Source organism: Ylistrum balloti, unplaced genomic scaffold (assembly GCF_031769215.1).
Source record: "Ylistrum balloti isolate Yb309-2 unplaced genomic scaffold, AGI_CSIRO_Ybal_v1 Utg370512, whole genome shotgun sequence".
Classification (NCBI taxonomy): Eukaryota; Metazoa; Mollusca; class Bivalvia; order Pectinida; family Pectinidae; genus Ylistrum; species Ylistrum balloti.
In genome coordinates, this window is record NW_026782330.1 from 960,356 (window position 1) to 1,248,713 (window position 288,358).

General features: G+C 36.9%; 8 protein-coding genes across 8 annotated transcripts; 2 read left to right on the forward strand and 6 right to left on the reverse strand.

Annotated features, from left to right (window-relative positions):
* Positions 1 to 105,344: 105,344 nt before the first annotated feature.
* Positions 105,345 to 173,479, forward strand: LOC132555770 (glutamate receptor ionotropic, NMDA 2B-like). Its single transcript, XM_060220134.1, has 16 exons — positions 105,345 to 105,809; positions 134,499 to 134,701; positions 142,037 to 142,168; positions 142,482 to 142,627; positions 144,284 to 144,464; positions 144,955 to 145,084; positions 145,874 to 146,112; positions 150,997 to 151,144; positions 151,580 to 151,766; positions 157,249 to 157,374; positions 161,909 to 162,129; positions 162,320 to 162,480; positions 164,200 to 164,381; positions 166,596 to 166,834; positions 172,063 to 172,226; positions 173,062 to 173,479. Exons 1-16 carry the CDS (start codon positions 105,345 to 105,347, stop codon positions 173,477 to 173,479), a joined length of 3,342 nt encoding a protein of 1,113 aa, XP_060076117.1.
* Positions 173,480 to 186,562: 13,083 nt separating this feature from the next.
* On the reverse strand, positions 186,563 to 188,367 carry LOC132555738 (cytochrome P450 2U1-like). Its single transcript, XM_060220101.1, has one exon. The coding sequence runs from the start codon at positions 188,211 to 188,213 to the stop codon at positions 186,732 to 186,734; it is 1,482 nt and encodes a 493-aa protein (XP_060076084.1). The 5' UTR covers positions 188,214 to 188,367; the 3' UTR covers positions 186,563 to 186,731.
* A 2,559-nt stretch (positions 188,368 to 190,926) lies between these two features.
* Positions 190,927 to 200,421, reverse strand: LOC132555755 (TNF receptor-associated factor 6-A-like). The gene is made up of 7 exons (XM_060220118.1): positions 200,398 to 200,421; positions 198,544 to 198,722; positions 197,193 to 197,265; positions 196,915 to 197,022; positions 196,286 to 196,441; positions 194,597 to 194,761; positions 190,927 to 191,211 (listed from the first exon to the last, which is right to left on the reverse strand). Exons 1-7 carry the CDS (start codon positions 200,419 to 200,421, stop codon positions 190,927 to 190,929), a joined length of 990 nt encoding a protein of 329 aa, XP_060076101.1.
* Positions 200,422 to 203,564: 3,143 nt separating this feature from the next.
* LOC132555726 (voltage-dependent anion-selective channel protein 2-like) lies at positions 203,565 to 212,511 on the reverse strand. The gene is made up of 9 exons (XM_060220089.1): positions 212,424 to 212,511; positions 211,594 to 211,664; positions 209,244 to 209,378; positions 208,776 to 208,896; positions 207,599 to 207,709; positions 207,165 to 207,281; positions 205,902 to 206,052; positions 204,655 to 204,712; positions 203,565 to 204,161 (listed from the first exon to the last, which is right to left on the reverse strand). The coding sequence occupies exons 2-9, from the start codon at positions 211,655 to 211,657 to the stop codon at positions 204,070 to 204,072; spliced, it is 849 nt and encodes a 282-aa protein (XP_060076072.1). The 5' UTR covers positions 211,658 to 211,664; positions 212,424 to 212,511; the 3' UTR covers positions 203,565 to 204,069.
* A 212-nt stretch (positions 212,512 to 212,723) lies between these two features.
* LOC132555736 (sphingomyelin synthase-related protein 1-like) lies at positions 212,724 to 227,678 on the forward strand. Its single transcript, XM_060220099.1, has 5 exons — positions 212,724 to 212,774; positions 216,846 to 217,517; positions 218,123 to 218,240; positions 219,370 to 219,520; positions 223,521 to 227,678. Exons 2-5 carry the CDS (start codon positions 216,859 to 216,861, stop codon positions 223,862 to 223,864), a joined length of 1,272 nt encoding a protein of 423 aa, XP_060076082.1. The 5' UTR covers positions 212,724 to 212,774; positions 216,846 to 216,858; the 3' UTR covers positions 223,865 to 227,678.
* Positions 227,679 to 233,667: 5,989 nt separating this feature from the next.
* On the reverse strand, positions 233,668 to 234,345 carry LOC132555756 (ATP-dependent RNA helicase A-like). Its single transcript, XM_060220119.1, has one exon. The coding sequence runs from the start codon at positions 234,343 to 234,345 to the stop codon at positions 233,668 to 233,670; it is 678 nt and encodes a 225-aa protein (XP_060076102.1).
* Positions 234,346 to 238,878: 4,533 nt separating this feature from the next.
* On the reverse strand, positions 238,879 to 250,803 carry LOC132555718 (transmembrane protein 26-like). The gene is made up of 3 exons (XM_060220080.1): positions 250,601 to 250,803; positions 247,441 to 247,648; positions 238,879 to 239,748 (listed from the first exon to the last, which is right to left on the reverse strand). The coding sequence occupies exons 1-3, from the start codon at positions 250,801 to 250,803 to the stop codon at positions 238,879 to 238,881; spliced, it is 1,281 nt and encodes a 426-aa protein (XP_060076063.1).
* Positions 250,804 to 260,054: 9,251 nt separating this feature from the next.
* Positions 260,055 to 281,057, reverse strand: LOC132555757 (uncharacterized). Its single transcript, XM_060220120.1, is given in 10 exon segments — positions 260,055 to 260,438; positions 260,943 to 261,228; positions 261,746 to 262,451; positions 262,655 to 263,103; positions 264,715 to 264,881; positions 269,606 to 269,692; positions 273,070 to 273,210; positions 274,889 to 275,190; positions 277,289 to 277,496; positions 280,848 to 281,057. Coding segments are annotated over 10 exon segments (2,940 nt in total).
* Between the last annotated feature and the right edge of the window lie 7,301 nt (positions 281,058 to 288,358).

Genomic DNA, 288,358 nt, shown 5'->3' on the forward strand with positions numbered 1-288,358 from the left:
ATTGCTGTGACGACAATGGGACTGAAATTGCCATAGAAGTAAAGAGTTTGAAAAGCCGCGTGGAATAAGAACATTTCCTATCGATTATTTCAATATCATATAGCTAAATGTTGGGGACTCACCTCTAAATGACATCGCTGTAGTTGGATACTACCGCTTCACACATATCTGCAAACGGTCGTCATGGCGATCGCCATTTGCATTTATACCTTCTTTTTAATGATTCAACTACAAAAAGCAACTAACAAAGAAACAAAGCAGAAAACAAAAATCCCTAAAGTAGCATGTTCATTATATAATTAATCCTCAATGTGTTTGTTGGTGTATCTTAAGAAAAAGTTATAAATGTACAATGTTCTACATAGTCCTGTCAATATAATATTTGTTATCTTTATAAAATGTACATAATATATATACTATATATTATCTTTATTAAATGTACATCTTTATATGTCAATACATAGTCAATATAATACATATTATCTTTATTAAATGTACAATATATATATATTATCTTTATAAATGTACAATATTCTACATAGTCCTATCAATATAATATATATTATCTTTATAAATGTACAATATTCTATATAGTCCATTATCCAGCCCCACATATCAACTTACAAGGTACATTAAGCAAATCTCACGATAGCAAAACCTCGTACCTCTTAATTAAACGCATATCCTATACTTTTATGCATTTATTCTAGGCTAGTTTTGATATTAATCATGATCATTATTTTATAAATGGAATAAAAAGACATTATAATGTTTTTATCAATATTAACGGTTCAATATAACTTTACATGGTAACATCAATTGATTACTTTGGTTAATCTGTAATATTCACAATCATCTTTTATTTGTGTATAAAAAGGTTCTAAATAAAATTATGGGTAATAATCAGACCGGATGTCTAGAGGATATATTGGAAAGAATACACAATTACTAAATGAAATTATGAAATGTATAGAAGAAACAATATGACTGGTATGATTTTGATTAATAGATTCTGAAAAAAACCATTTTACTCCGTATCTTAGAATTATATTAAAATGATTTGAAATTCTTGACTTTGCTTTCCCAATCAAATTTTGATAAAAATGATTGCAAAAACTTCTAGGACTCGTCAGTGATGCTACGGGCCTTTGAAGCCTAATAATGCGTATTTCACAATACCCTTGATGGTAAGAACAGTCATCCTCATTCCAGTCATACAGCTGTTTACATGGAATCTTTCCTGTTTAGTATCTGGAATTCTTCGTCCGATTGTGATCCATCGATAACAAATATGAAAAATCCTTTAGATACACTGGGAAACAAAGTTCCTTATAAACACAGTAGTGGTAGAATGGGCCTGATTCATCAGATTGAGAATGTAGTCCAGTAGTGGTAGAATGGGCCTGATTCATCAGATTGAGGATGTAGTCCAGTAGTGGTAGAATGGGTCTGATTCATCAGATTGAGGATGTAGTCCAGTAGTGGTAGAATGGGCCTGATTCATCAGATTGAGAATGTAGTCCAGTAGTGGTAGAATGGGCCTGATTCATCAGATTTAGGATGTAGTCCAGTAGTGGGATTCATAGAATGGGTCTGATTCATCAGATTGAGGATGTAGTCCAGTAGTGGTAGAATGGGCCTGATTCATCAGATTGAGGATGTAGTCCAGTAGTGGTAGAATGGGCCTGATTCATCAGATTGAGGATGTAGTCCAGTAGTGGTAGAATGGGTCTGATTCATCAGATTGAGGATGTAGTCCAGTAGTGGTAGAATGGGCCTGATTCATCAGATTGAGGATGTAGTCCAGTAGTGGTAGAATGGGCCTGATTCATCAGATTGAGGATGTAGTCCAGTAGTGGTAGAATGGGCCTGATTCATCAGATTGAGGATGTAGTCCAGTAGTGGTAGAATGGGCCTGATTCATCAGATTGAGGATGTAGTCCAGTAGTGGTAGATGTAGTCCAGTAGTGGTAGAATGGGCCTGATTCATCAGATTGAGGATGTAGTCCAGTAGTGGTAGAATGGGCCTGATTCATCAGATTGAGGATGTAGTCCAGTAGTGGTAGAATGGGTCTGATTCATCAGATTGAGGATGTAGTCCAGTAGTGGTAGAATGGGTCTGATTCATCAGATTGAGGATGTAGTCCAGTAGTGGTAGAATGGGCCTGATTCATCAGATTGAGGATGTAGTCCAGTAGTGGTAGAATGGGCCTGATTCATCAGATTGAGGATGTAGTCCAGTAGTGGTAGAATGGGCCTGATTCATCAGATTGAGGATGTAGTCCAGTAGTGGTAGAATGGGCCTGATTCATCAGATTGAGGATGTAGTCCAGTAGTGGTAGAATGGGTCTGATTCATCAGATTGAGGATGTAGTCCAGTAGTGGTAGAATGGGCCTGATTCATCAGATTGAGGATGTAGTCCAGTAGTGGTAGAATGGGCCTGATTCATCAGATTGAGGATGTAGTCCAGTAGTGGTAGAATGGGCCTGATTCATCAGATTGAGGATGTAGTCCAGTAGTGGTAGAATGGGCCTGATTCATCAGATTTAGGATGTAGTCCAGTAGTGGTAGATGTAGTCCAGTAGTGGTAGAATGGGTCTGATTCATCAGATTGAGGATGTAGTCCAGTAGTGGTAGAATGGGTCTGATTCATCAGATTGAGGATGTAGTCCAGTAGTGGTAGAATGGGCCTGATTCATCAGATTGAGGATGTAGTCCAGTAGTGGTAGAATGGGTCTGATTCATCAGATTGAGGATGTAGTCCAGTAGTGGTAGAATGGGCCTGATTCATCAGATTGAGGATGTAGTCCAGTAGTGGTAGAATGGGTCTGATGATTATGAGTCCAGTAGTGGTAGAATGGGTCTGATTCATCAGATTGAGGATGTAGTCCAGTAGTGGTAGAATGGGTCTGATTCCCGATTGAGGATGTAGTCCAGTAGTGGTAGAATGGGTCTGATTCATCAGATTTAGGATGTAGTCCAGTAGTGGTAGAATGGGCCTGATTCATCAGATTGAGGATGTAGTCCAGTAGTGGTAGAATGGGTCTGATTCATCAGATTGAGGATGTAGTCCAGTAGTGGTAGAATGGGTCTGATTCATCAGATTGAGGATGTAGTCCAGTAGTGGTAGAATGGGCCTGATTCATCAGATTGAGGATGTAGTGTAGTAGTGGTAGAATGGGTCTGATTCATCAGATTGAGAATGTAGTCCAGTAGTGGTAGAATGGGCCTGATTCATCAGATTTAGGATGTAGTCCAGTAGTGGTAGAATGGGTCTGATTCATCAGATTGAGGATGTAGTCCAGTAGTGGTAGAATGGGTCTGATTCATCAGATTTAGGATGTAGTCCAGTAGTGGTAGAATGGGTCTGATTCATCAGATTGAGAATGTAGTCCAGTAGTGGTAGAATGGGTCTGATTCATCAGATTGAGGATGTAGTCCAGTAGTGGTAGAATGGGCCTGATTCATCAGATTGAGGATGTAGTCCAGTAGTGGTAGAATGGGTCTGATTCATCAGATTTAGGATGTAGTCCAGTAGTGGTAGATGTAGTCCAGTAGTGGTAGAATGGGCCTGATTCATCAGATTGAGGATGTAGTCCAGTAGTGGTAGAATGGGTCTGATTCATCAGATTGAGGATGTAGTCCAGTAGTGGTAGAATGGGTCTGATTCATCAGATTGAGGATGTAGTCCAGTAGTGGTAGATGTAGTCCAGTAGTGGTAGAATCGGCCTGATTCATCAGATTGAGGATGTAGTCCAGTAGTGGTAGAATGGGCCTGATTCATCAGATTGAGGATGTAGTCCAGTAGTGGTAGATGTAGTCCAGTAGTGGTAGAATGGGTCTGATTCATCAGATTGAGGATGTAGTCCAGTAGTGGTAGAATGGGTCTGATTCATCAGATTGAGGATGTAGTCCAGTAGTGGTAGAATGGGTCTGATTCATCAGATTGAGGATGTAGTCCAGTAGTGGTAGAATGGGTCTGATTCATCAGATTGAGGATGTAGTCCAGTAGTGGTAGAATGGGTCTGATTCATCAGATTTAGGATGTAGTCCAGTAGTGGTAGAATGGGTCTGATTCATCAGATTGAGAATGTAGTCCAGTAGTGGTAGAATGGGTCTGATTCATCAGATTGAGGACGTAGTCCAGTAGTGGTAGAATGGGTCTGATTCATCAGATTGAGGATGTAGTCCAGTAGTGGTAGAATCGGCCTGATTCATCAGATTGAGGATGTAGTCCAGTAGTGGTAGAATGGGTCTGATTCATCAGATTGAGGATGTAGTCCAGTAGTGGTAGAATGGGTCTGATTCATCAGATTGAGGATGTAGTCCAGTAGTGGTAGAATGGGCCTGATTCATCAGATTGAGGATGTAGTCCAGTAGTGGTAGAATGGGCCTGATTCATCAGATTTAGGATGTAGTCCAGTAGTGGTAGAATGGGTCTGATTCATCAGATTGAGGATGTAGTCCAGTAGTGGTAGAATGGGTCTGATTCATCAGATTGAGGATGTAGTCCAGTAGTGGTAGAATGGGTCTGATTCATCAGATTCCAGTAGTGGTATGTAGAATGTCCAGTAGTGGTAGAATGGGCCTGATTCATCAGATTGAGGATGTAGTCCAGTAGTGGTAGAATGGGTCTGATTCATCAGATTGAGGATGTAGTCCAGTAGTGGTAGAATGGGCCTGATTCATCAGATTGAGGATGTAGTCCAGTAGTGGTAGAATGGGTCTGATTCATCAGATTGAGGATGTAGTCCAGTAGTGGTAGAATGGGTCTGATTCATCAGATTGAGGATGTAGTCCAGTAGTGGTAGAATGGGTCTGATTCATCAGATTGAGGATGTAGTCCAGTAGTGGTAGAATGGGTCTGATTCATCAGATTGAGGATGTAGTCCAGTAGTGGTAGAATGGGTCTGATTCATCAGATTGAGGATGTAGTCCAGTAGTGGTAGAATGGGCCTGATTCATCAGATTGAGGATGTAGTCCAGTAGTGGTAGAATGGGTCCAGTAGTGGTAGAATGGGTCTGATTCATCAGATTGAGGATGTAGTCCAGTAGTGGTAGAATGGGTCTGATTCATCAGATTGAGGATGTAGTCCAGTAGTGGTAGAATGGGCCAGATCACAGATTGAGGATGTAGTCCAGTAGTGGTAGAATGTAGTCCAGTAGTGGTAGAATGGGCCAGATCACAGATTGAGGATGTAGTCCAGTAGTGATAGAATGGGTCTGATTCATCAGATTGAGAATGTAGTCCAGTAGTGGTAGAATGGGTCTGATTCATCAGATTGAGGACGTAGTCCAGTAGTGGTAGAATGGGTCTGATTCATCAGATTGAGGATGTAGTCCAGTAGTGGTAGCATGGGTCTGATTCATCAGATTGAGGACGTAGTCCAGTAGTGATAGAATGGGTCTGATTCATCAGATTGAGGATGTAGTCCAGTAGTGGTAGAATGGGCCAGATCACAGATTGAGGATGTAGTCCAGTAGTGGTAGAATGGGCCTGATTCATCAGATTGGGGATGTAGTGTAGTAGTGGTAGAATGGGCCTGATTCATCAGATTGGGGATGTAGTGTAGTAGTGGTAGAATGGGCCTGATTCATCAGATTGAGGACGTAGTCCAGTAGTGGTAGAATGGGTCTGATTCATCAGATTGAGGTCAGTAGTGGTAGAATGGGCCTGATTCATCAGATTGAGGATGTAGTCCAGTAGTGGTAGAATGGGTCTGATTCATCAGATTTAGGATGTAGTCCAGTAGTGGTAGAATGGGTCTGATTCATCAGATTTAGGATGTAGTGCAGTCAGTACGATCTATTTCGTTAATAATCACCCTGTGTCATTGTAATTAAGGAGATGATGCTAACAAACACATTACTAGTATTTGTCGGATTTTCTCTAAACATCGTGGTCGTTGTTTTAGTATTCTTTACAATCTTACCTCAACAGAAATACTTCGATAACAACGAGCTTACAAATATTCCATCATTTGCCCAATCCTTCGTTGACAGCTCCAAGAGATTTGATTGGTCTATTACCTCTCTGCCCCATACAGACCTGATTCAGTATGTTGTATTCGTCTTGCCATCATGACATAGACAACATCCCTCTCCCTCATTTTTTCACCTTCTCATCTCATTTTCTGCGACATTTTTTCACATTTACATGAATCAACACCTTCCTGTTTCATTTTCCAGTTTGATGTCTTACCTATTCAATCAATGTGTGTTTAACAAAAAAACGGAGACGGATATAGATAAGTTAATGACTTGTTTCCGGATCCGGTTCATATGTGATTATTTCTATAGTAATGTCTAGGTATATTTACATGTGAATGAAGTTAAGTTTATATTATAAATCATCACTGATGTCTTAGTGTAATCATTTCTTTATATCCCTCCCAAACCCAAAAGGTGATTAAAGAAACCCTAATCTTTATGGAGTAGTTAAACAGATAAAATCAAAATAAACACTGTTGTTGAACACTATATTGCTGGCCGATTGGAGATGGTTGATTTGAATATTTTTATTGTCGCTGTAAAACTAGGATGGGTTGGGAGACTATAAAGTAACGAAGGGAAATGGTAATCAGCCTTAGAAAGACAACATTAATATGAATGTGTTGATGAATATTGGTGATGAATATATTTAGAGATGTAGTAAAATATGTAAAAACTACTTTTGGAAAGATGTGTTTACTGCTTGATACAAACTGAATAATTCAAAATAAATTACGGATCTCGAGGAAAGATAAGTCATAGCAAAAACTTGGCATAACAAAATTATAACTATTTCAGGTAGATCCGTCTTCTATAAATGAGAAACGGGAATACAGACTATTTCAGATCTTTTCAGGAATACAGACTATTTCAGATCTTTTCAGGAATACAGACTATTTCAGATCTTTTCAGGAATACAGACTATTTCAGATCTTTTCAGGAATACAGACTATTTCAGATCTTTTCAGGAATACAGACTATTTCAGATCTTTTCAGGAATACAGACTATTTCAGATCTTTTCACGAGTATTTCTTCCTTCTACAGTTTGGAAGAAATATCGGGAAACTATAAACTTCATACAAATTTCCTGCAAGTTCATTAGTTAACATCTTCAATTCGCAAATGTCTGCCGGGCCCTTAACCAATAAATTTGAAACCAGTTATTCGCCGTGTCGTACCTCAAAATACAAAGATCTTGTAAAACATTAGTAAATCCAACATTCTGCAATGTTCTTAATCAAGATGAAATATTCTCGTTTGATGTAAGAGATTGGAAAAAAATGTATACAACTCCGCATAAAGCAACAAAGAAAAAAAGAAAGAAAAAGCGACTGAAGTTCAATGGCTTCCATACCAAATGTCATACCATGTTCTTACCACAAGGTTTAAGTTATTGTTGACAGCAGGTACAGTACAAAGTCCACAATACTCATTTAGACAGGGAAACTATAAATCATTTCAAGTAGGAATGTCAGGGGTACAAAGTCTACTTTCATTCCACACACCGCCACAAATAACCCTCCCCAACACCTAACATCCCACACACCGCCACACACAACCCTCCCCAACACCTAACATCCCACACACCGCCACATACAACCCTCCCCAACACCTACCATCCCACACACCGCCACACAAAACCCTCCCCAACACCTAACATCCCACACACCGCCACACACAACACTCCCCAACACCTACCCCACACACCGCCACACACAACCCTCCCCAACACCTAACATCCCACACACCGCCACACACAACCCTCCCCAACACCTAACATCCCACACACCGCCACACACAACCCTCCCCAACACCTAACATCTCACACACCGCCACACACAACCCTCCCCAACACCTAACATCCCACACACCGCCACACAAAACCCTCCCCAACACCTAACATCCCACACACCGCCACACACAACCCTCCCCAACACCTAACATCCCACACACCACCACACACAACCCTCCCCAACACCTAAAATCACACACACCGCCACACACAACCCTCCCTAACACCTGCCATCTCACCCACCGCCACACACAACCCTCCCCAACACCTACTATCCCACACACCGCCACACACAACCCTCCCCAACACCTACCATCCAACACACCGCCACACACAACACTCCCCAACACCTACCCCACACACCGCCACATACAACCCTCCCCAACACCTACCATCCCACACACCGCCACACAAAACCCTCCCCAACACCTAACATCCCACACACCGCCACACACAACACTCCCCAACACCTACCCCACACACCGCCACACACAACCCTCCCCAACACCTAACATCCCACACACCGCCACACACAACCCTCCCCAACACCTAACATCCCACACACCGCCACACACAACCCTCCCCAACACCTAACATCTGACACACCGCCACACACAACCCTCCCCAACACCTAAAATCCCACACACCGCCACACACAACCCTCCCTAACACCTACCATCTCACACACCGCCACACACAACCCTCCCCAACACCTACTATCCCACACACCGCCACACACAACCCTCCCCAACACCTACCATCCAACACACCGCCACACACAACACTCCCCAACACCTACCCCACACACCGCCACATACAACCCTCCCCAACACCTACCATCCCACACACCGCCACACAAAACCCTCCCCAACACCTAACATCCCACACACCGCCACACACAACCCTCCCCAACACCTACCCCACACACCGCCACACACAACCCTCCCCAACACCTACCCCACACACCGCCACACACAACCCTCCCCAACACCTAACATCCCACACACCGCCACACACAACCCTCCCTAACACCTACCATCTCACACACCGCCACACACAACCCTCCCCAACACCTACCCCACACACCGCCATACACTACCCTCCCCAACACCTACCATCCAACACACCGCCACACACAACACTCCCCAACACCTACCCCACACACCGCCACATACAACCCTCCCCAACACCTACCATCCCACACACCGCCACACACAACCCTCCCCAACACCTACCCCACACACCGCCACACACAACCCTCCCCAACACCTACCCCACACACCGCCACACACAACCCTCCCCAACACCTACCCCACACACCGCCACACACAACCCTCCCCAACACCTAACATCCCACACACCGCCATACACAACTCTCCCCAACACCTACCATCTCACTCACCGCCACAGACAACACTCCCCAACACCTAACATCTCACACACCGCCACACACAGCCCTCCCCAACACCTACCATCTCACTCACCGCCACACACAACCCTTCCTAACACCTACCATCCCACACACCGCCACACACAACCCATCCAACACCTACCCCACACACCGCCACACACAACCCCCCGCCAACACCTACCCCAAACACCGCCACACACAACCCTCCCCAACACCTAACATCCCACATACCGCCATACACAACTCTCCCCAACACCTACCATCTCACACACCGCCACACACAACCCTCCCCAACACCTACCATCCCACACACCCCCACACACAACCCTCCCCAACACCTAACATCCCACATACCGCCATACACAACTCTCCCCAACACCTACCATCTCACACACCGCCACACACAACCCTCCCCAACACCTACCATCCCACACACCCCCACACACAACCCTCCCCAACACCTAACATCCCACACACCGCCACACACAACCCTCCCTAACACCTAACATCTCACACACCGCCACACACAACCCTCCCTAACACCTAACATCTCACACACCACCACACACAACCCTCCCCAACACCTAACACCCCACACACTGCCTCACACAAACCTCCCTAACACCTATCATCTCACACACCGCCACACACAACCCTCCCCAACACCAAACACCCTACACACCGCCACAAAGACCCAGACCAATCCTCCCCGTCACTCCTGTACCTCATCCATACACAATTGTTTACCACATCTTAAACCCATTATAAAGTCGTATCAACCTTTTGATGCCCTTTAAGTCTTGTACACTTTCCTTTTACTAATCACTTCCCTCTACCTCAACCTTTTTGGATTACTGTCCTTGGTTATGAATGTGTTCAAACCGCTGCATTAGAGTCATGTTCCCGTTTGAATGTATCTTTCGAGAAGCTCAGCTCGAGGACAGATTCCGTAGACTAGTACATAATACTGTTATATACATATTATGATTATTTTCAATCTTAGGAAGTCAAGGTCTACTGCTTTTATTGCTATTTAAATTTTTGATGAAATTTTCACAGCTGTCAAGTCAAAGACAAGGCTAGAGGCTGTTCCGAGCACTGTTTCGGAGTTAGTGTTCCGATACCGTTCCATTGATTGTAAATCCGGTATTGGTATCGGTGCCTGTTATTAGTCTTGAACAGAAGAAGATCATGTAGCCAGACGTTCCTTCTAATGTTACCCGTTAATTGCTTGTCTGCATCTTCAAATTACTGACAGAATGGAAATGAAAATGGAGATATTTCGAAAGTGATTCTTCTGCCAAAGGGGATATTAAATGCTAAAATGTATCTCCATAATTTTAGTTTGTGTGATCAATTATGATCCAAACCAAGGGGATGTACAGGGAGTGGATTTAACCATTCATTTATGTTAATACCATCTGAAGGCTTGCTTTATATGACAAAGATTAAATGTTATCATAAACATCATCAGATATTACAAAGTGATACCAACGATAGAAAATTGACATAATTTCTAGGAGGTATTTAGACAACTTACAACCAGAACCTTCCACACCTCGCAGACACATAGCTAGGAAAAGGGCATATTTCCTAGGCTTAAGGGCACTTCCGTTCACACGTTCATATCATCCACCTTCATATACATATATCTTAAAACATGTCTGTATTTCAATGCAATGTTCAAATCAATTCTCCTTTATATATATCTGATTATTATCATTGGCAAAATAAACATAAACAGCTGTGTACTAGAAAACGATTTTGGTAGAAGTACTCTTGTTAGTCACTACAGTTTGAATATAGAAATAACAGTATTATATACTGTTCTAATCACTTTTTTATTGTAAAAGCTCTTCCGTTAGATCTGTTTCATTATAACATAACCTATGTGTTGTATTTACGTACATATCGCTCTGTATGTCGTATTTACATACAGATCTCTGTGTGTTGTATTTACATACAGATCACTCTGTGTTATATTTACGTACAGATCTTTGTGTATCGTATTTACGTACATATCACTCTGTATGTTGTATTTACGTACATATCTCAGTGTGTTGTATTTCCGTACAGATCTCTGTATGTTGTATTTACGTACAGATGGCTCTGTATGTTGTATTTACGTACATATCGCTCTGTATGATGTATTTACGTACAGATCTGTGTATGTTGTATTTACGTACAGATCTCTGTATGTTATATTTACGTACATATCGCTCTGTATGATGTATTTAGGTACAGATCTGTGTATGTTGTATTTACGTACAGATCTCTGTATGTTGTATTTACGTACAGATCGCTCTGTGTGTTGTATTTACGTACAGATCGCTCTGTATGTTGTATTTACGTGTATGTTGTATTTACACACATATCGCTCTGTATGTTTTATTTACATACAGATCTCTCTGTATGTCGTATTTACGTACAGATCTGTGTATGTTGTATTTACGTACAGATCGCTCTGTATGTTGTATTTACGTACAGATCGCTCTGTATGTTTTATTTACGTAGAGATCTCTGTATGTCGTATTTACGTACAGATCTATGTATGTTGTATTTACGTACAGATCTCTGTATGTTGTATTTACGTACAGATCTCTGTATGTCGTATTTACATACAGATCGCTGTATGTTGTATTTACGTACTGATCTCTCTGTATGTCGTATTTACGTACAGATCGCTCTGTATGTTGTATTTACATACAGATCGCTCTGTGTGTTGTATTTACGTGTATGTTGTATTTACACACATATCGCTCTGTATGTTTTATTTACATACAGATCTCTGTATGTCGTATTTACGTACAGATCTGTGTATGTTGTATTTACGTACAGATCTCTTTGTATGTTGTATTTACGTACAGATCGCTCTGTATGTTGTATTTACGTACAGATCACTCTGTGTGTTGTATTTACGTACAGATCGCTCTGTATGTTGTATTTACGTACAGATCGCTCTGTGTGTTGTATTTACGTACAGATCGCTCTGAATGTTGTATTTACGTACAGATCGCTCTGTATGTTGTATTTACGTGTGTATGTTGTATTTTCACACAGATCGCTCTGTATGTTTTATTTACGTAGAGATCTTTGTATGTCGTATTTACGTACAGATCTGTGTATGTTGTATTTACGTACAGATCGCTCTGTATGTTTTATTTACGTAGAGATCTCTGTATGTCGTATTTACGTACATATCTATGTATGTTGTATTTACGTACAGATCTCTGTATGTTGTATTTACGTACAGATCTCTGTATGTCGTATTTACATACAGATCGCTGTATGTTGTATTTACGTACTGATCTCTCTGTATGTCGTATTTACGTACAGATCGCTCTGTATGTTGTATTTACGTACAGATCGCTCTGTGTGTTGTATTTACGTACAGATCGCTATGTATGATATATTTACGTACAGATCGCTCTGTGTGTTGTATTTACGTACATATCTCTGTGTATGTTGTATTTACGTACATATCTCTGTGTGTTGTATTTACGTACACATCTCTGTGTGTTATATTTACGTACATATCTCTGTATGTTGTATTTACGTACAGATTTCTGTATGTTGTATTTACGTACAGATCGCTCTGTATGTTGTATTTACGTGTATATTGCATTTACGTACAGATCGCTCTGTATGATGTATTTACGTACAGATCGCTCTGTGTGTTGTATTTACGTACAGATCTCTGTATGTTGTATTTACGTACAGATCTGTGTATGTTGTATTTACGTACACATCTCTGTGTGTTATATTTACGTACAGATCGCTGGATGTTGTATTTACCTACAGATCACTCCGTGTATCGTATTTACGTACAAATCTATGTTGTGATTACGTACAGATCTCTGTGTGTTGTATTTACGTACAGATCTCTGTATATTGTATTTACATACAGATCACTGTACGTACAGATCTCTGTATACTGTATTTACGTACAGATCTCTGTATGTTGTTTTTACGTACAGATCGTTCTGTATCCTGTTAAATGGCAAAATTATTTTAAAATGTATTTGAGACAAATTTGAAAACAATATTTTTTATAGTTTATTTTATCTTAAGATTCGAATTTGCAACTGGTCACGTGTTTTCAGAAGAAAAAATACTTTTCAAATGGTGTAAAAACGATTCTTTAAAGAAGTGTCCGATCACACGATCGGTTCTATAGATACACATCCTGTTAGAGGTTAGTACGGTGGCTGGATCCGACAGATTTTAGATGAACTGTTATTTTGAATGTTTCGTCCCTGGAGTGATCACTCTTGTAGTGAGTTACAACCACCCATTCTCTATCAATTTGGTGCTTTATATCAAGCGATTCTTTGTAATATTCCCAAACGTTTACATGGCTATGTTGAAAACGAGAAAAAGAGACAACTGCATCCGAGAAGAGGGATCTTGGGATTTCTCAGCTTTATACAAACAGCTAGAAGTACACATGTCGAGGAGGCTGTTAGTCCGGCTGTTCCATCAGACTGGTTCAATACCAGTAAACGACAGCAGTTCGTTCAAAGGTCTTAGTTTTTGTGGCTACATCTCCATTACAAGTCGTGCCCTAAGACATCGTCTGGAATTGGGTGATCTGTTTGATAAGGGTTATTAATTGATGTATTTTATGCATATTTCTGATTCCCCCTTTTACATGTCTTGTGATCACTGAAGCCCGCATTACTACCTATTCTATGTTTAGGAAAACAAATCCTGATTATATTCTCTGTTCACGTGTTATAATATCCGCTTTAACTAAGACAGCTTATCGTCACATGGTCATTTTCTGTGTTTTAAAACATCACACATCACTCTTTACAGTTATAGTAACAATTATTGGTGTTCGGAAGTGATTTGTAGAGTATTCATCAATGTGAAATATATTTACGTTTGATTGATATCCCTACATAGAAAACGACAAATCGTTAATCTCTTTATCTCTCCCTGAATATCAATTGTAACTCATTTCTGACTTCTAAAATATTATCGAAATGTAATATTGGATGGTATCTCGTAACAAAGCTGTTCACTTTAGCGCTAATATTAGTAATCAATCACGTGAGTCTTTATAATGAAAAATACATTTATAGATTTAGCCTGCAGCGTTTTTATGACTTACTCACGAAACAAATTCACCATATCACAATAAGTGTTTTCTAGACTGTAGACTATCCGCTGATAAAACTGTAAACACCACATGATTTGTCCCTCCCATTAATTACATGTTTAACCGCGAGGTGGCGCGCGTGCTCCCACCAATAGGCGTCAGCGTGATCTAAGTGTGTGTTGTTGGGTTATATCTGATGGAAATAGCGATATTTTATAGGCTGGCCGTAGTACTTATTGATCACGAGAAATGGTGAATGGTTGTAGTGGCATCTTACTACTACATACATGTCAGGCTTCAATCAACAAGCAAACACCAATAGGTACCACTGGCCATAACAGCTGGCATAAAAACACAGATACAAAGAGACACTAATGGACTTAAAATGCGGTTCCCTTCGCTCATAAAAGCTTAGCATAAACTAATTGTCAAATAGGGTATGACAAATTCCGTTAGCGTTGACAATAGTCGTTGTGTGAAAGTCAGTTCTGTTTATATTATCATGCAGTGCATAGCTTTAGGAGATTGGGTTGGGACGAGGAAGTGCGCCGCGTACAGTGTCGCCAACTTTTAGTAATATAAGTTATCTAGTGTCTGGTCATAGCCTTCCAAAGTCAAAGATGACCGGGGGTTTTGCAGGGTCAACAAGGAGGAAGACACTGTAACCAATGTGTTTGTATTTTTATCACAATTTATGTATTTAGAAAATGTTCTGTGTTTTGTTTGTATTGTTATCACAATTTATGTATTTAGAAAATGTTCTGTGTTTTGTTTGTATTGTTATCACAATTTTTATGTAGTAAGAAGATATTCTATGTTATGTTTGAACATTATTTTGACATTGTTAGATAAAAAGAAATATTTGGAAATTTGAAATTACTGATCGAAGGTAAAGAATTATTATGTGATCAGTAGCACTTTTCGCGACTTGGAGAGTGAGCTGGGTGTGGTGGTTGAGCTTGGCTAGGAGAGTGCACTAAACTAGGTGAGCAGGGCAAGGAGAACGAGTTTGACTTGGGGAGTGAACTAAACTAGGTGAGCTAGGCACGGAGAACGAGTTTGACTTGGAGAGAAGTGTAGGATTAAGAGAGTGTGTTTTGGTAATATAGTCTGCTTGACTAGAAGGGTGAGTTTGGACAGTGTACAGGTTTAGGATAGTGTGTTAAGTTAGAATGGTGAGATATATTGTCTTGAGCTAAGAGATTAAATCAACTTAGGAGAGTTGACTTAAATGACGTAAAAATAACTGGCGACAGAACCGCGCTTGAATAGACCACGTTTAACCGTTGAACAACCGCGAGACCTGTGTAATTCCAGCAGAAAGTTTACATGGTAAATAACTAACAGAAATGTGTTACAATCAATTTCGTTAACCTCTATCAACTCCCACTGAGGCCGAGAGTGTGACACAGGTTTACACGACGTCTTGCAGATAATTGGGTGACCTTGAAGGGTGACCTTAAAGAGTCACATTTGAACTTTCTTGGCTATCGTACTCTCATGTCTCCATTGATATAATTAAGTGTACATTTCAATCCTCCAGGAAATTCATTGACGCCGAAAGCATCTGAACACACAGGGCTTGTTATAGTGTTCTATCGGGCGGCGAATTTGGTGTCAAGTTAACAACATGCATTCTGCTTCAAATGAACTTGTTACCACAGTTTCTGAGAGAACATGTCTGTGTCTATTACCGTCCCAGTTATTGTCCATCGTCGTGTTACATATAGACTTGTACAATGTCTTAAAATACAAAGAATATATATATATATATGCCACGAGGGACTCCACTTGTAGGAAATTTTCTGGTGCATTTTACAGCTTGTCAAGTTCTAGGCGGAAAATTATATTCGTGTTTTAAATCTGTTCACATAAGCCATGACATAAATTACAATATATCCTAAATTATGGATCATGTATATATACATTTGACAAATTTAAATTATCCACATACTCGGAGTTTTTTTAATTAAAATGGCGAACGCTCCTGATCCCTTTCCTGTCATTTGAATCTAGTGGTAAAGATTCCCACAATGATAATGAGGACACAAGAAAACTTTACAGAACATGTAAATAAAGAAACATTTCCCTCCTTGTATCATCATCAATTCTATCAATACTGATACTTATCAGTCAGTTTTTGTGTAAATATGATTCGTACAATCTATCCAGCGCGAAACTCGTCTTGAAAGACCAAAATATATTATCTTATCTCCAGTAGAGGAATAAAAACAAGCAGACTATCGCCTAAATCACCAATGAGTTTAGAATCTTGGGAGATCTCTAACCCGTGATTCCAAAACCAGTAAAAGACACGAATTAACAAATTTATCTCATTGACTACAATCGGTTGAATGAAAACAAAACTCGACACAGATATAATAGATAACTTAAAAGCATTTATTTACTACAGACACAAGTTTCGACAGAAAATAGGACTTATTGTCAGATCAGAATAAAGACAGTAGTGGAGTAAAGGCGACATTGTCGTCTCGTTATGTATGGAAGTGTTAGAAGTACCACAGGACCGTAGGGTCACACTCATCAACGGCGAAATCCTCCAAAAATCTGATAAACCTTATCAAACAGATATTGTTCTGGTGGAAGGATATACATGTATACTGTCTGTTGCTTAGTTAGAAATGAAGGTGAAAATCGAACTACAATATGTTGGGTCCTTTGGTTTCTGATAAATGTTCTTTGCTATAGAACTAAACATAAAAAAAGATACAAACGTCAAGAATAACTAGTAAAATTGAGACTTGAAACTTTAACAATGGCTTAATATTTCCAATCTGGAACTATATCTGTGATCCCCCACCAACATGCTTAGCTTTGAATCGAGACACAGGGTGTACAGAGAAATCTACAATTATAATATACTGTTGTGTTGTACATAAAACATCGTACATGTTCTAAAACACAATGTTTTTCACGTGTGCATGGATGTTTTTGTGGTTTTAAAGTCTGCTGGTCCTGTGCCCGTTATTGTCAATGTTGTAGAGTACGACCATGTAACAGCAGCACTGATCACTAAAGTTTGGGCGGATTTTCTATCGATTTTACCAGTAACATGAAACATCAGAAGAAGCCACTGAATTTAGCCGGAGAGCTTTCACTAACAAAGGATTCATTTAAAAATATAACATAAGATATAGTGTTTATGGCTTACCCCCAAAAGCTCGGCCTCTTTGATCCTTTACTGGTAGAGGTAGGGGATATAGACAGAACATGTGAGATATGATATAGATATAATCCACAGATGCCTGTGATTTGTCCCGGTTTAATATCACACGAAAATACTATATATTGTTATACGGAGTCTGTCGTAACCTTTTGAACATGGAGCGACTGTGAACGAACATCACCATATTCCGTGCATGAAGTCATTTATCATAACTTTAAACTGATGTATAATTTGTGTCGACTAGAAGAAATACATAATGTTGATATGTGTATCTCTACAATCGAACCAGCCCGCGCGTCGGAAACAAATAACACATATAATAATAACATAAACGATTGGCTGGATTCCAGGCCAATCAGGAACCGTCGTGCGCATGTCTGAGGTGATGCATGTAATACATCGCCCGGATGACAACTTTATCCGAACATCACCGTGACGTAACAACATATATCATCGCTTAGAAATCCATCTAACGTCATCATTATCAACAAAAACCAAAACGAATATGACCCATTTGCAGGCCCCCTAAAATGATAAATTGAGTCGGTCAATTTCACAAATAATAAGTCGATGATAATTAAAACTGTAGGCGATATTTCACACTGTTACTGATGAGTCATACTGTTACTGATGAGTCACACTGTTACTGATGAGTTACACTGTTACTGATGAGTCACACTGTTACTGATGAGTCACACTGTTACTGATGAGTCACATTGTTACTGATGAGTCACATTTTTAGTGATGTGTCACATTGTTACTGATGAGTCACACTGTTACTGATGAGTCACATTGTTACTGGTGAGTCACACTGTTACTGATGAGTCACACTTTTACTGATGAGTCACATTGTTACTGATGAGCCACATTGTTACTGATGTGTCACATTGTTACTGATGAGTCACACTGTTACTGATGAGTCACATTGTTACTGATGAGTCATACTGTTACTGATGAGTATCACTGTTAGTGATGTATCACACTGTTACTGATGTGTCACACTGTTACTGATGAGTCACACTGTTACTGATGAGTCACATTGTTACTGATGAGTCAAACTCTTAGTGATGAGTCACATTGTTAGTGATGTGTCACACTGTTACTGATGTATCACACTATTAGTGATGAGTCACATTGTTACTGATGAGTCATACTGTTACTGATGTGTCACACTGTTACTGATGAGTCAAATTGTTACTGATGAGTCACACTGTTAGTGATGAGTCACATTGTTACTGATGTGCCACACTGTAATTGATGTGTCACGCTATTACTGATGAGTCATACTGTTAGTGATGTGTCACACTGTTACTAATGTGTCACACTATTAGTGATGAGTCACATTGTTACTGATGATTCATACTATTAGTGGTGTGTCACACTATTAGTGATGAGGCACACTGTTACTGATGAGTCAAACTCTTAGTGATGAGTCACACTGTAAGTGATGAGTCAAACTCTTAGTGATGAGTCACACTGTAAGTGATGAGTCAAACTCTTAGTGATGAGTCACATTGTTACTGATGTGTCACACTGTAATTGATGTGTCACACTATTAGTGATGAGTCACACTGTTACTGATGAGTCACATTGTTAGTGATGAGGCACATTGTTACTGATGAGTCACATTGTTACTGATGAGTCACACTGTTAGTGATGAGGCACATTGTTACTGATGAGTCACATTGTTAGTGATGAGTCACATTGTGAGTCACACTGTTAGTGATGAGTCACATTGTTACTGATGTGTCACAGTGTAATTGATGTGTCACACTATTAGTGATGAGGCACACTATTAGTGATGAGGCACACTGTTCGTGATGAGGCACACTATTATTGATGAGTCACACTATTAGTGACGAGTCACACTATTACTGATGAGTCACTGTTAGTAATGTGTCACACTGTTAGTGATGTGTCACACTGTTAGTGATGAGTCACACTGTTAGTAATGTGTCACACTGTTAGTGATGTGTCACACTATAATTGATGTGCCACACTGTAATTGATGTGTCACACTATTAGTGATGAGGCACACTATTAGTGATGAGGCACACTGTTCGTGATGAGGCACACTATTATTGATGAGTCACACTATTAGTGACGAGTCACACTATTACTGATGAGTCACTGTTAGTAATGTGTCACACTGTTAGTGATGAGTCACACTGTTAGTGATGAGTCACACTGTTAGTAATGTGTCACACTGTTAGTGATGTGTCACACTGTAATTGATGTGTCACACTGTAATTGATGTGTCACACTATTAGTGATGAGTCACACTGTTACTGATGAGTCACACTGTTAGTGATGAGTCACATTGTTAGTGATGAGTCACACTGTTAGTGATGAGTCAAACTGTTAGTGATGTGTCACATTGTTACTGATGAGTCACTCTGTTAGTGATGAGTCACACTGTTAGTGATGAGTCACACTGTAATTGATGTGTCACACTATTAGTGATGAGTCACACTGTTAGTAATGTGTCACACTGTTAGTGATGAGTCACAGGGTTAGTAATGTGTCACACTGTTAGTGATGTGTCACACTATTAGTGATGAGGCACACTGTTAGTGATGAGTCAAACTGTTAGTGATGTGTCACAATATAAGTGATGAGTCACACTGTTAGTGATGAGTCACATTGTGAGTGATGAGTCACACTATTAATGATGGGCCACACAGCTCACACTGTCTATCATTGATAATTTGCACTTGTCACTGAGAGTTCCCACTTTGTCACTGAGAGTTCTCACTTTGTGTCACTGAGAATTTTCACTTTGTGTCACTGAGAGTTCTCACTTTGTGTCACTGAGAGTTCTCACTTTGTGTCACTGAGAGCTCTCACTTTGTGTCACTGAGAGCTCTCACTTTGTGTCCCTGAGAGCTCTCACTTTTTGTCACTAAGAGTTCTCACTTTGTGCAACTGAGAGCTCTCACTTTGTGTCACTGAGAGTTCTCACTTTGTGTCACTGAGAGTTCTCACTTTGTGTCACGGAGAGCTTTCTTCACTGAGAGAGATTCTCACTTTGTTCACTGAGATATCTCACTTTGTGTCATTTTCACTTTGTGTCACTGAGAGTTCTCACTTTGTGTCACTGAGAGTTCTCACTTTGTGTCACTGAGAGTTTTCACTTTGTGTCACTGAGAGTTCTCACTTTGTGTCACTGAGAGTTCTCACTTTGTGTCACTGAGAGTTCTCACTTTGTGTCACTGAGAGTTGTCACTTTGTGTCACTGAGAGTTCTCACTTTGTGTCACTGAGAGTTCTCACTTTGTGTCACTGAGAGTTCTCACTTTGTGTCACTGAGAGTTCTCACTTTGTGTCACTGAGAGTTCTCACTTTGTGTCACTGAGAGTTCTCACTTTGTGTCACTGAGAGTTCCCACTTTGTGTCACTGAGAGTTCTCACTTTGTGTCACTGAGAGTTCTCACTTTGTGTCACTGAGAGTTCTCACTTTGTGTCACTGAGAGTTCTCACTTTGTGTCACTGAGAGCTCTCACTTTGTGTCCCTGAGAGTTCTCACTTTGTGTCACTGAGAGTTCTCACTTTGTGTCACTGAGAATTTTCACTTTGTGTCACTGAGAGTTCTCACTTTGTGTCACTGAGAATTTTCACTTTGTGCCACTGAGAGTTCTCACTTTGTGTCACTGAGAGTTCTCACTTTGTGTCACTGAGAGTTCTCACTTTGTGTCACTGAGAGTTCTCACTTTGTGTCACTGAGAGTTCTCACTTTGTGTCACTGAGAATTTTCACTTTGTGTCACTGAGAGTTCTCACTTTGTGTCACTGAGAATTTTCACTTTTTGTCACTGAGAATTTTCTCTTTGTGCCACTGAGAGATCTCACTTTAGGTCACTGAGAATTTTCACTTTGTGCCACTGAGAGATCTCACTTTAGGTCACTGAGAGTTTTCACTTTGTGCCACTGAGAGTTCTCACTTTGTGTCACTGAGAGTTCTCACTTTGTGTCACTGAGAGTTCTCACTTTGTGTCACTGAGAGCTCTCACTTTGTGTCACTGAGAGTTCTCACTTTGTGTCACTGAGAGTTCTCACTTTGTGTCACTGAGAGTTCTCACTTTGTGTCACTGAGAGTTCTCACTTTGTGTCACTGAGAGTTCTCACTTTGTGTCACTGAGAGTTTCTTTGTGTCACTGAGAGTTCTTGTGTCACTGAGAGTTCTCACTTTGTGTCACTGAGAGTTCTCACTTTGTGTCACTGAGAGTTCTCACTTTGTGTCACTGAGAGTTCTCACTTTGTGTCACTGAGAGTTCTCACTTTGTGTCACTGAGAGTTCTCACTTTGTGTCACTGAGAGATCTCACTTTGTGTCACTGAGAGTTCTCACTTTGTGTCACTGAGAGTTCTCACTTTGTGTCACTGAGAGTTCTCACTTTGTGTCACTGAGAGTTCTCACTTTGTGTCACTGAGAGTTCTCACTTTGTGTCACTGAGAGTTCTCACTTTGTGTCACTGAGAGTTCTCACTTTGTGTCACTGAGAGTTCTCACTTTGTGTCACTGAGAGAATTTCTCACTTTGTGTCACTGAGAGTTCTCACTTTGTGTCACTGAGAGTTCTCTTTCACTTTCTTGTCACTGAGAGTTCTCACTGAGACTTTTCACTTTGTGTCACTGAGAGTTCTCACTTTGTGTCACTGAGAGTTCTCACTTTGTGTCACTGAGAGTTCTCACTTTGTGTCACTGAGAGTTCTCACTTTGTGTCACTGAGAGTTCTCACTTTGTGTCACTGAGAGTTCCCACTTTGTGTCACTGAGAGTTCTCACTTTGTGTCACTGAGAGCTCTCACTTTGTGTCACTGAGAGTTCTCACTTTGTGTCACTGAGAGTTCTCACTTTGTGTCACTGAGAGTTCTCACTTTGTGTCACTGAGAGTTCCCACTTTGTGTCACTGAGAGTTTTCACTTTGTGCCACTGAGAGTTATCACTTTGTGTCACTGAGAGTTATCACTTTGTGTCACTGAGAGTTCTCACTTTGTGTCACTGAGAGTTCTCACTTTGTGTCACTGAGAGTTCCCACTTTGTGTCACTGAGAGTTCTCACTTTGTGTCACTGAGAGTTCTCACATTGTGTCACTGAGAGCTCTAACTTTGTGTCACTCAGAGTTCTCACTTTGTGTCACTGAGAGTTCTCACTTTGTGTCACTGAGAGCTCTCACTTTGTGTCACTGAGAGTTCTCACTTTGTGTCCCTGAGAGTTCTCACTTTGTGTCACGGAGAGCTTTCACTTTGTGTCACTGAGAGTTCTCACTTTTTGTCACTGAGAATTTTCACTTATTGTCACTGAGAGTTCTCACTTTTTGTCACTGAGAATTTTCACTTATTGTCACTGAGAGTTCTCACTTTGTGTCACTGAGAATTTTCACTTTGTGCCACTGAGAGTTCTCACTTTGTGTCACTGAGAGTTCTCACTTTGTGTCACTGAGAGTTCTCACTTTGTGTCACTGAGAGTTCTCACTTTGTCACTCACTTTGTGTCACTGAGAGTTCTCACTTTGTGTCACTGAGAGTTCTCACTTTGTGTCACTGAGAGATATCACTATGTGTCACTGAGAGTTATCACGTTGTGTCACTGAGAGTTCTCACTTTGTGTGAGACTGAGTTCTCACTTTGTGTCACTGAGAGTTCTCACTTTGTGTCACTGAGAGTTCTCACTTTGTGTCACTGAGAGTTCTCACTTTGTGTCACTGAGAGCTCTCACTTTGTGTCACTGAGAGTTCTCACTTTGTGTCACTGAGAGCTCTCACTTTGTGTCACTGAGAGTTCTCACTTTGTGTCACTGAGAGTTCTCACTTTGTGTCACTGAGAGCTCTCACTTTGTGTCACTGAGAGTTCTCACTTTGTGTCACTGAGAGTTCTCACTTTGTGTCACTGAGAGTTCTCACTTTGTGTCACTGAGAGAGTTCTCACTTTGTGTCACTGAGAGTTCTCACTTTGTGTCACTGAGAGCTCTCACTTTGTGTCACTGAGAGTTCTCACTTTGTGTCACTGAGAGTTCTCACTTTGTGTCACTGAGTGTTTTCACTTTGTGTCACTGAGAGCTCTCACTTTGTGTCACTGAATAATATTGAATTTTCAAAAACCATAATGAGTCTTAAATAACACATCAATTAGGAAATGTCTTTTTTATTTCGGAAGATTTTGACTGATCAGATAATTTCATTATTCTCGAATAAAAAAACTCTGATGAGTAAACAGGGTAATGTTTTGTATGCGATCGCCATAGACAAAGTCTCTGAAACTCATCTGATCAAGTGTAACAGAACGAAACACCTGTCACGGTAGTCTGTAAGTTTATAACATTTTCTGTCCTAATTGACTCGAGACACATTGAGTTCAGGTCGACTGTGATGTCTAACACAGTATCAGTAGGAATTAAATACAAGTCTGGCTGTTTTTATCATGATAACATTGTTTAACAGTAGGAATTAAATACAAATAGGCTGTTATCAGGATAACACAGTATAACAGTAGGAATTAAATACAAATTGGCTGTTATCAGGATAACACGGTATAACAGTAGGAATTAAATACAAATAGGCTGTTATCAGGATAACACTGTATAACAGTAGGAATTAAATACAAATAGGCTGTTATCAGGATAACACTGTATAACAGTAGGAATTAAATACAAATTGGCTGTTATCAGGATAACACGGTATAACAGTAGGAATTAAATACAAGGCTGTTATCAGGGTATGTTATCAGGATAACACGGTATAACAGTAGGAATTAAATACAAATAGGCTGTTATCAGGATAACACTGTATAACAGTGGGAATTAAATACAAGTCGGCTGTTATCAGGATAACACGGTATAACAGTAGGAATTAAATACAAGTCGGCTGTTATCAGGATAACACGGTATAACAGTAGGAATTAAATACAAATAGGCTGTTATCAGGATAACACTGTATAACAGTGGGAATTAAATACAAGTCGGCTGTTATCAGGATAACACGGTATAACAGTAGGAATTAAATACAAATAGGCTGTTATCAGGATAACACTGTATAACAGTAGGAATTAAATACAAATAGGCTGTTATCAGGATAACACAGTATAACATTAGGAATTAAATACAAATCGGCTGTTATCAGGATAACACAGTATAACAGTAGGAGTTAAATACAAATAGGCTGTTATCAGGATAACACTGTATAACAGTAGGAATTAAATACAAATAGGCTGTTATCAGGATAACACTGTATAACAGTAGGAATTAAATACAAATTGGCTGTTATCAGGATAACACAGTATAACAGTAGGAATTAAATACAAATCGGCTGTTATCAGGATAACACTGTATAACAGTAGGAATTAAATACAAATCGGCTGTTATCAGGATAACACTGTATAACAGTAGGAATTAAATACAAATTGGCTGTTATCAGGATAACACTGTATAACAGTAGGAATTAAATACAAGTCGGCTGTTATCAGGATAACACTGTATAACAGTAGGAATTAAATACAAATCGGCTGTTATCAATGGTATATTGCAGCTCAAGCTGGGAGAAATTGATATTTTTGCTGTAAATACTGTGTTCTGATTAGTCACATATTAATTAAACTAAACGGAAATCTCACATTTTCACAGTAAAATTTTTTATTTCACATGGTGAAATTTAATGAATAGATAATAGATATACATGTATAGAGAGGTGAACGATACATTGTATGAGAAAATAAACAATTCGTATCCAACCTCCTTACTGTATGGTGAAATATGTTTACGCCTTGTAAGAGTATCCTAATTCGACAGGAATGATTTCAATCTTGCCTTATCTTCCAGACAAAAATATAGAGTTTTACCCCTTGTTCGAATTGCTAGATACACGAGAATTCATTAGAGCTATCTTCTAATGACATCTAGTTAATCAAATTTTACAAAAGAATCTACCATGAGAAACAATCCAAGACGCCATCTAAGTATTTTTTATCGTGACTTTTATACTCTTCACTTAAAGTTCCACTTTACTTTGCTTTCTCTCTGTGTTGACACTTCTAACTACATATATGTATCTAAAACTGTTGTCACTGAGCCCGCTGGGATTTCCTCGTGCTAGCAGTGTATCTAATCCGGTCTCCGTTTGACGTCACTTTGAATCCGTACACACCCTTATGATAGGGAATATGTCGGTGCTAACCTGCCGGTATCTTGTTATAAGCCGTTAAATACTACCTTTAAAGTTCTGAATCTCTTTGACTGCAATGAAATTTCATGACAACGCAAATCGCGAAGGAATTTTCCAACGAGAGCCAGTTCTAATTGGACTCTGTAATGGAAATTTATTGTGTGTTTGCCCGCATGTTCTGTAGAAAATCCCTCATGTTTTCTCCAAACAGAGGCAAACAAAAGCTTAAAATGTTAAAATAAATCTTATTTATCCAATATCAAGTTTGCAAAACGTGAGATTTGACGAGATAAATGACGGAAACTATAGTTCTGGCTTGGAAGTGGAAGATGTACACAGAAATATCATTAGTCCCCACCAAATGTATAACACTATTCGACATGATGAATTGACCTCAACAAATACCCAAAGACTGTTCTGAAGTGTGTAGCTGGTCCACGCGCTGCAATTAAACTTCGTAAGTTGTTGGATGATGCATGTCCTATCGGTCTTGTATACCAACATAACACGTTTTAAAATCCATGACCGAAAACTATGATTGAAGAAGTTACAAAAAAATCGATCTACTACTACGTGGTGTCATCTGCACTAATTTACAATGTACAAACAAAACACCTTAATCAGTGTTGTCATACATGTAGTAGCATCGATATCAAGTTTACCACACACACTAATTATTCTCTTCTTATCCAGTAAAGGACTGTCAAGTCGTATGGATTATTTCGGTCTCTAATGTTCTCATTTTATCTCAAGGAGATTTTCACAGGTTTTTCTATTACATATTATTTTTGACGGTGATTGTAGAAAAGCCCAAACCTACCACTTCATAATTAAGTGGCGTCTAACTTGTTGTCATCCTCGATACTCCAGGGGTTACGATCACTTTCGCTCACTGTATCCTCGATATTCCAGTGTTTGCAATCACTCTCTTTCTGTATCCTCGATACTCCAGCGGTTACAATCACTTCGCTCCCTTTACCCCTGGAACCATCCTCGAGAGCGAAAGTGATCGTAACCCCTGGAGTATCGAGGATGGTTCCAGGGGTACAGGGAGCGAAGTGATTGTAACCGCTGGAGTATCGAGGATGGTTCCATGGTTACAGAGAGCGAAAGTGATTGTAACCGCTGGAGTATCGAGGATGGTTCCAGGGGTACAGAGAGAGAAAGTGATTGTAACCGCTGGAGTATCGAGGATGGTTCCATGGTTACAGAGAGCGAAAGTGATTGTAACCGCTGGTATATCGAGGATGGTTCCATGGTTACAGTGAGCGAAAGTGATTGTAACCGCTGGAGTATCGAGGATGGTTCCATGGTTACAGAGAGCGAAAGTGATTGTAACCGCTGGTATATCGAGGGTGACGCTGTTTGTTGCAGTTTGAATTACTTTATTTCTACAATATGACTGGTGATCTTCCATTTTCCAACTCCCATGATTTTAAGTTGAGTTTTTCCCTTTCGCTTTGAAAGTCCGAGCATGTGCAACTCAATTTGACACATCTCAGATTTTTGTGATCACTCCCATACCCAGACCGGAGTGAGTCGACATTTGCATATGAAATAGAGAGCGGACACTAACTAGCCCTTACTAAACAATACACGCCATCCATAATGATGGTAATTTTAATTCCGTGTACTAACGTATGATGTGGCCTCCAACTAATGTGTCGTAATGAGGTTATTTAACCATTTGTGTCCATTTCTGATGTCCGATTGACCCCTTGAATGAGTCCTGCCCTCTCCTTGGGGAGAAGGTATGTTAAGAATTTCTTGTGAAACTTCCCACGGCGTCTCTCCTATTGCATAACCCGGATGTGGAAGACGTCCCAGCGGATCGGCCTGTGGATGTTTTAGGCCTGTCACTCCCGCTATGGGAAATCTTAAATTGGTGGTCTTACCGTGTCCCACATACCATAGTGTCCATTAGGTAGGGTCTGAGGCCAGATAGGGACTTAATTTATGTGCAGCAGGAATAAGCACGTGCGGATTACAGGTTTAGTGTGTTTGATCCATGTAACGTTATTATACAGATGTACAATGATCCTTTCTCAAGATGGCCGTACTACTGTAATTGTAAGTAGATATGTATGTACTTAGCCTACAGAACTCACGACTACGTATTGTAAAATCAATGGGTGCCTAAAGTGTCTTCCGAGAGGCTGTCTCACACACACGTCATACTCGGAATATGATACAATGACTTTTATTGCTAATTCTCCTAGCTATTTGGATTTGTCATTGTAGTACTAGTCCCGACGGCGATCACTCGACCCATTCACCTGATACAGTATACTTATCTTTATTTCTGATGAATAATATGTCTAGTGTACAAAGTCAGCGAGAGCAACTCTGTAGTTTTCCTTTTATGCTGTCCGATACCTAGAAAAAAAACAAACAACAACCCCTGAAAAAAAAAACCAAACAAAAGACAAAAACAAAAAAAAAAAAAAACCAAGAAAACAAACCATCAAACAAAAACGAAAAAAAAAACAAACAAAAAGTACAAACAATGTACATAGGTATTCGGATTTTCCATCTAGCTATGTGACATCTGACTGCGTCAGAATTAGCCTTCTTTCATGGTAAACGTGCTACATCAGAATAAGTCTTCTTTTGTGGTAAACGTGCTACATCAGAATAAGTCTTCTTTTGTGGTAAACGTGCTACATCAGAATAAGTCTTCTTTTGTGGTAAACGTGCTACATCAGAATAAGTCTTCTTTTGTGGTAAACGTACTACATCAGAATAAGTCTTCTTTTGTGGTAAACGTGCTACATCAGAATAAGTCTTCTTTTGTGGTAAACGTACTACGTCAGAATAAGTCTTCTTTTGTGGTAAACGTGCTACATCAGAATAAGTCTTCTTTTGTGGTAAACGTACTACATCAGAATAAGTCTTCTTTTGTGGTAAATGTGCTACATCAGAATAAGTCTTCTTTTGTGGTAAACGTGCTACGTCAGAATAAGTCTTCTTTCATGGTAAACGTGCTACGTCAGAATAAGTCTTCTTTTATGGTAAACGTGCTATATCAGAATAAGTCTTCTTTTATGGTAAACGTGCTACGTCAGAATAAGCCTTCTTTCATGGTAAACGTGCTACGTCAGAATAAGTCTTCTTTTGTGGTAAACGTGCTACGTCAGAATAAGTCTTCTTTCATGTTAAACGTGCTACATCAGAATAAGTCTTCTTTTGTGGTAAACGTGCTACATCAGAATAAGTCTTCTTTTGTGGTAAACGTGCTACATCAGAATAAGTCTTCTTTTGTGGTAAACGTGCTACATCAGAATAAGTCTTCTTTTGTGGTAAACGTACTACATCAGAATAAGTCTTCTTTTGTGGTAAACGTGCTACATCAGAATAAGTCTTCTTTTGTGGTAAACGTACTACGTCAGAATAAGTCTTCTTTTGTAAACGTGCTACATCAGAATAAGTCTTCTTTTGTGGTAAACGTACTACATCAGAATAAGTCTTCTTTTGTGGTAAATGTGCTACATCAGAATAAGTCTTCTTTTGTGGTAAACGTGCTACGTCAGAATAAGTCTTCTTTCATGTTAAACGTGCTACGTCAGAATAAGTCTTCTTTTATGGTAAACGTGCTACATCAGAATAAGTCTTCTTTTATGGTAAACGTGCTACGTCAGAATAAGCCTTCTTTCATGGTAAACGTGCTACGTCAGAATAAGTCTTCTTTTGTGGTAAACGTGCTACGTCAGAATAAGTCTTCTTTCATGTTAAACGTGCTACGTCAGAATAAGCCTTCTTTCATGGTAAACGTGCTACGTCAGAATAAGTCTTCTTTTGTGGTAAACGTGCTACGTCAGAATAAGTCTTCTTTCATGTTAAACGTGCTACGTCAGAATAAGTCATCTTTCATGCTAAACGTGCTACGTCAGAATAAGTCTTCTTTTATGGTAAACGTGCTACATCAGAATAAGTCTTCTTTTATGGTAAACGTGCTACGTCAGAATAAGCCTTCTTTCATGGTAAACGTGCTACGTCAGAATAAGTCTTCTTTTGTGGTAAACGTGCTACGTCAGAATAAGTCTTCTTTCATGTTAAACGTGCTACGTCAGAATAAGTCATCTTTCATGCTAAACGTGCTACGTCAGAATAAGTCTTCTTTCATGTTAAACGTGCTACGTCAGAATAAGTCTTCTTTCATGTTAAACGTGCTACATCAGAATTAGCCTTCTTTCATGTTAAACGTGCTACGTCAGAATAAGTCTTCTTTCATGTTAAACGTGCTACGTCAGAATAAGTCTTCTTTCATGTTAAACGTGCTACGTCAGAATAAGTCTTCTTTCATGTTAAACGTGCTACGTCAGAATTAGCCTTCTTTCATGTTAAACGTGCTACGTCAGAATAAGTCTTCTTTTGTGGTAAACGTGCTACATCAGAATAAGTCTTCTTTCATGTTAAACGTGCTACGTCAGAATAAGTCTTCTTTCATGTTAAACGTGCTACGTCAGAATAAGTCTTCTTTCATGTTAAACGTGCTACGTCAGAATAAGTCTTCTTTCATGTTAAACGTGCTACGTCAGAATAAGTCTTCTTTCATGTTAAACGTGCTACGTCAGAATTAGCCTTCTTTCATGTTAAACGTGCTACGTCAGAATAAGTCTTCTTTTGTGGTAAACGTGCTACATCAGAATAAGTCTTCTTTCATGTTAAACGTGCTACGTCAGAATTAGCCTTCTTTCATGTTAAACGTGCTACGTCAGAATAAGTCTTCTTTCATGTTAAACGTGCTACGTCAGAATAAGTCTTCTTTCATGTTAAACGTGCTACGTCAGAATTAGCCTTCTTTCATGTTAAACGTGCTACGTCAGAATAAGTCTTCTTTCATGTTAAACGTGCTACGTCAGAATAAGTCTTCTTTCATGTTAAACGTGCTACGTCAGAATAAGTCTTCTTTCATGTTAAACGTGCTACGTCAGAATAAGTCTTCTTTCATGTTAAACGTGCTACGTCAGAATAAGTCTTCTTTTGTGGTAAACGTGCTACGTCAGAATTAGCCTTCTTTCATGTTAAACGTGCTACGTCAGAATTAGCCTTCTTTCATGTTAAACGTGCTACGTCAGAATAAGTCTTCTTTCATGTTAAACGTGCTACGTCAGAATAAGTCTTCTTTCATGTTAAACGTGCTACGTCAGAATAAGTCTTCTTTCATGTTAAACGTGCTACGTCAGAATAAGTCTTCTTTCATGTTAAACGTGCTACGTCAGAATTAGCCTTCTTTCATGTTAAACGTGCTACGTCAGAATAAGTCTTCTTTCATGTTAAACGTGCTACGTCAGAATAAGTCTTCTTTCATGTTAAACGTGCTACGTCTTCTTTCATGTTAAAGAATAAGTCTTCTTTCATGTTAAACGTGCTACGTCAGAATAAGTCTTCTTTCATGTTAAACGTGCTACGTCAGAATTAGCCTTCTTTCATGTTAAACGCATTGATTTCGGATTCTTTTCAAATGGAATTTAAATGTTACCATATATATTGATAATGTGAATGGTGTTTCATTCAAGAAAAAAAAGGAATGCTTTTTACGGATTTCCCCTAAAGTGATGATGTGATTTATTCCTAAAACGATAATCTCAAAAAGGAACACGAGGGGGGAAATCCCCGACCTGGGATTACTGGGATATGATAATGGTGCCTCTGAAGCACCTATTCCATGTTTGCTGAGAAACTCGATTAGTGGTAATTATACAATATGCGCGTCCGATTTGCTGACGAAGGCGAGAAACTGCTGATCAATATATGTTTGTTTGTTTGCCCTAATTCTTTTGTCTTTCTTTTTAATTCTTTTCCACTTTTGTCCGATGCACGGATGATTAAGATACCATCAACATATTGATTGACTATGTGTCTTTATTAACTGTCTTGTTACAAACAGGGGGCAGTGTTACTATATATGTACAATAAAACCTACAACCTTGTGACTTAATGTATTCCTAGTTTACCGAATTTAGAGGCAACATGCAAAGTCCATTGTCTAAAGAAACTTACCATGCATATAAAAGCATGAGATTGTCCATGAATAGGATTATTTTCCAGTTTCCTAGCAATGGTGTCTCCCGACTTCTGACTTCTCTATCTGATAAACACGGAGAACAAGAGGACCACGAATTACGGTGTCACACAGAACCACCTTTACATGTTTAAATATCTACATCTCTTCTTTTGTCAAATCCTAAGTTGGAAACCCTGCAGAATATTTGAGCTACTTTTGCAATACTGTATTAAAATCCTGATCCTTCGTACGTAGTGTTTGATATGTAAAACATGAATGTACCTTTCACCACGTTAACAAGAAAAGCGTGTTTTATTGAGAAGCCTTCCGTAAAACTGTTTACATAACCTGTATCCTTTCAATGCTATATACACGATAGATTAGAGTCTACATGGAATATGTCTTCCGTTTGACAAAGATGAAAGTTAAAATAGATAGCTTTTATTCACCAGATTTTAAATCAGGAATATTGAAGTTTCCCCACCCGTCAAGGTCGAAAGCAGAGAGCGTGCAAGAGTGACAGGCCCATAATATCCCGCCAACAACTGGTGCGCAGCTGTCATTCCCGAATAATACATCTCGTTAAGGACTGGTCAGTACATATCAGTAATATGTTTAGATGTTCACTTATTCATCGAAAATGGAAAACAGATACATAAAGTGTCAATAAACACACCCCTTTCCTAGATATGATGGCTGTTTGTACCATATTTCCATAACACAGATACTTTCCAATGCATATTGGGAACACGAAAACAATGTCGTTATGATCACCAGCCCATTCTCCCTTGGTGATAGTTCTTAATAACCAAGGTTACTTCTATGTAGAGTGACGAGGGGTTAATAGGGACTTAAAGCTTGTATCACGTTAGGATATTTATAGTCCCAATTATACCTAATATTTACATACTGGATGAATTCATCAACCTGTTACACACAATTACATCCTAATATTTACATACAGGATGCATTCATCAACCTGCTACACACAATTACGTCCTAATATTTACATACATGATGCATTCATCAACCAGCTACATACAATTACATCCTAATATTTACATACAGGATGCATTCATCAACCTGCTACACACAATTACGTCCTAATATTTACATACAGGATGAAAACATCAACCTGCTACACACAATTACGTCCTAATATTTACATACAGGATGCATTCATCAACCTGCTACACACAATTACGTCCTAATATTTACATACAGGATGCATTCATCAACCTGTTACACACAATTACGTCCTAATATTTACATACAGGATGAAAACATCAACCTGTTACACACAATTACATCCTAATATTTACATACAGGATGCATTCATCAACCTGTTACACACAATTACGTCCTAATATTTACATACAGGATGAATTCATCAACCTGTTACACACAATTACGTCCTAATATTTACATACAGGATGAAAACATCAACCTGTTACACACAATTACATCCTAATATTTACATACAGGATGCATTCATCAACCTGTTACACACAATTACGTCCTAATATTTACATACAGGATGCATTCATCAACCTGTTACACACAATTACGTCCTAATATTTACATACAGGATGAAAACATCAACCTGTTACACACAATTACATCCTAATATTTACATACAGGATGCATTCATCAACCTGTTACACACAATTACGTCCTAATATCTACATACAGGATGAAAACATCAACCTGTTACACACAATTACATCTTAATATTTACATACAGGATGCATTCATCAACCTGCTACACACAATTACGTCCTAATATTTACATACAGGATGAAAACATCAACCTGCTACACACAATTACGTCCTAATATTTACATACAGGATGAAAACATCAACCTGTTACACACAATTACGTCCTAATATTTACATACAGGATGCATTCATCAACCTGCTACATACAATTACGTCCTAATATTTACATACAGGATGAAAACATCAACCTGTTACACACAATTACGTCCTAATATTTACATACAGGATGAAAACATCAACCTGTTACACACAATTACATCCTAATATTTACATACAGGATGCATTCATCAACCTGTTACACACAATTACGTCCAAATATTTACATACAGGATGAAAACATCAACCTGTTACACACAATTACATCCTAATATTTACATACAGGATGCATTCATCAACCTGCTACACATAATTACATCCTAATATTTACATACAGGATGCATTCATCAACCTGTTACACACAATTACGTCCTAATATTTACATACAGGATGAAAACATCAACCTGCTACACACAATTACGTCCTAATATTTACACACAGGATGCATTCATCAACCTGTTACACACAATTACATCCTAATATTTACACACAATATGAAAACATCAACCTGTTACACACAATTACATCCTAATATTTACATACAGGATGCATTCATCAACCTGCTACATACAATTACATCCTAATATTTACATACAGGATGCATTCATCAACCTGCTACATACAATTACATCCTAATATTTACACACAATATGAAAACATCAACCTGTTACACACAATTACGTCCTAATATTTACATACAGGATGAAAACATCAACCTGCTACTCACAATTACGTCCTAATATTTACATACAGGATGAAAACATCAACCTGTTACACACAATTACATCCTAATATTTACATACAGGATGAAAACATCAACCTGTTACACACAATTACATCCTAATATTTACATACAGGATGCATTCATCAACCTGCTACATACAATTATGTCCTAATATTTACATACAGGATGAAAACATCAACCTGCTACTCACAATTACGTCCTAATATTTACATACAGGATGAAAACATCTGCTCACGTCTTCACACAATACGACATATCTCTGTGAAGGACAGCCAACAGATGCTACAAACAATCTGAGTCTATTGTCAGCTTTATATTTTATCCTAATTGTATCTATACTAGTTAGAGACTTTGTAGGTCTAGTTTATGTACACATCACTACCGACAATGATAAAACAAATCAACACATTTGATCACACCGGGGTAGTTCTTGTCTTAGATGTGCCGTTAAACAAGTAGAGCTAGACCGCTGTTTGTTAAATGGTCTGGTAAACAAAAGATCAAGGACTGAAACAAAAGGAAGGTTTTTCTAAGCAGTCTGACCTTAATGGAAAGGCGACCATTGAGATGATTGGTGTGGTCAGCACGGCCAAAACGCTTTGTGGTTCAAATATGGGACAAGTCGTAGTGATGTTGAGCATCAACTGCTCACGTCATCATTATGGCTGTTCTAAGTAGACAAAACATCCACTAGAGAAGTCATGGCGATTTTTATGGTGAAACGTTTTTGTTGTAAAGGACATCCGTATAATGGTCTAAGAAAATTTGTTAAAAGGACATCCGAGGTAGATAGAATATTGTAGTGGTAAGTATTTAATGGTTTAAGAAAATTTGTTAAAAGAGTGTGGTCGTGGTAAGTGACGATTTAAAATGATGATACAAGGTAGATAGAATATTGTAGTGGTAAGTGACGATTTAAAATGATGATACGTAGTAGGTAGAGTGTGGAAGAGGTCGAGAATTCATGAAAATTGAAGGTAATGTTTTTTTATGATTTTGACCGTTACCACCAAGTGACGAAGAACTTTGTCAATGAATTCAAGTCCTCTAACAAATCCATATGTGACAGAACACGCTGGTTTTGTAAATATTTTGTAAGACATCCAGACAGGTACATGTATATATACTTGATTCTTGAGATCATGATTAAACAGTACACAATGTCAGCATGTCCTCATAAATCCTTGTCGTTGGACATTATTTAGACGTGCAGTAGAACTGTTGTATGATTATCACTCCGCCGGACATAACATGGTAAGTGGAGAACAATAAGATATATCATATCTATAATACACACAAGTATAATTCATTTAAAATATAGACGTATGACTGACATATACTCTTTAAGAGCAAAACCGCACTGTTAAAGATCTGCTATCTGCTTAATACAATAAAACATGTCTATGCTGAGCTGGAGAGCCGAGGAAAATCAGGTGAAACTCACTGAAAACAACATAGATTATGTGTTCTATAACGATATCGTCTAAAACACTATTCTAAAAAAACGCGTGCTCTTTCCATCACCATGCAGATAAATTGACAAGGTGTCACCTATGAGCGACGGATGGGGGCTTTAAGATTGTTTAAGATTCAAATTAATTTACTTTTAACTAAATGAACCATTGATGCTTTTGAAATTTCAAAAATCAAATAGATATATCTTACACGAAGTCTCGGGCATTCAGTTTCCAAAATATCAACAGTGACACTGTTATATATACGTATATGTATATTTGTTCTGTTAATTCACCTCGTGCTACAATTATTTGGTGTCTAAAATCATTCTGTTCTTTTAACTAGTGGTAAAATTATCATATTGTTTTACCTAGTGGTAAAATCATCCTGTTGTTTTACCTAGTGGTAAAATTGTTCTGTTGTTTTACCTAGTGGTAAAATTATTATGTTGTTTTACCTCGTGGTAAAATCATTCTGTTGTTTTACCTCGTGGTAAAATTATTCTGTTGTTTTACCTAGTGGTAAAAATATTCTGTTGTTTTACCTATTGGTAAAATTATTCTGTTGTTTTACCTAGTGGTAAAATTGTTCTGTTGTTTTACCTCGTGGTAAAATTATTCTGTTCTTTTAACTAGTGGTAAAATTATTCTGTAAAATTGTTCTGTTGTTTTACCTCGTGGAAAAATTGTTCTGTTGTTTCACCTCGTGGTAAAATTATTCTGTTCTTTTACCTAGTGGTAAAATTATTCTGTTGTTTAACCTAGTGGTAAAATCATTCTGTTGTTTTACCTAGTGGTAAAATTGATCTGTTGTTTTACCTAGTGGTAAAATTGTTCTGTTGTTTCACCTCGTGGTAAAATCATTCTGTTGTTTTACCTAGTGGTAAAATTATTCTGTTGTTTTACCTAGTGGTAAAATCATTCTGTTGTTTTACCTAGTGGTAAAATCATTCTTTTGTTTTACCTAGTGGTAAAATTATTCTGTTGTTTTACCTAGTGGTAAAATTATTCTGTTGTTTTACCTAGTGGTAAAATTATTCTGTTGTTTAACCTAGTGGTAAAATTATTCTGTTGTTTTACCTAGTGGTAAAATTATTCTGTTGTTTTACCTAGTGGTAAAATTATTCTGTTGTTTCACCTCGTGGTAAAATCATTCTGTTGTTTTACCTAGTGGTAAAATTATTCTGTTGTTTTACCTAGTGGTAAAATCATTCTGTTGTTTTACCTAGTGGTAAAATCATTCTGTTGTTTTACCTAGTGGTAAAATCATTCTTTTGTTTTACCTAGTGGTAAAATTATTCTGTTGTTTTACCTAGTGGTAAAATTATTCTGTTGTTTTACCTGGTATTAAAATTATTCTGTTTGTTTATCGGTTACTAAAATTGTCCTTTGTTTCATTACCTCGACACCAATATAATAATTTAGTCCATTTTTCTTTTTGGCAACGAAACCTAAAATCAAAAAGTAGAATTAAAGAATCAAACATTTTTCAAATATAAGGACAGGAATTTTTAACGTTTTGTTTGTTGTAGTTAACAACTTAGATTTCAATATACATCAGTGTACGGCACCATAACATCTGATTAAAACATGTGTATTTTACTTTCAAAAAGCACAATCAAACAGATAGCTGATTTCTTAATTATCACGAAGGTGTAGTTTTTCTCGTTTTGATACCAGATTTTTCCTCGTTTTGAAACCAGATTTACCTTTTTGATACCAATCTTTTACCTTTTTGATCCCAGATTTACCTTTTTGATACCAATCTTTTACCTTTTTGATACCAGATTTACCTTTTTGATACCAGATTTACCTTTTTGATACCAATCTTTTACCTTTTTGATACCAGATTTACCTTTTTGATCCCAGATTTACCTTTTTGATACCAGATTTACCTTTTTGATACCAATCTATAACCTTTTTGATACCAGATTTACCTTTCTGATCCCAGATTTACCTTTTTGATACCAATCTTTTACCTTTTTGATACCAGATTTACCTTTTTGATACCAGATTTTCCCTTTTTGATCCCAGATTTACCTTTTTGATACCAGATTTACCTTTTTGATCCCAGATTTACCTTTTTGATCCCAGATTTACCTTTTTGATACCAGATTTACCAGATTTACCTTTTTGATACCAGATTTATTTTTTTGATACCAGATTTACCTTTTTGATACCAGATTTACCTTTTTGATACCAGATTTTTTTTGATCCCAGATTTACCTTTTTTTGACCTTTTTGATACCAATCTTTTACCTTTTTGATACCAGATTTACCTTTTTGATCCCAGATTTACCTTTTTGATACCAGATTTACCTTTTTGATCCCAGATTTACCTTTTTGATACCAGATTTATTTTTTTGATACCAGATTTACCTTTTTGATCCCAGATTTACCTTTTTGATACCAGATTTATTTTTTTGATACCAGATTTATTTTTTTGATACCAGATTTACCTTTTTGATACCAGATTTACCTTTTTGATACCAGATTTACCTTTTTGATACCAGATTTACCTTTTTGATACCAGATTTATTTTTTTGATACCAGATTTACCTTTTTGATACCAGATTTATTTTTTTGATACCAGATTTACCTTTTTGATACCAGATTTACCTTTTTGATACCAGATTTACCTTTTTGATACCAGATTTACCTTTTTGATACCAGATTTATTTTTTTGATCCCAGATTTATTTTGTTGATACCAGATTTACCTTTTTGATACCAGATTTACCTTTTTGATACCAGATTTACCACAGATTTACCTTTTTGATACCAGATTTACCTTTTTGATACCAGATTTAACTTTTTGATACCAGATTTACCTTTTTGATACCAGATTTACCTTTTTGATACCAGATTTATTTTTTTGATACCAGATTTACCTTTTTGATACCAGATTTATTTTTTTGATACCAGATTTACCTTTTTGATACCAGATTTACCTTTTTGATACCAGATTTACCTTTTTGATACCAGATTTACCTTTTTGATACCAGATTTACCTTTTTGATACCAGATTTATTTTTTTGATACCAGATTTACCTTTTTGATACCAGATTTACCTTTTTGATACCAGATTTAACTTTTTGATACCAGATTTACCTTTTTGATACCAGATTTAACTTTTTGATACCAGATTTACCCCAGATTTACCTTTTTGATACCAGATTTACCTTTTTGATACCAGATTTACCTTTTTGATACCAGATTTAACTTTTTGATACCAGATTTACCCCAGATTTACCTTTTTGATACCAGATTTAACTTTTTGATACCAGATTTACCTTTTTGATACCAGATTTACCTTTTTGATACCAGATTTATTTTTTTGATACCAGATTTACCTTTTTTGATTTATTTTTTTGATACCAGATTTACCTTTTTGATACCAGATTTACCTTTTTTACCTTTTTGATCCCAGATTTACCTTTTTGATCCCAGATTTACCTTTTTGATACCAGATTTACCTTTTTGATACCAGATTTATTTTTTTGATACCAGATTTATTTTGTTGATACCAGATTTACCTTTTTGATACCAGATTTACCTTTTTGATACCAGATTTTCCCTTTTTGATACCAGATTTACCTTTTTGATACCAGATTTTTCCCTTTTTGATACCAGATATTTCTCTACTGTTTACAAATACTGGTAATCTGCTGTTCGTATTTCTAGAAAACAGAAAAAAAAAATTCAAATATATAGGTGTATGCATGGTATAGTATGGGTACAACAACTTCTATGTAAGTATTATTCCTGTATATAATTACATCTACAATGTCGTTGTTTCTATGTGATACAGATTATGTCCAGCTTCACATGTTTATAAACTATTCTGGTATGTCTTGTCGGATTTTTAGAAACTTTAAAAAAACTGGAAGTATCTATTTTATTTTCTATAAATATGGGATAGATTTTCCTATTATCTGTGGAGGTTACATTTTATCTATCCTAATTAGATCCTTCCCTGCCATAAAGCTACAGAAAATCTACACAGCTTATCTCGATTCTGCAAACGTCTCCAGCTTTAATGTTCCGTGTAATAGTGTCTGAATGTAAACACAATCATACTTACAAGTATTTATCGATATCATCCAATCGCGTCCTTTCGCTAGTTAAAACGTCTTCAGTCGGAACTTTGATAAAAAGTCCGGCCAATTCAAACCCTCGCGAGAATCGGATCAAGTCTGGTGATCTGCGACATAAATAAGAATCCATTCAGAGAAAAAATGGAAGCCACCTTCCCTCAGGACGAAATGATTCAAATCTATTTTGTCCTGTCTTGGGCTATGTAATTGAATTGTCTAAAAAGACAAATGGATTTCTTCAAAATATAGCGACGGCAGTCGATGCTTTGGTAACATAATATTAATAGAGGTATTCCGCATAGAAAATATAACAGGAACCATCATCACTCGGAAACTGCTAGACTTTGAGAATTGGTTGGACGACAACTATAAACCATTGCCTCCCAAAAGGACGAACAGACGATACAACAGAGTGAGCTCTATAACCCTTGGTCCTTGTACAAATATATAATGTAAATTCTATTAGAGATGTCACAAACATCCTGATCCTACACCGCAGGTCAAATATACAAACCTTGGATAAATATATGGTGTCACTGTGATAATTCATAAACTATATAGAGGCCAATTTTGAAAAAAAAACTCATGATATTACATATATTTTTATGTAGAATACACAACTCAGAGTAAACACACATGTTCCTAATAATCTTTCTCAAACATACAATATTGTACTTGACGTTTGAGATCATGACACTGTTCCACCTAATATCAGTAACACTAGTTTCCAAAAGTTTTCTCGTCAAACACATAGTATCACAGATAAATGTAGAAAGATGGACCTCTTGTACAAATACATCACGTATTGTATATATTACTTTATTTGTATTAAAGGTTAAAGATTTACTTAAGTGTGTTTTGTTCAATTTTTTGAATAATTTATTGACCTAAGTGACCTACTTCTTGCCCTACAAAAGCCTTTCATGGCCTCGCTACCGAGAGTTGATGTCTTAGAGATATGCTAATATAGCTTTGGGATCAGAGATGGAGACATCCTGGTATTTACATGATTTTCAAAAGAACGTCTGCTATAATCCTTATGAAGTTAATTAAGCAGTCGACGAAGAATCTTGGATTGCCGTCATCCAATTCCGTTCCATACAGTCTCCTTGTCATAATGTATGAATCTGTTTTACACCCTCCATTCTTTATAGTATACAATTTACTGATATTTGTCAGTCAGACGAATGATCTGTGTTTGTGTTGTTTCCAACCCCTTTTGATAGCCAATGAGTTCCTGTTTTTATACCGTTTGTGATTTTCGAGTTACTTTGTGTTGGATGTCGCCTCTCCTGATAAACTAATATTATGTAGTGTGTATATTTAAGACATAGACTAGCCGAACACAGTTTATACTGTATAACGTCTACACAACACAACATAGCAGATAAACTGCGGTTTAAAAAGTCGTAGATTTATTTATTTTTTTAGAGGGCATGTCAAATATATTTAGCATACATATTGATCTATTAGCCAGAGGCCTATAAGACCTGATGGAATTGGTGGAGAGGTACGGAGACCTTGTGTTCCGTCTGCTGTGACGAGATCAATATTTTTTAGTCCCCTATTTCTATCATAATCTTACAGAGATCAATATGGAAATGTATATTTGGGCTCCTAATATCACCTCGCACAAAGATTGTACACAAGATACACAAGTGAATAACACCTATTAATACAAACAGAAAAGTTAGATATAGCAGAAACAAAGATTGTACACAAGACACACAAGTGAATAGCACCTTTTGATACAAAGATTGTACACAAGATACACAAGTGAATAACACCTATTAATACAAACAGAAAAGTTAGATATAGCAGAAACAAAGATTGTACAAAAGACACACATGTGAATAGCACATTTTGATACAAAGATTGTACAAAAGACACACAAGTGAATAGCACATTTTGATACAAAATTAGAGTTAGATACAGCAGAACCAAACAAATGACTGAAAGTGCATCAAACAGCTGATTCGTCCTTATATTAATCGTCAGTGATGCCAAGGTCCTAAATTGAAGCCTAGGAGGCGACGAAGGAAAATCCAGTGATTGAAAGAAATGCGTCAAAATATAGACTTGGTTGGATCTAACCCCGTAATTATTTAATTTCGTAATCTTCATATATCAGATAATTTAGAACAACATGCGTATATTCTGGTCCATGTAACTATTTGAATGACATTCAGGTTACTGCAAATTATCAGGGACTTAAAGTCCACCAGTAGTAGTTAATGTCCTGTTGGCGTGTGTCTTCCCGCTACTTCCATCGATATATTGAAGGTCTGTGACGTTATAACGTTTTAAACAATATTACAAAGCTTCTATATTATCATACAAGAAAAACCTGCTAATCATAATTATATGTCGATTGTTTACTGCTAACATATCTTTTATCTTCATTTTCATGTACACACACATATTTCTCTCCTTTTCTCTGTTAGTATTTCTATGCGTATAAAACTGATAGATACGTACGAAAGTCCTTTCCTAGCACACAGGTATATATATATATATATATGTATATTTATGAAATGTTTCACTCAGCCCATCAGTTTACAGTCATATGTACAAAATATAAATACTTATTACCGGTAAGTTTCTACATCAGTCGTTTTTCTCGATCTTTTTCTACAACGAAGCCAGAATTGACAGCTTCCCAACAAGTGGTATGATCAGCGTGATGACTCCATTAACCTATTGTGAATTTTCCATTTCTGGATATCAATACCCTCTTCTATTTTCACAATTGTTGTGTAAGAAGTCGTCAACGGACCGACAAACTCGTAACACGGGATTTCAAACGGTACAGGTGATAAGAATTATAGAGAAGTTTTACAATCGTGTGATCTTATTGAGAAATATTCGATTTTTTTGTGTGATATGAAGCTGGACGTGTGTGATCCTCGTTAGTGTACCTGTTGGTTCCGTTGTTGTATACCTTGTTCTCATATGAGAACGTGGCATTGCTTACCTGAATTGATCAAGTTTTACATGCGGATAACGTCGATGAAGCAGAAGACGCTGACTCGTCTGGAATATCTTATCTTATTGTCCTCGCAATTTTTCAGGAGTCTCCCTGTGAATCTTTGTTCATATGTTTGGCCTTCTTTTATTAAATTTGAGTTTTGGATTATGATTATGTTGAAATGTTGGTATTTTCTTGTTTTTTGAAGTCATGATGATAAACTGGAATGAAATTATGCAATATTGCCTCAAACAAAATTGATATCGATAATAAAAAGTTATCTTTTTTTCATGTAAACACGTCGCCAAATCTTTTTGTTTTGTCTTTGGGGACGTACATAGCTTATAAGGTATCGCGTGAGGATGTTCTGAAATATTGATGACAAGAACGCAGAAATCAAAGCATTCACAAATTACGTAAAATCCAGACAGTAAGATACTTTCTGTTAAAGAAAAGAGTATTTAATTATTATTTCTGCTTATACCGCCAGGTTTGGTATGGTTTCACGAGAGTGAAACTCTGTTTAACGTGACAACAGAGAGACATTCAGAATCAAATAGAAAATCCTTGAGATTTAGCATATCGTCAGGTCTCTGACGAGCATAACTTGGTATTGCTATGTAATTGGAAATTTTTATTGTATTTCATCAAAACCACTTTGTAATTTGTATGTAGATATGTCCTGAAGACAGGTCGTATAGAACTACCTCGTCGGACTTAAAGTAATACAATTTTTGTTAAGGAATTAATATGAATTCGTGTGTTATAGACATATCATGTAACTGAGACAATGGATGTGAGCGTCTATTTTTTAACTACCACAACAGTGATGTAAGGACATACTATCTCTACCACAACAGTGATGTAAGGACATACTATCTCTACCACAACAGTGATGTAAGGACTCACTATCTCTACCACAACAGTGATCAAGGACATACTATCTCTACCACAACAGTGATGTAAGGACATACTATCTCTACCACAACAGTGATGTAAGGACTTACTATCTCTACCACAACAGTGATCAAGGACATACTATCTCTACCACAACAGTGATGTAAGGACACACTATCTCTACCACAACAGTGATGAGAGGACACACTATCTCTACCACAACAGTGATGTAAGGACATACTATCTCTACCACAACAGTGATGTAAGGACTTACTATCTCTACCACAACAGTGATCAAGGACATACTTACCACAACTGAGAGGACACACTATCTCTACCACAACAGTGATGAGAGGACACACTATCTCTGCCACAACAGTGATGTAAGGACATACTATCTCTACCACAACAGTGATGTAAGGACTTACTATCTCTACCACAACAGTGATCAAGGACATACTATTTCTACCACAACAGTGATGTAAGGACACACTATCTCTACCACAACAGTGATGAGAGGACACACTATCTCTACCACAACAGTGATGTAAGGACATACTATTTCTACCACAACATTGATGAAAGGACATACTATCTCTACCACAACAGTGATCAAGGACATACTATCTCTAACACAACATTGATGAAAGGACTTACTATCTCTACCACAACAGTGATGAGAGGACACACTATCTCTACTACAACAGTGATGTAAGGACATACTATCTCTACCACAACAGTGATGTAAGGACATACTATCTCTACCACAACAGTGATGTAAGGACATACTATCTCTACCACAACAGTAATGAAAGGACATACTATCTCTACCACAACAGTGATGTAAGGACATACTATCTCTACCACAACAGTGATGTAAGGACATACTATCTCTACCACAACAGTGATGTAAGGACATACTATCTCTACCACAACAGTATCTCTACCACAACAGTGATCAAGGACATACTATCTCTACCACAACAGTGATGTAAGGACACACTATCTCTACCACAACAGTGATGTAAGGACATACTATTTCTACCACAACATTGATGAAAGGACATACTATCTCTACCACAACAGTGATGTAAGGACATGCTATCTCTACCACAACAATAATGTAAGGACATACTATCTCTACCACAACAGTGATGTAAGGACACACTATCTCTACCACAACAGTGATGAGAGGACACACTATCTCTACCACAACAGTGATGTAAGGACATACTATTTCTACCACAACATTGATGAAAGGACATACTATCTCTACCACAACAGTGATGTAAGGACTTACTATCTCTACCACAACAGTGATGAGAGGACACACTATCTCTACCACAACAGTAATGTAAGGACACACTATCTCTACCACAACAGTGATGTAAGGACATACTATCTCTACCACAACAGTGATCAAGGACATACTATCTCTACCACAACAGTGATGTAAGGACACACTATCTCTACCACAACAGTGATGTAAGGACACACTATCTCTACCACAACATGAGAGGACACACTATCTCTACCACAACAGTGATGTAAGGACATACTATCTCTACCACAACAGTGATGTAAGGACTTACTATCTCTACCACAACAGTGATCAAGGACATACTATCTCTACCACAACAGTGATGTAAGGACATACTATTTCTTCCACAACATTGATGAAAGGACATACTATCTCTACCACAACAGTGATGTAAGGACTTACTATCTCTACCACAACAGTGATCAAAGGACATACTATCTCTACCACAACAGTGATGTAAGGACATACTATCTCTACCACAACATTGATGAAAGGACATAATATCTCTACCACAACAGTGATGTAAGGACACACTATGTCTACCACAACAGTGATGAGAGGACACACTATCTCTACCACAACAGTGATGAAAGGACATACTATCTCTACCACAACAGTAATGTAAGGACACACTATCTCTACCACAACATTGATGAAAGGACATACTATCTCTACCACAACAGTGATGTAAGGACATACTATCTCTACCACAACAGTTATGTAAGGACTTACTATCTCTACCACAACAGTGATCAAGGACATGCTATCTCTAACACAACAGTGATGTAAGTACACACTATCTCTACCACAACAGTGATGAGAGGGCACACTATCTCTACCACAACAGTGATGTATGGACATACTATTTCTACCAAAACATTGATGAAAGGACATACTATCTCTACCACAACAGTGATGTAAGGACTTACTATCTCTACCACAACAGTGATCAAAGGACATACTATCTCTACCACAACAGTGATGTAAGGACATACTATCTCTACCACAACAGTGATGTAAGGACATACTATCTCTACCACAACAGTGATGTAAGGACATACTATCTCTACCACAACAGTGATGAAAGGACATACTATCTCTACCACAACAGTGATGTAAGGACATACTATCTCTACCACAACAGTGATGTAAGGACATACTATCTCTACCACAACAGTGATGTAAGGACATACTATCTCTACCACAACAGTGATGAAAGGACATACTATCTCTACCACAACAGTGATGTAAGGACATACTATCTCTACCACAACAGTGATGAAAGGACATACTATCTCTACCACAACAGTGATGTAAGGACATACTATCTCTACCACAACAGTGATGAAAGGACATACTATCTCTACCACAACAGTGATGTAAGGACATACTATCTCTACCACAACATTGATGTAAGGACATACTATCTCTACCACAACAGTGATGAAAGGACACACTATCTCTACCACAACAGCGATGAAAGGAAATATTATTATCTGTGAAATTAAAAATACGAAACGTTATTTCCATTTAAACATTTCGGTAAACCAGTTTAATGAAAAATGTACGCCAAAATATCATTCGGATTCCATTTACATCCGGGGAACATGAAACACTATGAAATACCGTAACAGTACTTGTGATTAGTACCGGGAAAAGACGCAAAATCAAACACGCATGTTTTATATTAGTTTGGTATCAGTAGGTAGGTCACGTTACTACATGACGATCACCACGTGATTTACTGATATTTACAAACATTAAACCAAAGACAATTAAGATGATCCGTATAGAGAGGCCAGGAGTTCTTTCATGGACAGAGAAGAGATTGATAACAACACAAAATGAAAAGCTATATGACGTGCCTGGAATGACCAGAGATAGAAAAAGAAATATCTAAAATGACCACACATTCCTTACTAAAGCCATCCGAATGGTTTGTACCGCTGGGCTCGACCGGAGTGAAGCTGTCGAGGTTTTCCACCCTCTATTGAATGACAACTTGTGTAGAGGACATATTCCGACAGAGCGTGCTTCTGTAGACTACTCTATGGCATCAACAATATTTATATGGCTGCGCGTCTCCGTGTTTGTGTATGAGAGAGGTTTGCATGTAGATGCATGATTGCTGGGAGGTAATTGTATCCCGACACTATCTGACAAAAGCTTATATTTCCGACAAATTATATCTCAGTCAAGTTCACAGCTTTATAAAACAATTCTATGTTTATGCTTACTGTTTTTGTTGACAAATTGTCGTTTTGTATGTGTCATGCCTTTTTATTGGCGATTTTTACACTTATTGATATTCAACGAGAATTTACCTCAACATCACACAATGAAAGCCATAAAAACCTGTTTATCATACGTTATTACAAACCGCAGTCTTACTTACATGTAATTTAGAAGAAAGTGTAATACATAAGATACCATGTGTACAACTAGGACGAATTGTTTCCCTGCCATTTTATCAGACCTACATAACATACCATGATTACCAAATAACTGTCTTTCGCCATCTCTACCTTATAGGCTGCATCTCATTCTTAATTTAAAGGTGATATTTACTGAAGTTTAATGGTACAATCTTAGATTGTTAACTAGCCGTGACACATCCTCCTCCCTTCGTATGGAAAATAGACCTTTTATATCACCACGAAATCTAGCACGAGGTGGAAAAAGTCGCAGGCACTGTCTCCTCATCACCACACCATTACAATTTGAACTCCGCGTTAGTGTTGTCACTTTGGATTTGTCCGCCTGTAATTATCTGTCAATAGTGATTGCTCGTCAAGAACAATGCACGAGGTCGCCAGAACCACGCACGTTCATAGACACGATATCACAGATCATCCAGGTACTGAAACAACTTCAACATATTACAGCATTAAACGTTATAGAGACACCAACAATTACAACATATTATGACATTAAACGTTATAGAAACAACTACAACATATTATCACATTAAACGTTATAGAAACACCAACAACTACAACAGATTATAACATTAAACGTTATAGAGACACCAACAACTACAACATATTATAACATTAAACGTTATAGAAACACCAACAACTACAACATATTATAACATTAAACTGAAACACCAACAACTACAACATATCACATTATAACATTAAAAGATTATAACATTAAACGTTATAGAAACACCAACAACTACAACATATTATAACATTAAACGTTATAGAAACACCAACAATGGCAAATTCTATTGACACAGCGGGTTTTCCTGCCGTTTCTATATCAGTATTATCCAGTGAGCATTCTCTCTACCAATAATAGGTTTAGACACACCCAGTACTTATCTCACCACTCGTGTCTACATACATGTTTCTTATTAAATGAATATCAGTAGATCAAATGTCTTAAAGACTTTTTTCATTATGATTTTGCAGAAATAAATATAAAAAAACTACTTAATCATTTAATTCATTTCGAGTTTTGCAACAAAGAAGATAATATTTCTATATAATGAGCTTGTATTCTATGATACACAAGTTACGCTGAGACTGTAAAAGTGGATTAGAACTACATATTTTAATGGTCATATCTATTGTAGGTTTACAATGTAATCATACTGTACACATTTTTGATTTTTAAATACGTCGTATGCATATGTTTAAATCACCAGTATAAATTTTATAACCGATATGTTGACGGAGGTAAAGGATGCTGACAGTTGCGGCATCATCTCCTCCTATCTTATAGAGACTAATACACCATGTGAGAATCATATTCATTCAAAAACCACAATTTTTATTATTGTTATTTATTTTGTAACAAACCTGTATCTATGCTAAATTTGTTATCAGAGTTTGATAACAGTAACGATAAGACCTCAATCCAATATCATACTTGTTTGTATTGAAGCCCACATCACTCTCTCAATTTTCGTTCACTACATGGTATATTATCCTCCACCAACATCTAGATAAGCTGTGATTAAAACACCAATTCCAAAACAAGGGTTATGTAACGCATTTTTTCATTGGATAATTTTCATGATCAAATCCCCGATATACGATAGGCCAAATATGGCGGCCATCATTCCAGTTGAGACAGATGATTGACATCGGCATAGGAGAAATATATTATAACGACATGCTAAAATGTGTCATCAAAATGTGAAGGCGAGAGTACGATAATAGTATATAGTGTGATATAGTCCGATTTACTTTTTCCTGTTTCCAGTGAGTTTGAAGGTAGGTCTAATGTCAGAATATCGATAATGACGATAACTGTTACTGTAGACGATATTCTCAATGCAGGGATCCATTTAAGTTATTAATAACAAAACGAAATGAAATCATATCACGTGTTATTGTCTCCTACCTTCATGTGATAATTCTACAGAGAATGATACATAAATCCCTATCTCCATTTAAAACACACTGTCATATTCCGATGTTTTCTGTCAAGATTTCTTGTCGATGCCTCTCCCCAGTGTGGTGTTATCGATCTACTTTAGTGAACATTCAGAGGTAGACATGACGAATTTAAGGGACGTACGCCAAAATCAATGTAAACAATAATTTAGAAAGATAATCAATGAAGACAAACATTTTAAGTCCTTTCCTACTCCTCAACTAACATCCTGAACCGAAACTATCGACAACTTCACCGGAAAGTGGGCGGAGCCTTACATCATGAATGGGTGAAAGGAGCGATTTGATTGGCTTAGACGAGGTGAGGGACCGTTTCGAACAAAAGTGTACAGGTATTGGTTTCGTTGAATTTTGTTGATATTGCAATTATTACAACATTTTAAGACTCAAATTATTTTAGAATGTTGATAGTATGCTTATTTCGTGTATATTCTGGGCATTCGGTCATGGATTTGTCGCTTCAACACTCGTCTCTTGTTATAAACCAATATTATCTAATCTCCGGTATACACTTAAAACAGTCATGCTATCCTCTAATTAAACAAGGTCTAGAGTCGATAGTAATGAGATTTATTCTAGTTTAATTGAAATGGTTACTAGTATAGATTAGAAAAAGAAAGAAAAGCATGTGGTGAGAATTCATTGGAAAAATGAAAACATAGTTCCCTGGAATTTTTACAAAAAATGCCAGCATAGATTAGATATTTACTACTGTATCCAGGGAAAATGTGTTGATTTTTATGTTGAATGTGTATGACACAATTCCTTCTTTAAATCATGGAAACAAAAGATTTCTTTTGGATTATTTGTGTTCGTATCCATCTAATATAAACATGACGGCACATGACTGTATTAGACCTATATCTGTGACCACGTCCGCCTTTGTGGCAGTGACGACACATGCCTGTATATCTGTGACCACGTCCGCCTTTGTGGCAGTGACGACACATGCCTGTATATCTGTGACCACGTCCGCCTTTGTGGCAGTGACGACACATGCCTGTATATCTGTGACCACGTCCGCCGTTGTGACAGTGACGACACATGCCTGTATATCTGTGACCACGTCCGCCTTTGTGGCAGTGACGACACATGCCTGTATATCTGTGACCACGTCCGCCTTTGTGGCAGTGACGACACATGCCTGTATATCTGTGACCACGTCCGCCGTTGTGACAGTGACGACACATGCCTGTATATCTGTGACAGTGACGACATATGCCTGTATATATGTGACCACGTCCACCTTTGTGACAGTGACGACACATGCCTGTATATCTGTGACCACGTCCGCCTTTGTGACAGTGACGATATATGCCTGTATATAATGTGACCACGTTCGCCTTTGTGACGGTGACGACACATGCCTGTATATCTGTGACCACGCCCGCCATCGTGACAGTGACGACATATGCCTGTATATCTATTACCACGCCCGCCTTTGTGACGGTGACGACACATGCCTGTATATCTGTGACCACGCCCGCCTTTCTGACATTGACGACACGTGCCTGTATATCTGTGACCACGCCCGCCTTTGTGACAGTGACGACACATGCCTGTATATCTGTGACCACGTCCACCTTTGTGACAGTGAAGACACATTTCTTTATTAGACTTATTTTTCAAGCAGAGATGTCAACTTCTCCCCTGGAAATCGTAAGTACACATGCCTTCCATCTCTATATGATTTGTCTGTTGGGAGGGATTGCTGTCTACATCTATTGTAAATCTTGTCATTGCACGCTTAGACAGATTAGTGTCAATATTTCCCTGTTTGAAATGTAATATCACATTCCATCTTGTACTTAATGGCAACCATTATTCCCTGAGAAAGTGTTGACGTTTCTTTTGACATATAACTGGGTTTCACTATATGTAGGGTAAATGTTAGTGTCCTTACATACGTCCTTGATGCTGGACATCAAAGTCAAATCTCAACTTTAGTACAACAAGTTCAAAATCAGATCCCTCGTGTACTACAACTTCCGTTCAATGAGAAAAAAATCTCTCCTTTAGTACAAATAGTTCACACCATTAGGTACATAGACACCAAACCTCTCCTGTACTACGAATAGTCCAAACCATAAGGTAAACAGATATTTGTGTACCTAATGGTGTGAACTATTTGTACTACAGGAGGGGTTTGGTGATATCTGTGTACCTAATGGTGTGAACTATTTGTACTACAGGAGGTGATAGGTTATCTATGTACCTAATGGTGTGAACTATTTGTACTACAGGAGAGGTGTGGTGATAGGTTATCTATGTACCTAATGGTGTGAACTATTTGTACTACAGGAGGTAATAGGTTATCTATGTACCTGATGGTGTGAACTATTTGTACTACAGGAGGGGTGTGGTGATAGGTTATCTATGTACCTAATGATATGAACTATTTGTACTACAGGAGGGGTGTGGTGATAGGTTATCTATGTACCTAATGGTGTGAACTATTTGTACTACAGGAAAGGTGTGGTGATAGGTTATCTATGTACGTAATGGTACAAATAGTTCACACCATTAGGTACATAGATATCACCACACCCCTCCTGTAGTACAAATAGTTCACACCATTAGGTACATAGATATCACCACACCCCTCCTGTAGTACAAATAGTTCACACCATTAGGTACACAGATATCACCAAACCCCTCCTGTAGTACAAATAGTTCACACCATTAGGTACACATATATCACCAAACCCCTCCTGTAGTACAAATAGTTCACACCATTAGGTACACAAATATCATCACACCTCTCCTGTAGTACAAATAGTTCACACCATTAGGTACACAGATAACCTGTCACCTCTTGTAGTACAAATAGTTCACACCATTAGGTACATAGATATTACCACACCCCTCCTGTAGTACAAATAGTTCACACCATTAGGTACATAGATATCACCAAACCCCTCCTGTAGTACAAATAGTTCACACCATTAGGTACATAGATAGCCTATCACCACACCTCTCCTGTAGTACAAATAGTTCACACCATTAGGTACACAGATATCACCAAACCCCTCCTGTAGTACAAATAGTTCACACCATTAGGTACATAGATAACCTATCATCACCCCTCCCTTAGTACAAATAGTTCACACCATTAGGTACATAGATAACCTATCATCACCCCCTCTCTTAGTACAATTAGTTCACACCATTAGGTACATAGATAACCTATCATCACCCCCTCCCTTAGTACAAATAGTTCACACCATTAGGTACATAGATAACCTATCACCACACCTCTCCTGTAGTACAAATAGTTCACACCATTAGGTACATAGATAACCTATCACCACACCCCTCCTGTAGTACAAATAGTTCACACCATTAGGTACACAGATATCACCAAACCCCTCCTGTAGTACAAATAGTTCACACCATTAGGTACACAAATATCATCACACTTCTCCTGTAGTACAAATAGTTCACACCATTAGGTACATAGATAACCTATCACCACACCCCTCCTGTAGTACAAATAGTTCACACCATTAGGTACATAGATAACCTATCACTACATAGATAACGGTGATTCTACTAGTGTTGCTAACGTTTGGAGATATGAGGGAATTTGTTCAAGAAGATGACGTAATTTGTTTAAAAAGGAAGCTTCGAGATTTTTGTGAAAAATTTTAAACCTTGGGTTCGATCCCCAAACATGGCCGACTTCCTTAACTCGTCATATACTAGAATATTTAGCTTTCTAATATCTTTCACATATATCACTGGCATTTTCTATTGTGTTCTATACCCAGACATGCTTCACATATTTATAGAGCGCATAGCCCAGAAACTAAAATTTCTCATGTTTAAGAATTTTATCTGCAAATTCAAATCCAGTTGGTCACGTGATGTAGGCTAGGCGGCCCATGATTCCAGTCCGGCGAGTGACATTTATAGAGTAGTCCAAGCGAATTCAAATAATTTTGTTAGCCGCAAGGTACAATTCAGTTTTGACAGTAACATATTAAAGTATATCCTTATTCCAGTCATATATGATGGAATACAGAGGTCTTTGGTTTGATACGACAACAAGCAATTGTTTACAATCTCGTACAGTTAACTGTGTGAGTTAGAACTGTAGTATCTATCACATTTACACAAAATAGATCTGTTTCACCATGCATACACTCTCTGTTATTTTGTAACTAATGCACGGAACGTACTGAGAGACTTTTGAAAGATTCACATTCATCCCGATTACAATGCTTGACATTCATACAACGATGAATGCATTCCAACAACCTGACAATATCATGAATTCATTCAAGCAGAACTTGCGTTATTATGTTCCTCCACGGTGTCCTTGCTTCAGTTATAATATACACTTACTACCAGCCTGTGCTTGTGTGACTGTGACGGATGCTTAACTGTAGCATTCACTCTACGAGAACTAATGCTGAGATCGCTGCTACAAACCCCTATCGATAGCATTAGAAGGTACTGGGCAAGCCTGCAGCGCTCACCCAGCACACAATCTGTGGAAGAGCGGGCGGTACAAAGAGCTGGCTGGCGAGCGGTGTTCGGCACCAGTCGTTCTAACTTACGGATATAGATGTTTCTTGGAAAACAGTTTGCAGATTATTGTCATTCTTGTCACATATGCTGGAGACAAAGGATGTTTGTAGGCACGTCTGGCTGGTGGTAGTGATGTGGTGCTTACATAGGACAACCGGAAGGATACTTTTAACCATTCGACAGAAGTAATTACATTCCAAACCTGGTAAGTTTAAATTGATTAATAGTTTCAAGTAAATGTTATCGTTTAAATTCACGTTGATTAGTTCTGATCAAAAATGTTTTTGCACGTAAAATAGACGATAAAATATTCTTTAGGAAACAAAATTTGTTTTCAGAAAGTTATTTGCTGTTTCAGGAAAATTTCTGTAATAGTGTAAAATAAATGTATATGAGGATTTGTCGCCAAGAAAAATTACCAGACATGTCTATGTCAATTAATAGCAAAAAAGAAATTATTCCACAGTCAGATTTATGTCCACTAAATATGGGTGATATTAAGTGTTTAATAGTGTTCATCCTTTATATCAATATTACATAGTTGAGTGAGGGTTTCATTGCCATCAGGCTGCGACAAGTTATCACAAATAGGTATGGTGGCCCGCCTCCCCCAGCCACACCAACCGGCGTACATCATCAGCTACAGATACTCTTCCGATCATAACATTTACTAACGGGTTCGTAAATCATACTAAATATTTTCGATTTTTAACAAAACCGATGCTGTTTTCGAAATTCGCTTTACACCTATAAACCAAACAGAAGAATGATTAGCTTTAATTGTACACTTGCGTTGTATTACAATATGGAATCGTTTTTGTAATTCGGAAATAGAACTTTCCCACTGTACCATCAATTGAGAGGTACTGATTCCTGGGAATTATTAAGTGTTTAAAGCTAAGACGTTCACGATGCGGATGTGCATTTTCATATTGAACGGTGAAAGAGAAAATAGCAATTTGCTACCACCGTGGAATACTTGGCCGATCTGGAGCGTGGGTTGGGTGGATATGATGATAGTGTTAAATATAGGGTTAACGTTTCTGTCGGAAACATGCACGTAATCATGAAATAAATCTATACACAATAGTCAATTAACATGCAACAATTACCGACGTTTGCTGTTAAGTTTAATCATCATTTCTACAGTCACAAATAGATGATCTGATTATGGAGGTCGTTCTAATTGTCTTGCCTCCGCTCACCATTAATACACAATCAGTTTTTAAATTTCCTTACACTGTCTTACATACTCCTTGTTCAAAGTTAACATAATGTATATTTATTATTCAGCTAGTCCTAGCTGATATTTTTATCGTTTTCAAGCACGTGTTATTGTAAAGGGTCCAGAATTACCTAGTAACATAATTCCTTAAATCTTTGTGGAAATAATGTAAATTGAATTACTAAATTGCTTTCAGAATTACATGTGAATGATTTAAAAGTAGATGTGATGACTACTACTAGTTGATGTGTCCATACTGTATATGAAATTTCCTTCAAAAGTTTACCACAATCATTCTTCACCGTCATGTATATTTATACATTTATGGTTAAAATCCCAAGACAACTCATTGATAAAAAATGAAGATATGTTTTTATCTTTTTTTCTTGTAATTGTTTGAACCAGGAAAAACGGAAATACTTGGAAAATTTAAGAAATAAATCAGTGCATAACAGACTTGATCACAGGATACAGAATGCAGTGAAATATTCACAGATCAATATTTATAAAAAAAAATAGGAAATATAAATTCTATTCCGATATTGAATAATTCCTCTACATTTAAGTGGAGAATCTTGGCAATGTTTGCATGATTTCAAATTTTAAGTCTGCATATTTAAATTTTGTTAAAATAAAAGTTTGAATTTAAATTTCCACGAACACTTCACTCTGTGCTAAAAGTGTAATACAGTTTACATGGGTGTGCGAAGCCGGCGGAATCGTGGCACTACAAAGCTGATTTTTTTCTCAAGCCTTGATGCAACATCAACTATCACATATTTCGATCTGAGAAATTCTGTGATTATGAGCGCGTTGGTCAATATGGTCCATTTGATGTGCAGTACATGCATTAGTTTGGTATTTTTTCTTATTTTCTTTAAACTTACCTCCTGTTATATAAATAATTTTGCATATAATCATGACATCAAAAGTACGGTCATCATCCCGTCAAGTTAGATTTTCCTAAGAGCTAGACACTTAAAATTCTTGTAAAAGTTTTGTGTTAACTATAGTTGGTATGACAATTCGATATGCAGCCATGACATAGGGATATCGATTTGTAGAAAACAGGCGTGATCGTAAGATATCAGATAATGGTTTTACAATTGTTTGATTTATATTTCAATAAAGAAACGGTGTTTGTTTTGTGGCATGATCATTCTGAACTGCCGTCTTACAGTAATGTTACAACTTCCAGACTGAGTCACATCACGTGATGGTTCACCATCAAATCGCATATCTACGATAAATAGGTTCCAGTCTAGTGTTTTGTCTACAAACAATTACTGTCATATTTAAATCATAATATTCCGAGAATTTCCCGTTGACAACAGCAGTCACGTTCTCGTTCTTACTAAAACAATATACATCCGGTGATTAATCATGTACATAAATTCAATGAAGTGCGGTAAATCGGTTCTGATCGAAGTTGACCGCTGCCAGTATACACTGTTGACGAGAGGGAACTACATTCAACCCAATTTCGCGGAAGAGTAAACGGCCACTAGCCTGTTCACAACTTGGTCTTCTTGATAAAAGGGAAGCAGTATGTCGTTAACACTCTGTCCTGGAGTCTACACTAAACGTTTTCAGTCAACATAGTAGACTTAAGGCTGACGTTTTATTTAATCAAAGGACAACGCAACACCTCGAATGTATTATGTAAAAAGGCAATCATTCTCTCAAGTCCGAAACTTATTTCTAAGTTCGGATGCTAAGTAGATTAGTTGCTATAAGGATTGTCGCTCACTAAACGGTGGCCTGAACACACTGTGGGCTGTTTATGTATAATGAAATGAGCTGACATTTAAGTCCGTTCGTTTATTTCTATTTAACCGTGTTTCTCTAAACAAGTGAGTAACAACGTTAACGATATCCTGAACGGATCCTGGTGTATTCTGCTTGTTACTGACTGTATATGGTGTTTGTTGACTCCGTTTAATTGTAATTTACAGTAATGGTATTTTTGTTTAAATCCTTAAAACAGAAGACAAAGAAATCAAGAATAAATAAAACGACCGTTGTGCAATATTTCATTTTCGCAGAGACTTTCTATAAAATTTCTGGTGTGAATGTCATGTGATCTTTGAAATCCCAGGTGTGTGTTACTGTGTACTTTATCGGCGGAAGTGTGTTTTATGTAGTAGTACTCTGGTGACACAACACGATATTAAAATGCTAGGTGACGTAGTGTACCTATAATCCAATGGACAGTTTCTATCTGGTGTGGTTTGTTTGTACTCGCCTATTAATAATCACTTCTGTTTACTCATAGCTACGTCACTCCAAATTATTATCAACTTTATACATATTTCTTGCTTATGAAAGAATGACTTATTCTGTCAAGAGTGAGAAAACCAGTTCGGGAAATACCAGCGTCTTCTTTCACGTTGATTCCTTTTACGTCACGCCTGACAAGACGACATCGATATTAATTGGCCGCAGTACGTAATAATTGTTTACCCTTGGCCGCTCTACGTAGTAGTTGTTTACCATTGGCCGCTCTATGCAGTAATTGTTTACCATTGACCGCTCTATGGAGTAGTTGTTTACCATTGGCCGCTCTACGTAATAGTTGTTTACCAATGACCGCTCTATGGAGTAATTGTTTACCATTGGTCGCTCTACGTAGTAGTTGTTTACCATTGGCCTCTCTATGGAGTAGTTGTTTACCATTGGTCGCTCTACGTAGTAGTTGTTTACCATTGGCCGCTCTACGTAGTAGTTGTTTATCATTGGCCGCTCTACGTAGTAGTTGTTTACCAATGGCCGCTCTATGGAGTAATTGTTTACCATTGGTCGCTCTACGTAGTAGTTGTTTACCATTGGCCGCTCTACGTAGTAGTTGTTTATCATTGGCCGCTCTACGTAGTAGTTGTTTACTGTTGGCCGCTCTACGTAGTAGTTGTTTACCATTGACCGCTCTACGTATTAGTTCTTTACCATTGGCCGCTCTACGTAGTAGTTGTTTGCCATTGGCCTCTCTATGGAGTAGTTGTTTACCATTGGCCGCTCTACGTAGTAGTTGTTTATCATTGGCCGCTCTACGAAGTAGTTGTTTACCATTGGCCGCTCTACGTAGTAGTTGTTTGCCATTGGCCGCTCTATATAGTAGTTGTTTACTATTGGCCGCTCTACGTATTAGTTGTTTACCATTGGCCGCTCTACTTAGTAGTTGTTTACAATAGGCCGCTCTACTTATTAGTTGTTTACAAATTGGCCGCTCTACGTAGTAGTTGTTTACTATTGGCCGCTCTACTTAGTAGTTGTTTACTATTGGCCGCTCTACGTATTAGTTCTTTACCATTGGCCGCTCTACGTAGTAGTTGTTTACCATTGGCCGCTCTACGTAGTAGTTGTTTACCATTGGCCGCTCTACTTAGTAGTTGTTTGCCATTGGCCGCTCTACGTATTAGTTGTTTACCATTGGCCGCTCTACGTAGTAGTTGTTTACCATTGGCCGCTCTACGTAGTAGTTGTTTACCATTGGCCGCTCTACTTAGTAGTTGTTTACAATTGGCCGCTCTACTTATTAGTTGTTTACCATTGGCCGCTCTACGTAGTAGTTGTTTACTATTGGCCGCTCTACTTAGTAGTTGTTTACCATTGGCCGCTCTACGTATTAGTTCTTTACCATTGGCCGCTCTACGTAGTAGTTGTTTACCATTGGCCGCTCTACGTAGTAGTTGTTTACCATTGGCCGCTCTACGTAGTAGTTGTTTACCATTGGCCGCTCTACGTAGTAGTTGTTTACCATTGGCCGCTCTACGTAGTAGTTGTTTACCATTGGCCGCTCTACTTAGTAGTTGTTTACCATTGGCCGCTCTACGTAGTAGTTGTTTATCATTGGCCGCTCTACGTAGTAGTTGTTTACCATTGGCCGCTCTACGTAGTAGTTGTTTACCATTGACCGCTCTACGTAGTAGTTGTTTATCATTGGCCGCTCTACGTAGTAGTTGTTTACCATTGGCCGCTCTACGTAGTAGTTGTTTACCATTGGCCGCTCTACGTAGTAGTTGTTTACCATTGGCCGCTCTACGTAGTAGTTGTTTACCATTGGCCGCTCTACGTAGTAGTTGTTTACCATTGGCCGCTCTACGTAATAGTTGTTTACCATTAGCCGCTCTACGTAGTAGTTGTTTACCATTGGCCGCTCTACGTAATAGTTGTTTACCATTGGCCGCTCTACGTAATAGTTGTTTAGTCTTATCTGTTATTGATCGTTTACAAAATTGTTTTTTCATGCAAATTAGGAAACTAAAAATGTTCCTCGAAAAGATATTGTAAAAAGCTTACTTTTTCAACCCTTTGCGTCAGAACAGCAAAACCGACGAATATCAAGGATGTGACGAGGAAACACCGTTCTGACTGGTAAAAACCTAAAAAATTATATCATCACAGTCTAACGAATACCATTCCTGTAGTGAGGATGTAAGTTTTCATTGAATTGATAAATCCCTATCTATCTATATATATGTGTGTATGCATCTAACGTCTTGGTGCATGTGGTAATTGGTCAAAAATGTCAAAATCTATGAGACAATCATATTACATGAAGAATTTAGTGTAATGACAAAAACCCCAAGCGTATCAACACGGGGTCTCCTACACCGAGTCACGAATTACCAGCAATTACACTGAAGGTATACTGTCATCTTTGTGCTGTGTCTAATAGACTGAATGTCATTTTGGATTTTTCACTCATGCTGTTTTGTTATTCGGCTGTGTCTTCGATAGGAAATTCGTATGCACTATCAGCGCTAGAAAAGCCGATCGACATCCTCGCCCTCAGTGTGTTGTCTGACGGGCTTGATTGATGTTAATATGAGAGGTTATGAAGCGACAGACTCGTAATGAAAGTATCATTTAACCTTGGTAGAGTTCCAATAAGATGTTTCTATTCACCAACACATAAAGACACTTTGTTAAAGGCAATGTGTTAGGGAAGAGTGTCTTTTTAGACCAAATAGACAGCGTAGAATGTCTGATGCGGTTTAATTCATTACTTGACTTTACTATATCTGTTTTAAAAATCATTATTGAGAGACGCTATTCACTTGTCTGTTGTACAATGTTGTGTGATGTGTGTATCATTATTGAGAGACGCTATTCACTTGTCTGTTGTACAATGTTGTGTGATGTGTGTATCATTATTGAGAGACGCTATTCACTTGTCTGTTGTACAATGTTGTGTGATGGTGTATCATTATTGAGAGACGCTATTCACTTGAGTGTCTGTTGTACAATGTTGTGTGATGGTGTATCATTATTGAGAGACGCTATTCACTTGAGAGTCTGTTGTACAATGTTGTGTGATGGTGTATCATTATTAAGAGACGCTATTCACTTGAGTGTCTGTTGTACAATGTTGTGTGATGTGTGTATCATTATTGAGAGACGCTATTCACAATGTTGTGTGATGTGTGTATCATTATTGAGAGACGCTATTCATTGTCTGTTGTACAATGTTGTGTGATGTGTGTATCATTATTAAGAGACGCTATTCACTTGAGTGTCTGTTGTACAATGTTGTGTGATGTGTGTATCATTATTGAGAGACGCTATTCACTTGAGTGTCTGTTGTACAATGTTGTGTGATGGGTGTATCATTATTGAGAGACGCTATTCACTTGTCTGTTGTACAATGTTGTGTGATGTGTGTATCATTATTGAGAGACGCTATTCACTTGTCTGTTGTACAATGTTGTGTGATGTGTGTATCATTATTAAGAGACGCTATTCACTTGAGTGTCTGTTGTACAATGTTGTGTGATGTGTGTATCATTATTGAGAGACGCTATTCACTTGTCTGTTGTACAATGTTGTGTGATGTGTGTATCATTATTGAGAGACGCTATTCACTTGTCTGTTGTACAATGTTGTGTAATGTGTGTATCATTATTGAGAGACGCTATTCACTTGAGTGTCTGTTGTACAATGTTGTGTGATGTGTGTATCATTATTGAGAGACACTATTCACTTGTCTGTTGTACAATGTTGTGTGATGTGTGTATCATTATTGAGAGACGCTATTCACTTGTCTGTTGTACAATGTTGTGTGATGTGTGTATCATTATTGAGAGACGCTATTCACTTGTCTGTTGTACAATGTTGTGTAAAGTGTGTATCATTATTGAGAGACGCTATTCACTTGTCTGTTGTACAATGTTGTGTGATGTGTGTATCATTATTGAGAGACACTATTCACTTGAGTGTCTGTTGTACAATGTTGTGTGATGGGTGTATCATTATTGAGAGACACTATTCACTTGTCTGTTGTACAATGTTGTGTAATGTGTGTATCATTATTGAGAGGCACTATTCACTTGTCTGTTGTACAATGTTGTGTTTTTGGTTATTCATTCTTGATCAGCCAGGGACATTTTGAAGTGCGACCTCCTTGTAGTATCTGGTGACTATCTCACTCAACAACATACGAAGCCTTCGCATGTCTTGCAGAGCAATTTGAATAAAGCTTTCTTGTCAAAAACGTTTTTCAGTTTCAGAGGAACTTCGAAATCCAAAGATAGATATCATAGAATCACGCACCTCCGATCTTCATCTGATGTTGTCCAACGCTCTAACCGATTGAAAAAGTGTCACCCCTCCTCCTCCTTCTTCGATACCTTAAACAAATAATGTAAGTTAAATAAACACCGCCGAAGAATTTTTATAATTAAGTGCGTTATTTAAGACTGTGAGGTTATAACAGTGTTTTGTTTGGTTGTCAAGCGCTCGCTAAACATCTACCATGAATATATACTGTGACTTGTGTTATCTTCGTTTCCACACAACCGGCTGGTAATCTCGGAATCCCTCCCATTTCGCTCTGTATTATCAATGTTGTGTAACAATATAATACTTTTTTTATGTTGAAGATGGCATCGATATTTCCAAACCTCTTTTATAGGCACAGATGCTCTCATAGATCTCAGCGTATGGCATGTTGATGCATGCGAAATCAAATTAAATACAAAAAATATGAAATATGAAGTTATAATTCGTCTTTATCATATTTCGGTCGGTTTTTGTTAATACCTCTCACAGCACCAACAACCCAAAACAGCATGGCTAATCCATATGACTTGGAATCTCTTTAGTACCGAATCTTGTCAAAGTATTTGTTCGCTTATGACTTTGTTAGAAACACAGGGGGCCTGGCTCTACAAACCTGTCTAATGACATCACCAACAGTCTTCGTCAATCTAATATGTTAACAGTAATGGGTCACATGATCTATTGACCAAATACTTCAGTATTAAAGACAAAAGACTGGGAGAACATAGAACGTGACAAACCGACCGTACATTCCCGCTAGCTAATGCATTTTATGTTCACTGTCCTCAAACAACACAGCATTATAGTTGACAACACAAATATGAGTTTCATCAGCAGCAGTGACATGTTCACTGGGTTTTCTATTACCTCGTTGTGTTATATAACATGCTGTTTTCAAAGGGCGTTGACTTGGTCCCATCATTAACGCTACTTGAATTAGTATTTCAAAGTCGATGACTTGGCCTGATTTTTGGCGCAATTTGATTTTTGACGTGTTTGAGCTTGTGCCGAAAAAATATCAAAATGCGTAATTTTTCAATGTAGGTTCCAATTTTTAAATTTTAACCTGATCTGAACTTTTTCGAATTGCTTGACTTGCCCGTATATGTATCGGATTTGAAAGATAGAAAACTTAAGTGCTTATAACAGATGGTAATATGTACCACATCTACCTACTTAAATCTTTTCTCAGCACGTTGAATTGGTTCAAATATCAACGCAAATTTTAAAGCAATTTTAAATAATTTTCCCAAGTGAGTGGACTTTTTAAAACTTTTAAAAAATGTCTTGAGTGTATGTGTAGATAATTTGGTTTGTCGCTGTTTCTATAGCATTAAGAAGGGACCTGTAACCCGCTAACAAGCTGATAATGTAGGTCCAAGAAAGCATTTTAATGTTGGGCTAGTAACCAAATTAAGCAACTAAATCAACATTTATTAAACTCAGAGCGAATATAATGGTTTTTATCTAGGTTATATGAAATTTGATATTTCTTCTGGATAAAAACAACATTTTGTACCTTACGTCTGACTGGGGTTTGGATTGTAGAATTTTAGTACATATGTTGGTAACACTATTCAAGTTGCAATTGCAGGAGATGACCTTTCAAAGCATCGTTCTTCTTTGGGGTATGCTCAGATCATAAATTTGCCCTTTTTTTCTAAATTCATGCGATTGTCTTGGTAGACAAACATTTCGTAAGCTAGAAACATTTATCGTGTAAACAATGTGGTGATATATCATTTGGTTGGTGTGCTATCGACTTTGTAAATCTGACGAACGATGTCTTTTTCAACCATTTTAGTTGTCAGTTGGCACTCGTCATAGCGTGTGCTGCAGGGAACAAATGATCCATCGGTCCAAAGCGCCATAGCGTGTGCTGTCTATTGAGAAAAGTTGCTCAATTTGGGAACTTTCACGTTGGTTATATTTGCTAAAATAAAATAATAGTTAGGGACTTTGTTTTGAAAAGATATGCTAAGTTCTGTTCTCATTGCTGTGGTGTCCTGACTCTCACATTTGGCAGCCTCACTCAGGATCACTGTATCATTGTTTCTGTTTTCCATGGTCATTTTTTCATTAAAAAAAAAAACAGGAACAGAACACATTGTTGATACTGCTTTCGTTTTAGATCATATTGGCCACTTTACAGACAGGTATGACGTTCAGGACACGTGACAGACAGGTATGACGTTCAGGCCACGTGACAGACAGGTATGACGTTCAGGCCACGTGACAGACAGGTATGACGTTCAGGCCACGTGACAGACAGGTACGACGTTCAGGCCACGTAACAGACAGGTATGACTTTCAGGGCTTTGCACGGGTTTTGCACATCCGATGTAAGATTTTCGTCACTATCTGTAGAACAATATACCGTATGCCGTCCAGTGGTCTGTTAAAACTTCCTTAAAACCTTAACCCTATCAAAGATTTTTCTTTCCATCGCTGTAGAGTGTTAGTACAGCTTATATCTGCACTGATACAGACCTTCAAAGACGGTTACAAATCTGAAAGCTATCATCCAGAAGATTATCAACACCATCCTATTCCTGTTTATTGGCTTGGCTTTTGACTGGTAATGAGATACACTTGTCTTGTTACTTTTTTACCGACATTTAGTTTTTATAAGACTGACGGTGGGCACGGAAACCTGTCTCTTGAGAAAGTCCAATAAATGCATGACAAAGTTTGTCGTCATGCTGGGAGTTGTCTATTATTTAAAGGTTCGTTCATCTTTGATAAGCAGAGCGTAACAGCTATGTTATTTAGTCAATTTAGATGTATACTGATAACTGTATTATTTGTTTTAATCAATGGCTTTCAATCCGACAAAAACGTCTCCTCTCTGAATCAGTAAAACCTCTACAGTGTCAATTACGGTATTTGTAAATACGCACACGCACGCGCTACATAAAACTTGTATCAAGGCGACTGACTCTCTTGTTAGTCAGGTAAACCATTTACTTTACAGTCATAAAACCGACACTCGATTACCGACCTCGGTGCTTTGTAATTAAAACAATGATATATTAAAATGTTAGGCAAATGCTGCTAGATTTCTTTCAATTACAATTTATACACATGTTCGAAGATGAGGCGCATACTATTTAAGCGGGCAATATCATTGTAGAACAAATCACGTCCCGTAAAAATACCGATATTTCATCTCAGTCATAATCCACTGTACCTACTGTAATAGTGGTGGAGTGATCCCGCATGGCATTCAGAACAGCCGCAAAACCGGAAGTTCAATTGTCTCTATAATTGTGATTTTTTATGAAAATTATGACAACTGAGTTCCAGCAGACAAGAGGAACATTTGAATTGACAATAACTCTATTTACTCAAACAGATACGATAAAGATTAATATTGGCAATAAATCTATTTTCAAACAAATAAGCCTAATTTGTCTTTTACGAAATAGCACATAAAAATACTAACGCCAAAAAAAATGGGGAAATTATGACAGAATATTTAAGCCAAAAGACATGTCGACAACCGTTAGACAAAACTATTTCTCAGGGTGTTCATCCGATATTAGGAAACTCTCCTTACCTGACCAGAAATTAGAGGATAAATGACGTCTCCTTTACAGATCAGAAATAAGAAGATGAAGAACGTCTCCATTACTGACCAGAAATAAGAGGATGGAGAATGTCTCCATTACTGACCAGAAATAACAGGATGAAGAATGTCTCCATTACTGACCAGAAATAACAGAATGAAGAATGTCTCCATTACTGACCAGTAATAACAGAATGAAGAATGTCTCCATTACTGACCAGAAATAACAGGATGAAGAATGTCTCCATTACTGACCAGTAATAACAGAATGAAGAACGTCTCCATTACTGACCAGAAATAACAGGATGAAGAATATCTCCATTACTGACCAGAAATAAGAGGATGGAGAATGTCTCCATTACTGACCAGAAATAACAGGATGGAGAATGTCTCCATTACTGACCAGAAATAACAGGATGAAGAACGTCTTCATTACTGACCAGAAATAACAGGATGAAGAACGTCTTCATTACTGACCAGAAATAAGAAGATTAAGAATGTCTCCATTACTGACCAGAAATAACAGGATGAAGAACGTCTCCATTACTGACCAGAAATAACAGGATGAAGAACGTCTCCATTACTGACCAGAAATAAGAAGATTAAGAATGTCTCCATTACTGACCAGAAATTAGAGGGTGAAGAACGTCTCCATTACTGACCAGAAATAACAGGATTAAGAATGTTTACTTTACTGACCAGAAATTAGAGGATGAAGAACGTTTCGGTTACTGACCAGAAATTAGAGGATGAAGAACGTCTCCATTACTGACCAGAAATAACAGGATTAAGAATGTTTACTTTACTGACCAGAAATTAGAGGATGAAGAACGTTTCGGTTACTGATTGTGTCACGTTATTTTGTCAGATTTAAGTATTGGTTATAAGGTGAAATTAATTAATTTAACATTATTTTCATATTTCAGTAGTGATATTTACATTTATTAAGATTTTTTTCATTGAAGTTATAGACGCATTTATATTTTCCGCTTACCCTATCACTGACGTCATCAACTTCAAATACCGGAACAGCCGAAATATACCAGAAGGAATGATATAGTCCCGCATGTCATCATACATAACATACACATAAAATAATGTTTGCACAAATTTATGTTACACAAAACGTGTGTAAACTCGTCAAAGTATACAAATACTTTAAACTATAATACTACACTTGTTTAATTCATACGAAATTCACGCATTGTCATAAATTAATTAGACGTGACGCGGCTCCAAATGGATGGTTAGAAATGGCAGTCAGTGTGGAGAAAATGACGATATTTTTAACTTCGTTATCTTTTCTGAAAAAAAGTTATCTTACACACGTGAAATGTACCATTGGCAAAGAATCCCTGGGCTGAAGTAATTGATGTACTACTAGAGAATGTGATCTGTGAGCCATGGGTCACGTGGTTGATCATGAGTGACGATTTGACCGGCAGTGGTGAGGTCTGTATTTCCTTTCTCGGTAGTTTCCTCACTGGGGAGTAAAATGGTGGACAAAGCTGTACTCAAAGTTTTTTTTCTGATAAAAAGAAACATTTCTCGTGTAATGAAGACTAATTTTTGTGAGAGGACATCAACATTATTGTGCCTTGTGATCCTGATCATTGAGAAGTTATATGGCTGTTGCACGGATGTGGTGAGGTGTGCACTTTTTGTCTACACCGGCTGATTTACATATGTCGAAAAGGAAATTTGAAAATGTTTGTTTCGAAAGAATTTTTCTCGTATACCATGAGATTGAGGAGATAAATTGTTGTTACTGACAGCCATGTTTATTTAGATTGGAGACACAGCTGACGTCATCACTATAAACTGTAGTAAACAGTCTCACAAACTACAATTTGGTGTACTAACGACATAAAGACAGATACAACACAGGATGTAAATCTATCTGTCGTGACGTCACTGTGCTGTCTCATCACCAATACAATCTTTGTAAAGCATTATGTATATAAACTAAACTGTTTTGTGTAAAATTTGTCGTCATGATGGCTACACTATACAGTCTTGTGTAACATGTCATCGACGTGACTTCACTACTATACCCTCTGTAAACTTGCATCAAGGTAACATCATGATTTTATCCTCTATAACCTATGTTATGAACGTGACATCACTTTGTATGATTGCCTTCTTTTCTGGCAAACAAAAATGCCGATTAGTCATTGATGTTGGTCTGCGTTTAAAAGCAAACGCTGTAAGTGCTTTGTCGAGGACGGAGGAGTTAGAATATTTATCTAAAAGCATTAATGAATCGATTGTGCATCGGTCTTGTAGTGAAAACATATTCAAAATCACACTGATAATTCAATTGATATCGAGGTAAGAAACAGCGATGCTGTGGTTAGTTATACTGACGCTGTGGTTAGTTATACTGACACTGTGGTTAGTTATACTGACGCTGTGGTTGGTTATACTGACGCTGTGGTTAGTTATACTGATATTGTGGTTAGTTATACTGTCGCTGTGGTTAGTTATACTGACGCTGTGGTTAGTTATACTGACACTGTGGTTAGTTATACTGACGCTGTGGTTAGTTATACTGATAATGTGGTAAGTTATACTGACGCTGTGGTTAGTTATACTGACACAGTTATACTGATATTGTGGTTAGTTATACTGACGCTGTGGTTAGTTATACTGACGCTGTGGTTGGTTATACTGATATTGTGGTTAGTTATACTGATATTGTGGTTAGTTATACTGACGCTGTGGTTAGTTATAATGACGCTGTGGTTAGTTATACAAATATTGTGGTTAGTTATACTGATATTGTGGTTAGTTATACTGATATTGTGGTTAGTTATACTGTCGCTGTGGTTAGTTATACTGACGGTGTGGTTAGTTATACTGACGCTGTGGTTAGTTATACTGATATTGTGGTTAGTTATACTGATATTGTGGTTAGTTATACTGACGCTGTGGTTAGTTATACTGACGCTGTGGTTAGTTATAATGACGCTGTGGTTAGTTATACTGACGCTGTAGTTAGTTATACAGATATTGTGGTTAGTTATACTGACACTGTGGTTAGTTATACTGACGCTGTGGTTAGTTAAACAGATATTGTGGTTAGTTATACTGTCGCTGTGGTTAGTTATACTGACGCTGTGGTCAGTTATACTGACATTGTGGTTAGTTATACTGACGCTGTGGTTAGTTATACTGATAATGTGGAAAGTTATAATGACGCTGTGGTTAGTTATACTGACACAGTTATACTGATATTGTGGTTAGTTATACTGACGCTGTGGTTAGTTATACTGACGCTGTGGTTGGTTATACTGATATTGTGGTTAGTTATACTGATATTGTGGTTAGTTATACTGACGCTGTGGTTAGTTATAATGACGCTGTGGTTAGTTATACAAATATTGTGGTTAGTTATACTGATATTGTGGTTAGTTATACTGATATTGTGGTTAGTTATACTGACGCTGTGGTTAGTTATAATGACGCTGTGGTTAGTTATACTGACGCTGTGGTTAGTTATACAGATATTGTGGTTAGTTATACTGACACTGCGGTTAGTTATACTGATATTGTGGTTAGTTATACAGATATTGTGGTTAGTTTACTGATATTGTGGTTAGTTATACTGACGCTGTGGTTAGTTATACAGATATTGTAGTTAGTTATACTGACACTGCGGTTAGTTATACTGATATTGTGGTTAGTTATACAGATATTGTAGTTAGTTATACTGATATTGTGGTTAGTTATACTGATATTGTGGTTAGTTATACTGATATTGTGGTTAGTTATACTGACGCTGTGGTTAGTTATAATGACGCTGTGGTTAGTCATACTGACGCTGTGGTTAGTTATACAGATATTGTGGTTAGTTATACTGACACTGCGGTTAGTTATACTGATATTGTGGTTAGTTATACAGATATTGTGGTTAGTTATACTGATATTGTGGTTAGCTATACTGATATTGTGGTTAGTTATACTGACACTGTGGTTAGTTATACTGATATTGTGGTTAGTTATACTGACGCTGTGGTTAGTTATACAGATATTGTGGTTAGTTATACTGACACTGTGGTTAGTTATACTGACGCTGTGGTTGGTTATACTGACGGTGTGGTTAGTTATACTGACGCTGTGGTTAGTTATACTGACGCTGTGGTTAGTTATACTGATATTGTAGTTAGTTATACTGATATTGTGGTTAGTTATACTGACGCTGTGGTTAGTTATACTGACGCTGTGGTTTGGTTATACTGACGCTGTGGTTAGTTATACTGACGTTGTGGTTAGTTATACTGACGCTGTTGTTGGTTATACCGACGGTGTGGTTAGTTATACTGACGCTGTGGTTAGTTATACTGTCGCTGTGGTTAGTTATACTGACGGTGTGGTTAGTTATACTGACGCTGTGGTTAGTTATACTGATATTGTGGTTAGTTATACTGATATTGTGGTTAGTTATACTGACGCTGTGGTTAGTTATACTGACGCTGTGGTTAGTTATAATGACGCTGTGGTTAGTTATACTGACGCTGTAGTTAGTTATACAGATATTGTGGTTAGTTATACTGACACTGCGGTTAGTTATACTGACGCTGTGGTTAGTTAAACAGATATTGTGGTTAGTTATACTGTCGCTGTGGTTAGTTATACTGACGCTGTGGTCAGTTATACTGACATTGTGGTTAGTTATACTGACGCTGTGGTTAGTTATACTGTCGCTGTGGTTAGTTATACTGTCGCTGTGGTTAGTTATACTGACGGTGTGGTTAGTTATACTGACGCTGTGGTTAGTTATACTGATATTGTGGTTAGTTATACTGATATTGTGGTTAGTTATACTGACGCTGTGGTTAGTTATACTGACGCTGTGGTTAGTTATAATGACGCTGTGGTTAGTTATACTGACGCTGTAGTTAGTTATACAGATATTGTGGTTAGTTATACTGACACTGCGGTTAGTTATACTGACGCTGTGGTTAGTTAAACAGATATTGTGGTTAGTTATACTGTCGCTGTGGTTAGTTATACTGACGCTGTGGTCAGTTATACTGACATTGTGGTTAGTTATACTGACGCTGTGGTTAGTTATACTGTCGCTGTGGTTAGTTATACTGACGGTGTGGTTAGTTATACTGACGCTGTGGTTAGTTATACTGATATTGTGGTTAGTTATACTGATATTGTGGTTAGTTATACTGACGCTGTGGTTAGTTATACTGACGCTGTGGTTAGTTATAATGACGCTGTGGTTAGTTATACTGACGCTGTAGTTAGTTATACAGATATTGTGGTTAGTTATACTGACACTGCGGTTAGTTATACTGACGCTGTGGTTAGTTAAACAGATATTGTGGTTAGTTATACTGTCGCTGTGGTTAGTTATACTGACGCTGTGGTTAGTTATACTGATATTGTGGTTAGTTATACTGACGCTGTGGTTAGGGATACTGACGCTGTGATTAGTTATACTGACGCTGTGGTTAGTTATACTGATATTGTGGTTAGTTATACTGATATTGTGGTTAGTTATACTGACGTTGTGGTTAGTTATACTGACGCTGTGGTTGGTTATACTGATATTGTGGTTAGTTATACTGACGCTGTGGTTAGTTATAATGACGCTGTGGTTAGTTATACAAATATTGTGGTTAGTTATACTGATATTGTGGTTAGTTATACTGATATTGTGGTTAGTTATACTGACGCTGTGGTTAGTTATACTGAAGATGTGGTTAGTTATAATGACGCTGTGGTTAGTTATACTGACGCTGTGGTTAGTTATACAGATATTGTGGTTAGTTATACTGACACTGCGGTTAGTTATACTGATATTGTGGTTAGTTATACAGATATTGTAGTTAGTTATACTGATATTGTGGTTAGTTATACTGACGCTGTGGTTAGTTATAATGACGCTGTGGTTAGTTATACTGACGCTGTGGTTAGTTATACAGATATTGTGGTTAGTTATACTGACACTGCGGTTAGTTATACTGATATTGTGGTTAGTTATACAGATATTGTGGTTAGTTATACTGATATTGTGGTTAGTTATACTGATATTGTGGTTAGTTATACTGACACCGTGGTTAGTTATACTGATATTGTGGTTAGTTATACTGACGCTGTGGTTAGTTATACAGATATTGTGGTTAGTTATACTGACACTGTGGTTAGTTATACTGACGCTGTGGTTGGTTATACTGACGGTGTGGTTAGTTATACTGACGCTGTGGTTAGTTATACTGACGCTGTGGTTAGTTATACTGACGCTGTGGTTAGTTATACTGATATTGTAGTTAGTTATACTGATATTGTGGTTAGTTATACTGACGCTGTGGTTAGTTATACTGACGCTGTGGTTAGTTATACTGACGCTGTGGTTTGGTTATACTGACGCTGTTGTTGGTTATACCGACGGTGTGGTTAGTTATACTGACGCTGTGGTTAGTTATACTGTCGCTGTGGTTAGTTATACTGACGCTATGGTTAGTTATACAGATATTGTGGTTAGTTATACTGACACTGCGGTTAGTTATACTGACGCTGTGGTTAGTTTTACAGATATTGTGGTTATTTATACTGATATTGTGGTTAGTTATACTGATATTGTGGTTAGTTATACTGACACTGTGGTTAGTTATACTGATATTGTGGTCAGTTATACTGACGCTGTGGTTAGTTATACTGACGCTGTGGTTAGTTATACAGATATTGTGGTTAGTTATACTGACACTGTGGTTAGTTATACTGACGCTGTGGTTGGTTATACTGACGGTGTGGTTAGTTATACTGACGCTGTGGTTAGTTATACTCACGCTGTGGTTAGTAATACTGACGCTGTGGTTAGTTATACTGATATTGTGGTTAGTTATACTGACGCTGTGGTTAGTTATACTGACGCTGTGGTTAGTTATACTGACGCTGTGGTTAGTTATACTGACGCTGTGGTTAGTTATACTGACGCTGTGGTTAGTTATACCGACGGTGTGGTTAGTTATACTGACGCTGTGGTTAGTTATACTGACGCTGTGGTTAGTTATACTGACGCTGTGGTTAGTTATACTGACGCTGTTGTTGATTATACTGACGCTGTGGTTAGTTATATTAACGTTGTGGTTAGTTATACCGACGGTGTGGTTAGTTATACTGATATTGTGGTTAGTTATACCGACGCTGTGGTTAGTTATACCGATATTGTGGTTAGTTATACTGACGTTGTGGTTAGTCATACCGATATTGTGGTTAGTTATACCGACGCTGTGGTTAGTTATACTGACGCTGTGGTTAGTTATACTGACGCTGTGGTTAGTTATCCTGACGCTGTGGTTGGTTATACTGACGGTGTGGTTAGTTATACTGACGTTGTGGTTAGTTATACCGACGGTGTGGTTAGTTATACTGACGCTGTGGTTAGTTATACCGACGTCTGTGGTTAGTTATACTGACGGTGTGGTTAGTTATACCGACGGTGTGGTTAGTTATACCGACGGTGTGGTTAGTTATACCGACGGTGTGGTTAGTTATACTGACGCTGTGGTTAGTTATACTGATATTGTGGTTAGTTATACTGACGCTGTGGTTAGTTATACTGATATTGTGGTTAGTTATACTGACACTGTGGTTAGTTATACTGATATTGTGGTTAGATATACTGACACTGTGGTTAATATAATTGACATTGTGATAGTTGAATTGATGTTGTCACTGGAAACATTGATTTTGTGTTTTAATAGCACATCCAGTTGGTTCCCCTGCAGAGATAGACATTTTTGCCGAATTTCGCGAAAGTTTGCAAGTCGTCTGCATAAAGTACAACATTCTCCACACTTGTCCGTTCTAATTCGCTTTTCATTTCTCAGCACATATAATTTGAGGTCGGGCGTGATAACCCGTCTATGACGGCGGCCCAATCTGCCACGGTTTGTCCAATCTCAGCTAGAATATATCGAGCTCGGCAAACATACTGGACCATATTAATATACCAATCAATTGCTATCATCCACACACATACCCATTAGAGGTTCCATAGATAGTGTAGAACCGTACGTTGAAACGATATACTTTATCCGATATCAATTACACTATTCAGTTTACAAGATATATTTAACACAATATACTTACACGATACACTTTACCCGATATCAATTACACGATTCAGTTTACAAGATATATTTAACACAATATACTTCAACGATATACTTTACACGATATCCTTACACGATATACTTTACATGATATCAATTACACGATTAAGTTTACAAGATATATTTAACACGATATACTTTACACGATATCAATTACACGATTAAGTTTGCAAGATATATTTAACACGATACACTTTACACGATATCAATTACACGATTAAGTTTACAAGATATGTTTAACACGATATACTTTACACGATATCAATTACACGATTAAGTTTACAAGATATGTTTAACACGATATACTTTACACGATATCAATTACACGATTAAGTTTACAAGATATGTTTAACACGATATACTTTACACGATATCAATTACACGATTAAGTTTACAAGATATATTTAACACGATATACTTTACACGATATCAATTACACGATTAAGTTTACAAGATATATTTAACACGATACACTTTACACGATATCAATTACACGATTAAGTTTACAAGATATGTTTAACACGATATACTTTACACGATATCAATTACACGATTAAGTTTACAAGATATGTTTAACACGATATACTTTACACGATATCAATTACACGATTAAGTTTACAAAATATGTTTAACACGATATACTTTACACGATATCAATTACACGATTAAGTTTACAAGATATATTTAACACGATATACTTTTACACAATATACTTACACGATATACTTTTCAAAATTCAGTTTGCACGATATTCTTAAGTCGATATACTTTACACGATATATTTACACGATATATTTACATGATATATTTACTCGATATATTTACACGATAATTTTACACTATATACTTTACACAATATCCTTTACACGATATCATTAATACGTTATCCTTTACACGATATACTTTCCACGATATACTTTACACAATATAATTTACACAATATACTTTACACAATATACTAAACACTATATCCTTTTCACAATATATGTTTACGATTAATTCACACTATATACTTTACAATATATACCGAACACGATATCCTTTACATACTTTACTCTTTATATTTTAAACGATATATTTTACACAATATACTTTACACGATATACTTTACACGATATACTTAACACAATATAACATGCTATCCTTTACACGATATCCTTTACATACTTTACGCGATATATTTTAAACGATATATTTACACAAAATACTTAACACGATATACTTTGAATGACTGATATATGTTTACACCTGTGTTATCATTTACACGTGTTATTGACATGAAACTGCTACTTACAATATAGCACTCACTTAGAGCTTTTGTCATGCTGAACTGTTTAAACGGCAAGTGCTTTTCATGGACGGGTCGTTCGAATTTTCTCTATTGAAATCAACCACGTGAATCTAAAAATCAGCTTTGGTTTGTGAATGATGTCAGATAGCTGACGGTATGTCTGTTACATGTACAAAGAGGGATCCAGACCTTTGGAATATGGTAAATATCTGCAGCAGCAACATTTATTGTATTTTATTGTAGTCAATACTGGAACATTGAGCCACTCAGCGTTTTAGCCAGCGGCTGAGACTTCGTCATAACAGTGTGGTCATTTCTCTGTTAGCAAAGAAAACTAGCATTCTTTTTTTCTGGCCCAAACGCGAACTACAGGTGAAGGCATGATGGTAGCGTTTCCGTCACTGTTGTTTTAGTAATCATTTGAATTCGGTTCGGTGTTTTTTCACGAAACAGAAATAACTTGATTAACCAAATCATATTTTGTAGTGTATGTTTATCGTAAAGCTATGTGTACATACATCTTTTTTATTTGTTGTAAACATCAGCACCACAACATTCAATTACTTATTGTTTGAAAAACAAATGTTTAATCGTTCTGTTAACTACAATTCTGTCATTGTATGAGGTATCATTTTGACTTACTCGTGCGAAGTAGCATTATAATTGACATATGATTTGACTTACCTATATGAAGTAGTATTTGAAGTGACATATACTTTGATTTACCTATATGAAGTAGTATTATACGACTTGATCTACCTATGTGAAGTAGTGACACGATTTGATTTACTCGTGTGAAGTTGTATTAAAACTGACGTACGATTTGACTTACCTATGTGAAGTAGTATTTGAACTGAAGTATGATTTCCTTTGATTTTTTGTTCTTTCGTGTCACAAGTTGGTTTAAAAATAATTATTTTTTTTAAAGCGGACGTTTAACAGCTTTACTATTAAAAGTTTTCTTCAAAATGTAAAATTGACAAAATATCAAATGAAGAGACATTTTACAATTAAAGTAAGATAATTACATTAACAAGATTGCCTTACCATGCTGGTACATCACAATATAGCAGATTTATTAACGCTATTCTATGTGTTCACGTCAGTCAATTTTCATAACAAAATGAGGTCTCCCTGTTGACTTTCCTACATGTAATAATGAGATAAATACCCAATATGTATTCAACAACAGCCAGCCCTCACAGTAACAAATTAAGCTCATTAAGGGATCTCTCAAAATCCCAATTTTTACAAGTAATTTCTGTGAAAACCTTGGTAAGGTTGTGTGCTGCCCGGTCATTAAACTGATAGGGTTTATTTTATTGGTTTTAATATTGTATTCGGTCTGATGTTTGTTGCAACCAAATCTCGCAATTAAACGCCATTTTGACAAGTCACGTCAATCAGAGGAACTGACATCGTACAGATAACATTTTTTTCCACATGAAAATTTTTAATGCACAAAAACATGGCTCAGTTTTAAAGTGGATTTTGCATTAAAATCAGTTTGTGGTATTAAAATCTAAATACTTTCACGGAGATTTATTGTTGCTAAGGTTTACTGAGGAATCCAATGTTATTAGGAATTCAGTGAGACTTGCCCATCTAGAAAGGCCGATATCACGCACCATGGGGCACGCTTTCAGGAGTGAGCAAAGATCGACCCATTACCCTGGTCATCTCGATATTCCTAACACATATGCATGCAGAAAGTACTTATCTCAGATACATTGGAGAACCCAGGTGACATTTGAAACATTGTGTAGTTTTCGGCACTAAGCAAGGTAGACAGGTTTTGTATGAGAAGGAAGAAGAACGCTCTTCTGGAAATGGGATTTTTCCATTTTATGCTTAGCGTCAGAGGACTTAGCATGTTAGAATCTATTTTTTCATGTCGTTCCTGCGGGGAAACGTTGGCAATTTCAGAGACAAGTCACGCAATCACTAGCGATATTTCTGATATCATATCGGAGATAATCTCACCGATAGAGTTCTCGTTTGTTAGGAGGACGAAAATTTAATAAAGGCGCTACACCGAGGCGCCTTTTTGGGGTAGGCGAGGTTTCGGTCACACCGATGTCACGTGATGGATAAGGCTTTACTCCGGAATTTTAAAACTTCTGCCGTGTTCCGTGTGACAGCAGCAGACGCGAACATTTCCGCTACACTTCCAGCAGTTTGGATATGATTTACGTCTTCTTTAAACATGTATCAGAATGTAAATGACGAATAATTATCGGAAGCATGCAAGTTACTCCGGATATGACGGTTATAGAAAGTTGTCATTGAGATATCTATATCATGACAAGCGCAGTAAAGAACTAGCGTCCCATATCTCTAGGAAACACAACACTCTGTCTGTAAGACACTTGCTGGAGGGCAGCATCACACTCATAATCATATCAGAATGCTTAGAGTACATTGTCAGTGTTCCAAGTTCATTGGATGTGAAGTGTTAGCGTGAAACATGCTGGTTAAGTTCTGTAACGTTACACCGTAATATGAAATTTGGGGACTTGTCATGAATGTTGCAAATAAAGAGAAACAGCTACACTGATTTTTTTTATTTATACAAATTTCAAATTTAAGTATCAAGTAGCAAAACAATTATGGTCAAGTTTCTGTGTTGTGGAATAAACCACGTACGTGCTCATAAACTTCTCTGTACAAAATACAATAACAATTCCTAACTTCCACTTGCCCCGACTTGCCCGTTTTACGTAACCATAGACATATTCGCTACTTCTTTCTATAAACAATGAATGAATAGACCAATAAAAAATCGAAAACATTAAAAAGAACTCAACTTTTAACAACGAATAATACCAATAAAAGTCTTCAAAGGAAACCGTGGAAATGCTGCGGCATCCCAATACGACACGGCGGCAAGAAATAAAACACACATTTGTGTATCCACATGGAAAAGTGACGTCACAACATTTGAAACACTTGAGAACCGGCGCGGACTGAGATGGTTTACGTAGTTCCAGCGTTCCTACCAAACGGCGGGAATATTGACATTAACATTACGTGTATGTCTCGTATACCCCTTGAAAAATATAAAGAAACATATTAAAGAGGCAATTTAACTGCTTTGTTGAATAATGAAGTATATATATAAATAGATAAACGAATTATCTGATTGATAATTGCTTTTACCTATATGTTATAATGATCGTAACCCTAATTTTAAACCTACCCGTCTACAGCGACAATACCACATCAAAAAGACATTTCGTGAAAGGTGGGAAATGAAAGATTGTTACTGCCCTGGGAAATGCATTTCAATTCCAAAAAGTATGGATTATGGGTGGCATACTCCGACAGGAACTACTCTCAGGAAACAACAATCAATATAATCAATGGCTGTTATCGTCAAAGTAGCAACTGTTCGCCACCGAAGCCAATCGTGGTAACAAATCCCTTCAGGTTCATTCAAACTTTTAAGGCTATTTGAAAATCTATGTGATGATTGCAGAATTTGTAAATATATCGGGCTTCAAATGATGATATTGTAATTGCCGATAGCGTTATTTTCTGTTTTCACTATGAGATCTTGCCTGCATCTGTCTAAGACGTGTGTACACTGACTCGTGTTTACTATTGACCGACGGCTAATTATCTAAAACTGCAATAAAAGTGTTTGAATTCCTTGGTCTGTAATGTGCGTTACTCCTTTTGGTAATATTAATGATTTAGTATCATTGTGTTTATCCATCTACGAACAGGCGAGGTGTATTGTCAGAAACGAAAGCAAAATACTCTAGGCCTAATATGACTTTTCTGTATCTCTATACAGTGTGGCATTGCTATGTCCCGGATGGTATGACTTTTCTGTATCTCTATACCGTGTGGCATTGCTAAGTCCCAGGATGGTATGACTTTTCTGTATCTCTATACCGTGTGGCAATGCTATGTCTCCGGATGGTATGACTTTTCTGTATCTCTATACAATGTGGCATTGCTATGTCCCCGGATGGTATAACTTTTCTGTATCTCTGTACCGTGTGGCATTGCTATGTCCCAGGATGGTATGACTTTTCTGTATCTCTGTATCGTATGTGAATTACATGTCCCAAGATGGTATGACATTTCTGTATCTCTGTACCGTGTGGCATTGCTATGTCCCCGGATGGTATGACTTTTCTGTATCTCTGTACCGTGTGGCATTGCTATGTCCCCGGATGGTATGACTTTTCTGTATCTCTGTACCGTGTGTGAATTATATGTCCCCGGATGGTATGACTTTTCTGTATCTCTGTACCGTGTGTGAATTATATGTTACCGGATGGTATGACTTTTCTGTATCTCTGTACCGTGTGTGAATTATATGTCCCCGGATGGTATGACTTTTCTGTATCTCTATACCGTGTGGCATTGCTAAGTCCCAGGATGGTAGGAATTTTCTGTATCTCTGTACCGTGTGTGAATTATATGTCCCCGGATTGTATGACTTTTCTGTATCTCTACACCGTGTGTGAATTATATGTCCCCGGATGGTAGGACTTTTCTGTATCTCTGTACCGTGTGTGAATTATATGTCCCCGGATGGTATGACTTTTCTGTATCTCTACACCATGTGTGAATTATATGTCCCCGGATGGTAGGATTTTTCTGTATCTCTGTACCGTGTGTGAATTATATGTCCCCGGATGGTATGACTTTCCGCTGATGATAAAGTTTTGCTATGTCAGTAGACTATGTGAAATTTGCTTGACGTCTTGGTGGTATGACGGCGATACATGTACGCTGGGATATTGTTATCGAGGCCTTCCAGTGCAGTCAATTGTCCTTCTCCTGCACTCTCCATACCTTCTCCAAAACGATATCTGTTCTAAATTACTTGGTCGACTTTTTTCCGTTGATGATCACATTTTTTGAATTCATTTATTTATTTATTTTATCTTGGAGAGATTTTCAAAAGAAATTACATGGAAATGTAAAATATACGTCTTACACTTCAAATCATTCAACATATAGCCTTTATTTAAATTAGGAATTATTATGTTTACTTGCCAGATATAAGGGGTCTCTGTTTTCTATATAGATTCTACACCAGGTGTCTCTCGAGGACGGACTCGGCAGAAATCGAACGCCTAATTTCCCCTGTTAGATATTACATTGCAAAAATTGACGTCTTTAGTAGTAAAATAATTAAATCTAGCCGTATAATTGTGAATGCAAGGAAAACATATGTTCACCACAGGGAAATGCGTTGTTGTTTCCTTATTTCATCTCATTTGTAAGTTTGAATATACAAGTACATTATGGAGCTAAAGAATAGCGGAATAAACGTTAATCTGTTCAAAGCGCAAATAATTCAAGGAACATGGCTCATCAGGTGTAATACTGTAGTGATTGAATATGTATCACCAAACAATAAGCTAGTGTCGATCACACTATAACTATTCAAATTAACTAGCAGCTTTAGTAGTAAAGTACTAATGACTCCTGTGGTGTTATAACATAGGAATACCTATTGAGGTTTATTGACTTCAGAAGCAGCGTGGGTTTCACTTTTCATTTTTAACGTATTATACAATAGGAACACCTATTGAGGTTTATTGACTTCAGAAGCAGCGTGAAATATTTTTGATGTAGATATGATGTCTAAAGATTTGTCTCTACACATTACACGTGTGTTTAACCTAACGACATCTCTACACATTACACGTGTGTTTAACCTGACGACATCTCTTTACATTACACGTGTGTTTAACTTAACGACGTCTCTACACATTACACGTGTGTTTAAGCTGACGACATCTCTACACATTACACGTGTGTTTAACCTAACAACGTCTCTACATATTACACGCGTGTTTAACCTGACGACGTCTCTACACATTACACGTGTGTTTAACCTGACGTCATCTCTACACATTACACGTGTGTTTAACCTAACGACGTCTCTACACATTACACGTGTGTTTAACCTGACAACATCTCTACACATTACACGTGTGTTTAACCTGACGTCATCTCTACACATTACACGTGTGTTTAACCTTACAACGTCTCCACATGTGTTGCGTTATTACGTTATGTGACAAAGATGTCATAAGCAAGTAAAGACAGCTGGTAAGTGTATGCCTTCCTGTGTACTGGTCATCCCTCTGCCTTCCTCTTGGAATTTTCATGTTTTAAGCCTCAAGTCATTTCTCCGTCAATCAATCGGCAACATGAACCTGTGATAACACAATAAAATACTTGATATCATCACCTGCTGAAACTGCGAGGATGTACTGTTACAAAGCTCAGTTGTTAAACAGTCTCAAAATGGAGGAGATTTTATGATTTATCACCAAGTAGTGCATGTTCATGTGTTAAAACACGACTGTTAAACGCAGCAGGTGATTTGAATTCCTAAGAATACAAGAACCCATGACCTCTGGCGAATCACCTGAGTCAGTTACCATGGTATTGTACAAAAGACACACAAATGAATAACATCTTACATACAAATTTAGATAAGATGCAGTAGAGCCAGACAAAGAATTAAACTGCATCATACAGATGTTCATCCTTCAAAGACTAGTCAGTGATGTTAAGGACCTAAATTATAACTCTAGGAAAATGATGAAAATCCAAAGAGATCGAAACAGATATCAAAACGTAGATGTGCATTAGCCCTATAATGACATGAATTTCGTAATTTTCAAATATCGGATAATTTTAGAGGGAAGCGTGCCACTTTTCATAGGCATTAAAACGTGGCAACCATACAACGGTAAGTAAAACAGTAACAAAAACTTCTGTTATTAACATTAATTTGTTCTGGCCAAACTTCTACATAAAAAGAGAGTTTCCCTTGTCAAAATAAAATCAACTTTAATTGTCGTTTTAAAATGAATGACTTCTAATGATGAAGCTGCCAAGCAATACATGACAGTATCACTATTTAGGGTTGTCAATGTCACGTTCTTTTGGTCAGTTAGCGGCTAAATTTGCAAGTCGGAATTAAGCTGTAAGAATAATTAAACTTTAGGTACATCACATTACAGAATCAGTTTACGAGAACATGCCCTCATTGGGTATCACTCATAGTTGCAATTTTCTCACAATACCGTCATGAGTATTTAAGTAATCGATATTTACATAATCATCGGATCCCTGGAGGTCTCCTATCAAGGTCGATAAGTCAGGTCATCGATCTATTCACTAAGTTGTCACACCATACCTATCTTTTTTGTTTCTAACCAGCTCGTCCCTGTGACAGTCGTGTATCTGTCGCTGTGTCGAAGTCACTACACACCAGTGTTTCATCTTTGTTAACATACAGGATGTCGTTCATCGTTAGGTAATTCCAAGAAGTTTACGGACGTCAACCACCGACAGTCTCTCCCAATTATGTACAATTAAGTTTAAAATGCACAAGTCGTTTAACATGACACGTTCTCAATAATCCCAATGAGATTTATTTCAATTAGTTCTTTTATTGCACATGCGCGGATCTGATCAGTTTTTATATCATTTTCTATAAATCTATTTTGCTTTTTTCACAATGATATCATTTCATTTGAACAAACTATAAACTACAGGTCTACTTAACAATTTATAACTGACGCTAAGGCAGTATATTTAAAAGTCTTGACTAGAACTGATGACCCCGAATAGCCAAGATAGAACTGTTTCATTACCTCTTTCTCAGAGAGATCGATTCATACATTTGCTTGGGATATCAGTATCACATACCAGTGATTTCTCCAGGGTCTGTTTTATTTAACTCAATGTATTTTGACATATTCAAAACAATAATTAGTTTTATACTTTTCTATTTTGTAAAAATAACCTCGAGGACAGTGGATATCTCCGGAGAATTATACTGCTAAACTATTTCCGAGGAATGTCTGCTACTCTGGACGTGGCTCTAGGAACTTCTAGTGTTTTATCTCCTCATCAATTACATTGTCCCTTAGGATACCCACCCTCATCGCAAAACTTACGTGCTACTATATATTTTCACTACAGTTGGAACCCTTAGTGTTCCATTGAAGCCGTCCAATGGCGACTTTTAATCCAATAATTACATCCTATTACAATGTGGAGTTTCCTCTCCACTTCGCACTCCATGGGTTTGTGCCTGCTAAATAAATCCAATATATCGGTGATTTCCTGTTGAGGAAATTGACTCGTACGTATGTTAGCATTGGGGCGGGAGGTGACCTTTGTTGTGGCTGTAATGGTGTTACAATACTTCTGTGCTGGAACAAAGGAATGACAAGGCCCACTGTATGGCTGTCTAAAGTCATAAGTACGGTTGAAATTCAATCATGATAAATCTTGTCCCGTTAGACAAACATTTAACAGCCAAGGGAACGAAAGGCTTCAAATAACCTAGAAAATAACAAATGTCAATAAATACGTAAAAGAATGCATTTTTTTAAAACAAGGGGTATTGATTATCTGGACATTGAACATAGCAGATGTGGAGTAGATGACGTCTACACTTTCGGACCACTCGTCTCATATTTTTGCATGATTTCATGATGCACTTCCTTTTGTTTTGGCATGTATCAGATTTCTAATTTTATCGTGTGTTGAAATTGTTGCGTGCCATTTTCATTTTACTTGGAGACCGTAGGGTTCAGGAACCGAACAGCCGCAAGCTACAAGATGGATTTCTGTCCCCAGGCCACATCCAGAGGTATTAGCTTTTCAATTAGTAGACCTATATACGCGACACACGAATCCTAGTCCCATTTTCTACTGACGAGCTGGAAGTTGGCATCATATTTTGACACGGAGATCAGCCATTAGCTTTCACAGATGTGGACAGTCGCTGTAATTTGACACGAAAATTTGTGCATATAGTGAATCTTTTGAAAAAACAACACAATGGCCCATTTCAGTCTCCAGGCCAATATTTATCAATTTTGACTAAATATTACAACATTGCCTGTCGAATCAGTGATTTTTTTCTACTTGTAGACTTTGTCAGAACCTAAATGATTTATTTCGTACATTTTAGATAAACCATGTCAGAGAGGAATAACGACATAAGTAACGAATACAAGTTGTTGAGTAAAACTTCTCCCAGTCGTTATCACGATCTCTTTGGGGAAATATTTCCTTGTGTGATGTGAATTAGCACGTGTTTGATGCTCGTTGGCTTGCTAACTTGTTTAGCTTGTTTGTTTTTCGTTGGGAACATGTCTTACTCGGACTGATTTACCTGGGGTTTTAACCACACCTTTCTTTTTTACTTTTCCACGTGTCTCCGTGTCAATCAGTTGTTCCTTATCTGATGTTGATACATTCTATCATAGCTTTTGTTGACATGTCGGTATTTTCTTTGTTGTTTCTGTAACTAACGAACAGGTGTGAAAAACATGACGATCAGAGGAACATTGCTCATAAAGAGGTGAAAAAAGATGAGGCACTTCCGCAATAGGATAAAATTCGAAACCATTAACGTGTTTGTTTCGTCATCAAACAAACGTTCTATCTCGGTGTAGAATGTAGATAAGGATCAGGTGTACAGAACGACTTTGTCATGCATCGTCAACACAAAGAGTTTTGACGCTCCTGTAGTCTTGTTATCCGTCTAATAACCATGTGATATGATGTAAACAACTGGAAACTACAAACACATTTTGTAAATGTTCAAACAATTGTTAAAATCTTTAGTGTCCAAACATTTTCAACGAATTTAGCGAAATGTCCATCATAAATGAGAACATATACAATGATTTGTGGTGTTAAGGTGAAATTTGATGTTTCCAACAGTGGCTTTTGTTCTCACAGAGACTTACAACATGTTGGTGTATATATAATGTACAGATGGCGTGCCTAATATATCTATTGTAGCTGTAGTTTATACACAAGTGGTATGTTTGCAGTTATCAGTGATGCTCCTTCAGTGAGTTCTGTAAGACAATTTGACTTTCCAATTTTCCACCCTGTACACCTCCGTACCCTGTTTTATATTGAAAAAATGCATTCGTTCTCTTGTTATGACAGCTTTCGTCGAGAAAGGTGACGGAGGTACAAATATATTGTTGTGAACTAAGCGTGGCTCGTGAAAAATACATTCAAACAAAGAAGTATGTGGAAAATGAAATCATAAAAATGATCCAGTTTGCTGGTAAGATCTTCCAAAGACTATTGCATACCTATGGAAACCAACTGTGCTCCTCTGTTGGCTGACTTGTTTTTGTTTTCATACGTGGCTGAATTTGTCGAAGAGCTTGTCACGCAGACCTTGCAAACTCATTTCATATCACATTCAGATATATTAAATAATAAGAGATTTATTGACCAAGTCAATCGTATATACCTACCAGACCTCGAAAGCAATGACACGACAGACTCATCAGCCGCTTGTCTCGATTTTTCCCAAAAACCGAAACCAACATGGACAGCTTTCCACTGACCTGTATATAATAAGCCTGACTCTTTCAATTTCCCGATTGTGAATTTTCCGTTTCTGGATAGCAACATTCTGTATCCCCAATGTATGGTATTTACATATCGCAGTTGGTTTGATTTTAAGGGCCTGTTCTCATCATCATGATTTCCGTTAAAGAAATCGTCAACAGTACTACAAACTCCCAACACATGGTTTCTTCAAAAGATGCAAGTTTGTGTCATATGAAGCTGGACGTGTTTGATGCTCGTTCGTTTGGCTGTTGGTCCCATTGTTATAATTTGAGAATGTGACATTACTTACTAGGATTGATCAATGTTTACATGGCGGGTGTCGTCGATGAATAAGAAAACGCTTGCTCTACTGGAACACTTAAACTTAATGCTCTTGCACTAGTTTCCATATAATTTATTTTTCTTTGACTTTGAGTTGGATTATGACTATATGTTATAAAGTGTCTTGTTTTTGTATTAAGATATCGTGAATTAAGTACAGTATGGTGTTGTTTATGTATTCTAAAGTTTGATATTAAGTTTATGATTGTCAATATGATCACCTGTATTTAGGTTACATATCGATGATGTATTTGAGAGTATGGTGTTCAGTTTGTGTATGCCTTATGATGATGCGTCAGTAATTTTCAGAAGAGGTGGCCTTCGTTGATTTTATGTTTGTGCGTCTGTAGTCAATAAAATAGTGATGTTTCATTAATATCGTAAATCTTTTTAGCGCATGGTATTTAATGTTGGCTCTCTACAACATTCGTGTTTGATAAAATGACATTTGTTGTATCTATATTTAGTGGATATGGTTTTATAGGTAAAGTTTTCATTCGTACTGGCGTTAGGTAATAGATATCAATGTAGCATCTACCTGTCATCTAAATCAATGTTGAATTAATGAAATTTTCTATATCCATGAAAAAGTCCGCGTTACGTTCAGGAGTAAAAGAGCTACATTGATACAGCTCCCCGAGCCTTAGGGATGCGGTTAAATTCCTTTCTCAGGCCATGTTACGTTCAGGAGTAAAAGAGTAACATTGATACAGCTCCTCTTGCCGTAGGAATGCGGTTAAATTCCTTTCTCAGGCCATGTTACGTTCAGTTTCAGTGTACATATGCAAACTGTAAACGTTGATTTTAAAACAAAAATACTGTTTTGTCATTTCCAGCTGTCATACAGATGCATTATTAATGTCACCAGATCGATAATAAAACAAATATATTGCGTTATTTTTTAGTTTAATATCAATAGGATATACTAACAAATATATCTAGCCAAATATGGTTATAATTTCCATCTCACTGACAGAATGTTTGGGAACACGTCATTCCATTCACAAAAAAATCCAACACAATTAAACGAGGACAAAATATGATAGAAAAATACTCTAGGGTGTTCTAGAAGGGAAAGGCATTTTTCTCCATCTATGACTATGCCCTGAAAAGCAGGGTGCAATCCATGCAATGTCGCGTTATGACAGTGAAAGCCGAGATCTTCAAAATGAAATTACCAGATACATGAATAACATTAAACACAAGCTGCATATCGCTCATCAAAGTCGTAACAAACTAAGACACCGAAACAACTCAATAAAACAATAAATAAATCGCGATTATTGGAACTTAAAAACAAACATACCCGGAAGACACCAAAACAAAGAGATCCGAGAACAAGCCAGGAAGATAAAAGAAAAGATTTTATAAAAAAAAAAAAATTAAGATGTGAAAACAAATTTGGAAAACAACAAGCATCTTATACTCTGTTAATCCATTTCAGGAATGCGTTATACGTCTCTTTAATACGACATTAAACCCGATCCTAAGAAAGGAGGCGAAATGCTTGGTTACCTTGGTTACCTACCGAGCGAATAAATGTAATTCCTTGTTTATAGATATATTCCTAAAGTTTCAGGATAAAAAGGAGCTCTGTATTAGCATATTCGTAAATAGAAAATGAAGACCAGTATGAAAGTGAAAAATTAAATGTTTATCGATGATGACGATACATTTATCAATATCAACAAAGTGTAAACACCGTCCATTTCAGAAATTGATAATATGCAGAGCACACGTGATGTTTCATAAATATCTGAAGAAACTTTGACGGTCAGTGTTACCGTCTTTGTGTTGAAAGCCTTCGTCAACACTCATGTCTCCGTTGGCACATTCCCAGGTCGCCGTTTAGTCTAGTAGATAATTCAATATTTTCTTTTTACGTTCGGACCTGTTCTCTCGAGGTATACTGCAGCCAATCACATCAGAGATGTAGTTTGTTAACATTGCGTGATGACAATCAAATGAACACGTGCATTTGACTGCACTTCAAGCATACGTAAACAATGTCCAAAATGATGATTACAAATTTAACACCTGGTCACTGTTATACCAGTGATAATGCGTACAATCACCTCGCTTCAAATAGGAAATACCCGCTGATTTCATTGTTCATGTTTTTTTAATGTGAGCGTGCATTAACTTTTTATTTACGAGACAACCTCAAAACTGATTCGAAATGTGGTAACATCTATAAACATAAGCATGATTTTTCCAGAATTGTTTTCAATCCTCACCAGAAATCCTTCTCCGAACCTAAATGGTTAGGCACGTAAGAGCCTCACCAGAAATCCCTCTTAAATCCTTAATGGTTAGGCGCGTTCGGCCTCACCAGAAATCCCTCTCAAAACCTTAATGGTTAGGCGCGTTCGGCCTCACCAGAAATCCCTCTCAAAACCTTAATGGTTAGGCGCGTTCGGCCTCACCAGAAATCCCTCTCTAAACCTTAATGGTTAGGCGCGTTCGGCCTCACCAGAAATCCCTCTCAAAACCTTAATGGTTAGGCGCGTTCGGCCTCACCAGAAATCCCTCTCAAAACCTTATTGGTTAGGCGCGTTCGGCCTCACCAGAAATCCCTCTCCAAACCTTAATGGTTAGGCGCGTTCGGCCTCACCAGAAATCCCTCTCAAAACCTTAATGATTAGGCGCGTTCGGCCTCACCAGAAATCCCTCTCAAAACCTTAATGATTAGGCGCGTTCGAGTGTCAACGGTGTTACGACAATGCTATATATAGTTACCATACATGCAGTCACAACATGTGGTTATGTGATTATTTAGAAGAATTATCTATTTATATGATATGCTTTAGTTGGTATGCTTAATGTTAATGTCAATTATAATGGGAAAAATAATAGAAAAACAATTACAAAAACATTTTCGAAGACCGGATAAGAGGATATTGCTTCAGAGGGATGTCGCCAAATTTCAATGGATGATAATAATGGGTACGGTTTTAAGACCTAAATAGAGTTGAATTTTCCACTTGTACGCGAAATCAATCACCTTTTTGTGGAAACCTACACGATATAGAGCATGTAATTCTGAAAACCCACGGGAAGTTTCCTGACAATCATTTACGAAATGAAGTCTCTGTAGAGCGATGGCGTCGTGAATATCTACATTTTCCCTGAGACGACATTCCGACATTTTTCATCATCAATAAACTACTCCTATACTGTTTACACCGCAAACGGGTGATGATTGCAGCACCAGAACCCGTCTTCACCACAACAGTAAAACATTGAACGAAACTCATGTATATTTCTATGTAAATATTTCCAATAAAGCGAGAATGTCATTACCCTCTATATAGCCACCTGTTACACGTTCTCGTCCTTTCCAACTCATAAATGATATTTTCTGGTAAAATCGTACATATATGTGTCTAACACAATGTGCTTTACACCGAGTTGTTCACATCATTTACAACAGTTATGTATGGGTTAACCACGAGGACAACTCCAGTCCGGTAAGTTATCAATATAGATATTTATTAGGTCAGATACCTGTTCCTATCATCAGTTATTAGTTGTGTGATGTTTCTTCCAGTACACCAGATACTCTTCATAAGACTTTATTTTATTTTTTTTAACTGAAGACAGTTTTTGGAGGTGATAACGATATTTCAAACATTGCCAGGTGCACATATAAATGTGAATTTTAATTGAACTGTTTGGTAGGACCTTCTGTAACAAATTCATTTTCTGATTTTTCTGGTGTGGTTTAATGCAAATTGTGGCACAGCTCTATGGTATACGGATACCTAGCGTTCTATTAATGACCTTTGTTAAATTGAGTCAGTCAGAGTATAACTCAACAATTCCATCACGATGTAGGATAGATTGAATTTTGCCAGCCTTTTGACATCTACTGTCTTACAAATCATGAGGTAGTTGATCGGCATTTCCAGTCTGACCTTTGGAACTCCAGCGTTATTGTCTCTCTGATAATATGCCTTCATCAACGCTTGCGTCTCCATTCTTCTCATTCCCGGGTCGCCATTTCGTCTAGTAGATAATTCAATACTTTCCGTGATCGTTTGGGCCAGTTCTCTAGAGGTATGTTTCAATCTTTAACATATTTCAACCGTCTCGCGATATTAACTGATATGACTGCGGTCTGAAGGCCTGGTGTGCCGTCAACACCTTTGTTTTTGAGATATTGTCGCTAGGTGATATACCTTCCCTGAGGACCTTCTCATCCGTCCCTGGAAATAGTTGTCATATCTAAACGAATGCACTGGATATTAACACAAGGAAATAAAATGATAAAAATAGAAATAGATTTTCTGAAGGTAATCATAAATATAATTTCGTGTATTTCAATTTTTTAAAATGCTTTTGAATTTTCAACATTATCTGAGATCTCAGCAAAAATTTAATACACCACTAACTGAAATAAAATTTATAAATCATATCGAATTATTGACATCTTGGTATACATCACATTCAACACTAAGCGAGATCTAATAATTCCGGTGGTTTAGTTACAAATACTTCCGGTAGTTTGATTACAAATGCTTCCGTTAGTTTGGTTACAAATACTTCCGGTGGTTTGGTTACAAATACTTCCGGTGGTTTGGTTACAAATAGTTCCGGTAGTTTGGTTACAAATACTTCCGGTAGTTTGGTTACAAATGCTTCCGTTAGTTTGGTTACAAATACTTCCGGTGGTTTGGTTACAAATACTTCCGGTAGTTTGGTTACAAATACTTCCGGTGGTTTGGTTACAAATACTTCCGGTGGTTTGGTTACATATACTTCCGGTGGTTTGGTTACATATACTTCCGGTGGTTTGGTTACAAATACTTCCGGTGGTTTGGTTACAGATACTTCCGGTGGTTTGGTTACATATACTTCCGGTAGTTTGGTTACAAATACTTCCGGTAGTTTGGTTACTTATGCTTATTTACTACTCTTTACAGTACATGTGTACAGTGTGCATGTAATTAAGCGGAAACTTGTTACTAAACAGACTTTAATTAATTAATTTCTCCTACGTGTCTGTATAATGTGTCGGAGTGCTAGTGCAGATTTATGTCGTCACCACGTTAACAGTGTCAGGAAATTCCGGCTGAAGTGCGACAATGGGAAAAAGGAAGCCTGGTTCACCTACACGATATGGTGTACAGAAAAGATGGTACAAAATGGGCCTTCATCAGTTAGAATTAAAGCATGTGGGAGTGATGTTAGAAGACAATAGGAAAAGTCAATTTAGAATTTTGCTGTTCTGACACCTGGCAAACTGGGAGACTATCGATCTATTTAACATGCCTTTTGTACTCTTCTCTCCAATGTAGCCTGTACTATTTTAGATATTTCCGAGAAATTTAATTTTGCTTTAACAGCAATACCCGTTTTAGTTTATTTGATTTATCAAATTTAATGTGATTTAAAAACAGCAATTAGTAGATTATAGAAAAGAATATGAAGTGTTTTTTTTTAAAAAAGCGCCTTGACACAAACATTGACAATCCTGACCTTAATGGGCTATGTTTTTGTTATAAGAAGTATTAAATGGTTCAGGTGAAAATAACATCCCAATTAAAACCTTGTCTGTTAGAACAAAATTTATAATCATTTAATCTTCGATGTTTTCCTGATGATAAAATCATTTCGAAAACATGAAATTTCGAATGAGGTGATTCCAACAGGTGAGTAGATCATGTGATAATTTGGATACCACATGACTGCCATACAATTACAACATCTTCCTCACCAGAATACAAATGTCAATACCAAAGAGAACAGTGATAAAACAAGGCAACCAAAGGTGTGAAGACAAGAAGGAACATGCACTGGCTATACAGCAGTATAAATCAGTCTTTTAACTGCTGGCAGTAAAATCCCAAGGCATGAAAGAAGGGTATGGTAGCCTTTGTAGAACACGTTTACCTTTAAAATCCCAAGGCATGAAAGAAGGGTATGGTAGCCTTTGTAGAACACGTTTACCTTTAAAATCCCAAGGCATGAAAGAAGGGTATGGTAGCCTTTGTAGAACACGTTTACCTTTAAAATCCCAAGGCATGAAAGAAGGGTATGGTAGCCTTTGTAGAACACGTTTACCTTTAAAATCCCAAGGCATGAAAGAAGGGTATGGTAGCCTTTGTAGAACACGTTTACCTTTAAAATCCCAAGGCAAGAAAGAAGGGTATGGTAGCCTTTGTAGAACACGTTTACCTTTAAAATCCCAAGGCATGAAAGAAGGGTATGGTAGCCTTTGTAGAACACGTTTACCTTTAAAATCCCAAGGCAAGAAAGAAGGGTATGGTAGCCTTTGTAGAACACGTTTACCTTTAAAATCCAAAGGCAAGAAAGAAGGGTATGGTAGCCTCTGTGGAACACATGTATCTTTACATTGTTCATACTCGCTTCATGGCTGTGAAATCGAGTATAAACTGAATAGGCAAGTAAGTCTCTGTAAAGGTGATTTTAAAACTGTCATTCATTTGATTTTATTATCTTTGTTTTGAAGTGTTTATAACAATGAACTTACAGTTTAATGATCAAATCTGGATTCACGTCAGTGTTAGTAAGCTCCACACTGGTCATTTGTCTGATGAAGGTGACCGTGTAGATCTGGTACACTACGTACGTCAGTGTAAGTACTCTCCACACTGGTCATTTGTCTGATGAAGGTGACCATGTAAATCTCGTACACTACGTACGTCAGTGTAAGTACGCTCCACACTGGTCATTTGTCTGATGAAGGAGACCTTTTAGTCCTAGAAGCGTCGCACTCTTATCTTCTACTGTTATAATAACTAGTTTATGGACTCACCATTCAAGCAAAGTCCAAGATAATTTTTAAAATAGATGGTCAACCGTAAAATTAAGCAATTAATCTGGGTACATGTGCCCTGACAATAGGTGTCAGCAGTACATCAGAATCAATGCTGTTTATACGGTCTCCAGCACCTCTGTTAATCTCACGTATACTACCCAGTTGTTTACGATGTATAGCTGAGAGGTATTGGTCAGTGGGATCGTCTTAGAATGTAATAGCACTTGAAATTTAGGCACAAATACATATATACATATCAATATTTATAAGGACACACTTTATCCATTAGATAACAGAGATTGTTTGTTTATATTATATTGAATTAATCTACAAGCATGGGAGTATACATGACGACTGCCGCTCCACTTAACTATTTATAGAAGATAGTAGCGGGAAGAGAAAATTAACTGAAACAGTCCAAATTAAACTAAGCAGTTGGTTGGATCGGATCGTTCCGAGGATTATCGAACGACCTACTAATGATACCTGTAATAAACTATAGGATCGTTCCGAGGATTATCGAACGACTTGATGACGATACCTGTCGTAAACTGTAGGTTTGTTGCGAGGATTATCGAACAGACCTTGTGTTTCATTTCAACAACCTGACAGAACTTGTGTTTCATGTTCACAACCGGACAGACACTGTGTTTCATGTCAACAACCTGACAGAACTTGTGTTTCATGTTCACAACCTGAGAGAACTTGTGTTTCATGTACACAACCTGACAGACCTTGTGTTACATGTGCACAACCGGACAGACCTTGTGTTACATGTTCACAACCGGACAGACACTGTGTTTCATGTTCACAACCTGACAGAACTTGTGTTTCATGTCAACAACCAGAAAGACATTGTGTTTCATGTTCATAACCGGACAGACCTTGTGTTTCATGTCAACAACCAGAAAGACCTTGTGTCTCATGTCCACAACCTGACAGAACTTGTGTTTCATGTTTTCAGTCGGGCATTCGTACCAACATGCAAGCTCTACAATTACTTCAGCAATATCTGCACACAAATAAAATCATTTAAAAATGTTTTAACGTTTCCAAGATGCCAGCATTATATGAACAAGGTTAAACGATATTGAATGGAACTCATGATGTTGGTAATTAACATTGGGCCTTGGATGGTAATAGATAACAAGTCCCATTGGAGTATCGTAGCACTAGTTCCTCTAGCTCTATATACTCCGTTACACGTACGCCGTCATAAGAATGAGTTCCCTTAAGATACACAAACGATTGTGTATGAGCGCCATTAAGAACAACAAATGAGCAATTCATTGAAAACCCGATTATATTTAACTGTCACAGATCACTCGTGGAGGCTTCAGGCTGTGAAATCACGAAAATAAAGAGAAGTCGTACCGTAGCTAGTCTAACAATAACACTAAAAAAGCCCAATAAAAGTCCATCAAACGCTGGTCCATTAGCATTACAGATACGTGTATAGATATAAGTGCAATCATTTTTGTTGATTGCTTCTCTTTGAAAATGTACAGAACATCAGGTCGAGTACATTCGACGCGTTAGAATTGTTAGAATTTTATCGCCGGCATCTTAACATAAATCAATTCTTAGTTATTCGAGAGGTTTAATTTAAACATTTGTGGTAATATCTCATTATTTACTAAAGTAATCAACATACTAATATCCAAAACGATACGGTCCACGCTGATCCGGTCACCAAAACATTATCTTCTATATATAGATATGCGGTTACTAAAGACAATCCTTAGTTACCAATAAATTATTAATCAAAATACCCTGGATCCACCATCAGGTGCGCGTGATGGTTTCTGTTATAATGACTTAAGTTGAAATTGTGTTCTTTAAGTGTTAACTGGAGATGACTTTCTGTTTTATTCGTGACAGAATCATAAAGTCATGATTTTTGAGTTGTCAATCTGTTCTTATATGTGGGTTCGTGATTTAACAGGTTGTTTGTAATCCAGACGATGTTCTACCATTTTGTAGATTAAAAGCCTAAAAGCTACCTAACGATTTGTCATGTGATCCTATCCCGCATGTAACGGGTGACCTGCTGAGCTGGATAAAAGGAGTCAGTTATGGCCGACTGTGTTGTTGTTAAGAAATCTTTGCTCCTGTCGATACTTTCATTCTAGCTAGTTACGACACTAGTGTCTGGGTAGGCTATATATGTCTGTACTGATGAATTATCCTAGACAAACATTATCTGCTTTCGTTCCAATGTTCCACCTAATGTTATCAAAGTCAATCATTTTTCCAATATGGAATATTTTTTTTCTGTATCAGTCCTATTTTTCGTTGTTGATTTTTCCCGGGTTCGTTATTCCCAGTATCTTATGATAAGTATACAATTTCGTCATCAAAGACCTGTATCGCTCAAAAACACTAAGTACACAGATAAAAAAAATCACTGTTGATCCGAAGTGGATTTAGACAATTTAGAAGTTAAGGTATAAAATTATGTTTGTAATTGTCTCATTCTGCAAACTATTCACTTAAAACTAGTGCACGAAGTGCTGCATTTTTTATATTTTAATTACTTTTCCAACTCACATCGATCTGTCACAGGTGACTGCCTTTACAGAAAGTTCTCCAACATTCCTTGTTCCTTGAGGGATGAACAAAAACAATTTATTTAATTTAAATGATGCAAAAACGTGTTGTTGTTAAGTAAATAGGATCACATCGGCAATTAAACTTGGAAGGCCGAATAGAACTGGTATAAACATGTTTAAGTATTATGATATGCTGAGTAAACAGATCAGCGTTTGTATATATCTGTTGTGTGTGATAAATCGTGGCCAACCAGAATCTCCTTCTGTTGAACGTAGAAAACTATAGATTTTATGTATGAGAAGCCAAAACATTGTATGGAGCTCTGCAGACAATATAATTTACATACCACATTGTGTATGTGGCATCAATACATTGTGTATGTGGCATTAATACAATGTGTATGTGGCATCAATACATTGTGTATGTGGCATTAATACAATGTGTATTACACATGTAATACGTATTGTATCATACATGTAATACGTATTGTATCATACATGTAATACACCTTGTATCAGACATGTAATACGTATTGTATCATACATGTAATACGTATTGTATCAGACATGTAATGAACCTTGTATCATACATGTTATACGCCTTGTATCATACATGTAATACTATTGTATCATACATGTAATACGTATTGTATCATACATGTAATACACCTTGTATCATACATGTAATACGTATTGTATCATACATGTAATACGTATTGTATCATACATGTATTAAACCTTGTATCAGACATGTAATACGTATTGTATCATACATGTAATACACCTTGTATCATACATGTAATAAACCTTGTATCAGACATGTAACACGTATTGTATCATACATGTAATACGTATTGTATCATACATGTAATAAACCATGTATCATACATGTAATAAACCTTGTATCAGACATGTAATACGTATTGTATCATACATGTAATACACCTTGTATCATACATGTAATAAACCTTGTATCATACATGTAATAAACCTTGTATCAGACATGTAATACGTATTGTATCATACATGTAATACGTATTGTATCAGACATGTAATGAACCTTGTATCATACATGTTATACGTATTGTATCATACATGTGCTACGTATTGTATCATACATGTAATACGTATTGTATCATACATGTAATACGTATTGTATCATACATGTAATACGTATTGTATCATATATGTAATACGTATTGTATCATACATGTAATACGTATTGTATCATACATGTAATAAACCTTGTATCAGACATGTAATAAACCATGTAATACGTATTGTATCATATATGTAATACGTATTGTATCATACATGTAATACGTATTGTATCATACATGTAATAAACCTTGTATCAGACATGTAATACGTATTGTATCATACATGTAATACGTAATGTATCATATATGTAATACGTATTGTATCATATATGTAATACCTATTGTATCATACATGTAATACACCTTGTATCATACATGTAATACGTATTGTATCATACATGTAATACACCTTGTATCATACATGTAATACGTATTGTATCATACATGTAATACGTATTGTATCATACATGTAATACGTATTGTATTATACATGTAATAAACCTTGTATCATACATGTAATACGTATTGTATTATACATGTAATAAACCTTGTATCATACATGTAATACGTTTTGTATCACACATGTAATACGTATTGTATCATATATGTAATACGTATTGCATCAGACATGTAATACGTATTGTATCATACATGTAATACGTATTGTATCATACATGTAGTACGTATTGTATCAGACATGTAATACGTATTGTATCATACATGTAGTACGTATTGTATCATACATGTAATACGTATTGTATCATACATGTAATACGTATTGCATCAGACATGTGATACGTATTGTATCATACATGTAATACGTATTGTATCATACATGTAATACGTATTGTATCATACATGTAATACGTATTGTATCATATATGTAATACGTATTGCATCAGACATGTGATACGTATTGTATCATACATGTAATACGTATTGTATCATATATGTAATACGTATTGCATCAGACATGTAATACGTATTGTATCATACATGTAATACGTATTGTATCATACATGTAATACGTAATGTATCATATATGTAATACGTATTGTATCATATATGTAATACGTATTGTATTATACATGTAATACGTATTGTATTATACATGTAATACGTATTGTATCATACATGTAATACGTATTGTATTATACATGTAATACGTATTGTATTATACATGTAATACGTATTGTATTATACATGTAATACGTATTGTATCATATATGTAATACGTATTGTATTATACATGTAATACGTATTGTATTATACATGTAATACGTATTGTATCATACGTATTGTATCATACATGTAATACGTATTGTATCATACATGTAATACGTATTGTATTATACATGTAATACGTATTGTATTATACATGTAATACACCTTGTATCATACATGTAATACGTATTGTATCATACATGTAATACACCTTGTATCATACATGTAATACGTATTGTATCATACATGTAATACGTATTGTATCATACATGTAATACGTATTGTATCATACATGTAATACGTATTGTATTATACATGTAATACGTATTGTATTATACATGTAACATGCCCTGTATCATACTTTAAATACGCCTTGTATTTAACATTTATGTGGCATTTCAAGTACAAAACTTGTGTTTTTATTAACATTGATGGAATGTAATGGCTGTGAACAACATCTCCATATCCTACAGGTCATTAGTATAAAAAGCACGTCTTAGATCACATACAAGTGCTTCTCAAGCTATTGAAGTTATTCGTATCATTTCCCGATTGAAAACATCAGATAATTGCTAAACATAGGAATAATTTGTATTGAATTAAAATCATACCACACCAATTAACGTTGAAAGGTTTCTAAGTGAAATGCAAACTAGCGGGTGAATAACCAGCCTTGTCTAAACAAATGTTACCATTTCACACTAAACTGAGCGCCGATCAATATCTCCCCGACATCATTTCATCAGTCTTTTTAGTTTATGGCCTCTTCGCTCTTCTAAACACCCTGTCCAACAGGCCACAGGTCTACATACCATACAGCCAAACACTCGTCTGTTTTTGAAACAACAATTCCATTTCGCCAAGTTCGATTAGAAAGTAGGTTTTCTCGGGGGGTTTCCTGTATCTGTATTCTGGCGTGTAGGCTACCAAGTCTTTCTCTTGCCCCTGCCACAGCTAACATGGATGCACATCAATTCCTATGTCTTTACTGAATTCCCGTACATCACGAGGTAATCACTGACTGATCTGTGATAAAGCCACTGCGCCAAGCTTCATTAATTTTCCAGTGTTTCTAACAAGCGCGATTAATGACATGCTTTCTTAATAGCACTGTTTCTTGTACCAATCTATCACGTGCTTGCTTTGTTATTTTGTGAATATATACATGTCATAATTCTTTTTATTTCACATGTGTAATATAGTTTAATGTGTGACGTCATTTTAGATAATCAGATGACGTCACATATACACTGATGACTTTGTGGCTAACAATGACCAGATATAGAACGGACATGATGTAGAAATGCCTGGTTTGAAAATCGATCACGTGATAAAAAGCAGTAAGGCATTAATAGAGACATATAATGAAAGAAAACACGTCAGATATACAGACGGCTTTCCATTTCATTTGTGCTTTATGGTTTCGTAATGAAATTAAAAAATCTTAGGCTCGCTTCATAAATTTACATACCAAATGGAAACCCGTCTGTATACCAGACGTATTTTCTTTCACCCTCAATCTCCATTGATGATCTTACAATTCTAGATATCATATCGATATTGTATATATTTCTGCAAGTAGTTAAAGTAATACGACATATAATGGTGTTCATATTTAGTGATTAAGGCTAGTATTTGTGTCAATCTGTCTCAAGTATTGTGTGTGTTTATAGTCAAAATATATGTCTGTATCAAATTGTGTATATCTATAGTAATTGTGTATGTCTACAGTAATTGTGTACAGTAATTGTGTATGTCTACAATAATTTTGTATGTCTACAGTAATTGTGTATGTCTACAGTAATTATGTATGTCTACAGTAATTGTGTATGTCTATAGTAATTGTGTATGTCTACAGTAATTGTGTATGTCTACAGTAATTGTGTATCTCTGTAGTAATTAAGTATGTCTACAGTAATTATGTACAGTAATTGTGTATGTCTACAGTAATTGTGTATCTCTATAGTAATTATGTACAGTAATTGTGTATGTCTACAGTAATAGTGTAATGATCTACATTAATTGTGTATGTGTACAGTAATTGTGTATGTCTACATTAATTGTGTACAGTAATTGTGTATGTCTACAGTAATAGTTAATCTATAATAATTGTGTATGTCTACAGTAATTGTGTATCTCTATAGTAATTGTGTATGTCTACAGTAATTATGTACAGTAATTGTGTATGTGTACAGTAATTGTGTATGTCTACAGTAATTGTGTATGTCTATAGTAATTGTGTATGTCTACAGTAATTGTGTATGTCTACATTAATTGTGTACAGTAATTGTGTATGTCTACAGTAATTGTGTATGTCTACAGTAATTGTGTATGTCTACATTAATTGTGTACAGTAATTGTGTATGTCTACAGTAATTGTGTATGTCTACAGTAATTGTGTATATCTACAGTAATTGTGTACAGTAATTGTGTATCTCTATAGTAATTGTGTATGTCTACAGTAATTGTGTATGTCTACATTAATTGTGTACAGTAATTGTGTATGTCTACAGTAATTGTGTATCTCTATAGTAATTAAGTATGTCTACAATAATTGTATATCTCTATAGTAATTAAGTATGTCTACAATAATTGTGTACAGTAATTGTGTATGTCTACAGTAATTGTGTATGTCTATAATAATTGTGTATGTCTACAGTAATTGTGTATCTCTATAGTAATTGTGTATGTCTACAGTAATTGTGTATCTCTATAGTAATTGTGTACAGTAATTGTGTATGTCTACAGTAATTGTGTATGTCTATAATAATTGTGTATGTCTACAGTAATTGTGTATCTCTATAGTAATTGTGTATGTCTACAGTAATTGTGTATGTCTACATGTCTACAGTAATTGTGTATGTCTACAGTAATTGTGTATGTATACAGTAATTGTGTATGTCTATAGTAATTGTGTATGTCTACAGTAATTGTGTATGTCTTCAGTAATAGTGTAATGATCTACATTAATTCTGTATGTCTACAGTAATTGTGAATGTCTACAGTAATTGTGTATATCTACAGTAATTGTGTATGTCTATAGCAATTGTGTATGTCTATAGTAATTGTGTATATCTACAGTAATTGTGTACAGTAATTGTGTATGTCTACATTAATTGTGTACAGTAATTGTGTATGTCTACATTAATTGTGTACAGTAATTGTGTATGTGTACAGTAATTGTGTATCTCTACATTAATTGTGTACAGTAATTGTGTATGTCTACAGTAATTGTGTATGTCTATAGTAATTGTGTATGTCTACAGTAATTGTGTATGTCTTCAGTAATAGTGTAATGATCTACATTAATTGTGTATGTCTACAGTAATTGTGAATGTCTACAGTAATTGTGTATATCTACAGTAATTGTGTACAGTAATTGTGTATGTCTACAGTAACTATGTGTGTCTATAGTAATTGTGTATGTCTACATTAATTGTGTACAGTAATTGTGTATGTCTACAGTAATTGTGTATGTCTACAGTAATTGTGTATGTCTACATTAATTGTGTACAGTAATTGTGTATGTCTACAGTAATTGTGTATGTCTACAGTAATTGTGTATGTCTACAGTAATTGTGTATGTCTACATTAATTGTGTATGTCTACAGTAATTGTGTATATCTACAGTAATTGTGTACAGTAATTGTGTATGTCTTCAGTAATAGTGTAATGATCTACATTAATTGTGTATGTGTACAGTAATTGTGTGTGTCTATAGTAATTGTGTATGTCTAATGTAATTGTGTATGTCTATAGCAATTGTGTATGTCTACATTAATTGTGTACAGTAATTGTGTATGTCTTCAGTAATAGTGTAACGATCTACATTAATTGTGTATGTGTACAGTAATTGTGTGTGTCTATAGTAATTGTGTATGTCTACAGTAATTGTGTATGTCTATAGCAAGTGTGTATGTCTATAGTAATTGTGTATATCTACAGTAATTGTGTACAGTAATTGTGTATGTCTACATTAATTGTGTACAGTAATTGTGTATGTCTACATTAATTGTGTACAGTAATTGTGTATGTGTACAGTAATTGTGTATCTCTACATTAATTGTGTTATTGTGTATGTCTACAGTAATTATGTGCAGTAATTGTGTATGTCTACAATAATTTTGTATGTCTACAGTAATTGTGTATGTCTACAGTAATTGTGTATCTCTATAGTAATTGTGTATGTCTACAGTAATTGTGTATGTCTACAGTAATTGAGTATGTCTACAGTAATTGTGTATCTCTATAGTAATTGTGTATGTCTACAGTAATTGTGTATGTCTACAGTAATTGAGTATGTCTACAGTAATTGTGTATCTCTATAGTAATTGTGTATGTCTACAGTAATTGTGTATGTCTACAGTAATTGTGTATGTCTACAGTAATTGAGTATGTCTACAGTAATTGTGTATCTCTATAGTAATTGTGTATGTCTACAGTAATGGTGTATGTCTACAGTAATTGTGTATGTCTATAGTAATTGTGTATGTCTATAGTAATTGTGTATGTATACAATAATTGTGTACAGTAATTGTGTATGTCTACAGTAATTGTGTATAGTAATTGTGTATGTCTATAGTAATAGTGCAATGGTCTACATTAATTGTGTATGGTTTTATATGATCGAGATATGTATATGCCTGGTATTTAAATATGTCCCTCAGGTCTCCTGCAGTAAATCTCTATATATTTTTATGAATTAGATATGACATTGGCTTTGTACATGTATATCTCAGTTAATCACTGGTATATCTATTGACCCAGGAGGTCCCACGAGGTGTTTCAATTTTAAAGGCAGCTTACCGTTAATACGACAGGGTATGGAGGGTAGGTAGGGTGTGTACGGTATAATACGACAGGGTATGGATGGGTAGGTAGGGTGTGTACGGTATAATACGACAGGGTATGGAGGGGTAGGTAGGGTGTGTACGGTATAATACGACAGGGTGTGGATGGGTAGGTAGGGTGTGTACGGTATAATACGACAGGGTATGGAGGGGTAGGTAGGGTGTGTACGGAATAATACGACAGGGTATGGAGGGTATGTTGGTAGAGTGTGTACGGTATAATACGACAGGGTATGGAGGAGTAGGTAGGGTGTGTACGGTATAATACGACAGGGTATGGAGGGGTAGGTAGAGTGTGTACAGTATAATACGACAGGGTATGCAGAGTATGTTGGCAGAGTGTGTACGGTATAATACGACAGGGTATGGAGGGTATGTTGGTAGAGTGTGTACGGTATAATACGACAGGGTATGGAGGGTAAGTTGGTAGAGTGTGTACGGTATAATACGACAGGGTGTGGAGAGTATGTTGGTAGAGTGTGTATGGTATAATACGACAGGGTATGGAGAGTATGTTGGTAGAGTGTGTACGGTATAATACGACAGGGTATGGAGGGCAAGTTGGTAGAGTGTTTACGGTATAATACGACAGGGTATGGAGGGTTAGTTGGTAGAGTGTGTACGGTATAATACGATAGGGTATGGAGGGGTAGGTAGGTAGAGTGTGTACGGTATAATACGACAGGGTATGGAGGGTAAGTTGGTAGAGTGTGTACGGTATAATACGACAGGGTATGGAGGGGTATGTTGGTAGAGTGTGTACAGTATAATCCGACAGGGTATAGAGGGTATGTTGGTAGAGTGTGTACGGTATAATACGACAGGGTATGGAGGGGTAGGTAGGGTGTGTACGGTATAATACGACAGGCTATGGAGGGGTATGTTGGTAGAGTGTGCACGGTATAATACGACAGGGTATGGAGAGCGAATTTAGTGATGTATCACTGAGACTTTAATTGTGTGTGAAGGAAACCGAGAACCTGTTCCGGAGAGAATACACATGGTATACTATAATGATACGTTGATCTCCGTCTGTGTGGTGACAGCCACGTTTATATGAAGCAGAGCTTTCGGTTTACACAAGGAAAACCTCGGCGGTCCGTGGCTATTAGATATAAATCAAGAGATAGATTTCACATCCGATATGATTCACCATTACGGAAGTTATATTACAGATTACCAACAATGTAAACAGTCCCATTATGACAAAATTTCTGTTTTTGAAAACTTTAAATCATCAGAAGTATATACTCCGACGCCATCTTAGGGAATAAACTGTACTTTTTACATTTAAGGAATGGTGATTAGTGGTACTTACTTCCCCTTCAGTTGTCATGTATATCATCGGAACTAATAATGATGTGATTTTGTAACGCAATCAGCTTCCTTTTCCCGTAAAGCACGACTTTGTTCAATAAGCTTTGTCTGGAGAACGTCTCACAGTAATAACAAGCTCATTTCTAACTAATGCTCGTACTAGTCTCCTCTGACGGAAAGGAACTCTCCATTTAAATTGTTAATATTACATGGAATTAGCAGTTTTCTAGCACCTTAAAATTGTCATGATTAGAATTCGTAGTTAGAAATATCGGTTGGTATTCTAAGGATAAATAGCGTACCAACTGGTGAGTGATGTGTTTCATATTTGTCGGTAAAAATATTCCATACATTGATCTGTATTATACAGATATTTTGCTAGAGGAATGATGAAGTTATGCTGACATTTACCTGTCACGAATAAAATTCAATGTCAGTAAACATACGACTTATACCCTAATGCTTATAACCTATAGCCTATAACCTATAACCTTTAGTCTGTAACCTATAACCTAAAGCCTTTAACATATAGTCTATAACCTGTAGCCTATAACCTATAACCTAAAGCCTCTAACCTATAGCTTATAACATATAGCCTATAACCTATAGCCTATACCCTATGACATCAAGCCTATAACCTATAGCCTATAACCTATAGCCTATAACCTATAGTCTATAACCTATGACATCAAGCCTATAACCTATAGCCTATAACCTATGACATCAAGCCTATAACCTATAGCCTATAACCTATAACCTATAGCCTATAACCTTATAACTTATAGTGTATAACCTAAAGCCTATAACATATAACCTTTACGTCATAGCCTGTAGAAATTCGTACAAGCTGGAAGCGGGAATTGTACCCGGACAAAATACGTGCTTTATGTACTATATATATAGTGAAAGTGATATTTCTTGTCTTTTAACTCGCGAAAAATTGTTAATAAAGAAAATGTCCAGAGACATGTTCTATGCTGAACTTTCCTAAATTGGTTTCTCTTCTGCCCTTTGGAAAACGGATTACATATTATTGATATATCACAGTTACCATGACTACTTAACACTAAATGATCATCTGATATATCACAGTTACCATGACTACTTAACACTTAATGATCATCTGATATATCACAGTTACCATGACTACTTAACACTTAATGATCATCTGATATATCACAGTTACCATGACTACTTAACACTTAATGATCATCTGATATATCACAGTTACCATGACTACTTAACACTTAATGATCATCTGATATATCACAGTTACCATGACTACTTAACACTTAATGATCATCTGATATATCACAGTTACCATGACTACTTAACACTTAATGATCATCTGATATATCACAGTTACCATGACTACTTAACACTTAATGATCATCTGATATATCACAGTTACCATGACTACTTAACACTTAATGATCATCTGATATATCACAGTTACCATGACTACTTAACACTAAATGATCATCTCAGATATAGGACCAATTCAATTGGTTCCAGATCATTGTTTGAAGTATCCGCTCAAATTATCCGGAAAGTTCAGATAATCAATTCTCATTTTAACGTTTATAGCACGTCTCTGGGGAAAACAAACCCTTACACTATTATAACTTTAAATCAAATATGTCTGCTTGGCAACGCGAAGCGATTTATGTGACGACTCGCGGCTGGATGCTCAAAATATTGTTTGGGCTTCAGATGGTCATTACAAATGCTGTTTCGATTTGTATCTGATTCTGTGTGAAATTCAATATTAGATCAAAATCTTGTTGGACAACCAGAGCACGAGAATGTCTATGTTCTCTCTTACCAAGGCAATGTCCATCCTCAGATCTATTGTTTAACTGAATGTTTTTGCATGTTACAGGTCAGAGCAATCCTAAGCACCACACGACATCTACGAAATACTTCTCTGGCAAAGAATAGGCAGCGATTGGGTTAGCCGACGGTTTCTGCTAGGACTGATACAGAGAGCTTGAGCACCGAATGGAAATTTCTAAGAAACGTTGATATCCCCAGTTACAGCCAACAGGCTCTTGTGTATTCTTCGATCCTCAATTTGATCATTGTTTTTGGATTTATGCGTTTTCGTGATCACTGTAATTTCGGTATGTTGGATAGAATAGGAGGAAAGTCCGTCCGGAGTACGTACCTAGTTTTATTCACAGTGCTTCCGGTATGCTACTCCTTCAACTCCGTTACCTTTTACGCCATTATGCCTCATATGAGGACACTGGAGAAAACAATCAGAACTAAAATGTTGACCACGAAGTACTTCCTGGAAAGGAGAAGTGTAGACCACTCAGTCCTCACGCGCAAATTTCACATCGATTTCCATTTTAAAATGCTACCAAATTATTCTCCAGGTGAAATATTGGATACGTTCTGTGAAAGTGTTTTCCCAAAGCACACCAATGCTTTATTGTATCTTAAATCAAATCGGGGAAATATTGTGAAGTCTTCACGTGATGTGATTGTGGACATCGCCAAAAGTATAGGATACCCTGTGATATCGTGGGACCCAGAATTCCCGGGAGCATTACAGGTAAGTAATTATATCTATAGTATTTACAGGTAAGTAATTATATCTATAGTATTTACAGGTAAGTAATTATATCTATGATATTTACTGGTAAGTAATTATATCTATGGTGTTTACAAGTACGTACTTATATATATGGTAATTACAGGTATGTAATTATATCTAATTTTATTTACAGGTAAGTAATTATATTTATGGTATTTACAGGTACGTACTTATATCTATGGTATTTACAGGTAAGTAATTATATCTAATTTTATTTACAGGTAAGTAATTATATTTATGGTATTTACAGGTAAGTAATTATATTTATGGTATTTACAGGTACGTACTTATATATATGGTATTTACAGGTAAGTAATTATATCTAATTTTATTTACAGGTAAGTAATTTTATTTATGGTATCTACAGGTAAGTAATTATATTTATGGTATTTACAGGTACGTACTTATATATATGGTATTTACAGGTAAGGTACGTAATTATATATAACAATGACGTAATTATACTTTAGTTACAGAGAAACACGAACGAATCGAAACAGATGCATCTGACTTTCAAAACAGACGCATTGCCAAAATTCAGAAAGGGCATTTATTGATGAAAAGTTGCTGACGCAGAGTAATGACAATAACAGATTTTTTTCTTGAGTGACATAGACAAACAATGGCTTCACGAGACCTATGACGTAACATGCCGCCATTATTGTGTCCAATGCCTGTAACAAAGTAGTGATGGTAATGAGATGGAAATTGATGTATTTTGTAGATTATCCTAATCATTGAGTCCGTACCCTGTAGTACTGTACAGAGTCCGTACCCTGTAGTACTGTAAAGAGTCCGCACCCTGTGGCACTGTACAGTGTCCGCACCCTGTGGCACTGTACAGAGTCCGTACCCTGTGGTACTGTACAGAGTCCGCACCCTGTAGTACTGTACAGAGTCCGCACCCTGTGGTACTGTACAGAGTCCGCACCCTGTGGTACTGTAAAGAGTCCGTACCCTGTAGTACTGTACAGAGTCCGTACCCTGTAGTACTGTAAAGAGTCCGTACCCTGTAGTACTGTACAGAGTCCGTACCCTGTAGTACTGTAAAGAGTCTGCACCCTGTGGTACTGTACAGAGCCCGCACCCTGTGGTACTGTACAGAGTCCGCACCCTGTGGTACTGTACAGAGCCCGCACCTTGTGGTACTGTACAGAGTCCACACCCTGTAGTACTGTACAGAGTCCGCACCCTGTTATACTGTACAGAGTCCGCACCCTGTAGTACTGTAACTTGGATACAAAACCTTGTCTGATTGTAATGGCAGTGTCTGTTGACAGTTATATTGATGTGGGTATCTTTATCTATGGTTCTGACTAACATTCCGCATCTTGTGGTCAAACATGCCCTTATATAAACTATCAATACTTTCCAGATGTCGCCATATTTAAACAAGTCCCGTGATTTCTTAGCTCTGACTTATAAATAAAATATGTAGAACTAGCTAGAGGTTTGAAGGCGGGAGGTGAAGCATAATTAGATATACAGATACATCACTTACTCAATACACATTGATAACTATCCCACACTAGTAATACTTAGTATCAACGCGTTCACCCCAAAAAAGGAAACTGTCTTTTACAGGCTGTTGAAAACAAGTGATATGTCTGTATATTTTTACAGATACACAATTCATATTCCCTAAGAATGAAGTTAAGTGCAGGATTAGTGTATAATGTCGATATTCTACATATGATGAATTTAGTGTATAATGTCGATATTCTACATATGATGAATTTAGTGTATAATGTCGATATTCTACATATGATGAATTTAGTGTATAATGTCGATATTCTACATATGATAAATTTAGTGTATAATATCGATATTCTACATATGAATTTAGTGTATAATGTCGATATTCTTCATATGATAAATTTAGTGTATAATGTCGATATTCTACATATGAATTTAGTGTATAATGTCGATATTCTACATATGAATTTAGTGTATAATGTCGATATTCTTCATATGATAAATTTAGTGTATAATGTCGATATTCTACATATGATAAATTTAGTGTATAATGTCGATATTCTACATATGATAAATTTAGTGTATAATGTCGATATTCTTCATATGATAAATTTAGTGTATAATGTCGATATTCTACATATGAATTTAGTGTATAATGTCGATATTCTACATATGAATTTAGTGTATAATGTCGATATTCTTCATATGATAAATTTAGTGTATAATGTCGATATTCTACATATGATAAATTTAGTGTATAATGTCGATATTCTTCATATGATAAATTTATTCTACATATGTATAATGTCGATATTCTACATATGAATTTAGTGTATAATGTCGATATTCTACATATGAATTTAGTGTATAATGTCGATATTCTTCATATGATAAATTTAGTGTATAATGTCGATATTCTACATATGATAAATTTAGTGTATAATGTCGATATTCTACATATGATAAATTTAGTGTATAATGTCGATATTCTACATATGAATTTAGTGTATAATGTCGATATTCTACATATGAATTTAGTGTATAATGTCGATATTCTACATATGATACATTTAGTGTATAATGTCGATATTCTACATATGATAAATTTAGTGTATAATGTCGATATTCTACATATGATAAATTTAGTGTATAATGTCGATATTCTTCATATGATAAATTTAGTGTATAATGTCGATATTCTACATATGAATTTAGTGTATAATGTCGATATTCTACATATGAATTTAGTGTATAATGTCGATATTCTTCATATGATAAATTTAGTGTATAATGTCGATATTCTACATATGATAAATTTAGTGTATAATGTCGATATTCTACATATGATAAATTTAGTGTATAATATCGATATTCTACATATGAATTTAGTGTATAATGTCGATATTCTTCATATGATAAATTTAGTGTATAATGTCGATATTCTTCATATGATAAATTTAGTGTATAATGTCGATATTCTACATATGAATTTAGTGTATAATGTCGATATTCTACATATGAATTTAGTGTATAATGTCGATATTCTACATATAATAAATTTAGTGTATAATGTCGATATTCTACATATGATAAATTTAGTGTATAATGTCGATATTCTACATATGATAAATTTAGTGTATAATGTCGATATTCTACATATGAATTTAGTGTATAATGTCGATATTCTACATATGAATTTAGTGTATAATGTCGATATTCTTCATATGAATTTAGTGTATAATGTCGATATTCTACATATGATAAATTTAGTGTATAATGTCGATATTCTACATATGATAAATTTAGTGTATAATGTCGATATTCTTCATATGATAAATTTAGTGTATAATGTCGATATTCTTCATATGATAAATTTAGTGTATAATGTCGATATTCTACATATGATAAATTTAGTGTATAATGTCGATATTCTTCATATGATAAATTTAGTGTATAATGTCGATATTCTACATATGATAAATTTAGTGTATAATGTCGATATTCTTACATATGATAAATTTAGTGTATAATGTCGATATTCTACATATGAATTTAGTGTATAATGTCGATATTCTACATATGAATTTAGTGTATAATGTCGATATTCTACATATGATAAATTTAGTGTATAATGTCGATATTCTACATATGAATTTAGTGTATAATGTCGATATTCTACATATGATAAATTTAGTGTATAATGTCGATATTCTACATATAATAAATTTAGTGTATAATGTCGATATTCTACATATGATAAATTTAGTGTATAATGTCGATATTCTTCATATAAATTTAGTGTATAATGTCGATATTCTTCATATGATAAATTTAGTGTATATTGTTGATATTCTACATATGAATTTAGTGTATAATGTCGATATTCTACATATGAATTTAGTGTATAATGTCGATATTCTACATATAATAAATTTAGTGTATAATGTCGATATTCTACATATGATAAATTTAGTGTATAATGTCGATATTCTACATATGATAAATTTAGTGTATAATGTCGATATTCTACACAGGAAGAATTAACCCCAAAAGCAATGAAAGAGCGCAAAATGTGATTGTCACAAGAAAAGTGCTAAGATCAGACACTGACAAACATTTCTTAGATTAGAGACCGTCACACATGCTAATGGGTATCAAACACGTCCAACATCATGTCACACAACGAAACCACCAGATTAACGGGGTCAAACACATCCAACATCATGTCACACAACGAAACCACCAGATTAACGGGGTCAAACACGTCCAACATCATGTCACACAACGGAACCACCAGATTAACGGGGTCAAACACGTCCAACTTTATATCACACAAAGAAACCCTCAGACAAACTAACGAGCATCAAACACATCCAACTTGATATCACATAACGGAACCACCAGGTTAATGGGGTCAAAAACGTTAAACTTCATATCACATAACAAAACAACAAGGCAAAGTAATGAGGTCAAACACGTCATATCATACAACGGAATCATCAGACAAACTAACGGGGGTCAAACACTCCCAACTTTATATCATAAAAGTAAATTGAACAATTCCTTATGAGATCAAAGTGGTGTCCAGAAATCGTTTTTTTTTTAATTAAAAGACAGTGTAGAATAGTTTGTAGAGACTCGAAACACAAATAACCTGTTCCTCCTGACTTCAAACACACAAACTAGCATTGTATGTCCAGACACAAAATAACAGACGAAATGTAAAACTGTTATCGTCCATGCTCCTAACAGCCCTCTTGTAATGAAGTCACCGTATTGATATTTAACGCCAGCAGACAATTTATACGTTGTACGTTTTCTGTAAGAACGCAGACACTTACTCTCAAACAGACAAATGTTAGTAATCTCTCACAGGAAAACATGTACAACGACATATCCCAAATCTCAAGTCAAAGGCAGACTTAATGAGTCGACAAGAAAATTAGCCGTTACCTTTGTTTGAAGGGTATTTTGGGCACTGAGAGTAGTTCCATATCATATAATTTTTATAGTCTTCTTCCAAAAATCACTGATTTGCTTGTATGAAATACTTGAGAGTCTGAGTTATATCTTATTTACACACCCAGGCTACATATCGATCATAAGTTTCTTTATTCATCTAACTGTCCCATGAGCATGTGAAACATTCTGATAACCAGAAAATCAATACTTGTATATTACATATAATTCAAACCGATACCAATCTCATTTACATCTTCCATTTAATTATGTGGGTTATGCCCCTTGCCAAACCTCTTCTGAACGTCAGAATATGTTATGCTATACATAGTTTTTTTATTTTGTAAAGCTCTGTTATTTATACCGACGATAAATGCCTTAACGAGCTACACGTAGTCCTGGTTACTTTCCCTACACATCCTGCTGTTCTATGTAAATCATATTTTGATTTAAGCCAAGTCATTCTTTACCGACTGTTAAATATGTCGACTGGAATATTCATATCGATGCTCGCATCGCCATTTCTATGTCGACGACGATGACGTCATAATGGCGCGTGTGGGACGTAATTTATGGGGCGTTATACAGTTTTTCTGTTTATGTAGCGACATTGTCGTGTAAATGTTGATACTTCAAACAATTTTTTATTATTGTTAAGAATCAGACATTGGTCCGAGTATTGTAGTCATAATGTGTCGTTCCTTCATCACGCGCTGATATGGAACTAGGGTGAAGTTTATCAGTTGACAAACGCCACCTTGTTAAGAGGAAACTCAATATTGAAGTATATATATAACGGAGAGTGATTCTTGGTTGTCGTAATAAAATTACTTCTCTTATCAATCTGGAAAGGACGAAAACGTTTGGGGACTGAAAACGTGTGAGCTAGCTCTGTATCAGGAACAGGATAAAATGGTATTGTTACAGGAACAATGTGTAGTGTACAGTATACACGTCATTCGTGGGGTGTTAAGCTAATCAGAATGAAATAATCAAACAGGAAATAGTATGACCGAAGAAAAACCTGGTCTATTCCCAGACAGAGCCTTTACGGTTTCTATACTGGTCGTTAGAGTAGCTGTGTCATAAAACAGTGTTAATGTGAGTGTTCTTGTATCGTTGTGTAACACTCATAACTTAACATGATTAGTCTCAGATTGTAAAGACACATTTTAGATTCCATTGCGTTGATAATCTAATGCTGGTAACCATTGTCACGGAAATTGATTGATGGTGTCGGCGGTAGTGTTGATATCGTGCTTTCGGTGGGATAATTCATGCAAGTCTGAAAACACTGGCTCCTCCAGCCTCTGAGATCAAGATATAGTCAGTTGTTTATTTCGCATTTATTGACGTACATCTCAATGTTTCCTTTTCCAGACTCTGATAATGTAAAGAATCTGTATCTTTTGTCATTTCGTACCATTGTCTTTAGTGTTGAATATCCGCAACACATATTTTGTCTAAATACTTTCAAAACTTTCTAAAATAACCTCACAATGCTCTTATGTTTTGCTATTGTGAATAGCGAATTCATGTTCAACTTTTAACGGAGGGGCTATTTTTCAACAGAAAATATCAAAATTTGTATACCTACCAAATTATTAAAACAGTAGATGTGTTAGGACTGGGAGAGGTGTATGGTACAACAGTGTCGTAGTCACCCTTCAATTTACGACATTATGAAGTTGAAAAGGAAGCACATCATCAGATTACACCATACTTAGTACCTGTGTCAGGTTAGGGTCAAGGTCAAGTCTGGGTTACAGGTCGGGGGGTTATCTATCAGAAGTTTATGTCTGTTATAATGGAGGTATGTATCATTGTCCATGGGTACGAATTCGAAATATATGGACTGAAGTTTAGCGTGTTTACATTGAACTAGCGTTTACAAGGACGACTTATAGGCTACGAAACCCAGAAAAGGAGCCCGGTCGACCTGTATGTAAGTTGCTCTGCAGAGCGGATACAGTGAAACACATATAAACACCGCGCCGATATGTAGATACATATATTCAGGAAAATGTTTAAATGCACCAGGCATTCAAAATGTATATACATAAGCGAGGTAAGTAATTACATCAAAGTACACGCAACAACAGAGAGCGTATTTCTGTGACGGATAATTAGCTTGTCCGATTCAGCGGTACAATTGGCTCAGTCCCATGAAATATCCAACTGCTTTCTATCTATCCTAACCTGGAATTAGACAGAATATAGATTCTTTGTATCGTGTATGTTTGAGAGCAAGTCATTCTGCTACCATTTGGAATTCATGTTAAATCATCTTGAACGATAATTTGTCTACGCGGATTGTTTCTTTTACATAGCCTGTTAATATCAATAACACAATAATTTGTGTTATCATGGCTGTAGCCGAATGTCGAACACATATTATTGTGTACTCGTTTCTGGTTAGTATCTCCGGGTCCAAACAAAACCAGCAGACAAATACCAAGATGTTTTCATTTACAAATAAAAACAGTAGACAAATACCAAGATGTTTTCATTTACAAATAAAAAACAGTAGACAAATATACCGATATTTTCATTTACAAATAAAATAAAATATTTTATATTCACATGTGCAAAAACAACATAACTACGTCTCCAGCACAGTATAGGGTTACATACACATGGGATTATATGTAACCTTGATAACCGTTAATATCGAACATTTGATTTGTATTATGTCACCTCCCCTGGGCTATCTTTTTTATCACTTAGGAAATAAGTCTTCACGCACGAGTTGTTACCTATGGCGTGGGAAATGTCAATAGATGTGTTAATGTGTGGAAACTCTGAAGCTTTAAACACAAATATCCTGTTCTGTTTATTTTGACATCCAGTTTATGCCTGTTCCCCGTTAAATTTTGCCAGTTATTCGAGAAGGCTTTGTTAACACCACTCTCATTAAGGCTGATGGTATTAAGCTATACTTTTAATGATTCACCGGCAAATTAAAAAAACAAACTTTTCTTTTTTTAAACAACAGCGATACATTTAAATCCACATGTTTTCAGTTTTGATCTGTTCAATTCTTCAAACAATCAAAATTCTAACAATCGTTGAGTCACCGAAAGTAACACTAGCTGGTGATATGGTGATTGAAAATGTAGATATTTTCTGGAAATATCAAAATTACACCGATATGAAACATGATGACAACTGGTTTATTTTCGTTCATAGTATTCACGTAAACGAATATTAATTTAGAATCTACAGATGCTTAAAGTACTGTTTCTGAGTCACTGGGCTCTTAATAGTATTGTGTTTGGAATCATTTCTGCTCATTGTGTTTACATTTACTAATTGCAAGGCATGTCATATTTGAACATCAGTAATGCATTAGCTGTAATGTAATGAATGGAAAATGGGCGGGGGCTAATGCACACCCCCACATGTTGTGCACAAACATTTTATTTGCAAAGCAGACAATAATGGCTTAAGACTTTAAACTTGACCACCAGGTCAGGTGTAGACCTTTGTGATTTGATGCTAAGGTTTTTGACCTTTAACCTTGACCACCAGGTCAGGTGTAGACCTTTGTGATTTGATGCTAAGGTTTTTGACCTTTAACCTTGACCACCAGGTCAGGTGTAGACCTTTGTGATTTGATGCTAAGGTTTTTTACCTTTAACCTTGACCACCAGACCAGGTGTAGACCTTTGTGATTTGATGCTAAGGTTTTTGACCTTTAACCTTGACCACCAGGTCAGCTGTAGACCTTTGTGATTTGATGCTAAGGTTTTTGACCTTTAACCTTGACCACCAGGTCAGCTGTAGACCTTTGTGATTTGATGCTAAGGTTTTTGACCTTTAACCTTGACCACCAGGTCAGCTGTAGACCTTTGTGATTTGATGCTAAGGTGTAATTTCGAGCTGATTCTTCCCAATGTTCACGAAATATCTTGTGCAAAAGCTTTTTATTTCCAAAGTGGTCAGCGTTGACCTTCAACCATGACCAATGACCACCAAAATGAAACCAGATGAAGACCATGATGGTAAGATGGTATAATGTTTATCTAATCAAGTGTGTTTCAATATCGTCAAGTTGCTAATTTGGTATGGTAGAATTCTTCGTGTAGAAACTTAATGTTGCACTGGGCAAATACGAAAACAAATGCACAGAATATCGACGGATATTTTTGTGTACAGTGAAGGTATTTCGCTTGTACAGAAAGATCGTATTAATTCATAACCGATTTGTTAACGCTGGTAAATGATAGGCCGAAGTCATCTGACGGCAATGCCGGTTAATATTCAAACGTCGATGTTTGGTTATGTTTCCTCGTAGATGTATATTTTGTATATTTTGACAAGGTCTGTAGATATACGTGATCACATTCAGAACGGCTCTAAGACAGTATTGCTGGCTTTGCTGCTGTCCTTATCATATTATCCCCTCTATTGCCTCCAAAAGATGTTTTCAGACCTGACAAAAAGCTGCTGCAATGACATGCATTACTGTGTTTTAGTGTTTTATCAAATGGCATGTCCGTCGAATTCTTCTGACAGCACGTTGTTACTTCAGTATTTCAAAAGGTCGTTTTCCAATATAGTCATTTGATGGATACGTCGGCCGTGTACTTACATCATCAGCTGTCAGAATATTCTTCACTACAATACAATACAGCCCCGTTTACACGTGTATTTGGAACGAGCTGACACGCACATTTGTTTCTTAATATAAGTGACATGGAGGACAGTCTACAACATAAAATAGACTGAATCGATAGAATAGCTTGTTACTTGAAGACGGTTAGATGAATTAATGGTAAGTGATAAGTAATTAGTTTAGGTAACACTAGAAATGCTATCCCAGGGCCAAAATGATTCTGTTTTTTCTGTTTTTCTCTTGCATTATTAAATATCATCATGAAATTTTCAACTGCTAAACACGACATCACAAAATCTTAATGACACCATGCTTTATGTGACGTCACAATAACTGAATTACGCCATGCTTTATGTGACGTCACAATAACTGAATTACGCCATGCTTAATGTGACATTACAAAATCTTAATGACGCCATGCTTAATGTGACATCACAAAATCTTAATGACGCCATGCTTAATGTGAGATCACAATATCTTAATTACGCCATGCTTAATGTGACATCACAAAATCTTAACTATGCCATGCTTAATGTGACATCACAATATCCTAATTACGCCATGCTTAATGTGACGTCACAATATCTTAATAATGTGGCTTAGAGCTATTAACATTCCATCTGTAGAGCAGATCTGAAATTATAAGTTGTTTCAAACAATAGTATTTTGTTAGAACAGTTAAGACTGACGTCAAGATGGCAATGAAGATATGACGTCACAATGGAAAACATTGTAACCTTCCGCCAATCACAGCCACTCTAGGTCATATGTCAGGTGATAAATCATGCTATTTTTTAACGGTATCAAAAATATAGTGATAAAGAATTATGGAGATTTTTCGCTGCGTTATGACGTTGACAGGAAAGTAAGGATTCTTTTATCTATATTTATCTAAGGCTTGGATAACAAGTTCCTTTTCAGCTACAAGCAAGTAGGAAAGAAAAGTCAAACTGAAAAGTTATCATGAATACACTACATTTTAAAGTAAGTTCTCTTATAAATTAAAAAAAAGAAACAAACCTGATAGCAATGCATCAATTAAATAGTTTGATGAAAGGTATAACCAAACATTACACATATCAGCTAGCGTGAAGTGACGTCATTGACAAATCTTATTCGCGCATGAGTAAGACAGCGACTTTCTCAACGTCTAGCAATAGAATGAAGCATGACACTGGTGGAGACAATTGCTGAGTAATTTAGTGTTCAGTGATTAAACAGTGACAGGTGGTGTATAGCAGGGATAAAGCGTGTGAGTGGACGGTAGATAATAAACAGGAATAACATTCATGTAAAAATGCAGTCTGGATACAACCACCGTCAGGTGGCGGGTTCTCAGCGATCTTTCCCACCCTTCTCAAGTGGACGGAACTAGATTTTTATCGAGGAATAAAAAGAAGGAAAAATTACGAATTAGACAAAATATTTTGCGTACAAACCACGAAAATAAATTATAACATAGTTAAAGTGTTTTGTAAAAATCAGATATATAACAAAATGTTATAATCATGGGTATATTAAATAGTATCGTAAATATAACACAATGTTAATCACAAGTATATTAAAATAATATCGTATATATAACACGATGTTAATCACAGGTATATTAAATAATATCAAATATATAACACGATGTTAATCACAGGTATATTTAAATAATATCAGATATATAACACGATGTTAATCACAGGTATATAAAAATAATATCGTATATATAACACGATGTTAATCACAGGTATATTAAAATAATATCAGATATATAACACGATGTTAATCACAGGTATATTAGAATAATATCAGATATATAACACGATGTTAATCACAGGTATATTTAAATAATATCAGATATATAACACGATGTTAATCACAGGTATATTAAATAATATCAGATATATAACACGATGTTAATCACAGGTATATTAAATAATATCAGATATATAACACGATGTTAATCACAGGTATATTAAATAATATCAGATATATAACACGATGTTAATCACAGGTATATTAAATAAAATAATATCAGATATATAACACGATGTTAATCACAGGATATATATCACAGGTATATTAAAATAATATCAGTATATATAACACGATGTTAATCACAGGTATATAAAAATAATATCAGATATATAACACGATGTTAATCACAGGTATATTAAATAATATCAGATATATAACACGATGTTAATCACAGGTATATAAAATAATATCAGATATATAACACGATGTTAATCACAGGTATATTAAATAATATCAGATATATAACACGATGTTAATCACAGGTATATTAAATAATATCAGATATATAACACGATGTTAATCACAGGTATATAAAAATAATATCAGATATATAACACGATTTAATTTGCTGAGACAGGCATGTTTGAATTTTTTATCTGCAACAACAATAGTTTTTTTTTCAATAACCACCTGCTAACATTCGTTAACTGTCCCTGCGGTCTGTAACAGCCATTGATTCTGTCTAATTCCATGTTCCACGAAATTAATTTGTTAATTATAATGTTAACCTGAACTGAAATTCATATTCTTGAACTCAAAACTAAATAATGAAACATTTGATTGGAAGTTGACAGATGTAGTGACTACTTTGTTAGTATTCGCTAGGATTCTAAATATCGACAATCTGTGATATCTGGAATTATTGACATGTAACTCGGAAAAAAAACCCGATCAGTACATGAACACGGGGGTAACACAAACATTTACATTCCAGTTTCATTGTTATGTCACGGAAAACATCAAGAAAATACCAACATGTCAACATAATCAAAATTCCAAACTCAAATTCCATAAACAAGTGGAAAATACAAACAAAAGAAAAGTTTACACGGATACTCCTGAAAACGTACAAGGAGAATAAGTCTTTTGGTCGCTTCATCGACGACACTCGCCATGTAAACATTGGTCAATCCAAGTAAGTAATGTTACAAAGGGACAAGGTATACAACAAAGAGATCAACAAGTAACAAGCATCAAACACGTCCAGCTTCACAGAGATGAGCAGCTGATGTAGAAGAGTCTCGTGTCTTTGATTTCTGATTCTGTTGGGTATATACGATGGATGTGGTCAGTGCATTTCTTGTTATTTAAGGACGAGACGTCATCAATATATCTGAAGGTGAAATTGAACGACTTCGCAAGGTCTAAGTGCTCTACAATAAGTTCAGTTTCGTATGAAAACAAAAACAAGTCAGTCAGCAGACTTGCGCAGATGATTCCCATAGGTATGCCTATAGTTTGTTTGAAGATCTTACTAACAATCTCGACGAAAATGTTGTCAACCAGAAATTCGATCATGGATTAATGACTTTGTCAGAAGGTTTTACGTTTAGAATGTCTGGCTTTGTTCTCAGCCAATTAGAATGACTGGTTTTGTCCTCAGTTATTCAGAATGACTCGTTTTGTCCTCAGTTATTCAGAATGACGTGTTTTTTCCTGAGTTATACAGGATGACATGTTTTGTCCTCAGTTATTCAGAATAAGTGTCTTTGTCCTCAGTTATTCAGAATGAGTGGCTTTGTCCTCAGTTATTCAGAATGACATGTTTTGTCCTCAGTTATTCAGAATGAGTGGCTTTGTCCTCAGTTATTCAGAATGAGTGGCTTTGTCCTCAGTGATTCAGAATGAGTGGCTTTGTCCTCAGTTAATCAGAATGAGTGGCTTTGTCCTCAGTTATTCAGAATGAGTGGCTTTGTCCTCAGTTATTCAGAATGAGTGGTTTTGTCCTCAGTTATTCAGAATGAGTGGCTTTGTCCTCAGTTATTCAGAATGACTCGTTTTGTCCTCAGTTATTCAGAATGAGTGGCTTTGTCCTCAGTTATTCAGAATGAGTGGCTTTGTCCTCAGTTATTCAGAATGACATGTTTTGTCCTCAGTTATTCAGAATGAGTGGCTTTGTCCTCAGTTATTCAGAATGAGTGGCTTTGTCCTCAGTTATTCAGAATGAGTGGCTTTGTCCTCAGTTATTCAGAATGAGTGGCTTTGTCCTCAGAGATTCAGAATGAGTGGCTTTGTCCTCAGTGATTCAGAATGACTCGTTTTGTCCTCAGTTATTCAGAATGAGTGGCTTTGTCCTCAGTTATTCAGAATGAATGGCTTTGTCCTCAATTATTCAGAATGAGTGGCTTTGTCCTCAATTATTCAGAATGAGTGGCTTTGTCCTCAGTTATTCAGAATGACTCGTTTTGTCCTGTTATTCAGAATGACATGTTTTGTCCTCAGTTATTCAGAATGAGTGGCTTTGTCCTCAGTTATTCAGAATGAGTGGCTTTGTCCTCAGTGATTCAGAATGACTCGTTTTGTCCTCAGTTATTCAGAATGAGTGGCTTTGTCCTCAGTTATTCAGAATGAATGGCTTTGTCCTCAGAGATTCAGAATGAGTGGCTTTGTCCTCAGTGATTCAGAATGAATGGCTTTGTCCTCAGAGATTCAGAATGAGTGGCTTTGTCCTCAGTGATTCAGAATGACTCGTTTTGTCCTCAGTTATTCAGAATGAGTGGCTTTGTCCTCAGTTATTCAGAATGAGTGGCTTTGTCCTCAGTTATTCAGAATGAATGGCTTTGTCCTCAATTATTCAGAATGAGTGGCTTTGTCCTCAGTTATTCAGAATGATGTTATTCAGAATGACATGTTTTGTCCTCAGTTATTCAGAATGAGTGGCTTTGTCCTCAGTTATTCAGAATGAATGGCTTTGTCCTCAGTTATTCAGAATGAGTGGCTTTGTCCTCAGTTATTCAGAATGAGTGGCTTTGTCCTCAGTTATTCAGAATGAGTGGCTTTGTCCTCAGTTATTCAGAATGAGTGGCTTTGTCCTCAGTGATTCAGAATGACTCGTTTTGTCCTCAGTTATTCAGAATGAGTGGCTTTGTCCTCAGTTATTCAGAATGAGTGGCTTTGTCCTCAGAGATTCAGAATGACTCGTTTTGTCCTCAGTTATTCAGAATGATGGCTTTGTCCTCAGTTATTCAGAATGAGTGGCTTTGTCCTCAGTTATTCAGAATGAATGGCTTTGTCCTCAGTTATTCAGAATGACTCGTTTTGTCCTCAGTTATTCAGAATGAGTGGCTTTGTCCTCAGTTATTCAGAATGAGTGGCTTTGTCCTCAGTTATTCAGAATGAGTGGCTTTGTCCTCAGTTATTCAGAATGACTCGTTTTGTCCTCAGTTATTCAGAATGACTCGTTTTGTCCTCAGTTATTCAGAATGACTCGTTTTGTCCTCAGTTATTCAGAATGAATGGCTTTGTCCTCAGTTATTCAGAATGAGTGGCTTTGTCCTCAGTTATTCAGAATGAGTGGCTTTGTCCTCAGTTATTCAGAATGACTCGTTTTGTCCTCAGTTATTCAGAATGACTCGTTTTGTCCTCAGTTATTCAGAATGAATGGCTTTGTCCTCAGTTATTCAGAATGAGTGGCTTTGTCCTCAGTGATTCAGAATGAGTGGCTTTGTCCTCAGTTAATCAGAATGAGTGGCTTTGTCCTCAGTTATTCAGAATGACTCGTTTTGTCCTCAGTTATTCAGAATGAGTGTCTTTGTCCTCAGTTATTCAGAATAAGTGTCTTTGTCCTCAGTTATTCAGAATGAATGGCTTTGTCCTCAGTTATTCAGAATGACATGTTTTGTCCTCAGTTATTCAGAATGACTCGTTTTGTCCTCAGTTATTCAGAATGACTCGTTTTGTCCTCAGTTATTCAGAATGAGTGTCTTTGTCCTCAGTTATTCAGAATGACTCGTTTTGTCCTCAGTTATTCAGAATGAATGGCTTTGTCCTCAATTATTCAGAATGAGTGGCTTTGTCCTCAGTTATTCAGAATGAGTGGCTTTGTCCTCAGTTATTCAGAATGAGTGGCTTTGTCCTCAGTTATTCAGAATGACTCGTTTTGTCCTCAGTTATTCAGAATGACTCGTTTTGTCCTCAGTTATTCAGAATGAGTGGCTTTGTCCTCAGTTATTCAGAATGAGTGGCTTTGTCCTCAGTTATTCAGAATGAGTGGCTTTGTCCTCAGTTATTCAGAATGAGTGGCTTTGTCCTCAGTTATTCAGAATGAGTGGCTTTGTCCTCAGTTATTCAGAATGAATGGCTTTGTCCTCAGAGATTCAGAATGAGTGGCTTTGTCCTCAGAGATTCAGAATGAGTGGCTTTGTCCTCAGTGATTCAGAATGACTCGTTTTGTCCTCAGTTATTCAGAATGACTCGTTTTGTCCTCAGTTATTACATAAAGACAGACTGTCTCTAGTTTTGCCCTGTTTGATATCCTTTAGATGGCTCTAGTTTTCTCTGTACACAGACAGTATTTGGATTATTGTGTGTCGTGTTGGTGCTATATAATCTTTTTCCTTATCTGTTAGCATATGTTATGATTTCGTGGTATACGTTTCGTTTTGTTCCCAGTTCTATAGATCTTATTTAATAGACTAACCGTTTATGGCGGAAAGTGACATCTAATTTTATTGTTTGGAGTAAGATTACAAACAGGATATCCCATAATCTTGTTCTGTCCCATTAATGGACATAGATTTTAATTACGATACAGACGATCAATACTGAATCCGTACATCATACATAAGTACACAGTAGACGTGTTTAACACACAGGGCTTAACGCGTGACAAAATATACACCAATTACAGTGATTTTTTGTGAATTTGGATTTTAATTTCTTCCTGTATAAAAGAAACTAAGAGTTTCTTGTAGAGGAGATAATAATACATTCAGTCAAAACGAGATATACTAACATACGTGATTGTCACACGGTACAGACGGTGGCGTGTTTGTCACACGGTAAAGACTCGTGGTGCGATCGTCACACGGTACAGACCATGTGTGATCGTCACTCGGTACAGACTCGTGGTGTGACTGTCACACGGTACAGACCATGTGTGATCGTCACTCGGTACAGACTCGTGGTGTGATTGTCACTCGGTACAGACTCGTGGTGTGACTGTCACACGGAACAGATTCGTGGTGTGATCGTCAAACGGTACAAACTCGTGGTGTGATCGTCACACGGTACAGACCATGTGTGATCGTCACACGGTACAAACTCGTGGTGTGATCGTCACTCGGTACAGACTCGTGGTGTGACTGTCACACGGTACAGACTCGTGGTGTGATCGTCACTCGGTACAGACTCGTGGTGTGATTGTCACACGGAACAGATTCGTGGTGTGATCGTCACACGGTACAAACTCGTGGTGTGATCGTCACACGGTACAGACTGTGATGTGATCGTCACACGGTACAAACCGTGGTGTGATTGTCACACGGTACAGACCGTGGTGTCACACCGACCAGACCGTGGTGTCATTGTCACACGGTACAGACGGTGGTGTGATCGTCACACGGTACAGACCGTGGTGTGATTGCCACACGGTACAGACGGTGGTGTCATTGTCAGATGGTACAGACTCGTGGTGTGATCGTCACTGGGTACAGACTCGTGGTGTGACTGTCACACGGTACAGACCATGTGTGATCGTCACTCGGTACAGACTCGTGGTGTGACTGTCACACGGTACAGACCATGTGTGATCGTCACACGGTACAGACCGTGGTGTGATTGCCACACGGTACAGACGGTGGTGTCATTGTCAGATGGTACAGACTGTGATGTGATCGTCACACGGTTCAGACTCGTGGTGTGATTGCTGTAGACACGTACCTGATAAAATCGGGATTTCGCAGCGATTTCAATTTTCTTTATGGTATTAAGATTGCCGTGGTAGATGTAACCATTAAAACAAATTACCATATATATCTTCGGCGTGCTCCGAGCTGCGTGCCAGGCCCATTGTCTACCGATTCCTGATAAAACTATTACACTTGGTTCCTCTATAGCTTTGTCTTTCGGTATTTTTCCTAAATTTAACGAAATTTAGTACTTTTATGAGTGATAATTTATCTTTGTGTAAAATATTTATCATTTATCATCACGATACATGTCATTAGTGATCGTAATTCATAGATAACAAATGTCGGAGATAATTTATAAAATTAACACGATCGAAAGCTAACCAAACATCAAATTGATTCCCCTCAGACAAGTATACGTAAGTATGATGTTTCTGTTTTATACGTATGCGGGCACCTATCTGACTACTTAAATATATACCGCTGACTGAAATTATATTGAGGATTGTGAATACATTAGATTTAAATGTAGCTAGTATTTTAAACTTTAATAACATGCCAATCACTGGGAACCAGATTATGCCAACCTACCGTTTCTCCATGAAAATTATGTTCGTAAATACACCATTTTACCCAAAAGTCCATCGAAACTACGTCTCCTGATATGGTAATCGATACTTGTGTTTTCATGATATTTCATATGATAATACAACAATGGTTTACACAGCCAAATTGAACTGTATACGCATCCAAATTAAATGTTGACTTTGTTCGTCTTTCTGTGTCTGGTGCTTCTTCAGTCTTAAGTATCTGTTCTATCAATGGAGTTTTGTACTGCCCTAGTTAAAATGTCATTCTGTTTAATATCAATTAATGGCGGAGGATACTCACCAGTTGTGTGTAGTGAATCTGTAGACTGATTAATTCGTGTGGTGTTCACGATCACGATTTAAGGCAGGCAATGTCATTCGTTATATGTTGTGAAAATCATGTTTACACATCAACGCCATTTTAAAAATTCTCCTTCGTCATTGGCCTATAGATAAGTCCATTAGCTGTAAGTGAATTTATCAAAAAGGCCAAGCACCAACTTCGTTTCAGGATCCAAAGCTACCCATGTTTCACACAGTGCAGGGCATGCCTTGTATTCCAAAAAGTCTTCGACAAAAGACGACAAATTAAGGAGAAAAAAAACGATAAAGTAAACGATGAAACAGGACGACCAGCCAAAAAGTACAGCTATTCAACCGAATGAACTTTTTGTTCTGTTATGTTTTACACATGGGCCCTTCATGGTTGGGACATTTTAAAATCCGTATATTTGGCGCCTAGTTGTTTATAAGTAACGAAAGCGTTTTGATGTTTTATCGTTTAGAATTATAAAATTCACTTTGCGGAGTCATACATAGATGGACTATGACTAACATTAATATATGCCTCCATATTGTAGGTCGTTGTTTCATGTTGGTGTCTTCACAAGGGGATGGGTCTCGAATCAGACAAAATACTCAAGTTATTTGTTTACATAGAGTGTATAACGTGAACATTCCGAGACAGTACACAACTATTAAGCCACTTATTTGTTTTACGTATTCAGCTGGTAAACGCGTCTATATCACGTAGACGAGAGCCCGATACGGATTGTATGTGATGGGAGGGACCTAAGGCCAGGTCGATAGACGACCGCCTGCCAACTCTTCGAAGGGCCAAGTACCACGTGTTGGACAACATCGGCAACCATTTTAATGAAATCGATCAGACATGAAATGAAAGTCATATATCTATATAGTTTCTGTGTACATCCCTACAGTTTGTGTTATGTCTGATCCGCTGGTGTCAATAGGCGCCATATCACAAGTACATCCAACAAAACCAATGATCGAGCTGTCTTTTCTTTTTTTCTTTATCAGAACATTTTGTCGGATTAAGTTTCCTTCATTACAGACTGGAAACAATAATATATATTGACCAGCCGAAATGTATGAAATGCCGAGTGTGTAAAACATAGCGACTCCTTATTCAGGTTTTCTGGTGTGTTTTGTGTAATCTGAAGATCATGTGTTCCTTCACAGTAATCAGATCCGCTCGTGATACTTCTGACAGTCGTTAAATTATAAAACAGTAGTACAATATACATACATTTACATTATAAAAACGAACAACACATTCTACATATAGAAGAGACACACAACGTCATTAATAGTGATCTTTCCCGCGTAAAATAACACACACGTGTTGGATCATGATCAGCCTCTCCCCAAATATTGGATTATAGCTATTTCACTTGAAGCGTCCATTAAGATGGCTTCGCTCACTGTCAGACATCTTTAACACATCGCTTCAACATACAATGTTACAACCGGAAATCCTACAAAAACTTCAGTTCTGCTACGGAAATGAGTTCAAATGCTACCAAGGGCTCACTGCATAATTGCATTTGCCTAGTTCTTTTCTTAATAGGGCTTGATTTTGTAGGTTCTGCTTGATTGAACGGAATGGAAGCATTTCTCTTGTAAGCTGCTTGGTAACTATGTCATCCATTTCATTAAAAGATGGCGATTTACAGCTATTTACGAGAAGGTGGTCTCAGAGTGACCGAATTAGATCTTGGATCTATAGATAATCAGTGCTACTGATGCTGTGGCGTAATGGCTGAACACCAGCCCGTGTCGATACTGTGCCATTTTGCATACACTAGCCATAAAATAAGACTTAAGGCACCAGTTTGCCAAAAAAGATAATGCAGTTTCATTTAGAAAACACCAACATCAAACTCCAACCCTATCTCTAGCGTGAGCTTACCCCTAACTGAAACATGCATCAGGGAAGTACGCCTGAACCGGCAATCTTTAACACAAACATGATAAATGTGCCTGAAAGATTCGTCTAGTTCCTTTTTTTGTTCTTGTCTTCAACGAAACAATTGAACAGGAACAAATCAATAGACATTTGTTATAGTTGTTGCACAATCTTTCCAGTTTTCCAACAAACTTGATATCTAGTTAAATTGAAATCCAAGCACATACATTGCACTATACGCATACCCGTATATATATACTTCTGCAGTCGAAACTTGCTATTTTTTCATATATTTGTTTAAGACAAAATGTGTAAAAATTAACCAGAACAAAGGCCATGTAAACAGATCTTTCAATCAATCTAAGAAAACTATTAACATAAATAGCCAATTGAAAAACTGGAAGAGTATTTTGACCTGTATGTAGTTATTTTGACGTAATAACCCGCCATCATTTTAGTGATTCTGCCTAAGCTTTCTCCTTCATTAGTAACTGTCACCTTACTTCCTTCGCCGGTGATAATCATGGCGCTACTTCCGCCGTCATAAGCAACTATGACGTTACTTCCGCATCGTCGACGATGATGACACTTCGTTTAGCGGTGGTTTGTTCTGCGTGCCCCAGATATTCAATAACATACTTGAATTTTTTTTCGGATTTTAACGGTTTACAGAAGGCATTGTTAATTTTTGTTCAAGCACTACATTTTGTTGTATACACAAATATGACTGGGCACAAGTTGCAACGATCTGTTAAAGTCGTCTCCTCGATCTAACAGCATTTCCGTCTCTGATCATCTGGTTCGTCTCCGTTGAGTGATGTCTACGTCGCTTTAACATAACAGTATAAGTGTTATTGATAGATACTCGAAAGGTTTTCCCGCAGAGACTGTCAAAATTGCCGGCAAAGCTGACGGGAGATTTGCACCATTTTGTATTGGAAGCACGATTTTGCCTCTGTTTTCTTCTTTCTTGTTAAAGGTGTTACATTTGCCGTCTACTGTGCTTTTTATGACCCAATGTCTCAGTAATTACTCCTCAGAGGTCCTTCACGTGACGTTTTCCTCGGACTTCTCTGCCTTCTAACGTTCTAAATTAGATTTGTTGGTATTCGTCACCTTAAAGCCAAGCGCTATTGTCCTTGATCCTATTGCTTCAAAATACACCGCCATATTTGTGGATCCCCGGAGTCTACAAGTGACAGTTATTCGATTGAAACTTGCGATTTATATCCATCCTCTTGTTAATGTACCACGAGTTTGAAAAGTTTCAAAGCGAATGGGAATTATTGTTATACCTACACGCAAGAAACTGAGACTCATCTGGTGTTCTAGGCGCAAAAAATCGAGAGAAAGTTAATTTTATATAAATAATGTATACAGAGATGGAGAAAATCTTATTGTCGTCATACGGTCATATGCCTAAACTCTCTACCAACAAATCCCCACAGGATGTCATCAAAGCATCCAAATTCTCTTTCTGGTGATTAGTATGGTGGGTACCGTAGCATGGATGTAATGATGTTATCACTTGTGACGTTCGTTCTCTGGTGTCGTTTGCTTTCGTTCAAGAAAAGTTGAAATACTCTTGATTGAATTTTTATCGCGCAATGAAAAAAAAGGATTTTTTTTAGATTGAACGTTTTTGAGTTGGAGCTGTTTCCATGTCCAGTACTATATACGCTGATAAGCTGGCCGATTCTAGCAGAGATATACTGGTATAGTATACAGTTGGGTCTACAATGCGATCGATGCTTTTGACTGGAAAAGAGCATCATTTAACGATGCCGCTGTAGTTAAGTGTTGTGGTCGATGTGTCTATGTCCATAAGCACCCTCTTACGGCTTGTAGTAATTAATACCACTGACAGTCTTTATATCACCTAACTGAACGCATCACATGGTTACGTAATCAACGGTTGGCCAAGTTCGTGTAAATGTGGCAAATTGTGAACTACGTCATTGATAATAGTCGTTATCATCTCTATCATTGTGTAATCAGGCTGAAGATGCATTGTCATTGTCTTTTGTACAGATACATTGTAATGGTCTAGATGTGTACTTTTGTACAAATACATTGTAATGGTCAAGATGTGTACTTTTGTACAGGGACATTGTAATGTTCTAGATGTGTACTTCTGTACAGATACATGTTGATGGTGTAGATTTGTACTTTTGTACAGATACATGGTGATGGTCTAGATGTGTTCTTTTGTACAGATATATTGTGATGGTGTAGGTGTGTACTTTTGTACAGATACATTGTAATGGTGTAGGTGTGTACTTTTGTACAGATACATTGTAATGGTGTAGATGTGTTTTTTTACAGGTAAATTGTAATGGTGTAGATGTGTACTTTTGTACAGGTACATTGTAATGGTGTAGATGTGCTTTTGTACAGGTACATTGTAATGGTGTAGATGTGTTTTTGTACAGGTACATTGTAATGGTGTAGATGTGTCCTTGTTTTGGAGGTGGGGAGAGGTTTACGTTACGTACTATATAAACATATATCGTTAATGGTATACGCTGAGGTGTAGGGAATTACTTTTATTTCATCACTCCTAGTAATTTATCCTTCAACGGTAGAAAAAAATACTTTTTTGTATAAAACATATTTTCTCTCGACCAGATTAATTGTCACGCAAGTAACAAATGGGAAAATGTATTGTTCCAGTTGTGATGTTGCTTGTATTTTCGTTAACAATCATCACCATGGATACGTATTATTACTTCAAACATCAACACATGAACCTTCAATTTACTCTTCAATCTTTCGCATCGAATAGCACAAGTCAGTCAAGATTTTGTGTTTCTGGGGTTGGCGAAAACCTGTCATTTCTAAAACCTGCAATAAAACGGATGTGATTTAATACCAGTTTCCGGCTATAGAGTATCGTTCGGCACTATTTACACTGTTACAACAGAAGTGTGGTGTAGATCGCGTCATTGTGAGGACAATGTGCGCACAATGTTCGGTGTGCGCGGATTTGTACATAATTGAGCTACCGGTATTTCTATTGTATCTACGACCTTGCAGTAACCTAAACCCGTGCATTCAACAGGCACTTGTATGCACTGTGACCTACATCGCTATGTAAATTAGGCTGTTTGATATGCAAATAATGCTGTTAAATTGAACGTACATATTGATGAAAGTAATAAATGTACTATTAAGGGAAGGTCGGTCTATGCTGAATATCGACCTTTACAATGTCGCTTTACAATAGTCAGAATAATTTTGGCTAGAACAGAAAATACATGTATATATATCTCCAAACTGTTCTCAGATAATCAGACAATACCCTATGGTGTACATATCATTGAACAAAAGATACAGTTACACGCCAATTAATTATTTATGACAATACAATATACAACAAGGAGAACATTTCCGATCTTTTGAAGGATTTTTGAGATATATATGTGTAGCTGGATTATCCCCTTTTAATTCACTTTTCTCTTTCTTATATATATATTTCTAAAAGAAAAAGTTGTCTCCAAATAGTCGTTTTGGTATACCCATAATTACAATGCTGCCCTTAAGTTCATGTGTTCACGTAATGAGCGGAAATCAATTAGACGGCAGAGGTAAAATGAATTCCGCTCAAATATTTCGTTTTCATCTTATCAACAATATTCTAGAATTACACACCAGACTGAACAGGACCTTTTGTACATCTCAAGGGATTCTGTACAAGTCATTTTATCATATCTAGCCGTTAAATCTCAAATGAACTTCTTAATGACGTGAGATATCCACCCTCTTTAAGTACGTTTAGAAAAAATACACGTGACATGTATTTATTTAAAACCGTATTGTTTATTATATCTAATCTACTCTGCAAATTTTTATATATATTTTTACAATAGAAACGTGATGTATTTGAGGCTCCGGCCAATTCACTTATTTACTTAAAGTATTGTATTTGTGATTGTGATTGTGAACTAGTCAATATCATCGGATATTATTCCATTCCTAGTCTAGCTTCTTAAGTATGGTTTATATATCAATTATCTTTATCCACAGTAGTCTTAATAGTTTAGAATGTATGTATGTTATTATATAAACAACTCATTTTACAAACCAAGAGTACTCTAAGGGAAATAAGTCTTGTGCTTAATCAGGTTTAATCGTCAGTAAATGAAGTTTATCAATATTATTATCATTATATAGTAACAAATTATTCCTGATCGTGGTGGACGAATTTATGTCTAAAACTGAAAAAAATAAACCATCTTCTCAAAGCTACCATAGCAGGCAAGCTACTAATAAATATACTTATACACTGGTACCCATGCCAGTGACAGAGCGTCATGTCGGCCATGTTAACAGTTATTCACTGGTACCCATTCCCGTGACAGAGGGTCATGTCGGCCATGTTAACAGTTATTCACTGGTACCCATTCCCGTGACAGAGGGTCATGTCGGCCATGTTAACAGTTATTCACTGGTACCCATTCCCGTGACAGAGGGTCATGTCGGCCATGTTAACAGTTATTCACTGGTACCCATTCCAGTGACAGAGGGTCATGTCGGCCATGTTAACAGTTATTCACTGGTACCCATTCCAGTGACAGAGGGTCATGTCGGCCATGTTAACAGTTATTCACTGGTACCCATTCCAGTGACAGAGGGTCATGTCGGCCATGTTAACAGTTATTCACTAGTACCCATTCCAGTGACAGAGGGTCATGTTGGCCATGTTGGGAACTGGCAGTGCTCCTGTTCGCATCTCCTAAGATACGCCCAGTTCAATAAAAGCGATTTTATATCAGTAATTGCCGAACCGTTACTACGGGTTATGATGACGTTTGCTCCGATACACAGACATACGTATTACTTGTCTTGAGTTACCATTTATCTATCGAACCCGTAAATAGAAAAGCAGGGAAACACATTGATAAAGCCCTAAAACGTAATGAGAAAACCCGAATATTAGCGGAAATCCGAGTCCAAGAGCAGAATATCTGTAATCTAATGTTTGTGCAATGGAAATCCCGTTATTTGTCTGTGTACTGAAACCACGGGTGTAATTAGATGTCCGTTGTTTTACTTTGTGTGGTAAAAACGATTTGTCCATTCTGTCATTGTAAATGCCATTGGTAGAACACGTGGTGCAGCTTTTATTTTGGAGATAATGTGGTTAGTAATTTATCAAGAAGATTACCATAGTAACTAAACCAACAATTAAACATGACGTCACAAATCTGTAACAAATATCATCTTTCAGGACAGATCAATGTCTGTATAGTTTATAGATGTTATTGTAACTGTTTCCAGCAGAAATTGACTATCTATAAATTCATCGAAATAGGAAAAATAGAGTTTGCTTATAGGAATGGTGTCTAGTGAATATCTCGTAACATTTTGATTAACAAATTAATAACATCATTTTAGCAGCATGTATCACTACACCGAATTAGGATTTTATTTTCAAAGAACGGAAAAGTATAATTTTGTATCTGAAGAACTTAAAAAATTAAATTGCTGTCAGACTAGTAATGCAGGTGCTTGTAGCAGTGATGGAGAAAACACGTGAGTTGGGTCGATGTACGTCTTTATACTGCATCCAAATATGATTCGATAAATTTGGTTATCTTAGCTCAACATGTGGCTTACTTTGCTAAGAGAACAACGTTGGTTTATCTGTATACATACATACATATATATATTCCTCCCACATGTTAAAGTGACTGCCTATTTATATGTCCCGACCGCACGTTTAATGGTAATAATAGCACAAGCCCTCCTGGAGAGACAGTTCAATGCTGGAAAGGGTCGGCAAATAAGTACCGAGACATTGTAAAACCTATGTTGGGTAACGTCTGGAGTAAAATACCACGCCACAGATTACAGTGTGGAACACAACGTGTACAACACACGGCAGCCTTGACGATCAGTCAAAACATTCCTATAGATGGCCAACAGTCACAGAATGTCTATACAAAAAACTATTTGTGCATCAGGATGTTTAAGGATATTTCGGGTCTTTTAGACAGCCCCCATTTGTCTTATGAACCTGTCAGAATTTGCCGACATACTCTGAATAGCTTGACTAGTTCGTTTTTAACGGTCACTTCCACTCAGCATTGTTGTTAAATATGAGCATCCATTGAAAATGAGAAATCCATCAGACAAGCATTCTCACCTGGAATACCTGTTAGGTGTAATACCGTATAGCAAGGACATAAAACAGTTGAATTGACGTCATCAGTGTCCTGTTTCCCAATTTTTACGAGTTGCATGTAATAGCATTGCAATTCAAAATTATTCTTATAAGAAGCATGAGTTATGAAATCAGAGTATGGAACGCTTCACATAAGAGACAGAGACCCGGACCTACCGTAACATACATATATATATTACCAGAGACAGAGACCCGGACCTACCATAACATACATATATATATTACCAGTGACCCGAACCTACCGTAACATACATATATATATTACCAGAGACAGAGACCCGGACCTACCATAACATACATATATATATTACCAGAGACAGAGACCCGGACCTACCGTAACATACATATATATATTACCAGAGACAGAGACCCGGACCTACCATAACATACATATATATATTACCAGTGACCCGGACCTACCGTAACATACATATATATATTACCAGAGACAGAGACCCGGACCTACCATAACATACATATATATATTACCAGAGACCCGGACCTACCGTAACATACATATATATATTACCAGAGACAGAGACCCGGACCTACCGTAACATACATATATATATTACCAGAGACAGAGACCCGGACCTACCATAACATACATATATATATTACCAGAGACAGAGACCCGGACCTACCATAACATACATATATATATATTACCAGTGACCCGGACCTACCATAACATACATATATATATATTACCAGAGACAGAGACCCGGACCTACCGTAACATACATATATATATTACCAGTGACCCGGACCTACCATAACATACATATATATATTACCAGAGACCCGGACCTACCATAACATACATATATATATTACCAGATACCCGGACTTACCATAACATACATATATATATATTACCAGATACCCGGACCTACCATAACATACATATATATATATTACCAGATACCCGGACCTACCATAACATACATATATATATATTACCAGAGACAGAGACCCGGACCTACCATAACATACATATATATATTACCAGTGACCCGGACCTACCATAACATACATATATATATTACCAGATACCCGGACCTACCATAACATACATATATATATTACCAGATACCCGGACCTACCATAACATACATATATATATATTACCAGAGACAGAGACCCGGACCTACCATAACATACATATATATATTACCATAGCCGAAGCAGTTAACCAAAGACACGATATATTTGCTAAGTTCTTCAAGGTACAATTTTATTTCAATAATTGATGAAGAAACACTTTTGCAAACCTGAATATGTGTCATTCGTGTAACAGCCAAACAACAACTTTCCGTAAAAATAACACGGTTAAGAAGACACAAACATATTGTTTATGTTTGGCCTAATAACTTGGTGATGGTGTTGATAAAGATTAATCAATTTCCTCGAGGCCAAACTATTTAAATAATTTTAAGAAAGCTCTGATCTTAAACATAATTCATCAAACTGTTAGACTATGAAATACAGAGGCAAAATCTTCAAACGTTGTTTCTCAGCTCGATCAATATCACAGAATAGGATATACACGGTTTTCATCGATTTTGTTTAACTAGATAAAATAAATCCGATCTGTATTGTAATGCTATACCATATTATGTTATACTCAAACCATAATCAATCTCCTCTCAAACATTTCTGTAATTGTCATCGACAAGAAACAACACATCAAAATATCAGCTAAAGTGATAAATAATGATGTCTTTAAAATCCGGGCTATCGAATGTGTGAGGGTTTTTACACCAGTACGACAGAAAACAGAAGCGAGACGTGAAGTTTAGTTAAATTATTTTTACTTGTAAACCATTGTATTTCGGAAGTTATCTTCCGACATAACCATTAAATAGACAACGACTTCCGAATGACATAATCGACGTGTCTAACTTAGAAGGTGACAGTCCCTCACGAAGACACCAGAATGCTGACAGAGAATTTCCGAAAAAACAAATTAACGATGATGAATGAAGATTACCTGTTGTTGTGCTATTGACCCCTGAACCATGGAATTCGGACTAGAAATCCACACTCTACACCATGTTATCACTGCTGAATATCAAAAAGACCAACCAGCTTTATGATGTTGTGATATTCTTTACTTGACTTACTTTGATTACAATGTTTATCGAAATATTCCTTGTTTTTTTCATATAATTATCATGAAGCTTTCACTCCATAATTTGTCTTACACACATAGTCTATCTAAATTTTGTTTTCTGAACACAAAGAGAATAGCAATGGATGATATTTAAAATATTTGTGTAACACTTTGAAAGTTCCAGAGTGCAGCATCTGGAATATCACTGATAAGGAGGCTAAGAAAAATGATTTAAATTATAAGAATTATCAAATAATTGTTTCTGTGGTAAGTCTTGTACCAGATTTCTTGCTTTTTAATGGTCCATTGCATATCTGTGTGTATTTATATATTACAGCAAGATGAAGACTCGATGGTACTACAACTAGCCCCGACTATCTACCATCAATGTCAGTGTATGCTGGCTCTACTTCAGCGGTATAACTGGACAGACTTCGCCATCGTCACAACCACCACAGAACAGCACCTCGAATTCGTCAACTCGGTCAACACTCTTGTAAAGCTTCATAACTCAAAGCAAGGCATAACCAGAGTCACCAGGTAAATTGAATATATCCTGACATACAGTCACCAGGTAAACTGAATATATCCTGACATACACAGTCACCAGGTAAACTGTATATATCCTGACATACACAGTCACCAGGTAAACTGTATATATCCTGACATACACAGTCACCAGGTAAACTGTATATATCCTGACATACACAGTCACCAGGTAAACTGAATATATCCTGACATACACAGTCACCAGGTAAACTGAATATATCCTGACATACACAGTCACCAGGTAAACTGAATATATCCTGACATACACACAGTCACCAGGTAAACTGAATATATCCTGACATACAGTCACCAGGTAAACTGAATATATCCTGACATACAGTCACCAGGTAAACTGAATATATATATCCTGACATACACACAGTCACCAGGTAAATTTTTATATATCCTGACATACACACAGTCACCAGGTAAACTGAATATATCCTGACCTACACACAGTCACCAGGTAAACTGAATATATCCTGACATACACACAGTCACCAGGTAAACTGAATATATCCTGACATACACACAGTCACCAGGTAAATTGAATATATCCTGACATACACAGTCACCAGGTAAACTGTATATATCCTGACATACACACAGTCACCAGGTAAACTGAATATATCCTGACCTACACACAGTCACCAGGTAAACTGAATATATCCTGACATACACACAGTCACCAGGTAAACTGAATATATCCTGACCTACACAGTCACCAGGTAAACTGAATATATCCTGACATACACACAGTCACCAGGTAAACTGAATATATCCTGACATACACAGTCACCAGGTAAACTGAATATATCCTGACATACACACAGTCACCAGGTAAACTGAATATATATACACAGTCACCAGGTAAACTGAATATATCCTGACATACACAGTCACCAGGACATACACACAGTCAACTGAATATATCCTGACATACACACAGTCACCAGGTAAACTGAATATATCCTGACATACACACAGTCACCAGGTAAACTGAATATATCCTGACATACACAGTCACCAGGTAAACTGAATATATCCTGACATACACACAGTCACCAGGTAAACTGAATATATCCTGACATACACACAGTGTACCAGGTAAACTGAATATATCCTGACATACACACAGACAGTCATACACACCAGGTAAACTGAATATATCCTGACATACACACAGTCACCAGGTAAACTGAATATACACACAGTCACCAGGTAAACTGAATATATCCTGACATACACAGTCACCAGGTAAACTGAATATATCCTGACCTACACACAGTCACCAGGTAAACTGAATATATCCTGACATACAAAGTCACCAGGTAAACTGAATATATCCTGACCTACACAGTCACCAGGTAAACAGAATATATCCTGACATACACAGTCACCAGGTAAACTGAATATATCCTGACTGAATATATGACACACAGTCACCAGGTAAACTGAATATATGACATACACAGTCACCAGGTAAACTGAATATATCCTGACATACACACAGTCACCAGGTAAACTGAATATATCCTGACATACACAGTCACCACTGAATATATCCTGACTGAATATATACACACAGTCACCAGGTAAACTGAATATATATATCACCAGGTAAACTGAATATATCCTGACATACACACAGTCACCAGGTAAACTGAATATATCCTGACATACACACAGTCACCAGGTAAACTGAATATATCCTGACATACACAGTCACCAGGTAAACTGAATATATCCTGACATACACACAGTCACCAGGTAAACTGAATATATCCTGACATACACAGTCACCATACAATAGTCACCAGGTAAACTGAATATATCCTGTGACATACACAGTCACCAGGTAAACTGAATATATCCTGACATACACAGTCACCAGGTAAACTGAATATATCCTGACCTACACAGTCACCAGGTAAACTGAATATATCCTGACATACACACAGTCACCAGGTAAACTGAATATATCCTGACATACACAAAGTCACCAGGTAAACTGAATATATCCTGACATACAGTCACCAGTCACCAGGTAAACTGAATATACACATACACACAGTCACCAGGTAAACTGAATATATCCTGACATACACAGTCACCAGGTAAACTGAATATATCCTGACATACACAGTCACCAGGTAAACTGAATATATCCTGACATACACAGTCACCAGGTAAACTGAATATATCCTGACATACACAGTCACCAGGTAAACTGAATATATCCTGTGACATACACAGTCACCAGGTAAACTGAATATATCCTGACCTACACAGTCACCAGGTAAACTGAATATATCCTGACATACACACAGTCACCAGTCACCAGGTAAACTGAATATATCCTGACATACAGTCACCAGGTAAACTGAATATATCCTGACATACACTAATGCATGATTGACTACGTGTTTGACTAATGTAAGACTGACTACGTGTTTGACTAATGTAAGACTGACTACGTGTTTGACTAATGTAAGACTGACTACGTGTTTGACTAATGTAAGACTGACTACGTGTTTGACTAATGTAAGACTGACTACGTGTTTGACTAATGTAAGACTGACTACGTGTTTGACTAATGTAAGACTGACTACGTGTTTGACTAATGTAAGATTGACTACGTGTTTGACTAATGTAAGACTGACTACGTGTTTGACTAATGTAAGACTGACTACGTGTTTGACTAATGTAAGACTGACTACGTGTTTGACTAATGTAAGACTGACTACGTGTTTGACTAATGTAAGACTGACTACGTGTTTGACTAATGTATGATGGATTACGTGTAATTTTCGTGTTTATTTTTGATTGATTCAGTAGGATTGTTGACTTTGATTTTTATACGTGAATCTTACATTAACGAAGAAGTATGGACTTGCTAGCATTAACTCGTATTATCAACAATTGGGATTAATTATCTAAAACAGACTAACTTCTAATCATCGATTAGTGAATAAAAAAAACGCTACGATTTGTCAGTCGAATCCTTTTATATTCTGGTGCTAATGTAAAATTTGCACGTCTGTTTCGTGTGTTATAAATGTACAGAAAGAAGGCAGATGGGACTCATTGTTTTTAGCACTACAGGCAACATAAGGTGAACTAATAACTTGTCTTAAGCAGAGTATCATCAGGGACATCTGTCAATGATGGAATCCTGTCGTAAACGTTGAACGGCGCCAGTCGCCATCGCTCTATGTTGTAACAACATGCAGAGGACGACAGTCCCATGATATTCTGTGCAACACCAACGAATGCTCACAGCTAGGCAAAAAGACAAGTAATTAATCTAAACCATTTTCGGTTGGATGACAAATGAATGTGTCCTTGAGTTTAGTTTTAAGAGATGTGTGCTGCGCGACTTTACGAAATAAAGGAATCAAGAACCATCAAAACTGTCAAAATCGATTCTAATAAAACCATATTGTCAAAAAGGTTAACCCAGCGTAGCATTAGTGAGGTACCATTAGCCAAAAAATATTACAACACAAAATGAAAAATCCAACACTTCTCATTTCTATTCAAACTATCATCAATACTCACCATTACCTACCTACCGTCAGTACACTAACATCATCAGTACTTACCTGTCATCAGTACTTACCTACCGTCAGTACACTAACATCATCAGTACTTACCTACCGTCAGTACACTAATATCATCGGTACTTACCTATCGTCAGTACACTAACATCATCGGTACTTACCTGTCGTCAGTACTTACCTGTCGTCAGAACACTAACATCATCGGTACTTACCTATCATCAGTACTTACCTGTCGTCAGAACACTAACATCATCGGTACTTACCTATCATCAGTACTTACCTGTCGTCAGTACACTAACATCATCGGTACTTACCTGTCGTCAGTACTTACCTGTCATCAGTACACTAACATCATCAGTACTTACCTATCATCAGTACACTAACATCATCGGTACTTACCTATCATCAGTACTTACCGGTCGTCAGAACACTAACATCATCGGTACTTACCTATCATCAGTACTTACCTGTCGTCAGAACACTAACATCATCGGTACTTACCTATCATCAGTACTTACCTGTCGTCAGTACACTAACATCATCAGTACTTACCTATCATCAGTACTTACCTGTCGTCAGTACACTAACATCATCAGTACTTACCTGTCGTCAGTACACTAACATCATCAGTACTTACCTATCATCAGTACTTACCTGTCGTCAGTACACTAACATCATCAGTACTTACCTGTCGTCAGTACACTAACATCATCGGTACTTACCTATCATCAGTACTTACCTGTCGTCAGAACACTAACATCATCAGTACTTACCTATCATCAGTACTTACCTGTCGTCAGAACACTAACATCATCAGTACTTACCTATCATCAGTACTTACCTACCGTCAGTACACTAACATCATCGGTACTTACCTATCATCAGTACTTACCTGTCGTCAGAACACTAACATCATCAGTACTTACCTATCATCAGTACTTACCTACCGTCAGTACACTAACATCATCGGTACTTAACTATCATCAGTACTTACCTACCGTCAGAACACTAACTATCATCAGTACTTACCTACCGTCAGTACACTAACATCATCGGTACTTAACTATCATCAGTACTTACCTACCGTCAGAACACTAACATCATCGGTACTTACCTATCATCAGTACTTACCTACCGTCAGAACACTAACATCATCGGTACTTAACTATCATCAGTACTTACCTACCGTCAGAACACTAATATCATCGGTACGTAACTATCATCAGTACTTACCTACCGTCAGAACACTAATATCATCAGTACTTACCTATCATCAGTACTTACCTGTCGTCAGTACACTAACATCATCAGTACTTACCTGTCGTCAGTACACTAACATCATCAGTACTTACCTATCATCAGTACTTACCTACCGTCAGAACACTAATATCATCGGTACGTAACTATCATCAGTACTTACCTACCGTCAGTACACTAATATCATCAGTACTTACCTGTCGTCAGTACACTAACATCATCAGTACTTACCTGTCGTCAGTACACTAACTGTCATCAGTACTTACCTACCGTCAGTACACTAATATCATCAGTACTTACCTATCATCAGTACTTACCTGTCATCAGTACTTACCTGTCATCAGTACTTACCTGTCATCAGTACACTAATATCATCAGTACTTACCTGTCGTCAGTACACTAACATCATCGGTACTTACCTATCATCAGTACTTACCTACCGTCAGTACACTAACATCATCAGTACTTACCTATCATCAGTACTTACCTACCGTCAGTACACTAATATCATCAGTACTTACCTATCATCAGTACTTACCTACCGTCAGTACACTAATATCATCAGTACTTACCTATCATCAGTACACTAACATCATCAGTACTTACCTGTCATCAGTACACTAATATCATCAGTACTTACCTATCATCAGTACACTAACATCATCAGTACTTACCTGTCGTCAGTACACTAACATCATCAGTACTTACCTGTCGTCAGTACACTAAGTGTCGTCAGTACTTACCTGTCGTCAGTACACTAACATCATCAGTACTTACCTGTCGTCAGAACACTAACATCATCAGTACTTACCTGTCGTCAGTACACTAACATCATCAGTACTTACCTGTAGCCAGTACACTAAGTGTCGTCAGTACTTACCTGTCGTCAGTACACTAACATCATCAGTACTTACCTGTCATCGGTACACTAACATCATCAGTACTTACCTGTCGTCAGAACACTAACATCATCGGTACTTAACTATCATCAGTACTTACCTACCGTCAGAACACTAACATCATCAGTACTTACCTGTCGTCAGTACACTAAGTGTCGTCAGTACTTACCTGTCGTCAGTACACTAACATCATCAGTACTTACCTGTCGTCAGAACACTAACATCATCAGTACTTACCTGTCGTCAGAACACTAACATCATCAGTACTTACCTGTAGCCAGTACACTAAGTGTCGTCAGTACTTACCTGTCGTCAGTACACTAACATCATCAGTACTTACCTGTCATCGGTACACTAACATCATCAGTACTTACCTGTCGTCAGAACACTAACATCATCAGTACTTACCTGTCGTCAGAACACTAACATCATCAGTACTTACCTACCGTCAGAACACTAACATCATCAGTACTTACCTGTCATCGGTACACTAACATCATCAGTACTTACCTACCGTCAGAACACTAACATCATCAGTACTTACCTGTCGTCAGAACACTAACATCATCAGTACTTACCTGTCGTCAGTACACTAACTGTCATCAGTACTTACCTACCGTCAGTACACTAACATCATCATTACTTACCTACCGTCAAAACACTAACATCATCAGTACTTACCTGTCGTCAGTACACTAACATCATCAGTACTTACCTGTCGTCATTACACTAACTGTCATCAGTACTTACCTACCGTCAGAACACTAATATCATCAGTACTTACCTGTCGTCAGTACACTAAGTGTCGTCAGTACTTACCTGTCGTCAGTACACTAACATCATCAGTACTTACCTGTCGTCAGAACACTAACATCATTAGTACTTACCTACCGTCAGAACACTAACATCATCAGTACTTACCTGTCGTCAGTACACTAACTGTCATCAGTACTCAGTACACTAACTGTCATCAGTACTTACCTACCGTCAGAACACTAACATCATCAGTACTTACCTGTCGTCAGTACACTAACATCATCAGTACTTACCTGTCGTCATTACACTAACTGTCATCAGTACTTACCTACCGTCAGAACACTAACATCATCAGTACTTACCTGTCATCGGTACACTAACATCATCAGTACTTACCTGTCATCAGTACACTAACATCATCAGTACTTACCTGTCATCAGTACACTAACATCATCAGTACTTACCTGTCATCAGTACACTAACATCATCAGTACTTACCTGTCATCAGTACACTAACATCATCAGTACTTACCTGTCATCAGTACACTAACATCATCAGTACTTACCTGTCATCAGTACACTAACATCATCAGTACTTACCTGTCATCAGTACACTAACATCACCAGTACTTACCTGTCATCAGTACACTAACATCATCAGTACTTACCTGTCATCAGTACTGAATATGCTCTGGTAATCTTTCTGATTTGTTTTTTAAGTCTGTTCAGATTAATTCGGTTTATGTACATATTTTGCCCTGGTTTACCTTATTTTGCCTTTCAAAGTCTTTGTGTTGTTGGAATATTTTTTCAGACAACAAATTGATAATCACAAAGTCATTTTATTTTAGAATGACAATACTATCGACCATAATTGTGGATATGGATTCGAATGACGACGACGAGAAACAAAGAGAGCTCATGAAGAAGGAAATAAAACGAAAAAATACCAAAGAGAACCGAGTGTTCTTACTACATACAGGGTACGTTATCAGGATAGGCGCTCTAGGTTAATCAGGTACCATAAAATATGACGTCATCATGTACGAGAAACAGGTTTGAAATGACGTTAATGTAATTTCTAGATTCTGTAAAAAATAGAATGTTGTAAATCCTATTGTACTCTTTTTATCAAAAACTACGGCGCTCTCTCAATGTGTCATTTGTCAGGTGTATATCGACATAATTATGAATGAATTAGATGGTATTATTTTTGCCCATTTATAATTAAAATAACTGTGGATTTATCTAATTCACTGACACATCAAATTATGGATTTAATTTTTGACGTTCAAGGTCGTTACAAGCCAAAAATCTGCTGGATGCTGCAGAGGAGTTGGAACTAACTGGGGAAAAGTACATTTGGATTCTGACTTCATTTAGTGTGGGTCAGGTGAAGAAAGGTCACCGTACTTCATTTTCCTACCCTATTGGGTCTATAGGTATGTTTACTACACGTGGATACCACTGTATCTCACACTACACGTGAATGTCGCTGTATCTCACACTACACGTGAATGTCGCTGTATCTCACACTACACGTGAATGTCGCTGTATCTCAAACTGCACGTGAATGTCGCTGTATCTCACACTGCACGTGAATGTCGCTGTATGTCACACTACACGTGAATGTCGCTGTATCTCACACTACACGTGAATATCGCTGTATCTTACACTCATACCGTACTGGGTATATAATTAATTACACTACACGTGTAGATATGTTGTTCGTCAGTCACATTTTTTCTACTTACAAAGCGTTTTATCGACATTTTGTTTGGGGATACATGTATTAAAGTATATCGCATTGTCTTCGAGTGAAAGAAAACTGATTTAATACGAGAGGAAAATTTTTATTCATATTTTCAATCTTTATTATGATAATAATGTGATGGATTGGTAGAGTTAATCATCACTAATGCCAAATCACTCCATATACAAATGTTCGACTGTAGGGCTGTAAGAATGTATACATTTACAATAAACATATTGAAGACATCGATGGAGAAAGCAGATATTTACTAGTTTGTACCAAGACTTGAATCCCACAATTTTCCTCCTTTGAAGGCGGAAGAGGAGCTTAGACTTAGTACATTATTAATGAAGTGTTACATAAGATGTTGGAGAGAAACGTATAGTCAGACCTCTAAAGACACTCCCCTCTACGTACACAACTAGATCATAAATGTGGAACTATAACTCCGATTTCAAATTATATGGCTATTTGATGGAATATCAATTTTATGGTCGCCATAGTGATCTCATTGAGAAATATTATGTTCCTTTGTGTGATATAAAGCTGAATGTGGTTGATACTCGTTAGTTTGCCTGCTAGTTACGTTGTTTGTTATGTTCCTTTGTGTGATATAAAGCTGAATGTGGTTGATACTCGTTAGTTTGCCTGCTAGTTACGTTGTTTGTTATGTTCCTCTGTGTGATATAAAGCTGAATGTGGTTGATACTCGTTAGTTTGCCTGCTAGTTACGTTGTTTGTTATGTTCCTCTGTGTGATATAAAGCTGAATGTGGTTGATACTCGTTAGTTTGCCTGCTAGTTACGTTGTTTGTTATGTTCCTCTGTGTGATATAAAGCTGAATGTGGTTGATACTCGTTAGTTTGCCTGCTAGTTACGTTGTTTGTTATGTTCCTTTGTGTGATATAAAGCTGAATGTGGTTGATACTCGTTAGTTTGCCTGCTAGTTACGTTGTTTGTTATGTTCCTCTGTGTGATATAAAGCTGAATGTGGTTGATACTCGTTAGTTTGCCTGCTAGTTACGTTGTTGTATACATCGTAGTCATTTTCTGAGCACGTGATATTTCATATTACTTTATTGGGTTTATATGGCGGGTGTCGTTGATGAAGCAGAAAGCTTACTCTTCCGGAACACATTATCTTATTCTCATTGTACTTTTATCACGATTCTGTGTGAAAATCATTGTGTTGATCCTATCTTACCCTACTGTATTTGAGTTTGGTTTAGGTGTCTGTTAAGATGTCGGTATTTCCTTGTTGGTGTTGCCTGATTTAACAAACAACAACTCCTATTAACCGTAATTCACATTATTAACTTTTTTTAACATACCTCTCTCTCTCCAGGAATAAATTATTACAAGGACCGTGGAGAAAACGAGGCGGAAGCTGCAGCCACGAGCCTTATGATTTGGGCAAAGGCCCTTAAAAATATAGCCGAACACCTCGACAAATTCGATATGTCTCCCAAAATGTCTTGTAACGTTACAGGAAACGACACCTGGAGGGATGGGCGCGCGCTCTATACGTAAGCATGTTTGTGTTATCTATAAACCTATATAATACTATATAATGTTACAAAATGAAGGTAATTATTGCTAAAACGATATCACTAAATGTTGTAACTAAATGGAAGTAAGCGACACGGAGGCTTTAGCTGTAGTTCCATTATTGTCCTTTTTTACTGCAGACATAAAACTTCTAGCGATAATCTTTTAATTAAGTAATTTTCGCGTTGAAACTATTTCGATAAAATATGTTGGCGCTTACTGTAGTTTTTGCCGTGTTATCTACATTGTAACTAGTAAGCGCAAGACGTGATATGGTTGCTACAAAGCATTTGTGCCAATTTAAGTACGTTTACTTATCCATCCATCCATCCAGACAGACAGACAGACAGACGGACAGAGAAAGAAAGACAGACAGACAGAGAACAGGTGTGTGTTCTCCACCGAGACCTGTTTTAATATGTATACATTCACGGAGAACTAAACGAAACCATTTTATTATCCATACAGACGGATGAAGGCCGTACATCAGCTGTATAACGACACCGTGGTAAGGTTTAGCAGTAACGGTGTTAACGAACTGGTCAAGTTAAAACTTTTGAATGTACAGCACCAAACGGGTTATCAGGCGTGGAAAGAGGTAAGTATCTGCTCAACTAGGATATACACATTTCTATGATTCAATGACTGTATCCTTCTAAACCTCTCGTAGTTTTTTTCACATTAATGGTAACTTCGTGGAACTGTCCTACTACTCACCTGTAGTATCGTTTTATGCAAACGCTTCCATTGTTTTATATTATTTTTTTATAACGATGTTGACATATTTTTCTACAAAGTGCAGTTTATTGAAAAATTCGGTTAGGTCTGATTTGTCAACTTCAGTTAGATTTAGTACCAAATGGTTACACGATCAAAGACTCTGACCCGTACATTGTACTCTAGGCTTACTTAGGTGACAAAAGTGTTGTGATATCAATCAGAGAGATGACCTGCTGTCTTTCCAATACCTATCGATTTCCTAGCTCTGGTTATGTTAGTCCTATGTTAAGTTTATTGTCAATAGGCTTCAAACAAACACAAAGCCAGCAAAACGAATTAGGTTTTTTTTCGTGTTATCTATATTGAGTTATTTCCCTTGGTTTGTCTGCGTTGTTCTGTTGATGATTAAAAGAAGGTATATTTGAGGATGGCGCTGATGAAATTAACTGTATAAAATATTGTTTTATATAGGGTATTAGTGGGAAGTGACTGTACATGGTCTTAGACTGACCAAGTCTAGAATATTGATAAAAGTGACCTCGTAAATCTGGTACATTTCCAATTTTATTATAACAATACTGATACACACAGACGTATCAATAATGCATGGAAGAGACACATACATCAAAGTTTGCTACACGACTAAATCTTATTTTCTGATCCCCAGGTCGGTCAGTGGATTCCATACACGACGTATCGACGGTCAGAAATGCGCATCCAAATGAAAGAAATTGTTTGGCCTGGCGGGAAAAACAAACCGCCGAAAGGGAAACCGGAAAAACGTCACTTCAAAATAGTGACGTTAAAAGAGGACCCGTATGTAATGTACCGTGATCCAGATAAAGTGACGGGAAAGTGTGGCCATCATTCTGTGCCCTGTCGTCTGGTGTACAACCCTGCCGAGCAGTAGGTTTCTCTACTTAATTATTACAGTACTATTTCATTGTCTTCATTAGGAATAATTTTAGCTAATTTGAACCCGCCCGATGATAAGCTTGAGTGATTTGATTTCCTGTTTCCGGCCCGTGTGTCGTCCTATTGATTGTTATGATATAGGAGACATTCTTGCTTTGTTTTCCTATAAAGAAATGTGTTTTGTGCTGGAAGATGACGAGTGTATAGGATTCTTCTGGTAAACAGATTTAATGTATCAAGTTTGTCATAATTTGATGATTATCATCAAAATGATAAGGAACCCGTATTTCACAAATCGTCTATAACGTACAGGAATGAAAAAAAATAATGTCTGATAGGAGGATGCATTAAATAGGTCTTTTGAATTGTTAGACATCAGCGCAGCTGATGATGTATGTTACCAAGGATTGACAGAATACTTCGATCTGTTGGAGCGGCGTCGAAAGACATCAATATCTGTCATCGATATGCGTTGCACCTTTGCAGTCTGAGTTTGGTGGTTTTGATGTTTGAACTGATACTAGATTTTACCAGTTCTTTGACTTGAAATTTCTACAACGATAGCGTGCCAAACTCGTTTCTCAGAAATTCACTTGCATTGTTGCCAAATCATCTCTCAAGGGGCTCGTAACTCGTTCCGGGTTCTAAGTTTCTATTGTTTAGTTTTTGTGCATGTCATATCCTTTCAATTCCCTTGTTTTCACACGTTAAACGAGATGCGCTTTTGATACAGCAGGTTTATCAACATGGCTGATCAGACTCATGAGCTACATAATACTTGGTAACACTAAGGTACTGGCGTGTCACCATTGTGCCGTTTTAACCCTACTATCGCCCGGACTCCATTACAAACGAATGGTGACGGATAACTTGATGTCTGAGCACCGTTCCCAACAGATTCCCGCTATTGATTTTGCCATCACGATGGTAATATTTGTATTTTGTTTCGAATAACGAGTCCTACAGTTATAGACTTTGGGGAATTTCACGTTCACAATAATTCCACGCCTTGCGTCTGACTATAATGCAGTATGATTCTGGCACGAGACTCTCGGCCCGACATTTACAGAACTGTCCGTTCGGCCGTACATTGATTGTGATAGTATCCGACACACAGAGCCGTAGTGACAGGGTTAGTGGAACATTCGTAACCCCTCAGTAGTAATTGTTCCAAGGTTATTATAACCTTGCCAGTAATGACGTGAAGACAGGATCTACAATACTTCACCCGTCCTAAAGTACTTTCCATAATATGTCTGCAAAGTGTATATTGTGATCAAAAGAGAAATATTTACAAAGCCATTGTTTTCACTTGCAATTAAATATATTCATTACCATAAATACGTTCCCTAGAATACAGCCAAACGAACCACAGGTCCGGCTGTAATTGCTTGTTCCGGAAAGCAATATGATACAACAGAAATAATAAGGTTTTTTATTGTGGTGGATCAAATAGCCTTTTTGTATATTGTCATACTGTCTCTTAACGAATGTTGTGACCGCGGTCAACGAAATCCTAGATAAGTTCACAAAAAGGCAGTTTAACAGTGTAGTGAGTTTTATCTTTGGAGTTTGGTGTTTAACAATGTAGTGAGTTTTCTCTTTGGAGCGTGGTGTATATAAGTGTAGTCAGTTTTATTTGTGGAGTTTGGTGTTTAACAGTGTAGTGAGTTTTCTCTTTGGAGCGTGGTGTTTAAAAGCGTAGTGAGTTTTATCTTTGGAGTGTGGTGTTTAACAGTGTAGTGAGTTTTATCTTTGGAGTTTGGTGTTTAACAGTGTAGTGAGTTTTATCTTTGGAGCGTGGTGTTTAAAAGTGTAGTGAGTTTTATCTTTGGAGCGTGGTGTTTAACAGTGTAGTGAGTTTTCTCTTTGGAGCGTGGTGTTTAAAAGTGTAGTGAATTTTATCTTTGGAGCGTGGTGTTTAACAGTGTAGTGAGTTTTCTCTTTGGAGCGTGGTGTTTAGCAGTGTAGTGAGTTTTATCTTTGGAGCATGGTGTTTAAAAGTGTAGTGAGTTTAATCTTTGGAGCGTGGTGTTTAGCAGTGTAGTGAGTTTTATCTTTGGAGCATGGTGTTTAAAAGTGTAGTGAGTTTAATCTTTGGAGCGTGGTGTTTAACAGTGTAGTGAGTTTAATCTTTGGAGCGTGGTGTTTAAAAGTGTAGTGAATTTATCTTTGGAGCGTGGTGTTTAACAGTGTAGTGGGTTTTATCTTTGGAGCGTGGTGTTCAGCAATGAAATAAGTTTTATCTTTAGAATTAGGTGTTTACTGTGTTCAGTTGTGTAAAGTGGTGTTAATTTTATTTGGTGTAAGCTCTGTTTTCGGACGTTATCGGATGTCGTTTTTTTTCCAAGTAATTGAAAAAGATAAAGACTTTCTGAAAGGTAATTGTAAATAAATATAAAGCTGAAGTTATCATTAATGTTTCGTTACGTGCAATACCATTTTAGGCGCATTTCAAAGAATAACTCTTCAGTATCAACAATCCACGGGATCCGTGTAGCAGTGACGCAACAGCCTCTTGAAACAATCCAGATTTTATACGACAATTAACTTCATTCTTTTGTACTGAAATATCTGCTGTAAAATACGATCCCGGCTCCGTTGCCCGAATTACTATTCCAGGTTGTGCATTTTCAAAATATTGTTGATAATTGGATTTTAATGAGTCATTGGTTTCCATGAAAATCGTTAGAATTCGACACTAAACATTATCGTGTTTTCCGCTGTACCCTGCCCCTGTAGAATGTGACGATATCGATCACCTATCAGTAACACTTATTCCCCAGGTACAAGTTCGAAACAGAACGGGATTTCCTAGGATATAAATGTCTACACCTTTACTTGATTAATAAACTTCACTGTTCTTGTTATAGCTTAATAATACATACCTAGATATTATCAGGACTTTTGCTACAGAAAAGTCTTGGTCCTCACATGCTATTTACGGAAACATTAGCCTCGTCTGTTTTCCTAGTCCACTGTACTTAACATACGTTAGGAGTAATTTGAAATCCGGCACCAGCGTCCGGCGGGAATCAGTCATACGCTACTCGAGACGTGAATGCGAAAAAAGTCCTGTTCTGGAGGACAGTGATTGGATTTTGAGTTGAACATTGGAATTTTCTTTCACAAATGTCTATCCACTTGAGAAAACACGTGCTTCTTCTTAAAGTTACTGGTTGTAAACCTCATTGATTGATTTTCTTTTATTCTGCAACATTGTATCCGTGTAAAGTTTTGTCTATCCTTTCCTATGCCATAATGTTACAGGAGATTTGTTTCGGAACTACAGTATTTTTTTATACGGTTACATTATACCAATTACATAAACAAGACCCTGCTTACTATTCATGTTGTAGAAATAACATTATTTACCCCCACCTTACTGTTTATGTTGTAGAAATAACATTATTTACCCCACCTTACTGTTTATGTTGTAGAAATAACATTATTTACCCCCATCTTACTGTTTATGTTGTAGAAATAACATTATTTACCCCATCTTACTGTTTATGTTGTAGAAATAACATTATTTACCCCCATGGTACTGTTTATGTTGTAGAAATAACATTATTTACCCCCATCTTACTGTTTATGTTGTAGAAATAACATTATTTACCCCATCTTACTGTTTATGTTGTAGAAATAACATTATTTACCCCATCTTACTGATTATGTTGTAGAAATAACATTATTTACCCCCATCTTACTGTTTATGTTGTAGAAATAACATTATTTACCCCCACCTTACTGATTATGTTGTAGAAATAACATTATTTACCTCCCACCTTACTGTTTATGTTGTAGAAATAACATTATTTACCCCATCTTACTGTTTATGTTGTAGAAATAACATTATTTACCCCCATCTTACTGTTTATGTTGTAGAAATAACATTATTTACCCCCATCTTCCTGTTTATGTTGTAGAAATAACATTATTTACCCCATCTTACTGTTTATGTTGTAGAAATAACATTATTTACCCCATCTTACTGTTTATGTTGTAGAAATAACATTATTTACCCCCATCTTACTGTTTATGTTGTAGAAATAACATTATTTACCCCCATCTTACTGTTTATGTTGTAGAAATAACATTATTTACCCCCACCTTACTGTTTATGTTGTAGAAATAACATTATTTACCCCCACCTTACTGTTTATGTTGTACATTAAATAACATTATTTACCCCCACCTTACTGTTTATGTTGTAGAAATAAATTATTTACCCCCATTACCCCCATTTACTGTTTATGTTGTAGAAATAACATTATTTACCCCCACCTTACTGTTTATGTTGTAGAAATAACATTATTTAACATTATTTACCCCCATCTTACTGTTTATGTTGTAGAAATAACATTATTTACCCCCACCTTACTGTTTATGTTGTAGAAATAACATTATTTACCCCCACCTTACTGTTTATGTTGTAGAAATAACATTATTTACCCCCATCTTACTGTTTATGTTGTAGAAATAACATTATTTACCCCCACCTTACTGTTTATGTTGTAGAAATAACATTAATTACCCCCATGGTACTGTTCATGTTGTAGAAATAACATTATTTACCCCCATCTTACTGTTTATGTTGTAGAAATAACATTATTTACCCCCACCTTACTGTTTATGTTGTAGAAATAACATTATTTACCCCATCTTACTGTTTATGTTGTAGAAATAACATTATTTACCCCATCTTACTGTTTATGTTGTAGAAATAACATTATTTACCCCCATCTTACTGTTTATGTTGTAGAAATAACATTATTTACCCCCACCTTACTGTTTATGTTGTAGAATATGAATGGAACCCCTGATTACTATTTACATTGTACCAATATCGTGAATTAACAATTTCCATTACAGTGAGAATGACAGCACTTTGTTAAACAATACCGTGTTACGATGTTGTACTGGATTGTGTATAGACTTACTAAAGATATTAAGTGAGCGTATGGACTTCGATTACGAATTATACGAGGTTCCTGACCAAACTTGGGGATTACCTGATCAGGTAAACTCCACTTTTCTCTGTTTTAACCAAATTTCTAAAACCCCATTTTTAGTTCAGTTGGGAATTTCATTGATGCGGCATGGTCGGAAATCATCCACATCGAATGTGTGTGCTGGTGTGTTCCATACAATGATCTATACATTAAAATTCAAGGAAAAAAATAAAGATTACCATTGCGAAAATCCAGTGTATTTTAAAGTTGACGAGTTGAGTGTTATGCACAAATGTCGATAAAGATACAATTCAAGCAGTAAGTGCTAGGAACTTCTCTCTTGGCTCTCTATTATGTACTGATACAAGACAAACACTTAATTGGAAAGAACAATTCTAGAAATGAAACTGAATAAAAGTACAAATATTTTATACTTCATAACCATTTTAAAGAGTATAATTAAGTTTAGCAATACCATTTTATGTTGATATCTATTCTCACAGAGGACAGGCCAATGGAATGGATTGATAAAACAGGTGATGACGCATAGAGCAGACATGATTATGACGTCATTAAAAATAACTCCAAAGAGGAACGAATTTATTGATTTTTCGGTGCCCTTTTTGGAGACTGGAATATCTATAGTGGTGTCTATTCGGAAAGGTGCCATCTCGCCGACAGCGTTCCTAGGTAAGTATCATATCACTCTATCTAATACTCGCAGCGTTTAATTTCTTCATCATTTCCCTGAGGATGGCGAAATAACTGCTCTCAGCTCAGAAATATAAGAAAGACTTAGTTTTTAACAGAGCTCGTTCGTTTGAATAAATTGGATTTTACATACAATATCTTGAGATGTTTCGAAGTGGAGACTGTTTTGGTATGGATTTGGAAACTGTAAACGGCAAAATAAAAATGTTAACAATCAGACATTATATTACATGTATTGGATTTTTTGTCGTCAACATTCTAACCAGGAAGTGTGTAAAGTAACACTGATATTTATTCTCGTTATATAAAGTTACAGTTTGATAGGATTTGTCAAGCAATATGGCCTGCTGGTGAAGTAGATATATGTTTACAACACAAAACACGAAAAACTGTCAAGATAGACTGTCTTATATGTGTAATATCGAGTGTCTTTTCTCTCGTTTTTAACCTAAGAATGCCAATGCCTTCTAACAAATGTAAGACTTTTAACAATGTTCCTATTTACTTGAAAAGCTTGCGAAATGATAAAAAATCATGTGTTGTTAAGTGTCTAGGATGATTTTCTCCAAAAACATTTAGCATTGATAAAATACTAACATGTCAAAATACTCATAATCTAAACTCAAATTCAATAAAATTAGTGCAAATTATGAACAAAAGAAAAAAAAATAGGCGCAGACTCGTGAAAGTCCAGAAAAAGACATTGTACATTTTGTTTACAGTGGACCTGATTCCTCTCTATCTGAAATAGAAGATATTTATATATTAAACATAGATAAGACATCGGGTCCTGAAGGCATCAGTCACAAAATACTTAACTAGTATCTAACGGAGTTTCTGTACCACTTTCTGATGGATTTAATTATTCCTTATCTTCCTGTGTATATACTGATACACGGAAAATTGCTCATGTCATGCCTATTTCCAAAGCTATAGATCCATGTATTATCTCTAACTAAAGATCAATATCCCTATTAAACTCTGTAGGGAAACTGTTCCAGCGCGTGGTATACAAACATATTTACAATTTCTTAACTGAATACCATCTAATTTACAACTATCAATCTGGGGTTTTACCACACCACAACCCATCAACTTATTGAGTTATATCACTCTGTAATTACATCTAAAGAAAATTATGAACATTCGATTTTTTTATATTTTGTGATTTGTTTCCTAAGGCCTTTGACAGAGTTTGGCATAAGGGTCTGCTATATAAACAGAACAATTATGGTATCTGAGGACCACGTGTTCAGTGTATAACTACTTATCTGTCTAACAGAAAGCAGGTTTTATGAAGGACTCTTCATTCAAAACTATCAATGCGTGTATTCCACAAGGCTCTGTTCTGGGACTACTCTTTTTCCCTAATATACATTAATGACATCTCCTGTAATCCAGATTCTCTATCTAGACATTTTGCAGATGATATCTCTCTGTCTTGTTCATCTAAATATTTAAACCTAATAGAGAATAAGACAAAATATTATTTTTAAAAAACGCGAAGTTTGGTCGGAGGAATTGCTTCTTACTTATCCAAATAAAACTAAGGTTCTTGTTATTTCTGACAGACGATTGCCTTACATTCCATCTCCCACACTTGATTATTCAAATCTCTAACCAGCTTAAACACTTAGGTGTTATTCTTACCGGTGATTGTAAAGGGAATACACATGTAGAATACACTGTAAGTAAGGTGTTATTCTTATCGGTGATTGTAAAGGGAATACACATGTAGAATACACTGTACGTCAGGTGTTATTCTTACCGGTGATTGTAAAGGGAATACACATGTAGAATACACTGTACGTCAGGTGTTATTCTTACCGGTGATTGTAAAGGGAATACACATGTAGAATACACTGTAAGTAAGGTGTTATTCTTACCGGTGATTGTAAAGGGAATACACATGTAGAATACGCTGTAAGTAAAGTGTTATTCTTACTGGTGATTGTAAAGGGAATACACATGTAGAATACACTGTACGTCAGGTGTTATTCTTACCGGTGATTGTAAAGGGAATACACATGTAGAATACACTGTAAGTAAAGTGTTATTCTTACCGGTGATTGTAAAGGGAATACACATGTAGAATACACTGTAAGTAAAGTGTTATTCTTACTGGTGATTGTAAAGGGAATACACATGTAGAATACACTGTAAGTAAAGTGTTATTCTTACCGGTGATTGTAAAGGGAATACACATGTAGAATACACTGTACGTCAGGTGTTATTCTTACTGGTGATTGTAAAGGAAATACACATGTAGAATACGCTGTAAGTAAGGTGTTATTGTTACTGGTGATTGTAAAGGGAATACACATGTAGAATACACTGTAAGTAAAGTGTTATTCTTACTGGTGATTGTAAAGGGAATACACATGTAGAATACACTGTAAGTAAAGTGTTATTCTTACTGGTGATTGTAAAGGGAATACACATGTAGAATACACTGTTAGTAAAGTGTTATTCTTACCGGTGATTGTAAAGGGAATACACATGTAGAATACACTGTAAGTAAAGTGTTATTCTTACTGGTGATTGTAAAGGGAATACACATGTAGAATACACTGTAAGTAAAGTGTTATTCTTACTGGTGATTGTAAAGGGAATACACATGTAGAATACACTGTAAGTAAAGTGTTATTCTTACTGGTGATTGTAAAGGGAATACACATGTAGAATACACTGTAAGTAAGGTGTTATTCTTATCGGTGATTGTAAAGGGAATACACATGTAGAATACGCTGTAAGTAAAGTGTTATTCTTACTGGTGATTGTAAAGGGAATACACATGTAGAATACACTGTTAGTAAAGTGTTATTCTTACTGGTGATTGTAAAGGGAATACACATGTAGAATACACTGTAAGTAAAGTGTTATTCTTACCGGTGATTGTAAAGGGAATACACATGTAGAATACACTGTAAGTAAGGTGTTATTGTTACTGGTGATTGTAAAGGGAATACACATGTAGAATACACTGTAAGTAAAGTGTTATTCTTACTGGTGATTGTAAAGGGAATACACATGTAGAATACACTGTTAGTAAAGTGTTATTCTTACCGGTGATTGTAAAGGGAATATACATGTAGAATACGCTGTAAGTAAGGTGTTATTCTTACCGGTGATTGTAAAGGGAATACACATGTAGAATACGCTGTAAGTAAAGTGTTATTCTTACTGGTGATTGTAAAGGGAATACACATGTAGAATACACTGTAAGTAAAGTGTTATTCTTACCGGTGATTGTAAAGGGAATACACATGTAGAATACACTGTAAGTAAAGTGTTATTCTTACCGGTGATTGTAAAGGGAATACACATGTAGAATACACTGTAAGTAAAGTAAAGTGTTATTCTTACTGGTGATTGTAAAGGGAATACACATGTAGAATACACTGTAAGTAAAGTAAAGTGTTATTCTTACTGGTGATTGTAAAGGGAATACACATGTAGAATACACTGATAGTAAAGTAACCAAGTACACAGTAAACCCTACACAAACTCCAACTTATTCTAGAAAGAAGTAACTTGGCAAAACTATGTACCGACCTTTATTCGAATATGAATATGGACCATCTACGGCGCAATTCAATTTGACTACTGGATATTTACAAGAATGGACACGTGGATGCCAACATACACAAAACAGATTTTTTGTATCGTGAAACCAGTTGGCTACCACTTTCTAAAAGACGAGAAGCACGGAAACTTTTTTATTTTATTGTAAAGTAAACACATCTGCACTCAGATTTATTGCCAGCAGATATTGGAAATTGTGCTCCATACAATTTACGAAACGTAAACTTACTGAGACAACATTTCCGTCTGTCGCCAAATTCTTTTTTTCTTCTACAAAACTTGAGAATGATTTAGATAAGAACATTAGAGTCTCTGCTATAAATTCTTTTAACGCTAATGGTAAAAAAACAACAACAACATCCACTAATTGTAATCTAAGCAAGCAATTAACAAACTATGGAGCTAGAAAACTAAATATTCTATATTGTCGTCTGGGAAATCGAGCAATGACTCTCAATAATTATCTTTTCAGATGAAATCTTTCAAAGTCTGCTGGGTGTCAATGTGACATCCCTGTGAAGATTCTTATTTCTGTTTTACTTGTCCTTTATATGATAATATCCGAAATTCACTTAACGGATAATTAGCATGGTATGGCGGAGATCTATATATTGATATAACCTGTAAAGGTGATCCCAATATCTCACTTAGTGACAATATAAAGATTGTGAAAGCTGAACAGCATTTCCTGGGGTGGTCGAGTAGATTCTCTCTCTCTCTCTCTCTTCTCACTAAAATTTACAATCTATTGTTAATTAAGCTATATGTAGTATTCAACATGATAAATTGATTGTCTGATCTCGTCATTATTCACATTCTAAAGTTTAATCATTCGACTATTATTATTTCACAATTGTATGTCTGTAATTAGGGAGAGGTCACTTATAAGATGGTAAAACTTAATGACCAGTCTTTTTTACATTCCAATATGACAATAAAATATGTTGAAACCTAATATGTTTTATAATAAAATAAATAGGATGATAAACTTACCCGCAAGAAAAGGAGATAAGATGGGAAAGGAGGTGGGCGAAATATTCAACAATTATTTAACAAACAACTAGATAAAGTATCCATGACCTTGACCTTTGTACCTTGTTCCGACATTCTCTACCTTTAGCTTTAGCAAGAATGCTGCGTCATTCGTATTTATAGTGGTCTATATTTAGAACCATATTCTTACACCGTGTGTTCGGACCAAATCACTCCATCCCAACCTACCTCCATCCGCGATAAAAATTAATATTTATATAAAAATATGAAAAAGGTTTCCGTTTATATAAATTGCATTAAAATAAGTTTTAATTTGTATTAGACCGAAGCTTTGCCATGACAAGTTTGTAGAACTATAACACATAATCCTAAAAATCCTACAATAATTATATAAATATTTACAAACCTCTTCAACGGGGACCAATTCCTCCACAATTACATTGCGCCTGACAAGGCAAACAGCGCTTGGAAATGAGCGACAAAGCTTTTCTTCTCATCATAGATGAAAAAATAGAAAAGCCACTGTTGCCTTACAGTGTTTGATAAAAAGTGCAATTTTTAAATGATGACTTTAAACATTTGTATCGAGGTTTATTCTTTCTTACAAGATCAGGAGATTAAGTGTGAACGGCGAGTTTCATTAAGTCGATAGATACTAATTAATCAGAAAAATACTACCGTGACTTGTATTGTAGTTTAGTGTTAATCACTAGGTTTTAGATAAAGTAGTGATTACATTCAAGTGTTCTTGTCACTGTGTTGTGTGTGCAACATTGATTACCCAAATATACTATATTGTTCACCGCTGTCTTGGAATGTTTATATCCCATATGTATTTTTTATGTGTTAAATTTTCTGTAATATATTTTGGTTTATATTTCAGAGCCGTATGACTACCCGTCATGGTGTTTGATCCTAGTGTTCAGTGTTCACGCGACAGGAGCCTCTATCTTTATATACGAGTGGCTGAGCCCGCGAGGACTTGACCAAGGACGAACATCATTGCGAGGTAACTGCGAGGTAAATCACGGATCGAGTGGTCTAGTGACCGGAAGTAGTGGTAATCAAAACAAGGCTATCACTTCTTTTAGAAAGGGTAGTAAACTTTTTGATCAATTCAGAAGTGATGTTTTACCTCATCCTAAGGTTGTGTTTACACTGCGCTTGGAGGAATACTTTATTTACAGTTAGAGTATATATACAACATCTCCGTGCTGCGGGATATATGATTAATATTACTTTTTAACTACTTTTCAAAGCTATTTTTTAAACGGTGTACATAAATTTACTTTTAATATAATTAATTAAGTAATTAAATGACGTCATACATAATACATGTATATAACTTCAACTTCATTAAGTCATTTATGAAGTATAAATAGTACAGGCGGTGTGTTACATTTCTCTATCCAACTTCATCATCCCCAGCCTGTTATCAATATTGTCTATAGGAAAAGTTTAAAGTGTTACATTTCTCTATCCAACTTCATCATCCTCGATCTGTTATCAATATTTTCTATAGGAAAAGTTTAATGTGTTACATTTCACTATCCAACTTCATCATCCCCAGCCTGTTATCAATATTGTCTATAGGAAAAGTTTGAAATATATACAAAAAACACCCGGGACAGAATAAAAGAATTGTCTCTGTCAAATTACGGAGTGGCAATAAAATTGTAAAAAATGCCTTAATCAAATTTCGGCATGATAATACACACAGAGGAATAAGACAAATGGGTTGTAGATTGTTATTTACTTAAAATCGTTGTAGGGATCTGGATAAAGAAATGTTGATGCAGTCATAATTTGATAAAAGATCAGGTAGACTGATGGTAAAGTCGTGAAAGGAAGTACCGATCACGTGACACTATTGAAGGCAGCAGAAATGTCAGCCATTAGATAGTCTACATCAAACACATAACGGCTAAGAGCTATCTTACAATAAGTTACGATCCGTATTCATAAAATATATAGCGTTATCTCTGCTTCACAGCCGTATGACATGTCGCCATTAAGCATTGGATCAGTTAGACTAGGTTAATTGTTCGTTTACATTAGATCTAATGTAACATTCCAGTGCCGGAAGTCCCGAGTGACATTGACACGTCAGGTCGATAGGTACTATTCTACTTCCGGAAATCAAAAGTAACGCAAACAAAAACACTTCATATCCCAACAGAGATAGGATCGTGATCTTCATTTAACGAAATGATAGATGTTTATTGGGGCAGAAAGGCGAGCAGTAATGATTTACGCCCTGCTTTACAAATCATGGATGCATGGGATTTTGACAGAAAATTGTCGATATGTATTTCCAACTTCTACATACACGTATTATTGACAAAACTATCAGAACAACTTAATGTAAATATGATAGTTGTCAAACCATTTCTTTATTCCAGTGGGTTTATAATGGTGCTAAGTCGATCGTTTTTAGCTTTTATAGGACATATCAAACTACGGACAGCTACCTGGTAATATCATTAACTGTTCGATACATGGATATGCTGATTAGCACGTTACATGTGGGACTGGAGGTCAATTCATGTGGATGTATATATATGGTACACCGTATTTACTGGTTGTCTCGGTGTAATGTAGCGATTCCAAAGTTAATAAACTTCTGCAACATGGATGATGGACGGGGACTAATTTAACAGTCCGTAACTCGTCTCAAAAGGCAGATTTAAACAGTCCTAAGATACATGCCAGCAAAGTCAATAATGATGAAGTTGTTAAAATAATCAACGTTTACTTATTAGTGCAAGTTCCAATAGCATATCAATCACGACACCGTTAAAAAAGGAGATTATACACCCACAACATCTACAGCAGCATGATAGACATTCAAGTAGTATAAGTACATTATTTTACATCACATTTTCATTATCACCATTTTTATAAATATGTCAAAGTAGTGCTGTCCTTCCTTACGGTGCCTTCATGCTATCCGCTTCATTTTTATATATAACAGTAACAGTAACAACAGCCTTATGGTGCTCGTCAGTTTGCCTGCTGGCTCCGTTGTTGTAGACCTTGTTCTCATTTGAAAACGTGACATAACTTACGTATATTGACCAAGATTTACATGGCGGGTGTTGTCGATGAAGAAGAAGACGCTTACTCGACGTAAAGTTACACACGGCGTGTCGACTTAAAGTTACACACGGCGTGTCGACTTAAAGTTACACACGGCGTGTCGACTTAAAGTTACACACGGCGTGTCGACTTAAAGTTACACACGGCGTGTCGACTTAAAGCTACACACGGCGTGTCGACTTAAAGTTACACACGGCGTGTCGACTTAAAGTTACACACGGCGTGTCGACTTAAAGCTACACACGGCGTGTCGACTTAAAGTTACACACGGCGTGTCGACTTAAAGTTACACACGGCGTGTCGACTTAAAGCTACACCCGTCGTGTCGACTTAAAGTTACACACGGCGTGTCGACTTAAAGCTACACACGGCGTGTCGACTTAAAGTTACACACGGCGTGTCGACTTAAAGCTACACACGGCGTGTCGACTTAAAGCTACACACGGCGTGTCGACTTAAAGCTACACACGGCGTGTCGACTTAAAGTTACACACGGCGTGTCGACTTAAAGCTACACACGGCGTGTCGACTTAAAGCTACACACGGCGTGTCGACTTAAAGCTACCGACTTAAAGTTACACACGGCGGGTCGACTTAAAGCTACACACGGCGTGTCGACTTAAAGTTACACACGGCGTGTCGACTTAAAGCTACACACGGCGTGTCGACTTAAAGCTACACACGGCGTGTCGACTTAAAGCTACCGACTTAAAGTTACACACGGCGGGTCGACTTAAAGCTACACACGGCGTGTCGACTTAAAGTTACACACGGCGTGTCGACTTAAAGCTACACACGGCGTGTCGACTTAAAGTTACACACGGCGTGTCGACTTAAAGTTACACACGGCGTGTCGACTTAAAGCTACACACGGCGTGTCGACTTAAAGCTACCGACTTAAAGTTACACACGGCGGGTCGACTTAAAGTTACACACGGCGTGTCGACTTAAAGTTACACACGGCGTGTCGACTTAAAGCTACACACGGCGTGTCGACTTAAAGTTACACACGGCGTGTCGACTTACACACGGCGTGTCGACTTAAAGCTACACACGGCGTGTCGACTTAAAGCTACACACGGCGTGTCGACTTAAAGCTACCGACTTAAAGTTACACACGGCGTGTCGACTTAAAGTTACACACGGCGTGTCGACTTAAAGCTACACACGGCGTGTCGACTTAAAGCTACACACGGCGTGTCGACTTAAAGCTACACACGGCGTGTCGACTTAAAGTTACACACGGCGTGTCGACGTAAAGTTACACACGGCGTGTCGACTTAAAGCTACACACGGCGTGTCGACTTAAAGTTACACACGGCGTGTCGACTTAAAGTTACACACGGCGTGTCGACTTAAAGCTACACACGGCGTGTCGACGTAAAGTTACACACGGCGTGTCGACTTAAAGCTACACACGGCGTGTCGACTTAAAGCTACACACGGCGTGTCGACGTAAAGTTACACACGGCGTGTCGACTTGTAGTTACACACGGCGTGTCGACTTAAAGTTACACACGGCGTGTCGACTTAAAGCTACACACGGCGTGTCGACTTAAAGCTACCGACTTAAAGTTACACACGGCGGGTCGACTTAAAGCTACACACGGCGTGTCGACTTAAAGCTACACACGGCGAGTCGACGTAAAGTTACACACGGCGTGTCGACTTGTAGTTACACACGGTGTGTCGACTTGTAGTTACACACGGCGATTCGACTTAAAGTTACACACGGCGTGTCGACTTAAAGCTACACACGGCGTGTCGACTTAAAGTTACACACGGCGTGTCGACTTAAAGTTACACACGGCGTGTCGACTTAAAGTTACACACGGCGTGTCGACGACTTGTGGCTACACGACGCGTCGACTTAATGTTAACCACGGCGAGTCAACGTAAAGTTACACACGGCGTGTCGACTTAAAGCTACACACGGCGTGTCGACTTAAAGCTACACACGGCGAGTCGACGTAAAGTTACACACGGCGTGTCGACTTGTAGTTACACACGGTGTGTCGACTTGTAGTTACACACGGCGATTCGACTTAAAGTTACACACGGCATGTCGACTTGTAGTTACACACGGCGTGTCGACTTAAAGTTACACACGGCGTGTCGACTTGTAGTTACACACGGCGTGTCGACTTAAAGTTATACACATCGTGTCGACTTGTAGTTACACACGGCGTGTTGACTTCAAGAATCACTTAAAGGCGAGTTTTCGGAAAGACTCAGAGTGGTTGTCAGGAGTAATTTCGTAGTCGCCTGATTTAACTTCATTACTAAGATGAAGTATTTGTAGTCTCTAAATAAATTGCACTGGGTTGGTTTTACATCAGTAAGGGGTGATTTTATGTACAATTAATAATTTTGTGAAATATTTGTGATGATTTTCATTGATTTTTCTTTCTTGATTAAAGCAGACAGAGATATTATTTTGACAGAGCACAGGTTTTCGCTGTTCCGGTCGTTGTGGCTGATTTGGGCTATGCTGTTCGGAGCCTCAGTGTCTACAGATACACCTCGAGGAGTCTCGAGCAGATTTTTGGCCAACGTTTGGGCATTATTCGCTCTGGTGTTCCTCGCTAGCTATACAGCTAATTTGGCAGCGTTTATGATCACAAAGGACGAGTATTACAACCTCTCTGGAATAAAGGATGTTCGAGTAAGTAGTGATGGTGGATGATAAAGCAGTTTCACACACATAGTAATCTATTTTTATTATTCCTTTTTATATGTATACACATGTAATAACGACTTCACTCTCAAAAGAGTTTTACCGAGAATGCGAAAGGGAAAATGTATTTTTCACGGAAATCATGTGACATCATCTGCTCATCTTTCCTTCATTTCAGTTGAAACAGCCCTACTCTCATTCCCCTCCTTTCCGGTTTGCAACGGTGCCAAACGGGAGTACTGAAGAGAACCTCCGACAAAATCACCAGCAAATGTTTGCTTACATGAGACAGTTCAACCAGTCCACAGTTGATGGGGCTCTTAAGTCCTTAAAAGATGGGTAAGGGAGTTTTCGATAGTACCCACCATTATCCCTATAAGAAACCATTCAGACCAATTTTATTTCGGATATTCCGCTTCCACCATTTCTACTTAAACAAAACTTACTTTCATAAGTGATCACATTTTATATGTAATCCTGGCTGTTATTAAAACTTCGGTAAGAATTGACCTGTGGTTAGTGAAAACATACGATGTAAAACTTAAAATATGTCAATCTGTCCAGACGTATGTGTAGCTCTAAAACTGATGTTAGTTGGACTCTTTCACGAACAGCTCAACTACATGTAGCTAACCGACATAACTAACTGACATTGTTTAAATTGTTAAATAACACAGGGTACTAACAGCCATGACTCCCTGTTCTTACAGTATAATGGTGTAAGACATCTCTCTGGTGTCTGTTGACTAGGAGATGCCATTAGAGGCTATTTCACAGCCTGTCGTACACATTTTTCTCACTTGTTGGACTTGTGACGTGTCATGTTCAATATGTTTGGGTGGTGATTGTTCTCAATTAACTTCGACACCGGTAACAGTACATGAGTACTTGACGCTGTTGCACTTACAAGGAGGACGTAGCGGGAAGTGCAAAGACCGGAGACAGAATAATTAAATCATATCGTCTTTACTAGGATTGAAAACTGAATATGTATGCTTTGTTTACCGATTTATAGTTTGTAGGACTGATGTTTTATGGTGTAAACAACTGATATTATTGTGTAAACAACTTTGTTATTGTGTAAACAACTGTGATATTATTGTGTAAACAACTGTGTTATTATTGTGTAAACAACTGTGATGTTATTGTGTAAACAACGGTGTTATTATTATGTAACAACTGTGATATTATTATGTAAACAACTGTAATATTATTGTGTAAACAACTGTGTTATTATTCCGTAAACAACTGTGATGTTATTGTGTAAACAACTGTGTTATTGTGTAAACAACTGTGATATTATTGTGTAAACAACTGTGTTATTATTGTGTAAACAACTGTGTTATTATTGTGTAAACAACTGTGATGTTATTGTGTAAACAACTGTGATGTTATTGTGTAAACAACTGTGTTATTATTATGTAACAACTGTGATATTATTATGTAAACAACTGTGATATTATTGTGTAAACAACTGTGTTATTATTGTGTAAACAACTGTGATGTTATTGTGTAAACAACTGTGTTATTATTATGTAAACAACTGTGATATTGTTGTATAAACAACTGTGATATTGTGTAAACAAATGTGTTATTACTGTATAAGCACCTGTGATATTATTCTGTAAACAACTGTGATATCATTATGTAAACAACTGTGTTATTAATGTGTAAACAACTGTGTTATTCCTGTGTAACAGTATTGCTTTGTTTACCGATTTCTAATTTGTAGGACTGATGTTTTATGGTGTAAACAACTGATATTATTGTGTAAACAACTGTGTTATTATTGTTTAAACAACTGTGATATTATTGTGTAAACAACTGTGTTATTATTGTTTAAACAACTGTGATATTAATAAGTAAACACCTGTGTTAAAATTGTGTAAACAACTGTGTTATTATTGTGTAAACAACTGTGTTATTATTGTGTAACAGTATTGCTTTGTTTTCCGATTTCTTGTTTGCGGTTACTGTTTACCAATTTAAGAAGATGCAGCCAATAGCTTTCTAGGAGTTGTCTCCCTTGATATAAATATTTCTTCTTTCTTACAACAGCAAAATCCACGCCTTTATCTACGATGCCACCCCTCTAGAGTATCACGTGGGAAATGACAAGGACTGCGAGCTAACCACCGTTGGGGATTGGTACGCCATGACGGGGTACGGTGTGGGGTTCCCAAGGGGCTCCACCTGGGTAGAGGAAGTCGATCAGATTATACTCAAGCTGCAAAAATCAGGTATGATAGAGATAAAATCTAACCGGGGTTATATGTCTTAATTTGCAAAAACAGTTAATTTACATATTTCTATGGACGCAAGATGACATTCGGGATATCGAAAAAATGCACAAACGTTGTTTTAGAATAAAATAAGAAATGAAGTTTTGTTAATGAACATTCGATCCCTGATTAATGCATATTGAAATATCCAAAAGCACGACCACGTCCTAGAGTGTGTGCCTGGTGACTTAAATAAACAGTTTCTAAATACTTCGTGTGTAGCTGTAGACAGTTATTACAGAAATGTCATTATAGTTAAACATACCTGATATACACTTTGTCTTGTGTGTTAGGCGATTTAGATTGATTATCGACTAGGTGATAAATACAACTAGCATATTCTGGTCTCCGTTTGCTTTGAGTATGTCTTCTTGTTTGTTTGTTTTTCTTTCATTTTTTTTCTTTCATTTTTTTTGTTGACATTTATGTATCCTAAGTAATATCTTATTTTGCATGTTATTCATGGACAAAGTTAATGACAGTTGAAAAACATATTATGAATAGTTATTGTGAAATGTAAAATGGTGGTGTTTAAATCAAAATACTTTCTGAATCTCCCTATGTTCAAAATGTAAAGTACATTTGCCTTCCAATTAAGTAGTAAATCGACTCTTCTTTAACCTTTAACCTTCAGGCTTTTTACCGTGTTACTTACATCGAGTATATTTCGGTAATACTGTCATGGAATATGAACTGTTCTGAGAGCCATTACAGACCTTTACAGGTCGATAAGATCACACTGGCTTTAAATTCTATTTCAATATGTACAGTCTTATTATGGCTGTAAACAGAAACTTTAGTAACTGTAATTCTACCTTCCCATAGGTATTCATCTCAGAAATATTACATCGCATTTTATTTTATTGCAGCAAATTGTTTGTATATCATATTGTTTATCATTGCTACTGGTATGTGTTGTTGTGCTCAAATATCACCATTAGACTTTCACAGTAAATGGTAGGACACGGCGAGATCCCACAGGAGTTAATGGCATTTTCAGATACTCTTTAGGATACTATGATGGATTATTTGCCGCAGGTTTCCCCTGATTACATGTTAGATATTATGATATGCAGCGTTTTAAGTTCAGTTTCACGATCAATATTTCGCCCGTATATCCTTTTGTTTCCTTGGGTTTCTGTGTAAATCCTTCTTTTGTTTAAATCTTATTTTTATCCGTTTTAAGGCAGAATTACAGTTCAGTTTACAGCCTGTGTTATTGCTTGTGATTTATGCTGCCATTATACAGTGTTACAATGAGATGTAGCTCCAATGGGAGTTGAAAGCTCTACGCTTTAGTTGAACTTTAGTTGTCCTTTTGTTTAGCTAACAACTAGTCAGACACGTTCTAGAGAGAATGCTAAATATTTGCCTCATAAACTATGTGAAATAAAAGAATTTGGTCAAACAAACTTACTATGAAATATTTCAGGTTTAAAACATGTACTTAGGGGAACATCTCACCTTTTTCAAGGAAGTGATGTTAGCAGTTCTTTTACACTTTTCCTTCTTGGGGGTGGGGATGGGGGGTGGGGGGGAGGTGGTAGGGGGGTGGTGCTAATACAGGATGCACATTCAAGCAATAATCGCTTTCACAACTCAGAATATAACTGGTATATCTGACACACGTGTCATAAATTATTGCTAACCCATGTGACAGTTATCGTTGTATTGTACTCTCCATACACCGCTTTGTTTTAAAGTCTCAGTCTTGTCACCCAATATTGTTACTTATCAACGCCATAACTTAATTTGATCAGTAAGGTAGTGCTAACCCGAGATTTTTACCATTTGTCAAAATGTATCTAGATAAACCATATGATTAGGTAAGGCTGATAATTATACAGGTTTGTTCTTAATCACTTCATATGTTTTGTAGAGTTTATCGTGCGTTATTATGCGTACAAAATCTGTCACATATGGGGTAAGTTGAAGACTATCACGTTTCAGCAAAGACGTACACAACACTCTAACTGCTCCTACTAACGCTTACTGTCTCTCTTCATCCTGTCACGCACCATGTTTTCTTTGGTAATATAAATGTGAACGTGATGTATTGTGTATCACATCCCTCATCAACCTTAACTTAATTAAATCGGTATAAAATCGAGCTCTGAAACGCTTGTCGTTTACCTGGTAGACTAATATCTCCCGACCTTCCGGTTGTTTCAGGTGAAATGGAACGACTGCGGAAATTTTGGCTAGCAGGAGCTTGTCACCGACGGAAACAGAAACGAGGCCACTCTAGTCATAACATCGGCATATTAAACTTCACAAGCGCCTTCATATTTCTGGCCGGAGGAATGCTGGTCGGCGTCGTTCTCCTGATAGCAGAACATTTATATTTCAAATTTGGGAGAAAATGTCTGCGAAAATACGACAAAAATGGATGTTGTGCTTTAGTTAGTTTGGTACGTTAACATTTCAATACTTTTATAGATATTGTATCATCAATGCATTGTAACTCTCAAAACTTATTATCAAAGCATGGCTATCTCAATATTTCATCATCAATACATAGTTATCTCGATATTACATCATCAATACATGGTTATCTCGATATTATATCATCAATACATGGTTATCTCAACATCATATCATCAATACTTGGTTATCTCAATATTATATCATCAATACTTGGTTATCTCAATATCATATCATCAATACTTGGTTATCTCAATATTATATCATCAATACTTGGTTATCTCAATATTTCATCATCAATACTTGGTTATCTCAATATTATATCATCAATACTTGGTTATCTCAATATCATATCATCAATACTTGGTTATCTCAATATTATATCATCAATACTTGGTTATCTCAATATTATATCTTCAGCACATGGTTATCTCAATATCATATCATCAAAACTTGGTTATCTCAATATTATATCATCAATACTTGGTTATCTCAATATTATATCAATATTATATCATCAATACTTGGTTATCTCAATATTATATCTTCAGCACATGGTTATCTCAATATCATATCATCAACACTTGGTTATCTCAATATTATATCATCAATACTTGGTTATCTCAATATTATCATCATCAATACATATCATACTTGGTTATATCTCAATATTTCATCATCATTACTTGGTTATCTCTATATTATATCATCAATACTTTGTTATCTCAATATCATATCATCAATACTTGGTTATCTCAATATTATATCATCAATACTTGGTTATCTCAATATTTCATCATCAATACATCTGGCTATCAATCAGTTATCTCAATATTTCATCATCAATACTTGGTTATCTCAATATTTCATCATCAATACTTGGTTATCTCAATATTTCATCATCAATACTTGGTTATCTCAATATTATATCATCAATACTTGGTTATCTCAATATTTCATCATCAATACATGGCTATCTCAGTAATACATCATCAATACTTGGTTATCTCAATATTATATCATCAATACTTGGTTATCTCAATATTATATCATCAATACTTGGTTATCTCATCATATTATCTCAATATATATCATCAATCAATATTATATCATCAATACTTGGTTATCTCAATATCATCATCAATACTTGGTTATCTCAATATTTATCATCAATACTTGGTTAATCAATAATATCATCATCAATACTTGGTTATCTCAATATTCAATACATCATCAATACATGGTTATCTCAATATTATCATCATCAATACTTGGTTATCTCAATATTATATCATCAATACTTGGTTATCTCAATATTTCATCATCAATACTTGGTTATCTCAATGTTATATCATCAATACATGGTTATCTCAATATTTCATCATCAATACTTGGTTATCTCAATGTTATATCATCAATACATGGTTATCTCAATATTTCATCATCAATACTTGGTTATCTCAATATTTCATCATCAAAACATGGTTATCTCAGTAATACATCATCAATACATGGTTATCTCAATATTTCATCATCAATACATGGTTATCTCAATATTTCATCATCAATACTTGGTTATCTCAACATCATATCATCAATACTTGGTTATCTCAATATTATATCACCAATACTTGGTTATCTCAATATCATATCATCAATACTTGGTTATCTCAATATTTCATCATCAATACTTGGTTATCTCAATATTATATCATCAATACTTGGTTATCTCAATATTATATCATCAATACTTGGTTATCTCAATATTATATCATCAATACTTGGTTATCTCAATATTTCATCATCAATACTTGGTTATCTCAATATTATATCATCAATACTTGGTTATCTCAATATTATATCATCAATACAATACTTGGTTATCTCAATATTTCATCATCAATACTTGGTTATCTCAATATTTCATCATCAATACATGGTTATCTCAATATTTCATCATCAATACTTGGTTATCTCAATATTTCATCATCAATACTTGGTTATCTCAATGTTATATCATCAATACTTGGTTATCTCAATATTTCATCATCAATACTTGGTTATCTCAATATTTCATCATCAATACATGGTTATCTCAATATTTCATCATCAGTACATGGTTATCTCAATAGTATATCATCAATACATGGTTATCTCAATATTTCATCATCAATACATGGTTATCTCAATATTATATCATCAATACATGGTTATCTCAATATTATATCATCAATACATTTCGTGTTATTAGAATGTACGATCACTGTTTACTGGACTTAATTGTTTTACATGGTCCTCGTGTTAATTTTTCTTCGTTGTATCTCGAGATAATTTTTTCCTACAATTTTACTTGTGGTACATAGGTACCTTTATTTAAGGGTGTATGAAACTCCTATTTGACAGCTTTCCACCAAGCTGTGTGATAGCATGATGATTTTAATTTTCATATTGTTAATTGACCATTTCTGGATAGCAGTATCCCTGCATCTCTGCGATATTCGACGGCCTGACCCGATTATCATTATTTTCGTGCATGCATCCGTCAACTGACAAAGAAACTTGTAACACAGGGTTTCAAAAGATACATGTTGTTAAAAACATGGGAAGTTTTACGGTCGTCATGGTGATCTTATTGAGAAATGTTCCATTTCTTTGTGCGATATGAAAACTGGAAAGGTTTAACGCTCGTTAGTTTGTTTGTCGGTTCCGTGGTTGTGTAACTGTTCTCATTTGAGAATGTGAAATTACTTACTTGGATTGACCAAAATTTACATGTCTGGTACTGTAGATAAAGCAGAAGACGCTTACTTTTCCGTAACAGCTGATCTTTCTTTTGTTCATATTTTGTCCTAGTTTTATTTTGACATGTCTGTGTTAAGTAGAGAATGATAAAATATATAATAAATCATAACGTAATGTAATACTTATATACGTTTTGGTATACTTTGTCACCAATAGTGATACTTTTTCCATAAGTGGGGGGCTTAATATGGCGTTTTGTAGACATTTATTTTTTCTGTGATTATTTTTTATTTCGGCCTTGTTGATGTCAGGTTTCGGGCTTTAACGACACCAATTTCAACCTTTCCGTTGTAAGGATACTTCTCTTGAGTATAACTTTTGGGCAAAATGCAACAATTGTACCTTTTACAATTGAATGGGAAATAAGCATTTTGAGACAATTGTTTGCTTATTATTCCAGTATCATCTTATTTCATCTTAATTTACGGAGAAAATTTGCAGAAAACAAAGATTGGCTCGGAAATGATCAAGAATGCGTGATATTCACGTAAAACATATGATAAGATATTTCTTAGTACATAAAGGACGTACAGTAACATTTTGATATATAATTTCTGTCATCTTACTTTACATCACACTAAGTTAGATTTTAGATAGTTCTGGGTGTCTGAGTTTCGTTCATTCATAAACACATATGAAGCACATCCATATATGCTGTATTTTAATAAAATTTGACATAAATATCCAGCTTTTAAGTCTGACGACTAAATTTGATATAAATATCCAGCTTTTAAGTCTGACGACTAAATTTGATATAAATATCCAGCTTTTAAGTCTGACGACTAAATTTGATATAAATATCCAGCTTTTAAGTCTGACGACTAAATTTGATATAAATATCCAGCTTTTAAGTCTGACCACTAAATTTGACATAAATATCCAGCTTTTAAGTCTGACGACTAAATTTGACATAAATATCCAGCTTTTAAGCCTGACGACTAAATTTGATATAAATATCCAGCTTTTAAGCCTTACGACTAAATTTGACATAAATATCCAGCTTTTAAGCCGGACGACTAAATTTGACATAAATATCCAGCTTTTAAGTCTGACGACTAAATTTGATATAAATATCCAGCTTTTAAGCCTGACGACTAAATTTGACATAAATATCCAGCTTTTAAGCCTGACGACTAAATTTGACATAGATATCCAGCTTTTAAGCCTGACGACTAAATTTGACATAGATATCCAGCTTTTAAGTCTGAAGACTAAATTTGACATAAATATCCAGCTTTTAAGCCTGACGACTAAATTTGATATAAATATCCAGCTTTTAAGCCTGACGACTAAATTTGGCGTAAATATCCAGCTTTTAAGTCTGACGACTAAATTTGATATAAATATCCAGCTTTTAAGTCTGACGACTAAATTTGATATAAATATCCAGCTTTTAAGTCTGACGACTAAATTTGATATAAATATCCAGCTTTTAAGCCTGACGACTAAATTTGACATAAATATCCAGCTTTTAAGCCTGACGACTAAATTTGATATAAATATCCAGCTTTTAAGTCTGACGACTAAATTTGGCATAAATATCCAGTTTTTAAGTCTGACGACTAAATTTGATATAAATATCCAGCTTTTAAGCCTGACGACTAAATTTGATATAAATATCCAGCTTTTAAGTCTGACGACTAAATTTGACATAAATATCCAGCTTTTAAGCCTGACGACTAAATTTGATATAAATATCCAGCTTTTAAGCCTGACGACTAAATTTGGCGTAAATATCCAACTTTTAAGCCTGACGACTAAATTTGATATAAATATCCAGCTTTTAAGCCTGACGACTAAATTTGATATAAATATCCAGCTTTTAAGTCTGACGACTAAATTTGGCGTAAATATCCAGCTTTTAAGCCTGACGACTAAATTTGATATAAATATCCAGCTTTTAAGCCTGACGACTAAATTTGATATAAATATCCAGCTTTTAAGCCTGACGACTAAATTTGATATAAATATCCAGCTTTTAAGTCTGACGACTAAATTTGGCGTAAATATCCAGCTTTTAAGCCTGACGACTAAATTTGATATAAATATCCAGCTTTTAAGCCTGACGACTAAATTTGACATAAATATCCAGCTTTTAAGCCTGACGACTAAATTTGATATAAATATCCAGCTTTTAAGCCTGACGACTAAATTTGATATAAATATCCAGCTTTTAAGTCTGACGACTAAATTTGACATAAATATCCAGCTTTTAAGTCTGACGACTAAATTTGATATAAATATCCAGCTTTTAAGTCTGACGACTAAATTTGGCGTAAATATCCAGCTTTTAAGTCTGACGACTAAATTTGGCGTAAATATAAGCTAGTATGTCTTACGATTAGATTTGACTCAAATATCCAATTATCTTGATGTTGGGACACAATAAAATATTACATCATTTTAATTTCAGAGTATGGGCCAATCTTTAACATTTGAACAGTCAGTCATAGAAGCTATAGACATGCATAAACGACACAGGTGCAAAGATCCACTTTGTGAAACACAGTTATGGAAAGTTCGTCACGAATTAGACCTATCAAAATTCACGATAGAAAAATTAAAAGACCAATTACAGTAAGTATAGTCTCAATGTATTTGATATATGTATAAGTTATGTTGCTCGATGTTTTTTATCATGTTAAATGATGTGCATTGTATAGTAAAAAGAGTATTCCATTACCGTATTTTCTCTACTATCAGAGTGGTCATATTGGGTAGATCAGACAGCCTACACAATGTTTCTATGTCAGACTATTAATCAGCATATCGAATTATTTTTCCCCTCCCCCTCTCCCCCGTCTCGCCTCCTTCATTCTTCTCCCTTCTCCACTCACTCTTCCTCTCCCCTTTCCCCCCTCCCCCTCTCTCCTGCCTCTTTCTTCTCTTCCCTTCTCTATTCCCTCTTTCTCCCCCTCTCCCTCCCCTCTCATCTCCCTCTTTCTTCTCCCCCTCTCCCTCCCCCTCTCTCCTTCTTCTTTCCCCTCCCCTTCTCCCTCCCCCCTCTCCTCCCTCTTTCTTCTCCCCTCTCCTCTCACTTCTCCTCTTCCCCTTTCCCCTCCCTTCTCCCCTCCCCCCCTTCCCCTCTCTTTCCCACCTTCTCCCCTCCTCTTTCCCCTAGGCTAGGTGTTTAAGTAACGTAACCCATCATCCAACGGTTCACTCCTTAAAATGATGGAACAGACGCTCAATATACATGTATTCTAAACATTTTTATTGTGCAATTATTGTTTATAACATTCCGTTTTCAATGTTTCTATCCGTTGTCATATTTTTGTACACCTTATTTGATAATCCTGGTTCAGACAAAACAAAAAAGTATGTTAGCTATTGTACTTACAGTTTACATGTAGATATGCCTTGCGCTCTCATTTTCAAGCTTTAACGATGAAACGCATTTTGATCATTGCAGGAGTTTTGGTATAAAACCTTTAGAAGGAAATCTTTTCCGACACAAGAAAAAACAAGCACTGGAACAAAATCCTAATCCGAAACCAAACGGATATCCAAGATGTAATAGATCAGAAGGCAACGAGGAGGAACATCGTGTGTGTACGGAATCACAAAGCAAGGAACGCTTGCTTCAGGACAGTGAATGTACTAGCACAAGTCCGTACATGGACGATCCGTCCTTGACTCGCTGGTCAAAAAGATCGTTACGACGGTCACCTAGTTATACAAACGCTATAGCGATTGATCCACCAGGAGACAGCAGCGGTGTTATACAAAGACATATAAACAAAGTCAGATGTCATGACGGAAAATACTATGTAGGTGTAAGCAATGATAACCCCACGGAGGGATATGACATGACACATTATGTGGAATAATGTTACAGGGCGTGATTCTCCGCCCTAAATCATGACGTCATGGTGAGTGTGACGTATGACAATGAAGCGTTGTGACGCTGTTAACCTACTCAAGGCGGAATGACCTACATACATCAACGTAATAGTTAATTTTGCTATGTATTAATCGATGCACGGTTTTTATAAACAACAAGACCGTGAACAGGACATGGGGGTTGATTTAATGATTAGCATCGTTATATTGTATCAACTTCACAAACGATATATCATTTATTTAATTCCAAGATGTACACCCCTAATAAACAACCCTGATGTCCCCTACAACACAACCCCTATCGATATACGTACTTACCTGTAACGAACAATAACTATATATATATTCAATTTCATGTTACGTCATCATCGCAGATGTCGTCTAAACTACAAATATATATTTTACTAATCAGAATTTCATTTCTCTTTTTGTTTCTCAAAGTTGATTTCTCATACTTACGAACCAATGTTGATTTGAAATATTAGTAAGACTCTATACAAACACGCATCGAAAACTAACCATTCTCTCATCAGTTCTAACTTAATATAGATATTCATACAGAATGATATTTGTATGATTTTCATTAAGATATCCCTACAGAATGATATTTATATGATTTTCATTAAGATATCTCTACAGAATGACATTTGTATGATTTGAGTTAGATATCCCTACAGAATGACATTTGTGTGATTTTCATTAAGATATCCCTACAGAATGACATTTGTATGATTTGAGTTAGATATCCCTACAGAATGACATTTGTGTGATTTTCATTAAGATATCCCTACAGAATGATATTTTGTATGATTTGAGTTAGATATCCCTACAGAATGACATTTGTGTGATTTTCATTAAGATATCCCTACAGAATGACATTTGTATGATTTTCATTAAGATATCCCTACAGAATGACATTTGTATGATTTTCATTAAGATATCCCTACAGAATGACATTTGTATGATTTGAGTTAGATATCCCTACAGAATGACATTTGTATGATTTTCATTAAGATATCCCTCCCTACAGAATGACATTTGTATGATTTTAATTAAGATATCCCTACAGAATGACATTTGTATAATTTGAGTTAGATATCCCTACAGAATGACATTTGTATGATTTTCATTAAGATATCCCTACAGAATGACATTTGTATAATTTGAGTTAGATATCCCTACAGAATGACATTTGTATGATTTTCATTAAGATATCCCTACAGAATGACATTTGTATGATTTTCATTAAGATATCCCTACAGAATGACATTTGTATGATTTGAGTTAGATATCCCTACAGAATGACATTTGTATGATTTTCATTAAGATATCCCTACAGAATGACATTTGTATAATTTGAGTTAGATATCCCTACAGAATGACATTTGTATGATTTTAATTAAGATATCCCTACAGAATGATATTTGTATGATTTGATCCATTAAGATATCCCTACAGAATGACATTTGTATGATTTTCATTAAGATATCCCTACAGAATGATATTTGTATGATTTGATTCATTAAGATATCCCTACAGAATGACATTTGTATGATTTTCATTAAGATATCCCTACAGAATGATATTTGTATGATTTTCATTAAGATATCCCTACAGAATGATATTTGTATGATTTGAGTTAGATATCCCTAAAGAATGATATTTGTATGATTTTTATTAAGATATCCCTACAGAATGATATTTGTATGATTTGAGTTAGATATACCTACAGAATGATATTTGTATGATTTTTATTAAGATATCCCTACAGAATGATATTTGCATGATTTTCATTAAGATATCCCTACAGAATGATATTTGTATGATTTTCATTAAGATATCCCTACAGAATGATATTTGTATGATTTGAGTTAGATATCCCAACAGAATGACATTTGTATAATTTGAGTTAGATATCCCTACAGAATTCTTTGATTGGTAGTTATCACTCCATGAGAGTTTTCGTTTGGTGCCGGACTACAAAGGTTCTGGATAACTTTTGTGATATTTGAGAAAGCTCATGACACCTGTATCGGACTGTGAGCAGAGTGTCGTTGATAACTTCCGTAGCTCTTTCTTGTTAATGCGATCATTTCATCTCATGACACAAAAACGAACTCATTATTTCAAAAACTATGACCACACTCCTTACAGCGACATTTTTCCATCCATAGTTTCACTTATTTTGTTGTCAGAACAAGTTTAAATTGCTTACAGCGACATTTTTGGCCACTTTGTTTTCTTTACCAGCACTAGATAAACATCTGTCACTTTGTTTTTTTCACCAGCACTAGATAAACATCTGTCACTTTGTTTTCTTTACCAGCACTAGATAAACATCTTTCACTTTGTTTTCTTTACATTCACTAGATAAACATTTCTCACTCTGTTATCATTTTCGTCACTAGATCTAATATTTTTCATTTCACAGGCTTTAGGACCAGATCAAGTAATTTTTATTTAGTTTCTCTCGATATTTTGAGTTTACTGAAAACAACATTGTCTGGTATCAGGTAAGGTACTTTTAACAGTGAATTCTTCAACAACGAATTATGGTGTTAAAATCCGCCAAGACGCCACTAGACGTTCTGACTTGCATCTTATGTTACTGTAGCTGTAAATTCCACATGAATATAGTTTCAGTACTATTATCAAACATTTCCTTCAGATTGATAAATGTATGTAGATAGACGAATAGATTTTATAACTAATTAGAGAAAACATGTGTGACGTTTTGGTGATTAAAATAGGACAATTTGCAAGAGTTCAATGAGCAATACTGTCAAATGGTATGTCTGAGTCCACTGAAGTGGGTTGGTTCTGAACAGGGACGAGGGGGGCCCGTTAAAGAAACCGTAACCAAATGTTAATTTAAAGTGTCATTTCATTGACACTTGATAATTATATTAACTGTCTCAGTGTGAGTATAGATTTGTTTTACGTAGGAGTACGCTTTACACCTCATTGGGCATATAGACTGCTCATTTATGTCATAACAGTGCCAGGTTTTAGTCAAACATGAATTTTTTCACTCCTAACTTACCTAGATGGGAAAAAATGTGGCTGTGATAAAGCTAACACTATACAACTAATACCATTCCATGGGTAATTATGATAGATAAACTATGAAAGGGGTAATGACCAGTGGACTGTGATAATAACATGTAAAATATGGGATATAATCAGTAAACTGTGGTAACAACCTGTAAGAAAAGGGGAGATTATCAGCAACCAGTGGACTGTGGTAACAAGCTGTAAGAAAAGGGGAGATAATCAGTGACTGCTGGACTGTGGTAACAACTTGTAAGAAAAGGGGGAGATAATCTGTGACCGGTGGAATGTGGTAAAAACCTGTAGAAAAGGGGAGATAACCAGTGACAAATGCATTGTAGTAACAAGCTGTAAGAAAAGGGGATTTTATCAGCTACCAGTGAACTGTGGTAACAAGCTATTAGGAAAGGGGAGATAATCAGTGACCAGTGGACTGTGGTAACAAGCTGTTAGGAAAGGGGAGATAATCAGTGACCAGTGGACTGTGGTAACAATCTGTAAGAAAAGGGGAGATAATCAGTGACCGGTGGACTGTGGTAATAACCTGTAGAAAAGGGGAGATAACCTGTGACCGGTGGAATGTGGTAAAAACCTGTAGAAAAGGGGAGATAACCAGTGACAAATGCATTGTGGTAACAAGCTGTAAGAAAAGGATAGATAATCAGTGACCAGTGGACTGTGGTAACAAGCTGTTAGGAAAGGGGAGATAATCAGTGACCAGTGGACTGTGGTAACAAGCTGTTAGGAAAGGGGAGATAATCAGTGACCAGTGGACTATGGTAACAAGCTGTTAGGAAAGGGGAGATAATCAGTGACCAGTGGACTGTGGTAACAAGCTGTAAGAAAAGGGGAGATAATCAGTGACCGGTGGACTGTGGTAACAACCTGTAAGAAAAGGGGAGATAATCAATGACAAATGAATTGTGGTAACAATTTGTAAGAAAAGGTTGAGATAATCAGTGACCAGTGGACTGTGGTAACATCTTGTAAGAAAAGGGAAGATAATCAGTGACCAGTGGACTGTGGCAAAAAACCTGTAGAAAAGGGGGAAATAATCAGTGACCAGTGGACTGTGGTAAAAACCTGTAGAACAAGGGAGATAACCAGTGACAAATGCATTGTGGTAACAAGCTGTAAGAAAAGGGGAGATTATCAGCTACCAGTGGACTATGATAATAACCTGTAAGAAAAGGGGGAGATAATCAGTGACCAGTGGACTGTGGTAACAAGCTGTTAGGAAAGGGGAGATAATCAGTGGCCGGTGGACTGTTGTAACAAGCTGTAAAAAACGGGGAGATAACCAGTGACCAGTGCAATGTGGTAATAACCTGTAGAAAAGGGGAGATAACCAGTGACCAGTGGAATGTGGTAATAACCTGTAGAAAAGGGGAGATAACCAGTGACCAGTGGAATGTGGTAATAACCTGTAGAAAAGGGGAGATAACCAGTGACCAGTGGAATGTGGTTATAACCTGTTATTATTAAGTCGATAACGCATATGAAATTTTTATCATGTATGATTCACTATGATTTTATTTCATATCTTTGTTTTAACCAATTTCACACCGTTGATGATTTAGAATTTCCTGGTTAAGAAAATGCAGAATATTCTGTTCTTTTCCTAGTAGTCGGTTGATCAGCTGCTTATATTCCCTCGTTTTTGAGCTGTTTGAAGTATTAGAGAATTAAGCAATACAATATTGCATGATTTCTTGTCACTCTCGTCATCGCTCGAAAATCATTCAATAAGCTATACGTGTAAAATCATTTACTTCGATAGGATTGAATGTGACGTAACAGATCGTTACTGTGTAGGTACAGGCCCTATATACTTATTCCTTACTCAGATATCGTTTATCAAGTTGGTCATCTTTTCTACCTTATGATTTCGTCTATTATGTTCACACTTTGTCAATGTTTGATTTGAAAACATATTTATTTCGTTTTATTTATTTCCTTAATATCTTAAGCATATATGGATTTCCATTTATGAATAATATTTTACTGACAAAACATTATTCATATTGAACATTATCCTAGAATCTCTCTGGTTCCAGAATATAACTAATAAGTGAATGCATGGTGTCGAAGACAAATATCCTAGAACCGGACAAATGACTGACATTTATCAACATTTACCGATATATCCGTCCTCCATACCAGATCATTCGGCAATAACTCCCTTCACAGACATCTCAATATCAGGTCCATTGTTCGCTGCTTTGAAATATGTTGTACAGTCGTTCCATTACTATGACGTAGAATGGATATTATCTTGAAACATTACTGCTGAACCCATTACCATGACGTACATTGGGTAACACCTAGATTCATCACATCTCGTTCCATCACTATGACGTACAGTGGGTAACACCTAGATTCATCACATCTCGTCCCATTACTATGACGTACAGTGGGCACCACCTTGACTCATTACTTCTCGTCCCATTACTATGACGTACAGTGGGTAACACCTTGACTCATTACTTCTCGTCCCATCACTATGACGTACAGTGGGTAACACCTAGATTCATCACATCTCGTCCCATTACTATGACGTACAGTGGGTAACACCTTGACTCATTACTTCTCGTCCCATCACTATGACGTACAGTGGGTAACACCTAGATTCATCACATCTCGTCCCATTACTATGACGTACAGTGGGTAACACCTAGATTCATCACATCTTGTCCCATTACTATGACGTACAGTGGGCACCACCTTGACTCATTACTTCTCGTCCCATCACTATGACGTACAGTGGGTAACACCTAGATTCATCACATGACTACAGTGGGTAACACCTAGATTCACTCTCGTCACATTACTATGACGTACAATGGGCACCACCTTGACTCATTACTTCTCGTCCCATCACTATGACGTACAGTGGGTAACACCTAGATTCATCACATCTCGTCCCATTACTATGACGTACAGTGGGTAACACCTAGATTCATCACATCTCGTCCCATCACTATGACGTACAGTGGGTAACACCTAGATTTATCACATCTCGTCCCATTACTATGACGTACAGTGGGTAACACCTAGATTCATCACATCTCGTCCCATCACTATGACGTACAGTGGGTAACACCTAGATTCATCACATCTCGTCCATCATCACTATGACGTAAAGTGTGCACCACCTTGACTCATTACTTCTCGTCCCATCACTATGACGTACAGTGGGTAACACCTAGATTCATCACATCTCGTCCCTTTACTATGACGTACAGTGAGTAACACCTAGATTCATCACATCTCGTCCCATTACTATGACGTACAGTGGGTAACACCTAGATTCATTACTTCTCGTCCCATCACTATGACGTACAGTGGGTAACACCTTGACTCATTACTTCTCGTCCCATCACTATGACGTACAGTGGGTAACACCGATATTCAACACATCTCGTCCCATTACTATGACGTACAGTGGGTAACACCTATATTCATCACATCTCGTCCCATCACTATGACGTAAAGTGTGCACCACCTTGACTCATTACTTCTCGTCCCATCACTATGACGTACAGTGGGTAACACCTAGATTCATCACATCTCGTCCCTTTACTATGACGTACAGTGGGTAACACCTAGATTCATTACTTCTCGTCCCATCACTATGACGTACAGTGGGTAACACCTAGATTCATTACTGCTCGTCCCATCACTATGACGTACAGTGGGTAACACCTAGATTCATTACTTCTCGTCCCATCACTATGACGTACAGTGGGTAACATCTAGATTCATTACTTCTCGTCCCATTACTATGACGTACATTTGGTAACACCTAGATTCATTACTTCTCGTCCCATTACTATGACGTACAGTGGGTAACACCTTGACTCATTATTGGAGAACCTTCTTCACTATCATACACACTTATCCTCAAGAAATGACATTCATGGCGACATAATGGAAGTTAATATAACGCGCGTGGTCAGATGATAGGTGTTCCCTCTGATATGGTTAAGATTTTGTTGGTTTTAGAGATGACGTATCATTCTCAGGTTTGTCTTCGAGAAAACTTTGTATATGGTGAACTACAGTCAAACACGATATGTTACCACCCTGTGTTGTAACAATGTTACCACCTGACCTGGGACATCCTGTGTTGTAACAATGTTACCACCTGACCTGGGACACCCTGTGTTGTAACAATGTTACATCCTGACCTGGGACATTCTGTGTTGTAACAATGTCACCACCTGACCTGGGACACCCTGTGTTGTAACAATGTTACCACCTGACCTGGGACACCATGTGTTGTAACAATGTTACCACCTGACCTGGGACATCCTGTGTTGTAACAATGTTACATCCTGACCTGGGACATTCTGTGTTGTAACAATGTCACCACCTGACCTGGGACACCCTGTGTTGTAACAATGTTACCACCTGACCTGGGACACCATGTGTTGTAACAATGTTACCACCTGACCTGGGACATCCTGTGTTGTAACAATGTTACCACCTGACCTGGGACACCCTGTGTTGTAATAATGTTTCCACCTGACCTGGGACACTTTGTGTTGTAATAATGTTACCACCTGACCTGGGACACCCTGTATTGTAACAATGTTACCACCTGACCTGGGACACCCTTTGTTGTAACAATGTTACCACCTGACCTGGAACACCCTGTGTTGTAACAATGTTACCACCTGACCTGGGACACACTGTGTAGTAACAATGTTACCACATGACCTGGGACACACTGTGTAGTAACAGTGTTACCACCTGACCTGGGACACCCTGTGTTGTAACAATGTTACCACCTGACCTGGAACACCCTGTGTTGTAACAATGTTACCACCTGACCTGGGACACACTGTGTAGTAACAATGTTACCACATGACCTGGGACACACTGTGTAGTAACAATGTTACCACCTGACCTGGGTTACCCTGTGGTGTAACATACCAAAATAAGAATCTGGCAATTTGTCAAAATAACTTTCCCATATCTAAAACTGATTACGTAAATATGGTTACGAAGACTCGACGTATACTTAAAATCATCTTGTTTTGTTATCCTAGCAGCTATATGCTGTCACGTGATAAGTTTATAGATGTCTCCTAAAATAGACAAGAAACGAGTTAATGTATTTAGGGAAAACAAATCCCTCACGTGACATCCAAATCATGAATAATTTCATAAATTATGATTTCTTTTCAATTGATTTCCTCACTTTCTATCCATCACTAACACGTTAAACATGATGTTTTAATTGATATATTACTATGATGGTATGTTGTACATCTGTATACATGTTGTTCAGTCATACATCCTAATTTCTGACCTGGTCGATATAAATATTGGAATGAAATTAGATATAACATGGTGATAATGTTTACCGTCGGTGTCACGTTAAAACTTATTCAGGAAACATTCGACATTACACTTGAATACACCATGTACCACTCTATCGTATTCAGAGCCGGATGGAAGTAATTGATTCCAATCAATAGTTATAACATATGACGAGAGTTTCGTCACGTGGTCTGTTGAATTTTCCTACAATTTTAACATGTAGAAATAATGGGTACATTGTGTATCCTTCTCAGGGTTTCTTTTAAAACTTTTGTTTTGTCTTTCTAATCTCATTCAATGTCGACCTATTCATTATATAACACTGCTTTTTGACTTATGTAATGTCACTGCTCTCTCTCTCTCTCTAACTTGTCTCCATCACTCTCACTGGAAGGCTACAATCAGTCGGTTTGTGGTGGTTCTCAGCGGTCCTGGTTCTGTCTTTGGGTTATATTAAAACTTTTAGAAAACAACGAGTTATTCATTACTAGACCCGCTTTTTGTCTAGCCACCTGCTGGTCTGTTTTCAGAATACTCAACGTTGACTAAAGGTAATGAGACATATCTAACAGTCCCCAAACTTTATTGTATATACTATAAAATTGACACACTATTCCTAGCCTGTAAAACAGTTATAGAATATGTACTAACCCCTTACCCTGAATATGATCAAACGGACGGACCAATATCCAACACATGCAAGCTTCCATGCTGTACAATGGAGTGATTTCCACGTGATTAACGTATGTATATTTCAGATTTTATCATTCTGGATATTTTTAGACATTTTTCCATTTCGTGACACGTTGTCACTTAACCGTGAGGTGAAGGACGTGTTTATACTTATATTAGCATCTGTTTGTAGCCACATCACCATGACTTTTTATTGAAACGAATCTTAAAATTTTTGTACATAGACAATGTTTGTGCGATACCTGCATCATAACGAACACAACAATGATGTTTTTAGTACAAACTGTGGCATACTTTATCACTAGATACATTACAAATACATGTATGTGAGGTCAGAGTTCATGCACGATTAGTTAACATGGAAGTGAGGGGTCATGGTCATGCATAGCTAGAGTACAGGTGTGTGAGGTCAGAGTTCATGCGTGGTATATTTTTAATACACAAAGTTTTGGTAAATGTGTTGAAGTAGTACGAGTTTGAACGACATAGTTACAGGTGTTGTACGAATATTGCTTTTTTTATGCTCCTCTAGAACTTAAAACGCTCACAAGAGTTTAAAATATCAAGAAAAACACATAAAAGTAAAAATCAATTAGTTTTCATTTCATTGTTAAAATGATTTTCAAGTCAATGTGGATGTTACTTTATACCAGTGATCTAATATTACATCTGACTACATCTTTTTATAACACGAAAACCAACTATGTTTAAAGCACTAGACGAATTAGATAGCCAGCCTTCTTAATTACCAACACCATATAATTCACACTGTGATAATCACGTCTGTTAGAGGTCCGTTGGAATATCGACTTCCTGACACATAGGAGGAATACATAGTTAACAAAGTCAGCAATCTGTCTGTGATGCATCACAGCATATGTATTGTTCTCAAGGTTGCAGCAGCTGGAGACAGCTGGGCGTATGTTTTACAGGTGGTTACATGATTGAAACAAAAAAACATTTACTCTTTAATTGATATCTACAAAGTCCAAATTATCAAAATATCACATGTAACCTTAGAAGCAGTGTCATATTTTATTGACAGCAACACAAATAAATATGTCCTGTTGTTTACTGACGGAAACAAAAATAGATATAATGTCCTATTTTTATCTGATGGAATTATACAACGCCCTTTTTCTTACGAAAGCATGCAGTTTTTTTTAATTAACATTGTCAGACAATATTGTTGTTTTTGGAGCCAGATTTATCGACTGAATGTCCATGGAGAGCAACATGATTTGATATCACCAGTATAATCACTCTCTCCTTATTGTTACTAGACAGCTAGGGACAGTGCTGTACAAAGTACTTTTTATCTGGTGGATAAATACATTTGTATACAGATAAATGTTACCTTTATGTTACAGAAACAAGCATGGTACCAGCGCAGTACTTACCTCTAGATTGCCAGACAACCGTTCGGAGTTTATTTAAAGGACGCAACTAATCAGTCAATAAGCGTTTTGTGACTCTGTGTCGTCTACATAGAGTCTATACTTAAATTGAGATCTGGTAAAAGATTGTGTAAAATGACGTGGTTTCCTTTAAGTAGGTGGTAGTTTTATTTGTAAACTTCCGGTTGTTTATTTCTGAAGGCGATGACAGTCCAAGATACCATTTAACCCTCTGATTATGCCATTTGTTGACAGGTATGTTTCTTGGAATTTCGTCAGTTGTTAACTGTGTCGAATACCGATGCTGCTTAAACGCTAGGTAACGCGATGTAGTGATGGTATACTCCACCTCCTCTTCCCGGCTGATCTCCAGTTATACAACAGAATGATATATATAGTACACTCACATACAGCCTGTATAACAAGGGGTGTTGTTTTCTTTCCCCGTCTTCTGTCGTGGGGTGAAAGAAATAAAAGTTTGGACATTCACTACTAGTATTACGCTTCAACGATTTCATTTTACAAATTTTGTGTATATGTTAAAATATATAGATATTAATGTAAGGAAGTGTTTGACAGGTACGTGGCCTCGCTTGTGTTGATAGTGGGTATGACATTAAGGCGTATGTGTGTGTTGGACATTATCGAGTATATGACTACCATTCATTTTTTGTATATACATATATGTATCATTTTGTAAACAAAGATGATAATCATGATGGTGTTTGCTTGTGAAGTTTTCAACTGCCAAATGTAGTTGTCCTAATTACAACTTTTTGTTGTTGACAAGAACGTTTGATTAAATATAAATATATATGTATATGAATATATATTAATCACATTGCATATCACAAACATGGATGCCGTTTTATTAAAATTCTGATTTTACATGTATACAATGGTTGTTGTACATGATAATGTGATATTACAAAAGTATTCTTGTAGGTCATTCTTCCGTAACGTTGACATTAGCAAGAATAGCTTATAACCTTTTCAAGGAAATATTGAATCAAAACGTTTGTCATGTCACACGATTTAGAGTGTTACTACGCCATATGCAGAACGAATGGTCACGGGCTGTTGGTTACATAACCTTAAATAGCCAAGGTATAATACCAATATGGACACGGGCTGTTGGTTACATAGCATTTAATAGTCCGAGAAATATCTCTACAAATATAATACAACCGAAACAACTGCTAACATGCTTAACATTTTTAATACAAAGTTTATCGAGTAATCAACAATGAGTAGAGATCTTCAGAAATATCTCTACAAGTATGTACCACGGTTTTTTCGTGTACTGTTTCTATGGCAGAGTTGTACATTTTGACATCTGACAGAGAAATCGTTTCAGGAGATGTAAACTGATGAAGATTTTATGACAGCGACATTATTTTGATCCCATTGTGGACATACCTGGTGATTTGTATCACAGATGCCAATATCTAACCCTTCCATAATCGAGCACCTACCAAGACGACCGTTTAGTGTGTAATACTGCGTAGAACCACCAGACTCGACGATCGATTATCGAAGAGAAAGCTAGAATTATAAGTCATATTTTAATATCAATGATATGATGAGACGAGCAGATATTGGAATTCCAAGAAGGCAAATTGTCATGTCCGGAAAATCTATCAAATCGGGGAACTTTTAACCACAACTAAACTTCCCGACAGTCGTCACTCTTTGTTTCCGGAAAAAAACCTACACTCGCTTCCGGACAATCGCCACCACATCGATGCGTATGGAATATGTAGGACCACTTGGTACTGAAAACGACCACTTAAATCTTGAAGATTTGAGTGACTTGTTACAAATTTATTTACGTTGATAATAAGGATTGCGTAGTATCGTTGGTTACAAACATCTATCAAAGACAACACATTGTCGATATCACTTAATGGTATAAGCTGACAGGGTATATGTCCACTGTTCTGATAAGATTTGTGTATATAAAACAGGCAACTTAGTCTACTTCCAAAATCTCCGTTCACTAGGAAATCGTGGCGAGAAAACCCGAGGGAATTTTTTTTTTCATCCCGACGAGAGATTAAGTTTTTGAAGTTCAGCACGAGGAATTGCACTTTTTTCAGCAGATAAAAGGGGAAATTAGTGACGACGACGCTTTTCGGTCCAGTTCATGGTTTCTTATTTTACAGAGCCAAATCCGGAATCAGGTACATACTAATGTCCTAACAAACCTGTTAATAATATCCGGATTGCTACCTATAAACTCTATGGTCATATACAGTACATCGTACGAGGTGATAATGAATTGTGATTATGTCTTCTCACGTTCAAATTAATTCTTTGACCTATTTCTACAAACGTCTCAGGTCGTTTACAGGCCTTGCCATATTTATTTTCATACAGTTTTTTTTGTATCATTTTTTCTTTATTTGCCGTGTCCTCATCGATGTGTATTCATTGCGGGGTAACTACAGTAAGCGTTATGAACTCGGGTCTAAATATTTCGCTATATATCTTCTATTTCAAAATTTGCATGCCATACTTAAGAGTTGTCTCACTTTACAGAATAGTCAGTAGATAGTACTGTATTTACACCGACAGATAAACTAGAATAACAAAGGCAAGATCTTTGAAAGAAATTTATTTCCAACAGAATATTATGTATTAATCGGGAGGTTCATAAACGTTGAATTAATGAATAAGTAATGTACAAAGATAAGCTCGCGCCTTCACACAGTATTTCGACCCTCCTTAAGATCAACAGGAATTCTTAAGAATTTAACCATGAAGTTTTTTACTTCCGAGGGAAAAGCTTTAATTGATAAGGCTTCGGTGATCTAGTTATCCCGACATCTCCTTCGTGTGACAAAACATCATCTTCTTCCCTCTTTATCAAATTGAACCTCTGAAGTGTGTTACAAAACATCAAAAACATCACTTTTTTAGCGAGGGAATCACCGGGACAGGCACGTGGTCCAATAGAAAACGGCATGAATGCATCATACTTCCTTATCTTGCCGTCCGAATCTAAAAAACGGTCTGGTTTAAACGCCAGCGGATCATCCCAGCAACTAGAATCTTCATGTGTGAGCTGAAGATGTGCTAAAACAATAGCCCCCTCGGGAATACGATAACCTCCAACAATGGAGTCACGCGTCGCTACATGCGGAAGACTCGCAATGGCCACATTTGCTAGACGCTGAATTTCAAGTAAAGTCGCTTCTACATAAGGCAGTTGAGATTTGTCCGACATTTGTACCTTACGTCCGTGACCAACTATTTCATCAATCTCTCGTTGACATTTCTCTTGTACATCCGGGTAGCTGATCATGTATAGTGCTGACCAGTCCAATGAAGCTGCCGTAGTGTCTGTTCCGGCGTTAAACAGATTCAGAATAACTCGGAACAGTTGTTTTGGTGTGATGATGTCTGTATCCTTATCATTTTTCTTCGCCTGAAGATAGGCGTCGATGAAATCACGGATGTTTTCTTCGTCAAATGATGACTCGTGTTCTTTCACTTGCGCTTCTATGTAATTGGTTATGTTGGTTAAACACCTCCATCTTGTGACTGCTTCGTCCTTAATGAACAGTTTCAAAAATGGCCAAATAGTTGTGGGCGAAAGGCCTCCAAGTGACATGTTGAATATCAAACTAATGCTGTCGATAACGTCACGAAACTCTGGGTCATTGTAATCACATCTTTTCCCAAATATAATGGTGTGTGTGACGTTTGATACAGCGTTTCTGTACAGATCCCTTATACTGAATGGTTGTGATTCCGTATTTGCCATTTCTCTCAGAACAACATTACATTCTTCTAAAATTCTTTCTTCTAGAATTTTTTTTCCAAGTCCAAAATCTCGCATTGACTGTACCGTGAATCGGCGGAGTACCTTCCAAGTATGTCCATTTGACCAAATTAATCCTGGTTCCATCTTTTTCTTAATCCCCGACATTCCGTTTGGACGGTCACTGAATGAATCAGCCTGCTTGATGAAAGCATCGTTGATAAGGTCTTTACCACAAATAACAACGACCAAACGCCGTCCAAAGTACACTCTGAAAATGTTTCCATATATCTTCTGAAGTCTGTACAGCACGTTTCGATTCCTTTGAAGAACTAAGGTAAAGAAATTGCCAAGGAACGGCAATGCAAATGGTCCGGGTATATCAAGTCTGTTACGGAAATAATAAGCATAAATAAAACAGCAGGCGAGACAGGCCACCAAATATGTTGCAAGATCACCAGATTGTAACACAGATGTCAATTCCATGGTGATGTTATGTGCTGGAAGATGTTGTGAAGCCTAACCGTTTGTCAAACGACCTTCCCAGTCTGATTAATGATGTGCTTTCCTTGATACATCACAACAAGCGACTTGATGATTACGTGTCACGGTGACAGCGTCTAGTCTACTGACCTCATACTCATATGATTCGTTTATCTCCCTAGGCAGGAAAGCTGTGTCACACAGGTTTACAAGCTGGCTGTATTATAGCTAGTTAATCACGTGATGCCTCGGCCGCCGTATCCAGTCCACATGCTCTTACCACACTTGATTCGACTGCTTGATTCCGGAAGTACACAATGGCATTCTTGTTTTAAAACCATAGTCAGAAAGGGGCGTCATTATCCGGAATTGATATTCTCATGAGCGAGATTAAATGCAATTTCTGATATCCAACTAAACTTACCAACTTTGAGTATCTCCTCTTTACACGCTAACGAAGAGTAGCGCACAATGGGGGAGGTTACGCTCCTCCAAAACCAGATGTTACGACTATTATTACAGGTCGGATCACTGACATTTTGTACGAACGATGTAGTACAGTATTTTAATATCACTCGTTCTGATGTTTATTAGAAATATGACCCTGGTATTCTACATCTCTACTATGACTTCACATTGTTGCACCAGAGAAAAGGTCGACCACATGCCCAAAATGTTTAACGCAGAATTTTTCATGGATTTGACTTAAGCATTATAATGAAATGGGCGACATTAGGTACACAATTCCTTAAGTGATCGAGTATATTCCCAGCGTGTATTACCGTGTACGCAAGTCAATATTTCAACACGACGATATTGAGTTTCCAGTTCAAATGAGGAACAGTAGAGAAGGATACCGGTCTATAAGTCAAACTCTGAATTAATTAATACACCTAATTAGTGTTACGAAGTGGTTTTCCCCGGTAAGGGTAGCATTCAGAGAAAGTTTAGTTCCGTTGAAAAGAACAATAACACTCAGAAATCATACATTATTAACTTTATTAAACACTATCAATCGGGGACAACAACCAAAACTAAATGCAATATTCTAAAATATGTTCATGTATTTCGGTCTCTTTATATTAAAATATATTTCACAATAAAGCCACGGACGACCAAACACAAACACAATCAGTATTTCAAACCATGCCTTTGTATAAATATTTATCTCTATAATTGCATAAAAAAAATAACCTGGTGATTTGGAATGTAAGATAAATCATGTTCATAGTCCGAAAAAACAGGTCGCCAATAGCCCAGAGAATGGATTGCGGTCCCTATCTATATGTTGGGAACGACATCTCGAGTAAACATTAAAACAATGCTTAGAAGCCAAATTAAAGTGTCTGACTACTTGGGAATATGTTGTGTCATTGAAAACACTTTACTTCAGATGATAAACCAAAAAAACCCTAATCTCTCGTACGAGTTTTACATAAATTTCCATGTCTATTTTTGGTGTTTGTGTTAAGATTAATCATACCCAGATAAGATGAAATATTCCTTCCCCCTCCATCAACAATCTGATATTGCCGACACGGTTTAATGTTATTGGAATTCTGGCACAATTTGATAGTGATAAACGTTCTGACAATCTGAAAAGGGTTCTTAACGTTTTACTATTTACATAAATGTAAGAAATAAAACACTCTCAAACTCTGAAGATATTCACCGTCTGTTATTCACAGTCTTGTCGGTAATGACATCTTAGGTAACTGGTAGTTTTGGTCTAAAATGTAATAAACAACGGTATCATCAGCGTTGATAAGCTTTTAAAGTATTTTGGCTGGAAAAGTTGACAACCTGAAGCTATTAGCTGTCTGACACACATGTATGTATAGTCCGAAAGCTTGACGTTATATATATAATCTGACACCTTGGAAAGCTTGATGTTATATATATAATCTGACACCCTTGAAAGCTTGACGTTATATATATAATCTGACACCTTTGAAAGCTTGATGTTATATATATAATCTGACACCCTGGAAAGCTTGACGTTATATATAATCTGACACCCTTGAAAGCTTGACGTTATATATATAATCTGACACCTTTGAAAGCTTGATGTTATATCTATAATCTGACACCTTGGAAAGCTTGACGTTATATATATAATCTGACTCCCTGGAAAGCTTGACGTTATATCTATAATCTGACACCTTTGAAAGCTTGACGTTATATATATAATCTGACACCTTGGAAAGCTTGACGTTTTATATATATAATCTGACACCCTTGAAAGCTTGACGTTATATATATAATCCGACACCCTTGAAAGCTTGACGTTTTATATATATAATCTGACACCCTTGAAAGCTTGACGTTATATATATAATCTGACACCCTTGAAAGCTTGACGTTATATATATAATCTGACACCCTTGAAAGCTTGACGTTATATATATAATCTGACTCCCTGGAAAGCTTGACGTTATATATATAATGGAAATGACGTTATATATATAATGACACCCTTGAAAGCTTGACGTTATATCTTTAATCTGATGCCATTGAAAGCTTGACGTTATATCTATAATCTGACGCCTTTGAAAACTGGCCGTTTTATCTATAATCTGACGCTCTTGGAAGCTTGATGTTGAATATTAAGTTCCACAGTTATAACAATCGGACGCTGTTGACAGTCTGATGCTATTGACAGTTTGACGCTATTGACATTATCAGGTTTCGGACACAAATCTCGACTGTCGACGAACTACCTAGAATTAGTGTCATCAGCTGTTCCGTTTGTATGGTTGACAGAGTTAGTGTCATCGGCTGTTCCGTTTGTATGGTTGACAGAGTTCGTGTCATCAGCTGTTCCGTTTGTATGGTTGACCGATTGTTGCTCACTTCGCTGCATTAGAATCTTGCGGATCTTTGTGACCTCATCCACAAGTTCGGTGATATGTCGATCTTGTTGTTGAACATGGGCTATCACTTGAGACAGATGGCTGTGACAGCTGTCTTGAAGATGGGACGCCATGCACAGCCTCGTTGTCTGCAAAGAAAATGGAGTCCTATTTGCTTTAATTAATACTTAAAAGTCTGTTTTGAATTATTTTTACTTAAGAACGCTGCTTTTTATAGTATTGTATGTTTTTAGCAATATAAGATAGATAAAATTGTAACCCACCTAACACCTAACATACTACAGGTGTAGCTACCTAACATCCTACAGGTGTATCTACCTGACATCCTACAGGTGTAGCTACCTAACATCCTACAGGTGTAGCTACCTGACATCCTACAGGTGTAGCTACCTGACATCTTACAGGTGTAGCTACCTAACATCCTACAGGTGTAGCTACCTGACATCCTACAGGTGTAGCTACCTGACATTCTACAGGGGTAGCTACCTAACATCCTGCAGGCGTTGCTACCTGACATCCTACAGGTGTAACTACCTAACATCTTACAGGTGTAGCTACCTAACATCCTACAGGCGTAGCTACCTGACATCCTACAGGTGTAGCTACCTGACATCTTACAGGTGTAGCTACCCGACATACTACAGGTGTAACTACCTAACATCCTACAAGTGTAGCTACCGGACATCCTACAGGTGTAACTACCTAACATCCTACAAGTGTAGCTACCTGACATCCTACAGGTGTAGCTACCTGACATCCTACGGCTGTTTCCCTTTACGCCAACTCTGCAGAACATCAAAGGGATTATTTTTCAATTGTTCAAGATAATTGAGGGGCCCCAAGAAGGGGTACTTGGGGTGGTATACAGGTAAACTCAGGTAAATATATCTGATAAATACTGGTAACAGTTTTTAAGGTAAGTAATAAGAAATTCAGACATAATATAAACTTAACACATTTTATTTATTTTATTAATATGACATTAATGATAGACCATATGAAGATTACAATTAATAAACATTAATAAGCATATCATCATTAAATTAAGCACAGAAATCACTTTTTTATTTTTAGTTTTATAATGTAGCACTAAATTCAATATATACATACTAAACTAAATTTGATTTTCAATTTTCAATATTTGATATAAAAGCACTATTTTCATAAAGTAAATACCTAACAGCACTAATTATTAGAATGTTCATAAACACGTATGTAGCACTAATTAATATTCACATAAAGCACAGAGTCTATTTATCCAAAATGAAGTAGCTGTGATGCTGAATCAGCGTAGGTCATCAGGTCAATGGTTCCGTTTCTGTATCTTTCTTTGAGTGTTGTAAGGCGGGGGTCAATGTTGCAGTACTTCTTCGCACGCGGTCGGGTGGTTCCTCCAGCTTCTCTCTGCATTCTGTTGATGACGTCGGCATTGTCTATTTCCTTGAATGTCTGTATGATGGCAAATATAGTCGGATGAGCGTGTTTCACCTTCTTCTTTAGTTTCCCGTGCCAGGCTTCTAGGTTGTTTGTTGTTCGTGGTCCATCTGTTTGGAAGTGATTCCACAACGGTCTGTCTCCTTCCACCCACTGCTCTGTAACATAGTCTGTGAAAGGCGTTGTGTTCTGTGGTACTTCAGCGTCTTCTAGATCTTCTAGTGTCTGTAACCATACGTCTTCTATGCAGTCCATGGGTACCAGTGGTAGAACAGCTGCACGGCGGATAAGGGTCCTAACATCTTCGTTGTCCCGGTATAGAGTTTGCAGTCCAGTTGTCTGTGCTTTTTTCCATACACTCTGGGTGAAATGGAAAATACAGCCTTTCATGGTGATTCCTGGGAATGTCTGGCGAATGGCGTTGTGTACTGCTACTTCAAAGTCGGCGAATGCATGGGTTGGGGCGAAAGGCAGGTACAGTTGAGCTATGTGTTCCTTGAGTAGGGTAAACAGTCGAGTGTAGATTCTTTGACTCTTTCCTGGTAGTAGCGCAAATACGACTGGCGTCATCCTTCCATCAATAACCACATGGATGCTGTAGATCTGATGAAACAAGCTCGGGCACGTGTAAAATGTTCCATCACAGTAGAATGTGTCGGCAGTTGAGAGATATCGTAGGTTCTCCGTACTGGCGAAGGCTATAATTCGGTTCTGCTGGTCTCCGTCGTCAAAAAGAAGAAATCTGTCTCCGGTTGATGTTTCTGTCCTCTTCCCTTCCAGTCTGATGTCAGAAAGAGTCTTTGGTAGCGCTGGGGTTTCCTTTCGGCGGGCTCTGTAGAGTGACGACTTGGCTGTATTGAAGGTAGGCAGTCGCTGTACCACCGCTTTGCAGTCTTCATCCCATTCTTCATCTCGGAGCTTGCGGAGTTCTTCTTCGTATATTGCTGGTATGGGTCTGACTTCTTCAAGACATCTCCTGGTGATGCTGTTTCTGATCTGCTGTGCTACAACTTCTGCATGATCTGCTGGATGGTTGTGTTCCTGTCTTCCAAAAGCAACTGGTATGTTGTTAAGGGCAGAGAGGGATCCTCGACAAGATTTTTCACCATTTCTGCGTATGATTCTGTAGATGAAACCATTATAGGCTAAATTCTGGCCCCCTTTCTTGTTAATTACGAACTTCAAATTCAGCTGTGCGTTTGCCATGTTACTTGATATGAGTGTTTCACTATGAATGTATGATGCAGTCGCTGTATTTATACAGAGTGCAGTTGGCTTGGAGTGTTCAGTGTGATAAGTATTCAGGTTAACAGCTTGGACTTCTCATCATCAGTTATATTCTGTGCTACAGTAGTTAAAACAACTAAATATAACAATAAATGGTGTCAAAGTATGAATATAAAGTATGATGCAGTCGCTGTATTTATACAGAGTGCAGTTGGCTTGGAGTGTTCAGTGTGATAAGTAATAATGGTTTTTTTCTATTGTTAAATAATATAATTTTCAAATAATTCTTTGTTTTTATTGAACAATATAAATTTCAAATAATTTTTTTTTCTCCTTAAATTTAAATAATATAGCATTCAAAAACATCTCTTTTCCTAACATTTCAATTTAATTCTCAATTCAAAATCTGAAAATATCCCCATTTATGGCTAAATATTATCAAGTCACAGGTAACTACTTCACAGTAGCTGTTCCCCAGAGCCCCCATGAGGTACCCCAATTTTGTTGACTTAAAAGGTAAAAACAACAACTGCCGTATGTGTTTTTAAGAAAGTTGGCGTAAAGGGAACACACCCATCCTACAGGTGTAGCTACCTGACATCCTACAGGCGTAGCTACCTGACATCCTACAGGCGTAGCTACCTGACATCCTACAGGCGTAACTACCTGACATCCTACAGGTGTAGCTACCTGACATCCTTCAGGTGTAGCTACCTATTGCACTGAATATTAAAACAACAGGTTCGACCATTCTAAATGGTATTTACAGAAGGATTAAACTACCTATACTTTATGATATAGCATACTTTAATTAAGGGATACATTTATCAAAAGGTAGTCCTGGCGACTTACTGTAACCTGACAGCCATACACTTGGAAAGGACAATCGATGATGGTAATGGGACAGTCCCCGGTCTCCTTATCCATGTGATTACTGATGTCCTTGCGTTTGATGCCGACTTGACCACACTGTAAGCACTGAACTGGGAAGTTCTGACATACCAGAACCTCATGTTTCTATAGTAACAGAAAAACATCAGTTGAACAGTTCCAACATAAGCAGGATATTAAGCTATGATAAAATATGTCTTAATCCTGAACTGGGAGTTGGTTATTGCACAAGGTTAACATGACCATATTGGTTAAGTGAGCGGGGACAGATTGTCTTGGATTTTAAACGATTTTGCATCCACTAAAGCATAATGAAGAGACATCTTTAATGAAAGAATGAATTCTGATAATGTGCATGTACGGTGTTCCAAAACGAGTTCAATGTATGGTGTTCCTATACAGGTTCAATGTACGGTGTTCCTACACAGGTTTAATGTATGGTGTTCCTATACAGGTTTAATGTACGGTGTTCCTATACAGGTTTAATGTAAGGTGTTCCTATACAGGTTTAATGAATGGTGTTCCTATACAGGTTTAATGTATGGTGTTCCTATACAGGTTTAATGTATGGTGTTTCTGTACAGGTTCAATGTATGGTGTTCCTATACAGGTTTAATGTATGGTGTTCCTGTACAGGTTCAATGTATGGTGTTCCTATACAGGTTCAATGTATGGTGTTCCTATACAGGTACAATGTATAGTGTTCCTATACAGGTTTAATGTATGGTGTTCCTATACAGGTACAATGTATGGTGTTCCTATACAGGTTTAATGTATGGTGTTCCTATACAGGTTCAATGTATGGTGTTCCTATACAGGTACAATGTATAGTGTTCCTATACAGGTTTAATGTATGGTGTTCCTATACAGGTACAATGTATAGTGTTCCTATACAGGTTTAATGTATGGTGTTCCTATACAGGTTTAATGTATGGTGTTCCTATACAGGTTCAATGTATGGTGTTCCTATACAGGTTTAATGTATGATGTTCCTATACGAGATCAATGTATGGTGTTCCTAAACAGGTTCAATGTATGGTGTTCCTACACAGGTTCAATGTATGGTGTTCCTATACAGGTACAATGTATAGTGTTCCTATACAGGTTTAATGTATGGTGTTCCTATACAGGTACAATGTATAGTGTTCCTATACAGGTTTAATGTATGGTGTTCCTATACAGGTTCAATGTATGGTGTTCCTATACAGGTTCAATGTATGGTGTTCCTATACAGGTACAATGTATAGTGTTCCTATACAGGTTTAATGTATGGTGTTCCTATACAGGTTTAATGTATAATACAGGTTCAATGTATGGTGTTCCTATACAGGTTTAATGTATGATGTTCCTATACGAGATCAATGTATGGTGTTCCTATACAGGTTCAATGTATGGTGTTCCTACACAGGTTCAATGTATGGTGTTCCTATACAGGTTTAATGTATGGTGTTCCTATACAGGTTTAATGTATGGTGTTCCTATACAGGTTCAATGTATGTGAAAAGGGTACACCTGAATATAAATGAACAAATTTTAGATAAAAGTGTAAAAAAATGTCAGTATTGATACATAGAAGTATATAACTAAACAGTAACGGTGTATGTATAGTGGTGTTAGAGGTTATAACAGTCCTCGTTTATCTAGACTTACCGACATTATATTGTAGGTCATCTGTTTCTGACAGTGAGGACAGAAAACGATCCTCAGGGAGCACTCTTCCAGGTGACTAGGCATGTCCCGGCGGATCACTCGGACCCCGCATCCGTTCCCACATTCTACCACTTTATACATACACTGCTCCTCATGCTGAAATGATCGGTTTTTAAATTCACTTAAAAGGATTGAACGAACAGAAAGGATGCGTTAATGTTCCGCTATAATTATTGAGACAACATCTCATTGTAAACTATCGACACATGTTTAAACTAATGACACACCTGAAACTATTGACACGTGTTGAAACTAATGATACACCTCAAACTATTGACACACCTGAACCTATTGACTCCTGAAAATACATCTCAGTGCAAACTTTTTAATATCAAATCTTCTGAAACAACCTTTTTTGCATGTTTTCATATTTCGTTGTAAAAACTATTGTCTATATTTCACTGTAAGACTCATTTCATAGATAGTGCAGTCTATACTGGACAACCATTTAGTATTATGTATTATACACATTACCACTTGATCAACTTGGAATCCATTTAGTGTCGTTAAGGTGTTAAAGGTCAAAGCGTGGTTGTATGGGTGACACCCATTTACTGGATAAAACTCACCTCACTGTAGTTCCTCAGTTCCCCGTTCCAGTCACATTCGTTTTGGATATTAGGACATCGTACGTTTAATGATAGGACTTCCCGCTTCATGGCGTTATCAGAAAACAGCTGAAATAATACATAGTATTAATGTTTTACTTAAGTCAGCTTCCAATGACAGGGGATTTTATTTTGTTGTAACCAGTATGGTTATGAAGCTACGACATGACCACGAAAATAACACAAAGTGAAAACGCTCAGCGCTGTGACAAGAAAGATAACTCTTGTATTATCTTTACCTCTCTCTCGATGTGGAAGTATGTGTTGTCTACAGGACACTTCGAAAACGGTACCCGGATGTTGTTTCGGACTCTGAAATAGATAGACAGACAGATAGACAGACAGATAGACAAACAGATAGACAGACAGAGACAGACAGATAGACAAACAGAATCACCAGATCCACATGAGATTCCAATCAATAACGCTTTATGTGACAACTATTGAACAATGGTCACAGAATAGCGGCCTCATTTCTTTGTATATTTTCATTTAGGTTCAAAATCCACAACTAAAGTACATAGCAATGTGTAAACAACCGAGGAAATCAAGTTATTAGTAACGTGATGCAGATCGATGTAACTTTATCACAATATACCCCATCCCTCGTCTTTACCACGGACTGTATCGGTGTAACTTAATCACAAGATATCCCATCCGGACTGTATCGGTGTAACTTAATCACAAGATATCCCATCCCTCGTCTTTATCACGGACTGTATCGGTGTAACTTAATCACAAGATACCCCATCCCTCGTCTTTACCACGGACTGTATCGGTGTAACTTAAACTTAATCACAAGATATCCCATCCCTCGTCTTTACCACGGACTGTATCGGTGTAACTTAATCACAAGATATCCCATCCCTCGTCTTTACCACAATCGGTATAACTTCATCATAAGGCATTGCTATCCTTTCATTTCTACCAATGACTAGGTCGTCACCTGATGTCGTTAAGCAAGGGGGGAATCAAAGTGATGTAAACAGGCCTGGAGAGACACTACCAGGGCAAGCTATCTCTATATGAGGTATATGTCTCCTAAATAAGTAATTTTACAATTTCACATATTTTTACATTTATCTAGTATATATATATACAAGACAATGTTCTAAACAGCGGAGAGTCGAATCAAATACGTAATGATATATCAATATCTGTACACCACGGCCTTTTGTTTGGTTAGGAAAACGTGTTCAGTCTCTGCACCCCTGGAACACGTCATGGTCACATTGAAGGGTTCCGTGTGTGACACCTTGTGGACAAGACAAAAAGACTAGTTTGATTCTTTGATGCACATCAAACAAATCTCGAGGTCGCATAATGGTATGTTGTAATGACTTGTTGCTCCTTTGTAATCTTCAAAAAGAGCGTATCAGCATGTGATTGTATCCATTTTGCCATGACATGTTGCAAACAATTTGTGTACAACTTATGAATATATCGTTATCGTTTGAAAGGCTTGAGCACGTTGTATATCTTCGCTGAAATTTGCATGTTTATAAAATTTTGCGGGAAACATTCTATTAAAGTGTACACAAAATACTGATCGTATTTAAAATCTTAATATATCCATACAAGACAACTCACGTCGGTAGATCGAATGTTCCCCTGATACACGCTTTACAGAATCGGTGTCCACAAGACGTCTGCATTGGCTCCTTCAGAACACTTAAACAAACTGGACACATGTACTTCCGGTCAAGGTCGAGGTCAAACAGCGGCTCTGGTAGTGTTTCTGTTGATAAGTTTATGGACGGAGAAAGCTGCTGAAGAGGAAGACATTTGCAAAGTTGTTAACTAAGGAAAATGATAAATAAGAATTTTGAGAATGATCATACTTCTATATTAATGACCCGAGTACATCGACCACAGACGGGATAGGAATTTATCTGTGGTCGGACTTCTCTCCGACTGTAGACAGGATCCGTATTTATCTGTGGTGGGACTTTTGTCCGACTGATGAGATCTGTATTTATCTGTGGTGGGACTTTGTCCGACTGTAGACGGGATCTGTATTTATCTATGGTGGGACTTTTGTCCTGTGTGTGTGTGTGTGTGTGTGTGTGTGTTGTGTGTGTGTTGATGAGATCTGTGGTGGGACTTTGTCTGACTCTAGACAGGATCCGTATTTATCTGTGGTGGGACTTTTGTCCGACTGATGAGATCTGTATTTATCTGTGGTGGGACTTTTGTCCGACTGTAGACAGGATCCGTATTTTTCTGTGGTGGGACTTTTGTCCGACTAGAGACGGGATCTGTATTTATCTGTGGTGGGACTTTTGTCCGACTGATGAGATCTGTATTTATCTGTGGTGGGACTTTTGTCCGACTGATGAGATCTGTATTTATCTGTGGTGGGACTTTGTCCGACTGTAGACGGGATCCGTATCTATCTGTGGTGGGACGTTTGTCCGACTGTAGACAGGATCCGTATTTATCTGTGGTGGGACTTTTGTCCGATTGTAGACAGGATCCGTATATATCTGTGGTGGGACTTTGTCCGACTGTAGACGGGATCTGTATTTATCTGTGGTGGGACTTTTGTCCGACTGTAGACAGGATCCGTATTTATCTGTGGTGGGACTTTTGTCCGACTAGATACGGGATCCGTATTTATCTGTGGTGGGACGTTCCGACGTATTTATCTGTGGTGGGACTTTGTCCGACTGTAGACGGGATCTGTATTTATCTGTGGTGGGACTTTTGTCCGACTGATGAGATCTGTATTTATCTGTGGTGGGACTTTGTCCGACTGTGGTGGGACTTTTGGATCGGGATGTATTTATCTGTGGTGGGACGTTTGGTGGCACTTTTGTCCGACTAGATAAGGGATCTGTATTTATCTGTGGTGGGACTTTTGTCCGATTATAGACGGGATCCGTATTTATAATTAGTTGTACTTCGGATCTAGACTGGGATGGTATTTATCAGAGATGGAACTTTGGTAATAAATTTTACCGAATGGGAATCGAATCACGTACCTCGGATCTTCTCTCGAGATCTCATTAGTACATCGTACAGGTAGACAGTGACTATATATAATATTAAACATTAAAGAAACAATATACAGTATCTTATGTAATTAACTTTAACAATTCCATTGTATAAATATATGCAATTGGATTAATAACAGGCACGGCCTATATTTATCTTCTGATACCGTTTAACTTTATGACCAGTTGATCTATCATGCCAATATCATAATTATAAAAATACAGTTAGATATAACATGTGAAAACTAAAAATGCATTATATTTCGCAGACAGGGGAACCACTTTCATGCAACTGCCATATCTATACATGATAGATGGAATAATACCTTGTAAAAGTTGACCATTTATCTTCTGATGTAATGTAATCGTTTCACTATGATTGTGGTGTATGTCTGCGATATCCATATTTCGGATCCGTTTCTGAAATAACAACAATACATGTACGTACCTGATCACTAACTGAGGCCTCCATTCCGTCTGACCCTAACTGAAAGGGTTCTGTGCTCCTATATGGTGACTGAAATTACTGCAGAGTTCTGAAAACTACTCGGAATGTGCTCACGTGCCGCGATCACGCGTGTCGGCTTGACAGGTGAGCAGCGCCACTACAAAGCGTTCCGACACTTGTTACTGGAGTAGTGAGCATGTTTATCTGACGCCATGTGTGACTAATTATACAGATTGGTTTTCATAAACAAAAATTTAGGTTCTTCATTCAGCTCTGAACTTTTCAGCTCTTTAACAAGTAGAGCCATGACATACAGTGCTGGGATCTGTATTAAGTACACATGATAAAGTTTATAAAAAATATACATTATTTCGTCTTATTTTAAATTTACACAAATTACTTCTTACTTTTGAAAATTTTAAAAACTAATTAATTGAGTTAGCTCAAAAACAAACTGTCAGTGATACATTTTGATATATCTACTTATAGTTTGGTATAAGGTATAAGGTTTGGTATATTGACATATAAGTAAGAAATGACATCTTCTGGAGAACTCATTGTACAATAGATACACAATCTCCGAGAGCTTTCAGTGTTTCTATATCTTCCAGTCTCCACTAGAATTCATTGTACAATAGATACACAATCTCCGAGAGCTTTCAGTGTTTCTATATCTTCCAGTCTCCACTAGAATTCATTGTACAATAGATACACAATCTCCGAGAGCTTTCAGTGTTTCTATATCTTCCAGTCTCCACTAGAATTCATTGTACAATAGATACACAATCTCCGAGAGCTTTCAGTGTTTCTATATCTTCCAGTCTCCACTAGAATTCATTGTACAATAGATATACCATCTGTGAGAGCTTTCAGTGTTTCTATATCTGTCTCCACGGCTAAACAGTGATATGCTATACGTAACTTTGTGAATACAATTCTCGACTTTAATTACACACAGGTCAGTTGTTACATCAATATTACCCTGATTAATCCAAATGTGAGAAATCTGTGTCAGTATTTCTGATAAACTATTACCCATTTTGTTTTTCTGATCAGTCCCAAAAACAAAAGGGAACAAATAGTGACCAAGGGCAATATCCATATGTAAATTGAAAATGATATCCAGCACTTCTGGAGAATTAGCGATAAATGGTTGATGACATATCCAGTACTTCTGGAGAATTAGCGATAAATGGTTGATGATGTATCCATGCACTTCTGGAGAATTAGCGACAAATGGTTGATGACATATCTAGCACTTCTGGAGAATTAGCGATAAATGGTTGATGACATATCTAGCACTTCTGGAGAATTAGCGATAAATGGTTGATGACATATCCAGTACTTCTGGAGAATTAGCGATAAATGGTTGATGATGTATCCATGCACTTCTGGAGAATTAGCGACAAATGGTTGATGACATATCCAGTACTTCTGGAGAATTAGCGACAAATGGTTGATGATGTATCCATGCACTTCTGGAGAATTAGCGATAAATGGTTGATGACATATCCAGCACTTCTGGGGAATAATCTGTAGATGATTGATCAATGACATATGGATGAACACCGAACTACGGACGATTTGAACAGTCTTTCTGACGAAGGCTGCCTAAAAAACGAAGGCTACTAGGGCCCTGACAAGGATTTAAGAAAAGAATAGTGACCTTGACCATAAAACCTTGAAACTCAAACTTGATTTAGATATTATGCTCCTTTTGACAAGTGTGTGCAATTTGATCAAAATTCCCAAGGAATGAAGCGCTAGTTTACATTCGGGAACATCCCATTCCCTACATTTATCACGTGGGGATACATTCAATAGTCTACATTCCAGACGCCGTAACAGTCACCATCATCTGAACACTGGCATGGGCTATAAGGCTTCTTCCACGATGCACATTGTGTATTTTGAAGACCTTTACGAGAGAGTACCTGGACAGCTATGTGATATGCTCAGCAACACATGCAGTTATGCTCCTTTGAATATAACTTTCTACTCACACGAGAAAAGACGCTTCTAAATGGTATCTGGGAGTTACCTCCCTTGAGGTAAACTTTCAAATTGTAACTCTGGTACCGGGGAAGAAAGAAACCCAGCTTACCTAGAATGTATAATTATGCTGTACAAACCCCTAGAAATTGCTGCCGAATACATCGGTAAAATCGCGTGTAAATATGCATACAATTATATTATGCTTCCTTCAACTTGTTAACAATTTTTGTTGTGACAGCGACTTTTTTGTAAGTATTCAACATCTGCCGCTTATCTCGAATTTTTCCTACAACGAAACCAACATGGACAGCTTTCCACCGAGCTATATGATATGCGTGATGATTTCAATTTCCTTGATTGTGAATTGTCCACTTCTGGATAACAACTTCCCAGCATTCCCAACCTATGGTGTTTACATGTCGCAGCTGATTCGATATCCAAGGACCTGTTTTTCCATTATCACGATTTTCGTGCAAGATGTCGTCAACTGACAAACTCGTAACACAAGTTTTCAAACGATGCAGGTTGATAAAAATTATCAGAAAATTTTACGATCGATATTGTCTCATTGAGAAAAATTTTCTTTGTGCGATATAAAGCTGAACGTGTTCACGATCGTCAGTTTGCCGGTCGGTTCAGCTGTTGTATACCTCGTTCTCATTTGAGAATGTGACATTACCTATTTGGATTGACTAAGACATCACCTTCTCATTGTACCTTTTTCAGGACTCTCCGTGTAAATCTGTTTTGTTGATTTTGAGTTTAGATGATGAGTATATTGATATGTTGGTATTTTTCAAAATTCTTTTTGAACAGATTTCCTAGGCCTTCATTCCATCATGTACCCTTTGGTTCCAGACTGGTAGGGTTTAACAGTCAAAATTCCCTTTACATTTACCGAATATCCAGGGATTATGGTCACAACACTGTCCCGTCAATAGTCTGCTCTGATAGGGAACCGTTAACATGAATGATCTTGTCCTACTTCAAAGATGCAAGGATATGAAACACTTTCTTCAATGCTGTTCAATTCATCAAAGTTTTATTTAAGCAATCTCTCTGGGTTTCAAACATTTTCAAATTGTCTGTTATTCTCTTGAAGCGGATTTAAATTTTTGACAATAAACTTTTTGCATAAAACTTGCATCCCAAATAAAACACAAACTCTGTAGCACATTACATAATCCTTTAATTAAGATACACATTTGTACATTAATTTACCAGCACTGAATGTTTTGACAAGCTCTCAGGGACAAATTCTCTGACACATCTGACCTGCGTTATGTCGAATGAAGGATACTTGATTGGTAGACCTTGGGAAAACAGCTTGTTTGCTATTCAACAAATGTAGCCTAATGGAAACGGCAAACAAATAAATCTAAGTTCAAATCAAAATCTGATTGGTCAGTTTTTATTATAAAATCCACAATCAATTCATAGGTAACACGTGAATTTCCAAACTGTCTTCAGTCTCTGCATGCACCAAACTCTGCCATGCTTGTGCTGTTGGCAGTGTCAACACTGGGAATACTAAAGATGAGGTGAAGACTGGGGTGTTCCCCAGTCCAGCAAAATGCGCCATAAATACACGTGTCTCCTCACCTGGTTAAACACTGATGATGAATGAACTGCTTTGCATCCACAGGTATTTTATATATCACTAACCACTTGGTACATTTAGACATCAAATTCAAGACCCATTCCAACCTTATGACCACCTTGGTTGAAGTTCTTTCCCTCCACCAAAGAAGAAAGGTTCAGTTTTACACCTGAAATTAGAAATAAAATATCATGATCAACTGACCTCGTTTCACGCAATTTACTTCCCCAATACTAATCACTTTAACTTGGACTCGAACCAACCTCATTATCTAAAGAAAGTATTGGTTTCCTCTAGCAAGATCTTGGACAAAATTTTGTTGAAACCCACTCCAACATTTAACACAATTTTGAAGTAGTAGTTTGCCAATTTACACTTTTTGGGTCCTTTGCAACTGTCCACAGAGATCCAATCAACCTCATCTATGTCAGAAAAGATTGCCCTCACTATGTCTCAGATTAATATTGGTAAAAAACAGCTTTGGCTATAATGGTTAGTAGCATCTTTAAAGGAAATATTTACAGCATTATTGCATGAGGTAATCTTTACCTGTTGAGTCAGATCTCCAAACAAGTGTAAAATATGTTATCTAAAGACTTGAGCATTAAATCATTTGTCATGGTCATTTTGTCTACATACCAATCCAGAATTAAAACACTTACCATCCCTGATGTTCTGGGTGTAGCCCATTCCGATTTGGAAAGCATTATTTACTTTCATCTAAAAAAGAAAAATACTTTGGGATAAAATTGATCATTAATTAAACATGGAAATCTTTGTAAACCACACTTAAAACTATCCATGAATAATCTGAATTTGAGATGACTTGACATGTCGTGATTTATCAAAAAGAGATCCAGACAGATCTTCTTGCCCACCATTGTCTGATCTTTTATTTTGTTCTTTCAAAGTGGGACTCCCCTCCCTCCTCAATTTTTTCACAGAAGGAAACCTACACACAATATTTCAGAAAAGGTCTATACTGTATTTCCAACAGCAATAGCAAACTTTCATAGTTATCCATGATGACAATGTCATTATGTTTTTTCTGATCAGTCCCAATAACAACACAGCTAGACACCATGGTAAACCTGCACACATGAAATTTGTGTAGAAAATCTGTCCCAATAACAACACAACTAGGCACTATGGGAAAACTACACACATGAAATTTGAATGAAAAATCTGTCCATTACTTTCCAAGAAATAATGATAACAAATTTTAAGTGTCAAATTAAAAAATGGCTGTAAGCCATATTGATTTCTGATCAGTCCCCAAATCAAAAGGCCGCAATTAGGGACCAAGAGGAACCTACCTATGAAAGTTAGGAGTCATCCAGTACTTCTCAAACAATAGCAATAACAATGTTACATTGTCTTAATTCTGAAAGTCAGTGTTTTTCTGATCAGTACCAAAATCCAAAATCAAAATGCCACAGCTAAGGGACCAAGAGGAATCCATATATGAAATTTGAGAAAGATCTATTCATTCTTTTCCAAATAGCAATTACAAACTTTAAATGTCAAAATCTAAGATGTCCCCTTGTCAGCACTTTTTTTTTATCAGCCCCAAAATCAAAAGGGCACAACAAGCTGCCAGAAGAAACACAATATAAAATTTGAAAAAGATCCCTTCAGTTCTTTCCATGAAATAACAAGAACAAGAATTGCTTGCCCATGGACAGACCATTTCATCATGGTAGGCTAAGGCTAAAATCATGAAGCACACGCCCCTTCCTACTTTTACCTTAAGTACCAAACTACCTTTACTTCTGATAATTTCTAAAACTGTACTAAAATGTACTCTAGTACCTGCTCTCTCTCTCCTTTTGACAAGAAAGCTAAAATAAAGATTTCATCAATAGTGATAATACATTCAATGTAATGCACTTTTTCTTTTTCTCCTTACGTTAAGATAGGAATCCTTATCTAATGTGTATTTTGCTGCCAAACCAAGCCGTGTTGAGCTATTTCCAGCGGACCAAGACAAATTCACTCCAGTTTGCAACTTGTCGTTGACTTTGTTGTATACAGAACCTCCAAATTCTGCACCATCATTTCTATTAAAGAGAAAAGTATGTAAATCATTCACAAAATTCATAAACATCCTATTCCTTCAGCTGTTCAGTATGTAATCATTGGACTCTCATTCTTACATCCTTATTTGAATGAAGCTATCACCTTTTCTCAAACCGAATAATCAGAGTTTATTTTCAATAACACATAAATACAAATCATTACACATGTGATCCCAACATTATTCTCCATCTAATATTTAGGGGATAATGGAAATCCGGCTAAACAGATTTTTGGATTAAAATGGAGTAGGTTAACCCCTTTCCTTAAATTTTGGATAGTCCCATTACTGAGAGATGTATTTGGTCCTGAAAATGAGTCCCACAGGAAAATCCCGAGTCCAGGACTTTTAGATCTGGGTTCTAAAAATCACTAGTGAATCACTTAAAACGTCAAAAAGTGAAAGACTTTCATAGCGTGTGGAGGGAGAGATATCTAAATATATTTTTCAATGACACAAGCCGTCCAGTAATGGTGAATCATTCTGAAACTCTAGAGCAACTGTGTATCCTCCAACTATGGTTTATAAAACTTGACACAAGTATTTATTTTGGCAAACCTCTACAAATCCTTTACTTCTTTAGTAAATTATATATTAAATGGAATCTAGAGACTTATTTGTTATCATATTATTTACTACCTTAAATGAATAATAAATAATTCCTTCTTAATTTATAATTGATCTTTTTAAAAGAACTCAATGATTGATCATGATTTTGGAACCAATTACCACTCCTTTTTCCAATATCAGGCTACCAGCCACCATTTGTAAAGCGAGGGAAATATTGTCATTACTGTTACACACCCATATTAGGTCAAAGAGAGACACTTATTGTATCATAATAAATATAAATATCAAAATTAATGATGATAAGCATTTAGTGTTATCAAAATCAAAATGTCAGTCAGAAAGCACAATTTTGTGCAATTATGATTAAAATTTCCAGGTTTGAAAGCAACTGGTTGAAAATGAGACAACCAATGAAAATAACTTTTCTTAAGTTTGTCGAGTCAGAAACCTACAAGGGATAGAATTGCTACACTGAATATATGTTTTAATAGAAATAAAAATTGAAAGATATCTCCTTGTACTTACATATTGCAATGAAGAGTCATGTCATCAGAGGAATAGCCAAATGCGAAGTTGTTCTTGGAAAGCTTGGACTTGGAAGTATCAAAGGACATTTGATAGCCAGCCAGGAAGTTGTTGTAACTGTTGCAGTGATACAAAAATTATCAGTGTGATGATCAGAAACTAAGTATTATTTTCTATAAGTACTTCTATTTTACAGAAATGAAGTACTCTAAAATTCAACTGAACTGAAAGTATGTGCCTTTGATATGATGAAATAATTAGAAATATCTTACATCAAATAATATATATATCATTATCAATATTATCCCTTGTTCTAAAAGTTGCTCTTTCAGACGAGGCTACATTTCGATCCCGAACCATGATGAAGGGATTACGGAGCTTGCTATGATCAATACAAGGGGCAGCCATTTTCATTCAATCTATTTCATGCTTACCCGAGGACTGCTGCACCATGAACAGTTGGCCCCGCAAAGTCGAAGTCAACATCACAACTTGCATTTAAGTAATCCATCTTGTAGGCAGTCTTAATCTGTCCATTCTTCTTACTGAAATCAAAAGTTTTCAAACTAGAAATACTTCAATTCAAAACTCTACCACATAAATGATGCAACTATTAACTACACAGAAAGCAACACTTCCTCTAAGTAAACATTTTTCTTTCTTTCAATCAACAACAAGAAATGAGGAGGTCCAGGTTCTTCACTCCATAAACTATTGAGGAAATCAATAGAACAGCGACACAACTTTCCATTTCTCTTTATCTACCAACAGCAACAGAAATCTTGGAAAACTGGCACATTCTCATCAAGATGATTAAATAATAAACAAAGTAAATTTTGAAGGGTTTTCATTCAGAGCATGATAAGCAAAAGAGTTAAACCAATGGTATGAAAGCTAATTTCACATTGTTTATCACTAAACCTCAAACTAGCATTCGTGATGTGTTTCACCTACAGAGTCATTCATTTTCACTCCAGAAAGTAATATTTAACCCCAACAGCATCCCTCAAATCAAATATCACTACCCTAACACACTTATAAAGGTTAATAACAATACTGGCACCAAAAAACTTGACAAGAGACTTGACCAAAAAGTTGGTGTCCAAAATGTAGTAGAAAACAGGTTTTCTCTCAAAATATATATATATCAAACCCGATATCAGTTCCCAGTACATTTACAAAGGACTTTACTGGTGCATTTCAACACTTACACCAAAAACTTAACATTAGATATGACATAAAAATTTGAAGTCCAAGCGGTTAAAAAGAAACCCAAACCCAAAAAATCGCAAAAAAAAAAAAAAACCAAAAAAAAAAACCCCCCAACTTCCTTTTGAAAAATATTCATTCCGACTCCATAGATAACACCCAATAATACCATCCAACCTCCAACCAAATATCAGTACTTAGTACATTTGTAAAGCATTTTTTTATGCCTTTTGTGTATCGAAAACTTGTTATTTAGAAACCATAAGCTGGAGCTGGTGCTTGGTGACAATATAAGCTGCCTGTCTCTTTAAGGGGAGAGCTTATAAGATGGTCTAATAAGGTAATGTGGATGTCATCCAAAAAAATGAAAAAAAGGGCCGCTTGCAAAACCAGGTATCTTACCCTGTCTGTGGAGCAAATGAAGATTCAAAAGCAACTTTAAGACCCTTGCAAAGCTGATCTTCAATGGTAATCTCTGTGGCAAGAACGTTGTCAGTATTCCACTTTTCTACAAATGTCAATCCTACAAGAAAAAAAACAGATGAAGCTATCAGTGGTATCTTTTAAGGAAATGTGATTAAATCTTAATTTCCTAATGTTCATACCTGCCAAATTTTTTTTATCTGGAGCTTCAACTACCTTCCAATATATTTCATTACAGAAAAAAAATCATTAAGAAAAATAACAGTTACAAAATAATGTACAACTTAAATCTAACATAAAATTGACATACATACAAGAGCCTAACACAAACTAAACATTTCATGTCAGCAATCTTATATATAAACTCTATATATTACAACTAATGTACTTGAAAAAAAATCACTATATTATCTGCATTATGTGTTTGATTAATCTCTCTTTACTTACCATGTTCAGGAAGTTTGTATTTAGTTTCTAAGCTTCCAGAGACTTTTCCAGAATCATGACTTGAGCTTCCTTTTGTTGTAAATTCAACTCCGCTGCTTGATTTTGTTTTGCATTCGAGTTTATACAGTCCAAAATCTGAAGAATTAAATTATAACCAGAATATATACAATTGTATAAAAAAACAAAATAAAAAATGCACAGATACAAAATGGTTCATCTACTGATAACACTTCCAGTAACTATAATACAAAATACCTTGATTTTGAATAAATCATATCAACTGTGTATTAAAAGGTAGTTAATTTCATTATCTTACATTACAGCCTTATTTGAAATTCACAGTTGACGTCAAATAGACTGGGCATAACCCCTCAAATGGCCAAAAGAACAGCATTTGAGGGATAGCTACTACTGATTAGTTACTCAAATGCAAGGTCATTGTGAAACAGAAACACACCAATTTTGTTTTAAATTTACAACAAAAATGGAAATTGCAACTTCTTTTTAACATGACCTAATAAGAGCTGTTATCATATATCTGCATCGCAATGTATCGTGATTAGAAAAGCAGGACACCGATAATGTGGAAAATTTTAAGATCTGTGATATTGCCATCGGCAAAAAGTAAGAGTAACAGTTTAATTTTCAGGTGAAAACATACATGATTTCCAGACAAATAAAGCACAAAAAGTTGTCGTCAACAGCATTTCATTCAAAGTCAGTAAACATGGTGTTAGGAAGTCAGTCAGCTTTTTGAAACAATGTAACACAGCACATGTCATGTGTCACTGTATCTCTGAATGAAATAGCTCCACCCTATAAGATTAGACTATTCCATTTTTTGACATCTGTTAACACATCTGTTAAGTCTTCTGTGGTAATGGAACATTCCATTTTTGTCTTTGAGGGTGCATCAATTCGTTTAACTTCTATTTATATTGTAACAGTTCACTTTAATCAGAGATGCAGACTGAGAAGGCTGTCGCTGATTTACTCAATTTCTGGTCAAGAAATACTTTCGATGTTTGGAAGTATTTCGGTTTGGAAAAGAATGCTGATGGAGGATATAAGGACAAAAAATCTGCTGTATGTCATGTTTGTGAAGCTGTCATTAAATACAGTGGTAATACAACAAATTTAAATGGACATTTAAATTGATATCACTATACCGTTCCAGATCCTACTGGTGACAAATCTGGAGTAAAGTTTCAGCCAACATTATCAAGTGTCCTGGAAACAAGAAATTGTTTTCCTATTGGAAGAAACTGGGCTGTTTCCATAACAAACAGGATTGTGGACTTCATTGTTGGTGGCCTCAAGCCATTATCTGTTATTGAGGGGCTGGATTCAAAGCAGGGGAAATCTTATGGATCAATACGTACTACCGAGGTATGAAATTAAGTTTACTTTTTAAATTATTGAGTGCTCCCCATCATGCAGTGACTGGTGATTTTTGGAAAAGTGGTGATCCAGACCTAACCCGATTGCAAGAGTAATCAATCAGCTGATTCAACAGTTGGAAGACACCCACACTACCATAATTGCCTTCCGTATAGCTGATTTACACTGTCAATCAAATTGACAACAGTTGCTCAGAACCTGGTGAAAAATGGGCTAAGAAAGACGACAGTTTGGGAAACTTTCTCAGCATTTTCTTATTTGTTAAACATAAGAGAAAAACTTGAACATGGTGGACACACTGGGCTGTTGTGTACCCCAATCTATCATGCTTTGGTCAAACTTTGTGTTTCGAGTGTACCATCCGAAAGGATTTTTAGTTTTGCTGGAAACACACTTACAAATGTGCAACATTATCAGATAATGATGTGGAAAAATGAATTTTTCTCAATAAAAACTTGCAATTACCGAAAATTCAAAGAAAATGACAGACTCAAATTGAGAGTGACACTGGTTTAAATGTACATGAGAACTGTGTAATTAATAGTAACATTTCTGTCACTTATATAATTTCAAATCAAATTAAAATAACACACAGAATTGGTAGTAAGTTTTCATTTATTTGCTGATAGAAATAACTAACTTGGAACATTATTAACATTAACCTCTTATTTGATAAATATTGTGATATATCACGATTAAATCAGGGAAATTAGATGATATTGTGATGCAGTTTTCCTCCCATGATAACAGCTCTACTCAAAATGGTAACTATCCCTCCAAATGCAGCCCAACAGCTCAAATACACAGCTGTAATAATTGAATGACTACAAAATTATAATGTAGTTTTCTGTTTATTTTTCAAAAAATGTTACCAGAAAATGAGCATTATAGACAAGGAAATTGGCTTTTAAGTCTTATTTATGTCACATGTAGATTTCTGCATACTTACTGTAACCTTTGTCAGAAAGATCTCTTGCTGCTTTTCCAAGGTCACTGTAGGATGGTGGTGCCATTTTTAAGCTGTCATTAAAAAAGCAATACATTAAGATCCTATTTTCTCTTTAAATTTTGAAAAACAGAGGTTGTTGAAATCATGTATTTTGCAACAATAATGTGATCAAAATTAATGAAAAAAGGCATTTCACTAAATCAAAATAATAACACTTTGCTGAAATAAAAAATGACTTTCTGTCACTAGTGAATGTCGAATCCGTTGAAGTACAAATAAAAAAAGGTGTGTCCACCAGTAGCCAGTAAAATTAAGTAAATCCGTCGGGCTCACTGCCAATTAAGAAATTTTCATTCTTCAAATGTATGTTAGCAATAAAGAACTGTCAATACCAATTGTAAAATACAGTAATGTTGCAACCGGAGTGAAAGCACAATCCTGCAAGCTTTTAGTACACAGTCAAGGTCACCGAGACTGAGGCAAAAGTCAAAAGAAACGTAAAACCGGACAATTTCACAATCGCGGATCTCAAACACACACAAAATGTCAGCGACCGATTACCTCTCTAATCAAAACACAGCACATCAATCCAAGAATGCTGTCTGATGAAAGAAATGTTAAACAACCAACACGTGCTAGACGACGGCAGTCACACACGCATTTTGCTCATTCACATTTTGCACCATTCAATCATATTTTGCGATGTTCTTGACGTTTTCGATAACCATTTGATCATATAAATGAAAGTGAAAACAAAAAACCAAACGCAGACTTAAAAAAGCAACGGTTGCCACTACTAAAGAGACCAATTGTTCTTTACAAATTCTCACCTTTGGCTAGAAGATTTCGCAGGCCTAAATGTCGGAGCGACTGCAAGCTGAAGGTCAATACGTCATTTCCGTTTCAGGGGGTTCCATACAATTTCAACGGACTAATTATTATGATCTGATAAAATAAATATAATTTGACTGGAAGGTTAATAAATTTTAATGTGATTAAAGTTTCACCACCGAATAGCATAGAAATAAAAATCACAAAACGTATTTATGATATTTCCAGGTAGGTTTTTTTTTCCCGTCATGCATTTACCTTGACGGTTTCCGCTTCCACTGTAAACATGCGTGAGGAAGGAGAGATCTGGTCCGAAGTACAACGGTTAAAATTACAGGCTGGTATTTATGGTAATAATGAAACTTACATTGTTCTTAGTCTCATAAAGGTGAAGTTATTGTATTACACAAACCAGTGTTTATGAAGATCACCCTTTTGTTCTGAACGGGATTCATCGTTTCGGTAGAAATCACGTAATAAAAGAAATATTTTAATGCTGATCGTTTGACACGAACCTGTTATCTTCGATTGAAAATTGGTTTTAGTGAGCTTTGTAAATACGAATTACAGACATCTCCAACCCATTTCGCTCTAAATTTTATTCAGTATGCCTATTTTGAAAACTATTTAGCCCAAAATTTGCAACCATATCGCCACATCCAATTTCACCCCAAAAAGCTATATCGACTTTCAAGTTTACTCTCCGATAAAAACATAACAATTGTTTTAATGATGAACACTTGTTCTTTTTAAATGATAATAAATTGAATAATTTGCCAGGGTTTCATCATTTGAGACAATCTGAAAAGTTTTATTTCAGAAGCGTGTTTTTTTTTTAATTTGTTGTATGTTTCGCAAGATTTTAACAAAACGTCGTCACATACAAATGTACCAATAAAAAGCATCTAAATTGAGAACTTTTCGATAGCAAAAGATACTTTGCTTTAAAAAAGAAAGGATTTTGTAGTCAAAATATGGTGAAAGACAATATATTATAGAATAAGTCGGATTTGTAAAGGCGGTGCTTATATGTTTAACAAGTTTTCATTATTAAAATCAGAAAGTTCTCTCCCACCGATTTCTTTTCTCTTTGCTATTGAGAGTTTTCGTTCTGTTAACTAACAAATTATAATATGCTTTAGAACCTTCAGTTTTTTTTAAGCAAAAGGAGGGTAAAGTTATAATCACTGTTGAGGCTATTTTGTTATACATTGTAATTCAGAAAATCAATATAAATATAAATGTTTAAATGAAATTCTTATTAAAGTCACAATATCTTACATAAACTGTATTTTTCTGGAACCCCAAATACTTGATTATGATCAATTTCAAACAGTTATCGAAAGAACATCCACATCTTGCAAAATTAATATAGTTGAGAGACGGGACAGGTTGTTCGCCAAATCGGGACCTTTCGACTGCTTCCGCGTACGATACGATGTCTAATGGAAAGTGACGAAAGTTCCCGAAGGTCAACCTGGAAATCAGGTACATCGGAGAACAAACATGCTCTCATCTTGTAATTTTTCAACGAGATATTTGTTATATGTTTTTCAAACCATTAACGTATATGTTTGTTAAATTCATTTGAATTATTTAAGACTTTAAGTATGATTTCACTTCCACACGGAAGCTTAAAAAGATATTTTGTCTGTCAAAATCATTTTAATCCATTCAACGGGTCGGCAGTTTTCATTGCGTGCTGCGGCAAGTGTATTGTGGGTAATGAAGTTCCAGCCACACTTCCGTTTAAAGTTGATCGTATGGGCAGCTTGTTGGAGTGGAATTATCACACATAATACCATAAAGCGCTCACTGCGCTCGCTAATATGTTTGGGTTATGTTACATCTACACAACATGGCCATTGATCTTTGCAATAGCATGCAACAAAAGTCAATGACGGGGATGACGTCAGTTTCATACTAGTGCCAATTTCCCCCTGAAATTTGTTTAATGAACGTCGTTGGAGGTAGGTCAAGGTTCCCTAATCTACCATCTACCTCTGTAGAGGAAGCTTGGCTCCTTCCTGATATATAGATATATCAATATTTATCATCGATATTTATCATCAATATTAATCATATCTACCATCGATATCTATCATATTTATCATCAATATCTATCATATTTATCATCGATATTTATGAAAAAGCTAAATCAAACATGGCAATGAAATCATCCTGATACAAACCAGTATTTATTTGGATTTAAACACTTCTTGTAACAGAAGTATAAATTATGTACAGTGCTTAAATATGAACTTTCAATGAGGCCAAACAGTTTTGAAACATTTTAAATCCACTTGGAGATCCAGGTTTCTGTGGCTCTCAGATAATTGTCGGAAATTTGTAAAACTTGTCCATCAATGTCAGTAATTCCTATGGTCCTGCATTCCTAACCCTACTGTTAGTACCACGTTCTTGTCAACCACCCGCTTAAGTTTGGATCTATGAAACCAGGATAGCCATCAATACCTGACTGTCGGACATAAGCCTGGACATGTCATGTCTAGAACTTCAATACAAAATATAATTATGTTTTGAATGATACAATTAATGACATTTCGTAGAAACATCTTGATCCATTGCTTTTCCTGTAGCTGGAACAAACATCACATCGGAACAATAGGTATATAATATTCACAAAAGATATATTTTCTAGTAAATGGCCCTATACCTACATCATGTTGACTTATGGCTTCACTTTCTTCTTGGATTGCTACAACAAATCTTTGATTCAAACAAAAAAACATGCTGACCTCAAAAGAAGATGCATTTAAGGGTAACTGACCCAAGAAAAAACATGACCTGTTTGTTTATTTTGCTTACAACAAACCATATGTGTATAGAAAAATAGATCATGGGCCTGAAAAGATGTTATGAAAACAACAGTATTATATGGCAAGTAAACTTTACATACAATAACATCACTTAACTTAAACTTAATTAATTCAGAATTAAAAAATACATACATGTCAGTGCTACCTTAATGTTCCTTAACCATTATAAATTGGTTGGGGTGTTCTGAAACAAATTTTGGTCAAAATAGTTTGGGTCGAAACGGTTTTCGGGGCGGGGGAACATCTGACACCCCAAAATACAGATCACTTGATCCACATTTATTGAGTAACAACCACAATAGTAAAGAAGTGGACATGTACAGACAAATATGGCCTTACTGCAAAAACAGTCCTAGCAGGAATGGCCGACCTTTATTTAACCTTAGGTTAACACTACTCTGATGCATCACATTGATTAAAAATGTTTTGTCGTCATTTCTACACTAGGATTCTTAAGACTAATAATGCAAGTAATGTTAAAAAATTTTGATTTAGTGTGATCCAGTTTTTACTCCCAGGGAAACTTTGTATCACTTTGATGGAAATGAAATACTGTTAGGGATAACCTGAGACATATTTTCTTGCTATGAGGGTGATGCAAACTCCATATCCAGCAATGTGAAATCTTCATTTCACACCAATTATGAGTTCCATTTGAAAAAATCTGATTTAATTGAAGACCAAACTTATTTTTTGAGGTAAAAAGATAAACTTGATATCTCAATTGATGAAAAAATATTTTTAATTACAGATTTACAAATTTAATCCTGCTTACCTAAATGACCTATGGCATCTTCTTATAAACAATTTATATATTTTTTATACAACTACGTTCTCAACAAAATCATTTTGTTTAATTTCTTTAATAACAGGGTAAACATAAACAGACAAAATCTTGGTAACATACCTTATGAAGGTCTTTGTTTTCACCAGAGCTTTTTATGAAGTGAGACTGTTTTAACCTAGATTTGTCTAGATGATGTGCTTCCTAATTGCCTATAATTATGGGGTAAGAATAACAGGTATTTATCATAGCTCCAGGTAATTTCTAATGAAATGAAAGGCTGACAGGTGGCCATCTTTAAAAAGAAAAGTTTGTTATTACTATTTCTTGAGAAGGACTATATGGATGTTCCATAGATTTGCTAAGTTGGTTTTCAATGGACCATTGAAAAAGTAGATTTTCTGTGGACCATTGAAAGAGTAGATTTTGCGTGGACCATTAAAAAAGTAGATTTTCTGTGGATCATTGAAAAACAAAGTTGCTGACAGTCAACCATCTTTGATTTTACTTTTAAGATTATTTCCCGTTATCTTCAGAGGAATTCTCAAATTGCATATAACAATAAAGAGCAAGAAGGGACAAGAAGAAAGAAGAGAAAAAATCCAACAGTTTAAAACCAAGTAAATTTCTGACAAGGGTAGATGTCAAAATTCCACTCAGATCTCATTTCACATAGTAATATTTTTTTGATATGTTACAGCAACAAAAAAACCTCTTTTGTAGTACTCTGGTGACTGTTATGACTCTTAGGCCTCTTGTTTAATAATCATTGAAAGAAAGTTTTTATCCATTTTCAGAAGTACAGTCATCATGGCCGACGCTGATACATGGACTTGTGACCAGGTTGCCGATTGGTTGGAAAAGAATAACTTCAGCCAATACAAGACTTTGTTCAGAATAAAACACAAGATTGATGGAAAGGTGTTACTAACACTTAGTGAGACAGATCTGCGTCAGCCTCCTCTCCAGTTAGCAATTTTAGGAGATATCAAGCGATTAATGTTATGTATTTATGATTTACAATCAGAATGCAATTCTGCTTTCCCCATTAACAGCCAGGAAAATATACAATACAGGAAAAATAAAGGTTTTAATTCTTCATTAAAGTCGAAGAGAAGAACGAAAATCAGTCACTCTGATAGTGAAGACTCTGGGTCTGGAGATGATAATGAATACTTACCTAGACAACGTTACCACTCGGATAGAAGTCCTCGACCCTCTAAACATCTAGACTCAGAAATATGGAAAACACTGCTGGGATTCCTCTATGCATTTTCAGTATTCTTGGTGACTTCTTTTGTAATGGTTGTGGTACATGATAGAGTTCCTGACACTGATAAGTACCCACCCCTTCCTGACATATTCCTAGATAATATTCCCTATACACCATGGGCATTTGAAGCCTGTGAGGTCATTGCTGTCTGCCTAGGTACAATATGGAGTATTGTGCTGGTGTTCCATAAGCACAGGTAAGTCTTTGTTTGGTAATAATGTGTTGCGACATATTTTTGGTGAAGCCACAGTGATCTGCAAGTGGAAAAGGAGAAATCCTAAGGATTGTCGCACATGACCGCATGTTGTAGATATAAAGTTAGAACATAAGACACAAGTGTATTCTCATATTGGACAATACTTTGAATTAATATCCCCTCTACAATTTAATGGTCTGAAGTGATGGGGTGACTATGTTACTATAATGATGATGCTAATAACTGCCTGCATCTAATCACTACTGAAGAGAATGTTCATGGTCACCTCGAGGGTTGTTCATTATGATGAAATTTGAAATGGCTGTTTTCATCTAAATGAAAAATGATTTGCTTTATAAAAAAAAAAAAAAGAGTTTCTTTTTAAAATTTTCCCGATTCCCACTAATTACAACTCTTTAAGATCTAATCTTATCTTCCATCATTTATCCTATACGAGTTGTTTCCCCTTAAACATTGTATGAAATGAGAAGCCTGCTGTGCTTGATATTACTTTGATGTCCGCTTCTCCTCTCAGACTTTGACTGGCAGAGGGCATGTCATATTTCTTGTTTTGTATATAATTTGATGTGTTCTGTTTGTTTTAGATTTATTTTACTGAGGAGGGCTTTCTCTATCATCGGCACAGTTTATCTCCTTCGCTGTATCACCATGCTGATAACTTCTTTGTCTGTGCCTAGTCCCCATCTTCATTGTGAAGGAAAGGTAAGATATCTCTGTCCACACCTAGCCCCTATCTTCATTGTGAGGGAAAGGTAAGATAACTCTGTCTACACCTAGCCCCTATCTTCATTGTGAGGGAAAGGTAAGATAACTCTGTCCACACCTAGCCCCTATCTTCATTGTGATGGAAAGGTAAGATAACTCTGTCCACACCTAGCCCCTATCTTCATTGTGATGGAAAGGTAAGATAACTCTGTCTACACCTAGCCCCCATCTTCATTGTGAGAGAAAGGTAAGATAACTCTGTCCACACCTAGTCCCCATTTTCATTGTGAGGGAAAGGTAAGATAACTCTGTCTATACCTAGCCCCCATCTTTATTGTGAGGGAAAGGTAAGATATCTCTGTCCACACCTAGCCCCTATCTTCATTGTGAGGGAAAGGTAAGATAACTCTGTCTACACCTAGCCCCCATCTTCATTGTGAGGGAAAGGTAAGATAACTCTGTCCACACCTAGTCCCCATTTTCATTGTGAGGGAAAGGTAAGATAACTCTGTCTATACCTAGCCCCCATCTTTATTGTGAGGGAAAGGTAAGATATCTCTGTCCACACCTAGCCCCTATCTTCATTGTGAGGGAAAGGTAAGATAACTCTGTCTACACCTAGGCCTATTGACATGTTTTTTGTCTCTTTCACTCCTTCTATGTCTGGCTATTGTCTCACTGACAAATGTCAGTGTTCTGGCTACGTGGCATCTTCATTATGAAGGGAAGATAAGGTAACGTTTTGAACACCTAGCCACACAAATGAACTATGATAACGAACTTTGAATTTACTTTTTTTGTAAAGCATTTATGAAAGTAAATAATGGTAAAAAAAACAAATGAATTTTGCATGCAGTTAACTTTGTTGTTCAAGATATGCAGATGTGATTCACATGACAAGTGTTTAAGTTGTTCACAGCTACGTCAATGTAAAATGAAAAAAAAAAAACCATGAAAAAGAACAAATAATGGGGAACATGTTGAAGGGGAGATAACAAACCTCACACGCCTTTTGTAAGTCTGGACTCCAGTTAAAACTTCACAATAGCTAAATATGTTAGGATTACCAATATGATGATTCAGATAATTAAGAAATTAGTTGTTTAAAGTATGTATGTCTTTACAGATGTATGGCGACATTTGGGCTAAGGCACAGCGTACCATGGAGATCTGGATGGGGATGGGCATGTCTTTGTCAGGGGTGAGAACATGTGGAGATTACATGTTCAGTGGACACACTGTTTGTATTACTCTCCTCAATTTCTTTATCACTGAATGTAAGTACCATACCATATATGGAAAACACTTGATTGGTTAATATCAAAGAAGCCTTTTCCTTGAGTAGCAACATTCAGGTTTTTATTAGCCCTCATTGTCACACCATATAGTCTGATCCAATCAGGTTTTTATTAGCCCTCATTGTCACACCATGTAGTCTGATCCAATGAGGTTTTTATTAGCCCTCATTGTCACACCATGTAGTCTGATCCAATGAGGTTTTTATTAGCCCTCATTGTCACACCATGTAGTCTGATCCAATGAGGTTTTTATTAGCCCTCATTGTCACACCATGTAGTCTGATCCAATCAGGTTTTTATTAGCCCTCATTGTCACACCATGTAGTGTGATCCAATGAGGTTTTTATTAGCCCTCATTGTCACACCATGTAGTCTGATCCAATGAGGTTTTTATTAGCCCTCATTGTCACACCATGTAGTCTGATCCAATGAGGTTTTTATTAGCCCTCATTGTCACACCATGTAGTCTGATCCAATGAGGTTTTTATTAGCCCTCATTGTCACACCATGTAGTCTGATCCAATGAGGTTTTTATTAGCCCTCATTGTCACACCATGTAGTCTGATGTAGTCTGATCCAATGAGGTTTTTATTAGCCCTCATTGTCACACCATGTAGTCTGATCCAATGAGGTTTTTATTAGCCCTCATTGTCACACCATGTAGTCTGATCCAATGAGGTTTTTATTAGCCCTCATTGTCACACCATGTAGTCTGATCCAATCAGGTTTTTATTAGCCCTCATTGTCACACCATGTAGTCTGATCCAATGAGGTTTTTATTAGCCCTCATTGTCACACCATGTAGTCTGATCCAATGAGGTTTTTATTAGCCCTCATTGTCACACCATGTAGTCTGATCCAATGAGGTTTTTATTAGCCCTCATTGTCACACCATGTAGTCTGATCCAATGAGGTTTTTATTAGCCCTCATTGTCACACCATGTAGTCTGATCCAATGAGGTTTTTATTAGCCCTCATTGTCACACCATGTAGTCTGATCCAATCCAGGTTTTTATTAGCCCTCATTGTCACACCATTGTCACACCATTGTGATCCAATGAGGTTTTTATTGCCCTCATTGTCACACCATGTAGTCTGATCCAATGAGGTTTTTATTAGCCCTCTTTGTCACACCATGTAGTCTGATCCAATGAGGTTTTTATTAGCCCTCATTGTCACACCATGTAGTCTGATCCAATGAGGTTTTTATTAGCCCTCATTGTCACACCATGTAGTCTGATCCAATGAGGTTTTTATTAGCCCTCATTGTCACACCATGTAGTCTGATCCAATGAGGTTTTTATTAGCCCTCATTGTCACACCATGTAGTCTGATCCAATGAGGTTTTTATTAGCCCTCATTGTCACACCATGTAGTCTGATCCAATCAGGTTTTTCAGGTTTTTATTAGCCCTCATTGTCACACCATGTAGTGTGATCCAATCTGCCCTCATTGTCACACCAATCCAATGAGGTTTTTATTAGCTGATCCTAGCCCTCATTGTCACACCATGTAGTCTGATCCAATGAGGTTTTTATTAGCCCTCATTGTCACACCATGTAGTCTGATCCAATGAGGTTTTTATTAGCCCTCATTGTCACACCATGTAGTCTGATCCAATGAGGTTTTTATTAGCCCTCATTGTCACACCATGTAGTCTGATCCAATGAGGTTTTTATTAGCCCTCATTGTCACACCATGTAGTCTGATCCAATGAGGTTTTTATTAGCCCTCATTGTCACACCACACCATGCCCTCATTGTCTGATCACAATGCCCTCATTGTCACACCATGTAGTCTGATCCAATGAGGTTTTTATTAGCCCTCATTGTCACACCATGTAGTCTGATCCAATGAGGTTTTTATTAGCCCTCATTGTCACACCATGTAGTCTGATCCAATGAGGTTTTTATTAGCCCTCATTGTCACACCATGTAGTCTGATCCAATGAGGTTTTTATTAGCCCTCATTGTCACACCATGTAGTCTGATCCAATGAGGTTTTTATTAGCCCTCATTGTCACACCATGTAGTCTGATCCAATGAGGTTTTTATTAGCCCTCATTGTCACACCATGTAGTCTGATCCAATGAGGTTTTTATTAGCCCTCATTGTCACACCATGTAGTCTGATCCAATGAGGTTTTTATTAGCCCTCATTGTCACACCATGTAGTGTGATCCAATCAGGTTTTTATTAGCCCTCATTGTCACACCATGTAGTCTGATCCAATGAGGTTTTTATTAGCCCTCATTGTCACACCATGTAGTCTGATCCAATCAGGTTTTTATTAGCCCTCATTGTCACACCATGTAGTCTGATCCAATCAGGTTTTTATTAGCCCTCATTGTCACACCATGTAGTGTGATCCAATCAGGTTTTTATTAGCCCTCATTGTCACACCATGTAGTGTGATCCAATCAGGTTTTTATTAGCCCTCATTGTCACACCATGTAGTCTGATCCAATGAGGTTTTTATTAGCCCTCATTGTCACACCATGTAGTGTGATCCAATGAGGTTTTTATTAGCCCTCATTGTCACACCATGTAGTGTGATCCTATCAAGTTTTTTTCCTGTAGGTTCTGGGTGGGGGGAAAGATTTATCACTATGTCTCACAAATTATCAGAGGTGAAAAGTTCAAACTTTAGCGATGTGCTATCTCTTTGGTCCTTAGTCCTTCCTAAGTGATGATGAGGTTTACAATTGGTTACTATATTCTAGTAGTATACATTTCTGAGGGGCCAGTATACTATTTCATGTAAGAACATCAAACTTGGTCAGCGGTACATCCTAGGAAGTTAAGAGAATGTCGGTTAAAAATGTAAACATATGACCCATATTTTGACCTTTGACTCTGTTCATGGAAAATCCTTGTTCTAGTTATATCATTTACCCTGTTTCATCTTTGGCAGAAATGACTTACCAAGGTCACTGTAAACTATATCTGCATCTTCAAGCAAATTTCAACAAATAATGTTGTTTTAAGCATACTGCTGTATATCTACTTCTTCATCATATAGGACAATAAATATGCTTTAAAAGAACATCCTGATTAAGAGGAGTGCTGTTTGCATGAACAAAGTCACTATGATCTGCCTTTTGACTTTTAATGCTGTTCAAACCAAATCATGTCTTTAGCAACTACTGTCCTGTTTTATACTGAAGTCACTGTGACCTGTACTTTGAATTTAACCCTATTTAAAGAAAGCGTTTTACTCAGCATCTTTCTTACCCTGTTCGATTGTTGGATTATCACACTTGATGTCGAGGGACATCCTGGGAATGCCTTGGATCATATGGTCACACTTACTATGAACAGTTTACAACAGAAGCTTCAGGTGACTTGTACAATACTAAAACATCCCAAACTGCCCACAAGGTGGACTTCTTTTCCATGCTCTCCCTCTCCTCATTGTTTGAAATGTGAACTTTATGCAGTATTGTGTATATACTTCATTTTAACATTTCTTTTTGACATATTTAGAGACAGATTCAGAAATACATACAGCTATTAAGCATTAAGATTAGGGTCATTGAACATTGTACTGAATGTCCTGAGGTGATACTCAACAGGACGAATCTGGTCCTAACTTTAATATAGGGAGGTTCAAAATCTCTCTGTCAGAGGGCACATAGGGAATATATAGTCTCTGTCTCGTAATTTCAGCTGTATTTTGGCGAAGGTAAAGAAAAATCTTTTTTACTTGTACTTAAAAACACATTGGTAGGTTACAGCCTAATACAGGTAGACACCAAATCAGAGTAGGAGATTGGCTTTCTTTAAATTATTATAGACAATAGGGAAGGAGAGTGAGAGAAGACAGAAGTGTAATGTATCGGTGCGTGGATCATGATATAAAAAGTCACTCTGATAATACCACCATCTAACAGATAATGAAGCACACATTCACAGGAATAATGTGATATTATTAGTTAGTCTGTAAGACAAAACAATAACCTCACTCATTTCTTTTTACAGATACTCCACGACAGGGAAAGTACAACTCGTATTATCTACACATGCTTACATGGGTGGCCAATATGTTTGGCATTTTCTTCATCCTGGCTGCCCATGAACACTACTCCATTGATGTTTTCATCGCCTTCTACATCTCCTCCAGACTTTTTCTCTACTACCATGTCCTTGCCAACAACCGTTCACTTATGCTGCGTGACAAAAAGCGCAGGCGGATATGGTTTCCACTTTTTTCATTCTTTGAATCCAAGTGTGATGGTATTGTGCCTAATGAATTTGAATGGCCGTTCCCAAGCTTGGAAACAATTTTGCTATTTTTCAGAAAGCCTTCAGTTAAAAAACAATGACATGTTTGTCTGTTGAATTGTGCCTGTTACTAGTCACTGTATCACTCAAATTATAAACATGTATCACTTTTAGGACATGTTACAGGAGAAACAGGTTGCTAATAGAGATGGGTGTCTTGTTTGTGTAACTTTTATTAATTGATTGGTTAATTGAGAAAAAAAGTGCTCAGGATATATTGTATTGATATATATCAAATATATATATATATATATATTGAACAAGAATGTTAAAATTAATAACTTGAGTTAAATAAACATGACACCCGTCACCACTAGTTCAGGAATGGCAATATTTAAAAAAAAAAGTGATTTGCAAAATTTATGCATAATGTGATCAATTTGATGTATGGAACATAATGGATACTTTCATTACAGTGTATGTTGTAAATAACATTTCTTAACATTGTAATTGTGTATCCTGGCTTAAAACAAAATGCTTATAACATTACCTGCAGCTGTATGGGATATCCTGACAGGAAGCATGGGATTGTGTACCGTGCCAAGCTCCTGTATGTGGTATAGTGGTGACCAGGACTGTTTACCGTGCCAAGCTCCTGTATGTGGTATAGTAGTGACCAGGACTATTTACCGTGCCAAGCTCCTGTATGTGGTATAGTGGTGACCGGGACTGTTTACCGTGCCAAGCCCCTGTATGTGGTATAGTGGTGACCAGGACTGTTTACTGTGCCAAGTTCCTGTATGTGGTATAGTGCTGACCAATATTAGCCTCTAGATTTGGGACTGTTTACCGTGCCAAGCCCCTGTATGTGGTATAGTGGTGACCGGGACTGTTTACCGTGCCAAGCTCCTGTATGTGGTATAGTGGTGACTGGGACTGTTTACCGTGCCAAGCTCCTGTATGTGGTATAGTGGTGACTGGGACTGTTTACCGTGCCAAGCTCCTGTATGTGGTATAGTGATGACTGGGACTGTTTACCGTGCCAAGCTCCTGTATGTGGTATAGTGGTGACCGGGACTGTTTACCGTGCCAAGCTCCTGTATGTGGTATAGTGATGACTGGGACTATTTACTGTGCCAAGCTCCTGTATGTGGTATAGTGGTGACTGGGACTGTTTACCGTGCCAAGCCCCTGTATGTGGTATAGTGGTGACTGGGACTGTTTACTGTGCCAAGCTCCTGTATGTGGTATAGTGATGACCAATATTAGCCTCTAGATTTGGGACTGTTTACCGTGCCAAGCCCCTGTATGTGGTATAGTGGTGACTGGGACTGTTTACCGTGCCAAGCTCCTGTATGTGGTATAGTGGTGACCGGGACTGTTTACCGTGCCAAGCTCCTGTATGTGGTGTAGTGGTGACTGGGACTGTTTACCGTGCCAAGCTCCTGTATGTGGTATAGTGGTGACCGGGACTGTTTACCGTGCCAAGCTCCTGTATGTGGTATAGTGGTGACCGGGACTGTTTACCGTGCCAAGCTCCTGTATGTGGTGTAGTGGTGACTGGGACTGTTTACCGTGCCAAGCTCCTGTATGTGGTATAGTGGTGACCGGGACTGTTTACCGTGCCAAGCTCCTGTATGTGGTGTAGTGGTGACTGGGACTGTTTACCGTGCCAAGCTCCTGTATGTGGTGTAGTGGTGACTGTGCTTAAAATTTTGACAAAAATAATTAATTATTCATGAACAGATGATACTGTGATTCTTTACATGAAGATTGATTAGGAAATATATGAGTATTGTGGTATGGCTGCCTTTGGTAAGCTTCACAGTCACTGACTGTGCAGGTTGTATAGGATACTATTATATAAGACACTACACAGAACTTTGTTCAGCAGGATGACTAGAAACATCTGTTTATTTAGACTTTAATCTATATATGTTTTTGTTTTAGAGATTGATTACTTCATGTTGAAAAAAAATCTAACAATTTTTATTGGAATTTAGATGGTAAAGGTTGTTATACTTCAAAGCTGTTGTTGTTTATACAGAAATACTCATTTAGAAGAGAAAGCTGATTAGCTCCCTTGGGTCATTACATCCTTCTTGGCATTTTTTTATTTCAACTATTGTTATGGACAAGGTGATAAATGTAAGTTTTATGTCACAAAAAATCATTTATTTCACATTTCAAAATCATCTTGTGCACCCTTATGACTAGAATTCCTTGGTTATAATTAAGTGAGAATCCTGTGTTATTTGTTAGAGATGATACCATGACAATCGTGTGATGTTGTCATCATTGTTGTAGGACATATTGTGTTAGTGTTTTTTCATTGTTTCTTGCCTTATTGGAACAACTTATTGCTTAAATAAAATGTATATATAGGTATTAATAGTATGAAGACAATACAAGCAAAGTAAGGAAGGACTCACAAAGAATTGGTCCTGCCCTCGGGTATTTTACAGTGTTGTCAAGTGGTAGCTTAATCCAAATTATTCTAATGTTCTATCAACTTTTTTATATCGATCTGAAGTTCATCAACTCCAGACCAATGTCAAAAAGTCAACCTTTGACCTTCTTACCTTAGTTTATGCTGACCAATATCTAGTCAAGTATAGAACTTCAGGTTGTAATACTATGGTGTAAATATGAAGTAAATCTTGGTTCTTTGGAAATCTTATATAAATAAGATACACAAAGTCATTACTCCATATACATCTCTAATATTAAATGTAATAGTAAGGGGAGATAACAAATACTAGTTAAAAAAGTATGAATGTTTGTTTGTTTAAATGAAATCACAATCATATTTTATTGGCGGTGATACAAGTACAAAAGTAAATTTTGTAGACCTGGGATTGTAGTCGTAGTATGGTATTAAATTATGTCAACTTTGGATATTTTCATTGTTTCAAATTATGGTACGGTGATTAGAATAGAAATCATGTTTTCAAATTGCTGATATCCAATATTTATTTTGTAAACTTTTATGTACAGCTTGACCAATAGATGCCTTTGTGTAATCAAGAGTGCGTGTCTAACAATTTATCCATTAGAATGTCATTTATGATCAAATGTGTATGGATCATTTTGTTATTTAACTCTCCCTAGCTAAATGAAAAGTGTATTGGATGTAATGAAATGACAATAGTAAGCTGTAAGTGTATTAAACGACTAAGACTGCTCACTCGTGAACTACACTAAGATCAATCATGTGTTATTACATCAACCACTCTGCTCAAATCCATTATTACTCAGTATGTATCACAGTTTATGGAAGCCAGTATTTTAAATTTATCTGTTATCTATGATAATTGCATTTTAAATGGAGAAAGACTCCTGCAAATGTATTTCATTTGATGACATCATTTTAACACCATTCAAATGATACCCCACTATCTGTTTTAGTGAAAGAATATCTACAGAATATCACAAGCGATATATCTATAAAAATGAATAGGGGCATTACAACAACAAAAGTGATGATGTATGGTCTGTTAGATTTGTGTTATATTACATTTTATGACTTTTGAGGTGTGTGAAATTGTTAACAACACAAAATTAAATGTTTGTGATCGTTAAGAGAATTTCAAGAAATATGCATTTATGTGAAGCGACATGTTAGTAACATGTAAACAATATGAAAGAAGAACAATATTACATGGTTTCATTATGATACAAAGGAACAGTTTGTTTTGTGAATGTATTTAGGTTACAGATTATTTATATCTATTTGTGATATATAGAAATCCCTTATGCAATTCTTGGAGGGAAATGCATGTTTTGTTTGTCAACATGTTCTGTTTTTGACAGTGATAAATTATTTAACATGGCTTTGTGATCAAATTGTTATTTTCTGTCTACACTCAGTCATTAAAGATTTCAATATACATATTTATTATTTATTATACTTAAGTGGCGAATAAAAAAATTGTCTTAAGAAATGTGAGATTCATTATTGATTTATTGGCACTCCTGTCCTAAAAGGCCAAGTGAGTTTGTGATGTGGTACAGTGTCCGTTGTCCATCCATCGTCCAGTCTCAACTTTTTCGTTTAAACAACTTCTTCTCAGTGACCACTGGAACAAATCTTTTGATATTTGGCTAGTATGTTCCTAGGATGAAGCCCGACAAAGTTGTGAAAAGAAATGACCTCGACTTTTATTCAAGGTCACAGGGGTCAGATTTGTTAAAACCTTTTAATTACTCCATCTCATGAACTAAAAGGCCTAACATGGAGCACGACAAAGTTTAGGGAAAAATGGCCTTGACCTATGTTCAAGGTAACAGGGTTAGAATTTTTTCAAATCCTTTAAACAACATGTCATGAACTGAAGGGCCTTTAGGCATGATATTTGGCTTGAGTGTTCTAGGATAAAGCTCAAAAAAGCTTGCGAGAAGAAATGACCTAGATTTATATCCAAGGCCACCAGGTAAAGATTTGTTAAAACCCTTAAACGACTACTTCTCATAAGCTTATAGGCCTAGAGGCAGCCTAACGAAGTTTTTGAAAGAAATGACCTTAATATATATTCAAGGTCACACGGGTCAAAAATTGCCAAATGTGACTTTATTAGTAATTAGGGCACTTAATTACCGTGACCTACTTTTCGACAATGGCATATTTTTTGGTCATTTTTTCTAATGAAGGTTTTGAAATATATCATCAAATGACATTTAAGAGAAAAAAACTAAAAAGAAATGTTTTAGTTTGATAACTATTGCAATAATTATGAATTTGATCCCCCAATCGTCCCCCCTATAACAACTGAACAGCCTTGAGCTGACCTTAGATTAATGTCATGTCATTACCGCCTGACTTCAAGTTTTTAATAGACAAAAAATAAAAAGTATTCGTCATGGCCACCAGAAGGCCCAAACTGGCACTCCTCCTTTCATATGTTCACTAGAGTGAAAAGGTAAGCGAATCTAATTCATTTTAAATAACAAGTAGTGTTTTAGGGACATTTAATACCACTGCCAAACACAACGTAATCGTTATATATGATTTCTGAAGATACAGGAAAGTATTGATAATCACGGCCTAGTGTAGTTGTGAATACGAAATTTTAGCATTTTCACAAAATTTGTTTTTATCAAGCAGTATCATTCAATCACATTTATTAAAAGATTATTTTCAAAAATAAAAATATCGTCCCAAAAATAAAGAATGTTATCCATTAAGTATATACTTTTCTGGGAAGTAAAACAAAAATAAGAGTGTTTTTTGCTTTTCACCACATGCTTCATAATACGGTGAATAGTAAATATTTATGCTTTTGTTATTCTATGTCAAGGCTGTAATCCTCTGATGTTTAACAGAAGTAGGACATAATTCAATATAAAATTAATTCCAAGGTAATAGATTGGCCCTCTCGTGTTTTTTAAATGCTTTGTTATACACAGTTATCAGCTTAACAGCGAAACGTTCTATGACGTTATGAAGACATTAAGCTGGTGGATCTGTCTTGAGGGCATGATTCCCTTAATGTCTTTAATTATTTCAACGTTATCTTGTTGCTAAAGCAGTTCTCTGTAGTATAAATTTTGTGTGGATTATCGCTTTTAATTACAAATTTTAAATTCTGACTGTTGACCACTTTCTGTTATGTCGAAGCTTGTCTCCTGATCTTGGACAAACACTGGCTGTTTGTTTTAAACACAGCCCCCTCGTTTTATAACCATTTTGTGTGTGTATGTACTGGACTAAGCTTGTCTGTCTGAAGACAAACTATGTCCGACTGTGCACTTGCTCAGCTTACAACAGATCTTTGAGATATTGTGGGAACGGCCATAACAATATGGAGGTGTGCCCCCTGAAGTGACTTTGCAGCCCTACCTCCCTTTTCAGAGAGTTATTCCCCCTTTATAAAAAAACCCCATAAACACAATTTTGTCCGTCTTAGCATTTTGAAAATTACAATTTGCATAGCATCGAACAGGCTTGGAATTTTGTTCACGCATTGGAACCATTTAACATATAATACAGTTGTTTTCCTTATTTAACCCAAACCCAATTTTTAATGTTCTTTGGACTATTTAATGTTTTCAGTGTTCAGTTTTGTCATGTAGTTGATAAGGAATTTAGAATGCTGATTTCTGACAGAGGATACTATTACACAAATGCTTAGTATTTATCACATATTTGACAAGTTTTTGGACGTTTTTAAAGCCTAAAGTGTATTTTCCAGATTTAATTTATGCATTTAGCCATAATCCTTCTGACAAATGTCTAATTGACTTGAAATCTGGTTCACTTCATGGTTCATTGCCATCTGACATATTTTCTCATTTGACAATTGACAAAAATGATTTTTGTTTTCCAATTTTCGATACATCAAATACAAATATTAGTATTTTAGAACATTTTGCCATGTTTTTGGACTTACCTACGGAAACAAAATAATTTGCAATACTCTGTAATGATGATATTTTGTTTGAGAAAGATATTCGGTAAAAGATTGCCGCGAAAATAATAAATAATAAATAGTGTCTGTTATCAAAATATGAAGAATGACATGTGAAAATGGACCTGCTACACATATTCTGATGTTTATGCTCCTTGAGATAACTTTCTGAAATCTTACGGTTCAAAATATCGTCACCAGAACAATCTCTCTTTTGGTTTAGAAAGATTGTACACAAGAGAAATACCATCCGCTACTGATTTAGAGTGAGATACAATAAACAAGGAATTAAACTGCATTATACAGCTGTTTTGTCCTTGTAAGACTCGTCAGTTATGTCCAGGTCTTAAAATTTGAAGCCTAAGAGGCGGCTGAGAAAAATCCAATGTGATCGACTGATCTCCTCATTTCCTCGTGCAAATTTACAGTTTTAATAAAAACATTCTTATTTAATCGAACATGGGCGTTTTACTCTGTTTGGTAATTTGTCGTGTGGTCTTGTGGTCAACCTTGGAACATGAATTTGTATTTTATCATTATTAGGTTCGTTATAAACTAAGTACCCTTTCGGAAAATATAATCTTGCAAAATAAATGTAATTTTGTAGATCGCTGACTGTTCCATAGCTACAATATGATATTCTCAATTGTACCACAAAAGGAACAAAAAATTCAAAAGACAAACACGATACATTTAACAATATAATTAGGGTCTATTGGTATTCTGTAAATGTCTGACCTAGATTATGATTGATCACTGATGGCACGTTTTCTGTTTACAACCATCAGGACCATGATTAACCGTGATTCTAAATGTCAGAGTGTATGCATACACTAATGTAATGTCACTTCTAATTAATAAAGGTTAATAATGTCATACATAAACGATTTATCACCTGAAAGTTACCACACATTTCACTCTGAATTAATGTCACGTATTCATATAAGCATGGTTGTAGGGATCACATTGGAATCAACGTTACATACACAGCACATGTACTATTGATAGTCGCGTTGTACAAACGTACTTGACGTTGTTCTAAAATTATCTGATCTATCAAAATTACGATATTTATTTAAATATGGGATTGTTGACTTTGCATTTACCTCATTCGTCTCTTAGGCTTCAAAATTTAGGCCTTAAGCATCACTGACGAGTCCTATAAGAACGAAACAGCCGTATGGTGCAGTTTAATTTATTGCTTGGCTAACTCTGATTTATTATAAAGTGCTTTTCACTTTTGTACAATTTTGCTTCTTATTAATGTATTTGTACAAACCTATATCTTTCTTTTTCAAATGTCTATTCGTTGAGAGACGTGCCGAGCGTTTACAAGCATGCAATAAATTGCCGCTCCCAGTCTTCTGCCTTTTAATGTTCTGTACCATTGTGTCACACGTCAGGTAGGTAGGAATAAGCTACAGAGGATGGTTGTGGTCTTGTGTAAGTCAATTATGTCCTGTAAATGGTCGCACGTCGAGCAATACAACGTCAATTAGTGATCGTGCATTCTCTATAGTTTCGGTATTAATTTCACAGCTTTGTACATTATATTTAAGAAAAATATTGCAAGAGAATCTTGGTGTGATTAAAAATGTGATATTTGTATTTTTTTTGCGAATTATATATTCTGGCATGAAACATCAATTAATTTTGATTTGGACAATCCTTTATGTTAATACCTCATAAATATAAACATTGACGTCACGATTCGACTATGCAGCGATGTAAGAAATGACCAAAAAATGCACTATAATCATTGCGATTTGTGATTAAATTATAAGGACTTAGATATGTTGGTGGTAAAGGTCCATAACACAAAGATTTAGATTGCACGTTTCTGTGTTAGGTTTCATTAACATAACAAAATACAGTAAATCCTGAATTATCAATTGTAAGAAGGTCTAACCAGCCTCACCAATCATTCAACCAGCTCTAACAAGATATCAACATTGAGTTCCAAAGGTATCATGGAATGGAAGATCATTCCAGATCTTAACTCTTTTACGTGTCGACAGTTGTCAGATTTTGAGTAACTGGTGGTTATTTACTTGAAACGATTGTTGAGGAAAAGCTGTCTGTGTGTTAGTTTCTTTTTGTCGTATCGCCATGCACTTGACAAAATATCACAGAAACATGAGCAAACAAAACAATTGATGAATCAATATTTTCTTTAAAGCTTTATTCAAAACTAAATTCATGTTTTCACTAGCAATGTAGGCACTTTACGCCGTTGCTAGACAACTGTTTGTGTCGTTATTGTTATAACGACGGTGAAGTATCAACTTGTCTATAATCCCGTAGATAGTCAGATGGTTAACTTTACAATCAAAGACAGAAACAGTTCACGGTTCCTTGCTGTGTTAGACGTATTTCATCTAAACCATAGGATTGATGTAAGCTGTTGACAATATATACATACTGACCATAGGCAATATCCACCCTGTCCATGCCATTTAATGACGTAGACGAGCTCTTTTATAGGGCAATTTTATTAAAGCTGTTCTTAAGAAATAGATTTATTACATAATGAAAAAGAAAATGTCTCAGAAAAGCAGTTTGACACAGTTTTATCACATCATTTAAATATGAGCCGAATTCTTCAGTAGGGTTTCTGAAATAAAACAAAAGTAAACTGCATTATGGTAATTATATTCAAGGTATGTCTATGATTTTAACAGCATTATATCAATTAGATACAAATTTTGTGCATAGCTTTAACACTACATAGGTTTTATTTTCATGCTTTTAGTTTTAATCGATAAATTTGACATGTTTAGACTTACATGACAAAGCATCATGTTAAAAGTATTAGATTTCTTTAATACATCGTTATTCATTCCTTTCAATTTGATCTAATGAGCGTATATAACTGGAGTAAAATTATTAGTAACACAAGGAAACAACGACGGTAAAAGATAAAAGATCAAAACTTTGAATGTCAAGCATTTTAGGTAGTAGCACTTAGTCGAACAAACAGACTGTTCTAAAAACTCAAATTCAAAAATAGGATACGATTGATTCGCATATACTGACCATCCTAAAAACCTCGGAAATAGGACGCGGCTGATTTTCTTTAATATTATGCCAATATAGGTTTGTTTATGTACGAGACTATAGGTTTATTTATGTACGAGACTATAGGTTTATTTATGTACGAGACTATAGGTTTATTTATGTACGAGACTATAGGTTTATTTATGTACGAGTCTATAGGTTTATTTATGTACGAGTCTATAGGTTTATTTATGTACGAGACTATAGGTTTATTTATGTACGAGACTATAGGTTTATTTATGTACGAGACTATAGGTTTGTTTATGTACGAGACTATAGGTTTGTTTATGTACGAGACTATAGGTTTGTTTTCTGGATAGGCTTATTTTTCGATATTTAGAATCATAAGGTTATTAACACGCATTCACGGCCCAAGCTATGTTTTTTCTGTACATAAACTGGCAATCACGACCATAAAGTGAAAACAGATTAATGAGTTCTTAATCGACCCTTTTGATAACACTTACGCCTTTTGAGTATCCTCTGTAGTTACCGTAGCCACCATGATTTCCCTGCCAACCATAACCGGGACCGTAACCAGGACCGTACCCAGGACCATAACCAGGTCCTCCGTATCCAGGTCCTCCAAAACCGGGTCCTCCAAAGCCAGGTCCTCCGAAACCTGGCCTGCCGTAACCACCCCAGTAACCACCTGGACCACCATTGTACCAACCGGGGCCAGATCCATATCCACCGTTAGGACCATATACATGGTTAAACGTGGAGTAACTGATGTGCACAGGTCCTTGGTATCCATCGTCCCAGCCTCCATTATAACCACGGTTGTGGAATCCTCCGTCGCGATACCCGGCGAAATAGGGAGTAGGTACGTGCTGGTACACAGTGCGAACCTCAGTGGGTGGTGCCTTGACATATTGCAGCTGGTACGTATGAACAGGAATGGTTTCTACAACATGGGATCCTTTGGATTTTACATGACTTTCCTTTCCATGACTAGAAGATGAACTGCTATGTGATTTACTGCCACCGCTTGTCCAACTGCTGCCGCTTGTCCAGCTGCCACCACCATCTCCACCGCTGCTTTGTTGGTTATCGTTATCATTGTCCCCTCGTACTCCCAGGAGGGCCACAAGCACCAGCACAAGGAACTGTTTCATCATGGAACACTTTCCCTGTAGTATATTAACGTAATATTGTCAGCAACAAATCATCGTTGAACGTTTTTAGTGTTCATACCTTATCTGATGTAGTCTTTATCTAAAATACTCAGTGTTTGGTACAACCTTTTAGATTACAAAATGTAGAATCTGCTATTTGTCTCTGTCATAACCGCACGGACTTCCCATGTAATACATACACATATTTTATGCTCCGTTAATTAATCCAATTATTACGATTTACGACATTCAATGAAGTAGCGGTTCAGTGGAGGCCCCATTAATACTTGAAGCCTGTATCGTCCGATTATGGTTTTCTTAACTCGCCAGCTAGAATTCAACACCGACGAGTACAAGAAAGACGCAACAAGGCTATATGCAGTTCACTCTATTGTTTAACATATGATGTATCTGATACATTGCTAAATGTATTAAAATGTATAGATGTTTATTATAAATGTTCGTATAGTTCTTTGTTCATAACATCAGAAAAACAGAACAATCACATTTCAATTATTCAATTCTGGTATTGTACGTGCAACTTAATGCAATTTTCCTCATGACTACACAACAAGACAATGATGGATTGGATTATAACGTGTTTAAAGGTATTTGATACCAGAACCGATGATTTGCTTATCAAAGAATTTCAATTCCAAAAACTACCCTTAACTAGTCACGCTGTAATTATATCAATCAAATTGTAGTTAAATATCAAATCTCTCTATAACAAATAGCGATGACTTTCATAAATGTGGGTTTATTTATATATTTTTTGTTTTGATAGTCATGTCACTTGTCCGATGGCGGTAACAGTCATTGAAACGTCACATATAATTCTATAACTGGTTGCCGTTTTTAGGAAATGCACTGAGTATGCACCATAAAATGTCCTGAGAGATATGTTACGTTTGTTTACTTATCATGTTATCGTTGTTTAACGTTTAATATAACCTCGATAAAATATTCAGACAGAACGATTATGTGTAAACAGACTTAATTATGTTATTGACAAAAAATAAAGTAAATTGAAAGCAAACATGCTGGCATTGTTTGACAAATTATTCGATTGTAGTTTTTTTATAACGTATACAATTAATTGAGTAGTTTATTGATTTATTAATTTACAATTTAATATGATAATATAAAAAGAAATGGGATTCATTTTTCGTGTGGGTGTGGCGCTGGTACATTCGTGCAGTGTAGTATTGACCATTTTTTTAGAACACATAGAACACATATTTCTAAATTTATGGAAGTTCCAAGTTTGGCAAATGTCATTTTTTTTCCTGAAGAGTTTTGATCACGAAATATTCAGTTCAGTTTCTTTCACAAAAATTACATATTTTTTCCTCTGAAATCAAATTGCAGACTTTGTAAAATAGTATAACAAAATACTGGAAAGCATATACACAACAAAATGTATCCATAATGGTGGTATTAACATTAAAGAAAGATCTTACCCGTTCCTTTGGTACGATGAATAGGTTATCCCTCGAGAGAAATGACCAAGGATAATTACTCTTTAGATTTAAATACCGGCTCCTAATTAGTAATTGCTCAGTGTATAATTGACCATTTGACATCCATATTTGATTTGACCTTTTCATAAAAAAGAATGGTCGTGACCAATTAAGTTTGACATCTACTGCAGCTCATCATACATTTCCGCCCCGACCTCCAAACGTCAGATCATCCCACCACTCGCTATATTCAAGCGGGGGATGGGATGGATTGCGTTCGTCATTTCATCTGAGTTTTCGTTTCCATAAAGGTAAACGACAAAACAAGACATAGTCATGACCTCTCTTGAATAATGATTAATTAAATTACCATGATTAAGGAGGATGCCAACAAAATATGCTGGATATTTTTTTTAAATCACTGCCGTTTTCGATGGCAAATATTTCAATCAGACAGTTGGCAAAACACAGATCAGAAAATGTTTAACAGCATTCACGTTGTCCTTGAATTTCAAATTCAGATAAACACATGTGCTGATGTCTTGTCAATTTAAACATATGTCGCCGCTGACGGAAAATCACATACAAATTAGGTTAAAAATGACAGCAAGTGCGACAATATTTTGGAATATGTCATTTGGCAAATACAACGCTTTTTGAGGTTATTAGAACGACCCCTGTGCTCTCACTTTAAGGATATGTTGATATCTGTTGTATTTGCTAATGTATCAAATCACAAAATCATAAAGACAATCTGCATCATTTCAAACGACGTTGCTCGGTATCGTCAAGCAATCCAAATTGTGAATTCGCGAAAGAACCACTTTTTGTTTTGCTTTGTATGAATGAAATAGCAATATTGCCTTTACAGATGTATGCTGTGAGGGTGATTGAGACACACGAGGTAAAATAAGTAAGGTTTTGACTGTGTGTCACTGGTAAAAATAAATGATTAAGAGATAAACTGGAACACGGAACACTGAAGGTAAAACACACTTATTTATTTTCCATTATTACATTATAACAGGTGCATGTACCTAAGGTATACTTTGCGGTAGAAAAACACACAGGATTCATACTGACCTCGTTTCTTTGTGTCTACAAGAGATTTATACATTTTAGTTGCCATTTACACTTACTATGAAAATAATTTTAAGGTGCCATTACAGAGGAACCCGATACTGAGACACTGATTTCAGAGTATGTTGCTGTAGTGAAAATGTTAGGTGATTTGGTACAAGTGAATTGGTGAAGTTTCTTTAACATCATTTCCAGTGGTGTAATATGTATAACCATTTTAAAGTGTTGTTTTTGATATTTTTTTTACCGAGTTACATTAAAGTGCGACATTAAACCGTTGATGGCGTGAGCAACATACGTCAGCTACATTTCACACTGGATGATTAAATCAGATTAAAGACAGGTTTACAGCCCTAGCAATCATTACCTGCTATTTCATTAACGTGCCAGGGATTGTCAATCAGGTTCTCACCTGTCCTAGACGAACACCACAGCCATACTAATCAGCCCTACATTAATAGCCTTGCTAACTCACACTAGTAACGTTAACGATGCTGTTTATTGCCCCACTATAGGTGATGTGATTAAATACAAAAATATTTGTACATCAAAGGATGATGAGGACAAAATATGTATCGAATATTGCTATTTATAGACAAATTGATACCACAGACGAATTTATGTCTTAGGATATGTAAAAGGAAGTTGGAAACAATACTAAAACCCCTTCGCTACATGCTCGTGCAAGTTTAATTTATAAAGCAAATCATTGCCCAGGCAGTTCAAAGGAAGTATATTCAATAATTGTTATGCATTGATTTGCATCAAACATTGTCATATGTTCGTCTTATAGTCTATGATACACAGAGAACACGTGCTATGACTTCTATTGTCGCCTAAGTACTCAAAAGTCAATAACATTCCACAACTAAAAGGTGATCTTTCACGACATGCGTGGTAATTTATGTAAATAAAGAAGGACAGGGGTCACATTGATATCAGAAAGTGTCAAGAGTTACGGCAATTACTGTAGATTTTGACCTTATCAACATGAAGTAGGAAACGATGCTTATCTACATGTACCTCTTCAGTGCATTTGTTAAAAACCAGTTAACTTACTGGTAAAAAAATAATTTTCAAAATTGCATTTTGATTTTTTTTTTCATATATGCTACTTGAGAAAATGACGGCCATTAGTCGTAATACGAACTGACGTAAGTGCCCAATAGTTGATTGACTAATACTAATTCACGTGGTAGGCACATTTTAATCATATCAAACGGTTTTTTATTTAATCGTGTCTCCAGACAAGTATAGAGGCTTTAACCAACAGCATAATTGATTTACCTATTAATCACGTACACAAATCACAGGAATTAGATCCCTAATCAATAGTCTGTCGTCCTAACATTTCATGGTTCATATTGTTCGTTGCAGATAGTTGGTATTTTAATGTACAAGTTATATTTCTAAGTTCTAAAATGTAAACAACAATCAACACGAATACAGGTGAAGGAAGGGTTGATAGAAACATTTTATGACGGTAGGATTATAAGAATAAAGTTGAAAAATTGGACAGAGAGTGGAAAAAGAAAATAATTCAAAATAATTGTTTAACACTTATTTGATATGACATAGTGATTAAACCTCTCTCTGGCAAAGCAGGATTGAGATTAGTTCACGAATTCTCTTTTCCTCGAGTAAATCTGAAGAATGAAACCTCTTTCTTACAAACTAGAATTGAGATCAGTTCACGAATTCTCTTTTCCTCGAGTAAATCTGAAGAATTAAACCTCTTTCTTACAAACCAGGATTGAGATCAGTTCACGAATTCTCTTTTTTTTTAGTAAATAATACAATACATACATACATTTTAGGGTGTGAATATAAATAAAAATGTTTCCTATGAAATAATTTATATTCATTTTGCTTTAACGGCAACCAAACATCTAGTGTTTTCTAGACTAAAATATTCTAATTTGCAGGAAAAAGTAACTGAATTTGAGTCAATGGTCGATATATTTCGTGTTTGATGTAGATGGGTTTGTCCTCACAAACTACCCAGATTCCTAGAGTTGTGGTAAATGTATTGTTTCGGTATATGGTGTTTTCTGGCAGAGAGTGTCAGCATATGAGGATTTATTTTAACTCCCTTATTGTGATAGCCATTCCATGTATACCCTTTTGTAGGAAGATGTAAGCGATGAGTGGGTAGGTGGTTATGACTGAGTTTGTTAACAGGTGTGTAATGGTTCTTGTGTTCTATAACTGATATACTTTCGAGATGACCATCTGTCTTGTTTTTTCTCTGAACATTGTTTTCGGCTGTAGATGATGTATTTCCTTGATCGTTGTCATCGTCATCCTTTTTCACGAAGCATATGACAGCCACACGGTAGATGAGAAGAAGAACAATAAGAATGTTTTTAGACGTAAAAAAGATGATGCTATATGTAATTAGATTAAGAGAGATTATGGTGTAGGTACGAATTACTAAGAAAGGTAAATCCTGCATCATCATCAGCACAAATATACTCCATAGCTCCGTGGTGTAACAGGTCGAACAGTGCAGCTTTCTACGCATGTCCCGTTTAGACGCTAATGCCACACGGGGACGAGAAGGATTCTTTGTGGCAGTGAGGACGAAGCAGAACTGGAGTAGGCTTACTGACCACATAATCAAAATGACGTACGTCAATTCGAGGCTCTTTCGGACCGGTGCTTCGTCAAACAGAGCAAAAAGCTCAGTAATATCTGACGCCATTCCAATAAAAACAAAAAGCAGCTGAGATAACTCGTTCCGGGAAATTTTACCTCGAGGAAGTATCCATCTACCGAGTATCATAAAGTAAAGGAGTAGTTGTTCTATAATCACTACCCACGTGTCCGGCTCCAGTTCGATGGTCAGTGGTATCGTCACCTAAACACAGAAAAAAAAGTTTTTAGTTTACAATCATAGGACAAATCACCGAAATGTCAGAATGGTTGTAAGATGTTATTGGTACGATTAGACTGTTGGTAGTAGTATTCTCTATACACACTATTCTGTAATAAGTAAATGTGTGCTACATAGTCTCTAAATAAAGCTTACCATCCCCATTGGTTCTATTCATCGAAATAAAATTATTTACTCAAGTGTAAATGGTTTTGCCATCACATTTACTGTATGCTGACGTACTCAAAATGTTTATGAACGTGCCGTTAATGTGATGACGTCACGATGAAGTGTTCTAATGAAACCAATTTTGACACGGTTTTGTGCTCCCTACAAAGGACCTTCGGGGTCCATCTGCTGAAGGGACTATCAAGACACTACCGTTTTCTGGATTAAGTTCATAACTTTGTATTTGTTTTATATTCTATATATATTTGATGTAATTTTCTAATATTTGTGTGTTGATAAAGGGGCAGATTGTCTCGTCAATTCTATAATCTGTTTGTCCGTGCTGTCGTTATTGTTTTATTGGAAACACATTCGTTCTAATAGCGATTTAAAATGAAAAATTCACGAAGAGTCTCATAAATCTGCAGTGTTATTGAAAAGAGTATCAGATTCTGTTTATTATCTATTGGAGACATTTGACAACGATTCGTCTGAACATTCAACTTTTAGAATCACAAAGACTATAGTTAATGCTATTTTCATTCGTTGGCTGGTCATGGCGTGGTAATTCTGAACTGACGCCATGAAGCTATGAAGCCATAATGAAAACAATGGAAACCAACAGTCAATCAATGTTCTGTTAGGTCATATTACACAAGTGAATTAACGATAATTTATTTAAGGTATTACATGGTAGTTTTGTGATAAACTGTCCCAATGACACAACTTTTCAGCTTTCAGAGAAACACAAACCGTTTTGTGAAGCGATTCAGACCACAAAGCCCGATGTTGGCCGAGCTATCCAGGGTTCCTATTTTGTAAGCAAATTTACGACCATAGTTAATACAATACTCAGTGCCTGATTGATAAATACTTGTGCCGTTATTATTGATACTCTGGAGTGTACATATTATAATGCTTCGTTTTCAGGTAGGGTAGAGTTCATACGTTACATAATAAGGTATCAGTCAATAGCACTTACCTGTAATTAACAGCACCTACACTACTAATGGGCTATTAGTCCCGTGTGTACTATCTACTTAGTCGTTCTAATTAATCTATATCTCCTTCATCACTCTGTTTAGTTATACCCGGGACAACTACGCATAGACAAACCAAATTAGGAGAAGGCGTTGTCTGAATATTTGCTGGAGCAGTAATTTTAAAATGCCTGTATAGTGTGCACACTGTGCCTATATTGTATGGCCCTCTTACTTGTGCAGGCTATTGTTTACCTACTGTAAACAGGTTGAGTTGTCTGGTGCTCCAGGGTTGGTCGGCTGGAGTATAATCAAACTCTCAGCTACGTTTTCCATCTAAATATTGCTCCGTAGGTAGTTCTAGAGTTATTATCAAATTAATAAGGTAAACATACGTTTGATTGTGACAGGAATCAAATGTTGATGTTCTCAGTTTTGTATAAAAAAAAATCCAATATTTCACTACAATACCTAACAGCGAGTGTGTCGATGTTGTCAGAAACATACGTTTAAATTCTCTAGGGTTCTTTTTAATTTTTTTTCTCTTTTTTTTTTAGTTTTTTTTTTGTTAAATATTATAATTACTTTGTAGAAGCATGATTAATCTCAGTGTATTAGAGTTTTATTGCAAGAAGACCACTACCAGAGATTAAACCTCAACAGATTGACACAGACGTTTTAATCAATATAAACCTAATGTGATACATATTCACTGAATTCCTAGCAATTCCTGCTTTATTAACGTCGTAATTTATTGTTTCTTTTTTTTATTAAACTGCATTGACCTTCTGTCTACTCGAAAGTGATTTTATTGTAACATTGCAGGTCTAAAACCAATGACTGAAACTGTTGAGATTTGTAAAGTTCTAGATTACCTGAAAGATGTTGGTCTATATAAGACTATGACGTACCATTTTAATCTTTTGTGTTAATATATCCATTTAAGATTTTTAGCATTTGTATTTTACCTTTTGGTTTGTTTAATGTAATTTCCTTTTAGATCGTTGTGTTTTTACCGGTTACTGTCCCTAATGACATTTTATGTGTTGACGGGCCGTTAGAAAGTCATAATAATATAATTATTACCAGGGTTTTTCACCAACTTGTGAAAAGACTTACTGTTTTTGTTATGTTTCTTATTCTTATTATTCTCCTTCCAATTTTGTGGGTTTGTAATCTTTTAAACAAGCAAGACATACAGTCTATTCACCTGTTTGTAGATACGTATATGAAGTTGTCGATGCCGATTGTTTAAGTAGGTCAAAACTCCAATATGGCCGCCATGACGTCATAAGTTAAAAACTTAAAAACGGCAATATCTCGAAACCATTGTACAGAGTTTGTGCAATAATATTATTTGTAGTGAATTTCCATATCTTACTTTTTTCCATGCCATATTAATACAAAATATGTCAAATAAAAAAACTCGCTGCGGGGTAAAGTTTTCAAAATTTAACAAATTTTTTCTTTTTTTTTTCAATTTTCTTGAAATTTTCTTCTTCAGATCGATGCAGAACAGAATATAGTATTTTGTTTTTCGGTGAGTCTGTCCGATATCCAAGATTGTCGACAAAGAAGGGAAAAGCCCGCAAAATTGTTAGCAACAATTTCTAGTTATTATTGTTTCTCTGTTTAAAAAATCTGCTTTTATGTCAGTTGCATTGAATTTGCAAAGAATTTTATAATGTTGGGATAGATAGAAAAGGCATGGACAACACCGATCTTGAACAGACGAAATATATAGATCTGAGAGTGGACGACGTATGGAGATCTGAGAGTGGACGACGTTTATAGATCTGAGAGTGGACGACGTATATAGATCTGAGAGTGGACGACGTATATAGATCTGAGAATTGACGGCGTATATAGATCTGAGAGTGGACGACTTATATAGATCTGAGAGTGGGCGACGTATATAGATCTGAGAGTGGGCGACGTATACAGATATGAGAATGGAAGACGTATATAGATCTGAGAGTGGACGACGAATATAGATCTGAGAGTGTCCGACGTATATAGATCTGAGAGTGGGCGACGTATATAGAAATGAGAGTGGGCGACGTATATAGATCTGAGAGTGGGCGACGTATATAGGTCTGAGAGTGGACAACGTATATAGATCTCAGAGTGGACGACGAATATAGATCTGAGAGTGTCCGACGTATATAGATCTGAGAGTGGGCGACGTATATAGATCTGAGAGTGGGCGACGTATATAGGTCTGAGAGTGGACAACGTATATAGATCTGAGAGTGGACGATGTATGGAGATCTGAGAGTCGACGATGTATAAAGATCCGAGAATTGACGGCGTATATAGATCTGAGAGTGGACGATGTATGGAAAGATGGAGGATGTATATGACGGCGTATATAGATCTGAGAGTGGAAGACGTATATAGATCTGAGAGTGGAAGACGTATATAGATCTGAGAGTGGAAGACGTATATAGATCTGAGAGTTGACGGCGTATATAGATCTGAGAGTGTCCGACTTATATAGATCTGAGAGGGGACGACGTAAATAGATATGAGAGTGGAAGACGTATATAGATCTGAGAATTGACGGCGTATATAGATCTGAGAGTGTCCGACTTATATAGATCTGAGAGTGGGCGACGTATACAGATATGAGAATGGAAGACGTATATAGATATGAGAGTGGACGACGTATGGAGATCTGAGAGTGTCCGACGTATATAGATCTGAGAGTCGACGATGTATGGAGATCTGAGAGCGGACGACGTATATAGATCTGAGAGTGGACGACGTATATAGATCTGAGAGTGGACGACGTATGGAGATCTGAGAGTGGGCGACGTATATAGATCTGAGAGTGGGCGACGTATATAGATCCGAGAGTGTCCAACGTATATAGATGTGAGAGTGGGCGACGTATATAAGTCTGAAAGTGGACAATGTATATAGATATGAGAGTCGACGATGTATGGAGATCTGAGAGTGGACGATGTATATAGATCTGAGATTGGACGACGTATGGAGATCTGAGAGTGTCCGACGTATATAGATCTGAGAGTGGGCGACGTATATAGAAATGAGAGTGGGCGACGTATATCGATCCGAGAGTGTCCGACGTATATAGGTCTGAGAGTGGGCGACGTATATAGATCTGAGAGTGGGCGACGTATATAGGTCTGAGAGTGGACAACGTATATAGATCTGAGAGTGGACGACGTATATAGATCTGAGAGTGGACGACGTATATAGATCTGAGAGTGTCCGACGTATATAGATCTGAGAGTGGGCGACGTATATAGATATGTATGGAGATCTGAGAGTGGGAGAGTTGACGTATATAGATCTGAGAGTGGACGAGAGAGAGTGGACGACGTATATGAGATGGGCGAGTATATAGTGAGTGGGCGACGTATATAGATCTGAGAGTGGGCGACGTATATAGATCCGAGAGTGTCCGACGTATATAGATGTGAGAGTGGGCGACGTATATAAGTCTGAGAGTGGACGACGTATATAGATCTGAGAGTGGACGACGTATATAGATCTGAGAGTGGACGACGTATATAGATCTGAGAGTGGACGACGTATATAGATCTGAGAGTGGACGATGTATGGAGATCTGAGAGTGGACGATGTATATAGATCTGAGAGTGGAAGATGTATGGAGATCTGAGAGTGGAAGACGTATATAGATCTGAGAGTGGACGATGTATGGAGATCTGAGAGTCGACGATGTATAAAGATCCGAGAATTGACGGCGTATATAGATCTGAGAGTGGACGATGTATGGAGATCTGAGAGTGGACGATGTATATAGATCTGAGAGTGGAAGATGTATGGAGATCTGAGAGTGGAAGACGTATATAGATCTGAGAGTGGAAGACGTATATAGATCTGAGAGTTGACGGCGTATATAGATCTGAGAGTGTCCGACTTATATAGATCTGAGAGGGGACGACGTAAATAGATATGAGAGTGGAAGACGTATATAGATCTGAGAGTTGACGGCGTATATAGATCTGAGAGTGTCCGACTTATATAGATCTGAGAGGGGACGACGTAAATAGATATAAGAGTGGAAGACGTATATAGATATGAGAGTGGACGACGTATGGAGATCTGAGAGTGTCCGACGTATATAGATCTGAGAGTCGACGATGTATGGAGATCTGAGAGTGGACAACGTATATAGATATGAGGGTCGACGATGTATGGAGATCTGAGAGTGGACGATGTATATAGATCTGAGATTGGACGACGTATGGAGATCTGAGAGTGGACGCATATATAGATCTGAGAGTGGGCGACGTATATAGATCTGAGAGTGGGCGACGTATATCGATCCGAGAGTGTCCGACGTATATAGATGTGAGAGTGGGCGACGTATATAGGTCTGAGAGTGGACAACGTATATAGATATGAGAGTCGACGATGTATGGAGATCTGAGAGTGGACGATGTATATAGATCTGAGATTGGATGACGTATGGAGATCTGAGAGTGGACGACGTATATAGATCTGAGAGTGGGCGACGTATATAGATCTGAGAGTTGACGATGTATGGAGATCTGAGAGTGGAAGACGTATATAGATCTGAGAGTTGACGGCGTATATAGATCTGAGAGTGGACGACGTATATAGATCTGAGAATGGACGACGTATGGAGATCTGAGAGTGGACGATGTATATAGATCAGAGAGTGGACGATGTATATAGATCTGAGAGTTGACGATGTATATAGATCTGAGAGTTGACGATGCAGTCACTTCTATATTTAGTTTCTAATCAAGATGAATTTTAGTTATCAAAGTTAAATGCAGATAATGTGTAATGTAAATGTGTTACGCTTAATGTAATAAACTTATCTTTATCACATTAAGAGTTGCAGTTGTTACGCTTAGATTAATACAAAATAAATTATTACACTAAGCGTTGTGGTTGTATTTAAATTACCGCTAATTTAACATTTTTTATACTGTTACGGAAGTACACTGCGTGTCGATTACAAGACAATATAGCAATAATATACTATAGTGGTGTATGTTCCCGTCAAGGTTTGGAGGGGCCGTGGTGTCCGTGGCCGAACGGTCTAGGTCGTTGTGCCCCGTGATCGTTGTAGCCTATCACCTTCTAGGTTTAAAGCAATGGCCCTTTGATTACGTGACCTTGAAAGTTGGACCAAAAAAAGGTGGTGTTGTAACGTCCGTGCAACAGCTTAAGTCATTTGCAGATAATATCATACGTACATGGCATGCATGGCAGACTCAATACATGTACCCAACCCACTACCCACACCGTTATACTGACTCCGTGCCGTTCAGTTCCTTGCTCCTTGCAGTATTAATGTTTCAAGGGGGGAAGCTTCAAGTGCCATTTTAAACGTCTTTGATATGACACGGCTGACGGGGATCATCATAATGGGTATGCATACAAAAAGTGAGGTAACTGGCATTTTAACCACATGCAAGGTTTGATGGCATTCTAATCATTAATCTAACCATAACTGAAGCTATCATCGGAAAACAAAAGTGCTGACATCCGTACGTCCGGCTTTCCGGATGGACAGACGGACCGACGGACAGGGTGATCTATAGGGCTTCCGGATCTCGATATGGGGCCCTAATAATACCCAAAATGACATAACAATACAAAACAGAAGACTCAATATGTCCCCCTTCATTTCGGACTTTATTACACTAAGGACCTTCTTAAATTTGTCAATAGTACAGTTTCGGCGCTTAATGTAATAAAAAAAATAGTTATTACATTAAACGTAGCCGTTGCAACGCTTATTGTAATAATTATTACATTAAGCGCCGTTATTACATTAAGAGTTGCATCAAGGAATTGAAATTATAATTTTCTCTATAACAGCTGATTTTAATATTAGTAAATATCCTTTCACAAATGGTAGGCCCAACGACAAACAAACGTTTATACTTTAAATGAAAGGAAGCACTCTGGTTGCGTCATGTTAATTAGCAGTGTAAGGTTACACCAGTTGGTTGATACAAGACATTGTATACTGAGGTAAATAAGGGAGAGACAGCAGTTGATATCAATATAGTTCATCTTGGATTTCGTGGGTTTTTTTTTTTTTTTTCTTAATTTTTATAGATTATGCCTTGGCAAATTCGAAATTTATTTGTATACATTTGAAGGTGGAGGAATCGCTAGAATGATGTTCATCCTCTGACGATTAACTGTGAATTACACTTTGATCAGAGACTGTTAGTTCTACCGTTGATCTGCATGCTATAAGCTTTGTATATGTTTTTACCATGATATGTTCCAAGAGTTTCAATAAAATATTGAGTTCCACATTAAAGTTTTAAGTGAAGATCTGAAATGATATTTATTTGTGTTGCTAAATCTCAAACACTAACATGCGATAAGGACTGTAGATAATTAATTCATTTAATCATTTCTAACTCTAACTAGTCCTCAAATATACGTAACTCGTAATTATTATCATTACTAGTATTAACGTATTATCATTATTATCATTTTTCAATTTTTGTTTTGTGGGTACAACAGTCATTGTTATACGTACACCGTACACGCTGATAGTATTGGCAGGTGTTGTCCGTACTGCTAAGGTAGATAACTCGTAGTTAGATGTAGTGGTTTCTGTCACGTTTGTGGCGTTAGTGACCGGAACCGGAAGAATATTTTGAATGAATCGTTCTCTTCTGTCCAGCTCCAAAAGCCATATTGCTGGGACTGTTCCACCAAGGTAAAGTAGGAAACACGGGCAACACCTGGGAAGACATATGAAATATTACAGTGATAAAAAATTAACATAGCTAATCGTCCTTTATAATAACATATTATGTATGTATCATGTATGACACGGTCATATACAATTGATCTCATTACATAGTTAACCCAATGTCATCGTATGTATCGGTTTGTATAGAGATCTGGCCCCGGGTGTTGTGTTGGGCGACAGGTTAGAGAGAAACAGTGGTTAGTGAAAATATTCAAACGTGAATTAAACAGAATGTAGAACATTCTTTATCTTTTCACACGAGTAGGTTTGTTGAGATAGGTCAGATTGATGTATCTTGAATGTCACTTTTGCCTTTAATGTTCTTGTTTGTTCATTAATAAGAAACAACAGGATTATACCGGATTATTTGATGGTATAAGGAACATATTGAAATTTGCCCACGCATTTCTACATAAAACCGAGATCAATAAACCAATAACATATTGACAATATCTCACTGTTACAAAAGATCATGTACTCTGGAGGTAACAGATCAAGCCATTCGTGTGTAAATATAAATAGATTGAACAGATGGGGTCCACTTAGTTTAACAATGTGACATGTAGTGCTAATTAAAACATGTCAGCGATAAACAAAAACTATAATAGAACTGAAGGTTAAAAAAATACCGAATTATGGAGTGAGACAAGGACTATGTGTTACTCAAACAGAGCATGTTGATTGGCTGTTTGGGCCCATTAGATGTAACCCAATGTTAGATGTTACAAGGCGATAGTTCGACTGTGTTGACGAGATTCAATGACTGGTTGTTTCATCAGAGTATTAGATACACCTGAATAATTCTGTCTGATAGGTTCACTGTGAATCTTTCTCCACAAAATTTATATCGAATAGGACATTCTAACCCTGATCCTCGACATCATATAGATCAGGACTTTGTATACCTCAAAATAATAAAAAAAAAATCCAGAGTTTTGAATTGTTTCGAACAGGACTTTTTGATCGCGATCCACGGAATGGTATCGACAAGGTCTTTTTCATACCGCTCCTCAGAATTAAGATATATAGACTGGCTTTTTGTAATCCTGCTCCACAAAATAATATAGACACAAGCTTTATAACCCCACTCTACAAAATAATATAGACACAAGCTTTATAACCCCACTCTACAAAATAATATAGAAACGAGCTTTATAACCCCATTCTACAAAATAATATAGACACGAGCTTTATAACCCCATTCTACAAAATAATATAGACACGAGCTTTATAACCCCATTCTACAAAATAACATAGACACGAGCTTTATAACCCCATTCTACAAAATAATATAGAAACGAGCTTTATAACCCCATTCTACAAAATAATATAGACACGAGCTTTATAACCCCACTCTACAAAATAATATAGAAACGAGCTTTATAACCCCACTCTACAAAATAATATAGACACGAGCTTTATAACCCCACTCTACAAAATAATATAGAAACGAGCTTTATAACCCCACTCTACAAAATAATATAGAAACGAGCTTTATAACCCCACTCTACAAAATAATATAGAAACGAGCTTTATAACCCCACTCTACAAAATAATATAGACACGAGCTTTATAACCCCATTCTACAAAATTATGTAGACATGAGATGTGTAACCCCACTCTACAAAATTAAGTAGACATGAGATGTGTAACCCCATTCTACAAAATTATGTACACATGAGATGTGTAACCCCACTATTCAAAATGATGTAGACAAGAGATTTGTATCCCCACTCTACAAAATTATGTTGACAAAAGCTTTGTAACCCCACTCTACAAAATTATGTAGACAAAAGCTTTGTAACCCCACTCTACAAAAATATGTAGACAAGAGATTTGTATCCCCACTCTACAAAATTATGTAGACATGAGATGTGTAACCCCATTCAACAAAATTATGTACACATGAGATGTGTAACCCCACTATACAAAATGATGTAGACAAGAACTTTGTAACCCCATTCTACAAAATAATATAGACAAAAGCTTTGTATCCCCACTATACAAAATTATGTAGACACGAGCTTTGTATCCCCACTATACAAAATTATGTAGATAAGAGCTTTGTAACTCCACTCTTCAAAATTATAAGATTCTATCAGATTAGCTTCATAAAATTTTTCATGTTTATATATACCATTTAATTATATATTTACAGGAAGACAGTTAGACGAGCGAGAAAAGGATCCTGGTATCAATAAGACAAGTTAACCTTCTACAGACTGTCAGATTGATAGATTTTGGGTGTGAATCTTGCGTTAAACACTCGTCCGCTCAGTGGCAACAATTTGAATTTTTCTCTAACCACTGGATAACTACTGGGGCCAAGTTGGTAATGAAAGTGACCAGTATTTGTCTATAGTACATGTATTCACCTTGTATTTGATACCATTATCACCTACTTCTGAACAAACAGCGTGTCGTAGATATATATCATCTCTGAAAGATGACACTTCTTCAAGACTTATTGTTAAAATCTTAAACGGCTTATTGTCAAAATCTTAAGCGACTTATTGCCAAAATCTTAAATGGCTTATTATCACAATTCTTCAACGATTTATTGTCAAAATCTTAAACGACTTATTATCACAATTCTTCAACGATTTGTTGTCAAAATCTTAAACGACTTATTGTCAAAACCTTAAGCGACTTATTGTCATAATCTTAAACGATTATTTGTCAAAATCTTTAACGATTTATTATCAAAACCGTAAACGACTTATTATTAAAATCTTAAACGACTTATTGTCAAATTCTTTAACAACTCATTGCCAAAACACATGACGACGTATTGCACAAACAGTACCTATTACATTTATCAGCAGTAGACCTTTACGTCTACACAATGACACTAAACAGTACATGTCCTTACTTTTCAATACTGCCGTCCTAAATATGATGCTTGCCTATAGATAATAACCACTAATGACTAAACACTTACCACTTGTATTCCATGCCTTTTCTCACAACTACGACCACCAGACCTTCCAGAACAAGAGCGACATCCACGATAGCGAACCACCAGTAAAATGTATCGTTGTTGATGTTGACTGCCCTCCACACTGCCAACAAGCTGTGGATCAGCAACACCAGACGTACCGAGATCGCCTTAATGATGTCAAATAATGCAAACGCCACTTTCATCTTCGTCTGTTTCCCGACTTAGTGACCACCAAACATTGCTGTATATAATTATATATATACTATGAAGGAGGACTTGCTGTTCAGTTACGTGTTCCTTTAAACATGTGTCTATTCACCTCCTGGTGTTTACGAAAACGTCATGATAAACCTCCCCCTCATTCAGTGATCCGGACTTTTTCGTCTGTTTCACATTGAACACAATATAGGTCTGATTAGGTCCTGATTCAGAAATATCGTCTATGTGATTGACTGTGTTTAATCATCCATTCCCCTATTCTTCTGTATTTTTACCCGGATATATCCGAAGGTATGCGTCCTTTATAAAGGATTCTTTCTCAGTAGTTTTCCGAATATCAAGGAAAAAAGACGCTCCATAAGAATGTATCAAATCGCAGGTTTTACGTCATGTCTCTATGCAGTCTAATATTTGCTTATTTCCTACCCAAACTGAGTGGACTGAATGCGCGTGCCTCGTGACACGTGCTTTACATGTCACGGGTGTGTAAACACGGAATAAAGTATTGGATATTTTCTTTCCATGTCAGCAGTTAATAATCTTTTATTGTCTCCGGGCTTGGCGACACAATTCTCACACAACATATCGTTTACATCTCGATTAGATTCCCGGATGATTAACATTGGTGTGTTGGTATACCTGCTATGAAAGCCAGCGATTGGATTATTGATTGGGTGTACCTGACGGTAGTGATAGTACAACACATGTTTAACACAGAATCCCCCTCACCAAACCCTCCTACTTGTCACTGTTTTACGTCTCCAAAGAATAATCCGACAAACCAATAAACCTACAAACATATTGATAGAAACGATATACTACATGTGTAAGATGTGCAGTTAATTAGATTAATTATTGATAGAGGGATTGGCTTTTTTCATAACTTCTAAACATAACAGAATTATTGATGTAGCATTATGACTCATTCTTTCTCTAGTACTAGTTTTAATTTGATTTTGATGATGCTGTTGACGTTAAGAAGGGAGTGAACTCTGCTTCTTTGCTGATGTATGGTACACACGAGGGGATATATCCGTTATACCCAGGGGATCTACGAACATTTATTCTGATTGATAATTAGTGACGTTTATTAACTCTCCATTCATCACGGCACTCGCCCATCATTTATATTCTCTACGTTCATGCTTGGTTTATGAAGAGGAGATGGGAGGGCAAACCGAATTGTTTTGGGATTATGAGTAGTTGGAACAGACCCGTTTAACCTAACAAAGCGGACACAGTCCATTGACCATATACAAAGCGGCAGAAATGATTGGGATTTTCTGTCTGTATTTTAGATCATATCAATAAAGAACCGAGTTTGTCAATTAGAGTATAGTGAGATTATTATTTGATGAAATAAATCCGATGTTTTATCCCAGGTGCGATGTTTTATCCCAAGTGCGATGGTTTAGAAATAATGGAAATTAAGATATACATCTCTATTGTTATCTTTCCACATAATAAAATGTATGGAACGCAAAATAAACTGTTTAGTTTTCTGAGCAAGATATGACTAGAGTACTTAAAAATATCCAGATGTTATGAGTTAGTTTATCTGAATCGCACGTGACTTAGGAAGTTTAGCATGTCAAGAAAAAAGACGAAAAGAAAACACTTAATCACAAATCAAGAATTTTTCTGTCATTTTGTTGACAATGGTTTTTATTTTGTCATGTTTGATGACGACGCCATTGTGCATTGAGCTGAGATGACCTTTGGCCTATGTAGTGACATACATTGCACCGGATGTGATGTGATGGTACGATGGTATATCTTGTCCTGTGTGATAATGCGGCGGTGAATTTTGTCTGATGAGATGACATGATTGTATCAATTATAGGTGATGACGCGGTGGTATGTTATTTCCCATGTGATGACGCGGTGGTATATTTTGTCCCGTGTGATGACGCGGTTGTATATTTTGTCCCATGTGATGACGCGGTTGTATATTTTGTTCCGTCTGATGACGCGGTGGTATATTTTGTCCCATGTGATGACGCGGTGCTATATTTTGTCCCGTGTGATGACGCGATGGTATATTTTGTCCCGTGTGATGACGCGGTGGTATATTTTGTCCCGTGTGATGACGCGGTTGTATATTTTGTCCCGTGTGATGACGCGGTTGTATATTTTGTCCCGTGTGATGACGCGGTTGTATATTTTGTCCCGTGTGATGACGCGGTTGTATATTTTGTCCCATGTGATGACGCGGTTGTATATTTTGTCCCATGTGATGACGCGGTGGTATATTTTGTCCCATGTGATGACGCGGTTGTATATTTTGTCCCGTGTGATGACGCGCATGTGATGACGCGGTGGTATATTTTGTCCCATGTGATGACGCGGTGGTATATTTTGTCCCGTGTGATGACGCGGTGGTATATTTTGTCCCATGTGATGACGCGGTGGTATATTTTGTCCCGTGTGATGACGCGGTTGTATATTTTGTCCCGTGTGATGACGCGGTTGTATATTTTGTCCCATGTGATGACGCGGTTGTATATTTTGTTCCGTCTGATGACGCGGTGATATATTTTGTGCCATGTGATGACGCGGTGGTATATTTTGTCCCGTGTGATGACGCGGTTGTATATTTTGTCCCATGTGATGACGCGGTTGTATATTTTGTCCCATGTGATGACGCGGTTGTATATTTTGTCCCGTGTGATGGCGCGGTGGTATGTTATTTCCCATGTGATGACGCGATGGTATGTTATTTCCCATGTGATGACGCGGTTGTATATTTTGTCCCATGTGATGACGCGGTTGTATATTTTGTCCCATGTTATGACGCGGTGGTATGTTATTTCCCATGTGATGACGCGCAGGTATATTTTGTCCCATGTGATGACGCGGTTGTATTTTTTGTCCCATGTGATGACGCGGTTGTATATTTTGTCCCGTGTGATGACGCGGTGGTATGTTATTTCCCATGTGATGGCGCGGTGGTATATTTTGTCCCATGTGATGACGCGGTTGTATATTTTGTCCCTTGTGATGACGCGGTGGTACATTTTGTCCCGTGTGATAACGCGGTGGTATATTTTGTCCCGTTTGATGACGCGATAGTATATTTTGTCCCGTGTGATGACGCGGTGCTATATTTTGTCCCATGTGATGGCGCGGTGGTATATTTTGTCCCATGTGATGACGCGGTTGTATATTTTGTCCCGTTTGATGACGCGATAGTATATTTTGTCCCGTGTGATAACGCGGTGGTATATTTTGTCCCGTTTGATGACGCGATAGTATATTTTGTCCCGTGTGATGACGCGGTGCTATATTTTGTCCCGTGTGATGGGGCGGTGCTATATTTTGTCCCGTGTGATGGCGCGGTGCTATATTTTGTCCCGTGTGATGGCGCGGTGCTATATTTTGTCCCGTTTGATGACGCGATAGTATATTTTGTCCCGTTTGATGACGCGATAGTATATTTTGTCCCGTGTGATGACGCGGTGCTATATTTTGTCCCGTGTGATGACGCGGTGCTATATTTTGTCCCGTGTGATGACGCGGTGCGTGTGATACGCGGTGCTATATTTTGTCCCGTGTGATGACGCGGTGCTATATTTTGTCCCGTGTGATGACGCGGTGCTATATTTTGTCCCGTGTGATGACGCGGTGCTATATTTTGTCCCGTGTGATGACGCGGTGCTATATTTTGTCCCGTGTGATGACGCGGTGCTATATTTTGTCCCGTGTGATGACGCGGTGCTATATTTTGTCCCGTGTGATGACGCGGTGCTATATTTTGTCCCGTGTGATGACGCGGTGCTATATTTTGTCCCGTGTGATGACGCGGTGCTATATTTTGTCCCGTGTGATGACACGATGGTATATTTTGTCCCATGTTATGACGCGGTGCTATATTTTATCCCGTGTGATGACGCGATGGTATATTTTGTCCCATGTGATGACGCGGTGCTATATTTTGTCCCTTGTGATGACGCGGTGCTATATTTTGTCCCGTGTGATGACGCGGTGCTATATTTTGTCCCATGTTATGACGCGGTGCTATATTTTATCCCGTGTGATGACGCGGTGCTATATTTTGTCCCATGTGATGACGCGGTGCTATATTTTGTCCCATGTGATGACGCGGTGCTATATTTTGTCCCGTGTGATGACGCGGTGCTATATTTTGTCCCATGTGATGACGCGGTGCTATATTTGTCCCATGTGATGACGCGGTGCTATATTTTGTCCCGTGTGATGACGCGGTGCTATATTTTGTCCCGTGTGATGACGCGGTGGTATGTTATTTCCCATGTGATGGCGCGGTGCTATATTTTGTCCCATGTGATGACGCGGTGCTATATTTTGTCCCATGTGATGACGCGGTGGTATATTTTGTCCCATGTTATGACGCGGTGCTTTATTTTGTCCCGTGTGATGACGCGGTGCTATATTTTGTCCCGTGTGATGACGCGGTGCTATATTTTGTCCCATGTTATGACGCGGTGCTATATTTTGTCCCGTGTGATGACGCGGTGCTATATTTTGTCCCGTGTGATGACGCGGTGCTATATTTTGTCCCGTGTGATGACGCGGTGCTATATTTTGTCCCATGTTATGACGCGGTGCTATATTTTGTCCCGTGTGATGACGCGGTGCTATATTTTGTCCCGTGTGATGACGCGGTGCTATATTTTGTCCTATGTGAAACTTTGAGTAAATTGTACTCTTAACCATATTGGATGATATGAAGGTGACAATAAGTCTGTTGTTAACTTTTTGTAAATTTACTCGTTTCATAATAATAATAATAAACTTTATTTTCTGAAGATTACATATTTAGACAACGGCTAATCTTCCATATGATCCTCTTGTTAGTAAAATACAGTATATATGTGTTAGTTAAAAGTTACATATTGTATATACATAGTAAACCTGTAGTAAGAAGGCAAGATATTACAGATAACAATTTGAATTGGAATATCACAGGATTCATAAATATCATACATAATATTAAATCAATTTAAACAGCTCCAGCCTTATACATATATATAATAGTGTAGTAAAGAAAAATAAAAAATGACACAAGAAAATACCAATAATATAAAAATGTGTTTACAATGTTGACACAAGAAATACACTGGAGGATAAACAGTTAATTATGGGTTAAAAATTTTATAGGTAAGACAACAGGATAATAATCTGCTAAAATATTGAATAGACTTAAAACAGTTCTTTAGAGAATTTTATTATGAAATCTGTTCATCCATGCTCCATGAGGTGATTGCTGAGGGAATGTTTAAAGGAGGCAAAACGTGTTGCCGTCCTTAACTCATTCGGCAAATTGTTCCAGAGTTGGCTTCCTGCAACTACAAAATTATTGCCATAAAACTTGGTACGATGTTTAGGAATATGTAAAATATTGCTATGGCTTGATCTTGTACATCTGGTATGGATATCAGACTTCAAGTTAAACAAACTAAATAAATATTCTGGAACAAGATGATGGACACATTTGTATACCACTGAACCTGTCCTGTAATGATAAAAATCAGCTAAAGGCAACCAGTTTAAAACACAAAACAAATCAGCAGATGGAGTGTCATATGGTACATCTAAAATCACCCTTATTTATTTTTCCTGATACATAGTTGACATGATCTTCCCAGCATAAACACTTAATATTTTTTACACCCAGCAGTTTAGCAGACTGTACCTGGTCAAGCTCTGTATTGTTTAAAGACAGATCTAAGACATAATAATTTCTACTATGTTTCTGCTTTGTGGTTATAACCATACAGTTTGTTTTGTCAGCATTAATAATCATTCTATTTTCAGTACACCAGTTTTCGACTGCATTTAGGTCACGTTGTAATTAATTTTGGACAGTTAAAATAGAAGAATCAGAAGCTGATGGAGTTGTGTCATCAGCGTACATATCAGTTTTATACTGTATTTCTAAGGGAAGATCATTTATAAAAGTTAAAAATAAAACAGGTCCCAATATAGATCCCTGAGTAATAGTCATGCTTTGGGATAATTCACCTGAAATACTTACTTTTTGTAGTCTATTGGTGAGATAGGGTTTAAACCAGCTCACCGCTAAATCATTGCACTTGTAGAGTTTCAACCTTTGGATTAAAACATGATGATCTACGCAGTCAAATGCTTTTCGAAAGTCTAAAAATACAACAACATTTATATTTCCTTGATCAACTTCCTGTGTCCATGAGTTAACAATATACAATAAGGCAGTTTCACAGAAGTGATCTTTTCTAAAACCAGATTGAGAGGACACCAACAGGTTATTTGCACATAGATATTTGTAAAATTCACAGTGTACATGCCTCTCAAGAACTCAGTAAGTTTCACAAAATTTGACGAAACTTTAAAAAGGGATTCTGTTAATTTACCAGCAATAGTAGAGAGATAATGGTTAAAACTTTCAGCTATTTCACATTTGTCAAATGTTTCACAATTTCCATTTAGAACCATGCCTGTTGTTGAAATATTCTTTTTTGGCGCAAGATCCCTTACAAATTTCCATAGTTTACTAGGATTGTCTAGGTTACTTTCGATGACAGATTGGTAATATGTGGATTTTGCCTCCTGAATCATAGATGTAACCCTGTTACGTTGAACACGGTAGTTTGCCATGTCACTAGCGGCCTTTAAACGGTCGCGTTCGCGCATACCTTGGATTATTTCATTTGTCATCCATTCAGGTTGGGCAGTTTCTTAACTCGACGCGTGCGATAAGGTGCATGTTGGTCAAGAATGTAAGTAAATAATTTAGTCCACGCATAGAGAGCATCGTCAAACATTTCAATGACCGTCCATGGGGCTGATGCGACGTCAGAGAAGAGTCTCCTCGTCGAAACCCTTGAATGATCGGTAACGGATATCTGTATGAGAGAATTTGGAACCAAAACTCCGTTTGCGGACGAAAGAAATGGAGTAATGGTCACTTAGCCCATTTTGTATTACATGTGTGGCTTGAATGAACTCTGGTGACGATGTATACGCATGATCAAGTAAGGTTTCTGATTCAAAGACCCTAGTAGGATCTTTTACCATCCGAGATAAATAGTGGCCGGAAGTGATATCAGCCAGTTGACTGGTCTTTAAAAGGTCACTGTTCAAATCCCCCACGATTATTACTTCAAGATCGAAGTCAAATAATTTATCAAGAAACAACTCAAAGTTCTCCATCCATGAAACAGGAGATGCTGGTGGCCTATAGACATTTGCTATAAGTAGTGGTTTGGAGTTTATGAACTTCATCTCGAGACAGACAGTTTCCATGTCAGGAGTTTCAATGCCATGTCTCCTAACAAATGGGGTAGCAACACCACCATGGCGCTGACCATCAGACCTGTCGGAACGTTCCAGTGTTAGACCTTTAATGGATATTTCTTAATCACTAATTTGAGAATTTAACCAAGTCTCTTGAAGACAAACAACACCAAAGTTGTTGCTTGTTACATGATAAGAAAGTTCAAGCATTTTATTGTACATGGTCCTTATATTCCACGAAAAAAATCGGAGACCAGCGGGCAATGTGTGATCAAAGAAGTTCTGGGAATGGCCATTGTAAATATGTGCAAGAGTATTTCCAGTTAACAACTCACCAGCGAAGCATTGCACATAAGTTTGTGTAGGTAAACACATATCACTACAGGTGGACAGTGGGGTACCGCAGAGGCATTCACAATACACAATAGCCAAGGTAATCCCCAGTAGTATACCGGTAAAAATAGACTGTTCAGGCGTGACACTTGATTTCCCCAGAGTCTACCTCAGCTTCATAGATTCGTGCACAACACTATTATGGAATAGTCCAATTTTGCATCTGTCATTTAAATCACACATTTTTACACAGTCATGTTCAGATGACATAACTACAACAGTCTGCCAACTTTTATTGTGAAATGTGGATGTGGGAATGAAAAATTTATAGAAATGTCCCAGAGCAAAAACACAGGACTGAGTAGTGTTGGGTGAACTCGGTTCGTTTCACATCGTCATACAGCAAAAATTGTGATGATAAATAAATAACAAATAGATAACATACATTTCGCTGGTTTTTAAATGAAAAACAACAAAAGCTCTACTATACAAGTTAGAATCAGAGTAAAACATACAGCATACGGTCAATATCATAAGATAGGAGCTGACAAGGGTGAAGGAAAACAAAAGTAGCGTGAAAAGTGTGTCCCCAAGACAAAATGCAGCATAAATTTCAAGTCACTGTCCATGTGTTCTATATGTCCTGTAACATTTATTTAATATTATCGAAATTAAAAACTGTCAAGTCTATTCCATCTTTGTTCACCTGACTCTTCATGATTTCTCACTGAATCATGTCTGATGACGTACGTCAAAACAATGGCTCCGCGCGGTAACAGATAGAAGGTTAATTCTATTAATATTTGTAAATAAACTTGTTTATTGCAATAAATAAGATAGGTTTTTATTAATGTTTTAAAATAACTAAATATTAAAGTTAATCACTAATGCAAGTGCTAAGATACTAACATGTTCTGTCACTACCGCATAAACAAAGAATATGTGGCATTCCGACAATAACACAACAATTTGATTTTGTGATTTGTAGCTGACGTGAATTTAGTGTGAAATTCTACATATCCTTATACATTAACAAATACAGTATATTATCTATATGGTGTCATTTACAAAGATTTTGTTGTAGTGTGACATCTTTCAAGGTTACAAGTCATTTACACTTTGATGACATCTAATAAAAAGACAAAGCCTTAAAAGCGAAAACACATTTCAAAGCTTGTGTAAATATACACACTAGCTGGGCTGAAACAAAATACGAGTAAACAACAGTAGGAGTTAACACCAGCTGGGGTAAACAACAGTAGGAGTTAACAACAGCTGGGGTAAACAACAGTAGGAGTTAACAACAGCTGGGGTAAACAACAGTAGGAGTTAACAACAGCTGGGGTAAACAACAGTAGGAGTTAACAACAGCTGGGGTAAACAACAGTAGGAGTTAGCAATAGCTGGGGTAAACAACAGTAGGACTCATCCCGCATTGTTGTTTTCTACTTGATAACTTGTTATCATCTCACAGACGATAGACAAAGCACTGTTGATAAGTATCCACTCAATACCAAAGTACTTTATTTTCTGTCAGAGTAACCTCCCTTCCATAAAGGAACCACAAACGTTGCGGTGATATATATTCTTAATAATCGATTCACTCAAAGTCACAATTATGTCACACAAGATATTACAGCTGCTCACTTTACACCTTTTCAAAGAACTTTCCAATGAAATGTGCTTCCATTCTGACTGCGGGGTCGAGGTCCCAACACCGCTCAATGACGCTTATCCAGTCGTCTGGGGGACGGTGTTGGAGGGATAGTTTTGGCCGGAGACCATCTCTGACGGAATCCTCAAGTCTTTTTTGGATGTAGTGTTGGATATGGTCCGCGGCGTCCATACCATACCACATCTCCCACAACATTACAGCCAGACTGTAAATATCTGCCTTGTGGTCGTATATATCACGTGCCAATAGTACTTCCGGTGCCATGTAAATAGGAGATCCCGCGAGAGTTCCCGATATCATTTCAACGCCTTTTGTCAGTCCTACATCTGTGAGCTTGACAGTGCCTTCCAATGATATCTATATCAAACAAATAATTCCCATCATAAACAATCTCAAACTTTAAAGAAAACAACATTGAGGAAAGAATATACAAATGTTAGGCGAGAGATGATCGTACACACTAAATTACATATACTTCCGCGCCATGCGGTGTGATATATGTAGAGAATCAATAAAACCTTTTCCTGAATTTGACCTGTACACTTCATTTATATTAAACAAAAAGGATAACTTTTCTACGTAAAGGTCGATGCTGACCAAACGGTATTGAATTGGACAAACAATATAGTATCAGTGATTTAAAGGCATTAAGCGGGACATTGACGTATTAAGCGGGACATTGACGTATAAAGCGGGACAATGACGTATTAAGCGGGGCATTGACGTATTAAGTGAAGATCTAAATAACTGCCGCCGCGTGATGAAAAGTAATACAAGCAGAACTCAATATGTATTTGTACCCTTTGTTGCAACAGGCTTCCAACGAACAAAACGAACGAATCGTGGATAAGTTTAACTTACCAACACGTTTTCCAGTTTAAGGTCCCTATGCACCAGACCCTTCTCGTGCAAGTATTGCAGCCCATTGCACATCTCCACCACATACCGAGCCATATTTTTCATGGCATGTGCCTGCTTACTGCGACTGTGTCCAAGCTTGCCAGGGTTTTCGAACGACTCCTCCAGAAACACGTCTTTCAGGGTGCCCTGGCAGTATTCTAACAGCATAATCCAACTGACCTTGGATTTTTCATTCTGGCTGAGAACTGATCCGTAATACTTGACAATGTTTTTATGTTTGAGATCCCTGTAAACAAGGCATTGGTATTTCACTCAATGACGTGAAAACGAAATATTTGGTACCGTTACACGGGATGTGCTTCCGTTGATACATAATTCACTCAAGTAATATCTTTGTATATTAAACAATAATCAAAGATACAATAGATATATGGGCGGCGAATGACATTAAATTTGTTGCGGAAATGTCCGTTTCCTTAATTATAATTTACCTGATTAATCACTCGTATGATAGAAGGATATTAAATTAATTTTCATTTGCTATTTAGATTATGAAACATTTTTATCTTGGCCAAAGGCTCCATAGAATTATGAATCTAGGAACTTCGAATTAGAAAACTGAAAATTTAAAAAAAATAAATGAATAAAAAAAGAACCCCAAATGGTGAGTCACGCTAGATCTTTTATGTAAACCACGTACATTTCACGTACACCGGGTTATCCAGTAAAATGTATCTGTGTATGTTATGCCTAACATAAGAGTAAACGGTAAATAGTTTAATTATTGTGTAGACATAACATACCGTAATGTTCGGTCTTCCAAGAGAAGGTCGCTCACATTGGATGCTGTGATATGCTCTTTGTTGATTTTCACGGCTACGTTTGTGGTAACCTCCCCAGCTGGTCGCAGATCACCTTTAAAGACATCAGCAAAAGTGCCACTTCCAAGCGGCTTGGTCCTGTTGATGTCTAGTTCTCGAAGTCTGAAGTCGGATTCCATGATACACTTGATATAGAACATGTCAAGTAAGCCCTGTTTCCTAGCATTATCACGGAGAAGTTCTGGGTAGAGATTTGACAAAAGGCCTTTGTTTTCTTTCATCTCTGTGTTCAAAGTATCCATCAGTATCCTGTCCGCTTTCAGAAGATCTGGGATCATTTTACCTATGTCATCTATACCTTTGACATATTTGCCTAAAAATAAGTCAAGCTTTGCCGAAAGTGAGTTTCCTTGTGTTAAACTATGGATAAATATCATTGTGGCGTCCTCCATCCTCTTCCTTGCGTCTCGTTTGCTGTACGATTTAAATATAGCTCGGACGTCCTTAGATTTTGTATTAAGTGACCCGGCGCAGGCTACAGCTCCACCGAGTCTCTTGAGGTCGTCAGTGGTAGCTTTTTCCTTCTGTTTTTTCCCCGCTTTCTGGAATACGTTCTTTACGGGCGCAGGTCTTTTCATTGATTTGTGGAAGTCAGACACGGCACGTTTATCGCCCGGCAGAAGTACAACTGGTGGAGCAAGACAACATTAACATGTAAATCAGTATCATATGTACTATTTGTCTATGGTCTGAGTCGTTAACAGTTTCTGTATCAGATAGTAAACTTATTTTCTCGTGCTAATGAACATGTCCATAAATCAACAATTAACCCTCAATGTAAGCTATAGAACGCACATTAAACAATCTACCATACACACGGATATTATTTACCTTCAACATCTCGCATCTGGTCTTCCATCAGTTGAAAGTCTCGTTTGAACTTTTTGACAATTTTTTCCTTTAGATGTTTAACAATGCCTTTATGATGGTCCCAGATATTGACCTCCTCGGCTACACGTTTAGCGATATAACTTTCAGCCTCTTTCACTACTTTTTTCCAATTTTCCGCTGGGGGACATTGGTCAGCTTCCCAGCAACATATGCGAGCCTGGACATCTGTTCCGGATAGCAAACGGTCGATGTTTTCGTACAGGTATTTCAGTTCTTCTTTAATCTCCCTACGCATGCTGTCGAGAGTGTACTTGGCGTCTCTCTCCAAACGATCCATCTGTGTCCTTAACTTCATCTGTAGTTCTGCCTTTTCCTCTAGGCCTTTGGCATTCATTAACTTGGCCACCTTTATAGAGTAGTGAGACCGCTTCAGTACTTGTGCTATCCATCTGAAACGACATCGTAAACACGTTACAGATACATAGAGTTTACACAATGAGTGGTCATTGTGCATTGAATTTATTCAACTCGAGTTAGTTATTTTTCAAAAGTTACAAAAAACTCAAGCTAAAGCGAGTGTTTTTTTTTGTAGTTTTAGAAAAATAACTAATGAGAGTTGAATAAATTCAATATACAATGACCACGAGTATGTGTGACCTGTTTCTTCAACAATACAAAACATTGATCAAAGGGATATATTTTCTCACGGTTGTTTTGTTTACGTTTTCGCTTGATGCGCAAGAATATGACCCGTAGTGAGTGTTGTAAATCAATATGCAAAAACGATAAGTCACAAACATGTATTCAACTAATGTAATTTATTACAATAATAACGAACATATTACTTTTAGTAAAGCTTATAATAAATAGGTGTATGTATAAAATGTCCTTTATCTCAAATTTTATCATGAACTATTTACTTTACGGACCTATTTTGTTTAAGTCAAGTAAAGCGGCTTTCCCGCCAAACAATTTATACCACGTGTGGTATAAACAAAATGTTATTCAACAGTTGCATTAATTATCCAATGTTTAGGGAGTTGAATAACACGGGGTATTGTGGTAGAAACAGGAATATCACAGTATCAAACGGTACAAACTAGGACTTAATCACAACAATATTTTGGTGACAAACTTATTTTAATCAATAGTCTTATTGAAATATGAAGTAAGCAATATATATGTAAGACTATGGGTTTCCTAATATTTTGTGTTCATCGCTTTTGTTTGTGAACGGTTAATAATATTTCTGTTTCCGGATATTTCTGTTTCCTATCCTTTTATTTTGTTTTAATCGCTTTTGTTTTTGATCGGTCAATAATGTTGATGTTTAAGGAATATTTCCGTTCCCTATCCCTATATTTCCCGCTTATACTGTTGTATTTCCCGTAATCTTTATACCCGTATACCAATAGATAGATAAGTACATGGTAAATAGGATCAGCGGTTTAGCTTTATCTACCAAAAATAACTGTGACTTCCTTTGTTAGAGAGGTGATAACCACAGAGTACGATTATATGGTGACCTTCAGAATTCGACTAAATGGCGGTCTTCAGAATATAATACAATGCTGAAATTCAGAGTAATATAAAATAGCTACCTTCAGAATATGATGAAAAGGTCACCTTCAGACAATAAAATTGTGACCTTCAGAATACGATCAAATGGTGACCTTCAGAATACGATCAAATGGTGACCTTCAGAATACGATCAAATGACGACCTTCAGAATACGATCAAATGGTGACCTTCATAATACGATCAAATGGCCACTTTAAGAGAAAGATCAAATGCCGACCTTCAGAATGCGATAAGATAGTGCCTTCAGCGTGTTATAAAATGACGAACCTCAGAAGAGAGTAAAATACCACAAAAATGTTGACCTTCCGAATACGATGAAAGGACAAACTTCAGAGGTAGAATATTTACTAATGAGATCAAGATCTTTATTATCTCAAGCATGTTGTGTCCGGAAATCGTGATATTGGGAAAACATATTGAATGTCGAAGTAACTACGGAATCAAAAGTCAGAAAACATTTGTTTACGACTAATACACACCCGTAATGAGCAGCAAGCTGGTTTTTTAGACTGGTCGGTAGGAGGCGCTCGAGTCCCTCGAGAACCATTTCGTGGTCTGTCGTGGTAGAATCGGCGTAATCCATCGCTTTTATTGCCTGTTCAGACAGAGAATCGGTGTTATATACTGATCACTGCTAGGGACAAGTCTGTCATCAGCCAGGTTATGTCATAGGGGTTTACAGATATATAGTATCACTGCTAGGTACAAGTCTGTCATCAGCCAGGTTATGTCATAGGGGTTCACAGATATATACTGATCACTGCTAGGTACAAGTCTGTCATCAGCCAGGTTATGTCATGGGGGTTCACAGATATATACTGATCACTGCTAGGTACAAGTCTGTCATCAGCCAGGTTATGTCATAGGGGTTTACAGATATATACTGATCACTGCTAGGTACAAGTCTGTCATCAGCCAGGTTATGTCATAGGGGTTTACAGATATATACTGATCACTGCTAGGTACAAGTCTGTCATCAGCCAGGTTATGTCATAGGGACAGATATATACTGATCACTGCTAGGTACAAGTCTGTCATCAGCCAGGTTATGTCATAGGGGTTTACAGATATATACTGATCACTGCTAGGTACAAGTCTGTCATCAGCCAGGTTATGTCATAGGGGTTTACAGATATATACTGATCACTGCTAGGTACAAGTCTGTCATCAGCCAGGTTATGTCATGGGGGTTTACAGATATATAGTATCACTGCTAGGTACAAGTCTGTCATCAGCCAGGTTATGTCATAGGGGTTTACAGATATATACTGATCACTGCTAGGTACAAGTCTGTCATCAGCCAGGTTATGTCATAGGGGTTTACAGATATATAGTATCACTGCTAGGTACAAGTCTGTCATCAGCCAGGTTATGTCATAGGGGTTTACAGATATATAGTATCACTGCTAGGTACAAGTCTGTCATCAGCCAGGTTATGTCATAGGGGTTCACAGATATATAGTATCACTGACAGTAAATCTGACATCATTCAATGTATGTCATCAGAGTTACAGATATATAGTATCACTGACAGGGAGTAAATCTGACATCATTCAATGTATGTTGTCAGGGTTACAGATATATAGTTTCACTTCTGACAGATATATACAGATATATAGTATCACTGGGAGTAAATCTGACATCATTCAATTATGTCATCAGGGGTTACAGATATATAGTATCACTGACAGGGAGTAAATCTGACATCATTCAATGTATGTCTACAGATATATAGTATCACTGACATCTGACATGTCAGGTTACAGATATATGTCATCAGGGGGTTACAGATATATAGTATCACTGACAGGGAGTAAATCTGACACCATTCAATGTATGTTGTCAGGGTTACAGATATATAGTATCACTGACAGTAAATCTGACACCATTCAATGTATGTCATCAGTGTTACAGATATATAGTATCACTGACAGGGAGTAAATCTGACATCATTCAATGTATGTCATCAGGGTTACAGATATATAGTATCACTGACAGGGAGTAAATCTGACATCATTCAATGTATGTCATCAGATACAGATATATAGTATCACTGACAGGGAGTAAATCTGACATCATTCAATGTATGTTGTCAGGGTTACAGATATATAGTATCACTGACAGGGAGTAAATCTGACACCATTCAATGTATGTTGTCAGGGTTACAGATATATAGTATCACTGACAGGGAGTAAATCTGACATCATTCAATGTATGTCATCAGGGTTACAGATATATATATATAGTAAATCTGACATCACTGTACAGGGTTACAGATATATAGTATCACTGACAGGGAGTAAATCTGACATCATTCAATGTATGTCATCAGGGTTACAGATATATAGTATCACTGACAGGGAGTAAATCTGACATCATTCAATGTATGTCATCAGGGTTACAGATATATAGTATCACTGACAGGGAGTAAATCTGACATCATTCAATGTATGTCATCAGGGTTACAGATATATAGTATCACTGACAGGGAGTAAATCTGACATCATTCAATGTATGTCATCAGGGTTACAGATATATAGTATCACTGACAGGGAGTAAATCTGACATCATTCAATGTATGTTGTCAGGGTTACAGATATATAGTATCACTGACAGGGAGTAAATCTGACATCATTCAATGTATGTCATCAGGGTTACAGATATATAGTATCACTGACAGGGAGTAAATCTGACATCATTCAATGTATGTCATCAGGGTTACAGATATATAGAAATATGACATCATTCAATGTATGTCATCAGGGTTACAGATATATAGTATCACTGACAGGGAGTAAATCTGACATCATTCAATGTATGTCATCAGGGTTACAGATATATAGTATCACTGACAGGGAGTAAATCTGACATCATTCAATGTATGTCATCAGGGTTACAGATATATAGTATCACTGACAGGGAGTAAATCTGACATCATTCAATGTATCACATTCAATGTATATATACAGATATATAGTATCACTGACAGGGAGTAAATCTGACATCATTCAATGTATGTTGTCAGGGTTACAGATATATAGTTTCTCTATCAGGGAGTAAATCTGATATCATTCAATGTATGTTGTCAGGATCACTGACAGGGAGTAAATCTGACATCATTCAATGTATGTCATCAGGGTTACAGATATATAGTATCACTGACAGGGAGTAAATCTGACATCATTCAATGTATGTCATCAGGGTTACAGATATATAGTATCACTGACAGGGAGTAAATCTGACATCATTCAATGTATCTTGTCAGGGTTACAGATATATAGTATCACTGACAGGGTGTAAATCTGACATCATTCAATGTATGTCATCAGGGTTACAGATATATAGTATCACTGACAGGGAGTAAATCTGACATCATCAATGTATCTTGTCAGGGTTACAGATATATAGTATCACTGACAGGGAGTAAATCTGACATCATTCAATGTATCTTGTCAGGGTTACAGATATATAGTATCACTGACAGGGAGTAAATCTGACATCATTCAATGTATGTCATCAGGGTTACAGATATATAGTATCACTGACAGGGAGTAAATCTGACATCATTCAATGTATGTTGTCAGGGTTACAGATATATAGTATCACTGACAGGGTGTAAATCTGACATCATTCAATGTATGTCATCAGGGTTACAGATATATAGTATCACTGACAGGGAGTAAATCTGACATCATTCAATGTATGTTGTCAGGGTTACAGATATATAGTATCACTGACAGGGAGTAAATCTGACATCATTCAATGTATGTCATCAGGGTTACAGATATATAGTATCACTGACAGGGAGTAAATCTGACATCATTCAATGTATGTCATCAGGGTTACAGATATATAGTATCACTGACAGGGAGTAAATCTGACATCATTCAATGTATGTCATCAGGGTTACAGATATATAGTATCACTGACAGGGAGTAAATCTGACATCATTCAATGTATGTCATCAGGGTTACAGATATATAGTATCACTGACAGGGAGTAAATCTGACACCATTCAATGTATGTCATCAGATACAGATATATAGTATCACTGACAGGGAGTAAATCTGACATCATTCAATGTATGTCATCAGGGTTACAGATATATAGTATCACTGACAGGGAGTAAATCAGACACCATTCAATGTATGTTGTCAGGGTTACAGATATATAGTATCACTGACAGGGAGTAAATCTGACATCATTCAATGTATGTCATCAGGGTTACAGATATATAGTATCACTGACAGGGAGTAAATCTGACATCATGTATTCAACGTATGTTGTCAGGGTTACAGATATATAGTATCACTGACAGGGAGTAAATCTGACATCATTCGATGTATGTTGTCAGAGTTACAGATATATAGTATCACTGACAGGGAGTAAATCTGACGTCATTCAATGTATGTCATCAGGGTTACAGATATATAGTATCACTGACAGGGAGTAAATCTGACATCATTCAATGTATGTTGTCAGGGTTACAGATATATAGTATCACTGACAGGGAGTAAATCTGACATCATTCAATGTATGTCATCAGGGTTACAGATATATAGTATCACTGACAGGGAGTAAATCTGACATCATTCAATGTATGTCATCAGAGTTACAGATATATAGTATCACTGACAGGGAGTAAATCTGACATCATCAATGTATGTCATCAGGGTTACAGATATATAGTATCACTGACAGGGAGTAAATCTGACATCATTCAATGTATGTTGTCAGGGTTACAGATATATAGTATCACTGACAGGGAGTAAATCTGACACCATTCAATGTATGTTGTCAGGGTTACAGATATATAGTATCACTGACAGGGAGTAAATCTGACATCATTCAATGTATGTTGTCAGGGTTACAGATATATAGTATCACTGACAGGGAGTAAATCTGACATCATTCAATGTATGTCATCAGGGTTACAGATATATAGTATCACTGACAGGGAGTAATATCTGACATCAGTATCACTGACAGGGAGTAAATCTGACATCATTCGATGTGATGTTTTTAGGTGTGTAGGAGTTATTGCCCTTTATACATAGAGCTTCAATGTATGTTGTCAGGATATATTATCAGATATATAGTATCACTGACAGGGAGTAAATCTGACATCATTCAATGTATGTCATCAGGGTTACAGATATATAGTATCACTGACAGGGAGTAAATCTGACACCATTCAATGTATGTCATCAGATACAGATATATAGTATCACTGACAGGGAGTAAATCTGACATCATCAACGTATCTTGTCAGGGTTACAGATATATAGTATCACTGATGTAAATCTGACATCATTCTTAAAATGTGGTACTTGCATATGAATATTGGAAAATGATGATGGAAATTGTTACATCCCATTTATTTAACACAAACATGGTAGCACGAAAGTTAAACTCCTCGTCAAGGGACGCGTCAACAGTTCTAAGGAAGTCCTTTAACTGAAAGATAAAAACTCAATATACTTATTATACTGAGAGATGTAGGTCTTTTGTGGCTGTAAAAATAAAGACAATTACATGAAACTTATTACGGTCTCTCCCAATCAACAGTAAAGTTGACCTGTTACCTGTACAAACCGACGGTAAAGTTGACTTGTTACCTGTACAAACCGACGGTTAAGTTGACCTGTTACCTGTACAAACCGACGGTAAAGTTGACTTGTTACCTGTACAAACCGACGGTAAAGTTGACCTGTTACCTGTACAAACCGACAGTAAAGTTGACCTGTTACCTGTACAAACCGACGGTAAAGTTGACCTGTTACCTGTACAAACCGACGGTAAAGTTGACCTGTTACCTGTACAAACCGATGGTAAGGTTGACCTGTTACCTGTACAAACCGACAGTAAAGTTGACCTGTTACCTGTACAAACCGATGGTAAAGTTGACCTGTTACCTGTACAAACCGACGGTAAAGTTGACTTGTTACATGTACAAACCGACGGTAAAGTTGACTTGTTACCTGTACAAACCGACGGTAAAGTTGACCTGTTACCTGTACAAACCGACGGTAAAGTTGACTTGTTACCTGTACAAACCGACGGTAAAGTTGACTTGTTACCTGTACAAAACGACGGTTAAGTTGACCTGTTACCTGTACAAACCGACGGTAAAGTTGACTTGTTACATGTACAAAACGACGGTTAAGTTGACCTGTTACCTGTACAAACCGACGGTAAAGTTGACTTGTTACATGTACAAACCGACGGTAAAGTTGACTTGTTACCTGTACAAACCGACGGTTAAGTTGACCTGTTACCTGTACAAACCGACGGTAAAGTTGACCTGTTACCTGTACAAACCGACGGTAAAGTTGACCTGTTACCTGTACAAACCGACGGTTAAGTTGACCTGTTACCTGTACAAACCGACGGTAAAGTTGACTTGTTACATGTACAAACCGACGGTAAAGTTGACTTGTTACCTGTACAAACCGACGGTTAAGTTGACCTGTTACCTGTACAAACCGACGGTAAAGTTGACCTGTTACCTGTACAAACCGACGGTAAAGTTGACCTGTTACCTGTACAAACCGACGGTAAAGTTGACTTGTTACCTGTACAAACCGACGGTAAAGTTGACTTGTTACCTGTACAAACCGACGGTGAAGTTGACTTGTTACCTGTACAAACCGACGGTTAAGTTGACCTGTTACCTGTACAAACCGACGGTAAAGTTGACCTGTTACCTGTACAAACCGACGGTAAAGTTGACCTGTTACCTGTACAAACCGACGGTAAAGTTGACTTGTTACCTGTACAAACCGACGGTAAAGTTGACTTGTTACCTGTACAAACCGATGGTAAGGTTGACCTGTTACTTGTACAAACCGACAGTAAAGTTGACCTGTTACCTGTACAAACCGATGGTAAAGTTGACCTGTTACCTGTACAAACCGACGGTAAAGTTGACTTGTTACCTGTACAAACCGACGGTAAAGTTGACTTGTTACCTGTACAAACCGACGGTAAAGTTGACCTGTTACCTGTACAAACCGACGGTAAAGTTGACCTGTTACCTGTACAAACCGACGGTAAAGTTGACTTGTTACCTGTACAAACCGACGGTAAAGTTGACTTGTTACCTGTACAAACCGACGGTAAAGTTGACTTGTTACCTGTACAAACCGACGGTAAAGTTGACCTGTTACCTGTACAAACCGACGGTAAAGTTGACTTGTTACCTGTACAAACCGACGGTAAAGTTGACTTGTTACATGTACAAACCGACGGTAAAGTTGACTTGTTACCTGTACAAACCGACGGTAAAGTTGACTTGTTACCTGTACAAACCGACGGTAAAGTCGACCTGTTACCTGTACAAACCGACGGTAAAGTTGACTTGTTACCTGTACAAACCGACGGTAAAGTTGACTTGTTACATGTACAAACCGACGGTAAAGTTGACCTGTTACCTGTACAACCCGACGGTAAAGTTGACCTGTTACCTGTACAAACCGACAGTAAAGTCGACCTGTTACCTGTACAAACCGACGGTAAAGTTGACTTGTTACCTGTACAAACCGACGGTAAGGTTGACTTGTTACCTGTACAAACCGACGGTAAGGTTGACTTGTTACCTGTACAAACCGACGGTTAAGTTGATCTGTTACCTGTACAAACCGACAGTAAAGTCGACCTGTTACCTGTACAAACCGACGGTAAAGTTGACTTGTTACCTGTACAAACCGACGGTAAAGTTGACTTGTTACCTGTACAAACCGACGGTTAAGTTGATCTGTTACCTGTACAAACCGACGGTAAAGTTGACTTGTTACATGTACAAACCGACGATAAAATTGACTTGTTACCTGTACAAACCGACGGTTAAGTTGACCTGTTACCTGTACAAACCGACGGTTAAGTTGACCTGTTACCTGTACAAACCGACGGTAAAGTTGACCTGTTACCTGTACAAACCGACGGTAAAGTTGACTTGTTACCTGTACAAACCGACGGTAAAGTTGACTTGTTACCTGTACAAACCGACGGTAAAGTTGACTTGTTACCTGTACAAACCGACGGTTAAGTCGACCTGTTACCTGTACAAACCGACGGTAAAGTTGACTTGTTACATGTACAAACCGACGGTAAAGTTGACCTGTTACCTGTACAAACCGACGGTTAAGTCGACCTGTTACCTGTACAAACCGACGGTAAAGTTGACCTGTTACCTGTACAAACCGACGGTAAAGTTGACTTGTTACCTGTACAAACCGACGGTTAAGTTGACCTGTTACCTGTACAAACCGACGGTTAAGTTGACCTGTTACCTGTACAAACCGACGGTAAAGTTGACCTGTTACCTGTACAAACCGACGGTTAAGTTGACCTGTTACCTGTACAAACCGACGGTAAAGTTGACTTGTTACCTGTACAAACCGACGGTTAAGTTGACCTGTTACCTGTACAAACCGACGGTTAAGTTGACCTGTTACCTGTACAAACCGACGGTAAAGTTGACCTGTTACCTGTACAAACCGACGGTAAAGTTGACTTGTTACCTGTACAAACCGACGGTAAAGTTGACTTGTTACCTGTACAAACCGACGGTAAAGTTGACTTGTTACCTGTACAAACCGACGGTTAAGTCGACCTGTTACCTGTACAAACCGACGGTAAAGTTGACTTGTTACCTGTACAAACCGACGGTTAAGTCGACCTGTTACCTGTACAAACCGACGGTAAAGTTGACTTGTTACCTGTACAAACCGACGGTAAAGTTGACTTGTTACCTGTACAAACCGACGGTAAAGTTGACTTGTTACCTGTACAAACCGACGCTAATGTTGATCTGTACTAACAGAACAACTTACCCTTCCTTTCTGTACTCCTCCAGCATTGGCGCTGTTGATGATGTAGATGAATCCGAAAGATTTAGAGAGAAACCTCTCTACACTCTTTGACAGCTGTCGACTAGCGCCTATACCAGGTGTGTCCACTATCACAATACCAGACTGAAAATATAGACAAATAGGGTGATGTGCAGTCCAGGCTTTAGACTACAGGAAAGTGGAAGACTGGCGGGATGAAATCCGCGCAATAAGTTTGTAACATGTTCCACACGACAGTCTGTATATAAAGAAATATATTGTATGACTTTCCAGAAGATCCCAGCACACACAGTTTCTTATAATATTATAACTTACATCTCATGGGCCATACATCTTCACCGTAAAGAGAAAAATATCTTTCCAGCTAGTGTTCTGTCAGCATGGTATAGTGTATATTATATAGCGAATTCGGTTATTTATATATATCTAAATCTACTGGGTGTTGTATATCATATATATATTTTTATTTTTCGCTCCATTTGATATCATGTAATACATAAAGCACGTGATGTAAAAATACTGCAAATTTTCACACTCCGTACATCATCCTCTCAGAGAGCTAGATCAATTCAATTTAAATTTATTTATCTTTCACAAGGCAGTGTACCAAGAAACATAATTTTAGATTATGCACAAGAACTGAATAGTGCTCAAAACAAAGAATTGACATCATCAGTGTCATGGGAGACATATCCTAACGCTAAATTGTCACACATCATTCTAATAAAAGAAAAGTTACCTTAATACTTTCCTAAAACTGGTGAATTAACCCTTTAAGTCTACACGAGAATAATTCTGATGTACAGCTAAGAGATAAAACGGTATATCAAACACTTCTTGAATTTTGAACCTGACTACAATGTACATAGGTATGGACGTTCTCACGAAATGTACTACAATGTTTATATGTATATATATATATGGACGTTCTCACGAAATGTACTACAATGTGCATACGTATGGACGTTCTCACGAAATATACTACAATGTACATACGTATGGACGTTCTCACGAAATGTACTACAATGTACATACGTATGGACGTTCTCACGAAATATACTACAATGTACATTTGTATGGACGTTCTCACGAAATATACTACAATGTACATACGTATGGACGTTCTCACGAAATATACTACAATGTACATATGTATGGACGATCTCTAGAAATGTACTACAATGTACATACGTATGGACGTTCTCACGAAATGTAATACAATGTACATTTGTATGGACGTTCTCACGAAATATACTACAATGTACATACGTATGGACGTTCTCACGAAATATACTACAATGAACATATGTATGGACGATCTCTAGAAATGTACTACGATGTACATACGTATGGACGATCTCTAGAAATGTACTACAATGTACATACGTATGGACGTTCTCACGAAATATACTACAATGTACATATGTATGGACGATCTCTAGAAATGTACTACAATGTACATTTGTATGGACGTTCTCACGAAATGTACTACAATGTACATTTGTATGGACGTTCTCACGAAATATACTACAATGTACATTTGTATGGACGATCTCTAGAAATGTACTACAATGTACATACGTATGGACGTTCTCACGAAATATACTACAATGTACATTTGTATGGACGATCTCTAGAAATGTACTACAATGTACATACGTATGGACGTTCTCACGAAATATACTACAATGTACATATGTATGGACGATCTCTAGAAATGTACTACAATGTACATTTGTATGGACGTTCTCACGAAATGTACTACAATGTACATTTTACATATAAAATAAAAACAGCCTACTTCTAGGATATCAATAGGCCAAAATATGTCCACCCTGGAGTATGGACTCTCCCCGGTATCCTCATCTATCTCAGTAACAACTTTAGTCAAGACGTTCACACCCTCGTCGTGTTCAAGGTCTATAGCTTCTGGCCTCCGTTTCTGGTTTCCGACTGAGCGATGATGCAGGACTGCATATTTCTTTCCGTCTCTTGAGTGCCGTATTTCACAAATGGTTGATGTACATTGAAGATCGCTGGTGGGTAAGAGGTCCGTTCCTAACAACAGATTGATGAAACTGCTTTTTCCAGCTGACGTTTCCCCTGTAACAGTGAGGAAGGTACATGAAAGTCTTTTATTAAGGTAATTGTTGATCATAAATATGTGTTGTTTTCTGCCATGTAATAAAATCTAATATACACACGACCGTGTGTGGGAACGTCATGGCCGAGTAAGGACCGTGAGTGGGAAAGTCATGACCGGGTAAGGACCAAGTGTGGGAACGTCATGGTCGGGTAAGGACCGTGTGTGGGAAAGTCATGACCGGGTAAGGACTGTGTGTGGAAACGTCATGACCGGGTAAGGACCGTGTGTAGAGAGGTCAAGGCCGGGTAAGGACCGAGTGTGGGAACGTCATGGCCGGGTAAGGACCGTGTGTAGGGACGTCATGACCGGCTAAGGACCGTGAGTTGAAACGTCATGACCGGGAAAGGACCGTGTGCAGAGACGTCACGGCCGGGTAAGGATCGTGTGTGGGAACGTCATGGCCGGGTAAGGATTGTGAGTGTGGTTTTATGCCATGTAATAAAATTTAATATACACCCGACCGTGTGTGGAAACGTCATTGCCGGGTAAGGACCGTGTGGGAACGTCATGACCGGGTAAGGACCGTGTGTAGAGAGGTCAAGGCCGGGTAAGGACCGAGTGTGGGAACGTCATGGCCGGGTAAGGACCGTGTGTAGGGACGTCATGACCGGCTAAGGACCGTGTGTGGGGACGTCATGGAGGGGCAAGAACCGTGTGTGAGGACATCATGGCCGGCTAAGGACCGTGAGTTGAAACGTCATGACCGGGAAAGGACCGTGTGCAGAGACGTCACGGCCGGGTAAGGATCGTGTGTGGGAACGTCATGGCCGGGTAAGGATTGTGAGTGTTGTTTTATGCCATGTAGTAAAATTTAATATACACCCGACCGTGTGTGGAAACGTCATTGCCGGGTAAGGACCGTGTGGGAACGTCATGACCGGGTAAGGACCGTGTGTGGGAACGTCATGGCCGGGTAAGGACTGTGTGTGGGGACGTCATGGACGGGCAAGAACCGTGTGTGAGGACATTATGGCCGGCTGAAGACCGTGAGATGAAACGTCATGACCGGGTAAGGACTGTGTGTGGAAACGTCATGACCGGGTAAGAACCGTGTGTAGAGACGTCAAGGCCGGGTAAGGACCGAGTGTGGGAACGTCAAGGCCGGGTAAGGACCTTGTGTGGGGACGTCATGGAGGGGCAAGAACCGTGTGTGAGGACATCATGGCCGGCTAAGGACCGTGTGTGGAAAGGTCAATGCCGGGTAAGGACCGTGTGTGGGAACGTCATTGACGGGCAAGAACCGTGTCTGAGGACATTATGGCCGGCTAAGGACCGTGAGTTGAAACGTCATGACCGGGTAAGGACCGTGTGTGGGAACGTCACGGCCGGGTAAGGACCAAGTGTGGAAACGTCATGGCCGGGTAAGGATCGTGTGAGGGGACGTCATATCCGGGTAAGGACCGAGTGTGGAAACGTCATGACCGGGTAAGGACCGTGTGTAGAGACGTCATGGCCGGAAAAGGACCGTGTGTGGGAACGTCATGACCGGGTAAGGACCGTGAGTTGAAACGTCATGGCCGGCTAAGGACCGTGTGCAGAGACGTCATGGCCAGGTATGGACTGTGTGTGGAAACGTCATGACCGGGTACGGATTGTGTGTGGAAACGTCATGACCGGGTAAGGACCGTGTGTGGGAACGTCATGGCCGGTAAGGACCGTGTGTGGGAATGTCATGGCCGGGTAAGAACTGTATGTGGGAACGTCATGGTCGGGTAAGGACCGTGTGTGGGAACGTCATGGCCGGGTAAGGACCGTGTGTGGGAACGTCATGGCCGGGTAAGGACCGTGTGTGGGAACGTCATGTCCGGGTAAGGACCGTGTGTGGGAACGTCATGTCCGGGTAAGGACCGTGTGTGGGAACGTCATGGCCGGGTAAGTATTTGTCTCGCAAGGAATTTGGTTGGAGGTTGTTCTTTGTTTTACTTATAAACAATTGCTACCTTATAGAATTAATAAAAGACTTCAAACTAAGATAGGAAATTGACATTTTGAATATACCTGATAAAGGATACATACATATATAAATAAAACAAATATATATGTATATATATATACCTGCCACTAAAATCGCGCAGTCAATGTTTGCCAGTTCGCCTTTCTTGTGTTTCACTGTCTCAACAACGCCTTTGAAAAAATGATCAAGGTCACGTTGGTGTTGTTCTGGAAGCTTCTTGTAGTACTCCACGACCTCATCATACTTTTCCGACAGAAAGCGTCTGTTTTTCCTGTCGTCTGACAAAGCTTGTTGAAACCCATTGTCTTTCTATAAATATCACAACACAACTAATGATGCCAAAGAAATATATATATATATAAAGTTATAAAAACACGATCTACTGCTGGAAGGACAACACAATTAGTGACACAAAAAGACAATATACAAGTTCACACAAGGAGTACTGAGTTTAGGGTTTTGTTTAACATACATAAAGTACTGATAATAATACAAAAATAAAAATATATATATATAAAAATGCACATTTGACACCTGTGACCTGAAAAGGGGTCGAGGTCATTCATTTGAACAGACATGATTACTTTACATATCAGCCTGCTAAAGGTCAAATGCCATTACGTTTTGCCTCTTGGTCAATGATAAAATAGAGTTTAAGATTCCAACACATCTGACCTTTGTGAACTGGAAAGTGGGTTCAGCGTGATACCCTAAGACCTGGATACTCCAAACATACGATAAAACGATCAGACAAATACGATCATACATCATGTAACAAAAAACACTGATCTCAAAATTGTGAGGGTGAAAAGTCATAAAAAGAAGAAATGTTTCAATGGTATAGTAAAACGTCGTAATCAGTGATGTTACGAATATTCCTGAAGGAATGGTATAGTTAAACGTCGTAACAAGTGCTGTTACGAATATTCCTGAAGGAATGGTATAGTTAAACGTCGTAACTAGTGATGTTACGAATATTCCTGAAGGAATGGTATAGTTAAACGTCGTAACTAGTGATGTTACGAATATTCCTGAAGGAATGGTATAGTTAAACGTCGTAACAAGTGATGTTACGAATATTCCTGAAGGAATGGTATAGTTAAACGTCGTAACTAGTGATGTTACGAATATTCCTGAAGGAATGGTATAGTTAAACGTCGTAACAAGTGATGTTACGAATATTCCTGAAGGAATGGTATAGTTAAACGTCGTAACAAGTGATGTTACGAATATTCCTGAAGGAATGGTATAGTTAAACGTCGTAACAAGTGCTGTTACGAATATTCCTGAAGGAATGGTATAGTTAAACGTCGTAACTAGTGATGTTACGAATATTCCTGAATGAATGGTATAACGTCGTAACTAGTGATGTTACGAATATTCCTGAAGGAATGGTATAGTTAAACGTCGTAACAAGTGATGTTACGAATATTCCTGAAGGAATGGTATAGTTAAACGTCGTAACAAGTGATGTTACGAATATTCCTGAAGGAATGGTATAGTTAAACGTCGTAACAAGTGCTGTTACGAATATTCCTGAAGGAATGGTATAGTTAAACGTCGTAACTAGTGATGTTACGAATATTCCTGAATGAATGGTATAGTTAAACGTCGTAACTAGTGATGTTACGAATATTCCTGAAGGAATGGTATAGTTAAACGTCGTAACAAGTGATGTTACGAATATTCCTGAAGGAATGGTATAGTTAAACGTCGTAACTAGTGATGTTACGAATATTCCTGAAGGAATGGTATAGTTAAACGTCGTAACAAGTGATGTTACGAATATTCCTGAAGGAATGGTATAGTTAAACGTCGTAACAAGTGTATAGTTAAACGTCGTAACAAGTGATGTTACGAATATTCCTGAAGGAATGGTATAGTTAAACGTCGTAACTAGTGATGTTACGAATATTCCTTAAGGAATGGTATAGTTAAACGTCGTAACAAGTCATGTTACGAATATTCCTGAAGGAATGGGAAAATGTATCGGGATTTGAACATCAGTCATTCATTTGATTCACATAAGTATTGTCTAATACAGTGGAATTATACGGATCACTGATTTATGTACAAAAACGAAATTTAATACCACTACACTTTATACAGAGAACATAGGACACAGTCACACGTTATACGCAGAACATAGGACACAGCCACACGTTATACGGAGAACATAGGACACAGCCACACGTTATACGCAGAACATAGGACACAGCCACACGTTATACTGAAAACATAGGACACAGGCACACGTTATACAGAGAACATAGGACACAGTCAGACGTTATACGGAGAACATAGGACACAGCCACACGTTATACAGAGAACATAGGACACAGCCACACGTTATACGTAGAACATAGGACACAGCCACACGTTATACTGAAAACACAGGACACAGCCACACGTTATACTGAAAACACAGGACACAGCCAGACGTTATACGAAGAACATAAGACACAGCCACACGTTATACTGAAAACATATGACACAGTCACACGTTATACAGAGAACATAGGACACAGCTACACGTTATACAGAGAACATAGGACATAGCCACACGTTATACGGAGAACATAGGACACAGCTACACGTTATACGGAGAACATAGGACACAGCCACACGTTATACTGAAACCACAGGACACAGCCACACGTTATACGGAGAACATAGGACACAGCCACACGGTATACAGAGAACGTGGGACACAGCCACACGTTATACTGAAAACACAGGACACAGCCACACGTTATACGAAGAACGTAGGACACAGCCACACGTTATACGGAGAACATAGGACACAGCCACACGGTATACAGAGAACGTAGGACACAGCCACACGTTATACTGAAAACACAGGACACAGCCAGACGTTATACGAAGAACGTAGGACACAGCCACACGTTATACGGAGAACATAGGACACAGCCACACGGTATACAGAGAACGTAGGACACAGCCACACGTTATACTGAAAACACAGGACACAGCCACACGTTATACGGAGAACATAGGACACAGCCACACGTTATACGGAGAACATAGGACACAGCCACACGGTATACAGAGAACGTAGGACACAGCCACACGTTATACGAAGAACATAGGACACAGCTACACGTTATACGTAGAACATAGGACACAGCCACACGGTATACAGAGAACATAGGACACAGCCACACGGTATACAGAGAACGTAGGACACAGCCACACGGTATACAGAGAACATATGACACAGCCAGACGTTATACAGAGAACATAGGAAACAGGCACACGTTATACGTAGAACATAGGACACAGCCACACGGTATACAGAGAACATAGGACACAGCCACACGGTATACAGAGAACGTAGGACACAGCCACACGGTATACAGAGAACATATGACACAGCCAGACGTTATACAGAGAACATAGGAAACAGGCACACGTTATACGTAGAACATAGGACACAGCCACACGGTATACAGAGAACATTGGATAAAAAACAACCGAACAGATATACACGGATATCTGTGTAAGAAATTACCAACATTATGACACTCCCACTATACCCTGTAATGATGTTTAAATAGCTTCAGTCTTCTGTTTCTTCGACGTGGTGTTTCTTACTTTATGTGCTTAATAATCGTATAACGAATTGTAAAAAATTCCGACCTGTTTCTGGACATTTTCTGGAGTAGTCTTCCAGAATTGAGTAAGTCGTCGGAGTGCCTCATCTCTGTTTTTGACCCCACGAGTGTCAATATTCCAGTCCTTCATGAGATCCCGTGCTGTTCTCATATCAGGGATTTTAAGGATGTCGTCCACACATGACACTCGGTATCTCTCCGGCCCGGACACCGACTTAAGGGAACTCGTCGCCATTGCCAGCCAACTCTTCCATACAACAACTTATATAATCAGTAAACCCCGTGTCCGACAGCGAGTAAAATGGTGGGCATGTAGTGTTAAGTGAAGAGACTTCCTGGTACCGTCGATTGATTTGCCTTTATAAACTATTGTATTTCAATACTACATGTCTGGGTAGTGAACTACACACGGTCTGTATTATATTCACATATTTGCGTTAATTGTTGCAATTGAATGCACAAAGTTATTTGGAATGTCGTAGTACACAGATGGTCTAAAGAAATCAGTTATAACTGGTATAATAAAGCAGTTGAAATTAAATGCAACACAGATAGTCACATAAAACACAAAACGAAAGACAGGAACGGGGAGAGTATGTAGTATCTAAACAACACGAAACACATTAAAGGAGCCGAGGGAACGGTTAAAATAAACTGGAGAGGAAATGTAGGAAGATTAAGTAAATTAACGATGGAGGGAATATATAAAGATAACGACTAACTGCGGAGGGAATATATCAAGATAACGACTAACTGCGGAGGGAATATATCAAGATAAAGACTAACTGCGGAGGGAATATATCAAGATAACGACTAACTGCGGAGGGAATATATCAAGATAACGACTAACTGCGGAGGGAATATATCAAGATAACGACTAACTGCGGAGGGAATATATCAAGATAAAGACTAACTGCGGAGGGAATATATCAAGATAAAGACTAACTGCGGAGGGAATATATCAAGATAAAGACTAACTGCGGAGGGAATATATCAAGATAAAGACTAACTGCGGAGGGAATATATCAAGGTAACGACTAACTGCGGAGGGAATATATCAAGATAAAGACTAACTGCGGAGGGAATATATCAAGATAACGACTAACTGCGGAGGGAATATATCAAGATAAAGACTAACTGCGGAGGGAATATATCAAGGTAACGACTAACTGCGGAGGGAATATATCAAGATAAAGACTAACTGCGGAGGGAATATATCAAGATAAAGACTAACTGCGGAGGGAATATATCAAGGTAACGACTAACTGCGGAGGGAATATATCAAGATAACGACTAACTGCGGAGGGAATATATCAAGGTAACGACTAACTGCGCAGGGAATATATCAAGGTAACGACTAACTGCGGAGGGAATATATCAAGGTAAGGACTAACTGCGGACGGAATATATCAAGGTAACGACTAACTATGGAGGGAATATATCAAGATAACAAGATAAAGACTAACTGCGGAGGGAATATATCAAGATAAAGACTAACTGCGGAGGGAATATATCAAGATAAAGACTAACTGCGGAGGGAATATATCAAGATAAAGACTAACTGCGGAGGGAATATATCAAGGTAACGACTAACTGCGGAGGGAATATATCAAGATAACGACTAACTGCGCAGGGAATATATCAAGGTAACGACTAACTGCGGAGGGAATATATCAAGGTAACGACTAACTGCGGAGGGAATATATCAAGGTAACGACTAACTGCGGAGGGAATATATCAAGATAACGACTAACTGCGGAGGGAATATATCAAGGTAACGACTAACTGCGGAGGGAATATATCAAGGTAACGACTAACTGCGGAGGGAATATATAAAGCATATCTTAACTTGGTTAAAAGTGTTATTTTACAGACAAAAACCCAGTATTGTCTTCCTGTTTACAACAGAAACAATATAATTAACATTCCAGATACTCAAATTGAATTTTTAATTGATGATCAACTTTTTCTTGAAACATTGTTAATGGAAATTAGGGGCAAGAGCATTTCTTATTCATCATTTAGGAAAAAACAGCAAAATAAAAGTGAATATATTATTAATAAAGAGATACAGAGGTTGGAGGAACAAGAGCAAGTAGATACTGAAGAATTAGAAAATAAGAAGAAAGAATTAGAAAATATTAGACTTAAGAAGATTAGAGGTAGTATTGTAAGATCTAGGGCAAGATGGCAAGAAGAAGGTGAAAAGCCGACTAAATATTTTTTTAATTTAGAAAATAGAAATTTTATCTCTAAAATAGTACCAAAGATAGAGAAAGAAACTAATGTCATAATAACACAGTAGGAGGATATTCTTGAGGAGGTACGTTCTTTTTATGAAAAATTGTATGATGACAGTAGTGAAATAGAAGATGTTGATTTTACAGAATTTTTAGATGTATTTGATGTTCCAAAATTAGATAATGATGAAGCTAAAAATTTAGAAGGGTTATTACTGTAGAAGCAGCAGCAAAAACTTTGAAAAACATGAAAAATAACAAAAGTCCAGGTACAGATGGTTTTACAGTTGAATTTTTCAAATGCTTTTGGAAGCAGCTAGGAGTTTTTATTGTTAGATCAATTAATTTTGGATATGGTAAAGGTTTGCTTTCTGTAACACAGAGACAAGGTCTTATTACTTGTATTCCCAAGGGAGATAAGCCCAGACAGTTCTTGAAAAATTGGCGACCCATAACATTACTCAATATTGTTTACAAAATAGCTTCAGGATGTATAGCAGGTAGAATCAGAACAGTTTTAGATAAGTTAATTTGTGAGGATCAGACAGGTTTTCTTTCAGGTCGCTATATTGGAGTAAATACTAGATTAGTGTACAACATTATGCAATATGCAGAAGAAAGATATATTCCAGGAATGCTATTAATGTTGGATTTTGAGAAAGCTTTTGATTCAGTTTCATGGAAATTTGTTGACATAGTTTTAAATTATTTCAATTTTGGTCATGATATTCGAAACTGGGTCAGATTGTTTCACACTAATGTTACTGCGGCAGTAAATCAGGGGGGCAATCTATCTTCTTTTTTAAATATTAAAAGAGGCTGTCGTGAAGGTGACCCAATAGCTCCATACCTTTTCATACTATGTGTTGAAGTATTAGGCATCAGACTTAGAAATAATAGTAAGATTATAGGTATCAATGTGAATAACTGTCCCATTCTCCTTTCTCAATACACAAATGACACCTCACTTATATTAGATGGTTCGAAAATGTCTTTAAAAGAATCTATTGTTGAATTGAAATACTTTGCAAAGATATCTGGTTTAAATCTTAATGTCGATAAAACCCAGGTAATTTGGATAGGTAGCAAAAGTTACAGTGACGATACTTTTTTACCTGAATTAGGCTTGCAATGGGGAAGGATGAAATTTAATATGCTAGGAATAGACTTTAGTGTGAACTTACATGAGATCCCCAGATTAAATTTTGATAAAAAATTAATTAAATTGAAAACACTCATTTAATCTTGGAGTAGAAGAACACTTACACCTATTGGTAGAATAGTCTTAATAAAATCTCTTCTTCTTTCACAGTTCAATCATTTATTTATAGCTTTACCTGATCCTGATGAGCAGTTTTTGAAAAATCTCAACTCAGTCTTATTTAACTTTTTGTGGAATAGTAAGGTGGATAAAATTAAGAGAGATATCATCACCCAGAATTATTATGATGGTGGTCTTAAAATGGTTAATGTTAGGTCATTTATAGATTCTTTAAAATTAGGATGGATAAGAAGGTTATATCAGAAAACATCTAAGTGGCAACATATTTTTGAAACATTTACAGACTTGCATAAGATATCTACATTTGGTAATGCCTATATTCAGGATTGTCAAAATAAATGCAAAAATATGTTTTGGAAGGATGTGTACAAAGCTTGGGTTAGATTTAATGATTCAGATGCAGTAAAGGAAAATATGGAAAACTCAGTTTTAACATCACCATTATGGTATAACAGGAATTTAACTATTGCGAAAAGTACTATTTTTTACAAGGCTTGGTATCAGAAGGGAGTAACAATAATTCATGATTTAGTAAAAGATATAAACACTTTCTCTTTTTACACATTTCAAGAATTTACAGAAATTTATCAAGTTAAAACAAACTTTCTTCAATATAATGGTGTGATCTCTGCTATTAAATTATTTCTATGAAAGGTAGGTTACAAAAAGCAATTAATTTGCTACCCAATTATCCCAAGTAACATATTTTTTTTCTTGAAAAAAGTTATGGGGACCAAGGATTTATATAACCTAATGGTAAAACACAGTCATGTTTCTACAGGTAGGAAGAAGTGGGAAGAAATATTTGAAGATATTGATTTGAACTGGACTGATATTTATAAAACTCCCTTTAGAGCTACAAAAAATACAAAGTTACAGTGGTTTCAGTATAGAATAGTGCAGCATATTCTAACAACAAATGTATACTTGTTTAAAATTGGGTTATCAAATAATCCTATTTGTCCTCTCTGTAACTTGGAGAGAGAAACAATTATTCACATTATGTGGGAATGTCGAGAAACTCAGAGATTTCTGTTTATTGTTGAAACACTCTTTGATGCACTTTTGATACCATTTTCATTTAATAAGAAAAGTTTTCTTTTTGGAGTTACCTCGAGTCATGAGAATGTTTTAAGAAATAGGGTGGATAATGAAATTTTAATCATGATTAAGTCTTATATATATAAGACAAGATGTCTACATAAAATTCTAAATCCAAATGCTCTGATAAATTCAATTAAAGAGCATTACATTTGTCAAAAATATATTGCAAATAGTCAAGGTGACCATGCACGGCAGATTTTAGAAAATGAATGGAGGAAATGGAGAAGGTTATTAGAATTTGGGGAGAATTAAGTTGTAATTTGTACTGTTTTAATCAGTTTGGTTGTGATTATGAAGGCCTTTTAATTATTCAAGTATCTATTAACATTTTACTCCTCCTTGCAGACTAATTTAAATTGTGTGTGAAAACATCAGTGATAAGGTAATTATTTTTCCATATGCATATATGTTTTGATTTTCTTTTTAAATGCATACCTAGCCCAACCACTCCTCTCCCTCTCTCTCTCTCTCTCTCTCTCTCTCTCTCTCTCTCTCTCTCTCTCTCTCTCTCTCTCTCTCTCTCTTTTCTTTCAGTATCTTAGTATTAATAAAGAATACCTCTTTCTGCAGTGTTTTTTTTTTCACTTCTGTGGAAAGTATGAAGATGTGTGTGAGGATGTATGTACAATGTATGTTTGTTACAGTATTTTTGTTAATATGTTGATTGTGTTGATAATATTAATGCTGAGAAAGTGTATGAGGAAGTGAGGGTGTGAAAGATGTATGTGTGAGGATATGATTGATGAAAAATTATGATTATATTGATTGACAAGTATAAATTGAAGAGTATGATGATGTTGTTAATGATGACGCTATTGATAATGATGATGACGATAATGTTGATAATGATGATGATGATGATGGAATGATGGATGACTACGATGTTGGTGTTGATGATGATGATGATGTTGATGATGACTGTTTAGGATTGTGGATGAAGATGTTTGAATGATTGATGATGATGAATGATGAGTATCAATTATTAACATGATGATGATGATTGTTGATGATATTGGATGATGATGATTTCGGAATGAATGATGATGACGACGACAGTGATGATGATGATGATGATGATGATGATGATGATGATGATGATGATGATGATGATGATGTTTGAATATGGATGATGACGACGACAGTGATGATGATGATGACTGTTGATTGTGGTTGATGATGATGTTTGAATATGGATGATGATGATGATGATGATGATGATGATGATGATGATGATGATGATGATGTTTGAATATGGATGATGACGACGACAGTGATGATGATGATGACTGTTGATTGTGGTTGATGATGATGATGATGATGATGATGATGATGATGATGATGATGATGATGATGACTGGTGATTGTGGTTGATGAGGATGTTTGAATATGATGATGATGATGATGATGATGATGATGATGATGATGATGATGATGATGATGATGATGACGATGCTGATGACTGGTGATTGTGGTTGATGATGATGTTTGAATATAGATGACTAACTGCGGAGGGAATATATCAAGATAACGACTAACTGCGGAGGGAATATATCAAGATAACGACTAACTGCGGAGGGAATATATCAAGATAACGACTAACTGCGGAGGGAATATATCAAGGTAACGACTAACTGCGGAGGGAATATATCAAGGTAACGACTAACTGCGGAGGGAATATATCAAGATACGGATATATACTAACTGCGGAGGGGGAATATAACTGCGGAGGGAAGATAACGACTAACTGCGGAGGGAATATATCAAGGTAACGACTAACTGCGGAGGGAATATATCAAGATAACGACTAACTGCGGAGGGAATATATCAAGGTAACGACTAACTGCGGAGGGAATATATCAAGGTAACGACTAACTGCGGAGGGAATATATCAAGGTAACGACTAACTGCGGAGGGAATATATCAAGGTAACGACTAACTGCGGAGGGAATATATCAAGGTAACGACTAACTGCGGAGGGAATATATCAAGATAACGACTAACTGCAGAGGGAAGATATCAAGGTAACGCGGAGGGAATATATCAAGGTAACGACTAACTGCGGAGGGAATATATCAAGATAACGACTAACTGCGGAGGGAATATATCAAGGTAACGACTAACTGCGGAGGGAATATATCAAGATAACGACTAACTGCGGAGGGAATATATCAAGATAACGACTAACTGCGGAGGGAATATATCAAGGTAACGACTAACTGCGGAGGGAATATATCAAGGTAACGACTAACTGCGGAGGGAATATATCAAGGTAACGACTAACTGCGGAGGGAATATATCAAGGTAACGACTAACTGCGGAGGGAATATATCAAGGTAACGACTAACTGCGGAGGGAATATATCAAGATAAAGACTAACTGCGGAGGGAATATATCAAGATAACGACTAACTGCGGAGGGAATATATCAAGGTAACGACTAACTGCGGAGGGAATATATCAAGGTAACGACTAACTGCGGAGGGAATATATCAAGATAACGACTAACTGCGGAGGGAATATATCAAGGTAACGACTAACTGCGGAGGGAATATATCAAGATAACGACTAACTATGGAGGGAATATATCAAGGTAACGACTAACTGCGGAGGGAATATATCAACATAAAGACAATAATCAGGGGAGGGAATATATCAAGGTAACGATACTGCAAATCAGGGGAGGGAATATATATAAGGCAATTAACTGCGGAGGCAATATATCAGGGGAGGGAATATAGAAAAATAAAGGCAATTATCAGGGGAGGGAATATCGCAAAATAAAGACAATAAACAGGGGAGGGAATATCGCAAAATAAAGACAATAATCAGGGGAGGGAATATAGCAAAATAAAGGCAATAAACTAGGGACGAAATGCATAGGGGTAGACCGATCCATTTGTCAGTGGAGGAG

Coding starts and splice junctions, on each gene's coding strand:
- LOC132555770 (XM_060220134.1), top strand. CDS start 105,345: ATGCGTTTTCGTGATCACTGTAATTTCGGTATGTTGGATAGAATAGGA. Junction 144,465..144,954: donor GATGGGCGCGCGCTCTATAC/GTAAGCATGTTT, acceptor TTATCCATACAG/ACGGATGAAGGCCGTACATC. Junction 151,145..151,579: donor CTTGGGGATTACCTGATCAG/GTAAACTCCACT, acceptor CTATTCTCACAG/AGGACAGGCCAATGGAATGG.
- LOC132555738 (XM_060220101.1), bottom strand. CDS start 188,213: ATGGAATTGACATCTGTGTTACAATCTGGTGATCTTGCAACATATTTG.
- LOC132555755 (XM_060220118.1), bottom strand. CDS start 200,421: ATGGAGGCCTCAGTTAGTGATCAG. Junction 198,723..200,397: donor AGGCCTCAGTTAGTGATCAG/GTACGTACATGT, acceptor CTTCCTCTTCAG/CAGCTTTCTCCGTCCATAAA. Junction 196,442..196,914: donor AACTGAGGAACTACAGTGAG/GTGAGTTTTATC, acceptor CGATCATTTCAG/CATGAGGAGCAGTGTATGTA.
- LOC132555726 (XM_060220089.1), bottom strand. CDS start 211,657: ATGGCACCACCATCCTACAGTGACCTTGGAAAAGCAGCAAGAGATCTT. Junction 207,282..207,598: donor CATGGTGCAGCAGTCCTCGG/GTAAGCATGAAA, acceptor TCACTGCAACAG/TTACAACAACTTCCTGGCTG. Junction 206,053..207,164: donor ATGACTCTTCATTGCAATAT/GTAAGTACAAGG, acceptor TCTCTTTAATAG/AAATGATGGTGCAGAATTTG.
- LOC132555736 (XM_060220099.1), top strand. CDS start 216,859: ATGGCCGACGCTGATACATGGACTTGTGACCAGGTTGCCGATTGGTTG. Junction 217,518..218,122: donor CTGGTGTTCCATAAGCACAG/GTAAGTCTTTGT, acceptor TGTTTGTTTTAG/ATTTATTTTACTGAGGAGGG. Junction 218,241..219,369: donor ATCTTCATTGTGAAGGAAAG/GTAAGATATCTC, acceptor ATGTCTTTACAG/ATGTATGGCGACATTTGGGC.
- LOC132555756 (XM_060220119.1), bottom strand. CDS start 234,345: ATGAAACAGTTCCTTGTGCTGGTGCTTGTGGCCCTCCTGGGAGTACGA.
- LOC132555718 (XM_060220080.1), bottom strand. CDS start 250,803: ATGAAAGTGGCGTTTGCATTATTTGACATCATTAAGGCGATCTCGGTA. Junction 247,649..250,600: donor AAAGGCATGGAATACAAGTG/GTAAGTGTTTAG, acceptor ATGTCTTCCCAG/GTGTTGCCCGTGTTTCCTAC. Junction 239,749..247,440: donor ATACTATCAGCGTGTACGGT/GTACGTATAACA, acceptor TTCTGTGTTTAG/GTGACGATACCACTGACCAT.